General features: G+C 36.6%; 2 pseudogenes; both read left to right on the forward strand.

Moving 5' to 3' along the window:
* The first annotated feature begins 274,745 nt into the window (after positions 1–274,745).
* Positions 274,746–276,047, forward strand: LOC101434141 (E3 ubiquitin-protein ligase BRE1A pseudogene; annotated as a pseudogene).
* Positions 276,048–280,645: 4,598 nt separating this feature from the next.
* On the forward strand, positions 280,646–281,519 carry LOC101433712 (pseudouridylate synthase TRUB2, mitochondrial pseudogene; annotated as a pseudogene).
* Positions 281,520–288,358: the final 6,839 nt, after the last annotated feature.

Consider the following 288,358-nt stretch of genomic DNA (forward strand, 5'->3'; position numbering starts at 1 on the left):
CCATTATCAACCCTCCTATTTAACATTGTGTTAGAAATACTTGCTCAAACTCTGAGGCAGGAAACAGATATAAAAAGCATCCAAATTGGAAAGGAAGAAGTCAAAATATCACTCTTTGCAGGTGACATGATCCTTTAAGCCCTGAGAAATCTACAACAAAGCTTCTAGAACTTATAAATGAGTTCAGTAAAGTCACACGTTATAAGATCAATATGCAGAAATCAGTAGCATTTCTGTACACAAAAAATGAGCAATCTGAGGGGGAAATCAAGAAAAAAAATACCATTTACAGTAGTACATTTAAAAAATCAAATACCTAGAAATAAATTTAACTACAAATGTTAAAACCTTATACACAGAAAGCTACACAACTCTGTTAAAGGAAATCAAAGAAGAATTAAATAAATGGAAGATTATTCCCTGTTTGTGGATAGGAAGACTAAATATCATTAAGATATCTATCCTACGCAAAATGCTCAACAGTTTTAATGCAATCCCGATAAAAACACAGCAAATTTTATTTAACTGGAAAAAATAGCTATGGAATTTATGTAGAAGGGAAAGAGGCCCTGAATAGCCAAAGACATATTGAAAAAGAGAAATGAAATTGGAGAAATCAAACTACCTAACTTTAAAACATACTACAAATCTATAGCGGTCAAAAGAGCATGGTTTGGCACAAGGATAAACACATTGACCAATGGAACCAAATTGGGAGATCTGATATAGATCCTCACATATACAAGCATCTGACATTCTCAAGGCCACCAAGCTCACTCAACTGGGAGAGAAAGGCCTCTTCTACAAATAGTGCTTGGAAAATTGGATATCCATATGCAAAAGAATGAGAGAGGATTACCACCTCACACCTTATACAAAAATCAACTCAAGATGGATCAAAGCTCTAAATATAAGAGCCAAGACCATAACGCCTTGGAAGACAACATAGGGAATCACCTACAGGACCTTGTAATAGGAAATGGCCTCATGAACTTCACACCCAAAGCATGAGCAGTGAAAGGACAAATAGATAAATTGCACCTCCTAAAATTTAAAGCCTATTGCACTTCAAAGGAGCTTATAAGAAAGTGAAAAATAGCTTACCCAATAGGAAAAAATATTTGGTAACCATATCTCTGATAGGAGCCTAATATCCAGTGTAATTAAAGAAATCCTGTATCTTGAAATTAAAAAGACAAATGACCCATTTAAAAAATGGGCAAGAGATTTGAATAGACAATTCTCCAAAGAAGAAATACAAATGGCTAAAAGATGCTCAACATCAATAGCTATTAGGGAAATGCAAATCAAAACTACAATGAGACACCATCTTATACCCATTAGACTGTTGTCTATTAAAAAAAGAGAGGACTACAAGTTATTGGAGAGGATGTGAATGAATGGGAACTCATCCACTCCTGGTGGGTATGTAGAAGTATCCAAACATTCTGGAGGACAGTTTGGTGGTTCCTCAAAAATTAGCTATAGATTTGCCATATGACCCAGCAGTTCCTTTGCCGAGCATATACTGGGGAAGAACTGAAAACAAGGACATGAACCAATATATGGACAACAATGTTCATAGTGGCATTATTCACTATTGCCCAAAGTTGGAATCAACCCAAATGCCCATCAACAATTGAATGGATAAACAAAATGTGGTATGTACATACAATGGAATACCACTCAGCTGTAAGAAGAAATACAGTACTAACACAAAGGATAACATGGATAAATCTTGAGGCCCTTATGTTGAGAAAGGAAGACAGGCATTGAAGGACAAATTTTACCTGACCTCTCTGATATGAATTAAGCAAATCAAGATGGCTCAGAAAGCTTAAGACTGGAAAATAGGCTTACAGGATATAGTTGGGTAAAGGAAGGTTGTGAGCTGACACCTACACAGGCGAAATCTATGATAAGATGGAGGTGCTTTTGAAGTGAAGGGATAAGATGGGGGCATAGGGATACTATTGTGTTGGGCTTTGCAGACTTGAGGGGTTCTTGGGTTGGGAGGATGGGTCAGATGGTCCAAGGAATTGGGGGGGAAGGTTGGGGGGAGAGCAAGTGAACACAGGAGATTGTTGGGTATGGAGTTGAAACTATGATGTTGCAAAAACTCTTTAGAAAATAAAATAAGGAAGGGTTACTGGTTTAAGGTGTTTGACGGGGGTCATCTGGCACAAGGTGCACCTGGGAAGACTTTTAGGGAGTGTGTGAGTGCTCATCATGTCATAGTGTGTAAATCAGTGGGTGAAGACCCATACAATGAGCAGGAAGCTATTATGCCCCCATCCTGGAGAGGTCTAGTGTTCTCAAACAGAGGGAAAGGTGTCTCTCAGGAGCATGGATAGCTCCCAGTAGGGATGACAGACTAGTGTGTCAAGGCCTCAGCATTGGGGCAAGTATCTATGAATCTCGTCCTTCAAGCAGTGAAGCTTGGCTGTCACTGTAGGCCCTGAGGAGAGGGGGAGAGAGGAATAGAATAGGTGGAAGAGGGAGTAATTGGGGGGCAATGGAAGTGTTCTGCATGATCCTGCAATGATGGATACAGGCCATGTTAAATATCAACAAAAATTTAAAAAGGTATATTATCTAAAATGTAAACCATAGTATAACCAAAAATTTTAAAAATGTATAATCTAAAATATCATGTAAACCATAGTGGAACCGTGGTTAGTAGCTATGTTTCATTATCTGTACATCAGTTGCAACAAATGTAACATCCACATGTAAAAAGATCACTGCTGGTGAAGGGGGAAAAAGGTTTGATGTTGGGTATATGGGAGTTCCCTATATTCTCTATGTGATTTTACTGTGAATTAAAACTTTTTTGAAAAAAAATATAGATATTGAGGAAGAAATGGAAGAGACTGCTTTGCCACTGTACATATAGGGCAACACATTTTACAGTGATGAAAGTCAAAATGTCAAAAAAAAATTTTATGATATTTTTCATTTTTAAATATGCCAATTTATTTTTTATATTATTTTAGCTTTTCTAAATTATTGTGTATTCTATTTCTAATATTTAAACCTTTCATTGTTATTTCATTTTCCTATTAATTGAATTTGACAATATATTAGACTTCATTTTTGAAGAAGTTTTGGGTCACAGCAGGGTTCAACTATGGCAGGAGAGGAGCACTGATGTAAGGTGTCATGGATGGGGGAGGCATGGGTGGGAAGAAGCATGCATATAGGGTATATGGATATGTTCAGATGTTCATTGGGTATTGACATTTGGGGTAGAGTTTCACACAACAACTAAGGGAGTGCTGAGTTCCCATCCTGGGAAATTCTGTCACACTCCCCAATGGAGCAATCTCCTAAGTACAAGGGCAAAGACCATTGAAGGATAGTCCAATGATGGACCCTTGGTACTGATGACTATGCTTATGAGACTGTGTGCTTGAAACTTCAACTAGGCCTGGAGCTGTAGAGTGCCTAAGAATTGCCTCCTAAGAACCACCATGTTGATCAAATGTGGTCACTCTCTAAGTCAAATTCAGCATGTAACACATGGCCTTCCCCCCAGTGTGAAACATGACTCCTGGAGATGAGCTTCCCTGGTGCAGAGGGATTACTACCATCACCAGTTGGTGATACAACTAGAAAAAGGCCTTGAATGAAAGTGGGAAATGATAAAGACAAATCTGTGTATATGGCTAAGAGACTTCAAAATGAGTCAGGAGGTCATCAGAGGGGGCATGCTTTTGCACATCTCGGCAGGATCTCAGACAGCCAAAGTAGATACAATCACAGGTAGTGGTGCTCCTGAGGGCTATGGAGTCACCCAGGTCCTATGGTCATGAGAGATGGCTCTGGAGTTCAGTGCCTTGCCAGTGGGTCCTACTTTGGAATTTGTGCTCAATTTGTGGGATTTGTGGGACTCAGATGTGACCTTTCTACACATGCCTCTTCTGTCACTTTTACTGAACTTGTGATTGGCACTGGGGTTGGTGTATGCTCAGGAGACTTGAATCTCTGACTGTCCATGTGCCAGCGGGGCCCTGAGCCTCAGCAGAGTTACAACACCTACTCTCCATTTCATTGGACTTACCCAGGTCAGCTAACAGGGAGGTGAGGATGGTCAACTACCACAGCTGAGAGAGTCTGCAGCTGCAAGCAGGATAATTCCATGCATCAGCCATGGGATATCTAAGCCCCGTCTCAATTTAGAGGGTGGAGTGGACATTGCCATCTCAGTGTCTTCGGGATGGAGGAATACAATATGAATTAGAGTGGACTTACTTGTATTCTACTATAAACATTTTGTGACTCTAGCAATGGAAGAAATTATATCATTGATGCAGAGACAGTGGCCACAGCAGTTGCTGAAAGCAGGGTGAAGGAAAAAGAGGTGAGATATTGTATCAATTTCCTGTGTGTTCTTCTGTGTCTGCTTAACTCTCTTTGTTGAGACATCTTGCTGCAACAGCTCTTTGCAGGCACGGGTCATCAGGTCTCCCCGGGTGCGGGCAGTCAGCTCTTCTCAGGCGTGGGCACCGGCTGTCAGCTCTCCACGGGCACAGGCCAGCTTGTGCTCTCCTTGGGCGCCAGGAGTGGGCTGTCAGTTCTCCATGGGTGTGGCCATCAGCTCTCTGCAGGCACCAGCCAGCTTGCCTTCACAAGGAGGTCCTGGGATACAAACCCAGGGTCTCCTGTATGGTAGATGGGAGCCCAATCAATTGAGACACAGCTGCTTCCCCCTCTTATATTTCTTAATGTAACATTTTGTGTGATTTAGGTATCTTAAAAAAAAGATAATAATAAGAAAAAATACCACAAGTAAGAAAATTAAAGATATATATATATTATGAATATAGATGCAAAAACCCTCAACAATGCTCTAGCAAACACTTAGGTTGGTTTAACATAAGAAAATCAATTAATGTAATGCACATTAAGAAAATGAAAGGAAAAACACATAATTTTCTCAATTAATGCAGAAACGGCATTTTATAAATCCCAGCACCCCTAACTTGATAAAATCACTTAGAAACTTAGGAATAGAAGGAAACATCCTCAGAAATGATCAAATGAATATATGAAAGGTCCATCACTAGCATCCTTCTAAACTGTGAAAAACAGAAAGCTTTTCCTCTAATATCAGGAACTAGACCTGGATACCCACTGTCATCACTGTTATTCATCATGGTATTGTAAGGTCTTGCCAGAGCAATTATTCAAGAATAAGAAAGAAAGGCAAGCAAAATGGAAAGGAAGAAGTAAAATGTTCCCTATTTTGAGATAATATGATACTATACAGAGACAATCCTGTAAAATCCACAACAAAGCTCTTAGCCAAATAAATGAATTCAACAAAGTGGCAGATACAAGATCAACACCTCAAAATCAGTAGTGCTTATATACAAAAGCAGTGAACAATTAGATGAAGAAATCAAGAAATAATTCTATTCATAATAGCAACTAAAAGAATCGCATATCTAGAAGTAAATATAATGAAGGATTAAAGAAACTCTATATAAAAAAACCACACAATATTGCTAAAAAAAATCAAAGAAAGCCTAAATAAATGGAATATCACTCTGTGCTTATGGTTTGGATGGCGAAATAACTTTAAAGTCTCAATCTTACCCACAGCAATTAATAGATTCAATGCAATTCCCAATCAAAATTCCAACAACCTTCTTTGCAGACACAGGAAAGCCAATCATCAAATATATGGAGGGCTAAGGGGCCCCAAATAGCTAAAGCCATCTTGAAAAAGAATAATGAAGTTGAAGGACTCACTGTTTCCAACCTTAAAATTTATTGCAAAGTCACAGCAATCAAAACAGCATGGTACTGGCACAAGATTATTCATATAGACCAATGCAATTGAATTGAGAGCTCAGAAATCATCTCTCACATTTATGACCAAATGATTTTTGACAAGTGGCAAAAACCACCTAACTGGGAAAGAATAGTATCTTCAATGAATGGTGCTGTGTAAACAGGATCTTCATTTGCGAAAAAAAAAAAAGAAAAAAAAAAGGGAGGACCCCTACCTCACATTTTATGTACAAACATCAACTCAACATTGATCAAAGACCTAAATATAAGATCCAGAAAAATCATACTCCTAGTAGAAAACATAGGAAAGTGTCTTCAAACTTTGTTTTAGGCAATCGTTACTTAGAATTTATAAAATCACAAGCAACAAAAGAAAACAATAGATAAGTGGGAGCTCACCAAAATTAAAAATGTTTGTGCCTCAGAGAACTTTATCTTGAAAGTAAAATGACAATTTGTACAATGGGAGAAATATATGGAAAACACATATCTGATACAGTTTTCATGTCCACAATATGTATTATAAAGGTTTTTAACCCAAAATTAGAAACAACCTAATCAAAAATGGGCTAAAGTCTTAAATAGACATGTCTCCAAAAAAGATACACTAATGGCCCCAGGAAGTACATGGAAAGATGCCCAACATCATTAAACTACAGGGAAATGAAATCAAAACCACAATGAGGTACTATTTTACACCCATTAGAATGGTTGCTATTACAAATTTGGAAAATTACAAGTGTTAGAGAGGATGCAGAGAAGTAGGAACACTCATTGTTTATGGCAAAGTAAAATTTTACAGCTTTATGGAAGACAGTTTGATGGTTCCTCAAAAACTTAAGTATAGAGCTACCATATGACCGAGCAATCCCACTACTAGGTATATACCCAAAAGAACTTAAAACAGTGACTTAAACAGATGTTTGCATACTTATGTTCATAGCAGGATTATTCACAATTGCCAAAAGAGGGAAGCAAACTAATTGCCCATCAACCAATGAATAAATAAACAAAATGTAGTAAATGCGTACAATGGAATACCATTCAGCCATAAAATGGAATGAAGTCCTGATATGTGCAACAACATGTATGAACCTTGAAGACATCAGATTGAGTGAAATAAGTCAGACTCATAAAGACAAATATTGTGTGATATCACTGATTTGAAACAATTAGAATAAACAAACTTGTAGTGTCAGAGTCTAGAATATAGTTTACCAGGAGTGAAGGTGGGTAGAGGGAATGTGAAGTTAAGGCTTAAAATGTACAGAGCTCCTATTTATAATGATGGAATCATTTTGGAAATAGTTGGTGTGATGGTAGCAAAACATTGTGTACATAGTAAAAAGCAATAAAATATACATCAGAATGAGAATAAAAGGGGAAATTTTAGATGGTATATATGGTAACAGAATAAAAATCATAAAATACTTCCATGGAACTACACTACAGAAACAGTGAACCCTAAGTAATAGTTAATAGTGCAATTATAAAAATGTGCTATTTCAAAGTACAGCAAATGTTCCACACCAGTGCAAGGTCTTAACAATAGGTTGGTATATGGGAATACTGTATTTTATGCAAGACTGTTCTGTAAGCCCATCATATCTCTAAAAAAAAAAATGTATACTGAGGATGAGTTCAAGTCAAAAGAATTGGGGTGGCTGTCATTTCTCTTAAAGTATGTAGTAAAAGCCAGGACAAGAATCAAATAAAAGTCCTCCTTTTATTGGTATGATCTTTAATACTAAAACAGATGAGAGAGGACTGCAGCTTTTAAACTGTAATCTTATTTAAATATCCGTACAGCTCTATAAGATAAGCCATTAATTATTATTTTTAACAGAAAAAGAAAGTTTTAAAAGAAATTAGAAAATCTTGACAACAGCATACAGCTATTGGTGACAAATCCAGAAGGATTCAAACTCATGTCTCTATTCCAGATCCTTAATCTGTCCTGCAAATTGGTTTCTCTTTTGATCTCTCCTTTGGCCTCCAGAACAATGCTGGTTGGTAGGTAAGGTAAAAATGACTACTGTGACTCCATTTTCCAGATGTAGAAACTGGATCCTAATAAAGGACAGGTGAATTTCCTAATCGTACTTCTAGGAAGAGATGCCAGGTAGGGACTTCAATAGACAGCTGAAGACCTTGAGAGTAAAGAAAGGCTTTAAGAGTCTAAATAAATAACAGTTCATGTGAAGACCTTTTGAAGATTTTCCAGAAAAAATGTTGTTTGTTTTACCCGACTGAAAATGGTCTATGTATTTAAACCTCTAGTTAAAAAAAGTGGGAAACTGTTAACTTGGGAATACTTTTTTTCTTACCAAGGGTAGAGAGAAAGGGATTAAATGAGAAGCTCCCATAGATTCGAGAGGGTTCATCTAAGTGTAAAAGTGCTTCAGGACTGAATATGTTTTATATATTGTAGCATTTTAAGATCTTGGGAGTATTACAAGTAAATGATTTAACTACTTTCAGCTGTCCTGTAAGTTGTTCATAATCACTGATTTTGCTTTTCAGTTGCGCATAATAAAGTTCTCAATATAGCTCTTTCAACGGCAAAGGCAGTGCTGACTCTTCATTACAGACAGCTCAGTCGCACAGGATATCTTCACATCCAAGCGAAACAGAAAAGAAAAAAAAAGGAATGAAAGGCAGTGCGGTGGCTGCTTCGTATATCTTCAGTTTCATTTTTGTTAGACAAAGACGCTGAGTCTTTGAAAAGTTAGATACTTTTAATCAAATTTCTTTTAGTATCCATGACTTCTGACTTCAGTAATTCTGGTAAAATGACTGTTTTTCAATTTGGCAATTCCTCTTTAGAGATCTGATTTACCAGCTGATCCTGTTATAGCCAGATTAAAATGCTGTGTGCCAACAGGAAAAAAAAAAAAAAAGAATCAATGCTATCAATAGCTCTCCACCAATGAACAATTATCCTTTGGGTATGTAAGAACAACTGTGTCCTTGTCATAGTCTGATCGCTATGTGTTCTTGTCTTAAGAAAATAAAGAAGATTATAAGGCAATTTGTAGTTAAAAAAAGGACCTAGGTCAAGAGTTAGATCATTTGAGAACTTGCTCTGACATGGTCAGTGAACATCCATGTGATTACAATGAAGTTGCCTCAATTTCCTGGTATTAGCTTTCAAAACCAGTCAAATCATGCCATTTTATAGATAGAAATGTGTTGAACATAGACATCATGAAAAGATTAAAAAGTAAGTTGTGTACAAATAAAATGTTTTGACTATAAATCTAAAATTAATTTTTTTAAGATCTCACATAAGCTGATTTTTGTTAATATGTTATCCCCCAACTCCTAAAGAATCCACCAAACAAATCTGAGAGAGTGTTATTCAGTGGCTCCTTAATTATTCTGGCCAGCCAACTAATGATGATTGATGGTAAAATGTTATTCCTTCGCTATCCATGATAATTGCAGCTCTGAGATTAGGTACTGCCCTAAAGAGATTCAGAGAAATAGAATATAGTACACGGTTCCAGTAAGAGTTGGATTCTGTTGACAGTAGAAATCATGGCATAATCTTCCCTTTCTGATTAAACATATTTTCCCCCATAGGAAGCAGAGTGAATTCTTTATTTGAAGATATGGTCTTTATTTATGTTTTTAAATAATAGTGAGCAGCCATAATAATAACCAGTGACTCCTTGTCTGTGTGTTAATGTATGTATTGTAGGTATATATTAAAAGTTTCAGAGGTTTTCTGTGCAAAAAAGGATATAACAATAAATCCAGATTTATTATTATAAACAAATATTTAATGATGAATATATATCTAATATTAAGTGAAATTGAAATTTACCTGACAAAGAAATTTGATAATAGAAAATATTAGAGGAATATAACATTAAAACAAATCTCAAATGAAAATCATTTAAAACCGAAAGATAATTCCACAAATGTTTAATATTTAAAAGTTTACATTTTTAAAATTATGTTTTACAACATACAAAACACTAATTGCTTTATCTGATAGTCTTGATCTTTATTTTGTAACAAATAGTTTACACATAGTAATATAGAATATAAACACAGTAATAATTTGGTTTTTTATATTGCTCAAGTTATTAAGAGTGTGCCCAAAATCATCTGCAAATTAGACATTAGGGTATATGTTGCTTCATATAAACTCATTTCCTCTTTTAATGATGCATATGGTTTATCTGCTTCCCCTGGTTTGTTTTTTGCCACTGAAATTGATACTGCTTTTGCTAATTCAGATTTTATATACATCTTGGATTTCACATAGGAGAATGCCATAAAGTGATCTGCGTCCTTTTCTCTTTCATTTCCTCTGTTAAATTATTTACGAAGAACTATACACTATAGTGAATATTCACATATCTGAAAACACCAACAAACATTATTGGGCAGTAAAAGAAGCCTACTGGATATTTAGATGAACAAGATAACCATGAGACCTCTCTCACTTATATCAATTGCAAGTTTGGGAGTCCTCAAGACCATTCTTAAGTTTGATATTTTCTGAAAGGACTCACAGAACTCACCCAAAGCTATTATGCTCACAGTTATGGCTTATTACAGAAGATGCACACAGATTAAAATCAGTCAAGGGATGAAGAGCCTGTGGCAGAATTCAGGAAAGACACCATATGTGGAACTTCTAGTCATTCTTTCCCTGTGGGATCAGGACAGCTCACCCAAACAGGGAAGCTCACCCAAGCCTTTGTGTCCAGACTCTTGCTTGAGGTTCCATTACATAAGTAGGGTTAACTGCCCACATGCTGATCTCAGATTCTGGCCCCTTAGGAGTTTGAACTGATATCCCATTATCCAAAATCCCCAAACTAAATGACACTCGGTTATGCTATGATTTCTACTGTCGATAGAATCCAACTCTTACTGGAACTGTGTACCTTCAATTACATGACTAGCATTTGACTGGTTGAAGGCCCAAAGGTGAAAAAAGACAAGCTTTTCAAGCAGGGCATTACAAGGCCTTAGTGATCACCTCTCAGAAAGGCCTGACCTCTTTAAGTTAAATTTTTTATTACACAGGTAATATTCTAGTGAAAGAACATTTGGATTTCCCAGCAAGGTGAGGACTATTACACAGAATCACTTGGAAAATTATCAATTTAAGGACATATCTTGCTTCCAAGTGTTATTTCTTGAATAAAACTCCAAAGTGTGTAGTAAGTACACAATTTATATAAATTCATTGATATTTAGTTTATTTGCAGGAATGATCACCATTCATAGCAGACTGGGTTACCCTCATATTTGAAAAATATGTAAGAGCAACTGAGTAGACTTGATACTTCCCTTTTTTCATGCTTTTGTCAAGGTTCCCAGAAAAACTGACTTTAACTTTGACCTCATGTTTTCTGCTATTTCCTATGTTGGTATTTCCTGCTCTTACATTATCTTTTTTTTTTTTTTCCCCCAATGGACTCCTTCAAAGTAGTATGATTTTTATGTTGATATTTTAAAGTTTCAATTGTCATTTTTGAATTATCAACTTTTTCTCACTTTCTCAATTTCTTCAGTCCTGTTTTCCCTGGAACTTGCAAAACATAAATTTCAGAGAAATGCCAAGAAGGAGCTCCTCAATATAAGCAGTCTACAGTTTAAAATAAGCAGTATATAAATTGTGTTATACTTGAGATATATTAATATTATGTGCAATATTCAACTAGAATCCCTACTAAGTTTCAACTTTTCAATATAGAATTCTCAAGGATGGGTACATTTCTGCTTATTTTGAATCAGAAGTATCATATAATTCCTGGTATAACTTACCTCTTCAAATAATTTTAATTCCATTAAAGCAACATATTTGGAGAACTATGTGCTAAGCATCCAAAATCTCTAGAACCCTCTCTGTTAGTATAAAAAATATTTAAGCTATCCTATAATTTATTGCTCATTTTCTCTATCCCCTCATGGAGAAGGCTCTCAAAGAGTTCTTATATCCTGTTTTCATGACTTCTCCACAAAGTCACTCTTATGAAAAAGAGAAAATTATTTTTTGTTTTTAAAAATGTCGCCTGTTTATTACATCTTAAACAAATAATTCATGTACAAAAAGGAAACTTAAAAATAAACCTACATTCCGTAACCAAGAAATAACCTTCAACTTCAGTGAACATAAGTAAAAATAACTCACAATATATCCTTGCAAATGGAAAGGTAGATAATTATATAAGTATCAAGGCAGATTGACAAAATGTGGTCATGCTGAATGTTCTCTTTTTAATTAAAGCATTATATTTGTAACCTTCTGATGAAAGTCTCCTTTTTTTAACACTTTAAAAAAAATCCTTTAAAGTTAAATTTAAGATGATGTATTAGCTTTGTCTCACTTTTCTTTGCATACATGCTTAAACTACTGTTCTCATATCAATAATCTAGTATGTCTGCTATTTTCAAGCTATGAAAATTATTGCTTCATACTTTCTTCCCTTTAAATTCTTTTTTTTAATTTTTAATTTTATTTTTTATTAAAGTTAATAGATCACAAGGGAAAACATTACATTAAAAAATATAAAAAACAAAAAACATAAGAGGTTCCCATATAACCCACTCTCCACCCCCCCACTTCATCATTTTGTAAATTATATATTTTTGAAGATATATACATCACACACGAAAAATGTTACATTAAAAAAATATAAGAGGTTCTGGTATACCCCCCACACCCCCATGCCAATCCACACCAACAACCTCCCCCATCATTGTGGCACACTCATCACACTCAGTGAACACATTCTGGGGCACTGCTGCACTACATAGATAATAGTTTACCTTGCAGTTCACACTCTCCCCCAGTACATTCAATGGGTTAGGGCAGGATATATAAAGTCCAGCATCTGACCCTGCTATATCATTTAGGACAACTCAAAATCCCAAAAATGCCCCCACATCACATCTCTTCTTCCCTCTCCCTGCCCTCAGCAACTACTGTGGCCACTTTCTCCACCTCAATGCTAAAATTTCTTCTATTACTAGTCATAATAGTTTTATAGTAGAATATTAGTATGTCCACTCTAGTCCATATTTTATTCCTCCTTTCTGTGGACCCTGGGATGGTGATGTCCTTTCCACCTGTAGATCAAGAGGGGGCTTAGATTCCACATGGATGAAGGATGCAATTCCTCTGCTTGCAGTTGTAGGCACTCTTGATTCCCTGGTGTGGTGGTTGACCATCTTCACCTCCCTGTTAGCTGACCTGAATAAGACCAGAGAGTATGTGTCACCACTCTGCTGAGGCTCAGGGTCCAGTAAGGACAGTCCAGAGATTCAAGTCCCCTGAGTATCCACCACCCCTAGTGCCAACCACAGGTTCAGTAAAAGTGCCAGAAGAGGTATGTGTAGAAAAGTCACATGTGAGTCCAGCTCCATCACACTCAGGGGCACAAATTCTGAAGTAGGGTCCTCTGACATGGCACAGAACTCCAAATCCATCTGCCATGGCCATATACCCTGTCGATCTTCATCGCCTTCAGGAGAACCAGTACCTAGGGTTTTATCTACTTTGGCTTTTTTATTTGAATTTTGTTTCTAATATGTCCTTCATCTCTATATTGTTTCTCTTCCACATTTTTTCATTAGCACTGGCTGTTTATATCGTATCTCCTTTTGTTGACTCAATCTGTTTTTTTAATTACTGTGCCTTTTTTTGGATCCATTTAAAATAATATCTTGTTTTATTATTTTGTCATTATGAAATTATCTCTTTTTCTATTTCTTTGACCCATTGCTACTGGAATGTTTTCTTTACCTGCATTTTTCTCTTTTTTCTGGGCATTACATGAGCATAGGATCCTTTATAATTTTTACCAACATTTGCCTGGGTAAAGCTTTTTGGTGAAAAATAGTGTGTATTGTATTGATTTAGGCTGTTTTTTCTTTTCTCCTGGAAACATGACTTTTCTTTGACTTTCATGTGGATAGGCATATCAAAATATGTGTTATGCTGAAATTCCAAGAAGGAATGTGTTAGCCTTCAGCTTCCTCCCTTATTTTGGTCCATATTTCAAAATATTTGTCTAGATTGCTTCATAATCTATAGTTTTGTAGTATATCAATTTCTTTGTTTTTAATTCAGGTTTGTGAGTATGTGCATATGTGTTTGCTTCTATGTGTGCTTAGTTTTATTAGTTTATTTACAGGGAAAGCAGAGTAGTAAGAAGAAATTACTCTAGCATCTTTTAAATAAAGTGTCCGTGTTTATTCTTCTATTACCTCAAATTTCAATTGCTTGACTCCCACAAAATCATTGAAATTGCGCTTGCTGTGGTAACCACTGATTTCCATTTTACCAAATGCACTGAAAATCTCACGAACCTCATCTTCCTTGGATTCTTAGCTGCTTTTGGCATGAATAATTCTCTATCCTTGGCACATTCTTCCGTAGACTTCACTGAATCTCCTGGCTTTCATTTTATATCTCTGGATGATTCCCCTCAGAATCTTTTACTATGTTTTCTGTCCTTTATGATACCAACCTTATGATCCTCCATCTATTTTTTTCTCTCATAATGCTTCATGAGTTTCTGTAGATTTAAATACAAACTATTTATTGTATACACCTTTATCTCCAGACTGCATTTTTTTAAAACCTAGTATATAGATCTTTGAAGATCTTACCAAGTTAATATAGATAAAGCATATTCACTCAAATTTGCATCCCAAATATTCAGAAATGATAGCAAAATCATAGCTATAAAATATTTTTTAATAAAACGTGTTGGATTTTGAAGATTCTAATATAATCAATAGTTTACCATCAGTATATCTGAAGTTACTAATTCAAGTAGGTTAATACTATCAAAAAGATTAATATAACTAATTGATGTGAATATATCAATTCTACTCTCTACTCATATTCAAATCATTACAATTTTGAAAAATTAAATAAAGCCCAGAAAAGTTGGTCCTCTAAAAGTTTGTCCATTCAATGTGTAGAATGATCCACCCCCAAGAAGTAATTTGCTCCTGAATGTATTTAAGGCAGAGGTTATTGGTTTGCAGTCAGAAGCTCAAAGGTGATGAGGACAGAGTTATATAACAAAATCTGGTTCAATGTTTAAGTAACTATTACAAGTGCACATAGGTAAGGTGACTGTTACAAAGAAAAAGTATTGAGATGAGGGCTATTATACAAAGAAAGAAAAGATAAAGGAATGGAATCAGGAATACCTGACTCTAAAGGCACTTTAAACCTCTATGACAAACTAAATTAATGTAAATGCCTATAAGATGTTTATCACTATAAATTGAAGTCTAGAATATTGTAATTAAGACAAATGCTGTATTTAAATAAAATATAGTATAAAATATTTGTATTTGTTTTTATTGGAAAATGCAAATTATATAAATCATACAAATTATATGTTTACAACAACATAAATTAAATCTTTCAACTCCAACTTGCCAAACCACTAAATTATGCAGTGTAGTGTTATCTCTCAAATTTAGATAGACCATGTACAATGCTACATATTGATCACAATTAATAATACACATAATATTTTATTAAAGCAGCTCCAAAAAAAAAAGTCAGGGAAAATTATTCTCACATTAATTAACATAAATTATAAAAAGAAAAATCAATCCCAAGACATAGGCTATTTTCCGATTAAATTACTTAACCTCACAATATAGAAGAAAAGTCAGGATTAGAATTCATTCTTCATTCATTATTGCTAACTAAATCAAGAAAAATGGTGATCAAATATTATGGATTTTAAAACTCGATTATCATTTTATGTAGAGTAATGTTTAATATTCTGTTGATATAGCAGTTTTGACAATATTGTCTTGACTGTTTCAGAGACAATGGGCACATTAGAAACACCATTACATGAGCAGGAGTTACAAAATATTTGCTTTAGTGATTATTTTTCTCACAAATTTTAATGCATAATGGTTTACACAAGAATAGATACATTACCATAATATCATATAATTTGAAAGAAAGAATAAGAAAATAATTGTACAAACTTCCTTAAAAAACAGATTCCATAAAATGGCCCTTGCAGTATATATGTTTTTTTTAATTAGGAAAAAAGATTTGTATAAATGTTAGCACCTCTTCTAAAACTATTTTAATATAATATTTAAATTAGTTGTGTCCTTTCACGTTATTGTCCTTTTTTTTCACTATAGTTTATACTATAAACCGATCGTACAGGACTATTTACATCTTTTCTCTGTCAGCATCATCATCTATTTAGTAAATCATCTAACAAGAAGTTCTTTTGGTGCATGTGTTTATGTGTATGTTTTGTTGTATAGATATGTGTTCTCTCTTTGTTACCTCTTCTTTCATTAACTTTAGATGTTTCTAACTACAGAAAGGTTTCTATCTAATTTTATCTTTCCCTTAGGTTTCTACTTTAGTACTAGGTGGCTAATCTGACAGAAACAGCATGTTATGATCACTTTTGACACCAATGAGAAATGTGGGAGTTCTCTTCATTTAGTTATTAGCAACAGTCATATTTATGCATCCAACAACAACATTTAACAATAACCCACTATTAGAATAAGTTTATATTTCAAGGTTCCCCCCTCCCAAAGTTTAAATTCAAATATTAGATAGATGGATTTTTATCTGAAATGTCAGAATATGAGGTGCACCATTTATCAAATGGAAAAAGTAAGGATGTAGCAGGCTTTCTTGGGCCCCATCACTTTTTATAGTTCTTCATTGACTCACCAGTGACCTTCAGCAAATGGAGCTCAGTTGAGCTGACTGTAAAACGTGGGCAGCTGAACTGACCTGTCTTCCAGTGATGTTATAAGACTTAATAAATCAGAGCCTACAAAGTTCTTTAACATTCTCATATGAATTGTGCTATATAAGGGTGAAATGTCAGAGCAGAAAAACTGCTTGTACCTTTTATATGTCAGTTATTACCAAATGGGCACTACAAAAGAGTATCACCTCACCTTCATAAAATTATTCTCATTTTCTGAAAGAATGCTTAGTTCAATAACTTTAAAAGAGGATGTCTAATTGGTTGTGCTAACCTCAGAAAACTCACTTTACCTCTAGTAGTCAACAAAATATTTTGTCCTATTATCTTTGATAGCTAATATAAATAAGCCCTCATAAAACAGATTATGAATTCATAGGTGCATTTCATGCATTTGAATGTTTCTGTGTCTTTGCTAGCTTTTCAGATACACTATTTGGAGTTGATTAACAACTCTATAGTCTTTGCCAACCCAATATATAAGAAGTTGGTGGCATATTTTTAATCATCTATATTCAGATTTGAAAATTAATTTTACTTTGATTTTTTTCAACATCCACTGATTAAACTTAAGCAGCTAAACATCTTAGGCATTTAACTTCAATGTTGTGTCCTCCCCCATCAGAGCAAAATTGGGCATTTTCCTATACACAATAGAGGGAAAAAAGCAATTACTATCAATCAGTGACTAAGCAACAGATTGGAGTATTTAGAAAGACTCATTCATACACAGATTTGCAGCAGTGTTCAGCTCCTCTGATTAGATTCCATAGATTTTAAATTGTAGCTAATTAGGCTGTCATAGGTTCATTAATGGCTCTACTGATTCAGCACTCCCTCACCTGCATGCATATTAAAGCTCATTAGCTCCCTTGTCTAAAATACCACCTGCATTAATTGCTGCTGATGCACCAGGACTCTTCAGAAGGCTCTTCTGACAATGATTCTACCTGCATGTAGTGCCCTGTGCCCCTGAAAGCTCTTCAGGAATGCTCACACATAAAGTTCATGGTGCCGCACATGTGGTGAGGCTGCAGCTGTTGCAAGGGCAGTCAAGCCTGGTTACGCTTCACAGCAGGATATAAAAGATTAGCAATGCCTGTGCCATAGGGCTTAACACACGGCCACTGTGTCCCATGCTAAGGCTCTATGAAACCATCCCTCTCTGCAAAATAAGCTCCCAAGTAACCTTTCTTTTGATTCTGTAAGCAGCTTCCACAAAATGCTAAGACTAAGCCAGAAGAGAAAGAACATCCTAATTTTATTTTAGTTATTATCGTCTGTTCCTTGAATGTATGAAATGAATCCCTGGACAACAGTTTTGACATGCTCTCAGTCCACAGGTGCTTGAATGAGGTACTAACATCAATTAACCGATTATGACTTCACGTGTTTTAAGATAGCTGTGATTTCCCAAAGTCAAAATAATCTTTTGGTTAGTTACTTGCATTCTTTTTCAGTCTCAGAAAAGCATCTTCTTGACAAAAAGGTTGTTGAATTCAGTCACCAATGGAAACATTCATGGAAAATCCAACTGTTCATGTTAACCAAGAAGTCTTACTGAGTATGAACTGTCAAAAGTGGTGATGATTTTGAAGTTGGCTGATGGTAAAACTCTTATTTTTCAGATGCTTTGCATTTTTAACTCCTTATCCTTAGCGCTAAATATTTTAACAGCAGGTTTTGTAGTTATGGTTCAGTAAGTATTTCTGTGGCTTCCAAATTAGTTTTGTGGTGACTTTTTATTTGGGGCTGCACAGTTGGCTTTGGAATGAGAGTGTCCAACTAGAAGAAAATTTTTATGTGCATATCTGTATTGTTCACATATTATTGATAAGAAGTCTTCTTCCATGTTTTATTTCATTGAAGGCTGCATCCAATAATGACTAGCCAAAGACTACACTTCCTACAAATGCATATGAGGAATATTTCTTCTTTATAATTATATATCAATGATCAAAACCTAAGGAGATTCAGCCCTGAAAAAAGGCAAAATAATTATGAAAGGAATAAGAAAATAATGTAAAAAATTTCCAGAAAATGTGCTTTTTTGACATAGTTATTTTTATAATCCATTTAATTGCAGATATTTCTTTTTACTCTGTATTTTGTATATCACTTCAACTTTCTCCCACAGCTTAAAAATAATGTAATTGTAATAAAAATGTTACATAAAGCAAGAAAATAATAAGGAAGTTTGATTGTATGACATGTATCAAGTTGGATATAAAATGCACTTATGCAATTATATACCTCTGGTTATATTATTTTGTATAATCAAATTAATTCAATAATAAATATCTATTGAGCAAATTATTAATAAATTTCTGTCAGAATTAATATCTATTAAATTTCTCAGATGCCTTGTAAAATCTTATGTTTTTTTGTTGTGATTTTGACATTTTATTTGGCATAACCTGTCTCTAGGAATTAATAGTTACCTTAAGATGCAAGGGGAGAGAGGCCCTGCTCAGTTCAGAGTTATAAGCAAATAAATTTCTATCTCTGGAACAACATCTCATTTCCGATGTTGTCAGTCCTGTAATTGGGGAAATGCCAGGGAGTAATTATCAAGAAATGTTTCAAAAGAGAATAGACCATATATATGGTTAGTAATGTTTAAAACAGATATAGTAGTAAAATACATAATCACGGGATCAAGATTGTTCAGCATTTTTAAACAAGTCTGGGGGTGCAGTAGATCTCAGAAATTAATCACCTTGGAAATATCACATCATTTCTTAGAACTAGGTGCATATTTGACAAGAATACTACCAGGAAGGGGCTCATCAGTGGCCAGGCTCCAAGTTCAAAATTGATTATAGGCTTTGCCCATGGCTGAAGGGCTCCAGGGCTTCTTTGTACTGGCCAATTTTTAAAAAGTTTTTTGAACTTTGGAATTTGGAAATCCAGTACTAAACGCAGCTGAACTAATTAAAATGTGGAAGGAGGTTCCTTAATTTCTGTACATAAAATCTTGGCTGATATGACATGAACATGAAAAAGAAAAAGTAAAAGCAGATTTTTTCACTTTCTGCAGTTAAATGAACCAGATGTTCTGGGGCAAGGTGGGGAATGGGGAGTTTCTGTGTATCCATGGTACAAAAGAAGTGGAGCCAGGGTTGACTAGATGCCTCCAAGAAAGACACAGCTCCAAGCCCAAGAGCTGGAGTGACACAACCAATCTCTCTTAAAACTTAAGGCCCTGCTTTACTAGTCCCATGGTTCTGACATGTTTTTTTAAAAAATTCTGGCACTTTGTAAATTGTGTCATTATAAAATTCTCTTCTACACCAATTTGAGTGTTCCCTCTCTTTTCTCTTGGGACTGTGGCTTGTGTAGATACATATTCCATATATATATGTTTAATGAATAAATGTATAAATGCTTCTATTCAAATCATTTAATTTTGTTTAATTGATCCTCTATATTGTATCATTATGTTTTTTGTTCTGTTCTTCTCTCTTTATTATTTCTTTCCTTCAATTAATTTCAGGTTTTTATTATATTATTTACCTTCTTAAAGTGATTTCTATAATAATTACTTCTCTTTTTAGTTTATTTTCTAAAAAAACATTTAAAACCATACATTAACTCAAAAACCTTAACTGCATATGAGACATCTTTATTATTTTATTTTGAAGTTTTTTTCTCAATTTATAGTGCAACCCTTTTTAGACCCATGAGTTATAAGGATATATGCATTTTAATACAAACTTATAGAAGTTGTAGTTTATCTTTTTCTGAAATTATTTTAATTTTATTGTAGTCAAAGAAAATGGAGCATGATACTGATTCTTTTACATCACTAATTCCAGTTTCATTTTATTTTGTTTTCTCTTTGTGTATATGTTTTATCATTTTTATAGTTGCATCGTCAAGTTCACAAGTCTTTTCTTCTGAAATATCTAATGTCCCAATATCTTATCCAGTCTATTTATCATCTAATTTATTCTAGCTTTCATCTCTAGAAGCTTGATTTAGGTCATTTTTATACCTTCATGTTTCTACTTAACTTTTTTAACATCTGGAATAAAGTTACAGTAACTGTTGACATCCTTTTTAACATCCTTGCAGTTTAGCCTCTCTTTCAATTATGGCTCTATTGCAATTAGTTCATTTTTCCTTCAATATGGACCTTATATTTCTGCATGTTTGTATACCTGGTAATTTTTGTTGACAAACATTGTGAATTTCCCATTTTTGGTTCTCAGATTCTTTTTTTTTTATTCCCCTAAATATTCTTGTGCTTTTTTCTGGAACACAATTCCATAAATTTGAAGCAGTTTATTCCTTTTCACTCCTGTTTTTAAGACTTATTAGATAAGTCTGAAACAATATTTAGTCAAGGTCTAATTATTTCCCACCATTTAGACAAGTACATTCTACATAATATAGCCAATGCTATGCAAAGTATGGGCTTTTCCAGTCTGACTGGTGGAGACAGGCTCCCTTTCCTACCTTGTGTGAGCTCCAGGTAATATTCCCTCTCATCTTTTCATGATGGTTCTTTCCCCAACTTCAGGTACTTGCTAAATACAAACATGATGATCAGTACTCTACAGATTTTCCAAGTTCTCTATGCAGTTCTCTCCTCTCTAGTATTCTGATATGCAAAATGCCAACTACCTTGATCTCCTTGGACTATTAGTTCTGTCTTCTCAACTCAGAAGTTCACCAGTCTCAGGCAAGGCTTTCCACTCCCTGACTTGCAGCAGTCTAAAATAATTCTACTACAGAAATACATGTTTATTTAGTGTCTCTGGTGTTTTGAAAATGTTACTGGGTATTTTGGGAAGACACCTACAAGGAAGGAGAAATAATTCCTGCCCTAAGGGATACCGATTTGTTAGGTTAATACAATTATTCCAAAATCAAGACACTTTTCTCCCATTAACCCAATTTGGCTAGCTCATGCAGTGCAAAAATATAACATGTTGTCAAGCCCTTTTTCTTTTTCCAAATTTTCTTTCAACTTGTTTGTCCAGTTCTGTCCAGTTCTGGGAAGAAAAAGTCTTAGTTTTGCCTACTAAACTACCATTCATGCTTCTTGTCATTCTTTCAACATTTAATGATGCCTATAATAGTTCTTCATGGGATAAACAACCATTCCTGAAATTTAAGTACCTAATGAACTGTATATTTGAAACATTAATCAGTGTGAAAATTAGATTTTTATGCCAGAGGAAAGGGATCAGATTTTTCAGTAGATTGTAAGTAAGGAATACAAATAAGATTTATATTAGGAAAGGCCACTTATTGCACATAAACTTTTGGGTTTTCTTTGTTCAAATATTAAACACATTAATTTTTCTGCACTAAATAACCAGAGTAAATTATAGTTATATAGGAAAGAAGTGTTCTACTACAAAAAAACTTGCATATATTTACACTTAAACAAAGCATGCTGTCAAGTACAGAAAAACTTCAGAAAAATAGAAATTAAATTTTACTTCAAAAAACAAAAAGACTTGGAGATAAAACTAGGAAAGTCAATTTGCATTTACTATTTCAAATACTTACAACATATTGTGGTTATATAATCTAGAAAAATTATAAAATTCCCTTTTATTCTTTAGACAAACAAAAGGTATTATCCAGGTTTGAGTACCTGGGGTTTTTAGGAAAAAAGGTTATATAAAGAATCTATTGTAAATATTCATTATCCCTTTGCTTAGTTCTGTAAGGTTGTTTTGTTTTGTAGAACAAAATATTCTTAATCAAAATATTCTCAGGATAGTTATGTATAATGAGAAACAATTCCACCTTCCTAAAGCCCAGACTAAAAAACTATATGGGTGTTTGAGAAATAATCAAAGAATAGCAGAGCTGGAGGGATAGGCGAGGTAATTTTGCACAATGCCTTCATTGGCAGAGGAGAACTTAGAGGTCTAGCAAGGGAAGCCACTAAGGCTATCACCTTTTACAAAGCTAGGAGAGGAATAATAATTATCAACCAAAAATAAATAGCAACAAATATTGTGTTTACAATATATAGAGAACTATGAAATGATGGGATATATAATCTGCCACTTGATTGAGAAAGGCTTGGGTTGAAGACCACACATGCACATGTGGGAATAAATCATAATTCAGTGTATTTTATGGTAAGTGTTAAAAGGAAATTATAACTTCTGCTTCCATCATTATTGTGGGCTAGAATTTTGATATTCACTTTCAATACAGAATTATTAGAATGCAGAATGACACACTTTGTGGATGGATCTACACCTCACCAGAAGACAGCTGCAGTCAGCAAGAAGGCATGAAGCAACCAGAAAGAAAGTATTGCTCTATGGGAAGATGCTAATAATAACATTATTAGTTGTATATGGTCATTGGTTTAACATAAATCAAGACAGCTGAAGCTGGAATTCCTAAGCTAAGAGAGGTCCTTTGTGATATGATGAAATAACTCATAGCACCAGAACATCTTAATTATCTGTAGAAGCAAAAGTGATTTTTCCTTATGGGAAAGATTCTCTTTCAATTCCATCCCACAGGACACATACAGATTAAAATAAAGTAATTATTTCACAATCAAACACCACAAAGGACATAAGAAGGCATAATATCATAATGAAAATTAGCAGGGAAAAAAACCAAAAATCAGATTTATGCCACCAAGGAAATTTGATATGTCAGAATAATGCATATGTTGTATTGCTTTTTTAAATATGTTCAGAAAAATAAAGGATGTAATCACAATGGAACTTGAGCAAGAATGAACAGGCAAATATGTAAAATAATAAAACAATGCAATTGTTGAAATTAAAAATGTGTTATAACATTAAACATCAGATAGACTCAACTAAGGAAATAATTTGAGAATTAGAAGAGAGAATTGAAAATGTATCTGGAACTCAATACAAAGACAGAAGGAGTTGGAAAACATAAGAAAAAAGTTAAGAGATATGGAGGACAGAAGGAAAATGGGTAATGCACAACTAATCATATGCTCAGAAGAAGATAAAAAGAATATAAATAAGACAATATTTGATGAGATAATGACTGAAATTTCCAAAATTAATTATAACATGAATGTATACACCTAGAAGTCCCAGTGTGTCCAAAGTAGGTAAATAACAAGAAATTCATGCATGCTTAGACATATCTGAGAAATGCCAGAGACAAAAAAAGATCACATAAATTGATAGAAAGAACAGGTCATCTACAAAGGAACTATGATTAAATCAAGAGTAGAATTCTCAAAAATAGCAATGGGATAAATAAAACTAGAACAATATCATCCACAGATGAGAGAAAAAAAGATTTTAAAACTGATTACCTGGAAAAACAGATTTTCAAAACTGAAGGTCCTAATTTCTGGTTTCAACTCTGACATACAAAGTGTTTGGAAGTAATTACCCCTTTCTTCATAACAAGAAAAAGATGAGTAAACTAAAAATGAATAAACTTTCTTGGAACAAGCAGAAAATTCAGTTGGCAGGGCAAACCTCCACCCCAAACATGAAGAAGCAAATCCAGAAAGTAATAGCCAGTATTTGCTTATTAACCAGAAGCTTCTGAAGTATTAAACTGGAAGGAACACTCAAATGGTAATTTTGGAAAACTGCTGGTGGCTGAGTGTAGACTGGTTTGAGAATAAGAAACTCCTTGGGATCACAGTCTAAAGTGCAGTAATATGCCTTCATGGATTTTATCTCAAAGAACCCCACTGGATTCTCATAAGGAAGAGTAAAGAAAGATTTCATTTAATGTCTGGCAGGGTGTGAGGGAAAGTAACCATTGTGAAATATGCCTGGACCATTCTGTGTTACAAAGACCTAATAATGGGGAAGGGGGAAGAGACTTTATCAGATAATATTTCCCAAGCTGTGGAAAATGAAATTATTCTCACTTCAGACTCCTATAGCCATCCTTCCTCCTCTAGGGGAAGAGTGGAGCTACACAGGAAGAAATACTTGTGAAGGTCACAGAATAGATATGCAGGCTTACAAAAAGGCTGAGATTTAATTGGAAGAATATAGAATATTTCCATCCCCGCACCTTATTTCTAAACCTGGAGGTCTCCTCTATAATGATGGTGCATAAAAGTCTAAAGAGTTACAAAAGGAAGACTTTCTATGTGGAGGAATTATTAAAGATATCAAAAAACAAACAAACAAACAAAAAAACAAAAACAAAGAGAAGAAGCAGAAATAAGGAAAACAAAGATACTAGAGGAATCTGAAGCCTGTGGATCCTATAGTCCCATCAAACATAAAACCAAATCCAGGGAAGCAGCTGTGGCTCAAACAGATGGGTTCCCATCTGCCATATGGGAGACCCTGGGTTCTCATCCCAGGGCCTCCTTGTGAAGGCAGGCTGGCCTGCATGCTGCAGAGCACCACCCAGCCTGCAATGCTGTGGAGTGCTGCCCAGCCCACAGACACTGTGGAATGCCACCCGGCCCACAAGCACCATGGAGAACTGACTCAGCAAGGTGATGTGACAAAGAAGGGAGACAAGCAAGAACACAGAAGAATGTGCAGTGAATGAACACAGAAAGCAGACAGCATGCAAAAAAAAAAAGCTGCAGGGTGGGATTAAAAAAACCCAGCTACTAGCCAAATTAATATTAATCATTATTTTGGAGACCAATTTACCTCAGTACCTATTACCCAGTACAACATATTTGGCATTCAACAAAAAATTACAAAGCAAGCTAAAAGGCAATAGAAACAGTTTGAAGAGAAACAACAAACATCAGAACCAGACTCAGATATGTCAAAGGTCTTGGAACTATCAAACAGAAAGTTAAAATTAACTATGGTTAATATATCAAGGGTTCTAGCCAACAAAACAGACACCATGCAAGAATATATGAACAATTTAAGCAGAGATAAGGAAAACACAAGAAAGAATCCAAAGGAAATGTGAGAATCTTCCCAAATAGAACTACAAGGAGAAAAAAGAATGAACACACATAAACACAAAACAAACAAAAACCCCAAAACCAACCCAATATGGTGGCTTGAAGCTGCCTCCCCAAGAAAAACATGTTCTTAAATTTAATTCATTCCAGTGGGTGCGCACCCATTGTAAATAGAACTTTATGATCAGGTTACTTCAGTAGATATGACCCAACTCAATCATGCTGAATCTTAGTACTATCATTGGAATCCTGTATAAGCAGAATGCTATTTAGAGAGATAGAGTTAATGTAATCATGGTAAAGGTGTAAAAGTAAAAATACAGTGATAAAATAATTGTTCATTTAATATGTTATAAACCGACACACAGATGGCCAACAAGCACATGAAAAGATGTTCAACATCATTAGCAATTAGAGAAATGCAAATCAAAACCATGAGATACAATTTCACTCCCACTAGAATGACTGTTTAAAAAAAAAGGAAAATAACAAGTTTGAAAAGGATGTGGAGAAATAGGATTCCCTCATACATTGTTGGTGGGAATGTAAAATGGTGCAGGCACTGTGGGAAACAGTTTGGAGTTTCCTCAGAGAGTTAAGTATAGAATTACGGTATGACCTGGGAATCCCACTTCTAAGTATATATCCAGAGAACTGAAAACAGGGACTCAAACAAATATCTGCACATGGATGTTCAAAGAGATATTCACAATTGCCAAAAGGAAGCAGCCCAAGTGTCCATCAATGGAAGAATGGTTAAACAAATGTAGTGTGTGTGTGTGTGTATACACACACAATGGAATATTATTCACTTGTGAAAAGAATGAAGTTCAACTTTGAAGATACTATGTGGAGTGAATAAGCCAAACACAGAAGGATAAATAGTGTATGATCTCACTGATATGATATAATTTGAATAGGTAAAATCATAGAGTCAGAAACTGGAATATAGGTTAACAGGGGCAGAGGTAGGGATGAGGAATAGGGAGTTAATGCTTAAATTGTGCAGCGTTTCTATTTGTGGTTATAGAAAATTTTGATAATGGATGGTGGTGACAGTAACACAACAATGTGCATGTAATTAATGCCACAGAATCGTATATGGTACTTGAAAGTTGTTAAAATGGAAAATTTTAAAATGTATATATGTTATAAAGAATTTAAAAAAACAAATCTGTACAACACAAAGAGTGAACACAAACTGTGAACTCTAGTTAAAAATGTAATTATAATAATATTGTTTCATCAATGTTAAAATAGGGAAAACTGTGCGCAGGGGTGGGGTGAGTGTGGTATATGGGAACTTTGTACTTTCTGCATGATATTTCTGTAAACCTACAACTACTATAATAAACAATAATTAAAAAGTTAAAAAAATATGTTATAAACTGATTGGAAGTTTTTAGAAAGTGTATAAAAATAAGATAGATGGCAGTAGTGTCAAATTGCCTTGTGCATTCAAACCAGGCCTCCAGTACCTAGCATGATGCCTCTGCATTTGAGGTACACCTATCACTAGGACACCTAAAATAATAAAAGGCTCTACCACATCTCTGGACATGTCCCCTGAAGTGGATGGAAAATACCTTGCAATTTTCTACTCCTGTAGCAGCCAATGATGACTCCAAATTAGCTCTGATTCATAGTGCTAGAGTGCTATGGATCAGGCCAGTAAAACACTGGATCTTCCCTCCAAGGGCCAATCGAGATGCAGCACGTTGGCTGTGTGAAGGATATACAAAGTGGAGCAATAATTACTTGAGTAATATCAGTAGAACCTAAACAGACACAATTGGCATTATGGTCTCTTCTCATGAAGAGTCAACACATATGGTACTGCAAGCCTGAAACTTAGGTCTATTAACTGCATCTGTAAGAGGAACTTGTGCATTGATTAGCACATTGATTAGTATTAAGTGCTGTACCTATATACCTGATGACAACGATAATATCACTTCTATTCTAGATCATAAACAGAGAGATATTGAACATGCTAAAAATCTTGGTAGACAATTCATTTTCTAAGTAATTAATGAATGTGCCTAAATGATAAAAGAAAAAAAAGAGAGAGAGAGAGAGAGAGAGAGAGAGAGAGAAAGCCAGTGGAAGCAAGAAGCTAAAAGTCAACAGAACCCAGAACAGGGAGACACCAGGAGAGGCTACCATATGCATCTCCATGTGAGAAAGGAGTTTAGGACTAAGAATCACCAGCAGTCACCCCAAAATTCCAGTTTATGAGACAAAAAACCCTTTTATTTTTTAATTTATTTTTTTATTTTTTAGAAAAGATACTTATATCACCAAAATGTCCCCATATATTCCACACCCACACCTCCCACCCTTCCCCACATTAACTTCCCTCAACAGTGCAATACATTCATTGCAATTAATGAACACATTTGGAGCATTGCCACTAAGCATGAATTATATTTAACATTGTAGTTTACACTCTCCCCCACTCAATTCTGTAGGTTATAGAGGGATATATAATTGTCTGTATCTGTCATTGAAATGTCATTCAGGATAACTCCAAGTCCTGAAAATGCCCCCATATTACAACTCTTTTTCCCTCTTCCTGCCTTTAGCACCTCCAGTGGCCACTGTCTCCACATCTGTGATATTATTTCTTCCATTGCTAGAATCAAAATAAGGCTATAATAGAATACCAACAAGTCTACTCTAGTCCATATTTTATTCCCCAATTCTGAAGATTCTGGGGTGGAAATGACCACTCCACAACTAATTGAGAGAGGACCTCGATCCCATATGGTTGATGGATGGGTCTCTCTTCCTTACAGTTGTAGACTTTCTTGGTTCCTTGGTGTGGTGTTTGTCCATCCTCACCTCCTTGTTAGATGTCTTGGGTGAGCTCAATGAACTGGAGAGTAGGTGTTGCAACTCTGCTGAGGCTCAGGGCCCAGCTGGCACAAAGACAGCTCAAAGATTCAAGTCTCTTGGACATATATTTACCAATTCCAGCACCAACTATAAATTCAAATAGAAGGGACAGAAGAGGCATGTGTAGAAAAGTCACTACTGAGTCCAACTCTGTCACATAAACTTAAAAGTAGGACCCACTGGTAAGGCACCAAACTCTGGAGCTATCTGCCATGACCACAGGACCTGGGTGTTTCCAGATCCCTCAGGAGCCCCACTATTTGGAGTAGCTACTACCACAAATATGATAGTCTATCTCATAGACTTTGGCAGTCTATGAGATACTGCTAAACATGCATAAGCATTACCTCTGGGAAGAACTCCCGACTCATTTTGAAGTCTCTAAGCCATATACACTCATTTGTCTTTACCTTTTCCCCCTTTATTCAAGGTCTTTTTCCAGGTGCTTTGATAGTTTGTGCTTGGTAGTAATCCCTTGGTGCCAGAGAGGTTCATTGCCGGTAGTCAAGTCCCACACTGAGAAGATAATGCATTTATATACTGAGTTTAGCTTAGAAAGAGGCCACATTTGAGCAACATGGAGACTCTCAGAAGGTAACTCTTAGGCACTTTACAGCACTAGACTATGTTGCAATTTTAAAAGCAAAGGCTTCCAAGCATAGTCATCAATATTAAGGGTCCATAAATGGACCAACCTTCTCCATTAGCCATTGCCCCTGCACTTGGGGGATTGTTGCTGTTCCATTAGAGAATGTACCAGAGAACCCCAGGATGGGAATTCATTATTTTTTTGGTTATTATGTAAATTGCTGCCCACTGTGACCATGCCCAATGAAAATTTGAAAACATTTGTATACCTTATATGTATGCCCAGGTGAACTTCTTCCCATGTATCCCCCATCACTGACAGCCCACACCAAAGATCCTCCACTGCCACAGTTGTAACTTTTGTGTGATCCAAAACTTCTTCAAAAATGAAGCTAATAATATCACCAAATATAATTACTAGGAAAATAAAATAATAATGATAGCTTTAAATATAAGAAATACAATACATAATAATTTAGAAAACCTAAAACTAAAATAAAATTTTAAGATTAGGATATTAAAAATTAAGAAAGATATTTAAATTTTTTTGACATTTTGCCTTTTTTCACTGTATTATTTGTTGTCTTTTATGTACAGTGACATTTCCTTCCATTTCTTCCACAGTTTCTTACTTTTTTCATTTTGTCTTCAAAGAAGTTTTAGGTCACAGTAAAGTCACACATAGAACACAGGAGACTCCCATTTACCTAAACATCACCCCCCTTTTCCTACTTCCCATATCAATAACGTTTTATATATGTGGATGGTATGTTTGTTGCAACTGATGTACATATATGGAAGCACAGTCATTGACCCTGCTCAATGTTGTACATTATGAATCACACTCTAGACCATAAAATTTATAACTTTACCAAATTCAACATGGCCTGTATCCTTCATTGCAAGGTCATGCAGAACACTTTCATTGCCTCTTAAAAGCCACCTCTTCCATCTACTCTATTCCTCCCTCTTTCTCCTCTCAGGCCCCACAGTGACCACCAGGCTTCTCTCCTTGAAGGACAAGATTCATAGTTACTTATAACAATACTGAGGACTTGACACACTGGTCTGGCCTCTCCTATTAGGATCCACCCATGTTCTCAAGAAACACATCTGGCCTCCCCAGGATTGGAGTCCAACTCCTTCCCACTTATTCTGTGGGTCTCCACCCACTGATAAAACACACTGTGACTAAATGATCATGCACACATTCTCTAGAATCCACACCAGGTATACCCTGTCCCAATGCCCCCCCCCCCATCCAATACCCTAAACCAGTAATCCTTCCTTGTCATATTGCCAAAAGAGGTTTCCCATCATTGTATATTATACCACATACCCACCAGTCCCCAATGTTCACCTGTCCCCTCCCAAACTCTCCCCCCAGTTCCATGGACTACCCAACCAACCCTCTCCAATGTTCCTTCTACTTCAATTTTTGGAAGAGTATAAGAGGATTTGTGTTAGTTCCTTCCAGAATGTTTGGTAGTATTCACCTGTGTAGCCCCTGTCAAACTTGTGCCACCCAACCCAATAGTATCGCTATACTCCTTTCATATCCCTTCATTGCACAACTACTTCCAACTTATCATATATTTTGCCCTTATGGGTATTGGCTCACAACTGTCTTCTCCTTTTCTATTTCCTGTAAACCTATCCTCCAGACTAAATCTGCCTCTTCTCAATTTCCTTAATTCACATCACTGAGGTCATATAATATCTGTACTTCAGTGCCTGGCTTACTTCACTCAACATAAGGTCTTCAAAATTCATCCATGTTATCCCATATTTTAGTACTGTATTCCTTCTTACAGCTGAGTAATATTCCATTGTGTATATATTCCCCATTTTATATAACCATTAATCTGTTGATGGTCATTTAGGTTGATTCCAACTTTTGACAATAGTGAATAATGCCCTTATGAACATTGGCGTTCATATATCTGTTCATGTCTTGCTTTCAATAGTTCTGGGTATTGTAGACACTCTCTGTTCCTGGTGTGGTGGTTGACCATTCTCACCTCTTCTGTCACTTTTACTGAAACTATGATTGATGTTGTCAGTCTCCTGAGCATACACAAACCCCAACATCAATCATAGTTTCAGTAAAAGTGACAGAAGAGGAATGTATAGAGAGGTCACATATGAGCCCAACTCCTTCACAGTCAGGAGCACAAATTCCAAAGTAGGGCCCACTAGAAATGCAATGAAGTCCAGAGTCATCTGCCATGGCTGTAGAACCTGTGTGTCTCTGTAGCCCTCAGGAACACCAGTACCTGGGGTTGTATCTACTTTGGCTGTCTCAGGCATTCTGCTGTGATGTGCATAAGTGTGACCCATCTGATGACTTCCTGACTCATTTTGAAGTCTCTTAGCCTTATAAACTCATTTGTCTTTACCATTTCCCCTTTTATTCAAGGTCTTTTTCTAGTTGCATCACCACCTGGTGACGGTAGTAATCCCTCAGCACCAGGAAGGTTCATCCCCAGGATACATATCCCATGCTGAGGGGAAGGTAATGCATTTACATGCTGAGTTTGACTTAGAGAGCACTCCCTCACTTGTCATTTGTAACTCTATCCACTATGACAATACCCAGTGAATATCTGCACATATCGATATACCCTATATGCATGCCCTGGAGAACTCCCTCTCATGCATGCACTCCCAATCAATGACACTCCAAACCAGTGCTCCTCTCCTGCCATGGTTGAACACCTATGTGATCCAAAACTTCTTCCAAATGAAGCCTACTATATTGCCGAATTCAATTAGTTGGAAAGTGAAATAGTATTGACAGGTTTAAAGATTAGAAATAGAATACATAATAATTTTTAAAAACTAAAATAAAGTAAAAAATAAATTCAGTAATAAAAAATGAAAAATATCATAAAACTTGTTTTGATGTTTTGCCTTCCTCCCAATAATAGGTGCTACCCTGCATGTACAGTAGCAAGGCAATCTCTTCCATTCCTTCCTCAGTGTCTACATCCCTTTTTTTTAATTTTTAATTTTGTCTTCTAAAAAGTTTTAGATCACACTAAAGTCACATATAAAATTTAGGGTATTCCTAAATAACCAAAATAAAACCCTTTTCCCCTTTCCTCAGCAATGATATTTTTACATGTTAATATTGTATTTGCTACAGCTGATGTGTAGATATTGAAACATAGCTACCAGCCATGGTTCCATTATGGCTTACATTATGGTTTATATTTTAGACTGTACATTTTTCTAAAATTTTGGTTGCATTGTTTACATTATGGTTTACATTTTAGACTACAAAATTTTATAAATTTTTGGTGAAATTCAGCATAGCTTATATTCATCATTGCATGATCTTGTGGCACACTTCCATTGCCCCCCAGTTACCCCAACTTCCATCTATTCTATTCCTCTCTCCCTCTCCTCTCAAGGCCCACAGTGACAACCAAGCTTCACTTCTTGAAGGACAAGATTCATAGATACTTACAACAATGCTGAGGGATTGACATTCTATTGTGCCTTCGCCCATTGGGAGCCACCCATGCTCTCAAGAGGAACCCTCTTCTCTTTAAGAACATCAAGCCTCCCCAGACTGGGGATACAATACTTTGCTACACATTGTGTGTGACTCCACCCACTTATATAACATACTATGACAAGATGAATACTCACATATTCCCTAGAAATCTGTCCCAGGAGTACCCTGTGCCAAATGCCCCCCATCATACACCTTGAACAAGTAACCCTTCCTTATTATATGTTCTAAAGTGGTTTCTCAAATTGTAGTTTCCACCACACACCTGCCAATCTCCTATGTTCATCCAGTCTCCCCAAATTCCCTCCTGCCAATTCCATGGACCATCTGACCCATCCTCCCAACCCATGCCCCCCTCAAGCCTGCAAAGCCCCACACAATAGTATTCCTATGGCCCTGTCTTATTCCTTCACTACACAACTACTTACCTCCATTTTTATCATAGATTTCACCCTTCTAGGCATCAGGTCACATCCTTCCCCCTGCCCCCAGTCCTGTAAGCCTATTGTCCAGTCTCTAGCTCTCTGAGACAGCTTGATTTGTTTAATTCATATCAGAGAGGTCATGCAGTACTTGTCCTTCAATGCCCAACATGCTTCACTCAACATAAGGTCCTCAAGATTCACCCATTTTATCCCGTTTGTTAATACTGTATTCCTTCTTACACCTGAGTAGTATTTCATTGTATGTATATACCATATTTTGTTTATCCATTCATCTGTTGATGGACATTTGGGCTGATTCCAACTTTTGGCAATAGTGAATAGCACTGCTATGAACATTGGTGTGTGTATATTGGTTCATGTCCTTGTTTTTAGTTCTTCTGGATATGTACCCAGAAGTGGAATTGCTGGATCATATCGCAAATCAATAGCTAGTTTTTTGAGAAACCACCAAACTGTCCTTCAGAATGGCTGGATCCTTCAGCATTCCCACCAGCAGTGGATGAGGGCACCCATTTCTCTACATCCTCTTCAACACTTGTAGTCCTCTGTTTTTTAATAGCTGCCAGTCTAATGGGCGTAAGATGGTATCTCCTTGTAGTTTTGGTTTACATTTCCCGAATAGCTAGTGATGTTGAACATCTTTTCATTTTCTTTTTAGCCATTTGTATTTCTTATTTGGAGAAGTGTTTGTTCAAATCTCTTGCTCAATTTTTGAATTGTTTTTTTTTTCTTTTTCTTTTTGAGATACAAGATTTCTTTACATGTACTGGATATTAGGCTCCTATCAGATTTATGATTACAAAATATTTTCTCCCATTGAGTAAGCTCACTTTTAACTTTCTCAGTGATCTCTTTTGAGGTACAAAAGGCTTCAATTTTGAGGAGGTCCTATTTATCTATTTTTTCTCTCACTGCTTGTGCTTTGGGTGTGAAATTCATGAAGCCATATCCTATTACAAGGTTCTGTAGATGCTTCCTTACATTGTCTTCCAAGGTATTTATGGTCTTGGCTCTTAAATTTATATCTTTGACCCATCTTGAGTTGATTTTTTGTATAAGGTATGAGATGGTAATCCTCTGTCATTCCTTTGCATGTGGATATTCATTTCTCCAAGCACCATTTGAGAAGAGGCCATCTTCTCCCAGTTGAGTGTGCTTTGTGGCCTTGTCAAATATTAGATGACTCTATGTGTGAGTATTTAAATCTTAACTCTCAATACAATTCCATTGGTCGTTGTATCTATCCTTGTGCCAATACTGTGCCATTTTGATAAGTATAGCTTTGTAGTATGTTTTAAAGTGAGGTAGTGTGATTCCTCCTATTTAATTTCTCTTTTTCACTATGTCTTTGGCTATCTGGCATCTCTTTCCCTTCTAAATAAATTCCATAGTTATTTTATCCAGTTAAATAAAAATTGCTATGTTTTTATCGGGATTGCATTAAAACTGTAGATCATTTTGCATAGGATAGATATCTTAATGATATTTAGTCTTCCTATCCATGAACAGGAATAATCTTCCATTTATTTAATTCTTCTTTGATTTCTTTAACAGAGTTGTGTAGCTTTCTGTGTATAAGGTTTTTATATCTGTAGTTAAATTTATTCCTGGGTATTTGATTTTTAAAATTTACTACTGTAAATGATATTTTTTTCTTGATTTCCCCCTCAGAGTGCTCATTTTTGGTGTGCAGAAATGCTACTGATTTCTGCATATTGATCTTATTACACGTGACTTTACTGAACTCATTTATATGTTCTTGAAGCTATTTTGTAAGTTTCTCAGGGCTTATAGGATCATGTCATCTGCAAAGAGTGATATTTTGACTTCTTCCTTTCCAATTTGGATGCTTTTTATATCTGTTTCCTGCCTCAGAGCTTGAGCAAGTACTTCTAACACAATGTTAAATAGGAGGGTTGATAATGGGCATCATTGTCTTGTTCCTGATCTTAGAGTGAAAGAGTTTAGGATTTCACCATTGAAAATTATGTTACCTGTGGGTTTTTCATATATACCCTTTATCATGTTCAGAAAGTTTCCTTCTATTCCTATCTTTTGCAGTGTTTTTATCAGGAAAGAGTGCTATTTTGGCAAATGCTTTATCTGCATCTATAGATATGATCATGTGATTTTTTACCTTTGATCTGTTTATATGGTGTATTACATTGATTGATTTTCTTATGTTGAACCATCCTTGCATACTAGGAATGAAAGCAATTTGATCATGGTGTATAATTCATTATATTTGTTGTTGAATATGATTAGCAAGATCAGGTTTATTAGAGTTTGGTCTGTAATTTTCCTTTCTTGTGTTGTTTTCATTTGGATTTGATATTAGGGTAATGCTGGCATCATAGAATGAGTTATGCAATATTCCTTCTGTTTTGATTTTTTTGGAAAAGCCTAAGCAGAGTTTAAGTTCTTTCTGGAATATTTGGTAGAATTCACCTGTGAATCCATCCAGCCTGGGGCTCTTCTTTGTTGGAAGATTTTTAATGATTGTTTCTATCTCTTTACTTGTGACTGGTTTACTGAGATCATCAATTTCTTCTTTCGTCAAGGTAGGATGTTAATGTGTTCCTAGGAATTGATTCATGTCCTCTAAATTGTCCTTTTTGTTGACATATAGTTTTTCAAAATACCCTCTTATGATAGTCTTTATTTCTGTGGGGTCAATGGTGATATCCTCTTTCTCACTTCTTATTTTGTGTATTTGGTTCTTCTCTCCTTTTTTCTTTGTTAGTCTAGCTAAGGCTGTGTGATTTTATTCATCTTCACAAAGAAACAGCTCTTTGTTTTGTTTATTTTTTCTAGTGCTTTCCTATTTTCTGTTTCATACAATTCTGATCCGATCTTTGTTCTTTCTTTTTTCTTCCTTTGGTGTTAGTTTGTTATTGTTGTTGTTTACTAATTTCTCAAAATGGGCAGTTAGATCTTTGATTTTAGCTCTTTTTTCTTCTTTGATGTATGAGTTTATGGCTCTGAATTTCCCTCTCAATACAACTTTTGCTACATCCCATAAGTTTTGATATGTTGTGTTTTCATTTTCATTAGTTTCAAGGTAGTTACTGATTTCTTTTGAGATTTCTTCTTTGATCCACTGTTTGTGTAAGTGTGTGTTTTTTTAACTTTTCATTTCTTGGTGCCTAATCTGGGTCTCTGGCACTTGCAGATTTCCGGCTTAATTCTACTGTGATCAGAGAAATTATTTTGTATGATTTCAATCTTTCTGAATTCATTGAGAATTTTCCTTTTGCCTATCATGTTATCTATCTTGGAAAATGATCAATGTGTAATTGAGAAGAATGTATATACTCCTGTATTTTGGTGTAGTGTTCTGTATAAGTCAATTAGGTCCAGATACTCTAATATGTTATTCAAAGTCTTTGCTTCTTTATTGACTCTCTGTTGAGATGTTCTTTTTAAAGGAGACAATGGTCATTAAAGTCCCCCACTATAATTGTAGAGGCATGTGGTCTTCAAATTAGTTTTTCCAGTGTTGGCCTCATGTATTTTGAGCACCTTGATTAGGAGCATAAATGTTTATGATTGTTCTTTCTTCTTGAAAGAATCCCCCTTTTACTAATATGTAGTATCCATCTTTGTCTCTCAAAATAGTTTTCCTATTAAAGTCTATTTTGTTTGGTATTAGTATAGCTGCTCCTGCATTTTTTTTTTTTTTTTTTGGTTATTGTTTACTTATAAGATTCTTTTCCAGCCATTCACTTTCAACCTCCTTGAATCCCTGGGCCTAAGGTGGGTTTCTTGTAAACAGCATATATATGGGTCATATTTCCTTATCCATTATGCTAATCTGTGTCTCCTGACAGGTGAGTTTAAGCCATTAACTTTCAGTGTTATTACTCTCAAGGAATTACATTAGCCATATTTTCTTTGAATTTGTGTATGTCATATTTTGTTTTTATATCTCTTTTTGTCTTTTTGGTTGTTCTTACACTCTCCTCCAACTCTGTCTCCCCTGGGTTTTTTTTTTTTTTCTTTCTTTCTTTCTTCCTTTAGAACTCCCTTTAGAATTTCTTGAATGGCAGGTTTCTTACTGGCATACTCTCGTAGTTTCTGTTTATATGTGTATATTTTGAACTTTCCATAATTTTTGAATGTCAATCTTGATGGATAGAGTATTCATGGCTTGAAATTTTTTTCTTTAATACCTTGACTATGCCATACCACTTTCTTCTTGCCTCCATTGTTTCAGATGAGAAATCAGCACTTAACCTTTTTGAACTTCCCTTGTATGTAATGCTTTCCTTTCTCTTGCTGCCTTCAGTATTTTCTCTTTGTCTTGAGCACTGGATGATTTGACAAGTATATGTTTTGGGGTAGACCTGTTAGGATTTATACTGTTTGGGGTGTGCTGCACTTCCTGGACATGTACTTCCATCTCCTTTGAAGGTTTGTGTAGTTTTCCACCATTATTTCCTCCAACATCCCTCTGTCCCCTCTTCCTTCTCTTCTCCTTCTGGGATGCCTATAATGCATAAATTTGTGCATTTTGTGTCATCATTCAAATCCCTAAGCCACGCCCAGATTTTTTCTATATTTTAAATATTAATTCTACAATCTGTTTGATTTCAGATGTACTGTCTTCCACATTACTAATGCTTTCCTCTGCTTCTTCAAATCTGCTGTTATTTGCTGAGAATGTATTTTTCAGTTTTTGGATGGTGCTATTCATCAGCATATCAGTTATCTTTTTGCATATGCTTACAGTTTCTTCAGTATGCTCTCCAAGTGTTTTCTTAATATCTTTAATCTCTTTCTTCATTTCATTAAGTTGGCCCATGATATTTGATTGGAGAGCTTGATTAGTTGTTTAATGTTCTACTCCACTTCCTGGTTTTAATTTGTTCATTGAACTAGGCCATATCTTCCTGATTATTGGTTTGGTTTATACTTTTTTTTTTGCTATCTGGTCATCATTTTATCCTAGTGGGTTCATTCAGTTGACTAGCTTCTCACTCTAGTCAGGTTTTTTTGGTGCTGTTTTTGTGTGTATCGATTTTTTCTTTGACACTTCGTTGTTCTTATTCTATTACCTTGTTGTCATCTATGTTACCTTGGAGGTAGAAGATTAGCACCAGAGAAAGCAAAAGTCATAATAAAAGACAAAGAATAATAGTAGTATTGGTAGTAAATGCTAGCAGAAGGATTGTATAAGACCTAGGAGAATAAATATTAAACTTGTGCAAGCAGTGTATAGTTATAGGAATAAGGAAGAGGAATACCTACACTGAAATAGTAAACTGCGTATGGAGAAGAATATAGTAAGAATTAAAAGGTTAGAATGATCAGGAGATAGGGAAAGAATAAAGAAAGGATAATAAGTAAAAGAATTAATAAAAGAGAGAAAATGGATAGAAGTCTTTGAAATAAAAAGCCAGAAAAATTGGTGGCCACACAAAGAGAGGGAATGTAAGAGCAATAACAGAAGGTGAAAGAAAAAGTGATGTAGGAAGGAAAAGAGATAGCATTGGTGGCCAAAATCAGTACAGATAGAAAAGAGGAGGTTGAAGATGAGGAAGCACAGCAAACAATACATAAGCCAGCAGCAACATTTGAAAAAAGAAAAAAATAAAGAAAAAAAAAAAAAGGTGGGTGGATAAATAGGAAGGTAAGACAAGATAAAGATAACAAGAGCAAAGAACATAACCCCTCAAGCCTGGAGTCAAACAAACGAGAAAAAAACCAGACTTCCTTCTTAAGCTCTTATTTAGGGAAAATAAGGGACTCAAGGGAGGCTAATACCAGAATATTATCTATGTTTTCCCTATCTCAAAGTATCAGCAAATATCCCAGTGGGTCACTACTCTAAGAGGAGCTGTGAACTGAACCAGAGATATGCACATTCAAGGCTGAAACTCCTACATAGAACCAAATCCTCCTTCAGGGTCAACTTGCTCCTCAAAAAAGTCCCCTTCCAGGGGCAGGATAGACTCTTTGCAATTGAATAAAGTGAATAGTAATCTATCCTTCCCCCTTTCTCCTTTCTCACTTCCTTCTCTACCAGGGCAGCAGGAAATCTGTGTGAGAGTTCCCCTCCAAAATTCAAATTGGATTCTGGTGAACCAAATCACCATGGAAAATAATGACTCTCAGTCTCTTTGAGAGATAGCACCCACACCTTGCTGGGAACCCTAAATATGCTCTTGGAAGCAGTATTAGTCAGCCAAAGAGGTGCTGATGCAAAATACCAGAAATTGATTGGTTTTTATAAAGGGTATTTATTTGGGTTAGGAGCTTACAGATACCAGGCCATAAAGTATAAGTTACTTCCCTCAACAAAGTCTATTTTCACATGTTGGAGCAGCATGGCTGCCAACATCTGTGAGGGTTCAGTTTTCTTGGGTTCCTCCCTTCCAGGGTCTTGCTTCTTTCTGGGTTCAGGGTCCCTCTCTTCCCAGGGCTTGCTTCTTCCTGGGCTCACAGTTCTTCTGTTCCTGGAGCTTGCTTCTCCTTCCTCTGTGCACTTAAACACTGGGGCTCCAGCTTAAGGCTCCAACATCAAAACTCCAACAGTAAAAACCCTCATATCTGTCCTTTGCCATGCCTTTTATCTGTGAATCCCCCCCCCCCAGCAAGTAGTGGGGACTCAATGTGCTAATGACATGGCCCAATCAAAGCCCTAATCATAACTTAATCATTCCCAAGTACAGAACAGTTTACAAACATAATTCAATATCTAGTTTTGGAATTCATAACCATATCAAACTGCTACATTCCACCTTCTGGATTTCAAAAAGACATTACAATATTTTAAAAAAACTTAAATTATTAACAATTCAAGTACTGAGTCCAATCACAATCAATTTTTTAAATAAATTTATTGAAATATATCACTCATACAAATACACACATAAACAATAAATGTATAATAGTTACGAACTTATAAAACAAACATATATAACATCAAACAAACATATATAACATCTCACCTTACCACCAATAATAACTTGCATTGTTTTAAAACCTTTTTAACTAATGATTAAAGAGCATTGTCAAAATATTACTACTAAACAAAGTATTTCCCCTAACCAATCTGATTATTATCTTTACATCATTTTTATATGAACATACATAAACAATTAATTGTATAGTAAAAGTTGTGAACTTACAAAGCAAACATGCATAATATCATACAGGGGTCCCCTGTGCAAACGCTCCACCAACACCTTGCATTGTCATGAGACGTTGTTACAAACTATGAAAGAACACTGTCAAAATCTTACTACTAATCATAGTTCTTATCTTACATTTCGTGTTTTTTCCCCCAACCCAACCTATTATTTTTAAATATATATATATATATTTTTTTTTTAAGATTTATTTATTTATTTCTCTCCCCTTCCTCCCACCCTGCCCCAGTTTTCTGTTCTCTGTGTCTATTCACTGCAACTTCTTCTTTGTCCGCTTCTGTTGTCAGCAGCATGGGAATCTGTGTTTCCTTTTGTTGCATCATTTTGTTGTGTCAGCTCTCCGTGTGTGCAGCACTATCCTTGGGCAAGCTGCACTTTCCTTCCCGCTGGGCGGCCCTCCCTACGGAACACACTCCCTGCGCATAGGGCTCCCCTATGCTCATGGCATGGCACTCCCCACATGCATCAGCACTGTGCATGGGCCAGCTCCACAGGGCTCCAGGAGGCCTGGGGTTTGAACTGTGGACCTCCCATGTGGTAGACACACACTCTAACCACTGGGCCAAGTCTGCTTCCCCTAAGTATATTTTTTTAATGACAGAAGTTGTGAACTGATAAAACAATCTTGCACATGGCAGAATTCCCAAAAACTCCCCTCCATCAACACACCACAATGTGGTGTGTCATTTGTTACAGATAAAATAATATCATCTGATTATTACCATGTCCATACTGTACATTTAGCTCACATTTTCCATACTGCCTCAGTATCAACACAGTACATGTTTTGCATAGATGCAAGAATATTATATTATTATTGTTAACCACAGTCCATAGGTCACTTCAACTGTATTTTTCCCATGCTTCTCAACATTCCCAGCACCATTTGTTGAACAGATTGTTCTGCCTGAGCTGTGTGAGTTTGACAGGCTAGTCAAAAATCACTTGTCCATGCCTGTGAGGTTCTGTTTCTGAACCATACATTTGGTTCCATTGGTCTATTGTGTTTATCTTTAGGCCAGTACCATGTTGTTTTTACCACTATAGGAAAGTATTATTATTTAAAGCCTGGAGATGAGGGTTCACTTTTCCCTTTTTATGATGTTTCTGGCTATTCAGGACTCCTTACCCTTCCAAATAATAAATTTAATGATCATGTTCTCAACTTTTCTTTAATGCTGTTGGAATTTTTATCGGGATTGCATTGAATCTGTTTATCAATTTGAGTAGAATTGACATCTTAATGATATTTAGTCTTCCAATCCATGAGCATGGAATGTTCTTCCAGTTATTTAGGGACTTTTTTATTTGTTTAACATTGAGTTGCAATTTTCTGAACACAAGTGCTTTACATAATTGGTTAAATTTATTACTGACTATTTGAGTTTTATCTGTCATTTTTTATTTTCACCACTCTTTTGACACTTTTAGTTACTTTTATTGATATACTCTTCATTTCTAGACTCTCTTCCAGGCCCCTCTCTCCTGTCTTTTCTTTTCAGGTTCTAGCACACCCTTTAGCATTTCCTGAAAACCTGGTATCTTGCTTGAAATTCTCTCAGTTTCTGTTTATCTGTGAATATTCTAATTTTGCCCTCATTTTTGAAAGACAACCTTGCCAGATATAAGATTATTGGCTGGAAGTTTTTCTCTTGTAGTATCTTAAATATACCAGACCACTGTCTTCTTGCCTCCATGGCTTCTAGTTAGAAATCAGCAATTAATCTTATTGGATATCCTTTATATGTTATACATTGCATTTCTCTTGTTGTTCTCAGAATTTTCTTTTTGTCTTTGGCATTTGACATTCTGATGAGTATGTGTCTCAGAGTTGGTCTATTTGGATTTTTTTTTTTATTGGAGTACATTATGCTTCTTGGAAAGGGATATAGATATCCTTCAACAGGGTTGGGAAATTTTCTACCATTATTTCTTCAAATATTCCTTCTGCCCCTTTTCCCTTTTCTTCTCCTTCTGGGACACCCATGATATGTATGTTTGCACACCTTTTGCTGTCATTTACTTCCCTAAGACTTTGTTCAATTTTTTCCATTCTTTCTTCATCTGTTCCTTTGTATGTTCACTTTCAGAGGCCATTTCTTCAAATTCACTAATCCTTTCTTCTGCCTACTCAAATCTGCTATTTTATGATTCCAATGTTTTTAAATTTCATTGATTGTACATTTCATTCCCATAATATATGCTATTTTTCTATGTTTGCTTTCAAATTATTCTTTGTGCTCATCAAATGTCTTCTTAATATCCTTAATTTCTTTAGCCATCTCATTGAATTTATTTAGGACATTTGTTTCAACATCTATGATTAGTTTTCTCAACTCCTATATGTAATCTGGAGGCTTATCTTATTCCTTTAACTGGGCCACATCTTCCTGTTTCTTGGTGTGGATTGTAATTTTTTGTTTGTGTCTTCACATCTGGCTTACTAGAGTATTTTTCTGGGTGCAGTTTTTCTCTCTAATTTAGGGCTCCCTATCATTTTTCTCTTGCTGGTTATACAGCAGGAGCCAAGCACGTAATTGGTGCTCTAAGCTGTGTAGGCTCAAGCTGCCCTCATTGCACAATGGAACAATGAAACTTCTTTCAACTTTCTCCTTTTCCAGGGGTAGTGACAGTCACAGCTGTGTAGAATAATCCAAGTCATGCAGTCCTATACTGTAGCTGCCCAGAGAGACTGATGAAGCTTCATGCCCCTTTCTCCTCTGCCTGGGGCAGGATGGAGCTGCAGGTGTGGACAGCAATAATGCAGTGTGGGTCCAAGATGACCACAGTTGCCCAGTAGACCTGATTTTCAGTCTGTGCCAGCCAAAGATACCTGCAGTTATCTGGATAAGCTGGTGCAGGGCCCACCGACCTCCTCCCAGCCAGAGGCAGGGATGAAGCCTAGGCTAGGGCTGTAGGCTGTTCTGGGTGAAAGAAACCCGTTTCTACCATTGCTGTGATTTTCAGTCTTGGCTTCCCCTCAGGCTGGAGGTGGAATCAAAATGGCAGCCACTGGCCTCCTTCCAACTTGGGCTTATTCATACCCCAGCTGGTCTCAAGGTTAGATCTTAGCCAGCCGAGTCTACCAATCAGTAGCCAAAATTGACAGCCCACCATCTCCTCCTCCCCTGACTTTGGGAAATGGAGCTTCCAATTCCAGCTACAGAATAGCTGCTGGGGCAGCTCATGCCACCAGAGTAGGATAATCACCAGCTTCTGCACTTGGCCAGTAATTTCCAGGAGTGGCTTGAGCAGGTCACTGTAGCTTCCTCCCTATTGTAGGTCGCACTGGGGCATAGGCTAGAGCTGCAATCTGACCTGGATGGAAAGAAGCCAGTCCCTGCCAGCACTGGTACTCTCTGTCCACCCTGCTTCCCCTTGTGCCAGGTACAGAGTTAAAATGATGGCTCCCAGCCTCAGTCTGACCTGGACAGGCTCAAACCTTAGCTGTTCTCAGGATCCTACTGTAGCCCACTGAGTTTCCTCATCATAGCTGAAATTGGTGCCCAACTATCTCTTCGTCCCCCATTTTGGGGAAGTGGAGCTTTTGATTCCAGCTGTGGAACAACTCCTGAGGTGGCTTGTGCCTTCCGTGGAGGATGGGCACTGGCCTCTGTGGTGTGGAGTGTTCTACTTATGAGTCTTCTCTTCAGATGAGCAGTCTCCTCTTTTCTGCTTCCCCATAGACACTGCAGGATGCTCTTCTGCCCTCCTGGAGCTTCCAAACAGGCTTCAGCTAGCTCCAGTGAGTTCTGGGTGTTTGCTAGCTGCCCTGTAGCAGGAGCTAACTCTAAGAGCTCCTTACTCCACTGCCATCTTGCTGATTCTGTCCTATCACAATCAATTCTAAGAAATACAGTTTGTCTTGGGGCAAAGGCATTTTTGCCCTAGCCCTCTGAAAGTTACAAAACAATTTATCTGTTTCCAATACACAAATGGACCAACAAAGGATATACATTTTCATTATAATAAGGAGAAATTGGGAGGGAAATATGAGTCACTGATCCTCTACAGTTTGGTAAACCTGCAGGGCACCCTCCATTTGATTTCAAATTTTGAGAGTCATTCTTACGATGATGGTTTCTTCTCCTTGGTGACTTATGGGAACCCACCCTTTCCATTTGCTTGCCCAAAGCCATTTTCTTGGTTCTACCCTTATCAAGCATCTGAGTGTTGACCAAGCTCCAGATCTCACCCTCAAAGGGTGTTGGGGTGATTGTGACAAATTACTCAAGCTTTGGGTTAGAATCTTAACTCCCATAGTACAGTGACATGAAGACAACAGTCCCCCCAAACTTAGGCTTATAGGCTCATGCCTCTCAGAGCAATGAGTTGAACACCTTGCCTTCCCTAACCCTTGGCATACAAGCTCAAGCCTCTCAGAGCAGTGAGTTGACCAGATGGCCTTCCCTTAATCCATGGGGCACAGTCCTACCATCTCAGACCTATGGGGCATTGACCTCAACCTCCCTAATCCTTGAGGAATGTGCTTCACCCTCTCTGTGCCCTGGGGTAGCAAAACTCTCCCTGAATACTGGTTAGGAATATCCACTCTCTTCAACTGCTGGTACAAACACCCTCACTCTACACATAGGTGAGGATTCTCTCTTGGCTGAAGGTAATGCCTTAATTCCGTATCTCAGCTTCCGTGGTTTTCCTTTTAAAGTTGTTTCTCCTTCAATCTCTTTTCTATTTCCCTTTTAGTTCAAACTGACAGTGGTTTTGTTCATACAGTTCTCAAAAACCTTATTGGTTTAGCATGCAAGAAGGAGAGGTCCAAGTCATCAGACAGTAAGACTTTCCACAAGTCTTTCCAAGATAACTGCATCTTCAACTCTGATTTACAAGTGCCAAGTTTAGTTAAGTCCTCCAGTGAGGCACCTACATCTGGGAGCTTGATTTCCAGAGGATTGGAATTTCCAGAAGTAGCTTCTCTTTTCTTTGTGCATGACAGTTAAGTCCTTGGTATATCTCCCTCATCTAGCATTTTGCTATAAGCTACAAGGAGAAGCCAAGCCACACTCTCTGGGTTTACTTTGGAAATTTCTTCAGCTAAATGCCCAGGCTTGTCATTTTCAAATTCTGCCTTCCATAAAACACCAGGAGTTAATGTTGCTAAGTTCTCTGCAACTTTAAAACATGGATCACCTTTCCTTCAGTTTATTGTAATAGTTTCATCATTTACTTCTAAGGTGTCATAAAAAGTCTCTTTAGCATCCATATTGCTAGCAACAGTCTCTTCAAAGCACTGTAGGTCTTTTCTTCCAAGCATCTCACAGTTCCTCCAAAAATACCCCTTACCCATTTATAAAATTGTCTCAGCATTTCAGTAATTGCAAAAGCACTTCCCAACTCTGCAGTACCAAATACTGTATTAGTCAGCCAAAGGGGTGCTGATGCAAAATACCAGAAATTGGTTGGTTTTTATAAAGGGTATTTATTTGGAGTAGGATCTTACAGATACCAGGCCATAAAGTATGTTACTTCCCTCACCAAAGTCTATTTTCATGTATTGGAGCAGTATGGCTGCCAATGTCTGTGAGGGTGCAGGCTTCCTATGTTCCTGCCTTCCAATGTCTTGCTTCTCTCTGGGTTCAGGGTTCCTCTCTTCCCAAGGTTTGCTTCTTCCTGGGCTCAGGTCTCCTCTCTTCCTGGGGCTTGCTTCTCTTTCCTCTGTGAGCTTACATCCCCGGGTTCCAGTTTAAGGCTTCAACATCAAACTCCAACATCAAAAAGCCTCAACTCTGTCCTTTGCCATGCCTTTTATCTTTGATTCCTCACCTAGCCCACTGGGGATTAAATGTGCTAATGACATGGCCCAATCAAAGCCGTAATCATAACTTAATCATGCCCAAATACAAAACAGTTTACAAACATAATTCAATATCTATTTTTGAAATTCATAATCATATCAAACTGCTACAGAAGTCTACCAAGCACTTCTTACTCTTCCCTCCCTTAGGTGTCTTGCACATGATTAGTTAATTGCCTGGATCCACCTTCTCCAGATGTAACCACAGAGGTTGGTAAATCATGCTGCCTCAGCAGATTCACCTCTGCCCCTCTTACTGGTTTCTCCTAAACCAGCTGATTTTTTTCCTCAAAGCTCAGAGAGGGGGATCCAGACAATTGAACCCACACTCATAGGACCCCCCTCTACCCTTCACCAGAACCCTCCCACTCTCAGAGTTTTTCTCCTCTGGCTATGTGACAAGCAAGTTTTCAGGGAAAGTTATGGCATCTTGCCCTGGTGGAGGGGCAGAAACCTGCAGTTTTTCCTTGAGCTATCACTTGTCATGCTCTCTCCAGATCAATGTCCAGCAGACTCCTGCTTTGTGGGTTCCCAAAACAACCACTTAGGCATTATTTAGTCCCCACTCAGTCCTTTTATTATAGGAGCAATGATATGGGTGCTTTTATTCTGACACCATCTTCCCCTGTCCTCCTCTTTCACTTTCTTGACAAACTCCTTTGACATAGAAAAGTTTTTATTTTGAGGAAGTTCCATTAATTTATTTTTTCTTTTGCTGCTCATGCTTTGGTTGTGAAGTTCATGAAACCATTTCCAATTACAAGATTCTTCCCTGCATTATCTTCCAAGGTCTTTATTGTCTTGGCTTTTATATTTAGATCTTTGTTACATCTTGAGTTGATTTCTGTATAAGGTGTGAGCTCATGTTCCTCTATCATTCTTTTGGATATGGATATCAGGTTCTCCAAGCACCATTTGTTGAAAAGGCCATTCTTTCCCACTTGAGTGGACTTGGTGGCCTTGTTGAATATCAGATGACTCCATTTGTGAATATCTATATCAAAACTCACAATTCAGTTCCAATGGTCAGTATGTCTATCCTTGTGCCAATACCATGAAAATTGACCACTGTAGCTTTGTAGTATGTTCTAAGGTCAGGTAGTGTGATTCCTCTGATTTCATTTTTCTTTTTCAATATGTCTTTCACTATTCAGGGCCTTTTACCCTTCTCAATAGCTTTCATAGTTAGTTTTTCCAATTCTGTAATGAATGTATTAATTTTTATTGGGATTGCTTTAAACCTGTAAATAAGTTTGGGTAGGATAGACATCTTAATGGTGTTTAATCTTCCTATGCATGAACAGGAATATTCTTCTGATTTCCTTTAACAGTGTTGTGTAGTTTTCTGTGTAAAAGTCATTTTCATCTTTAGTTAAATTTATTCCAAGGTATTTGATTCTTTTAGTTGATATTGTAAATGGTACTTTTTTCTTGATATGCTCCACAGATTGCTCATTACTGGTGGACAGAAATGCTATTGATTTTTGTGCATTTCTTTTATAACCTTATAACCTGTGAATTTACTGAACTCTCTTATAAGTTCTAGAAGCTTTGTTGTAGATTTCTCAGGGCTCTCAATGTGTAGGATCATGTTGTCTGCAAACAGTGATATTTTTACTTCTTCCTTTCCAACTAAGATGCTTTTTGTATCTTTTTCTTGCCTATGAGCTCAAGAAAGTACTGCTAACCCAATGTTAAATAGGAGCAATAGTAGTGGGTATCCTTTTTATTTTCTCAATCTTAGAAGGAAAGCTTTTAGGATTTCACCACTGTATATGATGTTAGCTGTGGGTTTTTCATAAACACATTTTATCATGTAGAGGAATTTTCCTTCTATTACTATCTTTGCAATATTTTTATCAGGAAAGAGTACTGTAATTTGTTGAGTGCTCATTCTGCAGATATAGAGATGATCATGTGATTCATATCTTTCAATCTGTTTATGAGGTGTTTAACATTGATTTCCTTATGTTGAACTATTTCTATATAGCTGTGATGAAACCTACCTGGTGATGGTATATAATTCATTTGATATATTGTTGAATGTGATTAGCAAGTATTTTGTTGAGGATTTTAGAATCTAGTGTCATTACAGAGATTGTCGTGTACTTTTCATTTCTTGTGGCACCTATTTTTGGCTTCGGTAGCATCATAGAATAAGTTCAGCAATGTTTCTTCTACTTCTATTTTTTGGAAGTGTATAAGAGGATAGGTGTGATTTCTTTCCAGAATGTTTGTTAAAATTTGCCTGTGAAGCCGTCTGGTCCTGGGCTCTTAGTTGGGAGGTTTTTGATGACTAATTCAATCTCTTACTTGTGATTGGCCTGTTGAGCTCATCAATTTCTTCTTTTGGCAATGTATGCTGCTTGTGTAATTCTAGGAATTTGGCCATTTCTTCTAAATTATCCTTCTTTGTGGCATATAATTTTTCAAAGTGCCCTCTTATGATACTCTCTTATTCTGTCAGATCAGTGGTTATATCCCATTCTCATTTCTTATTTTGTATATTTGAATCCTCTCTCTTTTTTTCTTTGTTTCTTTGTTAGTCTAGTTAAGGGTTTGTCAATTTTATTGATCTTCTCAAAGAATACATTTTTTTTCCTAGTGCATTTTTTTCTATTTCATTTAGTTCTCCTCTAATCATTGTTATTTCCTTCTTTCTACCTCAATTTGTGTTAGTTTATTGTTCTTTTTTTTAATTCCTCTAGATGTACAGTTAGATCTTCAATTTTATCTCTTTCTTCTTTTTTGATATATGCATTTATGGCTATGAATTTCCCTCTCAGTACAGCTTTTGTTACAGCATATAGGTTTTGATATGTTGTGCTGTCATTTTCACCATTTCAAGATAGTTATTGATTTCTTTGGAATTTCCTCCTTACCCACTGTTTGTCTAAGTGTGGGTTGTTTAACTTCCATATCTAACTTCCATGCCTAATCTGATTCTTGTCCCTTGCCAATTTCCAGCTTCATTCCATTGTGGTCAGAGATATATTTGGTATAATTTCAATCATCCTGAATTCATTGAGAGTTGTTCTATAACCTAGCATGTGGTCTATCTTTGAGAATGATCCCTGAGCACTTGAGAAGAAAATATATCTCACTGTATTTAGGTGTAGTGTTTTTCATATGCCTATTATGTTTAGATCATCTAATATATTATTTAAAGTCTTTGTTTCTTTATTGATTCTCTGTCAAGGTTTTCTGTTCAATGCTGATAATGGTGTATAAAGTCCTCCACTATATTTGTGGAGGCATCTATTTCTCCACTTTTTTTTTTTCATTGTTTTCCTCATGTATTTTGAGGCATCCTGGTTAAGTGCCTAAATGTTTATGACTATCTTTCTTCTTGAAGATGACTCCTTTTACTAATATATAGTGTCCATCTTTGTCTCTTCAAATAGCTTTGCACTTAAAGTCTATTTTGTCTGATATTAGTATCTACTCCCACCCATTTTTGGTTGTTTGCTCATATAATTGTTTTCCAGTCTTTCACTTTCACTCCCTTTGAATTCCTGGGTCTAAGGTGGGTTTCTTGTAGACAGCATATAGAGGGGTCATGTTTCCTTACCGATTCTGCCTATCTGGGTCTCTTGATTACTGAGTTTAATCCATTAACACTCAATGTAGTTTTTATCAAGGAATTAATTACACTAGCCATGTTTTCATTGGATTTACACATGTCATATGTTGTTTTACTTTCTCTCTTTGTTTTTGTTTTTTCTTACACCCTCCTCCTCCAACTCTCTTGCTCCTGTTTTTTCCTTTTAACTTGCAGCACTCAGTTTAGAATTTCTTGAAGGAGAGGTTTCTTATTGGCATTCTCTCTTGGCTGGAAGTTGTTTTTTGTTTTGTTTTGTTTTGTTTTTTCTTTTAGCAGCTAACTATGTCATAACAGTTTCCCTCCATGGTTTCAGATGAGAGATGAGCACTTAATTTTATTGAGCTTCCCTTGTATGTGATGGTTCTCTTTTCTCTTACTGCTTTTAGTATTCTCTCTTTGTCTTGAGCATTGGGCAATTTGACAAGTATATATCATGGAGTAGACCTGTTGTGATTTTTACTGTTTGGGGTGTGCTACAGTCTCTGGATATGTACATCCATCTACCTCAATAATTTGCAGCTATTATTTCCTCCAACACTTCTACTGTCTCCTTTTCCTTCTCTTCTGCCTCTGGGATGCCTATAATGCATATATTTATGCATTTTGTGTTGTTGTTCAGATCCCTAAGTCCCTGCTGAATTTTTTCTTTTTATCAATCTATTCTACTTTCTGTTTGATTTTAGATGTACTCTTTTCCACATACTAATTCTTTCCTCTGCCTGTTCAAATCTGCTATTATGTGCTTCCAGTGTATTTTTTATTTCTTGGATTGTGTCTTTCATTCACCATCATATCCAGTATCTTTTTACATATGTTTACAATTTCTTCAGTGTGTTCTCTCAGTGTCCTCTTAATATACTTAATCTCTTCCTTCCCTTCATTAAACTAGTTTATAATATTTCTTTGGACAGCTTTGATTACTTGTTCCATGTTCTGCATCTCCTCCTGGTTTTTAGTTTGTTCATTGGACTGGGCTATGTCTTCCTGTTTCTTAGTGTGGCTTACAATTTTTGTTGGTGCTTAGGCATCTCTTTATCTTGATGGGTTTATTCAGTTGATTTGTTTCTCTCTTTACTCAAGTGTGTTATTTAATTGCTGTTTTTGTGTGTGTGGTAAATTTTCTCTTTGACAAGTTGTTCCTCTTATTCTATTTCCTTGCTGTTGTCTATGTTTCCTTGAAAGAAAAAGATTAGGACCAGGGAAAGGGAAGAAGTAAGAAAAGAAAAAAGATAATAGTAATAATAATAGCAAATGTAGAAGTGGAACCCTATAACACCTAGGGAAATGAATAATTTACTCAAGTAAGAAGTGCAGAGGAATAAAAATTTAAAAGTGGAGTACAAACAATAAAAAGAAAATCCAAATAGAGAAAAATATGTAGAATGAATTAAAAGGCCAGAATGATAACAAGAGATGGAAAGGGAAAGGAAAAGACAATGAGAAAAAAAAGTTTAAAAAGAAAAGAAACAGAGAATAGAGAAGATAGACATAAAAATAAGAAAAATTGAAAACTAAACAATGAAAGGTGGAATATAAGAACAAAAACAGAAAGCAGAAAATAGGAAGATGAAGGATGGAAAAGAAATAGTATAGGTAGACAAAATTAATAGACAAAAAGAAGGGGAAACAAAGGAAAGGGGAACACAGCAAACAAACAAGGCAACAGCAACTAATTGGGGGAAAAAATGAGACAGGGGAAGAAAGAGGTAAAAAATAAGTAAAAAAGAACAAAAAACAAACACTCAGGCAAGCAATCAAACAAATTTTAGGATAAAAAGCCTTCCCTCTTACACCACTGAGGAGCTTCTCAGACTGCCAGTGTTCATCAATCACTTACCCTGCACCCTGTCCTCTGCAGGTTTTGTATCAGTTTTAAGTGTATAAACAAAGTTACATTTTAAAAAGGAGCATTTTCTAAGAAAAATAAGAGATCCAAGAGAAGCTAATACAAAAATAATGTCCTTGTGTTCCCTGTCCTAAAGTATCAGCTGGGTGTTTGATAACCTGGCACATCACAACACTAAGGAGATCTGGGAATTGAATCAGGAACCTCATATATTCAATGCAGAGACTCCTACACTGTGCTAAACATCCTCATTGGGTCTGTTAGCTTGAGAGATATCCGGTCACTTCTCCTAGGGTGGGTTTAACACTTTGTGGTTGGGTATATTCCTGCTGATTAGGAGCCAGTCTGTCCCTGCCTCCTTTCTATTCCTATTGCTTTCTCTCCCATGGCAGCAGGATGTGATAACCTGTGTGATTAAATATCCCCTCACTTCTCCTGGTCAGGCTGAGTTCTCTTCTGAAATTCAAATGGGACCCTGGTATCCAAACTTGCCACAGAGAAATGACTCTAAACCCTCTTTCAGATCTCTTCCTTCCAGGTGACTCTAAATAAACCCTTGGAAGTTTATTAAGGACTTCCTACTGCCTAGATCCCTTAGGCTAGTTGGAACTTTAAGTTTTCAGCACTGGACCAGTCAATTGCCTGACTCAATCCTCTCCCAGTCAAAGTTCCTCTCTCCCAGGTTGACTAGGTAAATCAGGCTGCCTGAGCAAATTAATCTCTCACCTCTTCCTAGGGCCACCTCTTGCCAGCTGGGATGCTTCCTAAAGTTCAAAGGGAGTCCAAGTAACCAAACCCACAGACAAGAAACCACTCTTCACCCTTTGCCAGAGTCCTCTTACTCCCAGGGAATGCTCCTTCCTGTTTGGTGGCTGGTGGGAGACAGGGGGTTCCCAGTGGCTTTTTGCCTTGAGGGTGGGCTTGGCCGCCACTGTTTCCAACCACCTGAGCAAGAAACTCATGGTTTTCCCTTAGGCTTTTTATCTCTGTCTGTTCCCTCCAGATCAATGCCCTGAAGCCTCCTCCTCTGGGGGTTTCCAAAAGAGTTCACTGAGGCAGGGTCTTGCGCCTTCTCAGTCATTTTTTCATGGCAGAGCTTGTGAGTGCACAGTTAAACTGATGCTGTCTTGCTGGATCTCCAAAAAGCATCTCCTTTATGAGGTCTTTATTTGGACTTCTGAAAATCATATGCCAATAAATTTCTGTTGTGTAAGCCAACCCATTGCTTGATATTTTTTTTAGCAATGAAGAAACTAAATCACCAGTTAAGAAAATGTAAAAGTCAGAGAAGAAATATTTTAATAATGCCTGATACATTCAAAAATTAATGAAAGACACCAATTCACTGATGCAGAATGCTAAGAATTAAAACAGAATAAATGCCAAAACAACAAGAAAAACACCCACACAGAAAAACTATTACTAAGCCTATTACCTTCAAACTTCAGACAACTAAAGACAAAGAGAAAATCTTGAAAGAAGACAAATGGGGAAAGCAAAACTACCTTATCCATGAATAAAGAATGTAGATAAATTTACATCTGTTTTCTCAGCCAAATCCATGCAAACAGGAAGACAGTGAAGTGAAATATTTAAAGTCATAAAAAGCAGTGAAAATCACCACATCAGAATGCTGTATCCAGTGAAATTATCCTTTGAAAATTGACAAAATAACAATGAATAAAATCAAACAATATATAAATAAATTGAGATCTATTCAGTGTCTCTGGACTGGAAGACTTAAATTGTTAAGATGTCAAATCTTTCCAACTTGATCTTTAAATTCAATGAGATTTAAGTCAGAAAAGTTTGGAGACAGATCCAAGATGGTAGAGTAAGGAACATCAGGCTTCACTCCTCCAGAAACTAAGAGAATGTAGGCAGGCTTTCCTGGCAGTAGGGAAGATTTGGAACCCTGGGGGCAATCACAGAAGGCAACTAGAAAAGAGCTCAGTTGGCTGATGGAGAGGGAAGCTGTGGGACATACAGCAGAGAAGGCATTGCCCAGATGGTTCAGAGGGAGAGGAAAGCCAGGGAAGTGATTTGGCTGGAAGACCAGCACTCATCATGTCCCGAGTGAAGAAAACCACTTGGTGACCAGGTGTGCATGCATGCCAGTGCCCAGTAGGTCCTGGGGGACAGTGCTGTGGGGTATTTAGGAATTAGCACCCAGTTGGCTCCAGGGGAGAAGAGAGGAGTGATGTTAATGGGTCGGCTGTTGGCACTCTGAAGGGAAAGGGAACTGTGGGGTAACCAGGAGTGCTGCCTGGCACCCACCTAGCTCAGGGGAAGAGTAGGGAGTTGGGGAGTGGGATAAGGTGGGCAGAATAGATATCAGCTGATTCCAGGAAAAGGAGAGATGTGGGCTGGCACTGAAGTGTCTCCAGGAATAGGGGAAGGGAGAGCTAATCAGGTAGGCTGACACAAACACACACCTTCCCCAAGAGAGAGAGCAACTGAGACTGTGAGGGGGTAGACTGACAAGTTCTCAACCAACCAGGTGAGAGGGGAGCTGGGAGAGGCAGGAAGCAAGCTGTCAGGTGCCCAACTGACCCAGAGAATAAGGGCACCAGAGAAAGATACAGAGGGTCGTCAGGAACATAGCTGACTCTCTGGGGAAGAGCTAGATTAAGGACAAGTGGCCACATGACTGGAAGCTTAGTCTGAGTTATTTTTCCCCTCTAAATCCTGAAACTTTAACTGTGGAGAGTGGACTGGAGGATGATTGATTGGTGAGCACATACAACCTGAGACAGTTGCTGGTGGCATGAGAGGGAAGTATATATATATATATATTTCTTTTCCCCTTATTTTCTTTATTTCTCTTCTTTCTTTCATTTTTTTCTCTCTTCATTTTCCTTCCTTTCATTCCATCTTTATTTTCTTCATTTCTTCTCTTCTCATCATTCTGATTTATTTTAATTTTTTATTTCATTTTTAAAATTTTTGCCTGTTTCTTTTTATTCCCACCTTTTTTCATTCCTTTTTTTATTTTTTATAATTTTTGGCCCTTATTACTTATTTTTTCCTAGTTCTTTTATTGTTCATTTTCAATTTTTTTAATTCTTCTTTTTCTTTTCTCTCCTTTTTGTGAACCTAATTTTTTGTTTGGAACAAAGTCAAATACAAAAATATAGAATAAATGGAACCAAGTGCCATAGAGGGTCATTAACACAACACCAAACAAAATAAAAACCTGGAGTAGAAAAAGATGCTAACCAACTGAATAAGCCCATCAAGAAAAACAGATGCCTAGACACCAGCAAAAAAAGTTACAAGCCATACATGAAACAGGAAGACATGACCCAGTCTAATGAACAAACTAAAAAGCAGGAGGAGACACAGAACATTGAACAACTTATCAAGGATGTGAAAACAAATATCATGAATGAACTTAAAGAAGTGAAGGAAGAGAAAAAGGATATGAAAAAGACACTGGAGGAATATACAGAAAAAATAGTAAATGTACATAAAAAGATACTAGGTCTAATGGTGATGAAAGTCACAATGTAAGAAATTTAAAATATACTGGAAACATATAACAGCAGATTTGAATAGGCAGAGGAAAGAATTAGTGACATGAAAGATATAACATCTGAAATCACACAGATAGTAGAAGAGATAGATATAAAGAAATATATATTATAGGCATCCCAGATGGAGAAAATAAGGAAAAGGGAGCAAAAAGGAGTGTTTGAGTAAATAATGGACAAAAATTTCCCAACTCTTATGAGGGACATGTGTATACATGTCCATGAAGAGCAGCACACTCCAAACAGAGTAAACAGACCTACCCCAAGACACATATTTATCAGATTGTCAAATGATCAAGACAAAGAAAGAATCCTGACTACAGCAAGAGGAAAGAAATACATCAGATCTAAGGGAAGCATGATAAGATTAAGTGCTGATTTTTCATCTAAAACCATGGAGGTGGGAAGGCAGTTAAGGTAGTTAAGGTGCTAAAACAACAACAACAACAACAAAAATACTCTAGCCAAGGAGTTTGAATCCAGCAAAACCCACATTCAGAAAAAGGGGAAAGTTCAAAATATTCACAGATAAACAGAAATTGAGACAGCTTGTCAACAAGAGATCTGTCCCTCAAGAAATATGGAAGGGGGAGTTTCAGGAAGATGGTGTCAGAGTAGGTAGGGCTCAACTCTCTCACAAAAACAACAAAGAAAGGCATAAATATTGTCCAAGCAACCTGATTTGGGTGTCAGAAGACCAGGACAGTGCTGCACAATGCACAGGAAAGCAAGGGATAGAGAGAGGAAGAATCCAAAACAGCAATCATGAGTTACTCTACCTCTGCACCTCCAGGAAGGGCACCGATCCCCCATCCTCAAGAAATTAAGCCTTGATAAACCCTTGGCTCCCTGCTGTTGATAGAGAGGAAGATATCTTCCTCCTTGTCAGGTGTTACGAGGAAAAAGAAGGGTCCATTGGAGGGTGAAGAGTGTTTTATTTTCCTTGAATTTGGTCAGCAGAGCCCATCTTGAATCTCAGCTCTGGCCAGTCCAGAAACACTGGAAAGCTGTGCTTGAAAGAAACACCTCCAGGGAAAGGTTTACTGATGAACATTATGTTTTGGCCTTCCAGGAAACTGAAAGGAGAAAAACTGCTTTTAGGTCTTTTTTTTTTTTTTTTTTTTAAACTGTAACTTTGTATTAATTTTTTTCCTTCTTTACTATTTTTTAACATTACATTAAAAATATGAGGTCCCCATATACTCCCCAGCCCCCTCACTCCACTCCTCCCACATCAACAACCTCTTTCGTCATCATGGCATATTCATTGCATTTGGTGAATACATTTTGGAGCACTGCTGCACCACATGGATAATGGTTTACATTGTAGTTTACACACTCCCCAAGTCCACCCAATGTGCCATGGCAGGACACAATGACCAGCATCTGTCCCTGCAGTACCACCCAGGGCAACTCCAAGTCCTGAAAATGCCCCCATATCATATCTCTTCTTCCCTCTCCTTACCCTCAGCAGCTACCATAGCCACTTTCTCCACATCAATGTTACAATTTCTTCCATTACTAATCACAATTGTTCTGTAGTAGAATATCAGTAAGTCCACTCTAATCCATACTCTATTCCTCCAACATGTGGGCCCTGGGATATGTCCAATCCATCTCTATATCAAGAGGGGATTTAGATTCCACACGGATGACGGATAAAATTCTCCTGCTTGCAGTTGTAGGCACTCTTGCTGCCCTACGTGGTGGTTGACCTTCTTCCTGTTAGCTGGCCTGAGTTAGTCCAATAAACCAGATGGTAGGAGTGGAAAGTCTTTTGAGGCTCAGGGCCTGGCTGCCACATGGACAGTCCAGAGATTCAGATCTTCTGAGTATACGTAAACCCCAGCACCAACCATAGGTCTGGTAAAAGTAACAGAAGAGGCACTATGTATAAAGGTCAAATCTAAGTCCAACTCCATCACACTCAGGAACACAAATTCCAAAGTAGGGCCAAAGACATGGCACTGAGCTCCAGAGCCAACTGCCATGACTATAGAACATGTGGGTCTCCATAGCCCTCAGTATCTCCATAGCCCAGTATCTGGTGTTCTATCTACTTTGGCTGTCTCTTGGACCCTGCTGAAGCATGGATAGACATTACCCCTCTGATGACCACCTGACTCCTTTTTGGAGACTCATAGCCATATAAACTCATTTGTCCTTTCCATTTCTCCTGTGTATCCAAAGTCATAAAGCAGTTTTTAACACATGATATTACATGTAGGCTGGGATAGTCTGCTGGTCTGAATTGACCCTTTTATTCAAGGTCTTTTTCTAGTTATGTCATCAGCTGGTGCTTGGTAGTAATCCCTCAGTATCAGGGAGGCTCATCCCTGGGAGTCATGTCCCATGCTGATGGGGAGGTAATGCATTTACATACTGAGTTTGGCTTAGAGAGTGGCCACTCATGAGCAACATGGAGGCTCTCGGGAGGTAGTTCTTAGGCACCCTGCAGGTCTAGACCTAGTTCATATTTCAGGTGCACAGGCTCATAATCATAGCCATCAGTATCAAGGGCTCATTGTTGTCAATCCATCTTTATTTGACATTGCTATTGCACTTGGGGGATTGTTGCTATTCCATTGGGGAATATGCTAGAGCTCCCCTGGCTAGGAACTCAGCAGTCCCTCAGCTGTCATTTTTAACTGAAACCACTATGAAAATATCCAAACATTTATATGTACCCTGTATACATGCCCTGGAGAACTCCCTCCCAACCATTTGCTCCCTATCAATAATATCCCACACCAGTGCTCCTCTCCTGCCATAGTTGAACTTCTCTGTGGTCTAAATCTTCTTTAAAAAACAGGTTCCATTAATAGTAAAATGGAATTTAGTGATGGGTTTAAAGGTTAGATATAGAATACATACTAATTTAGAAAGATTAAATAAAGTAAAAATAAATGGGGGTATCAAAAATGAAAAAAATGGGAAAGCTTTTTTTTTGATGTTTTGCCTTTCATCACTGCTATAGGTGTTGCCCTGTATGTACAGTAACAAAGCTATTTTTTCCATTTATTCCTGTGTCTACATCCTTTCTTTTTTTTCCTACTTACTAAATTTGTCTTCACAAAAGTTTTAGATCACAGTAATTCACATATACAGTATATATGATACTCCCACATATCCAACATCAAACCCTTATTCCCTTCCCCAGCAATGATCTTTTTACATGTTCATATTATATTTGTTACAACTGATGTAGAGATATTGAAACAATAGTTTTCAAACATGGTTCCATTTGGGTTTACATTATGGTTTATATTTTAGACCATACAATTTTCTAAATTTTTAGTTATCTTGTGTTTTTACATTATGGTTTATATTTTAGCCTATAGACTTTTATACATTTTTGGTGTAATTTAACATGACCTATATCCATCATTGCATGATCTTGTGGAACACTTCCATTGTCCCACATTTACACTGATTCCATCTATTCAATACCTCTTTCCCCTTCCCTTCAGGGGTCACAGTGACAATCAGTCTTCATTACTTGAAGGAACATATTCAGAGATACTTGCAACAATGTTGAGGGATTGGCATAGTTGATTACACTTTCCCATTGGGAGCTACCAATTCTCTCGAGAGATAAAATTCCCTCTGTTTGATAACATCAGTCCTCCCGATGATGTGTGTATACCTTCACTCTCATTGTATTGGTGTCCACCCAATGATATAGCCCATTAAGACAAAATGAACTCCAACTACTGTGAGAAAATCTATACCCCATTAGTGGGTTACTAACCCAATTTGGATATGTTAAGCTGGAAAATATTAAAAACATAAATTATTTGAACTGAATATCAAAAAATAGCCATAAAAAAAAACAATAGGCAAGTGAGGGAAATTGACAATCAGAGTAAATTCACCAACATATTCAGATGCCTAGACCTCAGCAAAAATTACAAGCCATTCTAGGAAATAGGTAGAGATGGTCAGTCAAAATAATAAATGACATATCCTGAGAAGATACAGGATTTAAAACAATCAGTGATAATCATAACAAATCTCATAAATAAATTCAAAGAATTGAAGGAAAGTATGACTACAGAGATAAAGGATATTAAGAAGACATTGGGTGAGGAGAAAGAAAAATTTAAAGCTCTGCAAATTAAATTCAACAGGGCTTATGGTAATGACAGATACAAGGGATGAGATTAAAAAGTACATTGGAGGCACATAAGAGCAGATCTGAATTGCCCAAAGACAGAATTAGTGATATTGAGAACAAAACTTCTGAAGTGCAAAGGATAGAACAGAAGGAGAAAAGAATGAAAAAAATGGAACAGGGTCTTGGGAAATAGAATGACAAATTAAAGTGCACAAAAATATACATTATCCATATTCCAAAAGGAGAAGAGAGTAGAAAAGGGGCAGAAAGAATATTTGAAGAAATAATGACCTAAAACTTCCCAATGCTTATGAAAGCTATAAATATCAATATCCAAGAAGGAAAATATGCACACAGAATAAATATGAACAGAACTACTCCAAGATAACTACTATTCAGAATGATAAATATCAGAGACAGTCAGAGGATTCTGAAAGCAGCAAGAGAAAAGCAAAGCATCACATAAAGGGAACATTATTAAGATTAAGTGCTGACCTCTCATTAGAAACCATGAAGGTGAGAAGAAAGTGGTATGATGTATGTAAGGTTTTGAAAGAGAAAAACTGCCAGCCATGAATTCTGTGTCTGGCAAAACTGTCCCTCAATTATGAGGTTGAGTTCAAAGTCTTCACACACTGACAAAAACAGACAGTGTGTTACCAAAAGACCAGAATTACAAAAGATACTAAAGGGAGTGCTTCGAAAGGAAAAACAAGTATAAGAGACTTGGAGAAAAGTGTAGAAATGAAGATTATTATATTAGGAAGGGAAAATTAAAGGTAAAAAGACAGACAATAGTAAGATATAATAATGGAAAGCCAAAGAACAAAATGGATGAAGTAATTAATGCCTTTACAGTAATAATATTGAATGTTAATGGATTGAACTCCCTGTTCAAAAGATATACACAGATAGAATGGATAAAAATATGAGTCATCTATATGCTTTCTATAAGAGATTCACCAGAGATGTAAACAAACAACCATGTTAGTGTAAATGACTGGAAAAGAATATACCATGCAAATTATAAACAAAAAGTCCTGGAGTAGTGATCCTAATATCAGAGAAAAAAAAGATTTTTAATGTAAATCTATTATAAGGGATGAAGAAGATCATTATATATTAATAAAAGGGGCAATTAATGAAGAAGGAATAACTATAATAAATATTTATGCAACTAACCTCAGTGCCCAAAATACCTAAGGCACTCACTTGCAAAACTGAAGGAGAAATATAAGTTTCTACAATAAGAGTTGGAAATTTCAATATGCTTCTCTCAATAATGGATAGTACATCTGGACAGAGGAAAAATAAAGAAACAGAGAGCTTGATTAATATGATAAATGAACTAGACTTGCCAGATATTTAAAGAGCATTACACTCCAAAGCAACAGGATATACATTCTTTAAAAACACTCCTGAATCTTTCTCCAGGATAGAACATATGTTAGTTCACAAAAGAGGTCTTAATAAATTTCAAAAATGAAATTTTATAAAACACACTTCCTCTGATCATAATGGACTGAAGTTGGAAATCAATAATGGATGGAAAAAGGGAACATTCAAAAATACAGGGAGATTAAAAAATACAGTCTTAAATAATAGTGGGTCAAAGAAGAAATTACACAAGAATTCAGTAAATATATTGAGATGAATGAAAATGAGAACAAATCTTATCAAAACCTATGGAACAGAGCAAAGACAGTACAGAATGGGAAAGTTATAGCCCACATATCTTACATTTAAAAAGAAGAAAAACCTTAAATCCAAGAACTAACTGCACAGCTGAGGAAATAGAAAAAAACAGAAAACTAATCCCTAACCAACCTGAAGAAAAGAAATAATTAAGGTCAGAGCAAAAATAAATGAAATTGAAAACAAAACAAAAAAATGGAGAATCAACAAAACCAAATGTTGATTCTTCAGGATTAGTAACAAAATTGAAAAACTCTTAGCTGGATAGAGAAAGAAAATAAGTAAGAGAAGATGCAAATAAATAAAATTAGAAATGGGAGGGTGACATTACCACTTAGGCTCCAGAAATAAGAGAGATCAGAAGAGAATACTGTGAACAATTCTATACCAACAAACTAGCCAATGTTGATGAAATTAACAAAATCCTAGAAACACATGAACAAACTTCACTGATCCTAGAAGAAATAGAAGACCCCAAAAATATACATAAATAAAGCAACTGAAACAGTAATCAAACCTACCAAACATGAAAAGCCCAGGACAAGATGGCTTTACAGGTGAATTCTATGAATCATTCAAAGACAACCTAATACCAAAGTTGTTCAAGCATTCCAAAAAATTGAACAGAAGAAAATATACCAAACTCATTCTGTGAAACCAAGAGTCACACATATATTTAGGAAGAAATCTAAGTAAAAACATAAAGGTCTTATATTTAGAAAATTTTACAAAAAAGAGTTGCTAAAAGAAACTGAAGTAGATGTAAATAAATGGAAGGACACTCTGTGTTCATGGACTAGAACACTAAATATTAGTAAGATGTCAGTTCTACCCAAAATTATTTAAAGATTCAACAAAATCCCAATAAAAATCCCAACAGCCTTTTTTGCAGAAACGGAAAAATCAAATATCAAATTTATTTAGAAAAGTAAAGTGCCTAGAACAGCCAAAGATGTCTTATAAAAGAAAAACCAATTGGAGGAGTTTCAGTTCCTGACTTTAAAGCTTATTACTTAGTGACGGTGGTAAAAAGCAGCATGGTAGGGGCATAAAGACAGACAGATTGAACAATGGGAACAAACTGAGACCTTAAAAATAGTCTGTAACATCTCCCAGCAAGTGATTTTTGATAAGGATGTCAAGCCCTCTCAGCTGGGCCAGAACAGTCTATTCAACAAATGCTGCTAGGAGAATGGCTTATTCATATTCAAAAGAGTGAAAGAGGACCCTTCTTTTCCACCTTCTATAAAAATTAACTCAAAATGGACCAAAGACTTAAATATAAATGCTACAGCTATAAAACTCCTAGAAGAAAATGTAGGAAAGCATCTTCAAGATTTTGTGGTAGGCAGTAGTTTTTTAAACCTTAAAGCCAAAACATGAGCAACAAAAGAAAAAATAGAATAATGGGAACTCCTCGAAATTAAACAATTTTACATCTCAATCCACTTTGTGAAAAAAGGTGAAAAGGCAGCTTACTCAACGAAAGAATATATTTGGGAACCACATATCTGTTAAGAGTCTAATAGTTATGATATATAAAAGAGATAATACAACTCAGCAATCAAAGACAAACTACCGAATTAAAAAATGGGCAAAAGCCTTGAAAAGACAATTGTCCAATAAAGAAATGTAAATGGGGAAGAAACACATGGAAGCATGTTCAACATCACTAGCAATTAGGGAAATGCAATTCAACACTACAGTGAGATATAATTTCCCACCTATTAGACTTTGCCATTAAAAAGTCAGAAAACTGTAAATGTTGGAGAGGATGTGGAGCGATAGGAAAACTTTTTCACTGTTGGTAGGATCAAAGAATGGCACAGCCACTGTGGAAAACAGTTTGACAATTCCTAAGGAATTTGAATATAGACTTGCCATGTGATACAGCAATACCACTATTAGGTATATATGCAGAAGGACTGATAATAGTGACAAAAATAGACATATGCACACCAAAGTTCATAGTTGCTTTATTTTCAGTCACCAAAAGATGGAAACAACCTAGGCATATAGATATATAGCAGCCAATGAATAGATAAACAAATTGTGGTGTATACACATGATGGAATATTATGCAGCTGTAAGAAGCAATGAAGTCATAAAGTATATGACTACTTTAATGAAACTGGAGAACATTACATTGAGGGAAGCAAGTCAGACACTAAAAGACAAATACTCTATGATTGTGCTATTATGAATTAAATATATTGTGTAAACTCATGATCTTAATAATTAGAATATATGTTACCAGAAAATAGAATGACAAGAGAATGGAAAATGGAGGGTTAATCTGTGCAGAACTGGTGAAAAGGTCATTTGTAAATATTTGGAAAAGAATAGAAATGTTGAAAATCAATCAGTATTTGTAGCTATCAATGATATTATACGAGTATGACAGTGGTTGAAAGGGAAAGTCCAAGAACATATATATTATTAGAAGGAAAGCTAAAAAATTAACTTGAGCCTATATAACATAGTGAATTCTCACAAAATGCAAATATGGTAATATTGCATATATAAGACTGCTTTTCAAAATATGAATAGAAATGAACTAGAGAGATAGAACAGAATAACAGCTATGTAGAGCAGGCAAACAGAGAGACTGAGAGGTGATTAATTTTTTGTTCTGTTACCTGTTTTTATTATTATTATTGGAATAATGAAAACGCTTTAATAATGATTGATGTGATAAATGCACAATTCTGTGTTTATACCAAATATCATTGATTGTACACTTTAGATGGATTAATGTTTTTAGTATTTTTTGCATTACAAAATATAATTTTGAAGTTCTTAAACTCCTAAATATGTTTCAAATTCTTAAATTAAATATGCAGTTAAACTTTTGATAATAAAAAATGAAGTAAAGAAATTGAGTATAGAAAGTCCAAACTAATAGAGACTAAAATGTAGTAGAGATAAATGCAAATGAAAAAGTCAATTAAGAAGTAAGAAGGAAAGAAGTGTTGACCAGATTAAAACAAAAATTCATGATGGTAAAAACAAATCCACATGGAGCATCAATCCTTAAATTAATGCACTAAATTAACAATTAGATGGCAGATACATGTAGGTAAAAAAAAAATAACTAATGATTTCAATGCACATATATGACTGAAACTCTTAGCAAATTGAGAATGAAATACCATTTCCTTCATCTTTTATAGCTTTTAGCAAATAGTCTTAACAGGCAAACAGAGAAGAAATTTATCTCTAAAACTGTCCCCATTATCACTTCTATCAATTGGGTACCTTAGCAAGACAGTTATTTACACATACATGCACATATTTTAAATAAGAAAATGAAAATTAAAGACTCAAGAAAATTAAATCACATTTGTAGAAGATATTATTGTTTATATAAAAATAATTATCCAAATGTGTATTAATAGAAATTTTAAAAGAATTTATTAAAGTGTCTGGATGTTATATTAATGATAAACAGCAATTAGAGTATTTTATACCAGCAACAAACAGGAAAAAATGAATAAAAAGACACAAATCATTGGTAACAAGATTTACTCCATCTCTCAGAACAAACCTTTAAAAACAATGTGCAAAATCTACTTGCAGAAAAATATTCAGGTGTATTGAAAACAATTGAAGAATGTCAACATAAAGAAAAAGATATTCCATATTCTTCTATAGGAAGTATAATTTCCAAGTATCATTTCACCAAAAAGCTATCTATGGATTCTATAAAATTACAAACAAAATTTCAACAAGATTTCTCAAAATTTTATATATGAAAGGACCAAGAACAGCCAACATATTCCAGATGAACCTGAAAAAGCATTTTAAATTGAAAAGAACTCATCCTTGAAGCTATGGTAAATAAAAAAGTTCTATATTAATGCAAGAATAGACAAATTGATCCATGAAACAGAAACAAAAGCCCAGAAATATTCATTTTTATGTCAGTCTTCATTATTTGACAGTTTTGAGCCTACAGTTCATTACAAAAGACTATTCAGTAAATAATGCAGGGAAAATTATTCATGTGGAGAAAATTATATACCACACAAAAATCAATTCTTGATGGATTAATATTCAAAGAAGACAGATAGGAGCATAGTTTTATGACTTTGTGATAAAGAAGGATAAGCATATAAGACACCAATATTATTAAACTAAGGGAAAGGTTGACAATTTCAATTCCACTAGACAAATATATTTATCTTAATCATTGACCAAAAGAAGTGAAAATATAAGCCACACAAACTGGAAGAAAATATTTCCAAAACATACCAATCAGAAAAAAATATTAGTAGCCAGAATATCTAAGATCTGTTAAAAATCAGTAAGGAAAATACAAAAAAAATATAGTTGAAAATGTGCAAAAAAATGTTGAACATATATATAAGAGGAAAAGAAGCATCAAAGACCAATAAGTGCTTGGGAAGGAGCTCAATTTCTTTGGTAATCAAGGGTATGAATATTAACCATAAAATTTGCTGCCATTTTATACCAAATTATTTGGTACAATTTAAGAAATGATAGAAAAACATATAAAGAGATGATAAAAGATGTAGTTCAATTGAGTCTCTTGCAGATATCTATAGATTGATACTTTGCACAATACACCTGGAGAAATATAAATTAATATTCATAAGAAAATTTTAAAATTACAAAAACTATAAATAACACAAATATCCATCAAAAGGCAAATGAATAAATACATTTTGGTGTAGTCAGCAAAAGATTATCATATATTGTAAAAAGAAATGAAGAACAGTTATATGAAATAACTGAGGTAAATATTAGGAAGATAGCATTGAGTTAAAAATGCCCTAAAAGAGTATATATAGTTTTATACCATTGTTACCAATTTCACAAAGAAATAGTTGTGTGTGTGTGTGTGTGCGCACATAGATGATAAAGAAAAAGGAAGGGCATAAAAACCACAAATGTCCAGATTGGATTACCTCTTACCTTAGGATAAGATTGAAAGAGATTCACATATATGCATAATTTCATATTTCTTGAATTGGAAGGAGATTCCTGCATGGTAATTAATCTGTGTTTTTTGAAACACACGCACACACACACATATATAAACATGAATTCTCAAAACACTCAAATATAATATTTTCCAAATGTTAGAAAATATAAAAATACAATAAAGTTTTCCATAGGGGATGATACCTAACCTTGAGAAATTGATGGAATATCCTTGTATCAAAGATCAAGTTAGCCTTCAAAATCTGTTGTAGAAAGTCCTTATCATTCTTAAAAACCCTATAAACCTCATATTGTTTTGTTATAGATAAAGAAAAAGCTCTGAGATGTTAAGTACCTTGATCAAGATTACAGAGCTAGTAAATTATACAGCTTGATTTGGAACTAGGGTGTAATTCCAAACTTTTATCACTTTAAGAAAGTTCCTGACATAGTAAGTGCTCAGTGAAGATTGATCAATATTTAAGTGCTGTGGTTTTAAGAGAGCTAGTCAATTACTTGTAGTCAAAAGACTTTTAAGCACACACTTCAATATATATTTATTCATTCAAATACACATTTACAGTTTCAAGATGCTTAAAAGAAAAAGTGCTCATAATATTTGGAGAGAATAATGTTTAAACATAATTTAGTGTCATCTAGAAATGATGAGGAAAATCCTGCACTTTTTGTACACAATACCTGCATTTCAATGTGTGAATATCTGACGGGAAAATCTGAAGAAATTTTAAAAGAGTTTTCTTATCAGTACATTTCCATTAATCATACCTGATCAATAGATATGTTCCAATAAAACAAGCAGTATTCAATTTCCACTGAAATTGAAGAAGCATCTTTTATTAACTATATTTTTGCTTGTCATCTTGAATTCCAAAGAGATATAATTATGTAGATTCCAAAGAGCAAAATAATTATTTCGAATTTATGTATTTAAAAATCAAGTAACAAAATATTTGTACTAAAATTCATTACTTACCTTGATTAATTAGCAAAAGTGATAAAATAGAGACTAAGTATCATTAAGATTATCCAACAGATATTAAGGTATTTATTTCTTTTTCAAACTTAATTTGCATTTTTCCTATTTAATTGAGAATTTGCTACAGAAGCAAACTTATCTCACTGACTCCAAATATTCCCATCCTTACAATGATGATACTAGATTTTATGTGCCTACTTCATAGAGCAAATTAAACTTTTGTAGGGAACAAAGCAAATAGTAGAATAGGTAAAATTCCTGTTCCCTATGTTAACTATAATAATCTAAACATGCCCAATCTATCACAATTAAATGTTTATCAGTTATGAAATATAATTTCATAATTATATATGATACTAAATATAAAGTATTTATAAAATTGAGTTGGGATTTCTTAATCATACCATCATAAGGTATTGGCAGAAGATTTCTTATCATTATTTATTTAATTAATTTGAAATCTAATATATGTAAAATCTTTATATTTACTCCACAATAGTCATAAATTCAACAAGTTCACATCTTGCAACTATGATTCTTGGTTTTTAATACCATTCTCCAATAATGGGAATCAGGGTTCTTGAAGTAAAGGCTGATTCTAGGGCTGTGGCTGGAACATATAAGAGATTCCAGAGCATCCTTTTTCCTTGTTTTTGAGGTTCCTGGCCAGGAATTGAACCTGGGACCTCTTATGTGAGAAGTCAGCACTCAACCACTGAGCCACATCGGCTCATCTGAGTTGTTTTTTTATTCTTTTGTTTGTTTGCTTATTGTTTTTATTTTTAGGAGGCATCAAGGACCAAATCCTAGACCTTCCATGTGGGAAGCAGGTGCTCAAAGACTTAAGCCACATCCGCTCCCCACCCTGAGCATCTTGTAGTGCCATAAAGTAGAGAAATGGTCAAGAAATACAGAAAGACTAGAGTATATCAAAGGAACACAGATGTCAATTGAAAGCGTTCCCAATGATGGCCAAAGTGGAAAAATTTGAACAGCAAAACAAACAATACTGGTTTCTAACCCAAACTATAATATAAATATCCATTTGTCTACACTGAAATAAGTAAATAATAAATAAATTTATGGAGACTAGACAAACTACAATCATAAAAATTCCAAATAATTTACTCTGCCTTCAAGGAGGTGGAACATAATTCTACCTTAAGTGTGGGTTGTGCATAGTAAGTTTCTTACAAAATGTACAATACAGGAAAGGGGAAAAAGAATAACTACAGTGAAGAATCCTGGCAAACACTACTCAATCAGGTGATCAAAAGTAATCATCAACAGTGGTAAATCATGTTGACAACAGGTATCTTTGACATGATGTGATGAGAATAGCACTTTACTTCTGTAGGCTTTCTTCCAAGAGTCAATAAGCCCTTTTTAATCATGAGAAAAACATTAGACAGATCTCAATTGAAAGATGTTCTAAAAAGTACTGGGCTAGTTCTTCTTAAGCCTGTCAATGTCATCAAATCAAGGAAAACCTGAGATACTGTCACAATCAGGAGGAGCCTAAAAAGGCAAGATGACTAAATGACATGTGTTATCTTAAAGGGATCTTGTACAGAAAGAGAGCTTATATTAAAAATGAAAGCAATCTGAATAAAGTATGATTATTTAGTAATGATGTATCAACTTGATTCACTAATTGTGACAAATATGCCATACTAATGTGAGATGTTAATAATAAGGGAAACTGAGTAATAACAAAGATAAATTTGTTCATTAAAAGCTACCACAAAATGATGCTTTCTGCACAACCAAAAAAGTTAGAAAGGAGGAATAAATTTAGGAGCCATTATGGAGAGATTTTATGAGGAATTTTCTACTATCCACAGGGCTTTGTAAAATAGTCTGTATTTCCTTGCTACTTAAAAAGTAGGCTTTGCAGGAGATAAAAGGAGGACTGAGATGGGCTACTGATGTTTAATGTATGTAAAAGTTTTAATTAACTTTACTATAAAAGTGTGGAAATATACAGAGTTGATGGTAACACATTATAGTGAGTAACAGCTAGCTTATAAATGGGCATGAGGCTGAAAATGGTAGACTAGGGATGTAAATGCCAATTGAAAGAATGCTAGAGAATAATCCAGGGAATATATAGCACAGTAAACCCAGAGGTGGATGAGAATTGTGGTTGATAGTACAGATGCAGAAGTGTCCTTTGTTAGCTAGAGCAGATGTACATCACTATTGAAGGGTGGTGGGAATGTGAAGAAGCATGGGAAAAATACAACTAAAGTGACCTATGGACTGTCATTAGCGATAATACCATAATATTCTTGCATTTATGCCAAAGATGTACTGTGTTGATAATGGGGGAATATGGAAAATGTGTGCCAAATGTACAGTTATGAATCTGGTAATAATGGGATAATATCTCATAATCTGTAACAAATGTCCCACTGTGGTGTGGTGTGTTGATAGAGGGGTGTTGTTTGGGAATTCCTCACATGCACATGATTGCTTTGTAAGTATACAACTTCTATCATAAAATATATTTTTAAAATGATAATAGGGTTGGGGGGAAAATACACTAAATGTAAGATAAGGACTAAAATTAGTAGTAAGATTTTGACAATATTCTTTCATAATTTGTAACAAATATCTCATGAAAATGCAAGGTGTTGGTGGAGGGTTGATGTATGAGGCCCCTGTATGATATTATGCATGTTTCTTTTGTAAGTTCACAATGTTTACTATATACTTGCTGTTTATGTTTGTTCATATATAATGATATAAAAATTATAATAATAGGGTGGGTTGGGGGAAAATATTTTGGTTAGTAGTAGTATTGTGAGGATACTCTTTAATCATTAGTTAAAAATGTTTAACAACAATGCAAGGTATTGGTGGTGGTAGGGTGAGGTATGAGAGTCCTGTATGATGTTATATATGTTTGTTTTATAAGTTCACAACTATTACTATACACTTATTGCTTATGTATGCTCATGATGAATCATATGCTTCAATAAATTTAAAAAAATAAATGTTAAAAAGAAAGTAGCCTTTGCCCTTGGTTTCAGAGGAAAGTTTTATCTCTTCAAGAAACTGTTTTTTCAATTCAGCACAACAATTAAAATAACATGATTTGGTCATCATTATGATCACTAATTTCTTTGACATAGTTCATTCAAGCATTCAATTAGGCATGGTAAGTAGAGACTTAGCCAAAGATACCTTGGTTCTAGCACCATAAAGAAAAAGAAAGAAACCAAAGAGGGGATTACTACAACAAAAATGTCTTAAGCAAATCTAAATGGAAGACATAATTAGGAATATTCAGCTGAGAATATTAGCACTTTCAAATGCATATCCATCTTATTCTTGTAAAAATTATAAGGAACAGTTGTAGAATGATAGTGACAGAATGAATGAAAATGATTCAGTAGCCTGGTTTGGGAGAGATTAATAGCTTCTGTTCCCCAAAAAGTCAAATTCTCTGTAAAAATACAATTCCTTTAGGTTACCTTAGAATAAAATAATTTAATACTTACATGATAAAGATTTGATGTGTCTGGGTGATTAACCAGCTGTACTAATTTCCTGCCAATGTTCTCTTTAAGAGAATAAAACTCAGTGTATAGCAAATATTGCCAATTGCTGCTTCTATAATTTAAGTTACTGTAGAAAATTAGATAAGATTATGGGAATTAAAATAAATAATTGTACATTGAGGGACACTCAATGACAAGGACCTTGCTAACTACCAAAAATATGGAAGGCACCCTATATATTCTTGTTTAATTTGCATTAATATACATTTTATAATAAAACTATCAGATCTAAGTTTTCTATTAAGACCTGTATATAAAGAATATGTCTGGCAACAGATTTAAACTCTCTTTTTGTTTATTTCCTGGGTAGTACTGCAACAGAAGTAGTAGACAAATTTTCTTTTAATATATCTGGGTGGTGACATACCACAATTTTACTGAAAATGATTAAATGAGCTTTAACTAAGTCTTTCAACCATAACAAACACAGCAAAAACAATCAGACCATATCTATTTTGAGGGGTCTGTTATAGATTAAATATGTCCCTCACAAAGACATGCTCAGGTCCTAACTCCTGGTATGGTGGGTGTGAATTCATTTGTAAACAGTATCTTTGAGAATGTTATTAGCTAAGGTGAGGCCAAGCTGAATCAATTTGGGCCTTAATCCAATAAGACTAGAGTCCTTAATGAGAAGAGAAATTTGGACACAGTTAGTAGAAGCCAGTAGGAGACAAAAGGAGAGATAAAGACAGCCATGTGATTGAGGCAGAGATTAGTTAGGGATTGCTAGCAAGTCACCACCAGAATACCACAAACATCAGAAAAAGTATGCAAAGACTTTAAGTTTGGACTTCCAGTCTCCAAAGCTGTAAGAGAATAAATTCTTGTTGTTTAAAACAACTAGCCTGAAAAAAAGAAAAAACAACTAAACTGAGGTACTTTGGACCAGCAGTTCTGGCAAACTAATAAACTAAGACAGGGTCCAATCGAAATAATAATAAAAATGATATAGCTCAGAAGTCAACAGGACAGCACCTCATGAAAAGAAATTTTAATGTAATAGCTAAAAATTATGTATATATGCAAAATTTTAAGGTTTATACCCCCTATATTTCCTATAACCAAAGTTTACATTATCATAACCATTAACATTCAAAGCTCAATTTCTATTTGGACCTGTGCATTTTAGAATTAAAGTAACTTGTATCTTTACTGTCCTTATGAAAGGGGAGAAGCAGAAATGATTTAACTTTTTTATAAAAATCCTACAACTCAATGACAAAGAGACAAAAACCTGATTAAAATGAGTCAAAAATGAAAATAAATCTGTCTCCAAAGAAGATGTACACATGTCCAAAAAGCATATGGAAAGATACTCAACATCATTAGCCATTAGGGAAATGCAAATCAAAACCTCAGTGAAGAACCATTTCACACCCACTAAAATGGCTACTATTTAAATAAAATGGAAAATAACAAGTATTGGAGAGGATGTACAGAAATAGAAATATCCATTAATTTTGGGTGGGAATGTAAAATGATGCAGCTATTGTGAAAAGCAGTGTGCTGGTTCCTCAGAAAGTTAACTATGGAATTATCTTATGGCCTGGCAATCCTACTTCTAGGTATATACCTGAAAGTATTGAAAGCAGGGACTCAAACAAGACATTTGTACACTGATGTTCATAGCATCATTATTTATAATTGTCAAAAGATGGAAGCAACTCAAGTGTCTATCAATAGGTGAATGGATCAACAAAATGAGATACATACATAGAATGGGAAATTATTTAGTCATAAAAAGGAATAATTTCTGAAATGTGCAGCAAGCATGGACGAAACTTGAGACATCAGGTTGCGTGAAATAAACTAGATTTCAAAATTCAAATATTTCAACAAGGACAATATTTTATAATCTCATTGGTATGAAATAATTAGAGCAAGCCAATTCATATACTCAGAAACTACAATACAGGCTACCAGTGCTTAGGGTGAGGATAGGAAATAGACTTAATGCTTAACTGGTTCAGAATTTCTTTCTGTTTTGATAAGAAAACTTTTAATAATGGGTGTATAACATTTGGAGTATAATTAAAACCCACTGCATTATATATCTGAAGGTGGTTAAAGAGGAAATTTTAAGTTGTATATATGTTTCTAGAATAAACATTTAGAAAACAAAATGATAGGACTATACACAAACAGTGAGCCCTAAAATAAACTATGGGCATGGTTAATAGTGTAATTATATAATGTGGTTTCATCAGTTGTAGCAAAGACCCCAAACTAATGCAAAAGTGATAATAATAGGGAAAGGTTTGTGTCTGTGGGGGATAGAATTATGTGAAGTGTGTATTTTAGGCATGATTTGTGTGTAAATGTGCAACTTTTCTGTCCTGATTTGTCTTTTGTGAGCCCAGAAAGTTATGTTCTTATGCTAACCCATTCCCATGCCTGTAAACACAATGTAGAGGAGACCTTTTGATTCAGTTAAGGGACCTTTAATTAGATCACTTTGATTAGATTGCTTTAGGACCTGTGATTGGACTCAGGTTAGGTCTCTGCCTTCTTACTAGGCTCCTTATATAAACTGCAACTTGCAAGTAATACACATAGAAAAAGATGCTTCCATTTTTACCCTGCCAATTGAGAGAGGACTCAAGGATCACTAGCAGCCAATACTGATGAAATGAGGCACCCAGGAGGTTAGACCCATGGAGTAGCTCAAAACTGAAGGCATGAGCCCTGCCATGTGCTTGATTGCCTACAGCTGAGATGGTTGAGAATGTGGCCTGGAGGAGAAGGCAGAGATCAGCCGCCATCTTGCCTTGCCACATGATAGAACTCCAGGATCTGCTAGCAGCCATCCTTTGGTGAGAAAGTATCTTTGATGATGTCTTCATTTGGTTGTTTTTACAACCTTCAAACTGTAAGCTATTACCCTAATAAATTCACACATTTCTGATGTACTGCATTGGTAGCCCTTAGCAAACTAAGACATCGCTAATAAAATATAACTAGCCATGACAATATCTTAGCAGTGACTGCAATATCTCTTGTAGCTGTAAAATTTCACAAGTGTCTATAAGGTGTGTTAAGACAGTCAGACTTCATAAGCTTGCTTCTCTTTGGTTTTGAGATCCTTTAGTTTGCAAGGGTGGCTAGGCCAGGAAAAGTTCATAATGGGAATATCATATATACTGCCTCCTTTGATGAGCTACATGCATTTGTTTAAGGATCCCTTTCTAGTCTCTGACATTCTATATTTTTCTTAGAGAGAAATGGAGCAGTTTGGATCGTTGACTTGGCCATTTTCATCAGGTGAGAAAATATTTATTCCTATACATATTTTTCTGGCTCCTGTAAGAAATATGCACACACCCATTTGTATATGCATTCCTACATAAACTGCTGTGAATTTACATATATGTGAATATAGACATGTATATATAGACATATATATATATATATATATATATATAGGATTATCATGCAGCTAATATTGTGTAGGACTTTCTTTTGTTCACTGATATTAAAGAAGAGTTCTAACAAGGATTTAAAAGATATTTAGGAAGCTATAAAAGACTACCTTACCTTGACTATTAGTTGCAAATTATTTTTCTTTTTTCTTTTTCACATTTTCTTAAAAAGAGCAAGCTGGAAAAGTTTGTTTTAACTTATCACTGACCTACCTCTTAACAGAAGTGCAAATGAACAGATAAATAGGAGATTGTAAAACACACTGTATAAGTAATGCATTCTGAAATTGTAATTCTTTTATTCTTCAAGTAACTATATCACCTCTAGAGACTTAACAATGTTTTCTGAGAACATTTGCCAAATAGGTATCAGGGATTCAATATGAATTCAATAAGCATTCTCAAATGCCTTGCTTTATATTAGGAACACAGTACACCAGGGAAGACCATTTTAATGTGTATCTTATGTAGATAAAGGTGATGATAAAGATTTGGATATAGAAAGGGTAAGGCTCCACAACCCTGATCCTTGTTCTTAAGAATAAAGATTCATAGCCCACTGATGTCATGAGCAATAGCTAACTCTTCTTATTAACAATAATCATAATATTGTTTCTGATTCAGAAGAGGTGGTTACTGTAAAAGACGTGATTTGTACAGAGAGAGGGGAGACTGCTGGCAGTTGCCATCACCTGCCGTCACCGAATATCTGCCTTTCATATTCTTGACTGAGTATATAGTAAAGCCCAAATATTTAAAGAGTTTAGGTAAATGGCACTTTTAATCCTCCTGCTTATTATTCTAATTTAAAAAATCTCAGATATTTAAGTAATACAACTTTTCTCAATATTGCGAGGATGACATGACATCACTTTTATAATAAATACTTTATAGCAATTAAAGATTATGTATTGGCATATTGAAAAAAGAGATTTCCCTTCAAAAATTGCTTAGCATAACATATACCAAAAAAATTGAGTGTTAAAGAAAATTTCAATGGACAGTGCTAAACTGGCAAGGTTGTCTTTATTCAAGGTTATTGCAATAGAGGAGAGTGATCATAGCTAAGTCTGAACTCAATGAAACAAAAGGTGGCAGGGTTTTTAAGAACTTAGGTGGGCTAGTGGAAAAAAACTGGAGAATATTAGGGGAATTGATCCACAGGATGGATGAGGAATTTGCTGAACTTCCTATTAGAGCCATTTGGCTTGGAATTTCTTCTTTTGCTGTGAATTAGGCTATCTGGATCCTGTTAGGGTGCTAAAGGAAAGGGAGAGGGAGGCAAGATCCTCCCTGGATAGGCTCCTATACAATGGAAGGGTTGCTGCACTAAGACGGAGGTCAGAAGCCTACAAACAGGGAGAAGCCTGTCTAAAACCTAGTCAGGCTAAGGGGAACGTTATGGCTGTCTTGGTCATAAATAATCGTCTTTTAAAATTTAGAACTGAATTGGGTGACATCACAGGAATAGTGCATACCTTAGTTTTGATAAATAATGCAGTCTTGCTGTGGTAGCTCCCATTTCTTCATTAAAATTGTTCAAAAATAGATAGAATACTGCCTGCCTTCAATGAATTAAATCTCTCGTACCTCCCTGGCAGTGTCCTCAGTGCATGCACTGGCCCCTGCTCCAATCTCCTAGGCTCCTGCCTCACATTTTTAGCCTCTCTAATCTCAACGCCAACCCCTCATGTTCTTAGACTTGATTGTCTCTTTAATCCTTAGGTTAAAAGCACTGAGGTTTTCTTCTCTAATTTGAATGTTACAATTATATTATCGGTTTTCCTTATTTCCTTGGTCTTCATGGGCTCCAGTCTTTAGATATCATCCCCATCAATGCACATACACACACACACACACACACACACACACACAGAGGCACACATTTATTGTCATCATTCCTAAACTAATGATCCAGATTTCTAATTTGGATCTCTCTTCTGTGTGTTTGGTAGGTTCTTTCCCTGAATGATTTCACTTATGTCCTGAGCTTCTACATATAGGCCAATATCCCACAACTTGATTTGTCATGTCTGTCTAATAACTATCTGAATGTCCCATATTTACATTACTAAGGTGTGCTACTTTTATGCATCCCTCACCCCATATCAGATTTTTTCTGACATTCCTTGTCTCAGATAGTGGTACCCACACCCAGTTAGTCTTTCAAATCAGGTATCAGCAATTGCCCTAGGGAGAGCCTGCAGAACTCCATTCCCCCCCTTACTTCCCCCATTCCTCTCCTGGTATAGTAAGAAGGTTTCCTGAGCTTGGGTCATTCCTCTTTTATAAAACCTTATTGTGTAGAGTGGGTTAGTGAATAATTGGTAATAGACAGAATTCTCAGTGACTTTTCCTGCTGGTAATTGTACACTTGCTTTGGGCGTGTGACTAAAGATAATAATGAACAACTACAGAGTATCAATTATGCATCAAATATTCTGCTGGATGCATTTCATTGACTATATTGTCATTTAATCTGAACAGTAGTCTTGTGAGTTGAATATTTTTCTCATATCTTGGGTGAGAAAACTGACCAAGTATGGCTGAGTGTCTGGCCTGCAGTCCTACAGATAGTATTCAAGGCCATGTCTGCCTCAAAAGACTATGTCCTCATCAATATACTATCCTATTCTCTATGATCTGTGGCTTCCAAAATTGATCATTTGGCTACCTGCAAATATTGAATGTCTGAGACTAGTTCTCACTCTTATTCAGTTTAGGAAAATTGAACTAAAGGGAGCACCAGTTGAAAATAGTCTTTTTATACATTGATAATTTGAAGTCCAAGACTTACCAGCTGAATCATGAATTTTGCTCTATGTAAAATCATATAAAGAGATTCATTCCTCAATCTTTACACTTAAGCACCATTTTAATGTCTGTTATCTACAAAGAATGTGTCTTCAACATAGAATCTGAAATGTAACCATTGCTATTCGACTTGGAACTCTAATAGGTAACAATTACTTCCAAGTCAATTTGGATTTGATTTTGTTTTGTATTGATGGAAGTCTGGTATGTTTAGTTAGTGAGGGCATCTCCTACGAAGGCCACAGTTTTGATTACTAAAGATAACAGCTTTGCACAAAGAAATTTCAGTCTTAGAGTAATTACAGGTGAGTAGTTTGTCCATACCAAAGCCATTTCATAAAAATGATGCACTAGTCCTTGTACTTGGTGCAGTGAAAAATATTTGTGAGCCTATTCTGCAAAGGTCATAAATAACAAAATATTCAATTATGGAAATGTGTTCTCTTTCTCTCATTTAAATCTCACAACAATGCAAAATTATTCTTTCCATTTTGAAGGTAAGGACATTCAAATTGAGATAGTTAAAGCAATACTCTAAAGTAAAAAAATTTTTTAAAGAAAAAGAAAAAGCTCTTAAATAGAAAAACCAGGATGTGAATATGACTAAAAAATACACATATATTGGTGACTTAGTAATATCGGCTTATCAACTTTGTATGCAGAGAACGGTATGATATTGCTGTCACTCTGTATTGTCATATCACAGTTATGGTAATAAAATCAGTTTATAGCAGTATTTTATTATTGCTCATATATCTGAGTGTAGAGACTTAAACTATATGAAGACACCAGTGGATGTTATAGATAAACAGCTTCAGAATATAAAGCAAAATATCTCTAGATAGGCCACAACTAAAATGGTCTCTGAGTTGTTCCACCTCAGTGGCCATTCAAAATGAAGAGCTCAGTTACATGAAACACCAAGAATAAGCAAATTAATAGAGACAGATAATCACAGCTTACTAGGGACTTGGATTTGAGAGACCTGAGTAGGTATTGCTTAAAGGGTACAGAGATTATGTTTGAGGTAATGAAAATATTTGGGCAATGGATGTTGGTGATAGTACACTTGAAAGTGGTTAAAATGGGAAATTTTGACTTGTATATATGTTATTACAATAGAAAGTTTAAAGTAAATGAGGATATCGCATATGGTTTTTCACTTCAGAAAAAAAATATTCAAACATATTTAATTTTAGCCGTGTTGGTATTCCAAAAACAATACGAATGTATTCTACCAGAGATGATAGCTACTGCAGGCTGAATTCACTGTTAACCTAGTTCTCATTCATTGGAGTTGAATTATGTATTATAGCCCCTTCATTTTTTACCTAACCATTTATGTCTGTAAAAATTGGATTATAAGAAATAGATTTTGATAATTTTGTGATTCAAATACAATCAGCCATTTTCAAATGTGCAGATTTAGCAAGAGAGGCTGACCATCCTTGCCTACTGAGGTGTGTTTATATCTTTTTGTCCTTCAAACAGGTTTTCAATTTATTGCTTAAATGTGACCAGCAGTTAGTCCACAATGTGCTCTAATCATGGACAATCATGTGGATCGCTACTTCCAACTGCACCTTACTAGTCTTCAATAATAAACATAAAAATACTTTTGTCATCACTCATGCAGGCCTCCAACTAAGAGTCACTAACTTAACAAGAAGCTAGTAAATTATTTAAAATAAAGTTTAGGTGTTTGGATTTCTCCTGCTGTGTTAAAAATGTCAACTTCAGTAATTAGCAGCAGATTTTCCTATCTTTGTAGGTTGGGCAGAAGAAAGGAGATTTTGGAAAAGAATGGAAAGAAAGCAAAAACTAGAGGGGAACTGTAACAGTTGAGCAGATGACAGGCTGCTTGACCAATGACCATGATTGTTATAAATATCTTTTATGGACAGTATCAGTACTTTATACAGTGAAACATTAGAAATTAAATCCTTAAGACATGCATGAATTATAAAATAATATCTCTGCTCTGGGACTTTTAAATTAAAAAAGAAAACAAGAACAATTAGTCACACATTGATATGGTGCTAAGTTTTAGAACATATGCATTTATTTCTTTGATAATTTTAAATATGGTTTGACTTTTGTGTACTCAATGGGTTTGGTCTATTGGCAATTTTTATATATACCTTCCAGAATATCTTCTTTTTTTTACAGATATACATAACAAATAAGTATTTTGAAATCTTGTCTTCACAGAATCACTCAAAAATCAACTTTCTATATTAAATTTTATGTATTTTCCTATTAAATGTGATTTATTGTAAATGAGCAAAAGGACTACTGTTTCTAAATTATTAAATACATATTTTGAAATATACCTTTAATGGATAGTTAAATTGAATAAGATATTTAAGAAATTTCTCCAAATTTTTAGGAAATTGCCTTATATCTAGCAAGATCTACTTTCAGAACTTCAAAATCCTTAGTCTGAGGGGAAATTGAAATGAGGAAGAAAAAAATTGCATATCTATCTTTACCTGTCCATCCACCCATCCATTCATCCATCTCTCACACAAGTGATCTTGCTCTCTATCCATCCATTTACCTCTCTCTCTAGATATATAAAACTTGTTTAAAACGGAGATTTAACATCTGAATGATTATCAGAATAATAGCTGTACTCAGTGCTCAGAATAGTTGTGCAGGAACATATGTGATAAAAGGAAATGGAATTCTGAATCATTTTAGTTAAAATACCTGATTCACACACTCAAGCTTGAGCCTCCAATCTTAGCAGCATCTATTTTTAATAAAGGAATGAGGAATCTTCATTACCTATATTAGTTCCAAATAGTGAGACTGATTCTCAACAAAAGAGAGGATTATAATTTCTTTAAGGAAATTAAATACCTTCTGCAAACCATGTCATCAGCACTAAAACTGTTAATGCATAGATCCTTTTCAAATTTTGAACAGGAGATTTCATTCTTCTCTAATTCTGCTTAGGACCCACTTTAGCAATACTTTCTGCCTTGGATTAATTACCCTGATCTAATTCATTTAGTGGAGGACAGCTGTGGTACGTGGGTTGCCCACTGATGTATTGTGTTAAATGATGCCCATCTGTCACTGCAGCATATCAGCATGGATTCAGTGTCATCCACTTCATTGGTTCTGCTGAGATGTGAAGTACAGCTACAATGTTTACTGCTGTTGTTAATTTAATATCTACACCTTTAATAACCTGACTGCTGTCACTCCCTGAACAATGATACATGATGGCCAGTGAAAAACCAGATAGAAAGCATTAACTTGACAGCACAGCGGACACTCTGGTATAGTTAATTAGGACAATTCTGGGCAAAGTTGATATAGTGGGGGGAGAGGGGCTCTGTAGGGCATTCTCCCAGGGAAATGCTTTGTTGAGAAAAAAGGTAAAAGGGTCTATGTTAATAGCAATTCTGACAGAGTTAATCATTAACCCATTTTCTTGAAACTGAAGAACTATTTTAATTAGCCCTTTTGTTTTTAGAGTTCATTGTGGACTCCTAATTTATTCACATTGTTTCATTATACTCTGCTGCATTTCTTTATATAATGGATGAGGCAAATTTAATATCTTAGATTTAAGGTCCTTCTTAGCTAGATTATCCTAATGCAAAATTTATTAGGAAGATTTCAGGGACTCCAAAATATTTGTTATATACAATAATTTTATTCTATTTTCAATCATTTGAATATACATATACCTATAAGGCATATATAAGATTGCTTATTTAATATATGATAAAATGGAAAATATGTATTATGCATGTTTATCATTTAAATCTACTAAAATACGAGGCTATAAATTATAGAGAATTACAGAAAAACTATTGATAGACTAACTACATAAACATAAGTAAAGTTTTTTGTTTGTTTTTAAGGCTTAATAATAAAAGAGCAAGCAATTCAATTTAAAAATGAGAAAAAGATTTAAATAGACATTTCTCTGAAGAGAAATACAATTGGCCAAAATCATATGAAAAAAATGCTCTATGTCACTAGCTATTAGGGAAATTCAACTCAAAAGGACAATGAGGTATCATCTCACACTGCATAGAAATGCCATTCTTAAAAAAAAAAAGAAAAGAAAATGATATGTGCTGGAGAGGATGTCCAAATTAGGAACACTACTTCACTGTTGGTGGGATTGTAAAATGGTACAGCCTCTGTGAAAGAGAGTTTGGCAGTTCTTCAGAATCCATGTAATACAGCAATTCCTCTACTAGGAATATATCTAGAAGAACTAAAAACAGTAACAAGAAGAGATATCTGCACACCAGTGTTTATAGTGGCATTATTCATAGTTGCCTAAAGATGGAAACAACCCATGTTCATCATCCAATGAATAGATAAAATGTGGTATATACATACAATGGAATACTATGCTGCAGTAAGAAGAAATGAAACTGGGACACATATGATAAAATGGATGAATATTGAAGACGTTATGCTAAATAAAGTAAGCCAGGCACAAAATGACAAATATTGCATGATCTCATTAATATGAACTAAATGTGAAGAATAAATGCATGGAGTTAAAACCTAGAGTATAGATTGTTGGCAGATTTTTTTTTTTTTTTTGGTATAATCACACAGCTGTGTATTCATTTTTTTTCCAAATTCTACTCAATTTATTCATTTTTTAAAAAATATTACATTCAAAAAATATGAGGTCCCCATTCACCCCCACCGCCCCCACCCCACCACTCCCCCCACAGTAACACTCTCCCCCATCATCATGACACATCCATTGCGCCTGGTGAGTACATCTCCGGGCATTGCTGCACCCCATGTCCCATGTTCCACACCATAGCCCACACTCTCCCACGTTCCATTCAGTGGGCCATGGGAGGACACACAACATCCGGTAATTGTCCCTGGAGCACCACCCAGGACAACCCCAAGTCTGTTGGCAGATTTTTGATGACTGATTCAATCTCTTTGTATGTGATTGGTTTGTTGAATTTCCCGAATTCATTGTAGAGTCAATGTAGATCGTTTGCATTTCTAGGAATTTATCCATTATACCTACATTGTCCAATTTGTTGGCAGACATTTCCTCACAATATCCTCATATGATCTTTTTGTAATTCTGTGGGGTCATTTGTAATGTCCCTGCTTTCATTTCTGATTGTTTTATTTGCATCTTCTCTCTCTGTGTTCTTTGTTAGTCTTGCTAAGAGTTTGTCAATTTTATTTATTTTCTCAAAGAACAAGTTTTTGTGTTTGTTGATTTCCTCTATTGTTTTTTTTCTTTTTCAGTAAATGTTTATTTTTTTAAAAGCTTTTTATTTATTTTTTTAAAATTATTTATTTATTCTTTTTAATTACATTATGAAAAATATGAGGTCCCATTCAACCCCACCGCCCCCGCCCCCCACTCCCCCCACAGCAACTCTCTCTCCCATCATCATGACACATCCATTGCACCTGGTAAGTTCATCTCTGAGCGTCACTGCACCCCATAGTCAATGGTCCACATCATAGCCCAGACTCTCTCACGTTCCATCCAGTGGGCCCTGGGGGGATCTATAATGTCCCGTAATTGTCCGTGAAGCACTATCCAGGACAACTCCACGTCCCGAAAACGCCTCCACATCTCATCTCTTCCTCCCGTTCCCCACACCCAGCAGCCACCATGGCTACCGTTCCCACACCCATTCCACATTTTCTCTGTGGACATTGGATTGGTTGTGTCCATTGCACATCTATGTCAAGTGAGGGCTTAGATTCCATATGGGTACTGGATGCACTCCTCCCGCTTCCAGTTGTAGACACTCTAGGCTCCATGTTGTGGCGGTTGACCTTCTTCAACTCCATGTTAGCTGAGTGGAGTAAGTCCAATAAATCAAAGTGTAGGAGCTGAAGTCTGTTGAGGCTCTGGGCCTGGGTGTCATATTATCAGTCCAGAGATTCAAATCCCCTACATATATCTTAAACCCAGCACCGACTACAATTCCAATAAAGTAGCATGCAAGTCTTGTGAAAAGAGATCCCCTCTGAGTCCAATTCCATCACGCAGAAACACCAGGTCCAAAGAAGGGCTATCTGTCATGGCAGTGAACCCCTTCTGCCATGACCATAGAACCCGTGGGTCTCTTTATCCCTCAAAAGAACCAATACCTGGGGTTGTATCTACCTTATCTGTCTCTTAGACTCTGTTCAGTTGTACATAGGGGTATTCCTTCTGACAACCTCCAGACTCTTTTTTAGAGACTCACAGCCTTATAATCTCATTTCTCCTTTCCATTTCCCCCTTACATTAGGTCAAACAGCTTCCCGAAGTCATGTTATTATATGTAGACAGGTATATTCTGCTGTTCCGCATTGAATCTTTAATTCAAGGTCATTTTCTAGTTGCTTCTTCAGCTGGTATGTGGTAGTGATCCCTCGGTGCCAGGGAGGCTCATCCCCGGGTGTCATGTCCCATGCTGGGGGGAATGCATCGCATCTACATGCTGAGTTTGGCTGTGAGAGTGGCCACATTTGAGTAACATGCAGGCTGTCAGGAGGAAACCCCCAGGCACAATGCTACTCTAGGCCTTGTTCTTATTGCAGGTGTATAGGCTCAAAAGTGTAACCATTAGTATCACGAGCCCACTGTTGGGCCCTCCTTCCTTCCTGGTTCTTGCCATTGCACCTGGAGGATTGCTGCTGCTCTCCCAGGGCCCACAACAGTGACCCCCCCGGCCAGGAGCCCAGTACCCCCCCAGCTGTTGTTTTTGTTTCCACTATGAGTATATATAGACATTACCATATACCCTGGGCATATGCCCTGTATAACTCCCTGTCAACCATATATATCCTGTCAATAACATCCCATATCAGTATTCCTCCACTGCCATTGTTGAACCACTCTGTGATCCAAAACTTCCCGTAAAGTGAATCCCAACATAATGTCGGCTTCAGAAGAGTCTTAGATCACTGAAATTCATATATACAATATACAGTATTTCCCCAGATCCACCATAAAACCTTTTCCCTTGCACAGCAATAATCTTTTAACTTATTCATATCATATTTCCTGAAACTGATGTACAGATTCCAACACTATAGTTTTCAAACAAGGTGACATTTGTGCTTACTATGTGGTCCATATTTTAGGCTGTACAGTTTTCTAAATTTTTTAGTTATCCTATGTTTTGTCTTATGGTTTTCATTATTAGTCTGTCGTCCCCTATATGTTTTTGGTGTAATATTAGCTGTTTTATATTCATCCCCGTGTACTCTCACATAACTCCTCTTTTGCCCCCTTATTTACCTTTGTTCCATCCATTCCACATCCATTTTCCCCTCCCCTTAGGGCCCACAACGCCTGCCAATCTAATACCCTGGGAGCCGTCCTTTCTCACGAGAGATACAGTTCTCTCTATTCGACGGCATTAGTCTTCCCCAGGATATGGGTCCACCCCACCCAATGGTAGAACCCACCTTGGCAAAATGAGCCTTCAGCTATTCCGTCCGGAGTCCGTCACGCATCAGACCATACCCCCTGAGCGTCCTAACCAGGTAACCCTCCTACTTATACTTTGATACGTTTTACTCAACATTTAGTTCTCAATGAACTTCTGACACTCTCCCATATTCGTATGTTGCCCCTCCCTCCCACCTATTTCTTGGACAATATTACCCCTCTTCCCATCCCCAGCCCCCCTCAAACCCAGAAAACCCCACCCGAAGGTAACCCCTTGCCCCCATTTTGTCCCTTCTTTGTGCTCATCCTCTATTGTTTTTTAGTTCTCAATTTCATTTATTTTTGTTCTTTCTTTCTAATCTTTTCTTCTAATCTTTGTTCTAATCTTTGTTCTTTCTTTCTGCTTGCTTTATTCAAATCTTTGTTCTAATCTTTCTTTCTGCTTGCTTTGGGATGGTTTGCTGTTCTTTTTCTAGTTTCTTTAGCTGGTCATTTAGGTCTTTCGTTTTGACTCTCCTTTTTAAAAATAGACATATATGGGTGTAATTTTCCTTCTTACCACTACCTTCACTGTATCCCATAGATTTTGATAAGTTGTGTTCTCATTTTCATTTGTCTCAAGATATTTACTGATTTATCTTGCAATTTCTTCTTTGACCCACTAAATGTATAAGTATATGTTGTTTGGCCTCCAGATATTTGTGAAATTTCCCCTTTCCTCTTGTTATTGATTTCCAGCTTCATTCCACTATAATCAGAAAAGGTAGTATGTATAATTTCAATCTTTTTAAATTTACTTTTAAATTTATTGAGAGCAGTATTGTGGCCCAACATCTGGCCTATCCAGAGAAAGATCCATGAGCACTTGAAAAGAATGAATCACCTGCTGATCTGGGGTGAAATGTGCTGTATATTTCTGTCAAGTACAGCTTGGGTAAGTCCAATGAATGAAAGGGTAGGAGTTACAAGACTGCTGAGGCTCAGGACCCAGCTGGCACATTAACAATCCAGAGATTCAAGTCTCCTGAGTATACACCAACCCTAGAGCCAAACACAGGTTCAGTAAAAGTTATAAAAGAGGCATGTGTAGGAAGGTCACTTCTGAGTCTGACTCCATCATACTCAGGAACACAAATTCCAAAGTAGGGCCAACTGACACTGCACTGAATTCCAGAGGCATTTGCCATGACCATAGTACCTGTGGGTCTCCATAGTCCTCAGGACGACCAGTACCTGGGGTTGTAACTACTTAGACTTGTCTCTGGGGTCCTGCTGAGGCATCTGTAAGTGTGACCCCATGATGACCTCCTGAATCTTTTCTGAAGATTCTTAGCCATATAAACAAGCAGCTTTTAACACATGATCCTACATGTAGGATCCTACATGTAGGCTGAGATATTCTGCTGGCTTAAGTTGACCCTTTTATTCAAGATCTTTTTCTAGTTACATTACCAGTTAGTGCTTGATAGCAGTCCCTCGGCACCAGGGAGGCTCATCCTCAGGAATCATGTCCCATGCTGGGGGAAAGGTAATGCATTTACATGCTTAGTTTGGATTAGAGAGTGGCCACACTTGAGCAACATGGAGGTGCTCAGGAGGTAACTCTTAGGCACTCCGCAGCACTAGGCCTAGTTCATATTTCAGGTACACAGACTCATAAGCATAGTCATCAGTATCAAGGGCTCATTGTTGGACCACCCTTCTTTGCTGGTCTTTACCATTGCATTTGGGGGATTGTTGCTGTTCCATTGGGGGATGTGATAGAGTTCCCCTGGACAGGAACTCAGCACTCCCTCAGTTGTCTTTTGTAACTGTAACTACTATGAAAATATCCAATGTATACCCAAACATTTTTATGTACCCTATATACATGCTCTGGAGAACACCCTCCCAACCATGTACCCCCCATCAATAACACCCCACACCAGAGTTCCCCCTCTGCCATAGTTGAACCTCTCTGTCACCCAAAACTTCTTCAAAACTGAAACCTAATATATTGCCAATTCAATTAATAGGAAAATGAAATATAGTGATGGGTTAAAAATTAGAAATAGAATACATACTAATTTATAAAAACTAAAATAGAGTAAAAAATAATTTGGGGTATTAAAAAATGAAAAATATTATAATGAGCACTCACACCCTCCCTAGAAGCATGTCCCTGTGCCAGATGCCCCCCTTATGCATCTTAAATGGGTAATCCTTCCTTATTATATTTTCTAAAGAGTTTTCTCAACATTGTAGTTTCAACCACATACCTGACAATCTCTCATGTTCAAATGTTCTCCCCTGCCGTCCCCCCAATTCACTGGGCCATCTGACCCATCCTCCCAACCCCAGGTCCCTCAAGTCCACAAAGTCCCAGCCAAAGGTATCCCTATGCCCCCATCTTTTCCCTTCCCTGTACTAATACTTACCTCCAGCTTATCACAGATTTCACCCCTATAGATGTAAGTTTACAACCTTCCTCTCCCCCCCAACTTCCTTTAAGCCTATCATCCAGTCTCTAGCTCTCTGAAACAGCTTGGTTTACTTATTTCATATCAGAGAGGTCATGTAGTATTTGTCCTTCAATGCCTGACTTGCTTCACTTAACATAAGGTCTTCAAGATTCATCTATGTTATCCCAGGTGTTTGTACTATATTCCTTCTTATAGCTGAGTAGTATTCCATAGTAGGTATATACCACATTTTATTTATCTGTTCATCTGTTGATGGGCATTTGGATTGATCACAACTTTTTGCAATAGTGAGTAATGCTGCCAAGAATATTGGTGTGCATGTATCTGTTTGTGTCCCTGTTTTCAGTTCTTCTGGATATATACCCAGCAGTGGAATTGCTGGGTCATATGGAAAATCTATAGGTAGTTTTTTGAGAAGCAACCAAACTGTCCTCCAGAATGGATGGATGCTTTACATTCCCACCAGCAGAAGATGAGTGTATCCATTCCTCCAAATCCTCTCCAACACTTGTAGTCTTCTGGGTTTTTTTTTTTTTGATAGCTGCCAATCTCATGGGAGTAAGAAGGTATCTCATTGTAGTTTTGATTTGCATTTCCCTAATAGGTAGTGATTTTGAGCACTTTTCATGGGTTTTTTAGCCATTCGTATTTCTTCTTTGGAGAAGCTTCTGTTCAAATCTCTTGTCCATTTTTTAAATGGGTTGTTTATTTTTCTTATTTTCAAGATACAGGAGTTCTTTGTATATACAGGATTTTAGTCTTCTATCAGATATATAGTTACCAAATATTTTTTCCTTTTGGGTAGGCTGTCTTTTCACTTTTTGACAAAATCCTTTGAGGTGCAAAAGGCTGTAATTTTGAGGAAGTCCCATTTATCTATTTGTTCTTTTCTGCTCGTGCTTTGGATGTGAAGTTCATGCAGCCATTTCTTATTACAATGTCCTGTAGATGCTTCCCAACATTGTTTTCCAAGGTCTTTATGGTCTTGGCTCTTATATTTAGGCCTTTTATCCATCTTGAGTTGATTTTTTTTATAAGGTGCACGATGGTAATACTCTTTCATTCTTTTGCATATGGATATCCAGTTCTCCAAAAACCATTTGTTGGAGAGGCCATTCTCTCCCAGTTGAGTGAGTTTGGTGGCCTTGTCGAATATTATATGACTGTATATATGAGGATCTATATCAGAGCTCTCAATTCAGTTCCATTGGTCAGATTTTCTATCCTTGTGCCAATACCATGCCATTTCCACTATTTTAGCTTTGTAGTATGTTTTGAAGTCAGGTAGTATGATTCCTCCAATTTAATTTTTCTTTTTCAACATGTCTTTGGCTACTTGGGGTCTCTTTCCTTTCCAAATAAATTTCATAGTTTTTCTAGTTCATTAAAAAATTCTGTGTTGATTTTTATTGGGATTGCATTAAATCTTTAGATCAGTTTTTGTAGGATAAATATCTTAATAAGATTCAGTCTATCCATGAACAGGGGATATATTTCCATTTATTTAAGTTTTCTTTGATTTCCTTAAACAGTGTTGTGTGGTTTTCTGTGTATAAGTCTTTTACTAACTATTTGATTTAAATTGATTAAATTTTTTCCTAGCTACTTGATTATTTATTTACTATTGTAAATGGTGCTTGTTTCTTGATTTCCTCCTCAGATTGTTCATTATTGGTATAGAGAAATGCTATTGATTTTTGCACATTGATCTTATTACCTGCGACTTTACTGAACTGATTTATAAGTTCTAGAAGCTTTATTGTAGTCTTCTCAGGGCTTTCTATGTACAGGATCACAGCATCTGTAAACAGTGAAATATTGACTACTTTCTTTCCAATTTGGATGCCTTTTATGTCTGGTTCTTGCCTCAGAGCTCAAGTAAGTACTTCTAACACAAAGTTAAATAGAATGGGTGATAGTGGGCATCCTTGTCTTGTTCCTGATCTTAGAGGGAAGGATTTTAGGATTTCACTATTATAAATGATGTTAGCTATGGGTTTTTCATATACACCATTTATCATGTACAGAAAGTTTCCTTCTATTCCAATCTTTTGCTGTGTTTTTATCAAGAAAGTGTGCTGTATTTTGTCAAATTCTTTTTCTGCTTCTATATATATAATCATGTGATTTTTTTCCCCTTCAATCTGTTTATGTGGTGTATTACACTAATTGATTTTCTTATGTTGAAACATCCTTGCATACCAAGAATGAATCCCACTTGGTCATGGTGCATAATTCATTTAATGTGTTATTGAATGTGATTAGCAAGTATTTTGTTGAGGATTTTCACATCTAGGGTCATTAGAGAGATTGGTCTGTAATTTTCCTTTCTTGTGGTATCTTTGTTTGGCTTTGGTATTAGGGTAATGTTGGCATCATAAAATTAGTTAGGCAATATTCCTTCTCTTTTGATTTTTTGGAAGAGTTTAAGTAAAATTGGTGTTAGTTCTTTCTGGAAAGTTTGGTAGAATTCACTATGAAACCATCTGGCCCAGGGTTCTTAGTTGGGAGGTTTCTAATGATTGATTCTCTCTCTTTACTTGTGATTTGTTTTTTGAGATCATCAATTTCTTCTTTCATCAATATAGGCTGCTTATATGCTTCTAGGAATTTGTCCATTTCCTCTAAATTGTCCTTCTTGTTGGAATATAGTTTTTCAAAGTATCCTCTTATGATGGTCTTTATTTCTGTGGGTTCAGTAGTGATATCCCCTTTCTCATTTCTTATTTTGTGTAACTGCCTCTTCTCTCTTTTTTCCTTTGTTAGTCTAGCTAAGGGTTTCTCAATTTTATTGATATTCTCAAAGAACCAGCTCTCAGTTTTGTTTATTTTTTCAAGTGCTTTCTTATTTCCTATTTCATTTAGTTCTGCTCTGATCTTTGTTATTTCTTTCTTCTTCCTTTGGGGTTAGTTTGTTGTTTTTTAACTAATTCCTCCAACTGTGCATTTAGTGTTTCAACTTTAGCTCTTTCTCCTTTTTGATGTATGAATTTATGGCTATAAATTTCCCTCTCAGTATTGCTTTTGCTGCATCCCATAAGTTTTCATATGTTCGTTAGTTTCAAGGTAGTTATTGATTTCTTTTAAGATTTCCTCCTTGACCCATTGTTTTTCTAAAAGTATGTCTTTAACTTCCAAATCTTGGTGCCCAATCTGGGTCTCTGGCCCTTGCAGATTTCTAGCTTCATTCTACTGTGGTCAGAGAAATTATTTTGTATGATTTCTATCTTTCTGAATTCATTGAGAATTTTTCTGTGGTCTAGCACGTGGTCTATCTTGGAGAATGATCTGCGAGCACTTGAGAAGAATGTATATCCTGCTGTATTTGGGTGTAATGTTCTGTATATGTTGATTAGGTCCAACTCCTCTAATATATTGTGTAAAGTCTTTGTTTCTTTATTGATTCTCTTTTGAGATGTTCTGTCCAAAGTTGATAGTGGTGTATCAAATTCCCCCACTATAATTGTAGAGGCATCTATTCCTTCACATAGTTTTTCCAGTGTTTGCCTCATGTATTTGGAGGCACCCTTGTTAGGAGTATAAATGTTTATGATTTTTCTTTCTTCTTGAAAAATTATCCCTTTCACTAATATGTAGTGTTTGTCTTTGTCTCTCACAATTGTTTTGCATTTAGTCTATTTTGTCTGATATTAATATAGCTACTCCTGCCCTTTTTTGGTTATTGTTTGCTTGTAAGATTGTTTTCCAGCCATTCACTTTCAACCTCCTTGAATCCCTGGGTCTAAGATATGTTTCTTGCAGACAGCATATAGATGGGTCATATTTCCTTATCCGTTCTTTCAACCTGCACCTCTTAACACATGAGTTTATTCCATTGACATTCAGCATTATTACTTTCAAGGAATTACTTATATTAGCCATATTTTCTTTGGATTTGTGTTTGTTATATTTTGTTTGATTATTTTTTTTCTCTTTTTGTCTCTTTAGTTGTTCTTACACTCTCCTCCAACTCTGTCTCTCCAGTTTTTTTTTCTTTCCTGCTGCAGAACTTCCTTTAGTATTTCTTGAAGACAAGTTTCTTGTTGGCATATTCTCTTAGTTTCTGTTTACCTGTGAATATTTTGAACTCTCCACCATTTTTTAATACTAACTTTGCTGGGTAGAGTATTCTTGGTTGGAATTTTTTTCTTTTAGTACCTTGACTATGTCATACTACTCCCTTCTTCCCCTCACGGTTTCAGATGAGAAATCAGCATTTAATCTTATGATGCCTTCTTTTTGTGGGATAGTTCTCTTTTCTCTTGCTGCTTTTAGTATTTTCTCTTTGTCTTGAGCATTGGATAATTTGACAAGTATATATCTTGAGGTTGATCTGTTGAGATTTATGCTATTTGGGGTGCCTTGTGCTTCCTGGATGTGTACATCTATCTCCCTCAATAAGTTTGGGAAGTGTTCAGTCATTATTTCCTCCAACACCCCTTCTTCCCCTTTTCCTTCTCTTTTCTTTCTGGGATGCTTGTAATATATATGTTTGTGCATTTTGCATTTGTCATTCATGTCCCTAAGTGCCTGCTGTTTTTTTTCCCTATCTTTTTATTAATCAATTCTACTACCTGTTTTATTTCAGATGCACTGTCTTCCACATCACTAATTCTTTACTCTGCCTCTTCACATCTGCTGTTATTTGCTGAGAGTGTAGTTTTGATTTCTTTTTTTTTCTTCTTTTTTTTTTAAAGATTTATTTATTTATTTAATTCCCCCCTCCCCCGGTTATCTGTTCTCTGTGTCTATTTGCTGCGTCTTGTTTCTTTGTCCGCTTCTGTTGTCGTCAGCGGCACAGGAAGTGTGGGCAGCGCCATTCCTGGGCAGGCTGCACTTTCTTTCGAGCTGGGCGGCTCTCCTTACAGGGCGTACTCCTTGCACGTGGGGCTCCCCTATGCTGGGGACACCCCTGCGTGGCACAGCACTCCTTGTGCGCATCAGCACTGCTCATGGGCCAGCTCCATACGGGTCAAGGAGGCCTGGGGTTTGAACCGCGGACCTCCCATGTGGTAGACGGATGCCCTAACCACTGGGCCAAGTCCGTTTCCCCAAGATTTTTATTTTTTTTATTATTTATTTAATTCCCTTTCCCCGGTTGTCAGTTTTCTGTGTCTTTTTGCTGCGTCTTGTTTCTTTGTCCGCTTCTGTTGTCGTCAGCGGCACAGGAAGTGTGGGCAGCGCCATTTCTGGGCAGGCTGCACTTTCTTTCGCGCTGGGCGGCTCTCCTTACGGGCACACTCCTTGCGCGTGGGGCTCCCCTACAAGGGGGACACTCCTGTGTGGCACGGCACTCCTTGCACGCATCAGCACTGCGCATGGGCCAGCTCCACACGGGTCAAGGAGGCCCGGGGTTTGAACAGTGGACCTCCCATGTGGTAGACAGATGCCCTAACCACTGGGCCAAGTCCGTTTCCCTTGATTTCTTGAATGATGCTATTCATCACCATCATATGAACTATCTTTTTGTGTATGATTACAATTTCTTCTGTATGTCTCCAAGTGTTTTCTTAATTTTCTTAATCTCTTCCTTCACTTCATTAAATTGGTCCCTGATATATGTTTTGAGAGCTTTGATTAGTTGTTCTATGTTCTGCTCCTCTTCCTGGTTTTTAGATTGTTCATTTGATTGGGCCATGTTTTCTTGGTTATTGGTTCGGTTCTAAGTTTTTTGTTGCTCTCTTGTCATCACTTTATCTTGATGGGTTTATTCAGTTGATCAGATTCTTCCTCTAGTCTCGGGGTTTAATTAGTTTTTTTGCATGCATTTTAAGTCTTCTCTTTGTCACTTTCTTCTTCTTATTCTATTTCCTTGTTGTTAGCTAATAACAAGGAAAATATTAGCGCCAGAGAAAGCAAATGGGGTAAGAAAATAAAACATATAACAGTTGTATTGATAGTAAATGTTAGCAGAAGAACCATGTGAGATCTAGGAGAATAGATATTAGACTCATGTGCTGTGTACAGTTATAACAGTGAAAATTGGAGTACTTATAATGAGATAATAAACTGAATATGAGGAGGAATATAGTATGAATTAAAAAGCCAATTTCATAAGGACAGTGGGAAAGAGAAAAGACAATAATATGAAGAGTGAATAAAAGATAGAAACAGAAGTATTGGAAATAAAAGTCAGAAAAATTGGGGGTCAGACACCATCTTGCCCCACCTGAGTGTATCGTTTAAACACTAGGGGAACATTTGAATTGGTAGTTGGAATTAGAAGAGTACCTGGTCAGAACTTTTTAGGAGTAATGCTACCATAGCTTGTTGAACTTCCTTTATCTGCTATTTTATTTTTTGAACTTGAAATAAAGTTATTTAAGAAATCAATTAGACATATATGTGAAGATTTATTTCTAAACTCACAATGCAGTTCCATTCACCTATATGTGTGTCTTTGTGCTGGTACCATGCTACTCTTTTTACTGTAGGTTTGTAATAAGTTTTTTTAAATATATATTTTATTTATTTTTAAAAGATACTTAGATTACATAAAATGTTACATAAAAAATTTTAAGGAATTCCCATATGCCCCACTCCCCATACCTCCTACCCTTCCTCACATTAACAACTTCTTTCATTAGAGTGGTACATTCATTGCAATTGATGAACACGTTTTGGAACATTGTCAATAAGCATGGATTATAGGTTACATTGTAGTTTATGCTCTCTCCCACTCAATTATGTTGGTTATGACTGTGTATACAATAACCCATGCCTGTCTTTGCAATGTCACCCAGGACAATTCCAAGCCTTGAAAATGCCCCCATATTACACCTCTTTGTTCTTCTCCCTGACTTCAGCACCTCCAGTGGCCACTATGTCTATTTTGATGATACAATCAAGGTCTTCCATTGCTAGTATCACAATAAGTTTATAGTATAAAACCAGTAACTCGACTCTAGTCCATATTTTATTCCCCATTCCTGAGGATTGTGGGATGGTGATACCCATTCCACCTCTAATTGAGAGGGGGCTTTGATCTCATGCGGTCACCCCTCGGGCTGAAGTGTGGTTTGCTGGCCTGGTGGGGGAGCAGCCGCGGCAGGCCAAGCTGCTGCCCCCATAATAGGGTGGCTGGTCAGACTCACCGCCACGCCTGAAGGAAGCTTGGCATGGGCGCAGAGTGCCCTCGGGTCTCCCCTTCTCGGCAGCCATGCTTCCGCGGCCGCCCCTCCTCCTGGATGGCGCCACACGATGCCTTGTGGGGTGGCACCCTTCTTCTTCTTTCTCCCTGCGCAGGCGCAGGGCAGAAAATTCCAGTCTGCCCTTTTCCCCTCCCCCGACAGCAGCAACAGCCAGGCGTGGGCGGAGAAGTCCAGTCTGCCCTTTTCCCCTCCCCCGACAGCAGCAAAAGCCAGGCGTGGGCGGAAAAATCCAGTCTGCCCTTTTCCCTCCCCCGACAGCAGCAACAGTCAGGCGTGGGCGGGAAACTCAAGTCTGCCCTCCACCCCAGCAACAGCAGCCACCAATCCCTAAACCCTGCCCCTTCCCCCAGCAACAGCGACAGCCAATCCCTAACCACCACCCCTCCCCCGTCCAGTACCTCCCACTGACCTTTCGCCGGCAACCAATCAGAACAGGGCGTGGCTTCGACCAATCAGCCTTCCCCAGCCCCTATAAAACTGTTGCCTCTCCCTCAATAAAGTGGACTTGCGTGTTTACCTTGTCTCCGCGGTAGTTCTTCTGCCGTGCGCCCTCCAGTCCTGAGAGCCCCCGACAAGGGCCTGGCCTCCCTTGTCCCCAGTTCGTCACCTGCTTCACTGGGCGACCCCTTCGTCGCCGGCTTCTCCGGGCGACCCCTTCGTCGCCGGCTTCGCCGGGCGACCCTGTCAGCCGAACCGCGCAACCCCTGTGAGACCGATCCCTCGTCTGCTGCCGGACCGACCCCTCGTCCCAAGTGGGACCGACCCTTCGTCCCAAGTGGGACCGACCCCTCGTCTGCAGCCAGACCCCACCTCTACCGACCGAGCAAGCTGCCGCAGCTGGCGCCCAACGTGGGGCAAGGCAACCCCACCACAGCACAACGTGGGGCAAGGCAACCCCACCACAGCCTCACTCCATAACCTGGCGGCCCCCCCCTCCTCTCTTCTCACCGTGGGACTTCTCTCATGCAACATTGCTGCTACCTGAGCCTTGGCTACCTCATATGATCCACGGCGGTCTGGGAGAATCGCTGGATGGCTTTCTCCTTCCATGTCGGGGGATTATACCGACCCACTATGATTAAGAGGAGCCTTGGATTTCTCGGGAGCACGCACTTGCACGTCTGAAGTAACCCTACCATAGCCCTACGCTCTCCTCTCTTCTCACCCCTATCTTTTCGCTCTGCATTGCTGCTCCTGAACCTTGGTGACCTCATATGATCCACGGCGGTCTGGGAGAATCGCTGGATGGCTTTCTCCTTCCATGTCGGGGGCTTATACCGACCCGCTATGATTAAGAGGTGCCAATAAAACTCTCAGGAGCGCGTGCCTGAGCACCTCCACCCCTGCCTTCACCTCTGCCTCCTCCCCTCTGCGCTTGCTCCCCTTTGCCTTGCTCCACTGCTCGTCGTTCCGCCCTCCCCTCGTCGCGGCCTTCTTTTGGCCCACGACCACCGTCGGAGTCCCATCGGCTCTGACCCCTCGTCTCACCGCGCACCTCGGCTCCCATCGCCGTGCTCTCAAGGTAAGGGCCCCTTTTCTTATCGGCTCCAAAAGGCCATTAGCAATGGGTACCATCCTATCTGCTAAGCAAGCCCCACAAGTTCGGGCCCTCGCCGGTCTCCTAGACACTCACCGGTGTAAGATCTCTTTGAAACAGCTCCAAGTATATTGGGACCTTCTTCTCCCCTTTAATCCGTGGCTTACCACGTGTCAGCTTTGGGACCCAGACACCTATACTCGCCTTATAGATAGGGTCACTTCTGCTGTGGAGCAGGAAGGTAAAAGATTCCCTCCTGGCTTATTACAGGCAACATGAAGTCCAGAAGAAATCTTGAAGGGTATAATCTATGATATGCTATATAAAAAAGGATTTAAAAGCAGCTGTACCAGAAAGTAAGAATTATGAGTCGACTGTAGATGGATTGTATGTTTCTGTTAATGTGTTGTAATTGTTCTGTGTTTGTCTGTCTGTTCGTTCAATGTCAACGTGTGTTGTGATACCTCCGGATGGTAAATATAAATTACTAGAAATCTTTAAAAGAGCTCTATTCAAATGGCCAAAAATTAAATAAGCACTTATATTAATACTTAAGTTTATTATATTAATACATAAGTTTAAATGTTAATAAGATATCTACAATTAAAAAAAATTGTAAGTCTTAATTAACAAAATTAACTGTACGTCTTCATAAAAAATTGTTCTTGCCTAGATTAAAATGAATAACTTATTTTTCTTCACAGGATAATATAAAGAATGTAAAACTGATATGAATATTAAAAAGGTTAAAAGTTTGTAAAAATGCTAACGGAAATGTAATAAGTTTTGCAAAAAGACGTATTTTGTCCTAAAGTAGGATGGCTAATTTTTCATAAACTCTTGAAATTTAATTTGCATGCGGCAAGTGTAAAAGGTATTGTGATAACTTTATCTTCAATATTTATCTTCAAAATTTATCTTCAATAGTCTATATGGTTATAAATAATAATAAAAGGTTTAATAAAGCATTGTTTACATTAAGGTATTAAATGGCTAATTCCAAAAGGTCATTCTTAAATATATATATATAAAACTGAATTGATGATAATAATAATAAAAGGTAATTTTATAACAGGAAAGATTAACAGCAACCTAGCTCCCCTGCCAACTTGCTTTTAGGAAACAGTTTCTAATATTGCATGTTACTAAGTATTTAAAGAAAAGTTATTCTTAAGGAAACAGAAGATGATTTTGTCTTTGCAGCCATTGTCTATTTAGCAACACCCCTCACTATCGGCCTAGCCACTGTTGCGCCCAACGATTGGAACCTTAAACAAAGACTCCTCCTCACTGTCATCTTCCTATCTATCATTACTATATTTACTGCCCTCATTCTCCTTCATTTATAAAGCAGTCTCCTACAAACCACAAAGCTTCTGTCTTAAACATACCATTCTCAACCCTATCCTCTAAATGATCTTCTCACTTCCCCCACAGCCTTTAATACTTTATTTCTTCCTCATAACCTTTGCTTTCTTGATAATATTTTCCGCCATCTGTCTAGCCGCTACCGCACCAGAAGATTGGAACCTCGGCCAACGAATTCTACTCTCCATCGCCTTTCTGTTTATTATCCTCTTTTATGCTTTACTCCTTATCTTCCTCCCATAATGACTTCACTAAGCCTCCTCTTGTCCAAAACCGTCACCCTTCTTTTCCTCACACTCCCCATTGCACTCACCAACCCCAGCCATCAGCTTTTTAATTGGACAGTAAGCCTCTGGCAGGAAAAAGTAATCCTCTCCTACAATGTCTTCGCTGCCAAGGAGAGATCAACTACCTGCAACGCGCTGTCATCCTGTTCTTAAAACAACAGATGGATCTTATAGCCGCCGAGATCAACAAGAATTGGACATTGGCCACCCTTGCTTGCAACGGCAAGATACCACCCCCTAAATTGTACATTTATATCCCCGTCATACTCAACTCCCTCTTCAGCCCCGCTTCCCTCATTGCTTATTGCCTCTTGGGCCTCAGCTACTTGTTGCTGCTGCCATCCTGGTCCTTATTTGAAAAGAAGGGGGAAATGCGGTCACCCCTCGGGCTGAAGTGTGGTTTGCTGGCCTGGCGGGGGAGCAGCCACGGCAGGCCAAGCCGCTGCCCCCATAATAGGGTGGCTGGTCAGACTCACCGCCACCCCTGAAGGAAGCTCGGCATGGGCGCAGAGTGCCCTCGGGTCTCCCCTTCTCAGCAGCCATGCTTCCACGGCCGCCCCTCCTCCTGGATGGCGCCACACGATGCCTGGTGGGGTGGCACCCTTCTTCTTCTTTCTCCCTGCGCAGGCGCAGGGCAGAAAATTCCAGTCTGCCCTTTTCCCCTCCCCCGACAGCAGCAACAGCCAGGCGTGGGCGGAGAAGTCCAGTCTGCCCTTTTCCCCTCCCCCGACAGCAGCAACAGCCAGGCGTGGGCAGAAAAATCCAGTCTGCCCTTTTCCCTCCCCCGACAGCAGCAACAGCCAGGCGTGGGTGGGAAACTCAAGTCTGCCCTCCACCCCAGCAACAGCAGCCACCAATCACTAAACCCTGCCCCTCCCCCCAGCAACAGCGATAGCCAATCCCTAACCACCACCCCTCCCCCGTCCAGTACCGCCCACTGACCTTTCGCTGGCAACCAATCAGAACAGGGCGTGGCTTCGACCAATCAGCCTTCCCCAGCCCCTATAAAACTGTTGCCTCTCCCTCAATAAAGTGGACTTGCGTGTTTACCTTGTCTCCGCGGTAGTTCTTCTGCCGTGCACCCTCCAGTCCTGAGAGCCCCCGACAAGGGCCTGGCCTCCCTTGTCCCCAGTTCGTCACCTGCTTCTCCGGGCGACCCCTTCGTCGCCTGCTTCTCCGGGCGACCCCTTCGTCGCCGCCTTCGCCGGGCGACCCCGTCAGCCGAACCGCGCAACCCCTGTGAGACCAATCCCTCGTCTGCTGCCGGACCAACCCCTCGTCCCAAGTGGGACCGACCCTTCATCCCAAGCGGGACCGACCCCTCGTCCAGAGCTGGACCGACCCCTCATCCGCAGCCAGACCCCACCTCTACCGACCGAGCAAGCCGCCGCAATCTCATATGGCTGATGGATGGGACTCTCTTGCTTGCTGTTTTAGACACTCTCAGGTCCTTGGTATGTTGGTTGTCCATCCTCACCTCCTTTTTAGTTGTCCTGGGTGAGTTCATAAACTGGAGAGTATGTATTATAACTCTGCTGATGCTCAGGGCCCAGCTGGCACATCGACAGCCCAAAGATTCAAGTCTCTTTTATGTACACCTACCAACTCTAGCACCAGCTATAGGATCAAATAAAAGGACAGAAGAGGCATGTGTAGAGAAGTCATATCTGAGTCCAACTCTGTTACAGTCAGAGCAAAAACTCCAAAGTAAGGCATACTGGTGAAGCAACAACCTCTGGATCTGTCATCCAAGACTGTAGTACCTGGGTGTCTCCAGAAGCCTCAGGAGCCCCAATATTTGGGGTAAACATCTACTTTGGCAGTCTATGAGATCCTGCTAAAACGTGCATAATTGTTACCTCTGGGAAGACATCCTGACTCATTTTGAAGTCTCTTAACCATATAAAATTGTTTGTCTTTACCTCTTCCCTCTTTTATTCAAGATCTTATTCCAGTTGCTTTGCCCATTGGTGTTTGGTTGTAAGCCCTTGGTGCCAGGGAGGCTCATCCTCAGGAGTCATGTCCCATTCTGGGGGGAACAGAATGCATTTATATGCTGAGTTTGACTCAGAGAGTGGCCACATTTGAGAAGCAGGGAGGCTCTCAGGAGGTAACTCTTAGGCTCTGCACAACACTAGGCTAAGTTGCATCTTCAAGAACAAAGGCTCAAAAAGGTAGTTCTAAATTTAAGGCCCATCAATGGACACTAGTCATTGCTCCTGTACTTGGGTTGCTGTCCCAAAAGAGAATGTGACAGAGATCCCCAGGATGGGAATTCAATATACTTTCAGTTTTTGTGTGCATCTCGACCTACTGTGGCCAGGGCCCATGAATGCTTGAACACATTTATACACCTTATATGTATTCCCAGTTGAACTTCATCCCATGTTTCCATCATCACTGAAACCCCACACCAATGATCCTCCCTTGCCATAGTTGTAACCCTTCTGTGATCCAAAACTTCTTCAAAAATGAAGCCAAGAATATCATCAATTACATTTATTAGAAAAATGAAATAATGATAGGTTTAAACATATGAAATATAATACATAATAATTTAGAAAAATGAAAATTAAAATAAAGTAAAAAAATGGGATATTAAAAAATAATGAAAAATATTTAAAAATTTTTTTCAATGTTTTGCCTTTCATCAATATAATGTCTCTGATCTGGTAAGTACAGTGGGATTTTCTTCCATTTTTTGCCCAGTGTCTTACTTTTCTTTCATTTTGTCTTCAAAGAAGTTTTAGGTCACAGTAAAGTCACACACAGAATATAGGGGACTCCCGTACATCCAACATACTCTCCCTTTTCCCCACTCTTGTGTCAATAACATTTTTTTTTTAGTGTTATTTATTTATTTATTTTTTATTGACTTTGTAATAATATTACATTAAAAATATATATGTGAGGTCCCATTCAACCCCACCCCCCCACCCCCCCTCTCCCCCCCCCAACAACACTCGTTCCCATCATCATGACACATCCATTGGATTTGGTAAGTACATCTTTGGGCACCTCTGCACCTCATATACAATGGTCCACATCATGGCCCATACTCTCCTCCATTCCATCCAGTGGGCCCTGTGAGGATCCACGATGTCCGGTGATTACCCCCGAGGCGCCATCCAGGGCAGCTCCACGTCCCAAATACGCCCCCACCTCTCATCTCTTCCTGCCCTTCCCCATACCCATCGTCCACCATGTCCACTTTTCCCAATCCAATGCCACCTCTTCTATGTGGACATTGGATTGGTTGTGTCCATTGCACCTCTATGTCAAGAGGAGGCTCAGATTCCACATGGATGCTGGCTGCCATCCTCCCATTTTCAGTTGTAATCACTCTAGGCTCCATGGTGTGGTGATTGTCCTTCTTCAACTCCATCTTAGCTGAGTGTGGTAAGTCCAATAAATCAGATTGTAGGTGCTGGAGTCTGTTGAGGCTCAGGACCTGGCTATCACATTATCAGTCCAGAGATTCAAATCCCCTAACTATATCTTAAACCCCAACGTTAACTGCACCTCCAGCAGATTAGTATGAAAGTCTTATGAAGGGAGATCCCATCTGAGTCCAGATTCATCACACATAAACACCATTTCCAGAGAGGGGCCATCTGCCCTGGTAGTAAACCCCATCGGCCATGACCATAACTCTCATGGGTCTCTTTAGCCTTCATAGGAACCAATATCTGGGGGTTGTATCTGCTTTATCTGTCTCTCTGACTCTGCTCAGTTGTGCATGAGGGCAATCCTTCTGCCAGCCTCCAGACTCTTTTTTAGAAACTCGTAGCCATATAAACTCATTTCTCCTTTCCATTTCCCCCTTACTTTAGGTCAAACAGCATTTTAAAGTCATGTTGTTTTATGTAGACATGGATATTCTGCTGATCCACATTGAACCTTCCATATAAGGTCCTTTTCCAGTTGCATCATCAGTTGGTATTTGATAGTGGTCCCTCGTTGCCAGGGAGGCTCATCCCCGGGTGTCATGTCCCACGCTGGAGGGAAGGCATTGCATTTACATGCTGAGTTTGGCTTCGAGCCTGGCCACATTTGAGTAACATGAAGGCTGACAGGAGGAAATTCCCAGGCACAATGTTGCTCTAGGCCTTGTTCTTATTTTAGGTTTATCAGCTCACAAGCATAGTCATTAGCATTAGGGGCTCACTGTTGAACCCTCACTCCCTCCCGGTCCCCGCTGCTGTACCTGGGAGACTATCGCTGCTCCCCTAGGGACCACGACAGAGCACCACTGGCCAGGAACCCAGTACCCCCCCTGCTGGGTTTTTAATTGTTGCCACTATGAGTATATCCAATCATTACCTTGCACCCTGGACATATGTTCTGTACAGCTCCCTGTCAGCCATATATCACCTGTCATTGGTATCCCATACCAGTATCCCTCCATTGCCATTGTTGAAACACTCTGTGATCCAGAACTCCCCGAAATTTGAAGCCCAATATAATGTCATGGTCCCTTACTAGGGAATGGCATATAGCGATGGGTTTAAAGGATAGATAAAGAACTTGGATAAAGTTAGATAAAGAACTTAGATAAAGAATGTTGACTTGAAAAAATTCCACATCCTATCCTTTCCCCCCCCCCCCAATTATTCAGCGTTTCTTCGTAGGAGTCCTAGACCACAGCAATGCATATATATAATATACAGCACTCCCATACATCCACCACAACACCTTTTTCCTTCCACAGCGATACTCTTACACCCTATTCACATCATATTTACTTAAGGTGATGTACAGAGTCTGAGATATTAGCTTTCTAACATGGTAATATCTGTGCTTACATTATGGTGCATACTTTAGGATACACAGTTCTTTACATTTTTAGTTCTCCTATGTTTTACATTATGGTTTACATTATCAGTCTGTCGTCTCCTATATGTTATGGTGTAATATTACATGTTTTATATCCATCCTTGTGTACTCTCAAGAAACTCCTCCCTTGCCCCCCATTTACTTTGGTTCCACACATTTAACGTCCATTTTCCCTTCCACCTTGGTGCCCACAGTGACAGTCAACCTCTGTTTCCTGAGTCAATAACATTTTGACATGTGGATAGTACATTTGCCACAACTGGTGCACAAATATTGACTATTAGCTATCAACCATGGTCAATGGTTCACATTATGGTTTACACTTTAGACAATTCACATTTATAAAATTTTTTATGAAATTCTGTATGGCCTGTATCCATCATTGCAAGACCATGCAGAACACTTCCGTTCCCCTCTAAATACATCCTTTTCCATCTATTCTGTTCCTCATTCCCCCTCCCCTTGGGGCCCAATGCAACCACCAGACTTCACTTCTTGAAGGACAAGATTCACAGATACTGGCAACAAAACTGAAGGATTGACACACTAGTCTGTCCTCCCCTATTAGGAAACAACCATGTTCTCAAGAGACACCCTGCCCTCTATTCAGGCCTCCCCAGGATGGGAGTCCAATTCCCTCCCACTCATTATGTGGGTCTCCACCCACTGATAGAACACATTTATGACAAAATAATCACTCGCACATTCTCTAGAAGACTGCCCAAGGTGCACTCTGTTCCATATACCCCACATGGAATAACCTAAACCAGTAATCCTTCCTTGTCATATCGCCAAGAGAGCTTTCTCAACATTGTAGTTTCAACCATGTACCCAAAAATTCACAATGTTCACCTGCTCCCTCCCCCAGGACTCCCCATATATACACGGACCATCCAACCCATTTTCCCCATCCTAACCCCTGTCAAACTTGCAACATCCAACCCAATGTACCACTCCTGTCATATCCCCTCACTGCACAACTACTCATTTCCACCTTATCATAAATTTCACCCATTTGGGCATTGGCTCACAACCTTCTGCTCCCTAATTTCCTATAAACCTAACTTCTAGAATCTAGCTCTCTGGGTCAACTTGATTTGCTTAATTCATATCAGAAAGCTCATGTAATATTTGTCCTTCAGTGTTTGGCTTGTGATTTTGAGCATTTTTCATGTGCTTTTTAGCCATTTGTATATCTTCTTTGGAGAAGCGTCTATTCAAATCACTTGTCCATTTTTTAAATGAGTTATTTGTTTTTTATTGAGATATAAGATTTCTTTTTTGTCTTTATTTTTTAAATATTACATTAAAATATATGAGGTCCCCATATACCCCTACCCCCCTCACCCCACTCCTCCCCCCATAGCAACAATCTCCTCCGTCATCATGAGACATTCATTGCATTTGGTGAATACAGCTCTGAGCACTGCTGCACATCATGGTCAATGGTCCACATTATAGCCCACACTCTCCCACGTTCCACTCAGTGGGCCATGGGAGGACATACAATGTCCGGTAATTGTCCCTGCAGCATCATCCAGTGCGGCGGCTTGCTCGGCCGGTAGAGGTGGGGTCTGGCTGCGGATGAGGGGTCGGTCCAGCTCTGGACAAGGGGTCGGTCCCGCTTGGGACGAGGGGTCGGTCCCACTTGGGATGAGGGGTCGGTCCGGCAGCAGACGAGGGATCGGTCTCACAAGGGGTTGCGCGGTTCGGCTGACGGGGTCGCCCGGCGAAGCCGGCGACGAAGGGGTCACCTGGAGAAGCAGGCGACGAACTGGGGACAAGGGAGGCCAGGCCCTTGTCGGGGGCTCTCAGGACTGGAGGGCGCACGGCAGAAGAACTACCGCGGAGACAAGGTAAACAAACAAGTACACTTTATTGAGGGAGAGGCAACAGTTTTATAGGGGCTGGGGAAGGCTGATTGGTCGAAGCCACGCCCTGTTCTGATTGGTTGCCGGCGAAAGGTCAGTGGGCGGTACTGGACGGGGGAGGGGTGGTGGTTAGGGATTGGCTGTCGCTGTTGCTGGGGGAAGGGGCAGGGTTTAGGGATTGGTGGCTGCTGTTGCTGGGGTGGAGGGCAGACTGGATTTTTCCGCCCACACCTGGCTGTTGCTGCTGTCGGGGGAAGGGAAAAGGGCAAACTGGATTTTTCCGCCCACGCCTGGCTGTTGCTGCTGTCGGGGGAGGGGAAAAGGATAGACTGGATTTCTCCGCCCACGCCTGGCTGTTGCTGCTGTCAGGGGAGGGGAAAAGGGCAGACTGGAATTTTCTGCCCTGCGCCTGTGCAGGGAGAAGGAAGAAGAAGGGTGCCACCACACAAGGCATTGGGTGGCGCCATCTGGGAGGAGGGGTGGCCGCGGAAGCATGGCTGCTGAGAAGGGGAGACCCGAGGGCACTCTGCGCCCATGCCGAGCTTCCTTCAGGAGTGGCGGTGGGCCCGACCAACCACCCTATTATGGGGGCAGCGGAATTAGGCCTACCGCAGCCGCTCCCCTGCCAGGCCAGCAAACCACACTTCAGCCCGAGGGGTGACTGCATTTCCCCCTTCTTTTCAAATAAGGGCCAGGATGGCAGCAGCAACAAGTAGCCGAGGCCCAAGAGGCAGTAAGCAATGAGGGAAGCGGGGCTGAAGAGGGAGGTGAGTATGACGGGGATACAAATGTACAATTTGGGGCCGGTATCTTGCCGTTGCAAGCAAGGGTGGCCAATGTCCAATTCTCGTTGATCTCGGTGGCTATAAGGTCCATCTGCTTGTTAAAAGTCCAGGATGACAGCGCGTTACAGGTAGTTGATCTCTTCTTGGCGGCGAAGAGCGGTAGAGGCAGACTGTGTGATGGTCTGGAGGATCGCAGCGGTGAGGACAAGTCGCGTCAGGGCACCAGCGACGGTGGTGGCGGCAGCGTCGGGAGTGGTGAAGACGTAGGCGAGGACAATAAGAAGGCCAAAGTCTTCACGGGCATGAGAGAGGCCAATGTTAATGGGGCGGGCCGACATGGGGCGGCCCAATCTGCAACGCAGTAGGGGTTCAAGTGAAAAAAGGAGGGGGGTGGGGGACGAGAAAGGACGCTTTGGATGGCTGAGAAGAGGAGTGAGGTCGAGACAGGAGGAAGCTCCGCAAGCTGCGGGCCGGGGAAAGTGGGTTGCGGGCCGTTTAGCGGGGCTGGTGAGAGGGGTTAGCTTGGCCAGAGGTGGCGAGGGAGAGCATAAGGAGGAGAGAGACTATGTTAATTGGCTCGGCAGCATGGCGAGGGTTGCGGCGTCTGCACTGACGGTAGAGTGCGAGCAGTGAACGGACTTCAGGGTTTGATGGTTACCTCTCGGGGTGGAGGGTGAGCTGGCTCAGTTGGTGCTGGATCACTCGCATCTGGCGCCGTGCCCTGTGGGACATCCACTGCTGAGGTGGCAGGTTTGACGTATCTCCCGGGGACCCAGATTGGCTGAGCGGCATCCTGCGGGAAGACACAAGCGAAACCTCAGCCCTGGGTAAGAAGGGGGCATGGGCCACGCCACTGACCTGTTTGAGGGTCCTTCCAAAGGACCAGGGGGGCCTGCGTGGGGCGATACGAGGGGCCCCAATGCCTATGGACTGCCGAGAGACCATCCTTATCAAAGGTTAAGAGATTTAGATGGATTAGGACAGCGGTGATGATGTCTCCGGGAGGAGCGTGAGGGAGGATTTCCCTCTGTTTTTCAATTTGTTGTTTCAGACGGCGATGGGAGCTCTCCACAATGTCCTGTCCTTGTGGGTTATATGGGATACCAAAATGGTGGGCGATTTGGTAGAGCTGAAGGAACCTCGCAAAGGATTCACTGCGATAAGCAGGGCCGTTATCCGTCTTTAGGTCCCAGGGGACCCCCATGAAGAGAATCCCTTGCCAAAGGGCCTTAATGCAGTGCTTAGCAGTCTCCCCAGGCAAGGGGACTGCATAGCACATGTGGGAGAAGGTGTCAATTATAATGTGCAAGAACTTAAGGCGTCCAAAGGACGGGACATGCGTGACATCCATCTGCCACCTGGAATTAGGCCTAAGGCCACGGGGATTCACCCCCTGCGGTTGCAGAGCCCCAGAGGCAGGAAGGGGGCACAGGTTTTGCATGTCCGCACTAGGTGCTTACAAGTCTCAATTGGCAACTCAGGCAAAAGGTGGTGGAGTGAGGCGGCAGAAAAGTGAAACCTTGAATGTAAGGACTTAGCCTGATTGATAGCATCTCCGACCGTATCAAGGGCAAGGGCAGAGACCGTCTGATCCGCGGTGTCGTTGCCTGCCGCTAGGGGGCCAGGCAACCCGGAGTGGCTCCAGATATGAGCAATATACCAGGGTGCCATGCGTTTTTCAAGAAGGGTCTTAAGGGCATCCAGTGCCTCATCAATAGGAGAGGAGGTCGGGAAGAATGTAGCTAATGCCAAGACCCTACAGACTTGCAGAGAATAGAGGCTATCTGTAAAGATGTTAACAGGTTCACAGGGGAAGGCGCGAAGCGCTTCTACAATAGCCAAAAGCTCTCCCGTCTGGACGGAGTGTAGGTTAAGATGTGTAAAGACTTTCGGCTCTGCGACTCCGTCCAGGTACACAACCATGGAGTACTTAGTTCTAGACGCATCCGTGAAAATAGTGATGGACCTCGGAAAGGGGGAGGAAGACGGGAAGGGGAAAAAAGGACTTCGGAAGGGAAATTTGGACACGCCTTGGAGTAGGCGGTGACTAGGGAAATGGCAATTGAAATCGCCTGCAAATCCCTCACACAGCACCTGCATTTGCTCATTATCCCTAATGAGGGAGGTGGTTTCTTTCACATTAAGCGGCCAAACAATTACAGCAGGCTGAGTTTCAAACGTATGGACGGACAGCTGCACTAAATCGGCTGCGAGAGCGATCCATAGTCTTACTGCGGGGCAGATCTTTTGCATCTTGCTTTTAGAAGGATGGAGCCAGAGGAGGGGCCCGTCCTGCCAAAGAACTCCAGTGGGCGTTCCCTTGGTGGGGAGGACCAACGCCTGGAGAGGCCACTGGGGATCGAACCGCTGGAGGCAGCAGTTATTAAGGGCCTTATCTACAGCGGCAATGGCGGCTCGAGCTTCGGGTGTGATGGCTATCTTTGCGGACACGGCAGAGGGGGGTTTATGGCTGGTTTGTAAGAGAGCAAATAATGGCTGGAGCTGTGCCATGGTAACAGACAGAGCCGGACGGACCCAATTGATATTCCCACAGAGCTGCTGGAGCTCTGTGAGGGTGACTCGGTCTGGCACATTTAGTCGCACAGCCATTGGGGTTACATGCTGGGAGATATGGAACCCCAGGAAGGCTAAGGGGGTTCAAATTAGACCTTGTCATTCTGGATTGTTAAACCAATGGCGGACAGATTATGCCGAAGTTGAGAGAGGACATACTGCAGCTTCTCATGGGTCTCACATGTGACCAGGACATCATCCATATAGTGAATGAGGTAGCCCAGATCTCGCAAGGGGGCAACTGCTGCGTTCACATACAGCTGGCAGATGGCCGGGCTATTGCGCATGCCTTGTGGAAGGACTTTCCACTGATACCTATCGGCTGCCCTTCGGTGGTTGGGGACAGGAACAGTAAAGGCAAAGCGTGGGCGGTCCTTTTGGTGAAGCGGAATGGAAAAAAAGCAGTCCTTAATATCTAGAGTAGCCACAAAAAAGTGTTTAGGAATGGCCACTGGGTGAGGGAGTCCCGGTTGGGGTGTTCCCATGGGGAGGATATGCTTATTAATCTCCCTCAAATCATGTAGGAGGCGGTATTTGCCAGTGGCCTTCTTTTTAATGATAAAAACGGGCGAATTGTAGGGACTTGTGGACGGTTCTATATGTCCAGCTTCAAGCTGCTCTCGAACCAACTCACGAAGAGCTTGGAGTTTGTGGGATGGCAAGGGCCACTGCTCCACCCAAATAGGCTCCTCTGTATCCCACCGCAGAGGAGTGGGTGTGGGAGGTGTTAATTGAGCAGTGGTGCAAACTATTGGGGGGGCTGAGTGGTTAACTGAACACCGCACTCCTCCAGGACATCTCGCCCCCAAAGTATAGTATCAAGGGTGCTAAGGAAGAGGGGCTGGAATGTGCCCACATGTCCCTCACCATCCTCCCAGGCAATAGGGTGACTGGTGCGAAGGGAGGTAGAGGAGCCAGTGGCCCCTTGGACGGAAGGGCCTTCTTGAACAGACCACTGGCGGTGAAATGAGCAGGGAAACAAGAGACCTCTGCACCCGAGTCGAGGGTCCCAGAATACCAGTGGTGGTGAATCTTAAACCTCATGGTAGGCCTGGTGGACGTGACGGGGACTGTCCACATCAGGGCTTTGGAAGGTTGGGACGGGGAGCCTCTTTGGGGTGGGGCTGAGGCCTTCCCCTCCTGGAGTTTAAAGATGGCTGTTGCCGCTGCAGGGGAGGCTGCATACGGCAGTCACGAGCCCAATGGTACCCCCGGCTGCAGCGGGGGCAGGGGGTAGAAGGGCCCCATCGGGGCGGTGGGGGGGGAGGAACAGGAGGGCCCGGCGGTGCAGAGACTGCCGGGCACTCACGGGCGAAATGTCCTGGCTCGCCACATCTAAAACAAGAGGAGTTAAGTGCCATGGCTGTCGTGACAGCCTTAGCGAAAGAAGCAGCCTGTTGGTCAAGGCCGTTACAGGCAATTACCCAATCGTCTATCGACTTTTCTCTCACAGGAGCGATCGCCTGTCGACAAATGGGGCTGGCCCCTTCAAGGATAATTTCATGGGCGAGGGCGCGCTGAGCCTGTTCATCGTGGACCCTGCACTCACATGCCCGGAGGACTCTGGAAACATAGGTAGAAAAGTCCTCATCCTTGGTCTGTGTGAGCTTAGTGAACTTGTCAGCACTACTGGCAGTGCAGGCGCGAAAGGCCCGTAGGGCGACCTCGCGAATCTGAAGCCAGAAGCCAGCCGGAGCACGGTAGTAGGCCGCAGCCTGGCTAAACTGACCAGTGCCGGTGAAGGCTTCTGGTGGGTGATTAACACCCCTTGCGACGTTGGCCGCAACCTGCTTTTCAGCCTCGGCATGAAAATGGGCACGCCAATTTATAAACTGGCCAGGTGTGAGGATGGCACGGGCCAGTTGGAGCCAATCGAGGGGGATGCACAGAAGGGTGGACATCTGCTCTAACAAATGCTGAGCATAAGGGCTGCCTAACCCATCCTCCTTAATGGCCTTGCGGAGCTGTTTAACACTTTCCGCATCATGTGGGTACCATGGAAAGGGGCGCTGAGGGGTGGGAGTTACGTTAAGGGGAAAGCAGGTGGTAGGAGGCGGCAGGGAGGTAGGCGGAGGTGCCCTGACGGGGGAGGAATACGGGTCCAAAAATAGGCTAGAGGAGGCCACGCATGTGGCAGCTTGCCACGGATCGGATGGAGGGGGCTGCCAGGGGGAGCCGGAGCCGGGGGGGGGCCGCTGGCGCGGAGGGCGCGAGAGGAGCCGTTGCCCATGCGGTGTTACAAAATGGCTGCGGGCCGTCCCCAGCAGTGCTACAAAATGGCGGGGAGGGAGCTTCTGGCCCACCCAGGCAGGAAGTCATCGGGGGGAGGGAGGGGCAAAGGGACCTCCCCTTTACGAGTGAGGAAGAAGGCAGAAGTTCGCCATCTTCACCGGCGCTCGGCACTGCTAGATTACATTGCTTAGGGGGACAATTTTCGAGCGCGTTATTAAGGCGCTCAACAAGTGACTCAGAGTCGGAATCGGAGTCGGTATCAGAATTCCAATCAGGGTCCCTGTTAAAGTCGCCATCCTGACAATCACGGCGGCGGCGGTGGCTCGGCCGGGGGGAGTCGATGGTAGGGGTGCCTTGAAGGCAGGAGCGGATGGTAAAAAGTGCCGGTAATAAGCCAGGAGGGAATCTTTTACCTTCCTGCTCCACAGCAGAAGTGACCCTATCTATAAGGCGAGAATAGGTGTCCGGGTCCCAAAGCTGACACATGGTAAGCCACGGATTAAAGGGGAGAAGAAGGTCCCAATACACTTGAAGCTGTTTCAAAGAGATCTTACACCGGTGAGTGTCTAGGAGACCGGCGAGGGCCCGAACTTGTGGGGCTTGCTTAGCAGATAGGATGGTACCCATTGCTAATGGCCTTTTGGAGCCGATAAGAAAAGGGGCCCTTACCTTGAGAGCGCGGCGATGGGAGCCGAGGTGCGCGGTGAGACGAGGGGTCGGAGCCGGTGGGGCTCCGACGGTGGTCGCGGGCCAAGAGAAGGCCCCGACGAGGGGAGGGCGGGACAACGAGCAGTGGAGCAAGGCAAAGGGGAGCAAGCGCAGAGGGGAGGAGGCAGAGGTGAAGGCAGGGGTGGAGGTGCTCAGGCACGCGCTCCTGAGAGTTTTATTGGCGCCTCTTAATCATAGCGGGTCGGTATAAGCCCCTGACATGGAAGGAGAAAGCCATCCAGTGATTCTCCCAGACCACCATGGATCATATGAGGTCACCAAGGTTCAGGAGCAGCAATGCAGAGTGAAAAGATAGGGGTGAGAAGAGAGGAGAGCGTAGGGCTATGGTAGGGTTACTTCAGACGTGCAAGCGCGTGCTCCCGAGAAATCCAAGGCTCCTCTTAATCATAGCGGGTCGGTATAAGCCCCCGACATGGAAGGAGAAAGCCATCCAGCGATTCTCCCAGACCGCCGTGGATCGTATGAGGTAGCCAAGGCTCAGGTAGCAGCAATGTTGCACGAGAGAAGTCTCAAGGTGAGAAGAGAGGAGGGCATAGGGCTGTGGTAGGATTACTTCAGACATGCAAGCGCGCGCTCCCGAGAAATCCAAGGCTCCTCTTAATCATAGCGGGTCGGTATAAGCCCCCGACATGGAAGGAGAAAGCCATCCAGCGATTCTCCCAGACCGCCGTGGATCGTATGAGGTAGCCAAGGCTCAGGTAGCAGCAATGTTGCATGAGAGAAGTCCCAAGGTGAGAAGAGAGGAGGGGGGGGCCGCCAGGTTATGGAGGGAGGCTGTGGTGGAGTTGCCTTGCCCCACGTTGTGCTGTGGTGGGTTTGCTTTGCCCCACGTTGGGCGCCAACTGCGGCGGCTTGCTCGGTCGGTAGAGGTGGGGTCTGGCTGCGGACGAGGGGTTGGTCCAGCTCTGGACGAGGGGTCGGTCCCGCTTGGGACAAGGGGTCGGTCCCACTTGGGACGAGGGGTCGGTCCGGCAGCAGACGAGGCATCGGTCTCACAAGGGGTTGCGCGGTTCGGCTGACGGGGTCGCCCGGCGAAGCTGGTGACGAAGGGGTCGCCCGGAGAAGCAGGCGACGAACTGGGGACAAGGGAGGCCAGGCCCTTGTCGGGGGCTCTCAGGACTGGAGGGCGCATGGCAGAAGAACTACCGCGGAGACAAGGTAAACACGCAAGTCCACTTTACTGAGAGAGAGGCAACAGTTTTATAGGGGCTGGGGAAGGCTGATTGGTCGAAGCCACGCCCTGTTCTGATTGGTTGCCGGCGAAAGGTCAGTGGGCGGTACTGGATGGGGGAGGGGTGGTGGTTAGGGATTGGCTGTCGCTGTTGCTGGGGGAAGGGGCAGGGTTTAGGGATTGGTGGCTGCTGTTGCTGGGGTGGAGGGCAGACTGGATTTTTCCGCCCACGCCTGGCTGTTGCTGCTGTCGGGGGAAGGGAAAAGGGCAGACTGGATTTTTCCGCCCACACCTGGCTGTTGCTGCTGTCGGGGGAGGGGAAAAGGGTAGACTGGATTTCTCCGCCCACGCCTGGCTGTTGCTGCTGTCGGGGGAGGGGAAAAGGGCAGACTGGAATTTTCTGCCCTGCGCCTGCGCAGGGAGAAGGAAGAAGAAGGGTGCCGCCCCACAAGGCATCGGGTGGCGCCATCTGGGAGGAGGGGTGGCCGCGGAAGCATGGCTGCCGAGAAGGGGAGACCCGAGGGCACTCTGCGCCCATGCCGAGCTTCCTTCAGGAGTGGCGGTGGGCCCGACCAACCACCCTATTATGGGGGCAGCGGATTTAGGCCTACCGCGGCCGCTCCCCTGCCAGGCCAGCAAACCACACTTCAGCCCGAGGGGTGACCGCAATCCAGGACAACTCCAAGTCCCGAAAACGCCTCCACATCTCATCTCTTCCTCCCATTCCCCAACCCCAGCAGCCACCATGGCCACTTTCTCCACACCAATGCCACATATTCTTCGATTACTAATCACAATAGTTCATGAATAGAATATCAGTAAGTCCACTCTAATCCATATTCTATTCCTCCATCCTGTGGACCTTGGAATGGTTGTGTCCACTCCACATCTATATCAAGAGTGGGCTTAGATTCCACATGGATGCTGGATGCAATCCTCCTGCTTTCAATTGTAGGCACTCTTGGCTCCCTGGTGTGGCTGTTGACCTTCTTCAACTCCATCTTAGCTGAGTGGGGTAAGTCCAATAAACCAGAGTGTAGGAGCTGAAGTCTGTTGAGGCTCAGGGCCTGGCTATCATATGGTCAGTCCAACGAGTCAGGTCCCCTGGGTATATATTAAACCCCAGCACCAACTACAGTTCTGATAAAAGTAACAGGAGAGGATTGTGAACATAGATCCCACCTGAGTCCAGCTCCATCACACAGAAACCCAAACTCCAAAGTAGGACCAACTGACATGGCACTGAACTCCATCTGCCATGACCATGGAAACTGTGGGTCTCTGTAGCCTTCAGAAGAACCAATACCTGGGGTTGTATCTACTTTTTCTGTCTCTGGGACTCTGCTCAGGTGTGCATAAGGGCAACCCCTCTGATAACCTCCCGGCTCTTTTTGGAGACTCATAGCCATATAAACTCATTTGTCCTTTCCATTTCCCCCTTGATTCAGGTCAAAAAGCATTTTTAACTCCTGGTGTTATATGTAGACTGAGATATTCTGCTGGTCTGAGTTGACCCTTTTATTCAAGGTCATTTTCTAGTTACCTCATCAGCTGGTACTTGATAGTAATCCATCAGTGTCCAGGAGGCTCATCCCCGGGAGTCATGTCCCACACTGGGGGAAAGGCAACACATTTACCTGCTGAGTTTGTCTTCGATACTGGCCACATTTGAGCAACACGGAGGCTCTCAGGAGGCAACTCTTAGACATCCTGCAGCTCTAGGCCTTGTTCTTATTTCAGGTGCACAGGCTCACAAGCATAGTCATTAGTATCAAGGGCTCATTGTTGGACCTTCATTCTTTTTCGGTCTTTGCCATTGCACTTGGGGGATTGTTGCTGTTCCTTTAGGGACTGTGATAGAGCTCCCCTGGCTAGGAACTCAGGACTCCCACAGTTGTTGTTTTTAATTGTATCCACTATGAAAATATCCAAACAATTTTATGTACCCTGGATATATGCCCTGTAGAACTCCCTGCCAACCATGTGTCCCCTGTCAATAACTTCACACACCAGTATTCCTCTGCTGCCATTGTTGAACCTGTCTGTGATCCAAAACTTCCTGCAAAGAGAAGCCCAATATATTGCCAGGTTCCCTTAATAGTAAAATGGAATATAATGATGAGTTTAAAGGTTAGATATAGAATATGTATTAATTTGGAAAAATTATGGTAAAAATAAATTGGGGTATCAAAAAATTTAAAAATGCAAAAGTTTGTTTTTGATGTTTTGCCTTCCATCACTGCAATAAGTGTGGTCCTGTATGCAAATTGGCAAGGCAACTACTTTCGTCTTTTCCTCAGTGTCTACGTCCCATATTTTTCTTTTCTTTTTTCTAATTATTAAGCTTATCTTCACAAGAGTTTTAGATCACAGTAATTCATATATACAATATACAGTACTCCCACATATCCAACATAAAACCTTTTCCCTTCCACAGCAAAAATTTTTTCACATATTCATACTATATTTACTGAAACTGATGTACAGATATTGAGACAATAGATTTCAATCAAGGTAACATTTATGTTTACATTGTGGCTTATATTTTAGACTATACAATTTTCTAAAATTTTAGTTATCTTATGTTTTACATTATGATTTACATTTTATCCTATCAGTCCTTATATATTTTTGGTGTAATTTTACATGTCTTATATTCATCCTTGAGCACTCTTGTGGAACACTTCTATTGCCCACACAGTTACATTGGTTCCATCTGTTCAATACCTCTTTCCCCCTCCCCTTAGGGCCCACAGTGACAGTCAATCTTCATTGCTTGAAGGGCCATGTTCAGAGATATTTGCAACCGAGTTGAGGGCTTGACATGCTAAAATGCCCTAAAGTACTAGGAGCCATCATTTCTCTTGAGAGATACATTCCCTCTATTTGAGGGCATCAGTCCTCCCCAGGATGTGGATATACCTTCACTCTCATTATATAGATCTCTATCCAATGATAAAACCCACTATGGCAAAATGAGAATTCACATATTCCCTAGGAGCCTGTCCTGTGTCAGATTATCTCCCTTAAGCATCTTCAACAGGTAACTTTCCTTATCATATTTTTGAAAAGGTTTTCTCAGCATTATACTCTCAACCAAATACCTGACAATCTCCTATGTTTGTATGTTGCCCCACCCTCTCCCCAATTTCTTGGGCAATATTACCCATCCTCCTATCCCTAGCCCCTCTCAAACCCACAAAGCCCCACCCAGAGGTAACCCTATGCCCCCATTTTATCCCTTCCTTGTACAAATACTTACCTCCAGCTTATCATAGCTTATCATAGATTTCACCTATGTAGGTGTCAGCTTACATCCTTCCTCTACCCCCCAATTTCCTATAAGCCTATCATCCAGTCTCTAGCTCTCTGAGGCAGCTTGGTTTACTTATTTCATATCATTGAGGTCATGTAGTATTTGTCCTTCAATGCCTGGGTTGCTTCACTCAAGGTTCTCAAGATTCATCCATGTTATCACAAGTGTTTGTAGTGTATTTGTTCTTAAAGCCGAGTAGTATTCCATTGTATGCATATACCACATTTTACTTATCCTTTCATCTGTTGATGGGCATTTGTGTTGATTCCAACTTTTGGCAATAGTGAACAATCCTGCTATGAACATAGGTGTGCATATATCGGTTTGTGTCCTTGTTTTCAGTTCTATTCGGTATATACCCAGCAGTGGAATTGCTGGGTCATATGGCAAATCTATGGCTAGTTTTTTGAGAAACCACCAAACTGTCCATGTTATTTGTTTGGACAGCTTTGATTAGTTGTTTGATGGTCTACATCTCTTCCGGGCTTTCAGTTTGTTCATTGAACTGGGCCATGTCTTCCTGTTTCTTGGTATGGTTTGTAATTTTTTGTTGATGTCTGGTCATTTTTTTATCTTGATGGGTTTATTCTATTGATTAGCTTCTTTCTCTATGTTTCATTTAGCTGCTCTTTGTGTGTGTGTGTGTGTTGTTTTTTATTTGACTCTTTGTTCTTCTTGTTGTATTTCCTTCCTGATTTCTGTGTTCCCTTGAAGAAATAAGATTAGGGCCAGAGAAAGCAAAAGAGATAAGAAAAGAAAAAGAATAATAGCAATAATAATAGTAAAAGTTAGAAGAGTAACCATATCGGACCTAAGAAAATGAATATTTAACTCATGTAAGCAGTATATAGTAATAGGAATAATAAAGTGGAATACCTTGAGCAATTTATCTCTTTGTTCAGCTCCCTCCAGATTAATAACCTGAAGCTTTTGCTCTGTGCATTTCCAAAACAGCTCATTTGGGTAGGATGTTGCCCCCACTCAGCCATTTTTTTTGTAAGAGAGTTGGTGAATGTGCTCTTAAATTGACACCATTTGTCCTGATTCTGATATGTACTCTTCTGTAATATGTTTTAAGATTAAGAAATCCCACAAATTCCTTCCTCTTTTTCAAAATGTTTTTGGCTGTTCAGTGCCTCTTACCCTTCCATATGAATCTGATGACTGGCTTTTCCATTTCTGAAAGAGAAGGCTGTTATATTTTGATTAAGATTACAGTGTATCTGTAAATGACTTTGGATAGAAATGACAACTTAACAGTATTTATTTTTAACAATCTATGAACTTGAGCAATCTTTCCATTTTTTTAGTTCTTTTCTGATTTCTTTTAGCAATGTATTATAGTTTTCCCTGTACAACTTCTTTACATTCTTGGACAAATTTATTCCTATATATCTTACTCTTTTTGTTGCTGTTGTAAATGTAACTTTTTTTCCTTGATCTTCCTTCAGATTGTTCATTGTTAGTGAAATATTACTGAGTTATGCACGTGGATCTTGACTTGAAATCTTTTTCAAAATAAGCATTTAGAACTATAATTTTCCTCACAGCACTGCCTTTGCAGCATCCAGTAACTTTTGGTATTTGTGTTTTCATTTTCAATCACTTCAAGAGATTACTTATTTACCTTGTGATTTATTCTTTGAAAATTGTTTTTATGAGTGAGATGTTTAATTTACACATATTTGTGATTTTTACAGTTCTCCCTATGTTATTGATTTCTTGCTTCATTCCGTTGTTGTCAGAGAAGATACATTTCATGATTTCAATGTAGGTAAATTTATTATCATTGTTTTGTGACCTAACCTGTGTGCACTAGAGAAGACTGCATTTTGCTGCTACTGGGTGAAATATTCTAAATGTGTCGGTCAGGTCTTTTGGGTGTATAATATTATTCAAGTCTTCTATTTCCTTATTGATCTTCTGTATAGATGTTCTACACATTTTTGAAAGTGGCATATTAAAATATCCTATTAATATAGAACCATCTATTTTGCCCTTCAAACCTGTCGGTATTTGCTTCATATATTTTGGAACATGCTATTAGATGAATATGCATTTAAACTGTTGAGTCTTCTTATTGAACAGAATCCTTTATTAGGATACAATGACCTTATTTGTCCCCTGTAACAATTTTCATTTAAAGTCTGTTTTCTCTGACATTGTAGTATATAGTTTAGTCACAATGGTTCTCTTCTGATTATTTGCACGGTGTATTTTTTCCATCTTTTCTCTTTCAGACTGTTACTTTCAATTTAAGGTAGGTCTCCTGTAAACATCATATAATTAGTTCATGCTATTTTATTCATTCTGCCAGTCTCTGCCTTTTGACTGGAGATTTTAATCTATTTATATATAAATCACTAATGATAATGCAGGACTTTCTTCTGCCATTTGCTCTTACACTTTTGTAACTTTTATGCCTTTTTTGTCCCTCAATTTTTCCACTAATGTCTGCTTTCATATTTATTTGTTTTGGGGTTTTTTTTTTTTTTTGGTAGTGTCAAATTTGAGTGTTTTCTTGTTCCTTTCTTTATACATTTTTCTGATATTTCTTTTTTGGTCCCATGGGGCTTAAATTTAATATTCTATATCTATTTTTAATCCCAAATTAACTGCAATATCACATACAAACACTATTACTATGTTCCATTCCTTCACTTTTATATTGTACTTATTATATATATTTATACATTGTATACCACTATTTTTATGTAGTTGCATTTTATGCATTTGAATTACCTGTGAAAAGTAAAAAATGGAGTTACACAGCAAAATATACACTACAACAGTACTGGCATTTATAATTACCCAATTATAATTACCCAAATGGTTACATTTACCAGAGGTCTTTATTTCTTTTTACTGCTTCAATACTCTGTTTACTATTTTCTCTTCTCAGTCTAAAGATCTCCCTTTAATATTTCTTTGAGGAAGATCTAACAGTGATGATCTCCAACAGCTTTTGTTTGTCTGGGGATGTCTTAATTTCTCCCTCATTTTTTTTTAAGATTGATTTTTATTTATTTATCTGCCCCCTCCCATTCCCTCCATTGTCTGCTCTCTGTGTCCATTCACAGTGTGTTTTTCTGTGTCTGCTTGTATTCTCATTAGGCTGCTCCAGGAACTGATCCTAGGACCTTCCGGAATGAGAGAGAGGCCATTACTCTCTTGCACCACGTCAACTCCCTGTTCTGCTACATCTTCTTATTTTCTCTCCTCTGTGTCTTTTGTTGCATCATCTTGCTGCATCAGCTCTCCATGTTGGCAGGTACTTCTGTGAAGGGTGGCTTTCCTATTCTGGGTGGCATTCCCACACAGGGTGGCACTCCAGTGCAGGGTAGCATTCTCATGTGGACTGGCACTCCATCTGGGCCAACTCACCATGTGGGCCAGCTTGGCCCCACCAGGAGGCCCTGGACATTGAACCTTGGGCATCCTATATGGTAGATGGGAGCCCAATTGGTTGGGGCACATCCATTTCCCTCCCTCTCAAATTTGAAAGACAGTCTCACAGATATAAAATTCTTGGTTGGCATTTTTTTCTTTCAGCATTTTAAATATTTCATTCCCTATCTTCTTGTGTACATAATTTCTGATGAGAAATTGACACTTAATCTTATTGGGTTTATATACATGAGACATTTTCATTCTCTTGTAGCTTTCAAAACTCAAGTCCTTGGCCTTGGCATTGATCTATTTTATTACTATGTGTTTGAAAATTGTTCTTTTTGAATGAATTCTCTTAGGGTTTTGTTGAATTTCTTGAATGTGTATATTCATATCTTTATTTAAATTTGAGAAATTTTCTGCCATTGTTTCATTTGCCCTCCCCCCCTTTTTTGTTCTCTTCTCCTCTTGAAACTCCTATAATATGTATATTAGTAGTCTTGATGATATTCCACAGGTCTCTTAGGCTCTGTTCACTTTTTTCATTCTTTTTTATTTCACATCTCTGTCTGAATTATTTCAATTGTCTTGCCTTTGAGTTCATTGATTCTTTCATATAACAGCTTCAATCTGCTGTTGAAATCCTCTGAGGAATATTTCATTTCAATTATTGTGGTCTTCAATTCCAGTATTTATGTTTGCTTCCTTTTTATAGTTTCTCTCTTTATTGAGATTCTCATATCTTTCATGCATCATTTTCCTACACCCCTTAGTTCTTTCTCCATATTTTCCTTTATCACCTTGAGTATAACAAAAATAAATTTTAAATGTCTTTGTCCAGTATAAACAAAGTGTGGTCTTCTTTATTAATGGTTTTTGAATTGTTATTTTGCTCTTTGCATAGATCATCATTCTGTTTCTTTTTGTTTTTATTCTTTTGCTTTACACTATACATTCCAATAGTTTATTGTGTTAAATATGGGATTTAGTTTCTGATCTGTCTATTCCTTAAGTTTGTATCCAGCTAGTGATGTGACAAAGATTTCCATGAATACCAGGACCTAACAGAAATAAACTAATGCAATTTTTTCACAATACTTGCAAATTATTTCTGCTTTTGCTGTTTTTCTCTTTCCGAGTTTAGCCTTCTTATCAATAATATCAGCCAAAAGTGGATTTTAAGTGCAGGTTTCTCTCTATCTTTTCTGAGACTGCATCTTGTCTTAGACTTGCCCTGACTTATGGCCTTATGAATTCTCTCATTTACAGAAATTTGAATGTCCCCTTTACTCCCATGAAACAGACTCCCCACCTCCAAGGTTTATGTCTATTTTATGTCTTAGAGCTGATAATCTTTTACCCCAGCCTCTTTGACTAAATCATTTCTTACATGGTTTTAGATGTCTGTAAGATGCTCCTACATATAAAGCGAATCCTGAGAGGGCAAACCAGAAATGAATTTCTTATATCAGTCTTTCAGGCTGCAGGCAGATAGATTGGCATCAACATAATGGCACCCAGTGTGTGCAGAGAGGTTACTCTGTAACAGGGCCAGGGACCCACCATGGATTGCAAACCATCTGCACATTGCACCAGGCAGGGGTGGGGTGAGGGTTCATCAAGAGTGACAGGATCTTCTACCACACTACTTAAAAAGTTGCATTTTCTTGGTTTGTCACTCATCCAGTTTCTGCAACCCTTTATCTTCTGGAGTTTTGAGACAGATAGATATATTGGATTTTTCTATTTGTTCAAAGATTCTATAAAAGACAGCACCCTGGGGCATTTTATACTACCATCTTAGTTGACTGGAAATCTTACTAGTTTTAAATTTGTATTAGTCCTGGACAATGTCCCCATTTTCATTCTTTCTGTTGGTGATTAGCATTCTTTATTTTTCTGTTTTCTTGATTATTCTTCCTATCTTTTAAGCTTTCCAATAAGCCATATTTGGCTTTGTTAATTTTTTCTATTGAGTCTTTTTAATTTCATTAATTAGTACTCTTAATTTTAGTATATCATTTTCTTACTTATTGCCTTCATTGGCAGTGAGAATATTCTAGTCCACCTTTTCTCTGAGTTTATAGCCTACATGTGGTTCTCATTTCCAACTACTCACCTTGTATAGTCCCATGTGCAGTATCACATTTTCTTACCATATTATTAAGAACTTTAGACTTCAACTTCCTGGAATTAGGATCACCAGAATGAAATATACTGCTGTATCATGGTTGAAATATTGAAATATCTCTATGAATGTAAGTGACTGCTTCCTTGAATGACTCAGGTATCTTCCATGCATTCTGGACACACTGGACCTTCCTTTCTGACACCCACACATGTTCACAATCCATCCCAGACTTCAGGATCCAGTACAGCAAAGGTCTGCCTCTGTCAAATAAGTGATAAAATATCATAAATTCCAGGTTTTGAATAATATCAAATATCCTTAGACAGTTTTAGCTTCTGTGTTTGTTTACCCATTCCAGTTCCAATTATTTTCCTGTGAGGGAGGGCAGTGCTTCTTGGAATTCCATAGGTTCAACTATTTATTAGAATAGTTGATGGCTTATCTAGCATTTGGTATTTTTATACTGGAAGGATTTTCCAAACTCTCTAGTTCACCATATTGCTAGAAATAGAAGTCTCTATTTCAGTTGATTTTGTTTCTGTCAAATCTCACTCTTATGTTTACTGGGACTTACCCAAGGAAGTAATAATGCATATACTATTATTTCTATGGAAATATATCAGATTCCTCATATCTGATATAAAAACACAATCTGGAATTCAATCAGCACAACCCTTTGACCCACACAGATTCAATAGGTTCCTTTAAAAATTATTTTTTAAAGAAGCAGATAAACATAGGTTAACATGAATAAGATGTCCATGCTCTACAACTGTTTCCAAGTGTCTTGATAATTGATGCCTCAATGTCCAGTTTACTTGACCCAAGAGAACTAAAATAAGACATTCTGAATAATTTGGTTAAGAGATTTCTAAAATAAAAAACTTAGTCCAAAACTTGTAAAAATTCATGAGCAATAAACTTTTTTACTAGACTCTCCTGCTAATTTTTACCTATGTAAAAATATTATAAGTCCACATGTTTATATCCCATACCTCCTGATATTTTGTGATACAAATGAATGCAATTTAAAAAATTATTTTTCCCTTCACATTTCTGTGTCTAACAGAGTGTCGCATTCAAACAGCAAGGAATGCCGTGTACACTATAGCCAAATGGATGGATTTGCTTTATTGACCTCCGGACGATATATTTTATTCTGCTAAACCAAAAGAAATGATTATAAAACAAAATGAGACAGGTCATAAGAGTCTATGTGAAACCAAGACCAATCTATTTTGAACATGAGATATATTATGGACTGAGTTTTCACAGAGAAATTGCTGATTTGCTTTATATACTATGGAGTGATTGTTTGTATTTCAAAATACATTGTCCCACCTAAAACACATATACTCAAACATGCATGCACACACATGTACCTGTGTGTCTGTGTGTGTGAATATGTTTAATGTTTTTTAAAAATTTTAAGCCAATAAATAATGCTAACTTTACTCTGGAAATATGGTAAATAATATTGGTTTCATGAATAATTTGCATATTTTGTTACTGCAAAATATTGCCTTGTGTTGTTTGAATAAAATCATACTTCCTGGGTTTGGACACTGGGTCTACACTTATTATGTGTTATTTGGCAAGTGCCTAAATTCCTTTGTGCCCTGGTTTTGCTATCTGAAAAGAAATTCATTGTGAGCATTTCATTACCTGGTCCTTACAATGTTCATGGCTGAGTATGTAGCATTCAGTGATGCAGTCAATATATTTACTATAAACTATTATCATTTCTATCATTATTACTATATAATTTTATTATTTAAATTCTGCATTACCATAATAAATTCCATTGTTTCTATGAGAAAACTCAACTGTGAATTTTAACATGAGGCTCCAGAAAAGCAGAATAATCTTATTAGCCCCAGAAATATTAGGACTGGGATTTAGTCTAACTCTGACACTGATGAACTGTGATGTTGCCAACTTTACTTAACTGGCTGTGTTTGGAAGAGATCACTCACCAGCCCCCACCACCACCACCACTAAACTTGTTACAGTTCTGCACTCATCTGTGTATTTATGAAACACCTATTTATATATATTCACAACTTCCAAGGTGTGTACTTACCAATTTAATAAGACAAGATGCAGAAAGGGGAATTAACAGTAACTGCTGTGATACCAATTGTGCCAATATTAGGTATACACCATCTTCTCAAAATCCCCCTACTGGAAGGCAAATCTATGGCTGGGGAGGAGGCAGCACTCATCTTGGGCAGGGGATGCCCGACACAAGGCTGAATTTCAAGTTCTACAAATCTCAAGTATCATTCTGTGAAGGTAACTTTGTAAAGAGATACAATGGCACATTAATTATTCAAGCAATGGAAACATGCAATTAGAAATATAGTTGCCATTTTTTATCTTCTTATATCAGCAATCTCAAGCAACAATGACCACTGATTAAATACCTATGTATTTTTAATAATCTGAATCTAGCTGTCTTCACTTATTAATAATAATATCAATAGCTAACATTCATTGAGTATTTATTATATGTTGAAACTTTGCAAAGATGTTCATAGGCATCATTTCATTTAGTCTTCAGAATAATTTATGTACTAGGCACTATAAAAAGTAAGGCATGAAGCATAGAACCCTTGAGTGAGTTTCCTAAAGTTACAGGCAAAGAAGCCTCAGCAGTACTCCAGAACCTGAGAACTTAACTACTATCTTATATTGCCTCTGTATTGCCTCACTTTTAAAATTAATGACTTTTTTAGTGCCAATTACCACTAACACAATTAAGTTGTTAGCAATTAATATGGTAAAGTAGTGACTAAGGGAGAAAAAAAGTGAGAAAGGAAAAGAGAGAAAAGAAAGAGGCTCACATGATTTATTGTTTATGGTGGGTGCCATCAGTGATTGCTGCAGTAAGTACTTAATGTCCATACCATATGAGCTGGCCCCAATGAAGGACACTGAATAAAATTGGGCATTAAAGGGATGGTATATGGAAATAGTTCTTCTAATTAAACAATCTATTGTTGAAAATTTGTTCTTCATCTTTCAGGCTTATAAATTCATAAGAAGAGATGAAAAAGTTAAGAGTTTTTTAATTATAAAATATTTTGGTTGTTATTTTTGTTTTAATATAGTGGAAATGGACATTACATGTATATGGTTTTCTATGTATAGAAATGCATGTCCTTAAACGAATTCTTGAAAAAATGTTGCTAAAATTTATTTATTCTGCATTAAACCCACAATAGCACAAGTTAGACATTATCCAGATCATATCTAGTAAGTTTCACTTCAAATGGAGCAATAGAACTGTTTTAAAACAACCTGGCTAAAAGTAAAATGCCCAATAATCAAACTTAAGAGCACCTTTTGATTGATATCATTTATTTTAATTATGTGCTACGGAAACCCACAACCTTAGTGGCCTGGGTTCCTATTGGGTCCAGTCTTACAATTTAAAAGTTTATGGCAGTATACTTATGGTTTTTCCACAGCAAGACTTATCCATCTCACTGTGGATGTGCTGTGACTTGCCCAAATGTGGGAAACTCAGCTGCATAATTTGTGGTAGTGGGAACTGAGTTTGCACTCTCCCTAACTTAAAAAAAAAAAGTTTGTAGAAAGTGCATTAATGACTCATAATAAGCAAGGTCTGTTATTTGAGTGATTATCAGAAGAATCATGTGGACTTGCTGTGACTACATGTACAAACTAAGTAAGCCTCTAAGGCATGTCTAGAAACATTTTTATAACCATTTGCTACAGTAATTGTATACCTCCCATGGACATTGCCTCTTCAGGACACAATCCAACTCTAAAACAATTTGGTTTTTATTTACCTGAGAAAATGTCCAAATATGTTGTCTCTTAAGTTAGTGCCCACTACATAAAATTAAGAAAATTCCAAAGAAGCAAGTAGAAAACAATCATATTCTTTCCTAACCACTGTCCACTAAACCATTCTCTGGGCTGACCCTTCCTTTCCCCTTCTCAAAAAACTAGGGTAGATCATAAGACACTTCATGATTGCTCTCAGAAAATAAAAGTCTTCTAGCCATTTATAGTCAAAAGCAATCTCATTTCAGTAATTTAAATATCCTATTTTTGTATAGGAGTCAAACTTCCGAACTTGAAGCTCCTCAGGCCTACTTTGGACCATAAGATAGGAATGAAAAATAAAGGCTTCATTGTTTTGCCAATTATTTTACCTAGTACTTCTGTAATAATATTCCATGGCTTTAAAAAAATTACCATAAACTTAATGGCATAAAACAATGCCCAATTATTATATACTGTTGTGTATGTCAGAAATGCAGGTAGTAGGGTTGGCTGAGTTCTCAGTTTCAAGTCTCATGAAGTGTCAGCTAGATGGAATTCTCATCTAGAACTTGTGGGAAAGAATCCACTTCCAAGCTCTTTTGGATTGTTGTGTTGTAGTCCTTTCTGTTGTAGGTTTGAGGTCCCCATTTCCTTGCTGGTTATCAGGGAGGTAACATCCTCTGTTCTTAGAATCTGTGCATATTAGTTCTTAAGTGGCCCTTTGCATCTTCAAAGCAGCAATTGTATAGTGAGTCCTTCTCATGCTTCAAATATTTCTGACCTTATCTTTAGTTTCCAACCAGAGAAAACACTATGGTTTTAAAGTATTCATGAGATTAGATTTGTAAAATCACCCTTTTAATTAATTCAAAGCCAAGTGATTTGTAACCTTTGTTATATCTGAAAATTCCCTTTTGCCAAGTCAAGTAACATAATCAAAGTCATATCTCAAGATTTTACATACCCTGGGATTAGGATGAGCATTCCTGGGGAACTATTTTGTAATAGTATCTACCACAACTTCAATCTCTCCTTCACTCACCAGAGCAGATATTTCCACATGGTGTTCTGCAACACACTGACATACAAGAATTGAGTTATGAGGGTTCTTTTTGATAATTCATGCCTTAGAGTCACTCTGCAAGGCCAGGGTGAAGAGAGCTCCTCAGTCAGGTGCCTCTAGGTGTTACCACTCTTTGGAATTATGTAATACTATTATTTGATCATTTCTTGTGCTTGATATAACAGGAAACTATACCACAATTCTCCCATAACTTTTTAAAATAAATTCTTTCCCACTGACAGGGTGCCAAATTCCTGAGCTTGTCTGCCCTGCTTATAGTGTCTAGATCTCTCAAGATTCCTCAGGAGCCCCACTGTTTGAGGCTCTATTTACTGTGGCAGTCAATGTGATCCTGCTGAGAGGTGCATAAGTGTAACTTTGGGAATGACCTCCTGACTCACTTTGAAATCTCTTAGTTACAAAAACTCATTTGTATTTAATATTTCCGCCTTTTGGTTAAGGTCTTTTTCCAAATGCATCACTAGTTGGTGCTTGGTTATAATCCCTCAATGCCATGGAGGCTCATCTCTAGGAGTAATGTCCCATGCCGGGTTGGGGGTGGGTGGGAAGGTAGTGCATTTATATGCTGAGTTTGGCTTAGAGAAAGACCACATGTAAACACAAGGAGGCTTTCAGGATGTAATTCTTAGGCAATATATAATACTAGGCTAAGTTTCAGTGGGCCTTACTTTGGAATTTATACTCCCCAGTGTAACAGAGTTACACTCATTTATAGTATTTCTACACATGGCTTTCTGCTTCTTTTATTTAAACCTATGATTAGCACTACATTTGCTAAATATATGTCACAGAGACTTAAATCTTTGGTCCACTCATGTGACAGTTGAACCCTAAACCTCAGCATAGTTGCAAAACCTACTCTCCAGTTCATTGGGCTTACTCAGAGCAAGTAACAAGGAGATGATGATGGACAATGCCCATCCCAAGGAACAGAGAGTATCTACAACTTCAGGCAAGATAGTTCCATCCATCTGCCCCATGGGATCTAAGCCCCTTCTCAATTAGAAGCAGAGTAGGTATCACCATCTCAAAATCCTCAAGATTGGGGAATGAACAATGAACTAAAGTAGACATTATTATTCTACTATAGACTTGTTATTATTCTAGCAATAGAGGAACACTTTTCATTGATGTAAACATAGGGGCCACCAGAGCTTCTGAGTGATTGGAGAGGGAAGAATAGGTGTAATATAGTGGCATTTTCAGGACATTGCATTTGTCCTGTATGACATTGAAGTGACAGATACAGACCACTGTATATTTGTCATAACGTACAAAATTGTGCAGGACAGAGTGTAAACTATAATGTAAACTGCTGTCCATGGTTAGTAGCAATGCTTCATATGGGTTCATCAACTGTAACAAATGTACCACACTAATGATGGATGTTGTTAATGTGGGAAAGTATGGGAGAGGTAGGGGGTGGTATATAAGGGAATTCCCTATATTTTTTATGTAACATTTATGTAATCTAAAGTTTCTTTAAAACTAAAAATTTCTCTCCCAGATCTCTACTTTCTTAAACATTTTGATATGTCAAGTGGAAATGTACTATTGTGAGAAACATGTTTCTGTATATAAAGCAGGAGGAAGAGAGGAAAGAGAGGAGAGAGAAAAATTAAATTAGGTGGTGGCCATTTAGAGAATATGGAGTTGTCAAAAATAAAGAAGTGGTCCATGTCAGGAAAGACAAGAAGATGCCAAAGGCAAACTGTAATCACTTTCAGTCTTCAAGAACTATATTTTCTGTCACTTGTGGTTATTAAAATGAAATTAATGATAGCACATAATGTAAACACATTCTCCAATGAGTTGCATATATCTAATCTCAAGTCTAAGAAAATAAATTCTTAGGGGACTTGCTGTCTTGTAATAGAGACTGACTCTTTGGTTGTTCCACCTTCCACTTTGACTATATAGCATACAGTCATCCTGTTTTCCTTAAAGTCACTAACTATAATACCATTTGCGTTTTTCCCAATTAAAGAGTGACCCATGATCATGTGCCAATACTGCCAAATGTCTGTGCCTCACAATTAATATCTGTTTTAATCTCCTATTTTCTTGCTTTTTGGCAAAGTTATTTTAAGTTACTATCTTGTTTAAAGAGAAGAAATGGAAACATCCTTCATAGTTAAATGCCATGATTTCTGACCTGAAATCTGCCTTTTTAAAATCAGGCTTCCACGCAAAATCACACAGGGCAGAACTAATTTATCTTAAAGACTCCTCATATCTCACACATTTCTGATATCCCTTGTTATCTTGAATACTATTTTTCCATCATATGGACTTAGTTGCTACCTATCCTCCTATCACATATCAGAACTCTCATTTAAACCTTCCTATTTTGAGTCATTCATGTCTTCTGTTGCAGCCATGGTGAAAATGTCATGATTGGATGAGCCAACCCATCATAGTTTGGCTTAGCAGAAGACTGTTAAGGCACTCTAAAACTTTTTGTAGATGAGGGACTTTGGCACTGGGTGACAGCAAGATGAAATTCCTTTGGCATTAAATTTTGTAAATGCATAGAAATAAATTGTTGGAGAAAAAGTATAAAGTATAATGGGAGTGGCTCTCTTGTTTAATCCTTGTATGGCTCTAGATGAGTAATTTCAATCATCCATTAGTTTACTTATTCATTTATCTCTATTTAACATTTCTTAATTAGCTTTATTTTTAATTTTAAAAGTACATAAATTTCCCACTTTCAGCATATAATTCTTTTAGCTTTGTCAATTTTTCAAGATTTCCTATAAAGCCACAGCTTTAAGGCAACTTGATATAGGTAGAGGATAGACAAATAGATTGAAAAAAATAAAAAAAAGGAGTGCCAAGGAATAAAAACCATTTGTATGGCTAATTTGAGTTTTTACAAAGCTACCAAACCATTTTAAAGGGGAAAAATTGTTCTTTCAAGAAATGTATGGAACAACCAGATAAGCACATGGAAAATATGATCCCCAGTCTCTGCTTTAAATTACAAATTTCCTTTGAGATGAATTATATGTGAAGAACATGAAAGCTAAAACTTAAAAAATTTAGCAAACAATTACAGAATATATTTGATTAAATGGGGTAAGCACAGGTTTCATAGCTAGCTCCCAGAAAACATTAAACACACAAAAAAATGATAAAGTGGACTGCATTTAAATGGAAAACTGCTCATCAAAGAAAAAAATAAACCACAGAATGTGAAAAAATATTTGCAGTATATATAATATATATTGCATTATATACTATATAGAAATGTATATACAATATGTATACATATGATAACTTCTATCCAGATTATATAAAGGACACCAAAATTACAAAATAAAAGACAAAGAGTCCAAATAAAAATGGGCAAAATATTTAAAAAGACATTTCATGAATGGAGATGCACAAATAGTCAATTAGCACATAAATGTTCTACATCATGAGTCACTAAGGAAGTGGACATTAAAATCACAATGAGCTACTACTACAAAACCAACAGAATGCTTAAAATTTAAAAGACAATACCATATGTCGGCTAGAATATGGAACAATAAGAACGTTCATCCATTGCTTGTGGGATTTGATGTTACAATTACTTTGGAAAACCATTTGGCAGTGGCTTATAATGTTAAATATATATGGACTTTAAACAGATCTTAAGAATTTATCCAAGAGAAATGAAGACCTGTGCCTACAAGAAGACATAAATAGGACTATTTTTAGCAGCTTTTTCCATAGAAGGCAAAACCTGGAAAAAAACAAATCAGATCAAATTTTCTCAACAAAAGAATGGATAAGTAATGAGAGGTAGAGTCATACAATGTAATTTTATGCAGAAATAAAAAGGAAAGAATAATTAATACACTCAACAACCTGGATGAAGGCCACTGGCACTATGCTGAGTAAAATATGCTAAACACAAAAGAGTACATGCAACATTATTCTGTTAATATGAAGTTCAAAATAGGTAAAACTGATTTAAATTGAAAACTTTCAGAACAGTGACTGCCTTTGAGGACTATGGGGTGGGGAATGATTGGTTATGAGTAGACTTTCTGGGGTGACAGAATATTCTAATATTTATAGAGCTATGTTAGTTACACAGATGTATGCATTTGTTAAAAATTATCAATATGTGCACCTAAGATCTATGTATTACATTTTATGTAATGTACAGCTCAATAAAATAATAAAACCTTGTCTAATGATACCAAGTATTAGTGAGAATGTGGAACTACTGGAAATATCATACCTTGTTGGAAAGCATGTAAATTATTACAACCATATGCAAACTATGTTTTTCAGTTAAAAACCAGAAATTCCATCTCTAGATTTATGTACCTTAAAAATGCTTCTGCACATGTCCACAAGAAAGTGTATACATGGATGTTTATAGCAACATAACATGTTTTAGCTAAAAAGTACAATTGAACTAGATGCTTACTAGTTATAGTATAAATAAATTTATGAAAAAGAAATATTTTACTGCAATATACAATCAACAGCAAATATATATCTTTAATATCTTTTAAGAGTCAGTTAAAAAGCATGGTACAAAATCATTATACATATGCTATTATTCCAATTACATAAAAAGCAGGTAAAACTAATATAAATAATATATTTATATATAATATTATATATATAATAGTGTAACTGCTTAAGTAAAGATATATATATTACATATAAAGAATATATAATAAATGCAAAGAAACAATAATGATACTTTAAGATAATTGTTAATTCTGTGGAGAATAGTAGTTTGTGGTAAGAAAATAAGGTTCAGGAAGCTTCAAATGTACTGATATATTCTTGATGCATAAGTAAACAAAATATTACATATATAAAATGGAATATTTTAGATAGTAAAGAGAACTGAAGTTCTGATACATGAATTAATATGGATGGACTTTAAAAATATTATGCCAATCACAAAAGACTAGATTTGTATTAACTGTCTAGAATAAGCAAATTCATATAGCAAGGAAGTATTCGTGACTGCTTAGGGCTGAACTTAGTAATGAAATAGAGAGCACAGGTCATTTGGAGTTTAGGAACATTTCCCAAGACTACTTTATGGTGATACTTAATATTTACTCTGTAAATATATTAAAATCATTTAATTTTTATACTTTAAGCAGGTAAAATGTATGGTATTTAAATTATAACTGTGTGATACATATAGCATCTCCTACCTGACTGAGGATTGACCTCACCCCTGTCCTCCTCCTCAGACATCCATTCCCATAACTCCCTGGAAGCAGCTTAGCTTTTACTATAAACTTAAGGGCAGCCTACCCAAGCACATCTTGTTTTAAGAAATGAGCATGTATCAAAATGTTTCCCAATATTGCACCCAAGGCCTTGGCACTTGACTACCTTTGTTCGTCAGCCATATATAACCTGTAGAGCAGTCACCATAGGTGCCGACATGCTCTAATGAACTTCTTGACATCCCGCTGCCTGTTGCGATGTAGCTGCAGCTCTCTGTATGCAAGTTTCCCTAATAAATGCTTTCGGACTGATCACCCTGGTATTTCCTGCCTCTTTGTTTGGAGCAGTCCTGGTTGGGTCTTCCCCTGTTTCTTTATTTGTGGTGAGTAACACTGCTGGTTTAGTGGGACACAACAACTCGAAAGAGCTATTAAAATAAAGTAAGTTCCAATATTTGATTTCCTCATCTCCTTTTAAATTGTTACACGTAAACCCCTCGAAGCCTCTCAGATTCCTCGAGGTGAACACACAGGACTTTTGATTACCATTACATTACACAAGCCATAGGAACCCATAACTTCATAGATTATTTTTGTTGGATTATTACCACTTTTGGGTCCATTCAGGCAAGATATCCAATTCCAGGTTGTCCTCATACCTCTGACCACTTTGGCATATATTTCTATTTTGGGATCCTGTTTCAGCAAAGAAACCAATTCTTACTGGTTTTCAAAGACAAAGAACTATTAAAAAGCTATCTGAATTGCATTCATCATCCAAATGGAATCTAAGCCCCCTCTCGATATAGAGGTAGAGTGGACATCACCATCCCAGGATCCACAGGATGGAGGAATAGAGTATGGATTAGAGTGGACTTGCTGATATTCTACTATGGAACTATTGTAATTAGTAATGGAAGAAATTGTAGCATTGATGTGGAGAAAGTGACCACGGTAGCTGCTGAGGGTAGGGATAGGGATGAAGAGATATGATATGGGAGCATTTTTAGGACTTGGAGTTGTCCTGGTTGGTACTGCAGGGACAGATGCTGGACACTGTATGTCCTGCCATGGCCCACTAGGTAGACCGGGGATAATGTAAACTACAATGTAAACCATTATCCATGTGGTGCAGCAGTGCTCCAAAATGTATTCACCAAATGCAATGAATGTGCCACGATGATGAAAGAGGTTGTTGATGTGGGAGGAGTGAGGTGAGGGAGGTGGGGGTAATATGGGGAACTCCTAAAATAAAGAGAGAAAAAAACAAAGCAAAACACAATAAAAAGCTATCTGATAACTCACATTATCCAGATATGTTTTTGAACCAGTTTTAGAGCTATTTAGATAGAAAAATCATTCAAATTCTACCTCACAAAAGATCTGCTGAGATACTGTCATGCTCACCTGATGATGCACTATGGTACCAATGAAATCAGACCCTCAGCTGCCCAAGGAGCTCCTGATACTCCCACTTGCACCAGAGGGTTCTTCACAATCCCTGAGTCTCAGAGGCAGATGCATCTGATAGAAAAAGTGTCTGTCTGAGCCTAGCTGCATGAGAACCTAGGAAAGTCAGTATTTGGCACTTCCAAAACCTATAAACTGGAGGAACTCCCCAAATATAAGAAGAGGATACAGGTGTTGGGCAAGCCAAAAAGCATGCCAAATACTCAGGTCAATCAAGATAGTGATTTTTGATTTTTTCTCATATGATATAAGGTAATTAACATTATGAAAATCATCTCTTCTCTTCCTTTATTATAACAAAGTAAATATTTCAATAACTATAATGAATATCAAATTATTGAATTTAAAGCTTATTTTTAGTAGACATTAATACCATTTTACATGTGAGAAAATTCAACCTTATGATGATTCATTTAAACAGTTAGTTGATAAAACATCACATATTACATAATCAATCTTAGATCCCATAAGGGAAGGTATACATATATTTTGCTAACATACATTAATGTGACTTTTATGTCTAAGGATAAACTAAGAAATTATTTGTTTGATTTTTCTCCATGTTTTCAATGTAACAAAGTATTTCTCACCTTTTTAGTTGCAACACCTGACTGTAAAAAAATTAACACTGCAAAAAAAATTAACAATTCATATGAGTACCAATTACAGAAAATTACAATATGATTTACCTGCCTTGGCACTACTGTACCTCTAAAAATCAGTATTACCTTTGAAAAAGAAGAATTTACTCCTCATAATTCAACTTATTAGCATATATTTGATCATGAGTCCTTTATTAAGAAATAATTTGGATACTTAGCTTACAGGTCAATGCCAAAACCAATTCTAAAGTATTTTCCTGCAAAAGATGTAGCTTTAGGAATTTACGTTATTGATGAGCGTAACCATTATTTACTTTAGAAAACCTGTTTATTCACATTTTAATTATGTCTATATTATAAATGATTTGCAAAAGAAAAGAAATAAGAGGTTACTAAACAACCTCAACTATTTGGAAAATCTTTCAACTCAGCATTCATAACATCTTTATTCTTAAACTCTAATCACATCATGTCTCAAATTTGGAGCCACAGATTTTGGGTCATTGAATAGAACATTTTAGCCTTTACCAGTTATTAAAGCACTTACACAATTTAGGTAAAGAACTTAAAACTAGGACCATTTAGATAGTTCTGTTTTGAGGGCATGTTGAAAAAAAAATCCATGTACAGATGCTGAGTTTGGGGACCCAACTCTGCCCCAAGTCCTCAGCACATAGCCACCTGCATAACCTAGACTAATAGTTAAAGGTTAAAAACCTCCCCAAGGGTTTTTAGTTATCGTAAACTATAATCTTCCCAAGGCAGTAAATGTCCTTGGTAAATGTTCTTCCTACCAGCATAAAGAAAACATCACCAGACCCCATATGTATATTTCATGTGATCCTTGCAGAAACTGTATTTGCATACCCTATGTAATGTCCTTGTTCTGAAATCCTTTATATCACCCCTCATTTCCCTTTCTCTTTGTGGAACACTGTATTCATTCTCTGAACCATCACGGTCAGAGATTCTCTCCTGTGCATAAGGCCCAATAAAACGTTTGCTTGTCTAAATGCCAAGAGTGTTTTTGATTTCTCGACTTCACCAACTCATGCCTGTTAGGAGTTGGGTTGTAATACTGAGGCAATGAGAAAAGTGTTTTCATGAAGAGTAGATGTTTAAAAGGGCCACAGAAGTGTTATGCCCTTATCTTCATACGTGGGCTTTTACAAAGGCACTGGTCACACAAAAGCAGCACTATTTGGAGGGTTCACTTGTTGAATCTGTCAGATTCTATTCCTTAAATTGTCCACCTTTTAGACACTAAAGTCAAATCAAATTTCTGCATGATTAACTTTCCAGAAAACCTAACGTACTGCCATGCATCCAATGGATAAATGCTCAACTCTCATATGATGATGAAAATTGAGCAGAAATACAGGCATTTTTTTTCCCAGATGAAAGAGGCAATCGAGAAAGTTACTGTCAAAATCATCTAACATGTCAATTCACCACTCATTGTCCCTTCTTCCATTACTACTTAAGTGACTATAAGGATATTAGCTTTGTGAATAAATTCTCCTTTTACAAATATTATAAAATGTTAATATACACAAAGGTAGAGGGGATAATTAAACAAAAATAAATCCTCATATACCCACATATACTCCCACTCAGTTTTAACAATTATCAAGATCTTGACATGCTTGTTTCTTCCATACATTTTGTTCTTTTTTTTCTTGTTGCTGAATTATTTTGAAACATACCAGAAATTTTGTCATTCTATCCTCCATACTTCAGTATGTACCTGTAACATGTATAGAATTTTCTTACATAGCTGTAATAACATTATCCAACCTAACAATATTTATAAAACTAATTCCTTGAAATTATCTAATGTCAAATTTATATTAAAATCCCCTTGTCATTTTTTTTAAGATTTATTGATTTTATTTCTCCCTCTTCCCTCCATTGTCTGCTCTCTGTGTCCATTCACAGTTTGCTCTTCTGTGTCTGCTTGTATTGTCATTAGGCAGCTCTGGGAAATGATCCTGGGACCTTCCAGAGTGGGAGAAAGGTGATCATTCTCTTGTACCACCTCAGCTCCCAGTCTGTTGTGTCTCTTATTGTCTTATTGTCTCTCCTCTGTGTCTCTTTTTGTTGCGTCATCTTTACCACGTCAGCTCTCTGCATGGGCCAGCCCTCCTGTGCAGGGCAGCACTCCTACACAGGGCAGCACTCTTTGTACAGGGCAGCACTCTCTATGGGCCAGTTCGTCACATGGGCCCACTTGCCCTCACCAAGAGGGCCTGAGTATCAAACCCTGAACTTCGTATATGGTAGATGGAAACCCAATTGCTTGAGCCACATCTATTTCCCTTCCCTTGTCTTTTTAGAGTTAATTATTTCAAATACAAAGAACACAGGTCTATAAATTGTTTTGGATGATATATCTCTTAAATATATTTGAATCTAGAAAAATCCCCTTCTACCTTTCTATTTTTCACCAAGACCTTCACATTTATATATATTGTTTATTTTCTTACCTTGTCTCCCCACTCTTTTGTATTTTTTACTTTTAACATTTGTAGATATAGAATATAACACAGTTTTCATATAGTAGATGTTCACCAATTTTTGATGGATGTATTGATGTCTGGGAGAATAAATGAGTATGAAAGCTAAGTTTCATGCTAATATTTCATGTTATTATGGCTCTCTAAACCACAATGTCCTTATTGTTTTGAGAGAGAAAATGCAGAGCCAGTACAAAAACACAAAATGGTACTCGCATTTATTATGTGTTTTGTTCATTGAAGACAAGACATCGGGTCAGTTGTTCCTCCTAATTAAACAAACAGACAAATCCAAACATTTTACTTGCTTACTTACTCCTTGGACTAGCGAGTTTACTTGTTTTCCCTCTCTTTCTCTCTCTCTCCCTCTCTATCTGGTTCTTTCTCATTTTTTATGTAAATGAAAATTAGTTTTAAAGGTCACACAAGGGTACTTCATATTCATGCTGTATTTCATTGCATCAAATCAGAAGGCACATAATGCCTGGATTCCATACTTCAAAGATGCTAAGTTTAATCAAGGAAGACAGGTAATGTCCACCTGATCTCTCCATTGTAACTTCCCCATTAACTTTTCATCTCTTTTTCTTCTTCCATTTATTACTATTACCTGAATGGATTATTTTATGGTTCAATGGTGATTTATCTTATTCTGTCATTTTCCCCAAATTTATAAGCAAATTCTTCTATTTTTAATCTTTCTTTTCTTTTTTATTTATCAACTAGTAGAGCCAGTTCTTTCGGCATGCAATGTATGCAGTCCCCAAACTTAGTTTCATTCTCTGCAATTGACATCTTGAAATTCTTAAAATTTTTAGACAAGAGGTTCTTCAATTTCACTTTGCACTGAATCCCTCACATTATTTAGCTCTTCTGTCAACTAAGGCTATTTGGTTCGATTGAAATGGAATTAATAAAAAGTGGAACAATACATTATTAATTTTATCTTTTAATTGCCCATTTTCAGAAAAAGGACACGGTGCCCTGTTTACTTTCAATAGTAACCAAACATATTTTTTGGCTTTCCATTTCTCAAGAATTATTCCAATAAACAACTCATGAGTTTTTGTAAGTGAATTGCCTTGAAGTCAGTTGCATTCATTGTACTTTTTGATGATCAAATTGTCCCTTTACTGGTCCAAGACAACATCTTGGGCCCGTAATTTTTTTTTAAGCTGCTTGGTTTTGAATGCTTTTTCGAGGAAGAAAACTGTGAGTTGCTGCTGTAAATAAAGCAGGTTACCAGTAAACTGGAACAGCTCACTCTGTTCCGTAACTATGTTCTATTCCCTCTTGAGATTATCATAAAGAATGAGCCCATCCAACTTCAAAATATATAAATGGTTCTACAATTATCAACCATATTTTGGAGCTAATTTAAAAATCAACATTGTCCCAGGAGTGCACTGATGGAAAGAAAACTAGAGGTAGTGCAACCTAACAAATCATCAGGAAGTAATTGACAGTCCATTCTTGATTAAGGGCATAAGAATTCTATAGGTTTAATATAAACCACCTGTGCAGTCACTGAGACCTTGTATGTTCCATGGACACAAGCTGAAACAGTAAGGTTTCTTATAGGAATTAGATGATAAAAAGTGTACAGAAATGTTATGTCTGCATCCTCATACATCACCTTTTCAAGAGGTACTGGTTACACATAGAATCATCCCTACTTGGAAGATTCACTTGTTGATTCAATTATATTCCACTCCTCACCTTGTCCACCTTTGAGACACCAGAATCAAATCAAATTTCTGCCTGGTTAAATCTCCAAAGAACCCAACATATTGTAATGCAGACAATGAGCATGCAATCAGCTTTCAGCTGATGATGGACATTGAGAAGAAATAAAGACACTCTTTCACAGATGAAAAAGAATGTCAGATAACCTAGAAAAATACTAGCAATAGAATCTGAACCTATTTCAACCCAGTTTCTTTCTCACTTGTCTTAGTGGTTACATTTCTGTTTGCCAAAGAAATTCTGAAGGCATTTTACCCCCTAAAGGGAGAGATTCCAATTAATTTTTGCCAAATATTATATGGAATGAGATGAAAATTGAAATAGTTCATAATTAAGAGAGATTTACGTAAAAGTAAACTGACATTTCAAGTAGAGGTTGATAAATTGCAGTCTCTGAGATGATGCACAAGATATAAAGGGAATACTGAGAATGTGTACCTCACAGAGACTGAGTGGGTCAGGTAAGGCTTCTACCGACTGCCTTCCCTCCCTGCTACAACAACTGTATAACACAAACTACTATTAGCTCACACCTGAAGTATGATTCAGTTAATATATTAACTCATCATCCACTCTCCTGCTCTTCGAATATATTCCTTGTATCTCAGTTAAATATCTTTCAAAATAGGAATATGTTCACTTATCATTTCTAATAAATAAAATGCAGCTCAATTCATACTTAAGTTTGACTAAAAGGAGTACAAATGGCATTAAAAATAAAATTATATAGTCTTACTTTTAGGGAAATATAATTTATTAAACATGAATATATTATATATATATGCATACCTATATATTAAAACAATAAAATAGGGGGAATGCAAAACTCCCTTAAGTTTATTTTATATAGGATGCAAATATCAGATTTTTTCTTTATATGGTCTTTATAAATACATTCATGCATATATAAATACATACATAAATATATGCATATCCAAATAAGTGATAACTGCATTCAAAACCATATTCTACAGATCATCAATTCTTAGGCTTTTACACCTTTTTTAAATTCTTTTTTTACAAAATAATATTGGCTAAATTTGCTCAGCTCAAAAAATAAAACAATTCAGAAAGAAGCAAAAGATAAATTTTCATATTATAAGCAACATAAGTATACATAGTTATTTTTTATGTGATAGACTATAGTAACCTGTAAATATGTAGGTTATTGTAGTATTTTTATTCCCTGATATGGTAACAAAAAATTGAAGCCTATGTCAACCAATTCAGCTGTTGCTCCAAATGCCATGTGGGTGATATCAAGAGTTCTCCAACTCTGTCTTTGTCATCCTGTTATTATCATGGGACAATAAAGTCTTTTCTTTCAAATCATATTTCCAAATGTCATATGACTGATTCATTGTCATCCTTTTCCTAAAGAAGATATTCTCTGAAATATTAGTCCAATTTCTTCACTGCAAAGACAAAGGAGAATTTAGTAAGGGACATCAAAAAAATTATGATTAGCCAAATTCAGAAAGTTGGGAAATAAGTCAAATAACCAAGTTATTCTAACAAATAAATGGCCTGAAAATAAGGAGAGTGAAATGGAAATGATTAAAAGAGAATTAAAAGATAAGGAAAGCCAAAGCAGAGAATGGAACTTATTTTGATCCTAATTCAAACAAACCAAAAAGGCATGCTTGAGATAATCAGGGATAATTGCAAATGGACTGATTAGACAATAAGAAGATAATTTTGTAATTTTGTTGGGTGTTTTTGTTAATAATATACTTACCTGATGGAGGTTTAAATACAGTTACAGCATATATACTATATAAATTATTGTCAAACCTAGGTGATAGGTATATTGGAGTCCACCATATTCTTCCCTCTACTTTTCTGCAATTTTAAAATGCTCATAATCAAAAACAAAGAATCTCATTCATGCTGAATTGGTCTCAGACCCTCTGGCATAGTCCATACACATTTTTCTACTTAACTTCCATACATATTTAAACCTAAATTTAGACATCCAAAGAACATCCATAATGACTTCCTGCTTCTTTCTAAAATTACATAACTAAAAAAAAAAATTCAAAAGAAAGAAAGAAAAGAAAAGAAAATTACATAACAATCCCTTGTACAACCAGAAAAAACCCACCCCTCAAAAAGTATAGATGCAAACTCACCCAAATCACTATAACAGTCTCTGGATTATGTTCGTTAGTTATGCAGCTCAAAGGACCATATGCAATCCTATAACACAAAGAGTTGATTATAATGCTAATTCTATTACTATTTTACATTACATTTTAAGAGGGAGGACATTTAGTTAATATATAGGAATAAGTACAAGATAAAAAAGGAAGAACTACTTGTACATATTACAGTACTTTCTTCTACAACAGGGCATACAATTAGACTTGGTATTTACAACTTCCTTTTCAATATTAATTGCATGCTCCCTTCAGTCTAAATTAGCAGCCCAGGATCACTATCTGATGAAGTCACCCAATCTCAAAAGGTCTGAAACATTAATAGTCATGCCTTTTTTGGATAATTATTTTCTTCCAGTAACTTTTATCCCTGAAGACAGAAATACTAAGAACTACAGAAAATTCCAAGTTCAAGCTATAAGCCCTGCTCCCCAATTCACACTGTATAGCAGCAATCTTACTTCCTCTTAGTAAACAGAATCAAATTCTCAGGCCATATAATACCCCCTTTAACTGTTTGCTTGTAAGTACAAGTACAAGCTAAGGGCAAATTCAGTGAAATCATTATTGCGGCCTCTAGAAGTAGTATTCATTCCTTAGAATATAAGACCTGTGCACAAAGTCCGAAGTTGCAGAAAACTAATAATAGAAATAATAACAAACGGGACCACATCTACCCCTTAGTTTCCAAATTTTTATGTACTGGCTATGGAACAGAAAGAGCACCATGTGTTGTTCACTAATTCAGAAAATACACAGTCTATTGAATGATGGCACTCCAGTCTTTCTAAATTTTATGACATAGTGTTGTAAATGATTCTTCACTGGGCTATTTCTTTGTTCTACTAGGCAACCTGTTCCTAAATAATAATATATATTATATCTATGAACTCTAAGAGTAAGAACCCATTTTTTCTCCTCTTTTGTTGTAGAATGAATACTTTGGGCACAAAAAATTATTTCATGGAATATCATGACATTGATTAAAATAGTCTGTAAGCTCATGGATTTTAGTACTAGCAATTGCATACAGGTGCCACTAATTCACATCTAGGGTAAGTGATAATTCTAGTGAGAATCAAGTTCTTTCCCCTAAGTGATTGAAAGTGTCCAAGGTAATCAAGTGACTGGCTGGTTCCCTTGTGCAAGGGTTTCACATTGAAGGATGAATATTACTCTGTTGTTAAAATGCTGGGAATTTAGAGGTAGTAGTAAGTAGAACAGCTTTAATGAAGGGAAAGTTCCTGTTGCTAAGTCCATGAATAAATTCCTTTAATGCTGTCATCAGCAATTTGTTCACATAAGTCAATAGAGAAAGTACTAGAGTGACTGGGGAAAGAGTCTGGCTGGCTTTCACAAAAGGAGTTGATTTATCTATCCAGTTTCTAAGACTATCTTCTACAGTGAATTAGTCTTAGTGGGAATGCACATGCATCACAAATGTATTCACACTGTGTTCCCTTCTGAGAGCTTATCTGCACATTTTTTTCTTAGATCTTCTTGTCACCAATCCTCATATTGTTTCAAACCATTAACCACTATTTATGAATTAGTATGGCTCCCTATCCCTGGCCATTTCTTCCTTCAAGCAAAGTAAACATTCACATAAACTACAAAAAAGAATAGGATTACTTTCCTCTGCAAATTTTCACTTCTAAGCTTGAGTAGGACTCTAATTCTGAGTAGTCAAATTTTAAGTAGTAGTCCAATACCTTGTAAACACCAGGACTTCTACTGGTCATAGAAAATTTCCCATGAGGCTGGAGGTAAATTTGAGAAGTAATAGGTAGCAATGCAGCAGGAGTGTGTATCACGGGAGCCTGAGTCACTTGCTCACGCATCTTTCTTATCCTTTTAGGACTTTCTCCAAATCACCTATATAACATACACCACTCTCAATTTATGGTGAATGCTGCTATGTATGATAGACTTTATGGCCTGGGGGATTATGTGACATCTCAATAATCACATGGTTATATTTGTCCCAAGTTAAGAAATTAAATCTATACCAGGACCTGATATTAAGCATGAAGTTGTTTTCCAAAGGAGGAGAGTTATCGGAAAGAAAGAAGGTGACTTTGCTAAAAAAACTGAGTAATCTGCACTCTGAGTCACTAGTCAATTTACCAGAAAAACCATGCAGTCATTCAATCTGCCATAGACATTTTGAGAGAAATTGAATCTGCTGGGATACAGAGCTCAGGTATCTAAGTGTCTTGCTCAGTAGCCTAGACCTCTTGCTGAGCCTTCTCTTTTATCTCAGCCACCATTCAAAACTGGCAACCCTATAACTCAATCAGTACAAGTGTCAGAGTAGCAAACTCAAATGTAGAAATCGCTGCCTTTAGAAACCAGAGTCCTGACGTGTGCCAAGTGATAGGAATTCAAGGTGCAATTACTGTTTCTTCAATTTGTAATGGATTGTTCAGCATATTCTATTCTACTGACCTAGAAATTCATTGAAATTACAAGCTTCTGAAATTAGAATATCTCATATTCAATAAAAAAAAGAGCCAGTCATGCAAAGAAACAAGAAAACATAGCTCATATGAGAAAAAATAAATTGGTCAATAACAGCGAACCAGAAATATCACAGATGATAAAATTAGTTCACAAGAATGCTAATAGACCCACTATAAATTTACTTCATATGCTCAAGGAAAAATCATGGGCCAGAAAAGGAATGAAAGCAAATTTATAAAAAAGACCAGAATCAAACTGCTGGATATAAAAACAAAATGTCCTGGTTGAAAAATACCTTAATGGTATTAGCAAGGAAAAATGTATTACTCACAGAAGTATCAAAGTAAGAATTGTAGCAAATTTGTCATCAGAAACAAGAATAAGCTAGAAGCAAGTAGAACCTTTTAAAGCATTGAAAAAAAATTTTCAATATAGAATTCCATACCCAATGAAGAAGAGACACAGATTGTTTCCAGATAATTTATCACTAATAGATAAATATTATAAGAAATATTCAAGCAAGTGTTCAAGCAAGTCCCACAGATAGAAAGAAATGGATATTGACATTTGCACTGAGAAATGAGGACCATCAACAATAAGTACGTGTAAGTGTATGATTATTTTTTAAGTTAGGATCAATTTTAAAGAAATAGAAAAGTATTTGTAAGTTTTATAACATGTAAAAGTAAAATGAATGACAACAATGACTCAAAGTCTTGGAGGAAAGAGATAAACACATTAAGTCTTAAGGATTGTATAGTATACATGAAGTGGTACACTATTACTTAATGGAGACTATGAATTGATAAATAAGGATACCATAAACCCTAAAGCAATGACTCGAAAAAGAGATACAGAAATTAACAAGCAAATGAGATAAAGTAGGATCATTAAAATGCTCAATTCTTACTAGGAAATGGCATATAGCTATGGGTTTAAAGGTTATATAAAGAATACGTGTTGACTTGGAAAAAATTCTACATCCTATCTTCCCCCCCCCCCTAATTATTGAGCTTCTCTTCACAGGAGCCCTAGACCACAGCAATGCATATATATAGTATACAGCACTCCCATACAAATTTCAGGGAGTTCTGGACCACAGAGTGGTTCAACAAAGGCAATGGAGGAATACTGGTATGGGATACCATTGACAGGGGATATATGGCTGACAGGGAGCTGTACAGAACATATGTCCAGGGTGCATGGCAATCTTTGGATATACTCATAGTGGCAACAATTAAAAACCACAGCAGGGGGGGTACTGGGTTCCTGGCCAGTGGTGCTCTGTCGTGGTCCCTAGGGGAGCAGCGACAGTCTCCCAGGTGCAGCGGCGGGGACCGGGAGGGAGTGAGGGTTCAACAGTGAGCCCATTACGCTAATGACTATGCTTGGGAGCTGATAAGCCTAAAATAAGAACAAGGCCTAGAGCAGCATTGTGCCTGGGAATTTCCTCCTGTCAGCCTTCATGTTACTCAAATGTGGCCAGTCTCGAAGCCAAACTCAGCATGTAAATGCAATGCCTTCCCCCCAGCGTGGGACATGACACCCGGGGATGAGTCTCCCTGGCACCGAGGGACCACTATCAACTACCAACTGATGACGCAACTGGAAAATGACCTCATACGGAAGGTTCAACGCGGATCAGCGGAATATCCCTGTCTACATAAAATAACATGACTTTAAAATGCTGTTTGACCTAAAGTAAGGGAGAAATGGAAAGGAGAAATGAGTTTATGTGGCTACGAGTCTCTAAAAAAGAGTCTGGAGGCTGTCAGAAGGATTGCCCTTATGCACAACTGAGCAGAGTCAGAGAGACAGATAAAGCAGATACAACCCCCAGATATCGGTTCCTTTGAGGGCTAAAGAGACCCATGGGAGTTATGGTCATGGCCGTTGGGGTTAACTACCAGGTCAGATGGCCCCTCTGTGGAACTGGTGTTTATGTGTGACGAATCTGGACTCAGATGGGATCTCTCTTCATAAGACTTTCATGCTAATGTGCTGGAGGTGCAGTTAGTGTCGGGGTTTAAGATATATTTAGGGGATTTGAATCTCTGGACTGACAATGTGATAGCCAGGTCCTAAGCCTCAACAGACTCCAGCACCTACAATCTGATTTATTGGACTTACCACACTCAGCTAAGATGGAGTTGAAGAAGGACAACCACCACACCATGGAGCCTAGAGTGATTACAACTGAAAGTGGGAGGATTGCATCCAGCATCCAGGTGGAATCTGAGCCTCCTCTTGACATAGAGGTGCAATGGACACAACCAATCCAATGTCCACATAGAAAAGGTGGCATTGGATTGAGAAATGTGGACATGATGGCTGATGGGTATGGAGAAAGGCAGGAAGTGATGAGAGGTGGAGGCGTCTTTGGGACATGGAGCTGCCCTGGATGGTGCTTCAGGGGCAATCACCGGACATTGTAAATCCTCACAGGGCCCACTGGATGGAATGGGGGAGAGTGTGGGCCATGGTGTGAACCGTTGACCATGGGGTGCGGGGGTGCCCAAAGATATACTTGCCAAATGCAATGGATGTGTCATGATGATGGGAGGGAGTGTTGCTGAGGGGGGGGAGAGGTGGGGCGGGGGAGGTAGGGTTCAATGGGACCTCATATATATATTTTTTAATGTAATATTATTACAAAGTAAATAAAATAAAATAAAAAAATAAAATAAAATAAAATGCTCAATTCAAAGAAGGCAGAAGAAAAAGATATGACAATGAGAATACAAATAGCTTAATGATAGATTAAAATCCAGCCAATAAATATTCATTTAAATACCAATGTTCTAAACATATCAAACAAAAATCAGAAATTGTCTGATTGAATAAAAAAGGAAGATGCACTATATGTTGTCCAGAAGAGACCTACTATAAATATAAAGACTCAAATAATTTAGTAGTAGAATGATGGAAAAATACATCATTCTAATAATAATAGTTAAAAGACAGAATGGCTCTATTAATATCAGATAATACATTTCTGAAACAAAGAATATGATGATTGATAAGGAAGTTCAATTCTTAAGAAAATAGGGTTCAGTCCACCAAGAGGCCATAACAGTCTAAAATATTTTAGCACCTAATGTAAACAGAGCTTAAAATACATAAGCAAAAAAGTGTTAGAATTAAAAGGAGAAATAGAAAAATACACTTCAATATTGGTCTTTAATAATTAATAGGAAAAATAGAAAAATCAGTAGAAATGAAAGACTTGAACATCACAATCAACTATCTTGCTCTAATTGACATTTTTTGAGGACTCCATCAAAAAACAACAGAATATTCTTTTGAAATTCAAATCCTACAAAGTATATTCTCTGGAAACAATGAAAATATATCAGAATTCAGTGAAAGAAAGATGTCTGGAAATTCTCCAAATATTTATATACTAATACCTTTTATAAATAACCCATGAATCAAAGAAAAATCAAAAGGAAAATAAATATTTTATACTAAAAGAAAATTAAAATATATGTACCACAATTTTGTAATACAACAAAAGTACTGCCTAAAGGGAAATTTATACCATGAAATGCTATATTAGACAAGGCAAAAGATCTCAGATCAATTATGTAAGCTTCTACCTCAGGGAACTAGAAAAACATCCTATTAAACCCAAATTAAATAGATAAATATTGGAGGAAAAAATCAGTGAAATGAAAACAAGAAATCAAGGAAAAAATAAAATAAAATCAAAACCTTGCTGGAAATTGATGAACATCTATCCTAACCCTAGTCAGGAAAAAAATAGAGAAGGCAAATAGTAACAATATCAGAAATAAAGAGAGGAGACATCATTTAGATTCTGCATATATTAAAAGAAGAATAAGATGTTATGAACAGCCTTATGTCAGTAAATTTGACAAGTATATAAAATGGACAAAATTTTTGAGAGATAAAAGATATCAAACCTAACTTAAGTAGAAATAGATAAATTTAATCATCCTAAATCTATTTTTAAAATTGCACTTGCAGTTAGAAACCTTCCCACAAAGAAATCTCCAGACCTTGACACCTTCAAAGGTAAATTCTCACAAACTTTTGAGGAAGATATAGTATGAATTCTGTACAATTCTTCTAGAATATAGAAAATCAGGAAACACTTCCTCACTCATTGACTCCATACCAAAACTAGGAAAAAGCATTACAAGGAAACAAAAACAACAATAAAACTAGACATATGTATTTTTCATAAAAATAGATGGAAAATTCTTTATACGGTTTTACCAAATTGAATCCAACAAAGAATAGTATCTAAAAGGGACTACAAATTATGATCATTTGATATTTAGCCATAATTCAAGATATTTAATATTTCAAAATCAGTCAAGACAATTCAGTGTATTAAGAAACTTAAAACAGAATAACAACAACAAAAAAACATACTATCGTGCTGAAAGTATCTTTGAAAAACCTGTACTAACATCACAATTTATGGTGAAAGACTGAATGATCCCCCTAAGATTAGGAACAATGCAAGAAGTCCTTTACTACACTCTTATTCAACATTGAACAGGAACCCTTAGACAATGCAATAAGAAAGTTAAAAAAAAAAAGCATGCATATATTAAAAGAAGAAATAAAATGATTTTTATTCACAGATGATTTTAATGGCTTAGTAGAAAATCATGAAATCTACAAAATGCTATTAGAGCTAATAAGAAAGTTTAGCAACTTTGCAAAATAAAATAAATTTTACAAGAGCAATTGTATTTCTATATATCAGTAACATTTTCCAGATAATAGGAATAAAAAGTACCTTTGATAATGGGGTCCTAAATAAGTAGTAAATTTGATTAAAATGTTGCAAGCCCTAGAAACTGAAAATTACAAGGCATTGCTGAAAGAAATTAAAGAAAACCTCTATAAATGGAGATTTATACAATGTGAGTTTGAGATTATTTTCATGAATTCAAAGAGAAAGATTATGTTGTAAACTAATTTATTCCTCTGAGCATGATACCATTTGATTATATGAGATTCAGCTAAATTGTCTTTGATTAAATTACTTTTTAGGATTAGGGCTTTGATTCAACCACATCAATAAGGCATGACTCAGGTTGAGTCCTTGCCCCCTTGGTGGGCTGATATAAATGGACACTCACTCAAGAAGACACACCTGAAGAGAGCACCATTTTTGATCCTGGGTCCCTGGGAGAGATGGACCATTTGCCTGATAGTTTACAGCTGAGATCAGGAAGAATCTAGGCCCACGGAGCCTCAAGAGCAGGGGTTCTTAATCTTTTTTGTTCCATGAACCCCTTTGCCAGTTAGGTGAAAACCACAGACCCCTTACCAAATCTACACTATAATGTGTATTATTTAATAGATATATCACACCCATGAATACATCCCCACAAGAATAATGTTTTTTTGAATTTCAATTCAAGCTCATGGATGCCTTGTAATGACCCCCACTCAAGAGGAAGATGAAGTTCAGGAAGGAGAGACCAAGCAGAGATCAATGACCATCTCACTTCAACACATGGCAACTGACTTTGGTGAGAAAGCAACCTGGAGATGGACTCTTTAGGGCCTTGTCACTGTAAGCTTTTACCTCCAAATGAATACCCTTTATAGAAACCAAAAAACTTCTGGTATTTTGCATCACTACCCCTTTGGCAGCCTAATACATACACTCTTCATTTATCAGTAGCCTTTAAATTGCTAAGACATTAATTCTCCTTAAATAGCTCTAAATTGAATGTAATTCTGATCTAAATTATGGCAACTTATTATGGAAACTGATCCAGTGATGGAAAATTTTATATAGAAATGTAAAATATTTAGACTAGTCAAAGCAAATTGAAAAAGAAGAACAAAGTGGGAGGAAGTGCTCTACCTGAGTTTACAATTTAATATAAAGTTAACATAAACAGAGAGTGTATATCTATCTAAAGATAGACAAATAGACCAATGGAACAGAATAGAGTTTGGTGTTTTCATAAAACATGCAACATACATCTACCATAAAATCCAATCACTGCACTCTTAGGTAAATACTCAAAAGAAATGAAAGCTGACACCCATTGAGCAGTTTGTATGCAAACGGTCATAGAAAATATTTTAAAAATGGGAAAAATATCAATAGGTGAATTGATAAACAAATTTTGTTGTGTCTGTACAATGAAATACTACTCAGCAATGAATTACTTGAAATGAATATATTTTAAATGAATTTTGCTGAGTGGAAGAAGTCAAGAAAGAAAACATACATACTGTAAGATTCCCTATATATAGTTCTGGAAAATTCAAACTAATCTATGCTGACAGAAAGCATATTAGTTATTGCTTGGGATGGAGTAGGAATTAAGTGAGGAGGAGAGGTAGGGAGAGAAAGACATGATAAATCTTTTAGAGATGGTGGATTTGTTCATTATCTCTACTTGGGCGATAGTTTCAGAGGTGTTCACATATGTAAAACAGGTAAAATTTTACATTTAAAATGTGGACAGCTAATTATACACCAATTATACTTCAGTAAAGCTATGAATAAAGGGGTACTTGTATTCTTCCACCTTGAATGATCAGGGGTGGAAGTGGGGGTAATTTAAAGAAGGATATCAAGTAAGGGAGGAGGAGAAGAATATGTTAGAGAAATAATAGAGATCTTTGAAAGATACACCATCATAAATGTTAAAGGAGAATAAATTATTTTCGATATTATAAAATATTGCAAAGCATTCAATGATGATATTGTTTGGCAAATTGTGGCTGAACTATAATAAAATGATTTCAGTAAAATATTAGGGTTAGATGTCAAATTACTACAATTCAGAGTGAATAAATAGTGGGGCAGTTGAAGAAACAATACATCAAATACAATTTTAAGAAGTATATTTATTAATTGAAGTTTAGCAGAATGGTGGTTTAAGGAAAAGTAGAGTCAAGGTAGTACTTCGGTTGCCTATTTTCCATTCTTTCAATATCATTTGGAAAATTTCTGTTGTATATACTATACATATGGCATATATATTTAACCAAACAAAACTGAGATATATTTTCTGAAAATTATGGGTGAATACATATATCAGAGTTAATCTGGGAGAAGTGCTGGGATGAACAAATGTGATTTCTGCAATAATCTGAAGCTGTATGGGGGAAAGGGAATTATTCTGGGAATACAAATTGGTCTATAAAACCAATGTGCACAATTACTGTAACTGTGAGCGTGACACTTTTTAAGGTGGTTTTCTAGGTAATTCAGTCAGCAAAGAATTACATGCTCCCATTGCTTTTAGAATCATACAGCAAAATCCATCAAGATGACAGAGCAATCATTTATGCACCAAATTATGGCACCCCAAAATATATGAGGCAAACACATGTAAAACTGAAAGAAGAAATAGAATTAGGAAATTTGGGGTCCTTATTTCCTCAAATATTCATTTTGCCCCTTTTCCCTTCTCTTCTCCTTCTGGGACACCCATGGTATGTATGTTTGTGTGATTCATGCTTTCAATCAAATCCCTGAGAAACTGCTCAAATTTTTCTATTCTATTCTCTATCTGTTTTTCTGACTGTAAGAGTTTGATTGTCATGTCTTCTAGTTCACTGATTCTTCTGCCTGTTCAAATCTGTTATCACATACTCTACTGCATTTTGAATCTCTACTATTGTGCCTTTCATCCACATAATTTTTGTTTATGTTTCTTTTATACTTGCAAGTACTTTTTTATGCTCACACATTGTCTTCTTAATAACCTTTATCTCTTTATGCTTATTTTCCTTCATCTCCTTTAACTGATTTAGGTTTATTTGAAATTTTTTGATTGGTTCCAAATGCTGTGTCTCCTCTGAAGTTTTAATTTTTTCCCTTGACTGTGCCATATCTTCCTATTTCTTAGTGTGACTTTTACTTTTTTGCAGATATCTGGGCATCTGATCATCTTGATGAGCTAACTCTGAAGGTCAGTTTTTCCCTCTTGCCTAGGTTTTTTTTTTTTTTAAGATTTATTTATTCATTTATTTATTCTCCCCACTGCTTTTTTACTCACTAACTGCTTTCTGTGTCCATTCACTGTATGTTTTTCTGTGTCTGCCTGTCTTCTCTTTGGGCAGCACTGGAAACCAATCCTGGGACCTTCTAGAGTGTGAGAGAGGTGTTCAATCACTTATTCTACCTCAGCTCACTGGTCTGCTGTATCTCTCATTGTCTCTCCCCTGTGTCTCTTTTTGTTGTATCATCTTGCTGTGCCAGGTCTCTGCTCAGGCCAGCACTCCTGTGTGGGCCAGCTCTACTGTGCAGGCCGGAGCACTGCACAGGTCAACACTCCATGTGGACCAGCACTCTGCATGGGACAGTCTTAACTCAGGCCAACTCCCAGAGCAGACAAGCTTGCCTTCACCAGGAGGCCCTGGGAATCGAACTCTGGACCTCCTATATGGTAGATGGGAGCCCAATTGCTTGAGCCACATCCGTTTCCCTCCTGCCTAGGGTTTTATTTGTTAATTTGCTTTGTCCTAAAGCTCTCCTTTTATACTTAGTTCAATTTATTCAAATCTTTAGAGTAGCATGACTTTAACTGTTTAGATTTTCTCAGATTATCTTCATTTGATTCTTACCCAGGACATGTGGTACAATTTTTAAGATTGTTTATTTCATGCAATTGTTTCACTTTGGAGAGAGCTTCCTTTCCCCTGTTCCTTATCTGGGGATCTTGATCTGTTCTGTTTGTTTCTGTGCAGAATTTCTGCCCAGCTCCTACAATTTGTTTAAATTCTCCTCATTACTCAGAGCCCCCTTTTCCTTACACCTTTCAGTTCTGGGACCCTTATGTGTTACAGTAGTTCAGTTTAAAGCCCCCTACCTTTTTCTCCTGTGAGTATTTTCTGTTTCTTCCCCATTAGTATATCCTGCCCCAAGAACCAGATGGGTTCAATTCAGAAAAGGAGGGCCACTCCAAAAAGGTCTGCTTTTCATTTAGGTGGTCCAGCCAAAAGAAACTGTATTCAGTAAGCACACTTGCCAACAGTTCCGCCAGCATCTCTCTCTCTATCGCCCTCTCCAGGGGCCTTTTTATGCAATGCACAGCATGACTAAGTAGTTCTGTGTGGACTTGAGTCCCTGTGCCTGGATATGCATGGGGTTCTAACTTTCTGCTATGAGTGTTTCTATAGTCTGTGTCCACAGGCAGGAGAGAGCTGGGCTTCTCTGCCTCAATCTGACTCCCAAGCTGCATGAGACAGAGTGAGGGGAAAGGGAACAAACCAGTGGTTCTGGAATGGAAATTTCCTTCCTGCTCTTGTAGCTTTACTCTTCATTTTCTTTGATTCAGCATTTGTGGAGTCCTTCTCTAGTCTTTTTCACCTTCCCAAACTTCCAAGCAAGTAGGATCTGTCCTTTTATTAGATGATTCTGAGGGAAGACTTTCAGGGGATGTCTTAGGCTACTATATTGATGATATCACTCTATCTATCAGATCCTATTTTAATGCTCTGAGTCGTTAAGGTCAGAGCTTGGCCATGCTTGATATTAACTGATTACTATATCCTATAGTTAAATATTTTCAACAGTCCTAGTTCAACAAAGATAAATTAGATATTTTGGGGAAAAAAATTTACATTCTATGTAGGCTATTTTTCTTGAAGAGTATAAAGAGTAATTATGAAATACATAGTTAAATTTATACAGTTGGCATAGGCACAAGCTGATTAATTCAAGTCCAGTTTCAAACTTAGATCTTCTCTTTCTATATGCACTGCAATTTATACTAAAGTAAATCTTTGCACAATGGTTTGTATATGTAACATTATCTTGAACTTAAAATGCTGTAAAAGTTTAATTATAATGGGTATGGTAAGAAGTACTTTATTGAAAGTTTCTGTATTCTTTTCTGTTTCTCTGGTATATAATACTTTTGATTCATTATAATTAGATATATTGAAATAAGAGAAAATATTAAAGGTTAAGTACTGTATTTTTTATCATAAATTTTCATTTCATTGTAATTAAAATGAAAAAGAAGATTAAAAACTGATTTAAAAATTAATCCTTAAATCTCTCCTTCAAGTGATTTCAGTTTTCAATTAATAAGATGAGATTTTAAGATTTCACATTAGGTACAATGAGATTTCTGTTATTGTCATGGTTGTTGTTGTAAATAACTTGGATTTAGTTTACTTTGAAAATGGAAACAACCCTTAAATCCCATTTTCGTGAAAGATTTCATTAGTAGGAAAGAAGTATTTAATCTGCATATCACTTACATGTAGTCACACTGGCTTGCTCTTGGAAACAGTATTATTTAGGTCTAAATTAGAAAAAAAAATTAATAGTAAAGAATAAAAGATATTTGCAATGTCAGGGACGAAGGTCTAAGTAACACTGATACTTTAGCAAAATGATTACCCTGTATGCACAGTTCACAAATTCACTTAATTACTTCCAAAATAACCTTGTGTGTGGATGCCAAATTTGTCCTTATATTAAACCATTCAAGGAAAATATTTAGTTTCAAGTTAAAAATATTTAGCAAATGAAAATGTCCATACTGCATTTCTTTTATAAGATATACATAAAAAACTTCCCAGTTTTAAGGGTTTAAAGACAACATCAACCTTTAGAAAAACAATAGAATTATTTTGCAAGTTTACTTTGGGGGCTTTATTGAACATCTCCAATTGAATTCAGCTGTACTATGCAAATAGGGGTGGGGTGCATTAACTTTATTTTCTAGCTTCTGTAAATTGAGGCTTTAATATCTATAGGTGCCCACAGGTGGCTAAGCCCACCTATAAATCTTATTCCTAGATAATTCTGACCCCTCTTCTTACACATAAGCAACAATCAACGAGCAAAGGTACCATTCCCAAATACAGTCAGCAAATCTCATGCTAAGTACATTTGCAACACCCCTGCTAGTTTCCCTGCTGAGGCTGTAATGAAAGGTCTCTGGGTACTTCTACCATTTCTTTCTGTTTCTGCTGACCTTGATGCTTCTCTCTTGAGTCCAGTGTAGTTGTGCTATGCTAAACCTCTAAAATCTTCTGGCTTCCCTCTTTTTATCTGCTTTAGATTCTACCACACTTCCCAGCAAGTAATGATATAAAAGTCTGTTTATATCATCCTATTTGCAGTGAATTTACAATACTTTTATGCAAACAGGAGCCAAGTCTGGAGAGCCATTAGCTACTAATAACTTTCTAAGTAAATATAAAGGTGAAAGTGGGGAAAAATCAAAAGCTTAGTGATAGATATCTGTGAGTTTTAATACTGGGTCTTTCATTTATTAATTGAATGATTATGTACAGCTAACTTAGTCCATTGGTTTAGGTCTTCTTATCTATAAATTGGCTTTAATGATAAATATCTTTTCATATTATTGTATGAAGAAAAGATCATATATTTAATATTTGTTTCTTAATTGATATTCAATTAATATAAGAATGTAGGGAAAGCAGAATCATGTAAATGAGATGTGCACAAGAGAAATAAATTATTTGAGAAAGAGGTGAAAGTCATTTTGTATTATAAAGTTGTTGTAGATACATATGTAGCCAAAGTGCGTAGTTTTGGGTGCCTCTGAGATATTAGATACTATTATCCCCATTTTACAGATGAGATAACTGAGACACAGATTTGTCTTCAATGATTTGACTTCAGTTGCTTAACTAAGAAGTAGAAAAGTGAATTTGAACCCAGACATGAAGATAAAGAATCTGAACTTTTAATCACTATATTATACTGCTCTTGTTCCAGTATATGACAAATAGAGAAATAGATGTTTAAGTATGTTATTTAAAATTTTTTTATAAAACAATTAGTAAAACTAGAATTATACTATATTTTAAAAACTACCAGGCATTAAGGAAGAAAAAGTATTTTTCACATGATATAAAAAATGAAACAAAGGCATAACAAAGGTACTTTAAAAAGAAAAGAGAAAATAATATAACTATATTACAACAAAATATATTAAATAGTTCCTCAGACAGAAATCTGAAAGTGAATTTCTTATTTAGTCTAACCTCTCCTTCACCAACTATTTCAAATCACTCATTATTCATGGAATCAAATTTGTTAATTTGCCTACTTGCTAAAATGTATTTGTAACCCCAAAATTAACACTTGCTGTACTTTCACAGTCATTTGTGAACATGCACAGAGTAGGAAGCAATTTGAGTTACATGATGTGCAAGTTTCCAGCTGAAGTAACTCAACACTTTGTCTTTTTGTTTGAATTTTCATACTATAAAAATGTGTCTTTGTTGCAATATATTTAGTGGGTCATTTTTCACATCTTTGTGCTTTTTGTTCATGATATCACTGTCTAAAATGCCCTCCAAATGTAGTGTTGAAATGCTGTCTAGTTTTCCCAAGCAGAAGGTTGTGATATACCATACAGAGAAAACATATGTGCTACATAAGCTGCATTCAGGCATTAGCTATATAGTGTTATTAGCCATGAGTTCATTGCTAATGTATGAAATATATATATATTTATATATACATACATATGTTCAGTAAGGTGTCTTCAAACAGAAATGCACATAAAGTTATGTATGGTCCAGTTGATAAAAATGTTGTAACCACAGACTCAGAGATCTAACCTTGTGTATCTCCCAGCATCAGTGGTTCAATATGCACTAATTAAGTCAGAGGTGAAGGCAACTTTTTATAACTCAACCACTGTGAATAGCAAAAATTAACTCTGTCTCTGTAGCAGCTTGATATTGTTTATGAATTCCAAAATTAGATATTGGATTATGTTTGTAAACTGATCTGTCCCTCAGGGCATATTAGATTATATTGGGTTCAGCGGCTTCAATTTTACTTGATTAAATAATGACTGAGATTTTGATTGGGCCATGTCAGGAGGATGTTTCTCTGTGGACTCACAGAGAAACCACAACACAGAGAAGGAAGTTCAGAGTTTTGGATGCTGGAGCCCAGGAAGTAAGGACATAGAAAAGCAGAGAGAAGGCTCTATTAGACAAAGCAGAGGCCCCAGGAAGAAAGATGAGCTGTTCGCCTTATAGTCTATAGCTGGTCTTGTGGAGACAGCAGAGCAGTTGAGTCGAGAAAGAAATGAGCCCCAGGAAGCTGAATACTTGCAGACATTAGCAGTCATCTTGCTCCAACGTGTGGTAACAGACTTTTGTGAAGGAAGGAGCTTATCCTTTATCACCTGTAACTGTAAGATTCTATACCAAATAAATACACTTTATAAAAACCAACCAATTTCTGGTATTTTGCATCAGCACCCATTAGCTGATTAAGACAGTTTCTTAAATTCATAATTTTTACTATATATTCATTCCATGATAATCTCCATCTTTTCATAGGAATAATGCAATATTATTTGTAATTAGCTTTTTTGTGTCCTATCTTATTTTTGAGCCACTACCATCCCTCCCTATAAATTTATTTATTCATACAACAATGATAAAAATACCAAAAACTAAAATGAAAATAAAGGTATACTATATGCCAGGCATTGTGCTACATATTGGAGATACAACAATGAATACATCATACACAGCCCCTGAACCCAGAAAATTTTCAGCCTGAGAGGGAAACATGTACACATAAATACATATACAACTTACCACATTATTCAAGTGCATAAGAATTCAGAAAGCAATGACCTGGATTTCCTTTTGCTGAGTCTTCACATGGTTGGCTTTCTTTTATCATTCCAATATCAGTTCAGACGTCACTTCATCAGTGTGGCCAAATTCAATCCTTCCCCCTCTTTTTTTTTTCTTATTACTTCCGAGTACTTATCTTGAGTTGTACATACATTTTAATCTGTGTTTTCTGATTTAATCTCTCTGTCCTATACTACTAGACCATAGCCCAAAGTTCAGCAGAATGTCTGTCTTGCACCAATATTTCAACTGAGTTAGCACATGAAACGGGACCATCTGAGGAGGTTTTGAAATCATTTAATAGGAGTGATGAATAGGAGTAATCTAGGTAAAGAGGGTAGGGGTGAGGTGAGGTGAGAGTGCTATAAGAATAGGGAGCAATGTGGACAAAAGCTTTGAATCAATAAGGAGCTCAATGCAGATCAGGAGTTTTATATTGTACAGTATGAGTTGTGGTTAGTGAAATAAATTATAAAAAGGACAGCTGCATTGGCTGAAGCTACTGAGCTTCACAATGTAGGTTAGAAGCAGCTGGATTGACCTTTCTAAAATGTAAATCTAATTAAGACTTTTCTGTGCTTTAAAACATTCAACATTTCTCTGTCTTCAGAAACGCAGGACATGAGAATATAATGTATACGTTTTCATATCCTGGTTCTGACGTACATGTCAGTTCCTTCCTTTGCCTTGTCCTCATGGATCTAAAGCATCAGTTATATTAAGCTGTTTGCAGTTCTCCTACTGTGCCACACTTTTCGTAATTTAACCTCTACATGTATTGCCCTTCCTTTGACTTTACCCTTGGCTAATTTACATCATTAGTTCAGAACTTAACTCAAGTGATAAATTCTTATGAGACTTCTCAATCATTTTACACAGCAGTGAGGTTCAATGGACTTCTGTGCTCCTCAGAACCCATGTAACTATCTGTCATGCAACTTATTACACTCATATGTGTGTGTTTTTCTGCAAACCACTACCTCTCCCTTAACTAGACTATAAACCCTCGACAAGGGAAGAAGTGTATAGCAATTGTCTTTTTTTTTTTTCTTGCCAAGACTTCCCACCATACCCAATATGTAGAAGACACTCTAATTAATTAATTTCATTATTGGATGAATGAATGGTTAAAAGAAGAAGTGATATGAAAAATGAAAAGGAAAGTTTGCCACCACTTTTATCTGATCATCTGATCTACAAACAAAATCATTTAACTGATACTTATCTCTTAAGGGAACTCCTCTATTTCTAACTTCTCTGCTGCCCTCTGAGGGAAGATCAGAATTGACATTATCATTTCAGACATGATGTAGCATGCGGCAAAATGTCAAATGGGCAACAACAATTCTTGGACAGTGGGAGTTGGGTCGGTCACAAGTGGTGATAGGGCCAAGAAAGCATAATCTAGAAATCTCTATTAGATTAGATTAATTTGCTGTAACAAATTACCACAAACTTATTGACTTAAAATAACCCAAATTTATTATTTATAGTTCTTGAGGCCTTGAGTTCACTATGATTTTACTGTGCTAATACGGTGTCAGAAGAACTCTATTTTTTTCTGGAGACTCTAAGGGAAAAGCCATCCCTTGTATTTTCCATTTTCTCTAGACTGCTTGCATGCTTTGTCTTATGGACATATCAGTCCATCTGCTATTTATGTTATCTCATCAACTTCTCTGACTCTCCTGTTTCCCTCCTTCTCTTATAATGACTCTTAAAATTACATTGGGACTTCTGGACTATCCAGTGTAAACTCCCCATCTCAAGATCCTTACATTCATCACATCTGCAAAGTTTATTTTGCCATATAAGGGAACATGTTCATATGTACTGAGGATTAGGATGTATACATCCATGGGGGGCCATTTTGCCTTCTACAAAGGGCAATAGCAGATGAATGGCAAAAGGAGTATGCAGATTATAATGAGTAAGAATATACAAAGAATGAGTAAAAGCCAGAAACTTATAGAGTCATTATTTAGAAACCAGTCAAACAAGACTGAAGCAGAGTCATCAAGGGTTTTATAGGAACAGAAAATATCAGTTGTTATTGACAAGGAAAATATTCCATTCAGACAACTTGCCTGATACAGGAAGATTTCAGCTGTCAGAGATGTCTGGACTAGAATATTGTGCCCTGAAAAATCCAGTTATTCACGGTACAGATATAAGCCTTCTTCTCTAAAGACCACTTAGACCCTCCTTAGTTGGCCTGAGCTGGACCCAGCCTCCAGAGAAAGACTTAAAAATTTTTGTGTGAATCACAGCGATCTGAAACATGAATGATAGGGGAACTCTTTGTCATCATCTTACAACTCTTTTGTAAATTTAAAAATCTTAAAGGGTAAAAAAAAAAATTCCTTAAATGTTAAAAATGTAACAAATAAACCTAAGGAGATTGAAGAAAATAGAGTGTGGGTTTAAATCATGATCACAAACAGGTATCAGTTGCATGAGTTTGGAGGAAGGGACAGTAAAAGAGATAAAGCAAGAGGAAAAGGAAGTAGAGGAGGTAAAAGAGGAGGGAGAGAAGCCTTGATATGAACTTCATTATTAGGATGAACACATGGGAAGACTAAGAACTGCATTTGTTCCAGAAGTCCTCTCTATCCTTCCCCCTCAACATTCACAGCACCAGCACCACAATCTACTTGGGAAATAACTGGAACTAACTCCATCACGGCTTACATTCCTGCCTGGGTCAATACAGAAAGCTAAATTCTCCCATGTCATCCCTGACCTACCCAACGCCCATGCTCTCATCTTCCCCAGTTTTACAGATCTTGCACACACTGATCCCTCACTTTTGTTGTGCCTTTGTGAACTGATGGTCTCTCATTTTGAACGTCCCTTTCAACTTCTTGTTTTAACTAAAACTTGGAACTATACTGAAAGGAACAAAAAGTGCCCTCTGCTAAAAGTGCTGGCTGTTTTATCTCATATAACCCTGGAACTGAAGGCAGGGTAATTGACCACTTGCTTATCTAATCATTTTAATTTGAATCATTTGCTTCATGTTTCAACCATGGTTTTCTTTCATAGAGAAAGGGGGAAAGCGTGGTAGCAGTTTCTAATACTTTTACTTCCTTGCTTGATGTCTGTGAGTTTATAATATTCTAAAGTCTTTCCATACTCTCAGATTAGGTCATATTTGGAACTATTTTCTTGGAAAACTTTACCCTAAAATCCTATATTTTTTCCTATATTCCAATTGGCTTGTATCTAGTGATCCTGCTGGAATGTTATTCTAGGTTCTCTTTTTCAGTAATTTTTCAGATCGGGGCTACTTCTAACCTTTTAGCATGGATAAAACATTCTTTCTTGTTTTCCACATACTCTTTTTTTTCTTTAAGATAGCAATTAAGTTGGATAAAGAAATAAAAGTCTCCCAAATAGGAAAGGAAGAAGTAAAACTTCCACATATTCTTTATATGGTATATAAATTAAGCATAAAACATATTATTACATACAACTATATGCTATTGTATCTGTAGTACATATACTATAATATATAGCCTATGTACTCATACATTTTCTATGTATATGCATTAGTAAGTAGCTGAATGCATCAGCCATATATATTTGGGTTTCCTTGATTTCCCTAAGCAATTTCCTATGTAACATTTCTAATTCTGGTTCAGCATAGTACCATTTGTTGAGCTTTATTTTCTGAAGTTTATTTCCACACACAGTAAAAGTATTAAATATAGTATTATTCAAGTTATTTACCCAGACAGTTGGGTAATCAATCTTTACCTTGTCCCAAAGAAAGGTAATCCCATATTGCCTGGATGAGAATCACTAGTACAGAAAATATAAATGCACACGACCTGCAGTTCACTTTACCTAGAAATGAAAGAATGAGTAAGGATTCTTCTATTTAGAGCGAAAATAACTAGAAGTAAAAAGTAAAATCATGATTATATTCTTGTATCATGAGTTGTTGAGCTAATTGAGATGCATACTCATTGCTTCTGTGTTTGCCTTTAAGGCTTTTCAGGTAGGTCAAAGGATAGTAAACTATTTATTAGTTTTATCAAAATATTCAAACCATATAACAAATGGCTTATATTTTCTCCTCTGTTTCTGTGCATTTTATCTGTAGATGATGTATTACTTTGTTGTTCTAGAAATGCCAAAGACAAAGTTGAGAATTTCTAGGCATTTGTATTCTGAATGAGGAAATTAGAGATGATTGCTTGCAATAGAATCAGCAAGATGTATTTTTTTAATATGCTTAATTAGTAGAAAGCCTTTAAAATAATTTCTTGGCATTGAAATTTTAGGCAAATTGATTTTTTTTCTACAGAACTTTAGTTTTCTTGGGGCATTTTAACAAGTATTTATGGCCTACAAAGAATTTAATAAGTTGATCAGAAGAGAAGCTAGTTCCTGTGTGCTATTTAGGTATTGTATTGAGGATACAGTCAAAGGAAAGTGAGGGCTTGTGTGTCTAGAACTTCTATTACTGGATTTTATTTAGTTCTTGGCTATGCTGCAGAAATGAATTTCAAGAGCACACCAGGTGAGTTAGGTCAATAACTTATTCAGGTAGGGAGGGAAGAGAAGTGGGAGAAAATAACAGAGCAGGGGTCCCAGGTAGAGAGGAAGGGGGTGAAAAGGGATAAAAAGGGCTGATTTACAAGCTACAATTCCCCGTTATAGATTATAAATGCCCAGGTTTACTTGTGTGGTCATGTGGCAGAGGAAAAATGGCAAGAGCAGTTCACAGAGGGCAGTAATAGGTCCAGAGGCAAGAGAGCAGGACAAGAGAGCGCTCAGGCCTCGCAGTCTGCTTTATAAACTATTAATTATCCTACCCCTTTGCTAATGGCAGGGGAGGGGTTCTAGCTGTTTGCTGTTTTGATTTATTTCCCCACCCATCAATTCCCTGTAAGGTCCCAATGATAAAGTCCCTAGGGAACATCTGGGGCTTTTCCTTGCATCTAGAAGAAGTCTTTGTTCTGGATAGCAGAATCTTGGGGGTGGGGGTCTTCCAGCAGCCATCTTGGTGGTTACTGATGTCCACGTGAACTCTCTGCCAGATTACAGATCTGTCAATTAATTCCCTATCTTAATAGCCTGCTTCATCTTTATTTCCTTATTGCTAACTACTGATACAGTAAGACACTTTGACCTGTTTCCAAAACTGAAAACTATCCTGAGGACAGGTACTACATATATATATTTTTTTAAGATATGGAAGAACCTTAAATGCTTATTTTTTTTTGTAATTTATTTTATTTTTTATTTATTCCTCCCCCTCCCCCCCCCATTGTCTGCTCTCTGTGTCCGTTAGCTGTGTGTTCTGCATCCGTTTGCATTACCAGGCAGCACTGGGAAACTGCGTCTCTTTTTTGTTGCATCATCTTGTTGCATCAGCTCTCTGTATGTGCGGCACCACTCCTGGGCGGGTTACACTTTTTTCGTATGGGGCGGCTGTCCTTGCAGGGCACACTCCTTGCGTGTGGGGCACCTCTATGCAGGGACGCCCCTGTGTGGCATGGCACTCCTTGTGCACAGCAGCACTGCACATGAGCCAACTCCACACATGTCAGGAGGCCCTGGGGATTGAACCCTGGACCCTCCATATGGTAGGTGGATGCACTATCAGTTGAGCCACAACTGCTTCCCAGTACTATACATTTTGATATTTATATTATTTCTTCCCTGGTTTTAGTAATACTGAATATATATATACTATGAATTCTGATTATCAATTCATGATTACACTGGAGTAGGGATATATATATATATATATATGTAAACAATTAGAAATTGAAAAAGTTATTATCTGAGTAAGGAAAATAATATTTTTTTAATAAGTTCTAATTACCAACTATGGTTGGGAAAATGGTTTTGTTAACCTTGTCCAAGAAAATAGAAACACAGAGGAATGAAGTTCTCATTTTAAAGATGAGTACAAAAGTATAGATATGGAATTGTGTGTGTATGTGTGTCTGCATCAAAAATAGTCATGTGAATATATCACATTTATCCTATTTTATTTAAACTAAAAAATGTTAAAGAATAAAGCATTTTTCTAAATTCCTCATTCAATTTACAATTTAAAGCAATTCTCTTGCCAACAATTAAAAAATATTGGTTTGAAAATATAGAATTAAAATATAATTCCTTAATGTATTTCTAAAATCTACTTAAAAAGGCAAAAAAAAAAAAAGAAAGAAAGAAAGAAAAGAAACTAGTACTCACACCTAATATAAAAACAGGAGCAGAATCCAAGAAGTAAAGTAACTCCCTTCTCCCTAAATATTGGGTTCTTCTTCCAGAAAAGACAAGTAGAGAATGGAATGTAATTTCTAAAATGGATCCTTTACAAAGTCACATTGTGCTGCTTAATGACACATAGTTCCTGATGAGCATTGCAAATTACAAGGTAGTTGTTCAAATAGAATTTAAACCAAGGGCTTCATTGATATGCCTCCTAAAACAAGGGGCTCTTTTAATTAGAAAAATCTATGCTGCTTTCTTTCCAGGCAGTATTTGCGGGGGTTCCCACCAGAAAATTCCCACAGGCTGCCAAATGCAGGAAACACAGAGCAATTCTTTGCTTTGCAGAGTTGCCTCACCATCCGCATTCTCTATGCCTATACTAGGGATCAATGAATGCTTTCCCATCAGATTTCAAATAGTCAAGGAAATGTCTTGCTATTTTAAGTGTACAGATTCAATACATATTACTTTATTTTCCCATTTTACTAGCCTATAAGATATTAGTTCACCTGGTTACTGTTTGCCATACTGGAGAGATAGTAAAGATAATTAGCAAATCCACTGTTCAACACCAATTATACCTTGCACCCTTAATCAGATTTGATCATTTTTCTCTCTTCATCACAAAAATGCTGATAATTTGCATGCACATATGGTCATGTGGTGGATTCATCTACATAATCTGCTTTTGTCTACCCAGAGAACCTCTAACACATGCTCATTTGAATCTTTTCAATTTCTGTTGATTGACAGCTCAATCATTATCTGATCCATGCCTTTTTACATATTGGTGTTACTGACTTAAGAGTATTGTTTTTAAAATAGCCTGCTTCTTTCCAAAATTAATTCATACCTTTCTGTCATAGAAACATTCTAGAAAATCTCTTTCAAGCAATACTTGGACAAGGAATTCATTACATTAAATATTTCTCCTGACTACCTTTAATATTAAAGTTTCCCTGTGAGAGGCACTATCAGGGTAAGAAAAGTCAGGGGCTTAAGTAGGCAGATGTGGTTTTGAATTTTACTGAGTCTTGTACTCCAAGAAAACAGTGATGGTTCAAAAATCTTCCCATCCTTTTGTTTTCCCAAATCCCACATCCGTTTGTGTTCTAGGAAATGGCTAACCACCAAGATCCCCCCTTTCTGTCTGATATGGATAAGGCCCATTTTCCACTGACTCCCCTAATTCACAACTGACTTGCCTCATCAATCCCCTGGCACCCTTCCTTTCCTTTGAGATGTTTCTCATTAATGAATGTTCTCCCTATTGCAATAGACTAAATAAAATGCAGTCCTTAATTGCCCAGTACATTTTGTCTTCCACAGATTCAAATTTAAAGTCTGCCTTTTAAGGTGTATTTCTTTTAGCCTGTTTCTTCAGCAGTTGAGTGAAACATTTTGTAGTCAACCTATAGTTCACATTTAATAGGCACCAGACCTATACCTCTCAATTCTTCATGGATATTATCTCATTTAATCCTCACAACCGCCCTAATAGGCAGTTACAGTTGTTGCTTTAATTTTGCATATAAAGAATCTGCAAAACTAGGATGTCATTTGACCTGCCCAGGGTCATACAGCAAATCCATTTCAGAACCAGGATTTCAAGCTGAGCAGGGAGAAGTCAGAGGCCCTAATCCTAACTACCAAGCATCTGTCTGAAGGACACTATATCCCTGTAGCCTGTGGTGAGAAAATTACTTGTTAATCAGAGACCTCCTGAGCTATTTCTCAGCACTACTAGAAGAGGTTCCTTCTCCTTCAACCTGGGTGGTCCTAAGGTAAAAAACTTGAAGCAAAAGCCCAGATAAAGTAGAATGGATGTCTATTCTGGGCAAGAAATGAACTTTTATGTGTTATAGATTTGGGAATTTTTCATGACTGTTGGATAACCCACCTCATCCTGCCTGATATAATTAATGTGTAATGTCATATATACCATTGAGTTATATTTTGACAGAAACTCATTTTAAGAGGAGAAGAAAACCAGCAAATGTTTATTGGGCTAAGGAAAAAGGAGATGTTGGTAGTGTTTGAATAAAACCTTAAAAGAAAGACTATACAGTAGTTCAGAATGCCTCTAACCAAGAAAGTACAAGATGATTATATTTGGAATGCTAATAGGGTATGGCATTGTTATATTGACTCACATATTCTGAAAATAAAACAACCAGATTTTTCCCAAAATTCTGATTATGTAGCATAGAGTTTCAATTAAGCTTTCTTTTATATTTCAGTATAATTATAGATTCATAGGCTGTTGTAAGAAATAATACAGAGATCCAGTACACCTGGACCAAGTTTTCCCCAGAGGTAACATCTTACAAAATTGTAGTAGACTATCACAACCATATACTGACATTTATACAATCTTGCCATCTTATTCAGATTTTCCCAGTTTTACATGTACTTATTTATATGTGTGTGTATATTTAGTTCTATGTACTTTTATCACATGTGTAGATATGTCTATCTACTACCAGAATAAATATATGGAACAGTTTCATAAGAACGAATCCCTCATTTTTCTCTTATTTAGCTACAACCACCTCCCTTCTGCTACACTGCCTCCTCCAGCCATAACTCTTAGTCATCATGTTTACTTTACCATCATCTTCTACAGGCATACTTTGGAGATATTGAGGGTACAGTTCCATACCACTGCAATAAAGTGAATATTGAAATAAAGTGAGTCACACAATGTTTTTGGTTTCCCAATGCATATGAAAAATTTTACATGATACTTTATTAAGTGTGCAATAGCATTATGTCTAAAAAAATAATGTACACACCTTAATTAAAGTGTGACACAGAGACATAAAGTGAGCACATACTATTGGAAAAATAGCATCCATAGACTTGCTTGACACAAGATTTACACAAACTTTCAAGTTGTAAAAAATGAAGTATCCATGAAGTATAATAATGTGAAATACAATAAAATGAAATGTGCATGTATTTATGGTCAGGACTATTGAAATTCATACTGTTACTGATGTTTTACTTTAAAACTAAGTTTATTATAATTTAGCCTAAAATGTGCTTGGGCTTTTTAAAAATATGTACAGAAAATTACAATACAGATGTTATGGGGGATATTGAAAGTAGATGAAAAAGAAAATTTAGGGCACATTGCAATTAGTAATAATGTGAGTCTAGGGATAAAGTAAACAGAAAAAATTACTTAAGTCAGAGTATTTGATGCCTGGTCAGGGATTGGAGGAGCCTGTCTCAAAGTTTAGTGTGCTTGAGCACATATCAGAATGACCTGGAAAACATATAAAGCATTGATCATTGTGTTTCTGACTTAGTTGTCTTAAAGCATGGTGTAAAAATTTCTATTCCTAACAAGTTTCCATGTGTTGCTAAAGTTACTAGTCTGGAAACCACATTTTGAGTAGCACTGGAATAGAAGCTAGGGCTTATGTTGGAGACTTGGCAGAGACGGGGTAGGGATTTGAATAAAGGAAGGTGCTGGCTAAGGAATATTTATTTTACAGGCAATATGGAGTCATGATTGGTTTCAGAGAAGACCACATGACTAAAACAGGGCATTAGAAGAAATGCTGATGATAATTAAGTGCAACACACTGAGAGATAAAAATATGGAAAAACAATATAGGTGAGTTAGGAAATTAAGTATGGTGGCAAAGATAGAATTTGGATCAGAAACAGATAGAACTCCAGAATCCTAATTTAAAAAGTGGTACTCTAATGCCTGATGAAAATATATTTGTTTGGAGCACAGATCTTTTATTTCCTTTCTTAGCCTCCTGTATCTTTCTAGGATCTATTTCTCTACTTCCCAAAGAATATATTTAGAAGGAAACATATCCAGACACATCTTAACTTCATTAAATTATAATCTTAGCCTATACAAATGGCAATAAAGAAATTATATTTGGTGCCTCATCATTTTGCCTAGTGATAATGTCCCATTTGAATGAACACCCTAGCTAGCTGTGCCCTGTGTTTAACTGCAACCAGAAAATCATGAGCCTCCACATGGTTTGGATGATAAGACCTACCCTTAGCTTCTCCAAACAGCCCCTCCTTGTTCTTCTCCAAATGGCCTTTGCTTCTTCTCCAAACTTCCCCTTGACATTTCTGTCTTATATGCCCCATAAGTTATTCGCAGGACAGGTAATTCCATATGCTTGCTTGATTAGAAGCTGCCTTGAGCTTTTCCAACCAGCCCCTGTGGCTTGCCACGTGGTTTAAAAATGCCAGACCATACTATCCACCTGAAGTCTTACCACTCCCATCTAGGTCACATAAAAGGAAAGAGTCCCGGACATACCTGAGGTCGTCACTCTCCCCCTCCATAGGCCCTTGCAGGAGCTTAGTTTGTGTAAGAACTGGGCCCCTCCACTGACTTCATTCTCTACTCTCCTGCTCCAGGCCCTGTGATCTAACCAAGCTGCCATTTCATGAATTTTGTGGCTATCTGTGCTCAGACCTCATCACCGAAGAACTACCATGTAATATCCAAAAGAACCTATTGTTTATATCTTATTGAGAATGTCTGTTGAAGCTTCTAGAGAGTATGAGGCCCATGGTTTGCAGCTGTGGCTTGACCTATAAACATTAACCGGCGCAGTTGGTGGGTGAGGGTCTTGAGCTATACTTTCAAATCCCTAATTCTACATCAGTAGCATTTTTGTTCTGTCTTCCTTTTGTCATTCTTTTCTCTGTTTTCTGTTTTCTCTTTTTCTACCAAGGTTTTCAGGTAGACACATTGTTTCATCAAAGACAATTGTAATTTTAAGGGCAAACTAAACTAAATTCCAAAGAATAAAAAGGATGACATTGGATTATCCTGCAGAAAAGTTTTCAAGGAATTCTAAATAAATAAACAAAAGAAAAGAAAAAAACAAAACTATGCTTTAAAAGAATGATAACCCATTTTGCTTTCTCTTGTAAATTCAAAGAGCAACACCAGCATTTGATCTTTTACTGACCAAGCTCTTATGAATTTCAGCTTTGTCCAGATTTTCTGGGATATTTAGAACACTGTTTGGGATCCTTAGCTGTCTAATTCAGTCACTGAGGTTACATATTGACAGAAAAAAATCCAAAAAGAACTTAACTTCCTGTTGTGATATTTTTCTAAGGATAAGTTATTTTAAAAATTAAGTTTATAAAAGCTGCTTATGTTAGAGACAATAAAAATGAATCTAAATTAGATATCATTCAGCAAGAGATATACAAGTACAAAAATCACAGAGTACCTCATTATGATAGAAATAAACTGCACTGTGTGTATAATGTAGTAATGGTTCTTTTGATGCTTTCCCTAAAATTCAAATAGAAATAGCAAATGGGAATGTCTTTCAGGAAAACAGTGTATTATTTGGAATTAATATAAGTTTGAGAAACATCCCTTAGGGGAAGAGAGACTCAATTTTTCATTCCTGTCTAGATAAATAGAAGGCTATCTAAAAGGCTAGGACTATAGGGCATAGAAAAACTAATGGAAATTCAAGGAAAAGGTATTGGGTTTGGAAAAAGCCAAATTTCACAAAGTTGATGGCAATTGTGGATTGCCTTAATCTGATAATCTCAAATTTTATTTTAGGCTTTCAATAAACACAGGCTTTGAAATAATTTTAAGATTTTCTTTAGATACATTTTGGTTGAAACATGGGGGGAAAATGGGGCATCAATTACTTCAGAAGAGAGGGGGAGCAAACTAAGCATTTATGTTAACTTTGAGTCTGCTCAAGTTCTGTGAAAGAACCTGGTATTACTTGTAATGTGATTAACTGGGAAGGCAAAAGGCAGGGGTTTACAACTATTATTAAAACTGTCCACATGGAGTACCAAAATATATGTTGGTGACTATTTTATTGATAATCATCACAATTAATATTGGATAATAAATCAATACAAAAGAAAAAAGATTAAACTCTAGACTCCATTTGATTAGATGCCATTTATAAATGTATGATTCATTGTTATAGTATCTACTTCATTGCCAATGGGTCCTTTAGGGCTTTCCCACATAATTATTAAAGTAGGTGAGTTTCACTAAAAACATCCTGCAATCATTGTAAATCAAAAACTATCTTTTTCTAATCTGTTTAACACTGTGAAGTTTACTAAAATGGCAGTTTAGAATTGTATATCTGCTATTGTAATGTTGTAGCAGAGAAAAGTTGGTGTATGCAGTATTGAAGGCCAGGACGGGAGAAGCTGAGAAGGAAGATTTATTATGACTGGCTGGGCTCAGCGAATCTATCTTGACAAAAATTGAGCCCTGAATAGGATTTTTGGGTACCTTTTATATAAAGGATGTAGGAGTGGGGTTTCAAATGTTGCTTATATGCAAAACGACCTTTTTGTTAGTTTCTTCAAGTGTTTTATCTGAGTGTCAGATAGGTTATATCCTCCAGGTAAGCTTGAATTAACATATATCCCCCACATTCCAAGTAAGCTTTAACACGTACCCCTCACATTCCAGCTAAGTTTTAACATGTACCCCCCACATTCACTTTAACATGTACACCCAACATTCCAGGTAAACTTGAATTAACACGTTTGGTTTGCATCCTCCCTGAATATCCAAAGCCTATAGAGTTTATATCTCTCAATTGGCTTTCTAGGGAACATATTCTATATCCACACTTGGAAATAGAATAAGTTTGAATTTATGCACAGGCCATATTAGTGATGCCAATACCAGTATTTTGAGTGGAAAAAAATGATCTCTTTGCTTTGTGCTGTATACACAAGATTTCTAGAAAAGTAAAGAAAAACCTTTTCTATGGCTCACAAAGCTTAAAAGTAGCTGCCACTCAAATCTGCTCTTAGTTGAACGCTTTTTTTTTTTTTAAATAAATAGTTCCTCTTAGGGAAAAAACAGCTTTTACTTTTTTTTTTTTTTTTGGTATGGCTAAAATATTCATAGAGGCTGGCTTCATTATTTTTCTCTATCCTACCAAAATATACCCTTACACACTGGTTTACAAATTATGGTCCAAAGCTGCATTCCATACCGTCTTCATGAACGGAACCTAAAAAGTTTTCAAAGATAAAAGAAACAATAGTATTGCTTTCAGTTTGTTTCCTTCTGGGTAAAGCTAAAAACAGTTTGAATTAGTGAGCCAGTCTCTGAGGAACAGAGTAAATTGTGAAAACAGAGCATGTTACTCAGGGTATAAATATAGACCTTCAGTGGGAGGGGCCAAGTTCCACATTCCCATCCATTGTCCCCAATCCTTTTATCAAAGAATTGTCTGTCACAGTTGTCAAAATTTATAATTACCTTAGATTAGAAGGTGTTCAGTTCTCTTAATGTTAATCCTCCATTTCCATTTAATACATTTCAGTTATCTTGAATCTTACCCCCTAATAGTTAACTCTACCATTTTGTTGGTATACTTTAATTCATCTATGCCTTTAGACTCTTAACCTGTGCTGGGCTTCCAACTCTGAGGTTTGTCACAATATATGTTAGTGGGGAAAAAAAACAAAAACAAAAAAAACCTCCATTCCTAATTATGGTCTCTGTAATAATAGCAATCTAGAAATGGGAAACATGTACTGAACAAATATGTGTCAAGCACTGAACTAAAATATCTTTATATGGATTATCTTATTTAAAACTATTTATAGCCCTATCTGGTATGTGCTACTTTTCTCCCTATTTTTTGTGAGAAAACTGTATTGGAGAACATTAATTTGATGAAACTCAGACACCTAGACAGTGGGAAAGCAAGAATTTCAACTTTTCACAAAAGAAAGTTGTGCTCTTTTATCTTATGTAGATAAATCTTCAGTTATAACTAAACTAGTTCTTCTTTTCACAATATCTGTGTGGTTATCTGCTCTTATCAATTCTCCACTTGCCCTTCTAGCAGGAGGCTGTTTATAGATGCTGAGCATGTTCTGAGGAGGTATTGGCTAAGATATTGAAGTAGGTTCCAGTTGCTACACTTCAGAACAGTGGTGCAGACATCTCTGAAAATGTGCTCGCAAGGAGCAAGATTTAAATCCTTTGTACCATCCATTCCTCATGTGTACAATGGAAAAACTACATCTTCTTTTAAAGACTAGTTCCCACAATCTTCATGGGGAAAGCACTGATCCAGGAATCATAGTGTTTGAGATGGCCTGACCCTAAAGAAAGTTGGCTGCTTTCTGATGCAGTGGATTGCTAATTAGTACAGAAATGATTGGTCTCTCAAATAGAAGAAGATTTTCTTTTTTTTTTTTTTTTGGACTGTGGGAAAAAGATTTTCAGTAGGTTAAATTTAGCTTATTTGATTTTTACCAGTATTATAATCCAATTTAGTATGCCTCCCTAGAAAAAAGTGTTTAAAAGGTATCTAATTTTGATGCTGGTAGACTGGTTGTTTTCCTTGATCTCTGTATTCCTGTCTTGTAATTCCATATGAAATATGAATTCAAAGAAAGACCCATGCATGAAACTACTTAAAATATTAGAAGTAAACCTTCCTTATTATCAGGAAAACTATTATATTGTCCCCTGAGACCACACAAGGGAATGCTTGTGATGATGAAAATTCTCTTATCTTTGCTTGCCTACACTCCAACCTGGTCATTCCAGGGACAGGGGATATAGAAGCTGGAAAGAGTCACTGTTCTTCTGAGAAGATCTGTTATTCCTCCAGATGAGACGAATGGAGAGATGCTCTCTCTTGTGGAAACTATTCTCTATAAAACAATATAGAACAAGGCACAGAAAAATTGGCATTAACAAGTGCCTAACAAAATTTTTTCATATCTTATTGATTGTTGCAGAATATATACTATTTTTTATTTACTCTTTTAAGAAAAATGAGAATTTACCATAAATGGAAGTTGCCAGTCAGTAATAATAGCCTCATTCTCTAAAGCAACTACTGTATACCAAATTGTAGTAGATATCTTGCATACATTATCTCTCAAACTCAGCAATATTGCTGGGAGTAAAGTATTATCCCCATAACTATAGAAAGAAAATCTTACTTTCTTGACAGAATTCTTCTACCTCACAAAAGGGGAACATTTCTCCCTGAGTGAATACAATTAAAAATGTGATTGTGGAAATTCAAGGATTTATGAGAATAATTGCCAAGTTACTGAACCGAGCTGTTTTTCTAAGAAGTAAGTATAGTGGTGGGATATCTCATGGTCTTTCATTTTTTCAAAAATGGGCAAGTAGATTGTAGATCACAAATAAATATCTCTGAACAATCATGAGATGGAGAGGGAGTTTTGGGAAATTTGGTTGGAAAAATGAAGTCAGGGTGGGGGAGAGTACTCTAGATGAAAAAGAGAGATCTAATGGAACTTTTGCATAGGCATGCACTTTAATGCTCTATCCCATGACCAAATATTTTGAGTAAGCCATATTTTTTGGTACTATCTAAATAAAGCAGTTTGGAACCTGATTATGTGTGGAGAGGGCATGCAGTAAGAGCCAAATTTGCCTGATGGATGTAGATAATATTTGAGTGAATGGGAGGAATACATAGTTTCAGTGAAAAACCAACAGACCTATGGTTTGTGTATCATTCAATTGATGAAAGCAATAGTTTGAGGACAATTTGAGAGAATATCTTCTAGCTGTTGAGTGTTCAGCATTCCAAGGACATCTATCCATACGCTTTACAGAAGAATCAGAGAGTTCTGGTGAATTGCCCAGATCAATTAAGTAAAGCTAAAACAACTTCTACTGTCATTACTCATTCCTAGTGAAAAAGTTCCCTTATTTTAGTAAACCAGATTGACTGGTGTGATGATTAGTTCTATCTATCAATGTAGCTAAGCTATGTTACTTGGTGACGCAATCAAACACTAATCTAGGTGGTGTTATGATGGTATTTTGCAGATGTGGTTAACATCTATAATCAATAGACTTCAAGTAAAGGAGATTATCCTCTGTAATGTGAGTGGGCCACATTACATCCAATCATTCAAAAGTTTCTGAGGGCAAAACCTATGTTTCTCTGACAAAGAAATTCTGTCTCAAAACATCAGCATCAACTACTGACCAAGCATTTCTAGCCTGCCTACCTGCCCTGAGAATTTCGGGCTTGCCAGTCCCACAGTTGTGTAAACTAATTCCTTGAAATAAATGTCCTAATATATAGACTCCTGAATAATACAATTGGTAATAGAGCATATAATTTATAATAAACCTGTACACTTTTGAATGTGAAAGGGGCACTATTAATACTCATGCCAGGAATCAGGCATTAACCAGTCTTTTGTAGACAAATCGTGATATAGGGTCCTAGCAGGTAAAATTAACCTTATTCACTCAGGGCTACTAAAATAATAAAATGAAGAAAACAGAGGTTTTGTTTGTTTTTCAGGAGACATCGGGGACTGAACTAGGACCTCGTGCATGAGGAAAAGGCGCTCAACCACCGAGCTAAACCTGTTCTCCCGTTTTTGTTTTCTCTTTTAGGGAAACAGCTTAGTTATCAAAAGTATTCTTAAACAAAGCTAAAGAAACAGATCACTAAATAAATTGGAGAGAAACAACCTATTGGCTTTATAGAAAGCATTTCCCCTCTTTTCACATTTTCTAAAGGTCAAAATTTGGAATCCTACAATTATTTTGCATGTGAAGAGTGATGAATGAAAAGGTAAATCAGAATCCACCCAAATAATGTCAGGCATTAGACCTGATGGATGGTCTTTACGTGCTTGTGCAATTATCCAAGTTTAACCCTCCTCATTGTAACCCCATTCAAATCTATCTTTGACAAACTTAGGTCTTACATGACCACTAACTGACTGAGAATCAAGAAATAAATAATTTGTAAAACTGAATGCTGATACAGCTTCTCTTTTACTCAGTGTTTATCTCAAACTGTCAAATGTAAAAAACTTTGGCAATTGGGAAATACAGTCTATCACTGACAATCAAATTGCATATCTGTACACATTTTCTGGAAAATTAGCAATTGTGACTCCAGAATCCTCTTATGTCTCTCACAGAAATTGAGCAAAGAATTAGTACACATCTGACTTGGACCTCTCAATATCTGCCTACCTTTGTTATAATAATAAAAGCTGTTCTTGATATATTATTTCTAAAATCTCAAACAGTAATGCTGGAGATTACATGAATATTAGAAAAGTCTAAACTTCTTATGCAGCTTTAAATGAAATTTATTCCAATGTCTATGTAAGAAATATTGATTAAGGCAGCTGACCAGTTAATGAGGTCAAAGGGATACAATGGACCTTGTCTTCACACTTGCTGCTCCATTTATATATTCTTCACTATGGAGCCTTAATGATTGATTGGAAAATTTCTTCTCCTTTCCATGGAAATTTATGGACGGAAGTTGAGACAACAAAAAGGCAGAGAGAGAGAGAGAGGGTGAAAGAAATAGAGAGTTGGAAAGGTTCTCCAGGAAATTAAAGTTTATATTTTATAAGTAAATTTCAAATCACAAGACTTTAAATACCAAGTATTGGAAGATGTCATCCTTTATATAGAATTAAGTCTTGTTTAATAGATTAGTCCTAATCTTAATCTTAAATAGGCACACAGAAACTACTACTGTTGTTTTCTTTTGCTTTTAGCATATGTAATTTGTATAGATACATGATATGCATTTGTATTTTCTAACACGTTCCTTCATTTTCTCTAATACAGAACTCTTGTGCTTTGGGAAACTGAAGTTCACAAGTACATATTGAATCTAAATAACACTGAAAAAAGCTAAAGGCATGAACCTCAAAGATACAGAGCTATAATATTTTCAGTTTACCGATGAAACCTCAATCTGTTTTTTTAAATCAATTTTATTGATATATATTAATAAGGCATACAATTCCTCCAACATGTACAATCAATTGTGTTTACTATAATCACATAGTTGTGCATTCATCACTTCAATCATTATTAAAGCATTTCATTATTTTCCATATTAATAATAATAAACAAAAAACAAAGAAACAGGAAAATTCTTCTCCTCTCAATCTCTGTATGCTTCCCCCAATGTACATAGCTGCTGTTCCTGGCTATTCTAACCAATGTATATAATCAATGTCTTCTAGTATAATCACAATGTTGTACATTGATCTTAAAAATTCTAGAACAATTTCATTACTCCAAAATAAAGACTCTTATCCCTTTAGCATTCCTTCCTCAGACCTATATAATAACTAATCTTTCATCTTTATGAATTGTTTTATATTTACATTTTATACAAATGCAATTGTACAATATGTAGTCCTCTGCATCTGGTCTCCTTCACTTAGTATAATTTTTTTTTGTCTGATATTAACATCATATAGTATTAGCTTACATTTGTTCAGCTTCAAGGAAAAATGGTCTTATATATACAATTCTAAACATATTCATATTTCATATAATTATATTTCACATAATATATTTAGTTCATATTAAGGCAATCATACACTATTTTTCCTTTTGTTTCTGGCTTGCTTCACTCAACATAATGTCCTCCAGGTTCATCCATGTTGTCATGTTTCATGACTTCATTTCTTCTTACCACCACCTAATATTCCATTGTGTGTATACTCCATAATTTATCTGCTCTTCAGTTTAATGGACACCTGGTTTGTTTCCAACTTTTGGCTGTCATGAATAACACTGCTATGAAAATTTGTGTGCAGATATCTATTCATGTCACTGCTCTCAGCTCTTTTGGGTATATACATAGAAATGGTATTGCCAGGTCCCATGGTAAGACTATATTCAACTTCATTAAGAGCTGTCAAACAGTCTTCGACAGTGGCTGTATCATTCTACTTTCCCACCAACAGTGGATAAAGCATTCCTATCTCTCCACATCCTCTCCAACATTTATAGTTTTCTGACTTAATAGTGGCCAGTCTGAAAGGTGTGAAATGATATCTCATTGTAGTTTTGATTTTCATTTCCCTAATTGCTAGTGATGCTGAACATTTTTCACGTGTTTCTTCACTATTTGAATTTCTTCTTTGGATAGTTGGCTTTTCAAGTCCTCTGCCCATTTTTAATTGGATGCTTGGTCTTTTTATTGTTAAATTGAATTATCTCCTTATAGATTATGGATGTTAAATCCTTATCAGATATGTGATTACCAAATATTTTCCCCCATTGAGTTGGCTCCCTTTTCACCCTTTTGATAATGTTCTTTGAAGTGCAGAAGTATTTAATTTTGAGGAGGTGCCATTTATATATTTTTTCTTTTGTTGCAGTGCTTTGGGTGTAACTTTTAAGAAACTATTGCCTACCACAAGATCTCGAAGATGTTTTCCTACATTTTCCTCTAGTTTATGGTTGTTGTTTTTATATTTAAGTCCTTGATCCATTTTCAGTTAATTTTTGTGTAAGGTGTGGAGATGGCTAACCAGTTCTCCCAGCAGCATTTGCTGAATAGACTGTTCTGGCCCAGCTGGGTGGGCTTGACAGCCTTGTCAAAAACAGCTTGATTACAGATGTGAGGGTCATTTCTGAGTTCTCAATTTGGTTTCATGTGTCAATCTGTCTGTCCTTATGCCAGTACATTATGCTGTTTTTACTACTGAAGCTAGGTAATATGATTTAAAGTCAGGAAGTGAGAGTCCTCCAACTTTGTTCTTCTTTTAAGACATTTTTTGCTATTCAGGATCCCTTATCCATTCCAAATAAATTTGATTATTGGCTTTTCGATTTCTGCAAAAACAGCTGTTGGGGTTTTTATTGGGATTGCATTGAATCTGTAAATCAGTTTTGGTAGAACTGACATCTTAATATTTAGTCTTCTAATCCATGAACATGGAATGTCCTTCCTTTTATTTATATCTTCTTCAGTTTCTTTTAGCAACATTTTGTTGTTTTCTGAAGACAGGTCCTTTATGTCTTTGGTTAAGTTTATTACTAAATATTTAATTGCTTTTGTTGCTATTATAAATGGAATTTTTTTCTGATTTCCTCCTCAGAATGCACATTAGCAGTGTATAGAAATGTTATTGATTTTTGCATATTAACCTTGAATTTTGCCACTTTGTGGAACTTGTTTATTCTAGTAGTTTTGTGGAAGATTTTTTCAGGATTTTCTAGATATAGGATCAAATCTTCAGTAAATAGTGAAAGTTGTACTTCTCTCTTTCCTATTTGGATGCCTTTTATTTCTTTGTCTAGCCTAATTGCTCTAGCTAGAACTTCTAGAACAATATTGAATAATGATGGTGACAGTGGGCATCCCTGTCGTGTTCCACATATCAGCAGGAAAATTTCCAATCTCTCACCATTGTGTATAATGCTAGCCATAGGTTTTACAAATATGCACTTTATCATATTGAGACTGCTTCTTTCTATTCCTATCTTTTGGTGTGTTTTTATCAAGAAAGGGTGCTATATTTTTCAAGTGCCTTTTCTGCATCATTCAAGAGGATCCTGTGATATTTTTTTCTTTAATTTATCAATGTAGTTTTTCACACTAATTGGTTTTCTTATGTTGAGTCACTCTTATATACCAGCAAGAAAACCCAATTGACCGAGGGTATAATTCTTTTAATGCGCCTTTGTATTCTGTTTGCAAGTATTTTGTTGAGGATTTTTGTGTCTATATTCATTAGAGTTATTGGTCTGTAGTTTTCTTTTTTTGTAATATACTTATCTGGTTTTGGTATTAGGGTGATGTTGACTTCACAGAATGAGTATGGTAGCATTTTTTCTGGTTCAAATTTTTGGAAGAGCTTGAGAAATATTGTTAAAAGATTGGTAGAATTCAACTGTGAAGCCATCTGGTCTAGTACTTTTCATCTTTGGGAGGTTTTTGATGACTGTTTCAATCTCTTCACTTGTGATTGGTTTGCTGAGGTCTTCCATTTCTTCTAAAGTCAGTGTATGTGGTTCATGTGTTCCTAGGAATATGTCCATCTCATTTACATTTTTTAGTTTTTTGACATACAGTTGTTCATAGAACCCTCTTATGATCTCTCTTATTTCTACGGGGTCAGTGTTAATGTCCCCACTCTCATTTCTGATTTTGTTTATTTGTGTCTTCTCTCTTTTTTTTCCCTTTATCAGGGATTGTCAATTTTGTTGATCTTCTCAAAGAACCAACTTTTGGTTTTCTTGATTCTCTCTATTGTTTTTTTGTTCTCAAATACATTGATTTCTGCCCTGATCCATACTATTTCTTACTTCCACTTGGTTTGGGGTTAGTTTGCTGTTCTTTTTCTTGTTCTTCCAGGTATGCAATTAGATCTTCAATTTTATCTCTTTCTTCTTTTTTAATGTAAGCTTTGAGGGCCATAAACTTCCCTCTCAGCACTGCCTTTGTGGTGTCTTATAGGTTTAGGTATGCTGTGTTCTCATTTTCATTCATCTCAAGATATTTGCTGAATTCTCTTGTAATTTCTTCTTTGACCCACTGATTGTTTAAGGGTGTGTTGCTTAACCTCCATATATTTATGAATTTTCCCTTTTTCTGTCCATTATTGCTTTCTAGCTTCATTCTATTATGATCAGAGAAAGACTGTTATATAATTTCAATCTTTTAAAATTTATTGAGACATGTTTTGTGACCCAACATATGGTCCCTCTTGGAGAGATCCATGAAAAGAATGTATATCCTACTGTTTTGAGGTGCAATGCTTTATAGATGTCTGTTAGTCTAGTTCATTTATCATATCATTCAAGTTCTTTGTTTCTTTATTTATCCTCTGTCCACATATTCTACCCAATACTAGGAGTGGTGTATCGAAGCTTCCAACTATTATTGTAGAGACATCTATTTCTCCCTTCAGCTTGCCAGTGTTTGCCTCATGTATCTTGGGACATCCTGGTTAGGTGTGTAAATATTTAGAGTAGCTATTTCTTCTTGGTGAATTGCCCCTTTTATAAACATAAAATGACCTTCTTCATCCTTTGTAACAGTTTTGCATTTAAAATCTATTCCATCAGATATTAGTATTGCTACATCAGCTTCTTTTTTTATTTTTTATTTTTTGGTTACTATATGTATGGAATACCTTTTTCCAACCTTTCATTTTTAAACTGATTGTGTCCTTATGACTCAGGTGATTCTCTTGTAGACAATGCAACAATGTGTCATATAATATTTTTTAATCCATTCTATCAGTCTGTGTTTTGATTGCGGAGTTCAAGCTATTAACATTCAATTTTATAACTGTAAATTCATTACTTATTTCATCCATTTTGACCTTTGACTTTCCGTTGTCATATCATACTATAGGTGTTGTTGTTTTTTCACCCTTTCTAATAATCTTCATTTCTCCATTCTTCTCCTAGTTTCTTGCCTTTGTTTTTTTTTTTTTCCTTTCAGACTGCAGAACTCCTTTTAGTGTCTCTTGTAATTCTGGTCTTTTGGTAACATATTCTATCAGTTTTTGTTTGTCTATGAAGACTTCAAACTCACTCTTATTTTTGAAGGGCAGCTTTGCTGGATACAGAATTCTTGGCTGGCAGTTTTTCTCTTTCAATAACTTAAACACATTATTCCATTTTCTTCTCTCTGCCATGGTTTCTGATGAGAGGTCAACACTTTATCTTATTGAGTTCCTTTTGTATGTGATGCATTATTTTTCACCTGCTGCTTTCAATATCTTCTCTTTATCTCTGATATTTGTCATTATGAATAGTAAAAATATCTCAGGGTAGGTCTATTTGTGTTTATTCTGTTTGGGGTGCATTGTCCTTCTTGAACAATGATATTTATATCTTTCATAAGGAAGTTTTTAGTCATTATTTCCTCAGATATTCTTTCTGCCCCTTTTCCATTCTTTTCTCCTTCTAGGACGTTGATAATACATATGTTTTTGCGATCTGCTTTGTCATTCAATTCCCTGAGACCCTGTTCCATTTTTTCCATTCTCTTCTCTTTCTAGTCTCATGTCTCTTCCAGTTCAGATGTTCTGTCTTTGAAATCACTAATTCTGGCTTCAAGCATTTCAAATCTGCTCTTATGTGCCTCTAATGTATTTTTAATCTCATCTATTGTACCTTTCATTCCCATAAGATCTGTTACTTTTCTTTGCAGACTTTCAAATTGTTCTTTATGCTCACCCAGTGTCTACTTAATATCCTTTATCTCTTTAGTCATATTTTCTTTCAATTCTTTAAAATGATTATGACAGTTGTGAGATTATCACTGATTCATTGTCTCAAATCCTGAATCTTTTCAGGATATTTAGTTTGCTCCTTTAGCTGGGCCAGCTCTTCCTGTCTCTTAACATAACTCATAATATTTTTCCTAATATCTAGGCATTTTATATGTTGGTGAATTACTCTGATGGCCAATTTCTCTTTTGCCTATAGTTATTAATTTTTCACAGCTTTTTCATATTGGTTCAACATTTCCTAAGTCTTTAAAATTGCCTACCTTAAGTTACCAAAGACTGTGCTGGGGACTCACTGTTTCTGTCCATGTAGTTTCCAGGTCAGCCAACAGATGGTGCTTACTGGTATTTGTTTCCACAGAGGTCTACATCTCTCCATACTTCTTTGTTTTCATCTGACCAGAGCCAAGATGCAAAGTGGGCTCTGACCAAATTCACTAAAGAAAAGCCCCCTGATTCCCCTTTCTTTTCCCTTGTAACAGCTGGCAGAGAGGAAGACATCTGGTCTCCTTTCAGTTAGCTTCAAGGCATGGTGGGTTTTACCATCAAGAATATCTTGGGGGTGGGAGCAGGGAGCCCTTCCCTACAGCTGGGAGGTTTAGTAACTCATGGTTTATAGTTTCTGCCTCTTTGACTCTCTGCCCCTGAACCTCCTGGGAGTTGTGAAGTGCTGTCCTGGTCTGCTGAACCCCAAAGTAGTTCCCCCTGGCAGCTTTAGACTTTTTCTGTATTGTTTTTGTGAGAGTGCTGAGCCTTATCTACTAACCACTGCTATGTTCCCACAATTCCTCTCAATCTGTTTAAGAGAGTTTTGATGGACCAATTATCAACTGGTTAAGAAATTGCATCTCAAACTAAACACGGGAAAAAATGAAATTTCAAAAAAAAAAGCATGCAAAAGAGAATCTGAGGGCAATTTTATTTCAATGTAAGTTGGTTAAAAAATAATAATCAAATCACTTAAGTATAAAAAGTCACTGTTTTACTTGCCATTCCATTTCTAATTTGTTCTGCAGCATTAATACTCAAAATGTCCATGGAATTCTGGGGAATCTCCTGATTTTAAACGTTGTCAAACATGTACATAAAAAATTTATTTATTCCTGCATAACTCTGCATAGCAAGTGAAATGCCTGAAAGCCAGAGACAGTCCATTTTTCTCCTATAACCATCCTGCTGTGTGATATTTGTGGGAAAATCAAACTCTAAGTCTCAGCATTCTCAATTCTGAAGCATGTATTAAAACTATGTACATTTTATATGTTCCCAGAATTTATGAACTATGCACAGAGAGCAAATAACTGGTTTAACTATGCACTTTTGTGAGCATATATATGAGCACACACATTTTATTCAAGAAAATATTTGTCCATTCTGAGTCTAAGTGGAGTGACTTGGAATGAATGAATGTCTTTAAGAGGACTTCCTAGGAATGATAAATCACAGTGGTATTTGATGGAAGGAATGAGCATGGTATGGTACCAAATGAAAAAATGTATAGAATCAAATGGGGAAAGTATAAAGTGAAGCTACATAAAAAATTTACAAGGAATATAAATATGAATGGAAAGAATTTATAGTGCTTTTTAATTTTGTGATCTTGTTTGAATTCATAAAATATAACTGTATCTTCATATCAGTGTGTCAAATCATTAATTAACCATTGTTATTTATCTACAAGATAAATACATTTGAATACACATGTACACATGTGAATGTGGCAAAATATAGAAAAATACAAAACGCACTTGAGTGATTCTAAAAATCATTTAACATTAAAATATACCCATGTATGCACATACACAAAGCTAACCACCAATCAGAAAATATTACAACAAAGAGTTTATAAATTACTTAATAGTATCTAATAATCTGGTGATAAAATAAAAATATTATAAAGATAAAGGCTTTAAAATTAATTCATAGCATTTCATATTGCATATTTGCTTTTATTTTTATGTCTTAAAATGCAAACTTCAGAAGACAAGTATCTTAATCTGCCAGGCTGCTATGACAAATACCATACCAACGGATTGACTTAAATAATGGGAATTTATTGGCTCATAGTTTTATGTATTTATTTTATTTTTAAAGAATTTTTAGAGTGCATAAATGTTACATAAAAATATAGGGATTCCCATATGCTCTATCCCCTCTCCCTCCTACACTTTCCCACATCAGCAACAACTTTCATCAGTATGGTACATTTGTTAGAATTGATGAAAACATATTGAAGCATTGCTACTAACTATGGACTATAGTTTACATTAGTGTTTATCCTATGCCCTGCATAATTTTCTAGGTTATGAAAAAATGTATAATGAACTGTATGCATCATTGCAATGTCATGCAGGACAATTCCAATGTCCTGAAAATGCTCCCATGTTACACCTATTCTGCCCTCTGCATCCCCTCAAAACTGGTGACCACTGCCTTTATATCAATGTTAAAAGTTCTTCCATTGCTAGAATAAATATAAGTCTCTAGTGGAATATAATGTCTACCCTAGTCCATTGTTCATTCCCCATTCTTAAGAATTTGGGGATTGTGAAGCCCACTTTGCTCTTAATTAAGAGTAGTCTTAGATCCCATGGGGCAAATGGATGGAACTATCTTGCTTTCAGTTGCAGATACTCTCTGTTCCTTGGAATGAGCATTGTACATCATAATCTCCTTGTTAGTTGTCCTGGGTAAATCCACTGAACTAGAAAGTATGTGTTGCAACTCTGCTGAGATTAAGGGCTTAACCAGCATAGGAACAGACCAAAGATTTAAGTCTCTGGGACATATTCTTAACAAGTATAGTGCTAGCTATAGGTTTAAGTAAAAGGGGCAGAAGACCTTTGTGTAGGGGAACTATAAATGAGACTAACTCTATTACACTGGGGAGCATAAATTCCAAAATAAAGCCTACAGACAAGGTGTCAATTTCCTGAGCTTGTTTGCCCTGCGTATAGTGTCTAGATATTTCTAGAGCCCTCAGAAACTCTGATGTTTGAGGCACTGTGGCTAGAAGTCCAATATTAATGCATTAGCTAGATCAAGCTTTCTCGCCAAGGCCTATCATATTTTGGTGTGGCAACCAATAATCTCTGGGGTATTTTGATTTGTGTCCCTGCCACAAGTCACACAGAGATGACCTTTCTATGGTCTATTCTGTGTCACCTTTATTTAAGAAAATAAAATGCATAAGACCAATATTTTGAAAACATATATATGAAATGGATAAATTTATGATAAAATACATTTAATATAAATTGATTAAGGAAAAGGTAAAATTTGGAATACTATAATGTGGAATTTGAAAAAGTGATAGTACTATACCACAAAAGACAGTATAGATAATTTACTAGATCATTCTTTTAAACGTTCAAGAAAAAAATCTTACATTCTTTAAATTGTTTAAGGAAACAAATATTTTGAAGGCTTGTCAGTTCATTTTAGAAAGCTATCAAGTTATAAAATACTGTCATCAAAACCTAATTATAATTAGCACTCATTCACTTGACCTAACTCCTCCTCCAACAAATACAGAAGGCTACAAGCTGGTGGAATTTAGAAAACACCACAAGAAAAGTAAGTGAATCACTCTATAATTTTGGAGGAGGAAAGAGGTTTTTAAAGACGTGATTTAAAGACAGAAACTGAAAATGAATTATTAGTTCTTAAAATCATAAGAAAAAGTATGTGCACAATGTAATTCATTAAAAGACAAATGAAGTTCACCAAAACATTAGTTCCAATATTTGTTAGAGTGCATGAGATTTTGAAAAAATGGGCAAACCTCTTCCACTGCCACTGTAAATCCATCACTGTTATCCCATGTCACCATAGCACCTTTGCTAGGAATTCTTGACTTGGAAGTTAGCCAGGTACTCAGGAGTGTTTCCAGATGTCCAATTGGATCCCCTAGAGAGCTTTAAAACTGCTTTAAAATTGATGATTTTCATGAATACTTGCTTTTTATAAAATATTGTTATGAGAAGTGAAAAGGTCATCACTTGATTACCAAATGAATATGCCCAGAAAGCTGCAGTCTTTCACTAGTGTCTCATGACTAAATTGCGTTCCCTTTTTCAGCATCCAAATAACCCTCATCCTTTGTTGTTCTATCTTGTGACCAATTGTTCCAATCTTCCTCTGAAATGCATTGAAAAATAACATAAATATGTATTTGTTTACTGATGGTGTCTGAAGGAGTGCTGAGGTAAGGGTGGAAGGGGGAAGGAGCGGAGTCAATGACATGATAGTCTAAAAATGTCTTCAAAGTCCTTTTCACCCATCTACCTCCTCAACATCTGTGCAGTGGCTGCCTTCACCTATCTCCTTTTGCTGTTACTAATACTCTTGTTTCATAAACTCTCATGCTTAGGTTCCAACTGATCCCTACATTTTGCCCTGCCCTTTTCCTCCAGGTTCAGTTTCTTATTATGTGAATTATTGTTAGGTCTTCTTTCAGATCATAACCAATGGTTAAGATTATAAATAATTATGATTACTAAATTATTACATGGATGACTTAATATTATAAAATAGAAAAAGGTTAATACCTGAAATTACTGAAGCTGGCCAAAGCCAGTCCACCCCTCTAGCCAGCTCACTCTAGACCTAACCTCACCCTTGTGTATGCTTACTATTGTGATGGTAACCATTCCACCCTCCTCCATTTAATATCCACACGGAAAACCTTGTGACAGACCTCTACTCTATACTTTCCTATCTTAGAAACAGATGCCTGAAAATGATTGTAACTTTGTAACTCTCCCTGGTTTTACGCCTAGGTTGTTTAATCCCTTAATGTGTATCAGAGAAGGAATCTGTGTTCAGCTGTACCCAATTATTCATTAGTATCCTGACATTATAAAATATTAGAATTTCTGCAGATCAGGGAGACAGTTTTGGGGCCATCTAAGGCAACTGACCTCCTTTGCTTTTGCAACCAAATGAACTTTTCTCTTTTTGAAACCCTGGTGTCTCAGAACTGGCTTTACAGACAAAGATTACACTTTTGCTCAGTATCAAGATTTCCTCATTACTCTTAGGTACAAGAGGGAAATAGAAAAAAATGTCAAAACCTTACTTTCTGGGGAGTGGGAGGAGTGAAAACACTTAGAATTATTTTATCCCCATCACAACCATAAATCCATGCTGAAGACAATTGATGATACTTTTCTTTAGAACAAAAGAAATTTATTGTAGTGCAAGTCTTTATTTTAAGATGAATTAATGATGGAATTGATGTAGTAAAATTATTACATGGTCTTTAAAGATTCGGAATTTCACTGTGAAATTTTAAAGAAATCAGTAACAATTTTTCAAAATTAGGGCCATCAAGAATGATAATTTTATATTAAGCCTTTAAATAGAGATTTTTACATATATATATATATCTACTGAGATGAAATTTGTTAATATGTATTTCTACTTAGATGACAATGTATGTGTTAACTTTGTCCCCTAGAAGCACGTTAAAGTGCTTTCAAGGAGACATGGTCTTTGGTTTAGGACTGATGTCTTTTTTAAAGCAGAAACTATTCTTTTGTTCCTTCTGTGTTTATGTTTACTCTCCATAACACCTAGAACAGTGTGGACCACAAGGTAAGCACTCAATAAATGTTTAAGTGAATGACTAGTATTGATATACCATGTACTGAGAAAAGAGATAAAAAAGAAGCAAACAATGACAGAAAAAACTGTCAGGAGGAAATAGCAATTGATTAGTAGTTGCCAGAAACCATTCATTATTGTTCCCACATCTTCAAAGAAGACACACACAAAGATCAATTTGCCTTTTTACCATGTATTTCTAAAGCAAACTCCAGCATCACTTTCCCCCTCTAAGGTGATAAGCGCAGAAGGGCACTTTTTCACTGTTCCTGCTTGAGGTAAATTAGCATCATTACCTATGCAGGCCCCTTCTTTGCCTCCACTACCCAATAGGGACATTATCATGCAGAAAAGGAATGTGTGGGATAACATATCAAGCAACAGTGTTACCTTCAATCTACATTAGAACACATTTTACCATTTGGGCCACATGTAACCCAAACTTCTTCCATTCTTTCTTATTTACAAAGCACTGCCCCCATACCTATATTTTTCAGAAGGTAGGGACTTTATCTATTTGAGAAGCCTGGCTAGACTGCCAACTTTATAAACCCTACACTATATGAGAAATAGCATTTGAGCAATGCATGAGTTGTTAAGAACAGGGATAAGATTAATGGAGAAAAAGGAGAATAGGAAGGAGAAAAATAATTGGAGTTTATCTATGTTGGAAATTATATAGATATATAATATTTTTAAAAACTAGAAAAACAGAAACCTGTGAATAATCCCATCCTTCCAAAAACAATAGCTATTACTGAGCTTTGAGAGGAAAGTAGAATCTAGCACTGTGGTATGAGATATCCTGTCATAATTTTTCTGTTTTTCCAATTAAGTTATAAAGAATTACCCCAAATGGTAACTAACTTAAAACATGTATTTATCCACACACTAGTAAATGAAACAGAGTTTAGCATTACAAGATGGATTATGTCTTTACAAACCCTGCTTAGTAATGAGCAATAGAGCATTCACTCACTCATTTGACAGAAATTTTAACTCTCATAAAAAAACCCATCCATTGCAAAGAGAAAAACAAACGCTATGCTAAAAAATTAAATGGAAGAGCTGTCCTTGCAAAGCAAAACGGCAGAATTAAAACTATATAAATCAGCAGAGGCTGAGAGAAAGGGTACATGCTTGCCCTGATCTTTGAGGATAAAGAGGGTTTGACAAGTGCTAGTGTGAGGCTGAGAGGAGAAGAATGAAAGGCAACTGAAGAGAGAATTCCACACTGAGGAAACTGTAGAGTAAGTAGCCAACTAGAGTGTTGAGTGGACAAAACAATTTAGCAGTTGCAGGAGATATACTGATAGAAGTATGAAGAGGAACAGAATCTGGTTAGAAGCTTATTTTATTAATTTTAAATAATACAATGTTTCTCCCTGTACTAAACAAATCTGAAGTGAACAGCTTTAGTTATAATTATAACTAAAGAAATAATTTAGACCATACTGTAAATCTGTGCGGGATAGATTTCATTAATTCACTCGACATGTATTTTTTAAAGAGCTTCAGTGTGTCAAAGACTGTGCTCATTAAGATCAAGGGGTACAGAGCTGAGAAGGGAGACACATTGGAGTGAGCATAGGGAAGTATCAAAAAAGACATTTCATAGTTCTGACGGATGTGTCACTTTACCATACAACTGCAGCCTGATAGTAAGTGTCCTAACAGCCTAATAACTAAGACGAGGTCTTGTGGGAGGGAAAGGGCAGAGAGGAAATGCAGGGAAGAGATGACAGCATGTAATTGTTTCTTTTCCTGTTCAAGCCTAATGTTGGATAAAGAAGCTTTGTAACAAAGGCTCTGGGGGGTCTTTAATGATTCAATTAAAGTATACACTCACATATCTGACATCACATGCCTTTTATTTCCTGATATGCCTTCTTAAGTACGAATTAACACTTGTCATTATAGGCTTCCATAGTACACAGACAGCTCAGGAACTCTGCCTGTGTCTCACAGTCACTCTGGAAACCAACCCAACATGCTGAAGTAATACATAACTCCAAGAAAGAAAGGGATATTTTAAAAATTTCCTTAGTCCAAACTCTTTGTATTTAAAGTTAACAATGTGCATGAGACAATGGTTATCTTAAGAGAAATGTAGATTTTCAAGAATTTTAACACTGCCAGAAAAGGGCAATAGAAATAAATAAGTTCAGGAAGGTGCAAGAAGTCAGAAATTCCTGTCATTTCTCTACCTTTTCCTTTCCTTTCACTTTTCCTACCATTATTTATCTTTCTCCTAGAATATTTCCCCCTCAAATAGTTTTGCATCATTTCACCTCATCTAATTCTCATTTGGATATGCCTCTAGCCAAAGACACTTGGGAATTGTGAATGTATGTGCATGCAAGCCTGCGCGCGCGCGCTCGCGCTCACACACACACACACACACACATATCTCCTTTCTTCCAAACACCAGGATTTGCAGTCGTTTTTCTCATCCAGTTCTGCAGGACCTGTGTCCCTTTCAGGAAAGATTTGTTTTCTTCCTGTTTCAATTTTTGACCTGCCTACTTGTACTGTGATCACAAACTCCACAAATTCTGTTCCTCATAGTTATGGCAAGTTCATAGTAGGAAGATTCAGAGATTCTGGATTCAATTCAACCGCCTTTCTCCAGCTTGCCGTGGAGTAGCTGGGTTATAACTAAAGTTCTAAACCGCCAAACATTTACACATGGACTTTGGCAAACACTACAAATTAAGGCCATTTTTCCTTAAGAGCCAGTTGTTAAAAGTTTATCAGCACACCATTAGATACTGGGAGTGTCCACCAAAACATGGTTCAGGAAAGAAGTTTTCCTAACAGGCAAGATGGAAAAATTGTATCTACCTCGCAAATCTATCCTTTTTATGGAGATGAATGTAAATCTATACCTAGGCGTCTGAAAATTTTCTATATTTTATCCTAATTCTTGCTCTGATGTCTAATTCTGATGTTTTAGCTTCACATGCAAATTTCCTTTAAAGAGAAAATAGTTCAGTAACTCTACCACCTGATAGTAGCATTCTTCACTATAAATGAGAAAACTGATAGTCTAATTTTATACTGCAGTGATAGTTTGGTAATCATTATTTTCAATTTAAGTTCAAGCAGTCCTCAGTGTTGCCAAGACTAAGTCTCTACAGAGTGACTCTGGCCAAAGCTGTCTTAAGGTGATACCTCATTATGAGCCAGTTGGCGTCCTCTGAAGACACACTAACCTTAACACAACCTTCTTCAGAAACAATTCATCTAGGATGGTTAGAGAACAGCACTTATTCACACCAGACACTGTACTTAACCAAAGACCATAAAATTTTATTTTACTATATAATATTCATATCAGTTAAGTTCATATCTAAAAATCATCTCATAACTTTATGGCCATTCAGAGGCTATGGAAACACAAATGTATACCTGCAACAATTCTATACTCAGGCACTGAAAACAGTCAGCAGGAAAAAAAATCCATTCAGTCTCAACTTTTCAACATGCCAGGACATTACTGATCAGTTACTTATAAACTCACATACTTGAATTTGTAAGGTCAGCAGTAGGAATATCTTAGGTACAAAATATCTACTCTACGGAGCAGAACAATATCATTTGTCTACTTATTATTTCATCCTAGGGGTTCTACTGATTTGGCAAAAAAATTTTGAAACTAAAACTCCTGTGATGATTATCAGATTTATCATATTTGTTAGAAGAAATTACTACTAAAGATTTTTTTGGAAGAAAACATTATAAATTGGGACTTAATAATAATGTATGATTGTTTCCAAAGATGACCCCTGGCATGCATCTATAGATCCATACAGATGAGTTCTCAGGCCTAATGATTTACTGTTATTGAGACAAATAAAAACTAATTCTGTATAATCATAATTAGTTAGTACTTCTTAATCTAGACAGGTTTTTAATGATAATGCTTTATGAAACTATATTCTTCTGATACAAATACACTGTTTCAAGAAAACCTACTTCAATACCAAATGAAAAAAAATGATTAGTGAGAATAGGAAAGATACATAGAGGATCTAAGTAAATGGAGCATTTTCATGAGAACTATTAAATTGATGAATTAGATTAAAATGTCAGTGCCATTAAACTCTATTTAATAAATGTCAAATAAATACTTTAGCAGTGCTCTACAGCCTCATGACTGTTGCTGTATCTGACAAGAAAGGCAATACCAATTGTTTTTGTATTTTATGTATTTTACCTTGTTGCAAATTTACGTTCCCTGCATGATTGTAATTTTCACCTCTGCTGATGAAGTGAATTCTTAACACTATTGGGTTGTACAGGAAGATTTGAGGTCAAGTAAAAATATCTTCCCCTAGTTTCCTGCCACAGTCTATATGTTAATGGTCTTTTGCAGACCACTTACACACACATGCACACAAATACATATTGGGGAATGTTCTCAGTTTTCTTGGAAAAAGTTATGATTGTCCTATATCTCAAATTCCTAGGATATTCAGGCTATGTAGCAACTATTTGATTCTCAAACCTTTAAGCAAACAGATATGTTCTGCTCAATGGGCCAGAGCTTTAAAGGCTAATTCAATCTCTGTTTCTGTAGGAGAAGCTGACAAGTGCATGACTGAACTGTAGAAAGTAAAGAGAAGATGAGTGTCACTTAAAGAATGGGCTATGAACTGGATTACATCTGAGAGATGGGGATTAAAATCTCCCACTGTGTTTATGGATTTATCTCATCCCCATTTACTTCTGCCAGTTTTTCTTTCATATATTCTGAAACTCTATTATGAGTCATCTACACATTTATGATTTTTATTTCTTCTTCATGAACTTACTTATCATTATGAAAATGTCTACTGTATCTCTGGTAACATTCTTTAACCTAAGACCTGCTTTTTTCTTATATGTTCATAGCCAAACTATGTTTCTTAAGTGTATATTTTTATTAGTATACTTTTTTCAAACTTTGACATTCAATATGTTTGTGTATTCGAATCAAACGTGTATTTCCTACAGAGAGCATCTGCATGTTCCTCCCTGCACCAGTGTGAAAAACTTCACTTTAAATTGGGGTTTGTCTATCATCTTGCTATTTGTTTTCTTTATTTTTCTTGTTTTTCTTTCTTTTTTTATCTTTTCTTCTGTTCTACTTTTTATACCTCACTGTAAGTTAATGAAATATTTTTAACATTCCTATTTCTTCTCTTGTTTCTTTACTGTAATTCTTCATGCTCTTTGGGTAGTTGTTAATAAGGATTATAACATGCATACATAAAATGTTATAGTATCTTTATAATTTACATTATATTATTACAGGTAAATTGTAAGAAATTTAAAAAGGGCTAATTTCCTTTAATCTGTCATTCTTTTTGTTAATATTGTCATTTATTTTATTTTTATATATGCTATGAACTCCAGAGGAATTTTTTGTTTGTTTAAAATAAACTAAACTCAATTCTCTTATTAAGAAATTAAAAGAAGAAACACAAAATAGTCTTTTATAATTTCTTCCATATTTATCACTATCAATGGTCTTCATTCCTTTCTGTAGATTTGGGTTTCCATTGGCCATCGAGTCTCTTCAGGCTAAAGAATTGCATTTTTTTAAAAGATTTATTTATTTATTTATTTATTTATTTATCTGCCCTCCCCCCAACCCCGGTTGTCTGTTCTCTGTGTCTATTTGCTGTTTCTTCTTTGTCAGTTTCTGTTGTTGTCAATGGCACGGGAATCCGTGTTTCTTTTGGTTGCATCATCTTGTTGTGTCAGCTCTCCATGTGTGCGCCACCATTCCTGGGCAGGCTGCACTTTCTTTTGCGCTGGGCAGCTCTCCTTATGGGTCGTACTCCTTGCTCGTCAGGCTCCCCTATTCGGGGACACCCCTGTGTGGCAGGGCACTCCTTGCGTGCATCAGCACTGCAGGTTGGCCAGCTCCACAGGGGTCAAGGAAGCCCAGGGTTTGAACCAAGGACCTCCCATGTGGTAGACGGACGTCCTAACCACTGGGCCAAGTCCGCTGCCCAAGAATTGCGTTTCATACCTTTGTTTGTGTCCATCTGATAAAGAAAAATCTCTTTGCTCTTATTTATCTCTGAACTTTTTTAAGTTCACCTTCTTTCTTGAGGGCTTTTTAAACTGGGTATAGAACTTTGTTAAAGTGTGTTTGTTTGTCACTTCTTTCATTTTAAAGATGTTTCACCATGTTTGTCCTCCACTGTTTTTAATGAGACATCAACCATTCTTAATTTTGTTTAGTGTGTCCCTGTACATAATTAACATTTTTTCTCTGGCCACTTTTAAACTTTCCTTTTTTCTTTTTGATTTCATCATGATATGCTTTGTTACTAGTGTATGTGTATACATATATATATATATATATGTATATATATACAATATATATATATACATATATATATATATAGTGGGTTTGCACGTTGAATCTCTAGGCTGATATTTTTTCAGAAAAATTATGAAATATTTATCCAGGATTTCTTCAAATTATTTTTCTTCCTCATTCCCCCTTCTTTCCTTCTATGACTCCATTGATGTGTACCACCTGAAATTATCCCATGGCTAACTGAAACTCCTATCAATCTTTTTATAATCTTTTTTTCTTTCTTTTTTTCTGACTGGATATTATTAATGGTATGATCTGAGGTTTGCAAACCTTTATTCCTGTAGTGTCCAATCCACTGTTAAACACATATAGTGAATTTTTCATTTTGAATACTGTACTTTTTTATTTCATTTGTATCATATTTTTGTAGATTCTATTTTTTCTGCTGAGATTTCCATTACTCATTCATCATATCCATTTTTACTTTAAGCAATGAACCTATATAGCACTGTTTTAAGGTCCTTGTCTGTTAATTCCAACCTCTGGAACAATTTGCTGTCTTGTAACTGTTGAATATTTTTTTCATTATTATGAGTCACATATTCTTGCTTTTTCCATATTTATACATTTTTTATTGTATGCTGGAATCATACATTGTTGTGGGCCTGGATTTTTAAAATTTTATCTTATAAATTTTATTGATGACAGCTATATTTTAAGAGCATCTATATGAACTTGCCTTCTTGATGTTAGGGCTAGTTATTTTGGTTTAAACTCAGTCCTACAGTGTGGCCTAGGATGTTTCCTTTGCCTTTAGGCATGGCCTTTCTGGAGTCTTCATTAAATGCACAAGGCTCCTGGAAGGTCTATACACTGTGGCTGGGCCAAGCTCCAACATCTCCCATCAGGCAAACAATCAAGGTTCAGCTCTCAGCCTTGCATCGCCTGCTTCCCATTTGACCTCACAGAGTGTTGCCTTGTACATAGGCAGCCCAGCTTACATTTAAGGCCCTGCAAGGCCACCCACAACAACTTTTGAGCCCTCCTTACAGAACTATGTATTCTACCATCTCCCAAAACCAAAAATTCCGGCCATTTCAGCAGTCTTGAACTCAGAACACTGTCTTCTTCATTTCTCAAGATCTGCTTGTGTTCCATCTTTCTACACCATGAACTGAAAATTGCTCCAAGAAATAAAGGTGCAGTGAATGTGGAACTCGCCTCATGTTTTTCTTCACTCAAGGAACAGAGTTTATACTGATTTTTGTCCAGTTCCTAAACATAGTTGTCTGTTCTATTTTGTCCACTTATATAGTTGTTTACAATAATATACTAATATTAGAAATCAAGGACCATCACCTTTTTATCACTAAAAATGATAATGTTTTTTCTCAATGAACTGTGCTGCAGGATATGAAAAGAACCTCAGTGGTATGGTAACTAACACCCATTCCCAAGCCTTGGCTGGTCAGGGATCATGAAACCCAAAAAGAAGAATGAGAGAATAGAGGAGGAAGTTGGGTAGCATAGTATATTTAAATAAAAAAAGGTTTTAATTTATTAAGTATGATTTTATCTATCAGAGGTATATTTCAGATATACTGTCAAAACGTGAAGAGATTATATTTGATGGGATTAGTTCTCCACAGTATTCAACGAGCACCACTTACATGTTTTCTTTTTAGTTATTTTAAAAACATTCTAATAAAATTATTACATATTACACTGAGAGAAGCAAATAAATGATGGAAATGGTCAAGATGAATCAAGTTTCAGCTATTTTAACCAGAATTATTAATATAAGACATATAGAAAACCTCAGAGAGGCACAAATAAAAACTCAATAAAGTAAAGCACACATCCATAAGAATGAAAAACAAAAGGAAACATAAATGGGAATAGTCCTGAATTACATTGCAATGACAGATACAGGCCACTACAGATCTCGTCATAACTTACAAAATTGGGTGGGAGAGAGTGTAAACTACAATGTAAACTGTAGTCCAAGTTTAGTGGCAATGCTCCAAAATGTGTTCATCAATTGCAGTGAATGTACCACACTAATGGATGATGCTGTTAATATGGAAAAGTGTGGGAGATGTGGGGAGTGGGATGTGGGGGAATCCCCTACATGCTTTTACAGAAAAGCATGTGGGAATGTTTTTATGTGGGAATCCCCCATACTTTTACGTAAAAGTATCTTTAAAAAAAATAAAAATTAAAAAAAAAAGAAACACAAAAGAGTATATTAAGCTAGTAATAAATCTTGGCTTACTATTTAATGGAGGAAAAAGGTTCAAAAACATAAACTGAGTAGTCAAAAGAATAGAATCGAAAGGAAAGTTTAAGACTGACAAATAATTTCTTGTGTAGACTTCCTATACTTAATTCACACCTATAAGATTAATAGGACTGCTGAGACATTTTTCTCTACCCTAGGAACCACAGGAAATTTTTTATGACAATTAAAGTGTTTGACCCATGAAGATGAGGGCAAATGTGATCAATAGTGAATAACAGTGCTGTTGATTGATTGATTTTATGTGTTTTTTTTAAACTTAAAGCAAAAACAACCATTGTGGAAGGGGACTGGATGCATGTTGACAGATGTGTAAAAGCATTACTTTGTTGAAGATAGGCACATTTAATTTTGTTTGTTTATTTTGTTTTCCTGTGGAAATGGCCATCTACCATTGAAACTTATGGTAAATTGACTTGCCATAAAAAAATAAAAAGTAAATGTTAAATCCCAAAAGCTAAGAATGGACAACTGGCAAAATACTGCATATATGGGCACACACAAAATAAGAGCTCTAAACATATAAAATGATAATTGGTATATTTGAAGATGATAATATTAAATAGATGTGTAAAGATTCCAGGAAATAGAATATCAAAAAAGGATTATGCACCATTTGTTAAATGAACCGTTGTTGAAAACAATATAGCATTCTTTCAGGAGCCAGAGCAACTGCCTAAGAGAAACAGCAGACAGAAGGGAGGCAGAAACTTTTTATCTATGAACACACTATTATGAAAGATGAATGTTTCCATTTGTTAGGGAAACAGGTAGAGAGTTCGAAAACTTTCTACCAAAGGAAGAGAGGGAGAAATGATTGAAAATATCCATTCTGAATGTTTAGGATAGAGCAAAAAATGTAGAAACCTATATATTGGCAAACAAGAAAGCATATCCAGATGGGTAAGAGACAAGATACAAAAATTAAATTGGAGAAAAGCAAGCATAATACAAATTTCAAAGGACTACACATTTAAAAAGTTGTATAAAATGATTATTGCAACATTAGTAAAAGCATAATTTAATTACACAAAAGCATATACTTGTGTTTAGATAACCAACGAAAGAAAGATTTGTTTAAAATTGCTCTTTCCTAGTTTTTAAAGTCTGCACTATAGCAATTGCATCTTTACAGTCTAATGATTTGATGCTTACTTCCCTCAGTCAGGATATTTTTCTTTACTCTCTTCCTAAAATAATCATTACTGTCCTAGATCTCATCTTATAACACATAAAACATATTGCACTGTAAAGGACAAGGACTTCATTTAATTCAAGGTTACTCTGCTTATTGGTACATGTAGAGGGCAACTCCCACAGAACTGACCTTTAAGAATACATAACTATAACTTCAATCTTCAATAATATTAAATAATTTGCATATTTTAATGCTGACAATAATTCTAATAAAATGGAAAGGACCTCATTATCTTTTACTTTTTGAAATAATTAGTGAAAATAAAATATAGAACTTAGGGCTAACAAACAATTTAAATTATAATTAAAATATTACCTTTAAGATAAAGAACAGATGACTTTCTTAAGAGGCCTTATTTCTTTCATTGTGTGGTTCTTCAACTGTGACAAACTAAACATATGAGTTCCTCTAAATAACTCAGGTCCATGTAATGACCCAAAATAAAAATGTAATAGATAAAAATAAAACCTAAATTTAGATATCGAATCTTTATAATTCTGCATGATTCTTACAGAAAGAATTTGGATCCAAATTTATAACTATAGGCTTTATTCAAGTAAGTTTAACTATTAAAAATAATTTTAACATTTGGAGGTAGTGGTGGGATGGGGGAAAGGAATATTTTCTGTTGACTATATTTGTTAAGTGATATAAACAAAAATGCATTAGAGAAAGATTTTTAAATTCCAAGTAATTCTGTAAGAACTATTGGTAAATACTTTTCCTTATGCCAGCAGTCCTGCCGTAATTAATTTTCCATTATACATTCAGAAATTACTGTACCACTTCACTCCTGAATCTCCTCTAATTTTCCAAGAAACTGAACAAATGGATCTCTCATGCTAAACAGATTGAAAATATTAGCATTTTGACTTTAAAAAATAATTAGGAAATGCTGAGAATATACAATGACAATAAAGAAAAATGTGTTTGTCTCTTTTGCATTTATTTTTCATATGCATCAGCACATTTCTAATCAAGGCATTCCAAAGGAGCATTGCATAGCATTTTACAATCATTTTGCTATCATCATTGGACACTAGTGTTGATATTAGAATAATTTTTAACTTAGGTATAATAAAAAGCAAAAACAATGAATATGGCAGAAGTTGTTGTAGATTATTGGAATTGTAAACACAGAGTAGGTTGATTTGATGGAAGGTGAGAATTTTTTTCAAATACTTCTTAATATTAATTTAATTAGTTAATTAAATAACCACTTTACTATACAAAAAGTACTTATTTTCATAGAATTAAGAGTAAGGGAAGAGATAGAAATTTTTTAAAAATTAACATTTAACTTTAAATTATGATTTGTGCTATGTTATTTGAAAATGTGTCTATAATTCTTTGAAACTTTTCCTGACATGTGGAAGAACATAATTTCTCTCCTTTTGAATATGGGTCAGATTTATTGACTTGTTTTGACTAATAGGAGATTATTGAAGTGATGCTGATTTCATTCTAAGGTTAAGTGATAAAAAGTGATACACTGAAAGGCTCTCTCAGAACTCAGGAACAGTGCTGCAAAATAGCCAAGGAGCTGCAGGGAAGGGCCATGTATAAGTGTTCTGGCATCACTCCCGCTGGTGTTCCAGCCAACAGGTAGTATCAACTATCAGAGATATGAATGACTTAAATCTTCAGATGATTCCAATTCCCGAACCTTTGAGCTGCTCAGCTGACATTGTGTGGAGCAGAAACAAGATATGTCCACCAAGCTCTTTCCAAATTGCAGATATATGAGAAAATGAAAGTCACTGTTTTAAATCAATGTGCTTTGGAGTAGTTTGTTATGTGGCAATAGACAACTGGAACAAGCTTTGAAGGATGAATGAAGGAATACTGAGTGTATGGAAGTAGTAGGATATGAAGAGTAATGGGTTGAGTGTGGGCTGATATTTTAATTTGTTACAGATTAAGGATAATTGACATCCAATAAATTGCATGTATTTAAAATGTACAATTTAATAAATATATTCACCATCCCCTGGTTTCCTCATTCCCCTTAGTAATCTCACTCTTCTTCCTCTCCTACCTCAAGCTCAGGCATTTTCTGTCACTCTCGGTTAGTTTCCGTCTCCATAGTAGGTTCCAATTTCTAGAATTTTATATAAATGGAATCAAGCACTGTGTGCTTTTTTTTTTTTTTGGTATGACTTCTTTCACTCAGCATAATTATTTTGAGATTCATCAATGTTCTTGCTTGCATCAACAGTTCGTTTTCTTTTACTGTTGAGTAGTACTGCATTGTATGAATATACCACAGTTTATCCACTCATGTTTTGAACATGTATTTTTTTCTGGTTTTCAATTATTACAAATAAATTTCCCCTGAATATTTCTGTACAAAACTTTGTGAAAACGTGATTTCCTTTTCCTGGGATAAATACCAAGAATGGAATGTCTACATTTTATGGCAGGTATAAATTTAATCATTTAAGAAATTCACAATTGTTTTCCCAATTGGCTCTACCATTTTCATTTCCTCCAGTAGTGTATGAGAGTTCCAGTGCTCCATATCTTCTACAGTATTTGGCATATTCAATGTTTGTATTCATATCATTCTAATGGCTATATCATGGTATCCTAAATTATGTTTTAATTTGCATTTTTCTAATGACTAATTACACTAAATATATTTTTATGTGTTTGGTTTCCATTTGTAAACATTTTGCGGTAAATTGCCATTTTAAACTGTTTAAATAATTTGAGTTGTCGGTCTTCTTAAAATATATTGAGTTACAAGAGTTCTTTAAGTGTACAAGTCCTTTCTCTAATACGTATTTTAAAAATATTTTCTCCCAGTCCAGGCTTGCCTTTTCCTTGTTGTTATAGTGCCTTTTGAATTGAAAAAAGTGTTTAAATTTGTAAAAGGTCAATTTACTGATTTTTTTCTTTTATAATTCATACTTTTTCATTCCTTTCGATGAAAATTTGGCCAAACCTGCATGAATTTCTCCTGCTTTAATCCAGAAGTTTTATAGTTTTAATTCTTATGTTTACTTCTTTAACCCACTATTGCATATGGTGAGAAGTAAGAATTGAGGCTTACTTTTGCATATAGATATTTGTTGTTTCTGCACTATTTGATGTAAAAAAATTATCCTTTTCCCAGTGTTTTGGGAAATAATATTAAGCCACTTCAGTTATAGACTTAAAGCTAAAATATTATATTGCCACTTCCTCCTTCCTCCTTTTGAGTTGTTCTTACTATTTTATTTCTGTGTTTGTTGCAAACTTTTCAATTTATGATTACTTTTGTTTTACAGAGACAAATACATTTAAATTGTTTTTAAAAATAAGAAAATATTACATTTACCCACATATTTACATTTTCAGACTCTTCATTCTTTCTGTAGATCCAGATGTCCATCTAAAACAATTTCCTTCTTCCTGAAAGATTCCCGTTCACATTTCTTGCAGTGCAGCTCTGTTGGGAATAATGCTATCACCTTTTGCATATCTGAAAATGTCTCAATTTTACACTCATTTTAAAGATATTTTCTCTGAGTATAGAATTCTAAGTTGACAAATTTTCTTCTTTAAGTACCTCCAGGTGTTGCTCTAATGACTTCTGATTTGCTTATTTCCAATGATAAGTCTTCTGCTATTCTTCTATTTGATCCTCTGGATATATTGTGACTTATTTCTCTGTTTCTCATTGTGCTTTTATTTATCTTTTCTTTTTTTTTTTTTTTAGCTCAGAGTTCATTAGATTCTTGGATCTGTGAGTTTATAGTTTTCAATCTAACTGAAGTTTTTGCAGGCATTATATTTTCTTTAATTATGTTTTTGTCTCCTATCTTCTTTCTCACAAGGACTCCATTTACAATACATATTCGCCTGCTTGAAGTTGTCCCACAGATTACTGATATTCTGTTGATATCTTTCAGTGGTTTTTCTCCTACTATTTCAGTTTGGATAATTTTTTTTCTTCCCCAATGTCTAATTTCTTATTAGTCCATTCCAGATTGTTTTTCATGTTATTTTTTTCATCTCTAGAATTCTTATTTGAGAACTCCCACATACTTAATATTTTCCACTGCCTTCTTGAACATTATGAAAAGTAGTTTTATATGTTTTTAATTTAAAAAAATTTTATTTTGGTAACATATGCAACTTAAAATTTTGCATTTGATGTGTAAGTTTAATGACATTAATTACATTCACAATTTTGTACTACCATCAGCACCACCATTCATTACCAAAACTATTTCATCATCCCAAACAGAAATTTTGTAATCATTAAGCAATAATTCCATTATTCTATATGTCTATACTCTGCCCTGATCTCTGGTAAGTTATTATTTACTTTCTGTCTCTATGAATTTGCATAAAATAAAATATTTGTTCTTTTGTGTCTGGCTTATTTTACTCAACATGAGGTATTCAAGGTTCATTCATATTACTCATGTATAAAACTTCATTCATTTTTTATTTGATTATTATCTATCAAGAATTTTATCTATTAATCTGGTAATGACCATTTGGGTTGCCTCCACTTTTTCACTGTTGTGACTATGGCTGTTATGAACATTGTTTAACAAATATATGGCAAGTCCCTGCTTTCAAACATTTGGGGTATATACCTAGAAGTGGGATTGCAGAGTCATACGGTAATTCTGTGTTTAACTTTGTGAGGAACCCCAAACTGTTTTCCAAAGTGACTGTACCATTCTAGCTTCCCATGAACAATGTACAAGTTTTCCTATTACGCTACACCCTCACCAGAATTTATTAGTTTTCCCTTTTACAATAATGGTACTTCTAACAGGTATGAGGTGGTATCTCATTGTGATTTTAATTTGCATTTCCCTAATAGCTAATAGTGTTGAGTATCTTTTCATAAGCTTATTGGCCATTTGTATATCTTCTTTGGATAAAGGTCTATTCAAGTTCTTTGCCTATTTTTTAATTGGGTTTTTTGTCTTTATGTAGTTGAAGTACATGTTCTTTATATTTTCTGGATAGTAAACCCTTTTCAAATACATTATTTACAAATATTTTCTCTCATTCTATATTTTCTTTTTACTTTCTTGATAACGCCCTTTTATACACATTTTTTAAATATTGATAAAATATAGTATATGTATTTTTGTGTTACTGCTTGTGCTTTTGGTGTCATATGTAAGATGCCATTGCCTAATGCAAAGTCCTGAAGATTTTCTGGATGTTTTCTTTGAAGAGTTTTATGTATTTAGTTCTTATATTTATTTCATTTATCTATTTCAAGTTAATTTTTGCATATGGTAAGCTGCAGCAATTGAATTTCATGCTTCAGATTTGGAGATCAGTTTTCCCAAGACTATTTGTTGAAGATAGAATTCTTTATCTATTGATTGGATATGACATCCTTGTCAAAATCAACTGGCCATAGTTTCTGAACTCTCAATTCAATGCCTTGGTGCTATTTATCCTTTCGTCAGTTCCACACTGTTTTGATTACTGAATATTCATAGTAAGTTTTATTATCAGGATGATAAGTCCTCAAACTTTGTCCTTTTTCAAGATGGTTTTGGCTATTCAAGATCTACTGCCATTCTATATGAATTTGATGGTTGGTTTTTCCATTTTTGCAACAACATGGCTTCTGGAATTTTGATTGAGATTGTGTTGAATCTGTAAATTGCTTTTGATGATAGTGACATCTTAAAAATATTAAATTTTGTAATCCATGAACACAGGATATCTTTCCTTTTAGTTAGGTCTTCTATAACTCCGTTTAGCAATGTTTTGAGTTTTCAGTGCACAAGTCTTTTATATTCTTGATTAAATTTATTCTTAGATATATTTGCACTCTATTGTAAGTGGAATTATTTTCTTGATTTCCTTTTTGGATTATTCATTACATTGCAGAAAAACATGACTGATTTTGCCCATTGATTTTGTACCTTGCAAATTTACTGGGTTCATTTACTAACTATAGTAGCTTTATTGTGGTATCCTTAGGATTTTCTATATAAAGGATCATGCTATCGTCAATTTTGATGATTTGTATTTCTTTTTCTTTCCTAATTGTTGTGTTTAAAACTTGTAGTCCAAGCTTGAATAGCATTGGTGAAAGTGGGCATCCCTATCTTGTTCTTGATATGAGGGGTAAGCTTTCAGTCTTTCATCACTGATTAAGATTTTAGCTAGGGGAAGTATTGTTTTAATAACATTTTTAATTTCTTTTCTCCTATTTCTATTTTCTATTTTATTTTTAGATCATCATCAACTGATATTTCCCCTTATTACAGTTTATAATTGTCTGAATATTTGTATGTCGAGTAAATTTTTATTTGCTACTGAATATTTTGATCTTACTTTCTTGATGACTGGATATTCTTGTATTATTTTAAGTATTTTTATGTTTTTTTCTAGAACAAAGTTAAGCTACTATAAAATAGTTTAATCATTTCAAGAAGAGTTTTTAAACTGGTTAAATGGGTCAAAGCAGTTTTTTTTTTAAATTTATAATGCATTTAATTTTCATGGCTAAACCAAATCACTCAAAGATGGCACAATACATGATCCATTATTATGAACTGCAAATCATGATTATCAATATAAGTTGAACCGGGAAAAATCAATTATAGTGACAAAAATTATGTATTTGCTGTAGTTTGAGTATGACATTACTTAGAATGTTGCCTTCAGTCCCTGTATTATGGGTCACCATATTGGCCTTAAACTTTTCTCCCACCTTTAAACCAGAGATTGATTACTACAGCCTGCTGCCCCAACCTACGTACACTCATTTGTTTACATATTGTCTATGGGTACTTTTGTGCTAAAAGGACTGAATTGTGCTAAAAGGGCAGAATTCTATAGAGATCCTATCGTCAAAAATACCAAAAATGTTTGCTGTCTGGATCTTTACAAGAAAAAAAGCCTGCTGATGCTTTAATAACTTTCTGAGTACTTTAGAAGGGTACCACTTTTTTTTTCCTCCTCTTTGGCTAATGGGAGCATAAGCTTCCCAGACTCTTTGATTGATCCAGGGATTGTTTGCCTGTTCTTTCTATGTGGTTCTTTTTAAAGCCTCCATTCTCAGCTGAGACTTGAGGGAGACTTCTTACAAGTCAGCAGAGCTTTCTCCCTTTGCAGGAAGTTCTATTCCTCTTTGTTACTTTACTACATAAACTCTAATATCCTTGGCAGTCACAAATTCCCTGCTCAGTGTCTACAACCTGGGGACTCCACTGAGCTCTGTCTGAGTTTCATCTCCCTGTTCTGTAGCCTGGAAACGTTTTCTCAGGCACTTAGCTAGTACAAGTCAGGGCTCATCTTCTTTGACTTCCCTCACTCTGCTCGGGTAACAATGTCCTTCACTGCCTGCTACCTATTGTTGGGAATTGAATTACATCTCCCACAAATCAACCCCTGGTCCAATGAGTATGATCCCATTTGTAAACAGGTCTTTTTTTTAATTGAAATACATCACTCATACAAAAACATATATAAACAATAAAAGTATAATAGTTGTGAACTTACAAAAAACAAACATATAATATCAAACATATATAACATCTCACTCTACCACCAATAACTTGCATTGCTTTCAAACCTTTTTAACTAATGATTAAAGAGCATTGTCAAAATATTACTACTAAACAAAGTATTTTCCCCTAACCAATTTGATTAATATCTTTATATCTTTTATATATGAACATACATAAACAATTAAGTGTATAGTAAAAGTTGTGAACTTACAAAGCAAACACACATAATATCATAGAGGAGTCTCATACATCAACACTCCATCAATACCTTGCATTGTCATGAGACGTAAACAGGTCTTTTGAAGATGTTATTAGTTAGAGCGTTTCCAAACTGAATGAGAGTGGGCCTTAAGTCAATATGGCTGAAGTCCTTAAAAGCAAAAGAAATGGGACACAGAAAAAGAAACTACAGGGAGTAACCATGAAGAGAAAGAAGATGCCACCATGTCCACTGCCATGTGACAGAAAAACCAAGGAACTCCAAAGGTTGTCAATCATGCAGAAGATCCTGAGCTTCAGGAGAGAGCAAGCTTTCTAGCCTCTGAAACCATGTGCCAATAAATTCCTTATTTTAAGCCAGCTATTATATGATATTTGTTTTAGCAGTTGGAAAAGTAAAAGACTCTTTGTTGTTTACAGAAGGAGGGTAAATCCAATCCTTTGCTAATCTGTATTGGTTAGAATCTGAAGTCCTGGAGTGGTTTTTTAGATTGATTGGTTAAAATAGTCCTTTCTGAGGAACTGAAATTTGAAATATGTAACAAATGTACCACACTAATACGAAGTGTTAATAATAGGGCAGTAAATGGGAATAAAATAACCAAATATAAACTATGGGCTATAGTTTATAGTATAATTTTAATATTCTTTCATCAATATAACAAAGGTACCACACTAATGCAAAGTGTCAACAATATGAGGTATAAAGCAACACTGTAATTTTTGCATGATTTTTCTGTAAATCTACAATTTCTCTAGTTAAAAAATAAATAAATAAACAATAGATAGATAGATAGATAGATAGATAGATAGATAGATAGACAGATAGATAAAGAAGTCTTTTGAAAAATGAGACCTGAAGTGTAAGAGTTGGCAAAATGTTCCAAATGAGGGGAAAGCACATTTCAAGCAGAGGATGAAATACTTATAAAGCCCTGAGGCAGAAGGAGCCATACTAATTTTAGAAAGAGTTATTATTATTATTTTTAATCTGGAAATAATAAGTGGTATAAAATGAGTCTAAAGAAAGAAAGATGTGAATAGGAGGAAATCCCTGATCTAAATAAAAGGGGCTCATAGTATAGTAAGGAGACAGGAATATGAGCCTAGAAGTTTCCTAATAATGGTTTGGAAGAGTGAAAACAAAAGCATTTATAGATATTTATATCTGAGAGTGTTATAAGTAAGGACTGGGCCACTGAGGTTAGATATGTCTACTGTGAATTCTAATCTAGTCCTTTATTACTTAGGAGTCTTTGGATAACTTATTCATCTCTCTGAGCTTCAGGTTCCTCAAAAATAATTGGGGAAAAGCAAATCTAGCTTGAGGATTGGGGAGGTATTTTGGAAATTAAGTGGTTAAATTCAATGCTTATTTCTTGACCATACCAATTCCTTTCCAGACTAATTTACATAGTACTTTTCCTCCTCCTGTCATGTTCTCCTCCAAGCACATTTCTATTCTTGAGTACTAACAATCTTATGGTCTTAGAAAGAATGCTTCCCAGTAGATAGCCTTCCTTGGACTGCTTTCTCCCCAACCACTGTCAACCTTCTCAATTCCAGGTACCTTCAATCATATCACCCACATTTTTTTCTTTCCCAACATAATAATCACCTAGCACATGGGAAGCATTCAATTAAGTAGTTACAAATACCTGTTATTCATTATTTTTTAATTGCAAATGAATTGCTTAGATGTCTGTGTGGAGAGTATTCAAGAGAATTGGACAGAGACAGGGTGAAAAAAGATATAGGCTAGAGAGAAAGGGAAAAAAAGAGAGAGAGAGAGAGATCTTCTGTTAGGAAATATGCCCATAATAACCTTTACAGTTGAAATGATTTATTTTAATACCACTGCAGGTAGAGGACAACAGGAGAAAGTTAGACATTTTCTGTTTTCCTACTATGTGAATGATAATTTTGAGTCTATGGATTAAATAATTGGCTGCCCTTTACAAGCTCTATTGAAGAACAATTTATTGTCATTTAGTCTGAAAGCAAAAAGCTTATTTGCAAACTATATTTTATTTTCTGATTTTCCTGAACACAATAGCAGATCATACAGGTTAGCAGCAGTGTTCAGAGGGCAATAAAACATAAAAATAGATCCAAATAAGGCCAAAATCTGGTATTAATAACAAAAATTTAATATGTCCCCTGTGGCATTCTAAAACAATGAAATATTTCTACTGCCACTTGAAAATAATACATTATATTTAGACAAGCCCTCTAGGACCAAAGGTAGCCATAAACACAATATGGAGCCTTCTATGGCTTGCAATATGGCAATCTAATTAACCCCATATACTCCCATTCCAAAACATCTAGAAAATCTGGGTGCAGTAAAGCAACCATCACTTAAATGCTAGCAGAGCTGTCAGAAACCTGAGAGCAATTCCAAGGGCTAAATAGAGAAACAAACACATAAACAAACAAAAAAAGTCCTGAAAACAATAGTGGTAAACTGTAGATCTTTGCAGCCCTGGATCTGGAGATCAGTATCAACCCTGATGTTGACAGGTAGAAAAGTCACAGGATAGATGAAGGAGAAGGCCTGGGATAAAGAACACTACATAAGGAAAAATTCTTTAAAATGAAACGCCCTTAGAGATAGGCTAGACAAGAGAAAATGAAAAATAAAACTATGCCTAGAATGACAGCATTTTCTATCTCAACCTGAGCTCTGGCTTGGAAAGGGAGTGTAAGAGAAGGGAAAGTACTTCTCAAAAGTTTAAAACCAAAGGACTGTGGAGGAACCAGCAAGATGGAGGCTGAGTAAGGAGCTCCTAGAGTCAGCTCCTGCTAAAGGGCAGTTAGCATACACCCAGAGCTCTCTGGAGCTAGCTGAAGCACCTGTTTGGGGGCTCCAGGAGGCCAGAAGAGCATCCTGCAACATCCTTCTGCAGAGAAGACTCCTAAGTAGAGTGCTCCACACCCCAGAGGCCGGTGCCCATTCTACACTGGAGGCACAAGCTGCCTTGGGAGCTGTTCCACAGCTGGAAATGAAAGCTCCACATCCTCCAAAGGCGGAGGAAGAGACAGTTGGGCACCAATTTCAGCTACTGATGAGTAAATTCAGTGGGCTACAGTACAATCCTGAGAACAGCTAAAGTTTGAGTCTGTCCAAGTCAGAAAGAGGCCGGGAGCCACCATCTTAACTCCATGCCTGGCACAAGGAGAAGCAGGGCAGACTGAGGATCCCAGTGCTGGTGGTGACTGGTCAGATTGCAGCTCTAGCCTAGGCCCCAGGGCCATCTCCAGAAGGGAGGAAGCTTCCGGGACCTGCGAAAGCCTCTCAGGGAAATTACCAGCCAAGCCCTGGAGGCTGATGACTATCCTGCTCTTGCTCTTGTGGTGCAAGCAGCCCTAAGGGCTATTCTGTTGCTGGAGTAGGAGGCTCCACTTCCCAGAAACAGGGGAGGAGGAGATGGTTGGCTGCCGATTTCAATTGCTGATTGGTAGACTCAACTGGCTAAGATATAACCCTGGTAACAGCTGGGGTGTGAACCAGCTCAAGTCAGAAAGAGGCCAGTAGCCTCCATTCTGACTCTGCCCCCAGCCTGAGGGGAAGTCAAAGTCGGTCTGACAGAAAATCTCAGTGTCAGTGTCAGCTGGAACCAGTTTCTTTCATGCAGATCATCCTGCAGCCCTAGCCTAGGCTTCAGCCCCACCTCTATCAAGGAGGAGGCTGAGGAGCTCTGCACCAGCCTATATAGGAAACTACAGGTAACTTTGACTGGAATAGATTAAAAATCAGATGTCAACCAGGGCAGCTGTGGTCATCTTGGACCTGTACTGCATAGATTGCTGCATACACCTGCAGCTCCATCCCCGCCCCAGGCAGGGGAGGAAGGGGCATGAAGCTTCATCAGTCCCTCTGGGCAACTACAGTCTAGGTCTGCATATGGATTATTCCACATAGCTGTGACTCTGTCCTACCCCTGGCAAAGGAGAAAGTTGGATGAAGCTTCATTGGTCCCTGGCACACAGAAGGCAGCTTGAGCCTCCACAGCTTACAGCACCAAATACCTGCCTGGCTCCTATTGTGCAACCAGCAAGGGAGAAAGGATAGGGAGCCCTAAACTAAACCCAGAATAAATACTCTAGTAAGCCAGATGCAAAGACACCAACCGAAAATTACAATCCACACCAAGAAACAGGAAGCTGTGGCACAGTTACAGGAACAAGATAATCCTCCAGATGACATAAATGAGTTGAGACAACTAATTATAGATGATCAAACAAATATCCTTAATAAATTCAATAAGATAGCTAAAGAAATTAAGGATATTAAGAAGACATTGGATGAGCACAAAGAAGAATTTGAAAGCATTCATAGAAAAATAGCAGATCTTATGGGAATGAAAGGTGCCATTGATGAGATTTAAAAAAAAAAATTGGAGTCATATAATAGCAGATTTGAGGAGGCAGAAGAAAGTATTGGTGAGCTTGCAGAAATGGCCTCTGAAAGTGAACGTACAAAAGAACAGATGAAGAAAAGAATGGAAAAAATTGAACAAGGTCTCAGGGAAATAAATGACAGCAAAAGGTGTGCAAACATATGTGTCATGGGTTTCCAGGAAGGAGAAGAGAAGAGAAAAGGGGAAGAAGGAATATTTAAAGAAATAATGGTAGAAAATTTCCCAACCCTATTGAAGGACATAGATATCCCTGTCCAAAAAGCACAACACACTCCTATCCAAAAAAATCCAAACAGACCAACTCCAAGACACACACTCATCACAATGGCAAAGGACAAAGGCAAAAAAAGAATTCTGAGAGCAGCAAGAGAAAAGCAATCTATAACATATAAGGGATATCCAATAAGATTAACTACTGATTTCTCACCAGAAACCATGGAGGCAAGAAGACAGTGGTCTGAAATATTCAAGATACTGCAAGAGAAAAACTTCCAACCAAGAATCTTATATCCAGCAAGACTGTCTTTCAAAAATGAGGGCAAAATTAGAATATTCACAGATAAACAGAAACTGAGAGAATTTCAAGCAAGAGACCAGATTTTCAGGAAATATAAAGGGTGTGCTAGAGCCTGAAAAGAAAAGACAGGAAAGAGGGGCCTGGAAGAGAGTCTGGAAATGAAAATTAGATCAATAAAAGTAACTAAAAGTCTCAAAAGAGTGGTGAAAATAAAATATGACAAATAAAACTCAAATGGTCGGGAATAAACTTAACCAATGATGTAAAGCACTTGTATTGAGGGACTTGCAACTCAATGTTAAACAAATAAAAAAGGTCTTAAATAACTGGAAGAACACTCCATGCTCATGGATTGGAAGACTAAATATCATTAAGATGTCAATTCTACTCAAATTGATATACAGATTCAATGCATTCCTGATAAAAATTCTACCAACATTAAAGAAAAAATTGAGAACACAATCATTAAATTTATTTGGAAGGGTAAGGAGTCCTGAATAGCCAGAAACATCATAAAAAGGAAAAGTGAACCCTCATCTCCAGACTTTAAATAATAATACCTTCCTATAGTGGTAAAAACAACATGGTACTGGCCTAAAGACAGACACAATAGACCAATGGAACCAAATTTATGATTCAGAAACTCACAGGTATGGTCAAGTGATTTTTGACTAGCCTGTCAAACTCACACAGCTTGGGCAGAACAATCCATTCAACAAACGGTGCTGAAAGAATTGGACATCCATAGCTGAAAGAAGGAAAGAGGACCCCTATCTCACACCTTATCCAAAAACTAACTGAAAATGGATCAAAAAACTAAAAATAAAGGCACGAACCATAAAATTTCTAGGAGAAATTATTGGAAAATATCTTCAAGACCTGGTGGTAGGTGGTGGATTCTTAAAGGAGATAAGGACTGAATGGACTACTGATGTTTAATGTATGTAGAAGTTTTAATTAGCTTTACTGTAAAGGTATGGAAATGCATGGAGTGCATGGGAACACACAGAGAGTAACAGCTAGTTTATAAATGGGGATATGACTGAAAATGGTAATTTAATTATGTAAATGCCAATTGGCAGAATGCTAGAGAATAATCTAGGAAGTGGATAGCACAGTAAACCAAGAGGTGAATGAGAATTGTGGTTGATGGTACACATGCAAGATGCCTTTCGCTAGCTAGAACAAATGTATTTCACTACTGCAGGGTGTTGGGAATGTGGAAAAGCATGGGAAAAATACAGCGGGAGTGACCTATGGACTATGGTTAGTAGTAATAATAATAATGTGAGCCAAGGGCACTATGGACATGGTAACAATCAGATGATATTATTTTATCTGTTCAAATGACACACCTCATTGTGGTGTTTTGATGGAGGGATGTTGTTTGGGAATTCTGCCCATGTGCATGATTGTTTTATAAGTTTACAACTTCTGTCATAAAAAATATATTTAAAAAATAATAATAAGGTAGGTTGGGGGGAAAACACACCAAATGTAAGATAAGGACTGTGATTAGTAGTAAGATTTTGACAATATTCTTTCATAATTTGTAACAAACGTCTCATGACAGTTCAAGGTGTTGGTAGTGGGTTGATGTATGGGACCCCTGTATGATGTTATGCATGTTTGCTTTGTAAGTTCACAACTTTTACTATACATTTAATTGCTTATGTATGTTCATATATAAATGATATAAAGATAATAGGATTGGTTAGGGGAAAATATTTTGCTTAGTAGTAATATTTTGACAATGCTCTTTAATTATTAAAAAGGTTTGAAAACAATGCAAGTTATTGGTGGTAGGGCAAGATATTATATATGTTTGTTTGATGTTATAGATATTTGATGTTATATATGTATTTTGTAAGTTCACAACTATTATACACTTACCGTTTATGTATGTTTATGTATGAGTGATATATTTCAATAAATTTTTTAAAAAAAGAAAAAACAAAACAAAACAAAGGACTATCCCCAGGCACAATTGGAGTTTAAATTTATACTATCCATGTGATCATAAATTCCAAAAACCCAGAAGAAAATAAACTAAGAATTATCCTTCCCCACAAATAAAATTCCCTGGGGACTTGGGATAACCATTCCTAAAAGTTTTCTACAGAAAGACACTCTCAAAACTCATTTCACAGGCTTCTCACATTATCCTGATAGAGATTTTCACAGTCCAAAATTTTAAACCACAAAAGGAAATGATCCATGCACACCAGTGTTCATAGTGGCATTATTCACTACTGTCAAAAGTTGGATTCAGCCAATGAATGGATAAACAAAATGTGGTTTATATTTACAATGGAACACTACTCAGCTGTAAGAAGGAAAACAGTACTAACACATGGGATAACATGGATAACTCTTGAGGACCTTTAGTTGAATTAAGCAAACCAGGCATTGAAGGACAAACACAACACAACCTCTCTGATATGAAGTAAACCAAGCAAGGTGTCTCAGAGAGCTAGAGATTGGATGATAGACTTACAGGAAATTGTAGGGGGAGAGGAAGTTTGTGAGCTGACGCCTACATGGGCAAAATCTATAATAAAGCAGAGGTAAGTAGTTGTGCAGGTAAGGGATAAGAAGGGGGCATAAAGATACTATTGGGTGGGACTTTGCAGGTTTGAGCGGGGTTAGGGTTGGGAGGATGGGTTCAGATGGTCCATGGAATTGACGGAAGGTTTTGGTGGGAGCAGGTGAACATGGGAGATTGTCAGGTATATGGTTGAAACTATAATGTTGTGAAAACTCTTTAGAAAATATATTAAGGAAGGGTTACTTGTTTAAGTTGTTTGATGGGGAGAATCTGGCACAGGGTGCACTTGGGGTAGGCTTCTAGGGAATGTGTGAGTGCTCATCTTGTTATAGTGTGTTGTTACATCATTGGGTGGAGAGCCATACAATGAGAGGAAAGGTGTTGTAACCCCATCCTGGGGATGCGTGATGTTCTCAAACATAGGAAAGGGGGTCTCTCAAGAAAATTAGTGGCTCCCAAGTGGGGAGGACAGTCGAGTATGTAAAGCCCTCAACATTGGTGCAAATATCTGTGAATCTGGTCCTTCAAGCAGTGAAGGTTGGTTGTCACTGTGTGCCCTGATGGAAGGAGGAGAGAGGAGTAGAAAAATGGAAGAGGGGATAACTGGGGGGCACTGGAAGTGTTCCATGAGATCATGCAATGATGGATATAGGCCATGTTAAATTTCACCAAAAATTTATACAAGTATATAGTCTAAGATGTAAACCATAATATAAACCATAATGTAACTAAAAATTTAGAGAATTGTACAGCCTAAAATATAAAACATAATGTAAACCTAAATGGAACCATGGTTAGTAGATATGTTTCGATATCTGTACATCAGTTGTAGCAAACATAACATCCACATGCAAAAAGATCATTGCTGGGGAAGAGGGAAAAGGGTTTGATGTTGGGTATATGGGATTCCCCTATATTGTACATGTGACTTTACTGTGATCTAAAACTTTTTTGAAGATAAAATTAAAAATTAAAAAAAAAGAAGGATGTAGACACTGAGGAAGGAATTGAAGAGATTGCCTTACCACAGTACATACAGGGCAACGCCTATTACAGTGATGAAGGGCAAAATGTCAAAAACAAAGTTTTATGGTATTTTTCATTTTTTAATACCCCAATTTATTCTTTACTTTTAGTTTTTCTAAATTGTATGTATTCTATTTCTAACCTTTAAAACTATCATTACTATTTCATTTTACTACTAATTGAATTTGGCAATATAATAGGCTTCATTTTTTAAGAAGTTTTGGCTCACAGAGGTGCTCAACTATGGCAGGGAGGAGCCCTGGTGTGGGGTGTCATTGATGGGGGGCACATGGTTGGGAAGGAGTTTTCCAGGGCTTGTATATAGGGTACATAAAAATGTTTGGATATTCATTGGATATTGTCATAGTACGTAGAGTTACACATGACAGCTGAGGGAGCACTTAGTTCCTTTCCTGGGGAGCTCTTTCACATTCCCCAATGGAAGAGCAACAATCCCCCAAGTGCAAGGGCAAAGACCAGTGAAGAAAGTTGGTCCAATGATGGACCCTTGATACTGATGACTATGCTTATGAGCCTGTGTGCTTGAAATTCCAACTAGACCTAGAGCTGTAGGATGCCTAAGAGTAACCTCCTTAGAGCCTCCAGGTTGCTCAAGTGTAGCCACTCTCTAAGCCAAACTCAGCATGAAAATGCATTAACTTCCCCCCAGCATGGGGCATAACTCCTGGGGATAAGCATCCCTGACACCAAGGGATTACTACTAATCACCAGATGGTGATGCAACTAGAAAAAGAACTTGAATAAAAAAGGGAAATGGTAAAGACAAATGAGTTTATATGGCTAAGAGACTTAAAAATGAGTCAGGAGGTCATCAGAGGGGCCATGCTTATGCATGTCTCAGCAGAATCCAAGAAATAGTCAAAGTAGACATAACCCCAGGTACTGGTCCTCCTTAGGGCTATGGAAATACACAGGTTCTATGGTCATGGCAGATGGTTCTGGAGTTCAGTGCCTTGCCAATGGGCCCTACTTTGAAATTTGTGCTCCTGAGTGTGATGGAGTTGGTCTCAGATGTGGCCTTTCTATAAATGCTTCTTCACTTTTACTGAACCCCTGATTGGTGCTGGGGTTGGTGTATACTCAGTATACTTGAATCTCTGGACTGGTCATGTGCCAGCTGGGCCCTGAGACTCAGCAGTGTTGCGACACCTACTCTTTGGTTTGTTGGACTTACCCAGGTCAGCCAACAGGGAGGTGAAGATGGTCAACCACCACAGCAGGAAACCGAGAGTGTCTACAACTGCAAGCAGGAGAATTGCATACATCAGCCATGGGGATCTAAACTCCCTCTCAATTTAGAGGTGGAGTTGACATCATCCTCCCTGGGTCCACAGAATGGAGGAATAAAATATGTATTAGACTGGAATTACTGGTATTCTGCTATAGAACTATTATGACTCTAGCAATGGAAGAAATTGTATCACTGATGTGGAGACAGTTGCCATGGGAGTTGCTGAGGGCAGGGAGAGGGAAGAAGAAGTGTGATATGGGGGCATTTTCAGGACTTGGATTTGTCCTGAATGATATTGCAGGGACAGATACAGGACATTGTATATCCTGCCATAACCCACTGAGTGACCTGGGGGAGAGTGTAAACTACAATATAAACTATAATCCATGAGGTGTAGCAGTGCGCCAAAATGTATTCAACAAATGCAAGGAATGTGGCACAATGATGAAAGAGTTTGTTGATGTGGGAGGAGTGGAGTGGGGTGGGGTGTTGGTTATATGGTAACTTCTTATATTTTTAATGTATCATTTTTTGTGATCTATGTATCTTAAAAAAAGACAATTAAATAAAATTTTTAAATTACAAAAAAGGAAAAGACATTAATAAGAGACTCCTGGCACCATAAAGAGCAAGAATGATTTCTTCAAATATAATATAATAGGGTTCTTAATTACAGAGTTTAAACATGCATATTTGAAATGATTTTAAACAAAAAAAGATAACCAAAGTATAAAAGAAAAAGACACAATACAAAAGCAGCACCTGGAATGTTTAAAGAGATACAAATGATTACTCTTTTGTCCCTTCTATTTGAACATGAGTTGGTGCTAGAGTTGGTAGATGAATGTCCAAGAGATTTGAATCTTTGGACTGTCCATGTGCCAATTGGGTCCTGAGCCTCAGCAGAGTTGCAACACCTACTCTCCAGTTCAATGGACTCACCCAGGACAAGTAACAAGAAGGTGATGGTGTATAATCACCATACCAAGGACCTGAGTGAGCTTACAACTGCAAGCAAGAGAGTCTATCCATTGGCCATATGGGACTGAAGCCCCTTCTCAATTAGAGGTGGAATGGGCATCACCATCCCAGAAGCCTCAAGATTGGGGAATGAACTATGGAATAGAGTGGACTTACTGATATTCTACTATAGACTTACTGTGATTCCAGAAATGGAAGAGCTTATATCCTTGATGTGGGAGCAGTGGCCACTGGAGGTTCTGAGGTCAGGGAGAGGGAAAAAGAGGTGTAATATGGAGGCATTTTCAGGACTTGGGAATTGTCCTAAATGACATTGCAACAACAGACACAGACCATTATGTACCTTGCCATAACCTGCAGAATTGTGTAGGAGAGAGTGCACACTATAATCCATTCTCACTGACAATACTCTAGAATGTGTTCATCAATTGCAATGAATGTACTACCACACCAATGAAGGATCTTGTTAATGGAGGCAAATGTGGGCAGTGTGAAGAGCAGGGCATATGAAAATCCCCTGTATTTTTTATGCAATATGTATATAATCTAAATACCTTAAAATAAAAATGAAATATTTAAAAAACACAAAATAAAGAGATACAAATGGGACTTTGAGAAACGAAAAGTTTAGTCACAGATATATAGATTTATAGTTTTACATTATAGTAATATAGCTAAATATATATAGAGAGAATGTATCTTAATATAATATTGTAGTAGATTTTCCAGTAAAATAAAGCAATAATAAACATTAAAATTACCTAGGGATAAATCTGAAAAATTGAGCAAAACAGCTTTGGTGAAAATTCATAAAACCATTATTAAAATATATTGAAAAATAATTAAATGAATGGAAAAAAAATGACCAGTTTCTAGAAGGATTCAATTTGTAGTAGCCATTCTTATAAATTAATCAAAAATTCAATGAAATCCCCATTTAAATCTAAATCTAAAACATTTTCTTCAAGCAAATTGAAAAACTTAATTTACCCTCATATGAAAGATAAGAATAAGGAATAACCAGGACAATTTGGAAGAAGAAAAGAACAAGTTTGATGATAAAAACTCACCAAATATCAAAATTTATTAAAGTGAAATAAAAGCCTTTCAGGTAGACAAGCACTAAGAGTATTTCTCTCAGCAGAGCTGCAACACACACACACACACACACACACACACACAAAGCTAAAACAAGTCCTTTAGGCTAAAAGAAAACCAGGTGAAATCCTTTGTGGAGAAGAATAAAGAATACCAGAAAGGAAAAATACATAAGAAAATTTTATTATTTCTAATATCAAATATTTCACATAATATGCTTAAAATGTCTTGAAATACAATTGATTCTCAATAGCAAAAAATAACAATAATTATGTAGTAAAATATTATGGTTTTTAGCATATATTGAGACAAAATACATGACCACAAGAACACAAAGGACAGGAGAGAAATGAATCATACTGTGAAGTAGTGTAATATTTGAAGGCACATTATAGAATTGCATGTCCTTGTTCCCTTATGTTTGGGTAAGACCAAAGTGGCTAGTTGGAGCCAAGGCATTCTGAGAATCGGCAAATGCTCCTCCATGCCAGTGCGCTCAAGTGCTGATGCAAGACATGCCAGAGCATCCCTCCCACTGGCACAGCAACCGAAGCTTCAGGGTGATGGTTGCTTCATCAGCCTAGGTCCCTGGATGATGGTCATGAGCTCTTTAGGTATGTAGTATGAGGGAAAAATAGTCCTTTTTGTTTTAAGTTAATGAGGAAAACACTGCAAAACAGGTATAATTGGACAAGTTTGCCATCAATTCAAAGACAGATTAATATATCAAAGGGACACTACAGGATGTCTAGAAACACAACCAACCATTGATGGGAGATTGAAATTAAAAACAAACCACAGTAGTATGGCAAATCACTGGGGTAAATGTAGACTACATATGGTTTGAAAATAATAGTTTATACATGCAGAAAAAAATATTAGAGAACATGCCATATAAAATATTACATATGAAGTAAAAGCCTATCTTTGAAAAGCAAAATGTTAAAATATTTAGAAGAAAATATAATAGAATTTGTTTATAACTGTGGTGTAAGTTTCTTAAATAAGATGCAAAAAGCAGCTCTTATGTAGCAAAACATTAAATTTGACTCAACAAAACTTAGTATTTCTGATCTAAAATGTCACTATAAAACAAAAACATATGCCTCATTCCCAAAGACCATAGGTCATTATGTATGACTGAAAGTTAATATTCACATTATATAATGGGTTCTTATTAATCCAGAGAAAATCAAAGAGGAAAATGGACAAAATTAGAATTAGAAGTCACAGAACTTGAATAGACAATAGACATTAACAGGTTCAACTTCACTTATTATGATGGAAATGAAAAACAGTCATGTGCGACCATTTAATAATTATAAGGCAAAAATTTTAATCTGATACTACTAAATTTTGGCAGGGCTTTATTGCAATAGTAAATATCATGCAAAGCTGAAGGAAGCATTTTTGATGCAAGCATTTTGGAGAACAATTTGGAAACAATAAAAATGAATATTTGCATCCCTACCTCTTAAAATACCCTATATACTTGGGCCTAAAGAAATCCTGGTCAATGTATTCAGTGAGAAAACAGAAGGTTATTCAGTCTAACATCATCTGTAACAAAAATAGAAATCCTCATATTTTCATAAACAAGAAAATGGGTAAATTAATTTTGGTTTAGTTATATGACGGTATAATGTAAATAACCATAATAAAATATGAGTATCATTGTGAATAATTTTAATTAACATAGTATTGAAAAAAAACAAATTTCAGAAGGATAGTAGTGTAACACCATTCATATAAAATTTAAAATCATGCAAAAGTTATTGATTGTTTATAAAGCCTTTTGTTAATACTTTAAGCATAAATGAAAGGATGGAAAGGATAATCACCAAAACAGGGATAGTTGTTATCTCAAAAGGATAAACTGGGAATAGGAGAAAAATAATCTGTAGTAATTCTTCTGAAAAAAAAATAATTTTAAAGGAGGCAAGGTAAATCAGTGTTCATTATCTTATTTTTAGTTAATTTTCCTGTGTGCTTGAATTTTTCAAAAGTAAAATTTATATAAATAAAAGATAAAATTGACTTTCACTTCCAAAAATGATAATTTGGACAGACCTTCTTGCATATATTTAAAGGCATTGGAGAGCTAAGAATATTGCTTTGGGATTGCTTTGATCCTAGAGATATTTGCTGATTATGTGTATAGTGGCTGGGAGATTCAGCTACATTTTTTTTACTTATCTTTTTAAAAATTTTACATGGATGTAATTCCACATATACAGGGGAATTTCAGGGATAAAATACTCAATTAACACTCATATGCCTTTTTATAACAATTCTTGTTCATATTTTACAACATTTGCATATACAATAGTTTTATTTTGAACTATTTGCATGTAAATCAATATATCAATATATCATGGTTCTTTACATTATCTTTTACTTTAACTAAAGACTTCAGTATAGTCAACAATTTCAGTACATGTAACATTGATGCAATATTTTGACCTATTTTATCAATTGATCTATTAAAGTCCTGTATAACATTTCCCTCTTCTAATACAGTTTACTGTACAAGGTCAGGTGTTGCAATTATCCATTCTCTTTAGTCAACTTTAAGATGGAACATTTTCCCAGCTTTTTGTTATTTTTTGTGACATTAATATTTTAAAAGACTACATTCAGCCCTCTCCTCTTTTAAATATAACCATCCTCATTTGGGATTTTCTGTTGTTTTCTCTTGACTATAGTGATATTGATCTTGTGTCCTCCTCAGGTTATCACACTGGAGGTACATGGTGTTCTGTGTGTTCCTCTTTGGCAACATTGATTTTGCTCACTCAGTCAAGAAGTTGTGTGATATCTGCCTATAAAATTATTATATTCCCTTGCAACTAATAAGCAATCTGACAATTTTAAGACCATGCAAAATCCTATTCCCTATCAAATTTTCATACTAAATTTAAAATCTATTGATAAATCCTGCCTGACCCAATCTTTACTATGATACTTAACAACTGCTTATTTTCCAACCCTAGCATTTATATACATTTACCAAGAGTACTTGGCATTCTATTGTAAGCAAAAGCCCAAACTTATGCCTTATTAATTAATTACTTGCCATTATTATTTACTTACTTATTTACTACTAACATAGACTCATGTCTTTTAATATTTGCAGTGGTTTATGATCCATTATTGTATTTTACAATTTTGGTCCTCAAATTATCCCATATTTGGACTGTGGGAGTTTTTTTTGATGCAGCTCCTTTATCTTTATGATATCCTCCCATTGTTTTTTGGGCTCTTCCTTACTTTTTTGCATAACAAAATGCTCTTAGTTCTTATACCTTTCTTTTTTGAACTCTGGAATCAGCAAGTTTTCTGGGGATTGCTGGTTTAAGCAATACTTCTGATCATCTTGTAGGACTAGAAAAGCAGAGTTTGGAATTCAGAAACTAATAAGAGGATGCAGTCGTCTTTAAACTCTTGCCATTTAATTGAGGCTTTAAAAGGCTGTACCTTAAGAATAAGGATGATCCTAAAGCAACTGAGGATCAACTTCAAAGTATCTCATTCCCTCAAATTAAATTAAGGTGATACCAGAGTGCTAGTGCCTTAACTCCTTGCTAGAATCACACACAAAACCTCTCCAGAGAAAGATGATATCAATCTTGAAAATACAATATGCTGCATACAATAAGAAATATTGACATACAATGTGCAGACTTGTACATAGAAAACCATAAAGTATTATTGAGGACAATTTTAAAAGATATATAAATGGAAGAATATGATGTATTCATGATTTGGCAGTTATTTCACATGCATGCAAATTCCCTATAAATTAATCCATAACTCAATTATATCTCATTAAAAAGCCAACATTTTTCTTTTAAATTGAAAAAGAGATTATAAAATTAATATGTAAATGTGAGAATCAGTCAAGAATAGCCTAACACTTTGAAGAAGGAAATGTTGGAAGACTTTCTTTTGAGATATTAAGACTTTTAACTCAATAACTAAGAAAATGTGGTATTAGCAAAAGGATAGACAAACATGCCAATTAAATAGAATGGAGTGCCAGACACAGGAAATAGACATGTAATTTATAATGACAGTAATAGGAAAAAGAAAATTGAGGTTACTTTATTTAATAGTATTGGGCCAGTTTGATCTTCATAAGCAAAAAACAGAACTTTACTGTGGCGGACTTGGCCCAGTGGTTAAAGCATCCGTCTACCACATGGGAGGTCCACGGTTCAAACCCTGAGCTTCCTTGACCCATGTGGAGCTAGCCCATGTGCAGTGCTGATGCGCGCAAGGAGTGCCCTGCCACTCAGGGGTGTCCCCAGCGTAGGGGAGCCCCACGCGCAAGGACTGAGCCCCGTAAGGAGAGCCGCCCAGTGAGAAAGAAAGTACAGCCTGCCCAGGAATGGTGCCGTCCACACAGAGAGCTGACACAACAAGATGACGCAACAAAAAGAAACACAGATTCCCGTGCCACTGACAACAACAGAAACGGACAAAGAAGATGCAGCAAATAGACACAGAGAACACACAAGCGGGGGGGGGGGGGGGGGGGGGGGGGGGGAGGGGGCGAAATAAATAAATCTTTTTAAAAAACAGAACTTTACAATTATGCAAGAACAAATAAAATTAATTTCAGGTAGGCTGTATATCTGAACGGAAAAGGCAAAACAATATAGCTTTTATAATATAACAAAAGTTAATGTTTTCAGGAAACCAATGTAGCTCAAGCGATTGGGCTTCAGTCTACCATATGCGAGGCCCTGGGTTGACTTCCTGCAGCCTCCAGATGAAGGCAAGCTGGCCTGTGCCACAGAGATCTGGTGGCCCCCTCAGTGGAGAGCTGGTACAGCAAGGCGACGCAACAAAGGGAGACTCAGAGGAGAGACAGTGAGAGATTCAGTAGACCAGTGAGCTGAGCTCACTGCAACTGAGTGCCTCTCTTCCACGTCAGAAGGTCCCGGGATTGGTTCCCAGTGCCTACTAAAGAAAAAGACAAAGAGAAAAACGACAAGCAGACAGGGAAGAATACACAGTGAATGGACACAGAATGCAGACAGTGAGCACAAAACAACAAGGGGGTGGGGGATAGAATATTAAAAAATAATAATAAATAAAAGTTAATTGATAAAAAAGGTAATATTTCAATGATTTCCATGTTAGGAGAGATTCCTTAGACAGGACACAGGTAACAATAACCAAGGATTGATAAAATATCAATGATTGTTATAATTTACAATATTCTAATGAATAAGTTTTGTTCATCAAAAGTCACTATTAAGAAAACTCAAGGCAAGTCAGAAATATATTCACAATATGTTTAATGAATGGCTCATATTTTTAAAAATCCAAATTCATACCAAAAAAGTCAGTCCAAAAACTTGATAGACATGAGCCTTGACCACAAAATTCAAAAGAGAGGAATTTCAAGTGATCTGTGAACACCATGGAGAGTAATAATCAGGGAAACAAAAATTAAAGTTACAAGGAGACACACTGCATGCCTGTCAGGAGAGCTAATCCAATACATATTGATTGGCCATACAAAATGCTGGCAAGAATGTAGATGTACTAGAACTCTTATATACTGCAGGTGGGAGGGTATATTGCTTCATCAACTTCGGAAAACATTTTGTGGCTAATCAATTAAAGGTAATGAATTTCTTATAATCTCTAAATTACACTTTTAAGTAAATTCATAAGCATATGCATCAAGTGAAATATTCATGTGTTAAGAATGTCTAAAGTAGCACTACTCAAAATTTCCTAATCTGGAAACAACCCAATGTCCATTAATGTAAACTGTGGTGTTTTTATACAATGGGATATTATATGACAACAAAATGAATGAATTATATTACATCAACGTAAAATCATCTAGTCAATCTTAAAAACATAATTTTTAATGAGTGAAACTAAAAACAGTAAACCACATAGAGCATTATTTCATTTATAAGAAAACTGAAAATATTGGCAAAGATAGTTATTGTGATTACCATGCAATTACAATAGTATCTACTTTTGCAAGGGAAAAGCTATCATCTAGGAATGAAGAAAAGGTAATATTCTATCTCTTGACCAGGTGGTACATATCTCTTATGACAAATTAAGTAGTATAACACTTTTATTTTTACTTATTGTTGTTACATTTAATAATTAGAAGTTTAAAATCAAAAGATTGTGTGGAAAACTTTGTTATTGCTTAATAACTTTCAGCTACACTTTATGTTCTTAGTAGGAAACTCTTCACTAATTAGGACGGTATTGGAATTCTTTCCAGTCCTCTTCAAGCACAAGCATTCCATGCTTGTGGAAGGTCTACACTTCTGGCAAAAGCAAAAGCAGAATCAATTTCTACCCAAGGCAATCAGGGTTTGCCTGTTTCCACCATTTACCATATAATCATAAAAAACAGAGTAGTTAGAAATGTGGCTAAAGAAGTGATAGATGATAAAAGAGACCTTAGTTTGCAGGTCTATGAGGACAAGAGCTGTGTTCATTTTGCTCACCATCTTAATCCTGGGATAAACCAAATATTACTGAATAAAAGAATGAATGAATGCATTTGAATTTTAATCTAAGGATAATAAATTTCACCAAATTACCTCAAAAAGGGTCTAGTTGAGGATTACATGAGGTGATGTACACAAATGCACTCAGCATATACAAGGTATATAGTGTACCCAATGCATATTATTATTATATTTTAATTTTTCACTAATGTTAAGTCTGAACAAGTTATTTCCATTTAGGCCATGTGTTTAACTTTAGTAACATATAAAGGGAGTAATTTAAATTTAAGGTTGCTTCTACTTGAAATTTTTCAGGAATCTGAAAATAAGGAAAACCATAAATCAACTCCATCTTGCAGAGCTATTGTGAAGAGAAATCCTTCCCTTTATAAAATCCTCCCTAAGTCAAACTTCAGTTTACAAATTCACATGACTTTCCTTCAGTATCTAAAATTCTGACTTACATTATCAACGTTATTAGAGAATTTTAATAAATGTCCACAGATATTTGGTTGTAGGGTAGATTAAAGAAGGCCTTTTTAAGTGGACCATGTATATGAGCCTGAGACAATAAGGAAAGAGGAGAAGGAAAATGTGAAGAGTATGAGGAGCTAGATGAGAATGAACTGCCCTGCAGCCACATCCGGCAAGGGCCAGTCTTTAAAATCCATAAGCACAGCTTAACCATGTGCAGATACATGTAAATAAGTAATTTTTCCATCTGTCCTAATTCACTAGACAGGCCCATATGAGCTTTATGATGGAAGACAATTTTTAATTGTCTGATTTCCAGTTCCTTCTATAAAATGGGAATAATAATTAACATGAGGAGCAGCTGTGAAGACTGAATGAAGTGATGCAATAAAGTGACTGGCATATATTATAAGCATGCAAAAATATAAAGACTCATGCATAATTTCCATGAACTGAAGGGTTCTTATGGGAAACCAATGGTTTTATCATTCTGAGATGTTTGCAACATTACCTATTCTAGGAATAGCTTGTGTCATAGATTACTTCATATCACAACTATATTTCTTAGGTACCTGATACTCTTTCTCACCCATCAACCAGGGGAGAATGTCCTTTCAGCCAGTGAAAAAGGATTACATGGTATTTGGGGCACATAAAATGTCCACTGTCCTTGTATCCAGCATTACTTTTATTTAAATTATTATTATTTTAAGTTTGTTTAAGTTAGCCTTTTATTTCTGTCCTCCAAATGAAGAGAAAATATCAAGGTTTAGCTTTATCAATTTTGGATCCGTTTTACCATGTGACAGAGGTTGACTTCTTGCCCTCCCAAGTTAAGGAAGCCAACCAAACCATAAACTGATTATAATTTGCCAGTTATGCCATGACGTTTCTCAATAAAAAGAAAAGAAGAAGCAAAAAAGCAATACATGTTTGGAACTCAAAATAGGGAGAAAGGCCTGGAGAAGAGATCAAGATTTTTTTATAGAGAATCCATTACTACTATAAGTATATTTTCCTTTCAGAGGTTGATAGTTCAATTCAACCTCATTTGTGAGATATTAAGAAAGATACTACATAATTGGATGCAAGTCATTCCTGAGCAGAGTGATGTTTACCCTTTATGGCACATCAAGAATTATTTTACAATGAGTGTAGTTGATATGCCTCATTCTTGTTCACATGTAATCATATGTATGCTGTTATCCTGCTGTGCTGATTAGATTTAGAAAAGCAGTTAAATGGAAGGCTACTTAGCAAGAATTCTAGCTCATATCCCTTTTACTGAGGAAGGAATGACTGAGCTATCCTGTTGCTTTCAGCACAGATTTCTTTTTTAACTCTATTACGACTTTAGTTAAAACTTAAATATGCTCAGTTTCATGTTTTTAAAAAAAAAGCCAATACTGATCTTTGTATTAATGTATAAGTATAAGCTAGCAAAGCAATATATTTAGTGCAGTGCTTTAGAAGTGAACTCAGGAGTTTGAGTGTCTGGGTTCAAAGTCTTATTTGGCCACTTACAGACAGATGACTTGTGGAAAAGGTAGAACCAAATTCTATCTCAGTGTGTGTATCTATAAAACAAGGATAATAAAAGTGCCAACCTCAAAGGGTTCTTACGAGTTGAACAGTTCTTAGACATAGTAAACCTTAATAAGCTTTTTTCTACTATAATGATTACTTAATCAATATGGACATGCTCATAAATAAATCTAAACATATTTTTCTGATGTAAATGCAGTTAACATTTTTTAAGGAGCATGAACATTATTTAAAATACTTCACAAATTTGCATTATCAAACTGCTTTTGCATTCCTGCCCTGTTTGTAACCCTACCCTTCAGGAGATCTGTGATTTGTAATTTGCAAAAATAAGACTATGTGCCCCTGGGTATGAATGACTAAACAACAGACAATCTTATTTTCTTGGTCATTTTAACTACTAAAGCCAATTTTTGTCAGTTAATTCAGGAACAAAAAAGTGAAAGTTATTACAATAGTAGAAATGAGTAGTTTAACTGTCACAGTTTTCATTGTAAACATACATTACACATAAACCCCTGTCTTCCTGAATACTTCAGTTAAGTGTTTAGGGAGTCAATAAATATTTATAGCCAGAAATAAAAATGAAATTACAATCCCTGCACTCTGAGCTTTGCATTTTAGTTTTGTTTTGTTTTTATCTTTGTTCCTAAGAATAGTGAAAATTTCTCCATTATCAAGGCTCAAATTCATAAACTCAAATTCTTAAATTAAGCCATAGGTGTTTTTTCTTTCTTTTTCTTTTCTGTAGTGTTGTAAGTTGAACCAAATTTAGAAATGAATTGCATACAGTTGTATGATTGGGTTTCCACTTTACCAAAATGGATTTTTAGTACTTAAATTTCATGAGTGCTCTACAGAGACTATTTCAATCATATAAAGCTATTTTTTTTCAGCTTGTAAGCTGTTTTGTTTGGGAAAAAAGCTTCATAAAAGAGAAAAGAAAACCCTGCAGTTGCCAGAGAGTGAATTTAGAGTTTCTCATTTTAGTTTTGGGATTTTTCAAATTCAAGGTAAAACCAAAATGATAACAAAGATAAGTGGAATCAAGTATATGTTTAAAGGATGTAGAACAGACAACCACAACGACCTTACTGAAATTCAATGAGCTTTTCCATGCAGCTAATACCTCCCAAGGTCCCCATCCATTTTTTAACCCCAGCCTCTTCTACTATGTACATGCTTGTGTGCATATGCATGCATGTGTGCATGTTCATGGCTTCATTTGCTTTAAAGTCACCTATGATGAAGGGGAAAAAAAACTCTGATCATCTCAATTGATGCAGCAAAGGCTTTTGACAAAATTCAGCCCCTTTGTTGATAAAACATTTAGATCACTAGGAAAAGAAGGAATCTTCCTCAACATGATAAACAGCGTATATAAAAGGACCACAGCTAACATTCTACTTACTGTTAGAAGACTGAAAACTTTCCCTCTAAGATCAGGAACAAGATAAAGATGCCCACTGTCACCACTGCTATTCAGCATCGTACTGGAAGTTATTGCCAGAGCACTTAGGCAAGTAAAAGAAATTTTTTAAAAAATCCAAATTGGAAAAGAAGAAGTGAAACTTTCCCTATTTGCAGATGACATTATTTTATATACAGAAAATCCTAAAAAATCCATAACAAATCTCCTAGAGCTAATAAATGAATCCAGCAAAGTGTTCCAGTACAAAATCAACACTTCAAAATCAGTAGTGTTTATGTATACAAGGAATGAACCATTGAAAAAAGAAATCCAGAAAAAATACTCCATTCACAAGATCAATTAAAAGAATCAAATATCTTAGAATAAATCTAATAAAGGATATAAAGGACTTGTTCATAGGAAACTACAAAACATTGCTAAAGAAAATCAAAGAATACCTGAATAAATGGAACGGCATTCCCTGTTCATGAATTCAAGGACTAAATACCTTAATATGTCAGTACTACCCAAAGCAATTTATAGATACATTATACTCACAAGCAAAATTCCAACAACAATCTGTGCAGAAATTGAAAAACCTATCATCAAATTTATATGGAAGTATAAGGGACCCTGAATAGCTAAAGACATCTTGAAAAGGAAGAATGTAGTTGGAGGACTCATACCTCCCAATCTTAAAAGTTGTTACAAAGTCACAGTAATCAAACAGCATGTTACTGGCACAAGAACAGATATACTGACCCAGGGAATTGAATTGGGAGTTCAGAAATCAACTTTAACAACTGATTTTTGATGAGGGGCAAGGATCACTCAAATGGGAAAGAATAGTCTCTTCAACATATAATGCATGGAAAACTGGGCCTCCATTAGAAGAAGAAAAAAAAAAAAGAGGACTATCACCTAATACAAATTAACTCCAAATGGATCAAAGACCTAAATAAAAGAGTCAGAATTATCCAATCCCCAGAAGAAAACGTAGGGAAGTATGTACAGGACCTCATGTTAGGCAATGGTTTCCTTATGTCCACTTTATATCCAAAGAGCAAGCAGCAAAAGAAAATATAAATGAATGGGATCTTACCAAATTTAAAAACTTTTTAGTCTCAAAGGATTTTATCATTAAAACAATAACCTACATAAGAGAAAAAATATTTGGAAACCACATATTTAATAAAGGTTTATTTTCCAGAATATTAAGTAAATCCTTCAACTTAAAAACAAAAAAACAAATTACCCAAATGAAAAATGGGCACTCTTCAAAGAAAATAAACAAATGGCCTAAACCACATGAAAAGATGCTCAATATCATTAGCCATCAAGGGAATGCAAATCAAAACCACAATGAGATACTGTTTCATGCCCATCAGAATGTCTGCTACTAAAAGAAAAAAATAGCAAGTGTTGGATCGGATGTGGAGAAATAAGAACATTCATTCATTGCTGGTGCCAATATAAAATATGCCAGACACTATGGAATACAGTTTAGTACTTCCTCAGAAAGCTAATTACAGAACTACTATAAGACCTGGCAATCTCACTATTAGATATATACCCAAAAGAATTTAAAGCATGCACTTGGACAGATAGTAACATACGAATGCTCATAGTGGCATTATTCATAATTTCCAAAAAATGGAAGGAACCCTAGTGTCCATCCACTGATGAGCAGAAAAGTAAAATATGATGTATGCATGCAATGGAATATTATTCAGCCATAAAAAGGAATGAAGTAATGATACATGATACAACCTGGATTAACCTTAAAGATATCACGTTGCATGAGCTAAGCCAGGCACAAAATGGCAAATATTTATGATATTATTGGTTTGAAATAATTATAATAAGCAAATTCATAGAGTCAACATCTAGAATATAGGATACTAGGGGATGGGGTGGCTACAGAGAATGGGAAATGAAGACTTATAAAATACAGGGTACCTATATGGAATGATGGATATGTTTTGGTAATGGTTGGTGGTGATGGTAGCACAACATTGGGAATGTAATTTATAGCATTGAAATCTATACCTGAATGTGATTAAAAGGGGAAATTTAAGATTTTGTATGTAATAGAAAATTTAAAAGAACAAACCATGGAGCTACACTACACAAATTTTGGACCCTAAGATGAAAAATGGACTTCGGGGGAAGGACAAGATGGCAGCAGAGAAAGGAGCTCCAAAAGTCACCTCATCCAAACCCTCACCTAAATTGACAAAGAAAAATGAAGGAAGATGTAAATAAGCAAATCAAAAATGAAAATGGGGACATTACTACTGACCCCACAGAAATAAAAGAGATAATAAGAGTGTACTATGAACAACTGTATACCAACAGACTAGACAAGATAAATGAAATGGAAAAAATCATACGAAAGTATGAGCAACCTACACTGACCCTAGAAGAAATAGAACACCTTAACAATCCAATCACAAGTAAAGAGATTGAAACTCATCAGTCAGCTCTCTGAAATGAAAAGCCCAGGACCAGATGATTTCACAGGTGAGTTCTACCATACATTCAAAGAAGATTTAATGCCAGTCTTCCTCAAAATCTTCCAAAAAGTTGAACAAAGAATGCTACCAAATTCATTCTATGAAATCAAAATCACCTAATACTGAAGCAAGATCAATATATTTTGAAAGAAAGAAAATTACAGACCCTTTCCCTAATGAATGTAGATGCAAAAATCTTCAACAAAATACTTGCTAATCAAATTCAACAACACATTGAAAGACGTATTCATCGTGATCAAGTGGGTTTTGTACCAATTACGCGAGGGTGAATCACCACAAGAAAATCAATCAGCATAACACACTACATTAATAAATCAAAGAAGAAAACCACATGATCCTATCAATTGATGCAGAAAAGGCACTTGAGAAAATACAGCATCCTCTCTTGATAAAAATACTACAAAAACAGGAATTGAAGGAAACTTTCTCAACCTGGTAAAGGCCATATGTGAAAAGCCCACAGCTAACATTGTACTATGGTAAAAGACTGAAAACTTTGTCACTGAGATCCGGTGCAAGACAAGGATGCTTACTGTCACTCTGTTATTCAATATAGTGCTAGAGGTTCTAGCTAGAGAAACAAGGCAAGAAAATGAAACAAAAGGCACCCAAGTTGGAAAGGAAGTAAAATTTTCACTATCGCAGATGATGTAAGTCTATACATAGAAAATCCTGAAAATCTACCACAAACCTGCTAGAGCCTGTAAATGATTTCAGCAGATTTGCAGCATACAAGATTAATATGCAGATCAGTAGTGTTTTCCTACACACTAGCAATGCTCAAAATGAGGAGGAAGTCAGGGAAAAAATTCCATTTACAAAAATGACTAAAAGAGTCAATTATTTAGGAATAAACTTAACCAAGGATATAAAACACTTATATTCAGAAAACTACAAAGCATTGCTAAAAAGAAATAAAAAAGACCTAAATAAATAGAAGAACATTCTGTTTTCATACATTGGAAGACTAAATATCATTAAGATGTCAATTCCACACAAATTGGCATACAGATTCAATACAATCTTGATAAAAATCCACAAGCAATTTTAAAGAAATGGAAAACACAACTGACAATTTTATTTGGAAGTGTAAGGGGTCCCAAATAGCCAGAAATATCTTAAAAAATAAAGAGCAACTTTGAAAGATTCTTTCTTACCCTGGCCAGCTAACAAGGAGGTGAAGAAGGTCAACCACCACACCAGGGAGCCAAGAGTGTCTACAAGTGCAAGCAAGAGAATTGTTTCTGTCATCCATATGGAATCTAAGCACACCTCTCAATGCAGAGGTGGAGTGGACATAACCTTCCCAGGGTCCACAGGATGGAGGAATAGAGTAGGGACTAGAGTGGACTTACTGATATTCTACTATGGAACTATTGTGATCAGTAATGGAAGAAATTGTAGTATTGATGTGGAGAAAGTGCCCATGGTAGCTGCTGAGGTTAGGAAGAGTGAAGAAGAGATATGATGTGGGGGCATTTTCAGGACTTGGAGTTGTACTGGGTGGTACTGCAGGGACAGATGCTGGACATTGTATATTCTGCAATGGCCCACTGGGTGGACTGGGGGAGTATATACTACAATGTAAACCATTATCCATGTAGTGGAGCAGTGCTCCAAAATGTATTCACCAAATGCAATGAATGTCCCACAATGATGAAAGAGGTTGTTGAAGTGGGAGGAGTGTGGTGAAGGGGGTGGGGAGTATGTAGGGACCTCATATTTTTTGAACATTAAAAAAAAAGAGAAAAATATATAAATAAATCATTTTACTTAGTTACAGTGGTGAAAACAGCATAGTACTGGCATAAAGATAGATACATAGAACAATAGAACAAAATTGATGGTTCACATCTATGGCCAAATGATATTTGACAAAGTTGTCAAACCCACCCAGTTGTGGCAGACAGTCTATTCAACAAATAGTGCAGGAAGAACTGGATACCCATAGCTATAAGTAAGAAAGAGGACATCTGTCTTATACCTTACAAAAAAATCAACTCAAAATGGATAAAGACCTAACTATAAAATCTATAACCATAAAGCTCCTGGAAGATAATAGAGGGAAGCATGTTCAAGACCTAGTGGTAGTTGGTAGATTTTTAAGCCTTACACCCAAAGCATGAGCAACAACAACAAAAAAACATGGATAAATAGAATCTCCTCAAATTTAAACACTTTTGTGAATCAAATGAGTTTACCAAGAAGGTGAAAAGGCAGTCCACTAAATGGGAGAAAGTATTTGGAAACTACATATCCAAATAAAGGTTTGATTTCCATTCTATATAAAGAGATCATACAACTCAGCAATAAAAGAGCAAGCAATCCAATTGAAAAATGGGCAAAATCCTTAACAGACATCTTTCCAAGAAGGAAAGACAAGTGGCCAAAAAGCACATAATGAAAGTATCAGTATCACTAGTTATTAGGGAAATGCAAATCAAAACGACAAGGAATTCTTCCATTGAGCTAAATTGTCTCAGATAGGGAGAAGGAAGAAGAGATATGATGTGGGGGCATTTTCAGGACTTGGAGTTGTCCTGGGTGGTACTGCAGGGACAGATGCTGGACATTGTATGTCCTGTCACAGCCCACTGGGTGGACTGGGGGAGAGTGTATACTACAATATAAACCATTATCCATGTGGTGCAGCAGTGCTCCAAAATGTATTCACCAAACGCAATTCACCAAATGCCATGATGTTGAAAGTGGTTTTTGGAGGAGTGGGGTGAGGGGGTGGAGGGTATATGGGAACCTCATGTATCCTGAATATAACATTTAAAAAAATAAAGGAAAATAAAAACAAGAAAATTTAAAAAACAGAAGAACAGAAAAACAACAAAACAAAATACTACAAGGAGAGATATCTAACACCTCATAGAATCGACATTATTAAAAAAACAGACAGCAGTAAATGCTGGAGAGAATGTGGATAAAGAGGTACACTCCTTCACTGTTGGGAATGTAAAGTGCTGTAGCCTCTCTGGAAGACAGTTTGGTAGTTCCTCAGGAATCTAAATATAGAACAGCTATATGATCCAGCAATTTCTCTACTAGAAATATATCCAGAGTTTGTGATATGAACAGACATTTGCATACCAATATTCATAGCAGCATTATTCATAATTGCCAAAAGATGGAAACAGCACAAGTATCTGTCAACTGATGAATGGATAAACAAAATGTAGTATATACATATTGATGGAATACTATGCTGTGGTAAGAAGAAATGAAATTGGAACACATTGAGTAACGTGGATTAACCTTGAAGACATTATATTAAGTGAAATAAACTAGATGCTAAAGGACAAATATTGCATGAGCTCACTAATATGAACTAAATATGAACAATAAACACCATCAAAACCTTGATTATAGGTTATTAAAAGATAAGAGAAGGGCTGAGAAGGTGTACTGATGGCTAATGTATATAGAAGTTTTCATTAACTTGACTAAATGTGTGGAAATTGTTACAGTTAATAAATATTATACTGAGTAGAACTAACACAGCTGGTTTATAAATGGGATTGTGGCTGTACAGGGTAGTCTAAGGGTTTAAGTGTCATTTGAAAGAGACAGAGAATAATCTAAGGACTGAATAGTATAGTGAATCCAGAGGTGGATGATTATTGTGATTAATAGTACAAATACAAGAAAGTCCTTCCATGAACTAGAACAAATGTACATCGCCATTGCAAGGTGATAAGAATGTAGGGAAGCATGGGAAAAATACAATTAATATAACCGATGGACGATAGTTAACAGCAAAACTGTAATATTTCGGCATCAATGCCAAGGATGTACAGTGTTAATAATAGGGGGTATGGAAAAAATATACCAAATGTATGTTAGAATTCATAGTTAGTGGTAATAGTCTGATGATATTGTCCCATAATTCATAACAAACGTTTCACAACTATGTAGTGTGTTGGTGGAAGGGAATTGTATGAGAACTCCTCACATTTGCATGATTGTTTTGTATGTTCATAGCCTTTCTATTAAAGTTTTAAAAAACAGACTAAAATTAATAGTATAATTATAAAAATATACTATCATCAGTTGTAACACTTTTTCCACACCAACGAAAGGTGTTAATAACAGGAAGGTATGTGGGAATCCTGTATTTTATGCATGATTGTTCTGTAAATCCACAACTTCTGTAATGGAAAAAAAAAATTAAATCACCTATGTATCCCAACTGCCTCCAGGAAAAAGTTTACTTCACTAAAATCGTGCATTAAGGCTGGTTTCTGCCCATCACTATCTTGGTTACCATGATCCTAAAATAACAGATATTCAGCCTGAATATTTCACACTTTTCAAAGCTCTTCATAGGCTGTGCTTCACCTGGAATGACTTTTATCTGCTTATATATGTGAGAAGGAATGAATGATTCAGTAGATTTCTACTAAACAAAGCTAAGGTATAATTAAATTGAGGAGTTGGAACTCCTTGGTAATTTCTTTACTTACTGAGTAATATGAGTTGAACATACTGGGATAATGCAAAATTTACTTTAATATGGCATATCAGAAGACATTGCATTCCTCAGTATTTAACCCAGAGAAACAAAATTATATATCTATACAAGGGTTTGCACATGAATGTTCATAGCAGTTATTTATAATAGCCCAAACTGGAAACAGCTCAAATGTTCAAGAAGAGATGAATGTACTATACATGCAAACTATAGAATATCCATATGATAAAATGCATCTCATCAATAAAAACAGATAAGTTATTGATAAACCTAACAATATAGATTATTCTAAAAATATTTATACTGAATGAAAGATGCCAGGTAAATACAGTTCATTGTATAATTCCATTCATATAAAATTCTACAAAATGCAAATTAACCTCAGTGACATAGAGTAGATCAGTGGTTGTCTGTTAATGAAATTGGGTAGAGAAAGGTGCAGGATGGAGGGATTAGAGCAAGGCACAAGGAAACTTTTGAAGATGATGGATATGTTCATTAACTTAATTATAGTGATGTTTCATAGATGTATACATATACTGAAACTAATCATATTGTACATTTTAAATGTGTGTAGTCTATCAAATGTCAATTGTGCTTCAAAAAGGTGTATAAAGTATTTGGAGAAGTCCTAATTTGCTTTTTCTTCAATCAACTTTTTTTGTGAATTTGCCATCTAAAATGGACACCACATTGTCCACCTGCTCCCAGTAGATTCTGGTTGTCATCCTGGGATTGCTATCATATCATTTGATGTGTGGAAAGTAGGATTTTACATAGCATATCAGGGAATTCTGAGAAGGGATATCATGCATCTAAAGAACTGTCACAACACTTTAAAATGTTTTGGAGAGGAAGGGAAAAAGAGTAACGTGCGCATGTCAGTTTCTTAAGGATCCATCTGGGATGGGGGGTGTTATATAAAAAGTATATCCTTTGAAGCCTTTTCAAAGGAATGAGAAAAGCAAGGGAAATTTAGAATTCTTTAAGGATCTTATCATCTTTCCTAGCCTATATTTTACCACAGCTCTCTTTGGGGTGTATTTCCCTTTTGAGTTCTATCTTACCAAAACAGATATCTGACTAATTATAGGGTTCTTAAGGCATATTGTTCAGACTTCCAAGTAATATTTTCCCAACTTCTCTACTTATTTGGTTTCTCTTGACTTCTCATTACTTAAGTCCAGTCATTCAATAAATAAGTTTGTTAGTGCAAGCTATATGCTGCCATTGTTCACTTTCATTTTAACCAAATTTCTCAACAGTCTTTTGTAACAAGAATAGTTAACATATAAGGTAATCTAATTAGGAATTATTAAAATATCAAATTGCATTGAAATTGTATGTAGCAAGTATTGACAGACTTTCAAATCCAGTCAGTTTTCTGCTTTTATAAATAAAGTTTTATTGGAACACAGTCCTGCCCCTTTATTTGTATTTGTCTGTGGCCACTGAGTTAGTTGAGGCAGAGGTCATGTAGTCTCTAAAGCTAAAAATATTTACTGTCAAGCAATTTGCAGAAAAACGTGCCAACCTTGTCTGGAGTAAATAAGTTATTGCGCTTACATAATTAACTCAAATCATTGCTACATTGACAGTCTTAAAACAGCCAGTTCTTGATAAAGTTCTTCCTGTTTTCTAGAAAATTTAATTGTCCAATGGAATCTATAAATTCCTGACTCCACTAAGAATGTCTTTACTCTTTGTTTCTCAAGTCTTTTGGAATTAAAAGACATACACAAAAATGAAAATTTTATAATGCAAATTATTGACATTTAAGTTATTCATTGAAGTTCATAAAACATATGAACGAAATACATAATGTTAAAATTTCAGTCTTTTATAATTAGCTCAATTTAAAATAACAAGCCTATCATACCTCTATTTCTAAGCCTTCATCAGTTCATCTTTTTATTCAAATGCTGTTGTATGTGAAAACAAAAGATTTGACACGTCTAAGGTTTAGAATCACTTCAGATTTTCACTTTAAAACTGCATCAGACTAAGTCACACAGGTCTGTGTTTGGTAGGCTAATATACAAAAGAAGTGATTCTTATTAAAATGGTAAGAACAAAACTGACTTCTCAGTCATGCTTAGAGTAAGAAGCACACCAAGAAAGGAACTTTTATACTATTTGAAGCAGAAAGTTTGCAATTGAAAAAAAAAAAAACATAGGAAGCTGGAAAATGTGTGTTTGCAATGCTATTTTCATGTTAAAAGAAAGCACCTAGCTTTTAAATTTAACCCATGTTTCCAAGGGGTCAGAAGGAGTGTTGCAGGAAATAATGGCTGAAAACTTCCCAAATCTACTGAAAGAGACAGATGTATATATCCAAGAAGCACAGCGCACTCCACTAGTCATAAACCCCAACAGGCCCACCCCAAGACATATACTTGTCAAATTATCCAATGCTCAAGACAAAGAGAAAATCCTAAAAGCAGCAAGAGAAAAGAAAACCATCACATACAAGGGAAGCTCAATTAGATTAAGTGCTGATTTCTCATCTGAAACCATGGAGGCAAGAAGGCAGTGGTATGATATAGTCAAGGTACTAAAGGAAAAAAATTTCCAACCAAGAATACTCTATCCAGCTAAACTAGCATTCAAACATGATGGAGAGTTCAAAATATTCGCAGACAAACAGAAACTGAAAGAGTATACCAACAAGAAACCTCCCCTTTAAGAAATTCTAAAGGGAGTTCTGCAGGAAGAAAGGAAAAAACAGGAAAGGCAGAGTTGGAGGAGAGTATAAGACCAACAACAACAACAAAAAAGATAAAAAATATATATATACAAACAAAATATGACAAACACAAATCCAATCAAAATATGGCTAACTCAAATAATTCCTTGATAGTAATAACACTGAATGTCAACAGATTAAACTCACCTATCAAAAAATTCAGACTGGGACATTGGATAAGGAAATATGACCCATCCGTATGCTGTCTACAAGAGACACATCTTAGACCCAGAGACGCATGGAGATTGAAAGTGAATGGCTGGAAAACAATCTTACAAGCTAACAATAACCAAAAAAAGGCAGGAGTAGCTATATTAATATCAGACAAAATAGACTTTAAATGTGAAACAATTGTGAGAGACAAAGAAGGATACTACATTTTAGTGAAAGGGAAAATCTGTCAAGAAGATCGAACAATCATAAATATTTATGCCCCTAACAAGGGTGCCTGTAAATACGTGAGGCAAACGCTGGAAAAACTAAGTGAAACAATAGATACATCTACAATTATAGTGGGGGATTTTAATACACCACTATCAACTCTGGACAGAACATCTCAAAAGAGAATCACCAAAGAAACAAAACATCTGAACAGTATATTAGAGGAGCTGGATCTAATAGACATATATAGATTGCTACACCCAAACACAGCAGGATATACATTTTTCTCAAGCGCACATGGATCATTCTCCAAGATAGATCATATGCTAGGCCACAAAGAAAGGCTGAACGAATTCAGAAAGATTGAAATCATACAAAACATTATATCTGACCACAGTGGAGTCAAGCTGGAGATTTGCAAGGGACAGAAGCCCAGATTTCACACCACGATTTGGAAATTAAACAGCACACTCTTAGAAAAACAGTGGGTCAAAGAGGAAATCTCAAAAGAAATCAATGACTACTTTGAAACAAATGATAATGATAACACAACATACCAAAATTTATGGGATGCAGCAAAAGCAGTACTGAGAGGGAAGTTTATAGCCATAAATTCATATATCAAAAAAGAAGAAAGAGCAAAAATTGAAGAACTAACTGCACATTTGAAGGAATTAGAAAAACAACAACAAAGTAACCCAACAGGAAGAAGAAGGAAGGAAATAACAAAGATAAGAGCAGAACTAAATGAAATAGAAAATAAGAAAGCACTTGAACAGATAAACAAGACCAAGAGCTGGTTTTTTGAGAAGATCAACAAAATTGACAAACCTTTAGCAACACTAACAAAGAAAAAAAGAGAGAAGATGCAAATACACAAAATAAGAAATGAGAAAGGCGATATCACCACTGACCCCACAGAAATAAAGACTATCATAAGAGGATATTTTGAAAAACTATATTCCAACAAAAATGACAATCTAGAGGAAATGGACAAATTCCTAGAAACACATAAACAGCCCATATTGACAAAAGAAGAAATTGATGATCTTAACAAACCAATCACAAGCAGAGAGATAGAATCAGTTATTAAAAATCTCCCAACTAAGAAGAGCCCAGGGCCAGATGGCTTCACAGGTGAATTCTATAAAACATTCCGGAAAGAACTGACACCAATCCTGCTGAAACTATTCCAAACCATCGAAACAGAAAGAACATTACCCAACTCCTTCTATGATGCCAACATTACCCTAGTACCAAAGCCAAACAAAGACATCACAAGAAAGGAAAATTACAGACCAATTTCTCTAATGAACCTAGACGCAAAAATACTTAACAAAATACTTGCTAATCGTATTCAACAACACATTAAACGAATTATACACCACGACCAAGTGGGATTCATCCCAGGTATGCAAGGATGGTTCAACATAAGAAAATCAATCAACGTAATACACCATATAAACAGATTGAAGGAAAAAAATCACATGATTATATCTATTGATGCAGAAAAAGCATTTGACAAAATACAGCACACTTTCTTGATAAAAACACTCCAAATGATTGGAATACAAGGAAATTTTTTGAACATGATAAAGAGTATATATGAAAAACCTAAAGCCAATATTGTTTACAATGGAGAAATCCTAGACTCCTTCCCTCTAAACTCAGGAACAAGACAAGGATGCCCACTGTCGCCGCTCCTGTTTAACATTGTCTTAGAAGTACTTGCTCGAGCACTGAGGCAAGAACCAGAAATAAAAGGCATTCAAATTGGAAAGGAAGAAGTCAAAATTTCATTATTTGCAGATGACATGATCCTATACATAGAAAACCCTGAGAGATCTACAACGAAGATTCTAGAACTCATAAATGAGTTTAGTAAAGTCGCAGGTTATAAGATCAATGCGCAAAAATCAGTAGCATTTCTGTACACCAATAATGAGCAAGATCAGGAGGAAATCAAGAAACAAATACCATTCACAATAGTAAATAAAAAAATCAAATACTTAGGAATAAATTTAACTAAAGAGGTAAAGAACTTATACACCGAGAACTATACAAGATTGTTCAAAGAAATCAAAGAAGACCTAAATAAATGGAAGACTATTCCTTGTTCATGGATAGGAAGACTGAACATTATTAAGATGTCTATCCTACCAAAATTGATCTACACATTCAATGCAATCCCAATAAAAATCAATGCAGCCTTCTTTAAGGAACTAGAAAAACTAACTATGAAATTTATTTGGAAAGGAAAGAGACCCCGAATAGCCAAAGACATACTGAAAAAGAAAAACGAAATTGGAGGAATCACACTACCTGACTTCAAAACATACTATAAAGCTACGGTGGTGAAAACAGCATGGTATTGGCATAAGGAGAGACATATAGACCAATGGAATCGAATTGAAAGCTCTGATATAGAACCTCACATATACAACCACATAATATTCGATAAAGCCACCAAACCCTCTCAACTGGGAGAGAGTGGCCTATTCAACAAATGGTGTCTGGAGAACTGGATAGCCATATGTAGAAGAATGAAAGAGGATTACCATCTCACACCTTATACAAAGATCAACTCAAGATGGATCAAAGACCTAAATATAAAAGCCAAGACCATAAAAACCTTAGAAAGCAGTGTAGGGAAACATCTACAGGACCTTGTAATAGGTAATGGATTTATGAATATCTCACCAAAAGCACGAGCAGCAAAAGAACTAATAGATAAATGGGACTTCCTCAAAATTAAAGCCTTCTGCACCTCAAAGGAGTTTGTCAAGAAAGTAAAAAGGGAGCCCACACAGTGGGAGAAAATATTTGGCAATCACATATCTGATAAGAAACTTATAACTTGCATATATAAAGAACTCCTACATCTTGAAAATAAAAAGATAAACAATCCATTTAAAAAATGGGAAAAAGACTTAAACAGACACTTCTCCGAAGAAGAAATACAAATGGCAAGAAAGCACATGAAAAAATGTTCCAAATCTCTAGCTATCAGGGAAATGCAAATCAAAACCACAATGAGATACCATCTTACACCCATAAGATTGGCAGCTATGAAAAAAACAGAAGAATACAAGTGCTGGAGAGGATGTGAAGGAAGGGGAACACTCATCCACTGCTGGTGGGAATGCAGAAGGATCCAACCATTCTGGAGAACAGTATGGCGGTTTCTCAAAAAACTAGCCATAGATTTGCCATATGACCCAGCAATACCACTGCTGGGAATATACCCAGCAGAACTGAAAACAAGAACACAAACCAATATATGTACACCAATGTTCATAGCAGCATTGTTCACTATCGCCAAAAGTTGGAATCAACCCAAATGCCCATCAACAGACGAGTGGATCAATAAAATGTGGTATATACACACAATGGAGTACTACTCGGCTGTAAGAACAAACACACTACAAACACATGTGATAACATGGATGAATCTTGAGAACCTTATGTTGAGTGAAGCAACCCAGACATTGAAGGACAAATACTACATGACCTCAATGATATGAAATAAACAAGCTGCCCTAGATAGCAAGAGACTGAACGATAGGCTTGCAGGAAATCGGAGGGTGGAGGAAGGATATGAGCCGATGTCTGCAGGGGTGGAATTTAAGACGAGATGGTGGTAAGTATGAACACAAAGAAGAGATAAAAGGGGGACAAGGGGTTGCCTTTGCTTGGGGCTTTGCGGGTTTGAGGGTGGCTGGGGAGGGACGGGGGGGTAACGTTGCCCAAAAGTAGGGGGAGGGAGGGGTAGCATACGAACCAGGAGAGGGTCAGGTGTTGGTGGAGAGTAAAATGCTGAGAAAATCATATCAAAATATAATAAAGAGGGTTACCTGTTTAGAATGCTCGGAGGGGAGGGTCTGATGCAGGATGGGCTCCTGGGGAATGTCTAAATGCTCATTCTGCCAGAGTGGGTGACACCATGGGGTAGAAACCCAAGTAGTGAGAGTGGGGGTGGACCCACATCCTGGGGAGGACTAATGCCATCCAATAGAGGGAACTGTATCCCTCGAGAGAAAGGGTGGCTCCCAGGGCATTGGGGCAGTTGAGCAAGTTAGGCCCTATTCCATCTATCTCTGGAAGTGGCTCCTCAGGAAACGGAGGTTGGCTATCACTGAGGGCACCAAGGTGGAAGGGAAAATGGACGTTAAATATGTGGAACCAAAGTAAATGGGGGGTAAGAGAGGAGTTTCTTGAGAGTACACAAGGATGGATATAAAACATGTAATATTACACCATAACATATAGGAGATGACAGACTGATAATGTAAACCATAATGTAAAACATAGGATAACTAAAAATGTAAAGAACTGTGTATCCTAAAGTATGCACCATAATGTAAACACAGATGTCACCTTGTTAGAAAGCTAATGTCTCAGACTCTGTACATCACTTTAAGTAAATATGATATGAATAGGGCGTAAGAGTATCACTGTGGAAGGGAAAAGGTTTTCTGGTGGATGTGTGGGAGTGCTGTATATTATATATATACATTGCTGTGGTCTAGGGCTCCTGTGAAGAGAAGCTCAATAATTAGGGGTGGGGGAAGATAGGATGTAGAATTTTTTCCAAGTCAACACGTATTCTTTATTTAACCTTTAAACCCATCGCTATATGCCATTTCCTAGTAAGGGACCCTGACATTATATTGGGCTTCAAATTTCAGGGAGTTCTGGATCACAGAGTGGTTCAACAAAGGCAATGGAGGAATACTGGTATGGGATACCATTGACAGGTGATATATGGCTGACAGGGAGCTGTACAGAACATATGTTCAGAGTGCATGGCAATGTTTGGATATACTCATAGTGGCAACAATTAAAAACCACAGCAGGGGGGGTACTGGGTTCCTGGCCAGTGAGGCTCTGTCGTGGTCCCTAGGGGAGCAGCGACAGTCTCCCAGGTGCAGCGGCGGGGACCGGGAGGGAGTGAGGGTTCAACAGTGAGCCCATGACGCTAATGACTATGCTTGTGAGCTGATAAGCCTAAAATAAGAACAAGGCCTAGAGCAGCATTGTGCCTGGGAATTTCCTCCTGTCAGCCTTCATGTTACTCAAATGTGGCCAGTCTCGAAGCCAAACTCAGCATGTAAATGCAATGCCTTCCCCCCAGCGTGGGACATGACACCCGGGGATGAGCCTCCCTGGCACCGAGGGACCACTATCAACTACCAACTGATGATGCAACTGGAAAATGACCTCATACGGAAGGTTCAACGTGGATCAGCGGAATATCCCTGTCTACATAAAATAACATGACTTTAAAATGCTGTTTGACCTAATGTAAGGGGGAAATGGAAAGGAGAAATGAGTTTATATGGCTACGAGTCTCTAAAAAAGAGTCTGGAGGCTGTCAGAAGGATTGCCCTTATGCACAACTGAGCAGAGTCTGAGAGACAGATAAAGCAGATACAACCCCCAGATATCGGTTCCTTCGAGGGCTAAAGAGACCCATGGGAGTTATGGTCATGGCCGATGGGGTTAACTACCAGGTCAGATGGCCCCTCTTTGGAACTGGTGTTTATGTGTGATGAATCTGGACTCAGATGGGATCTCTCTTCATAAGACTTTCATGCTAATGTGCTGGAGGTGCAGTTAGTTTTGGGGTTTAAGATATATTTAGGGGATTTGAATCTCTGGACTGACAATGTGATAGCCAGGTCCTGAGCCTCAACAGACTCCAGCACCTACAATCTGACTTATTGGGCTCACCACACTCAGCTAAGATGGAGTTGAAGGACAACCACCACACCATGGAGCCTAGAGTGATTACAACTGAAAGTGGGAGGATTGCATCCAGCATCCATGTGGAATCTGAGCCTCCTCTTGACATAGAGGTGCAATGGACACAACCAATCCAATGTCCACATAGAAAAGGTGGCATTGGATTGAGAAAAGTGGACATGATGGCTGATGGGTATGGGGAAAGGCAGGAAGAGATGAGAGGTGGAGGCATCTTTGGGACATGGAGCTGCCCTGGATGGTGCTTCAGGGGCAATCACCGGACATTGTAAATCCTCACAGGGCCCACTGGATGGAATGGGGGAGAGTGTGGGCCATGGTGTGGACCGTTGACCATGGGGTGCGGGGGTGCCCAGAGATGTACTTGCCAAATGCAATGGATGTGTCGTGATGATGGGAGGGAGTGTTGCTGGGGGGGGAGAGGTGGGGTGGGGGTGGTAGGGTTCAATGGGACCTCATATATATATTTTTAATGTAATATTATTACAAAGTCAATAAAAAAAAAACAAAACTGAAGGAATGGAGATAGCCACAAAAAAAAAAAAAATTTAACCCATGTTTCCAGTTAATGACAGTCCATGGCACTGAGGTAACTTCCAAGTAGACCTGCAGAAACAATTTCAGTGATGATAATTTCTCAAATGTCATGGAAAACAGAGAGATAACTGAAGATGGAACAAGTTTAAAAGTTTTGATTTACAAAAAGAAAACAAGGAAATTCCAGAAACCAAAGATCAGGAAACCAGTTGTTTCTCTATGAAATAAGTAAAAAGTATTAGAAGACAAATTTCTGTATTTGTATGCATTTGGGAAAGGATAAAGGAAGTCATAGCCTCTAAATTTGTCAAGAACATGTCATGGTCAAATTACCTCATAATCAACTTCAGTTGAGTTACTAGAACAGGGGAGCACAGGACATCATGTTATTTATATCCAGAAAGATACAGAGAACTATCTTTGCAGCAAAAGAACACAATATAAAGGCCTATAAACATACAAAACATTCTAAACACCTGCAACCTCAGCCTACATGTTTAGCAATTTATTACTGAATAACAAACCTGAAAAAAAGAAAGACTGTAAAAGAATTGAAGAGCTGAACAGCCTATTATTAACCAGAAAATTTTCTAAGCCCTACTATTCAGTTATATTAGTGAATACATTTGCATTTCTTTGAGTAATACAGAAAACATTACACTGTTATTATGTACCTTAAAATTTCTTTAAAAATAAACTGCTGTAGATTCAATATTGATTTTACTGACTTGAAACAGGAAGTAATTGAAACATGGCAATCATTTAAGAACAAAATACAAGAATTTTGAAAGTATGAAAAGACTTATAAAACACTTCCTAAAGCCATGTGTTTTCGTTTCTTTGTTTTTTCAGAAGTACCAGGGATTGAACATGGGACTTTATACATATGAAGCAGGCACTCAACACTGAGGTACACTTGTTCCAATCCATGTTCTTTTAACAATGAAGAAAGTAAGACTTTATGGGGTAAATAAAATTCTCCAAGTTCACGTGGACAGGCAGGACACAGGCAGAACTTGAAACCCCAACTCTATTTCCATACCATATAATCCTTTATTTTGAATATTCCAGTTGGTTATCATGTGTAAACTACAGAACATGTGTACATAAAGTAGTTAAGCAAATTATGTCTTCAGCCACTATCTTTTCTATACCTTTACATATTGAAGAGACTGCATCATTTAAAACAAATACTGTTCTCTCATATCATACTCCTAGGATAGGGGAAAATGAGTTTTATTTTAATATTTTGCAATCAGACATAAGTGTCATCATTAATGGTAACTAAAGCTGTGTAGATGTACCAGTGTAAAATATGCCTGGAAAGTTATAGGATAGATATGTGACATAAAAATATTTATTTTCAAAGTTAAACTGTGGTTAATTACTAGGCATAAGACTGCTCACTACTGCTACATGAAGCTAAAAATCAACATTTTTGAGATTTTTACTCTTATTTTTTAAAGACAATTACTGAACACTGGAGTAAAATTAACGAAACCAAAGTTAGAAAGTAATCAACTCTCTGTTTTCTCTTTTAATTGAAAAGGAAAATGCAGTTCTGGTTCAGCAAATATGGCTTAGACTTTTTTTTTTATTAATTCCAAAACCCCCTTCTTTTCAAAAAGTTCTTCATTTAGCTGGTAGAGATAACTAGTAATGCAAGCATGAGTTAACAAACAAAAAAGGCATTAATAAAAAAAAGCACTGCAACCTAGTTTCTGATATCAGAATTATATTATTTTATTCAAATTGGAACAAAGGTCTTTACCCTTTCTGGAAAGAGAATCATCGTAATATGTCTTTTAATATTCTTTAGCATTACCTAGATATTTTCTTCCCATTTCATTAAATTCATAGTAAGTTTTCTTTTTGTTTATAGTTATTCATTTCACTAAAGATCAGTGTTTTATTTTGATGGATAGATTTTAAAATTTGGCATTTTAATTATCTCCAATTTTTACTCAGCCTTTTTAAGAGGTAGTTTTTCTTTCTACCAATCAAACCCCTATCTTTCCTTCCCAACAAAAGGGAAAAATATGGAGAAGAGATGCATGAAGGTCATCACTGAAGAGTCATAAACCATTGTGAATAATGTCAGAACTATAATTTAATTAGTACCCCATCTGTCACTTCCTGTTTGATGAGCACTAAATGTCCAATTATCATTTAATATCTGCTCTAATCAGTTCTGGCAAATTTTGCAGGCACACAAGAGATGACATTAATAGATGAAAGTGAGGCTACTCTTGCCACATTATCAGGAAAAAATCTTGAACAGCACTGATTTACAACCAGGAAGGTAAGAATTCATTCCAATTAGTGGTAATGACATTTTATATCAAAGGTGTTGTGAAGTGTCTAAAACAAAGAATTCTCTTTGTTCTCAAAAGAACTGAATAAAGTTGCCCCATTTGTTATTCTGCAGAAATTCTTACATGGATTCTAAAATAAAATATACAGCCATCTTTGACATAATGTCTTTGAAAGCCATCTACTCTGGGTTAGTCTTCTGCCTAGGATAAACTTATTTTTTTTACTTAGACAAAAGCATTCTTAGTAATAGGTGCACTGGACCCCTAAGAAATTTTGCAAGGCAAATCATACACTGAATCAATTTTGAATATTGTCTTTGTCAAATAGGAGCGTGATTCAGTCAGGGGCTTTCCACTTAACAAAAATGATAATATTGTAACTTTTAGTTAATTTATACAGCTGTTAAATGAATAGGAATTTCACAAATATGCTCTCCTGTTGCTGAAAAATTATTCCTGCATTCCATTTGGGGCTGCTAATGATCATTTGGTTCAATTAAAAAGCCTTTTATTATTAACCACAATCCTTATCCAACACCAAGTTCACTATATTATGCAGTCCCTAGATCATCATCTAGCTTTCTTTGAAATGACATGTACCCAAAGGCTTTCAACTGTTGTAGAATTATTAATGGTATGCAATAATCCATGTGCCATTCACTCTTCTCATCACTATTATTAACCTTTTTCCCCTGTAATTCTTCCATATTTTTCTCTTACTTTTAAGATGAAAAAAAATAGCCTTTTAAAAAAATTCTTTATTTTTAAAAAATTCATTATAAACTTTATTTTTAGAGAAGTTTTAGATTACAGAAAATTTACATCAAAAGTATAGCAGACTGAGTGGATGTGGTTCAGTGGCTGAGTGCCTGCTTTGCATGTACGAGATCCTGGGTTCAATCCCTGGTATCACCTAAATGTGTAGTGGATTCCCATATAACTCCTCACCCTCATTCACATTTTCTCCAGTTACTAACATCTCACATTAGTGTGGTACATTTGTTACAATTGATGAACAAAAGTGAAGGATTGCTTCTACTCAAGGTCAATAGTTTATGGGTTACACTTTCTGCTATACAGTTTTATTATAGACTTTAACAAACATATAATGTTATGTATTCATCATTGCAGTATCATACAAAACAATTCCAATCCCCAAAAAATGCCCTGTGTTCTACCTATTCATCCCTCCCCTTCCTTTCTGAACCTCTGGTAACAACTATCTTTATATCAATGTACAAGTTCTTTGGTTATTACATAATACCTACAATAACAATAAATTAGTCCATGATTACCCTCCTCCCCCACCCTGTTTGTTCATTACTCAGTCTTGAGTAATTTGGGACGTTATCCATTCTGACTGCTTCCAACTGAGAGGGAGCTTAGATATTTTGGAGCAGATGGAAAGAACTGTTTTGCTTACAGTGTAGATTCTCCCTGTTTTTTAGGATGGAGCTTGTTCAGCATCGTCATTTTGTTAGCTGTCCTGGGTAAGTCTGAAGAACTGGGAAGTAGGCTTTAGCAACAACTCTGCTAGGATTCAGGGCTCAACTAGTATACAAACTGTCCAAAGATTAAAGTCTCTGAGACATATATTTAATGGCTATAGTGATAATGATATGTTTAAATAAAAGGGGTGGAAGAATCATGATTAGGGAATTTATAAATAAATCTATCTCTCTTATATTGGGGAAATAGATCATCATGTATTCCCAAAGAGGGTCCACTGAAGGAGTGTTGTTTTCATATCGCTGTGTGCCTTGCCTATAGTGTCCAGATGTCCCAAGAGCCCTCATGAGCACTTTTGTTTGAGGTTTTGTTTACTGCACCAGTTAGTGATATCTGCCCGAGACCTGTATAAGTATAACATCTGGAATGACCTCCCATCTCACTTTGAAATCTCTTAGTCATATAAAAACTCCTTTTTATTTAATGCTTTATACTTTTGGTCAAGGTCCACATGCATCACTGGTTGGATCTTGGTAATAATTCCTCAGGACCAGAGAGGCTTATCCCTGGGAGTCATGTCCCACACCAGGGGGGAAGGTACTGAATTTATTTGCTGTATTTGACCTAGAGAAAGGCCATATTTGAGGAATAAGGAGGCTTTCAAGCTTCTTAGCAATTAATTTTAATTAGACTAAGTTTTATTTTTACAGGAATGAGATTCCTAAGGTCAGGCATTAAGATTGAGAAGTTGGCATATTGGCTTATCTTCTTTTATTAGGCACTGCCTATATGATGCAGAGATTTTTTCCATTTTATTTGAGAAAGTATCATGACTTCCCATGGTAGGAATTTAATATTTTTTTAACTATTGTATGGGTCTCTATCTATTGAGAAAACATACCTATGACAGCATGTATATATTCACATCTCATAGAAAAAAGCTTTAGGTTCATTTTTCCCCATATCACCCCACTATCAACACCCAGTACTAATGACATAACTTTGTTATAGATCCTGAAAGAACATTCTTATAATTGTATTCTTAACCACAATCCTCAGTCATCTGATAGATCACTGATTGCCCTGTCATTCTTTTAATCCTCTAGCTTTCCTTCTGGCATTGTGTAGAGCCCAGATCTTACCCTTTCAACCTCATTCACACTCATACTTCAGCACAACTGAGTATCCTCATATTGCTGCACCACCATCAATTCCGTCCACTGCTAAACTGTTACTATCAAACTTGTTATAAAATCATCATTATCGTATTATCAATAAGAGTTGATTGATAGCTTAATTTGCTCGAAACTGGAACAAATAAATCAGGATTATTTTGTTTACTACTTCTCCTATAATATTTTATATTAACCACAAATATCTATTTGTATAGAAATAGAATTTCATTTGAGATATATGTCCTCAAGATAAACAAAACTGGCATCTAGTCAATCAGTGAAGACAAGTAAAATTATTGAACATATATTTTGTGCCTGATGTGCTAAGAGTTGTGATTGAAGAAAAATAGTTTAATTTTGTTTGGGTACAAAATAGTAAAATTTCAAGTTTGAATTATTGCAGTTGTGGCCTAGTTGAGGGGTTTCTGTAAAAACAAAAATATTGCTACTCTTCAAATAACCATAATCACTGACTATGAGTCACAATTTTAGGTCAGATCAAGTATCTGTGTATACTCATGAAGTAAATATTTGCTAAATATTTGACATGTTTTCATGTATGGTCAATTCATTGTAGCCTTTGGAGCCTAGTCCTCCTCTAGCCATGTCTTTTGCCCAATGATGTCTGAACTTGAATGGAAAAGGACCAGTAATTTGTGTCTGTGTGCTAGAACCTGAGCAATAATAATAGCAAATTCTCAAACTAAATCTCATATACTTCCCAATATAAATAATTATTGTCTCATGAGATTAAAATTCTTTCCTCTTGCCTCAAAAGCCTATTATCAGTTTTTCTAAATATGTGTTTTCCTTAACTATCAGTAGAGGCTTTCCTTGGCTGATTTTTCCTTTAATAGAAAAAATTGGGGCCAATCTCAATTTTCTTCCTAAATCAATTGACTTATATCTCCATAGAAAGCAACCCTTCCCACAAAAAAAAAACTCTCAGGAAATGGAAATCTATATGTCACCTGGTACTTGCTCATAAGACCAAAAAAAAAAAGTTTTAGGCAGATACTCTCCAGTTATGATGACTAGAGATTTAAAATAAAGCTCCTTGCTTTGTGCTATATATTTAAATGATGCTTCTAATGGGAAAATGTTTTTACTAAATACATTTAAATTCCTGTAAATTTGAAGCTCAGATTGGTCTCAAGATTGTGGTTTGATTTCAGTAAAAAATTATCAGTCTGCTGTCGTCCTTTTGACTCCTAATTATTCTTCTCACCCCAGAACAACTTTTGGCTGAAAGTATTTGGAGTGGAATCTTGATTTCTGCAAATTTGGCAGTGGTAGAAGAAAAGGGTTGTACAACTACTGTATAGAAGAGAGTGTTATCATTATGTGCATCTCTGTGTGTATCCTTTAACCTATAACTTGTAAAAACCTGCTGAGCTCATAAGCAGAATTTTATCAGATTTTAATAGCACTAGCAGGGAGTTCTTGAATCACAACAAAAGGATATTCTATTGGGAGAAAAATAAGGAAAAAGCAAGCAGCAAATTTAAACTCAAAACAAATCTATTCCTGTGAGAACATATCACTCTATGAGCCTTTTGGTAGGAGATGGAATATAATTAATCTGACATATCACCTCTACATTGCATGCCTCAAAGAGACACCTCTCTCACAAAGAATAAGGTAGGACTCTATTTTAAAAAATTGTATCTAGATGCTTAATTCTTATATAAAGAAATATATTTTAAGTTTGGGAACCAAAGTGTTCATTAATCTAATTTATCAGCATTTGTGTGTGCTCACTAACTAAGTGGTCATACTTGAAATGTATTTCAAAAACTTGGGGAACTACTGGAATTATACTTTCCTAAATAGAAAAAAAAGAATTGGTTTCACCTTGGTGTGTGTATTAGTCAGCCAAAGGGGTGCTGATGCAAAGTAGCAGAAATCAAATGGCTGTTATAAAGGGTATTTATTTGGGGTAAAAGCTTATAGTTACAAGGCCCTAAAGAGTTCAACTCAAGGCTGCTTTCTCACCAAATTCAGTTGCCACACTTGTTAAAGTAAGATGGTGGGCGTCTCTGCCTGGTCTCTTTTCCTTCCCCCTTAAGGCTCTGTGGGCCCAACTTCTGATCTCAGCTGTAGGCTGGCACAGGGCTCATCCCTCAGGTCCTCCTGTATCAGTCTGGCATAGGATTGTTTCTTTTCAGGCCATATCAGCTGTTCAGCTGCTCTGTTCTCTTCAGCTGCAAACTATCAGGTGAATGACTCACTTCTCACCTGGGCAGGAGGATCGAAATGGACAGAGTCTTCTCTTCTTCCATGTGTCTTCTAGACTGAGTGTCCATTTATATCAGCCTACCAAAGAGGTAGGGACTCAACCCTGAGTCATGTTTTACTTACATTAACATGTACTACCTACTTAAATTAACAGATAATTTAATCAAAGACATATCAGCTGAATCTAATGCATTCAAGGAGTATTACACCCAGAGGAACAGAGCAGTTTACACACATAATCTCTCTTTTGGGGATTCATAAATAATCTGAAGTGGCCACACTATAGAAGCCAACCTGGGCACTTCTAGGTGTGATGCTAGTAGAAACATCAATTTTATAAGCTAAGAACAGCTGTCAGAGACTTAAAGGCTTACAGATAAAATTTTCTGCTTCATCTACTAGTTGACTCGCTAACTTTAAGCTCAGTTCCTCAGCATTCATCTTCTGTCCATCTTTGTTTTAGGAAAGTCACTTAGGGCTATATGCCTAAGGGAAACTACACTAAATCCTGTGGTATATAAAAGAGCTGCTACATTATGGGAAGGGGTCATATGGTTACTGTAGTCTCTGATCTCAGTGTTTCCATGGAATAGTGGTTCCCTGGGAGATATCACGGGGGGTGAGAAGCTTTAGATGAGGCTGGAGCCCTTTTCAATAACCCTTCATTTCCCTCCTTTTGAAAAGTGCTAAGTTGTCTCACATACGAAGGGCATTCACTACAATTCTCTCTAGGCTATTGCATACTAATAATTACTAATTAACCACATATATAAATCAGACAAATAACACAGTAGATGAAGTGTCAAGAAAGGGCATTTCTTAATTTTCTAAAGTTCTCTGAACTTTAATTAAGACTGCTGAGAATCTATATCATTCTGGAAATTTACTCTTTTCATTTCTTGACTTAAACTTCATGTGATTGTTCATTTGTAGAACAGAAGTCCCTCTGGGGCAATGGTTTGGCACCCATCTAAAATGCTAATCTGATAATCTATGATCAAGGCCTAACTTTTTTGTCTAGTACACAAAATTAAAAAAAAAAAATTAACCAAATGGTTATAGTGCCAATAGCATTATAGATTGAAAAATATTCTCCTTACTCCTACATTTCAGAAAAAGAATTAAAATTAAATATCCACACTATGACTTTCTCCTAATATAACGTGATAAAACCCAAAAGTCATCAGGACAGACCTGCAAAGAGTTGAGTTCAGCTAATATTTAGGAAGTACAGGTGTTTCACTATAATATTGTAATTGTTGAGTGTAATTATTTTTCTCTCACTGTGGGTTTTACTTAACTTGTTAAAGCCAGTTGTTTTAATTTTCCAAAGGGCTGCAGGTGCAAAGTACAAAAAATGGGTTGACTTTTATATAGGGGATTTTATTTAGGGTGAAAGCTTACAGTTCTGAGGCTGTGAAATTTAAAAATCAAGAACTGTCAGGCATGCTGTCTCACCAAAATCAGCTACTGGTGATTCTGAGGTCCTGCCATATGGTGAAGATGGCCACCAATCTCCGCTGAAGTCCCTGACTTCCCATTCAGAATCGACCATCTCCCAGAGTTCAGCAGTTGGCGATCAGGCATAGGGCTTGACACTTATTGGACCTCATTGCTCAGTTTCATCTGCTCCGCTTTCTTTCTGAGGTCAGCTGTGGACTATCAGGCATATGGCTCATCTCTTCAGCCCTGAGTTACTCTCTGGGCCCAGCATCTCAGGGTACTCTTTCCATGCCCCTGTGCTCTGCTTGTTCCAGACTCCAGGACCTCTCTTAGTCTCTCCAGAACTGTTTTCTGAAGTCCTCTGCCTTATATGGCAGGATCAATATGTAAGCTTTCTTTTCCTCTGTGTCTTTGTGTCTCCATTTGTATCAGACCCAACAAGAGAGATGACAGCCAAGCTTGTTCACTCAGCCCAATCAAAGCCCTAAAGAGATCTTGACAAGCAATCTAATCAAAGGATCCTCAATTGAATTTAATGCCATCAAAGGATACCATACTCTCAAGAATAGATTAGTTTAAGAACATAGTTTTTTGGAGATTAGTAAAAGAACTTCGAACTGCAACACCAGGAAATATGCTATTCAGTGTATTTCTGCTTTTTAAATGTAACAGTGCCCCAGCAACCCAAAATATCTTCTATGCAAGGTCATCTTACCATCTCCAGGAGGTATCATAGTGGATTGAATCAATCTGGCCCCTTATTTAAAATCTAGCACACATCACTTTGCATTTTAAAACATGAAACTCTCAAGACCCCTGAGCCACACTGTCTGATTTAGTGCCAACACTAATTGCTAAGTTCTTCAGAAAGGCAAAAGTAATTTGACCCTTTCACAGAATTACAAGACATGACAAACAGTGGAAAGAAAATTTGCAGGAACAAATAAAGCAAATAAATATTGCCTCATTAAAATTTGAGCTGTGGGTCCTAAACCAGATGGGTTAGTAGAAATTTTTACATATATCATGAAAGAAAGTAGTTTATTTTCATTAAGAAAGAAAAAAAAGAACACAATTTGGACAACTTTCTGAAAAGCAAAAGTATCTAGATGATAATTATAAAAATTTACCTTAAAGAAACACAAGACCCATTTCTTTTCATATAGGTTTAGACTTCTGAATTGAATATAACCTTATCAGACTGAAAAATTATTTATCTTACAAGAAATAGGACATAAAAATGTGAAAGGCTTTTTCATTATCAAATTTCAATGATTTCAATTAAATGACATTAAGAAATGCGAGTAAAAAGAAACCAAAGCGGTAATGAGTACTGTGCTTTATTAAAAGGTATAAATCTTAATGTAACCTAAGCAGCATGAAGGAGAGATGCTTTAGATACAGTAATACTCATTAATAACTACCTTACACTCAATGATGGCATGCATTTTGAAGGTAAAATTGAGAAGATATAGACAATTTTTGGAAAGGGAGATAAGAATAACTGAGAAATAGGATTTCCCCCTCATATTCTCTATAAGAAATCAATATTGGTTACTTTTATATGGCTAATATGGGAAAGAAATTATGGAAAATTGGTAGGCAATCGCGACAAATTCCTATTATTATTTTTAAGTTTTAAAAAAGTTTTCATGAAAGAAGATGTACTGTAAGCCTCTTTTTATTATTTTAATGAGGTGCTACTAAAAGTCTCACTTTAATTATAGACATAGAAGATAAAGTCAAAATTATAAGATGCACCTATAATAGCCCTTTAATGTATTTAAGTATTAAATTACAATTGAATCAACAGTGCAACAATTTGGATGTAATTTTTAATCACTAAAAGGAATAATTAATTTTCATTTCTTCAATTATATATTTTGTCTATATACAGGAATATCTCTTATTTCTCTCTCCCCTAAAATAATAAATTACAATATGTCATAGAATTAATACAAAATAATTTTATGGTAACAACGTATTGACTTATAATGATAATTTATTAACTACTCTGTGCTAAGCACTGATCTGGGCACTGAGAATGTAGCAATAAATGAGACATAGTCCCTGCCTTCATGAAGCTTATAGTCAAGTCTCCACTTCTAATTTCTACCTGCTCTTTACATTAAGAAAGTATTTTAGCCATTTTATTTCTAATCTGAGACCACCAAAAATAAATTGCAACTTAGGAAAATATAATTTTAATGGCAGCATGATGCTATTTGCAAACTGTTTTAATCTATGTAAATAAGTATAGTCATTTTCCCTGTTGACAATTAAGAAAATTATTTTTTATTTTAGAAACTAGAATTATTTGCATAACTTATTTATTTCATTTATTTATTTTATCATACAGACAAATGATTTTACATTCGAGAAGCATGAGTCACAAAGACAACTCAAATATAAACTGAATAGGATGGAGAAAATGTTCCCTAAAACTCGTGTAAGTTATAAAAGATATGGTCAATTTCATGTTTTGGGTTGTCATCTTCTAATAAAAGATCTATAGGAATATTGCACTCTTCAAAACTGCAGGAGGTCTTGAAATTGACTGAAGAAAACACCCACAATCAGCCTACCTATTAATAACAGCTGTCAGTCTCAACATTTTAGGGGAAAATGGCAAAGAAGGTATAGCACATACATATTAAGGGAACTATTTTTGGTTTGCAAACCTGTAATTTTTTTGTAACAGTCAAAGTATACATCTGTTCTCTTATTTCCAAAGACAGAAAAACATGATGAACCTCTGAAACCATTTCAGTGTATTTTTTTAAACAAACATAGTTTTTATCCACAATAATTCATTCAAAAAATGAAAATGAAAAAAGACAGATGGGAATTAAAAGTTTTCCTCTTTTCTACATTAACAAAAGAATTATTCACTCATGTGAATCTAGGCCTACTATTGGCCTGTGAATTCATTATCATGTTCAGATTTAGGTGTTACCTTTAAGAAAAAAGACCTCAAGCTGACCTTCACATGAAAAAAAGATATTCTTGTTTTCCTTTAGTTAATGTGTAGGTCCTCATTTTTCAACCTCTGCTTCCTACTGTTTATATTACTGTGACATTGCCTGATGCTTCCACTCCTTTTCACCCATTCCCACCTCTCATCTTAGTAAACTCTGTACATCAAAACTTACCTGTTCTGTGTTTCATTTGCTCTGACTCTTTAAAATGACTGATAGGGAAGCAGACTTGGCTCAACAGATAGAGCATTTGCCTACCACATGGGAGGTATGCGGTTCAAACCCCGGGCCTCTTTGACCGTGTGGAGCTGGCCCACACACAACGCTGATGCGTGCAAGGAGTGCTGTACCACGCAGGGGTGTCCCCCGCATAGGGGAGCCCCACACGCAAGGAGTGCACCCCGTAAGGAGAGCTGCCCAGCATGAAAGAGAGTTCAGCCTGCCCAGGAGTGGCACAGCACACACAGAGAGCTGACAGCAGCAAGATGATGCAACAAACAGAGACACAGATTCTCAGTGCCGCTGACGAGAATAGAAACAGACACAGAAGAACACACAGTGAATGGACACATAGAATAGACAACTGGGGCAGGGGGCAGGGGCAGGGCAGGGGACAGGGCAGGGGGCAGGGCGGGGGGTGGGGGGAAAGAAGAGAGAAATTTTTAAAAAATGACTGATGTTCTAATATCTTATATATTTAGACATTTCCCTGCAGAGCTTTAGAAAAAGTTAGGCATTCTGTTCATTGTCTGGAACTGGCAAAAATGTCCAATCATTTGTGAAATTATCACATCATTAGTAGAGTGCAAATAATATTTTATTTTCAAATGGCATAGAAATCCCAAGAAATGAAACTGAGCTATCTGAGTCTAAATTGTGAGGTCCATATGATTACTCCGTCCCACTTTCTTGGCTATGGACAATCAGAGGGAAACAGAGAGGGAGCCAGAGGAGAAAAAATAGTCAGAATGCATTCAAATATGTGCCTTGAACAAATGCATTAACAATTTTTTTCTTCCTAGTTTCCAGTTAATCTTGAGGGTTTTATTCTTGTTGTTGTTGTTGTTTGTCACTATATTTAGAGTGTTTACACATATAAAAGGCCCTACCTGCTGAAAATAGTTTCAGGAAAAAATAACCTAATTGTTCTGATATCTCCCTGTCCTTCCTCCCCTGCCCCATTCCCATGACACAAAACCTTTCAATTAAACATATATATTCAGGTATGTAAAAATTGAAAAGTATAAGTACATTTCAATAAGATATCTTAAACTGGTCTTACTAGAGAGTCAATGAAAATATTTAAATCATCCAATACATTATAATGGGAAACATCCCAAGGGAGGAGATGATAATAAATTTGAGAATAATTAGTAATAATTGAATTACTGAGCAATGAAAGCAGAAAAAGTACTATCTGAGAAAAATACAAAAGAGTTGCAGTATAAATAAGCCCTTTTAAGGGTGGCTTTGGTACCCAGAAGCACAATATTTAGCTAAAAGTATAAAACAACATAAGTTTTAAAAAGGAAAAGAATTTTCTAGATTCAAGTGAGTTGTGAAAAATATCACCAAAATAATCTACATTTTTAAAAAAATGACTTTGATCTCACTGGTACAGCAGTAAAAGAGAATATACAAACAACACCAAAACTATATTTTCTCAGATTGTTGATATTTGCTTCATTCATTCCACATCACTGAACAAGGTTTTATGGAGCAAAATGTTGCTGTGGGCCTGGAAATTTTTAAAAATCCACTTGATGTGGTTAATTTGTAGAGAGAAGAAGTAAAAAATGTATACACATATATTAAAAAAACTAAAGCTCGGGGTAATATAAAAGGAAAAACACCTATCCTTATATTTCACAAATCAGTTCCATTAATTCCAATTTAAACACTGCATCCAAGAAGATGTGGGCCAACACCCAAAGCAAGAAACATGTGGATTAGGGCAACCATAAGCTACAGATTCTCAGTAGTTTACTGAATAATTTCTTGTGTACCTTGTGTTGTACTGCAATGTAATCAGAACTACTTACCAAGAAAATCTGATTTGGAGAAACTTTCTCATACAAGAAAACATTGAAAATGTTTAAACAAAGATTGAGAATATGATGAATGCTAATGCATTTGCACTACTTGATTATTTGTCAAAGTTTTGCTAATTTTTATAGTGTGCACTAAGAAGAAATCAGTGCAAGTATATAAAGGAGTGATACTTTATGATATTTTATATTTGCTTTTTTAGATATGTTAAATATTATAGAATGTTCTTGTATTTTAGTCTGAAGGAAAAATACATTTTAATAAAGAAAAATAATAGCTAGACAGAATTAAAAACTGTTTCTTTTCCTAATAGAAATTTGGATAGCATATATAGTCAAAGACTGGTTTGTGAAAATATAGAAGAGAATATTAAGTAAATAAGTAAAGAAGGCAAGGTTAAAGGAAAATGCAATGACTGAATGATAAAAGAATGAAAAATTATTAACAGCATGCCTATGTAGAACTCACCAAATGAAAAGCAGTGTTATAAGCTTATTTGTGAACCTATTGTTATGTATGTGCATGTGTGTGAACATATAGTCCTAATAGCAATACTATTATCCTCATTTTGCAGCTAAGAAAATTGAAGTCTAGAAATCTTTACTAACTACCTGCTTATGGTTGTAGACCTCGGTTTAATCCCAGGAAGCTGGCTCCTGAGTGTGAGATCTTAAGTGCTATTATACACCATGCCTCTGAAAAGCCTATTAAAGAAGATTTATAAAAGAGAATTTTGCAAACCAAGGACACAGAAATATATGAAAAGATCAAATATTGCTTTGGGATTAGTTATTAAGACAAGAAAAATAGTTAATAACCATCCCCATAAAGCAATGCTAAAAGTTGCATCAATATCAAAGATAGGACAGGCAATTTTGTCCTTTCTCTTTGAAATCCAATTTATGATGTCCAATGCTGTAAATATCCAGCAATAGCTGTGATCTATAAATATTTAATACAAATAAAGTCATAAGTGTAACTTTGACTAAATGCTTATTAAAGTTATAAAGATTGGTGGCTGCCCCCCCCAACTTACAGATGGTGTTTAATTGATATACGTGACTATATTTAACAATGACATGATTTAAATAATAATTCAAAAGCAATTTGTCATTTATAACAAGCAACATCAATAAAGCCTCTGTGACTTCTTCATAGTCCTGTTATTATTATCCACTTTACAACCAAGCTTCTTGCATCTAGTTTAATAATTCTAAAGCATTTTGTCATTAAGACTTTGAAAAAATTTTAGAAATATATAAACCACAGAGAACTTTGAAGAAGCCAGACTTATTCTACTACAAGCAACCTTCATAAATAGAGCCCTAATCATCTTCTTAGTACTCTAAGAATAATATTCCCAGAGATAGTAAATCATCTCACAAGGAAATCTCAAATAGAAGATGCATGAACTCATTTCATAGGTTAAGTTAAATATTCAAGAGCAATTATTAACTGACATCAAAAACACAACCATCCATGTTCAGCAAATTTAGGCAGAGATTAACAAAGAGAAATTGATTAGGTTACCAGTCATACCTTGTTCAATTAGATGTTAAGTTTTATTTTATTTTATGTTATTTTATTTTAATTCTTATTTCAATTTATGCAGTACCTTTTATAGGTTCCTAAAGTTTTTTGGTTTTTTTTTAAAGATTTATTTATTTAATTCCCTCCCCTTCCCCGATTGTCTGTTCTCTGTGTCTATTTGCTGCATCTTGTTTCTTTTTCCGCTTTTGTCGTCAGCCGCACGGGAAGTGTGGGTGGCGCCATTCCTGGGCAGGCCGCACTTTCTTTCGCGCTGGGCGGCTCTCCTTACGGGTGTACTCCTTGCACGTGGGGCTCCCCTACACGGGGACACCCCTGCGTGGCTCGGCACTCCTTGCACGCATCAGCACTGCGCATGGGCCAGCTCCACACGGGTCAAGGAGGCCCGGGGTTTGAACTGCCGACCTCCCATGTGGTAGACGGACGCCCTAACCACTGGGCCAACTCCGTTTCCCAGTTCCTAAAGTTTTAATACTAATTTGGTTTCTACCTAAGCCTCTTTAACCGTAAAAATACAAAATTAATTCACCAAAATTCAACTTGTGTGTAAATTCGACCTAATCTCTACCAAGTTGACTGTGTACACCTTGAATTTCAATATATGAAGTTTTATATATAATGCAATGCTGCTTTTAAAAATATAAACTTAGGGAGTTTTTCTTTTTTAAAATTTCTTTAGTGGAAATAAATGTTTGGGCTTGGTTTTGTGAGACTTTTAGTTTGTGTAACTAAAATAGTACAAATTCTCCTTTTAAAAAATAAGAGGTTGTACATTTATGAATGCTCTCATACAATGCCTGTATTGTGTCCAAGAAAAATACTTTCTCAGAATCTTAGAATTTAAAAGAACCTTAGATATCCTCAGATATAATGACTTCACTGTACAAATGAAGAAACTTAAGGCTAGGGAGGTTAAGTGTTGCAACAAATATTTCAAAACCAGTTATTGTTAGTGCTGTAAATCAATGTAATGTCCCCTGAGTCACATTCCCTTGCTCTTTATACCCTTCAAGTTTACTACATTATAGTCCTTGGAACACTAGGATTATGATAGATAATAGCAATTCTGAAAAGAAACTGAAACTATGATGTATTAGTAGGAAGTTTCTTTAAACAAGAGCTTAACTATTATTATACTAAGGTATGGGCAGATTAAAAAATACCCAAAAGAGCTGGAGCAGGGCTATGAACTGTTATGGACTCACGCTAAAGGAATAAGAAGAGGTGAATTTAACCTTATCCTAGAAGGAGGGAGTCATGTATGGAAGACTGTTTTAAGAAGATCACTGACCTCCCATCAAGGAACACAAACAGGAAGAAGTGACCAATTAGAGTTGGAACTGGGGGCATGAATACTTCAACCTGTTATTATTCAACCATGAGCGAAATGCACATGGAAATCAGAAGGTAAGGAAATCTGTGGGTGCAACCCGAATAGGTCAACAGTCTGGGGCAGACAGTAGGGTGAAGGAGTGTGGATGGAAGATCTAGGTAAGATAAACAAAAGATACATAGCAATATAGCCAAACAATTTTGTAAAACACTCATTTATAAAATAAATAAACAGGTTTTCCATAGGACATAACAGAATGTATAGTGAAATTCTGTAAAATTGGAATAGAGCAACTAGTGTATTCAAAACAAATTTGGACCTGGAAATACCTTTTCAAGGGATTTATATTTACATCTTGCAAACATAATCATAGTTCAGAAAATGCACATCACACATCTGCCAGAAACTTTGAGATCTTAGTAAAATTCTTTATGAATCGCATTATAGAAGTATTTTCTACAAGATTTCTAACATCCTGGAGGCATTATAGAGGCAATCTATTTCCAAAATTCTTGACCAGAAGAACCAGGGTAATATGACTATGAACACCTATTCTTGGCTCTAAAAAAAGGAAAAAATTCTCTATAAAATCTAAAGGCAATTGCAAAGGTCAATTCATTCTCTTTCACTTCTCCTGAAAACACTCATGGAACCCTCCCAAAAAAGCCCTGCAATTATGTAGTCATTCTAATACTAAATCTTTAATTTACATAGCTGTATTTTAAAGATTTAAATTTTTGGTACATTTAGAATGTATTTTAATAACGTTATGGGAAATGAGAATCAAATTCAAATACACTTTAAAATAATGGAAGAATGGACAATGCCTTATATAACAGTAAGAATGCAGAGTAAGGATCACCAAAAATCCTCTCCTCCCTAAAAGCCATGTCAACACTGGCAAAAGTGATCAATATGAACTTTTTCAGAATTTTGGAAATTAATAAAACATTGGCAAAAATCAAGGAAGCATTTATTCAAGAACAGTGACTGAATCTCAGTAAGAATAGTGAGCTTTGTGGCATTTTATCTTCTCCAGTCCAAACTCTATCTCCCAAGCTCTGTTATAGCTTTAAACTTAAAAAAAAAAAAAAAGAAAAAAAAGAAAAGAAAAGAAAACTAATAACCTGCGATCACAGTGAAAACCAACAGCCCTGGCAGCCAATGGAGGGGGAAGAATGGAAATGAAGCTTTTCCAAATACCCATTTTTCAATAATTGTAATTGTTTGGCCTATCAGTTCCATGGGAAAACTCCCTCCCAGAATTTGTCTATTTGACCAGACTCAGAGCAATCCCAGTAGGAACAACCTTTTTCCCAAGGATATTTGTTGAAAACAATCAGCAGAAATTGTTTAACACCACTTTCTAAGGTGGCAATAATAGTTGGGACATATAGGAAACTAAGCAAAAAGTTTTAGAAAATGGAAGGAAAAAGCTATCCCTAAAAGCCTTTGAAACGATCCAAAAATATTGCTGGACATCTAAGGGCCATATATAAGGAAAAGGCTGTATGCATGTCCAGAGTTATGTGCAAGCTCAGGAGAGACCTGAATATCCCCTAATCTATCATCTCTGATTGATTTTAGCCTCTGCATAACTGAAGCCTAAGGCAGCATTGTAACCTGCCTGCTTAGCTTTGAAGATACCACCCCAGTACACATTCCAAGCCCCTGAGGAAAGAACGAGGGACTTACTAAGTACAGGAATTTAAAGATATCTCTGTACAATAATTAGCTGAATAGTAAGTTAACATGAGCAGATATATCAGTGACCACATGCAACCAAGAATAAAGACTTTAGATAATTCAGGAAAATCACTAGAAAATAAAAAACAAAAGAACACAACAAATTCTGGGGAAGAGGGGAATCTGATTCCCAGACTTGACACATTTTGTTATTTAAAATCTTAGGTTTCAACTAAAAATTATTAGACATTCAAAGAATAAAGAAGTGTGGACTACACACATGAAATAAAGCAGAAAATAGAAAATGTCTTTGATAATGTCCAGATATTGGAATTACTAGGCAAAGAATATAAATCAACTATTTTAAGTACATTCAGTGAGGTGAAGGAAACCATGTCTAAAGAACAAAAGGAAGGTGTGAGAATGAAGTCTCACCAGATAGATAATAGCAATAAGGAGATAATAGAATAGACTAGAATAAAGAGAAATTATATAAGAAATAAGCAAACATTCTAGAGCTGAAAAATATGATCCAACAAAATTAGCTTTGTATAGTGAGAGAGAAATTAAGACCTTCACATAAACTAAAACCAAGATAATTCCCTGCTAGCTGGCCTGCCCTTTAAGAAATACTAGAGGAAGTCTTTCAGACTGAAAGTTAAAGACACTAGACAGCAATTCATATCATCATGAAAAAACAATAAAGGTAATTACAAACATAAATATACAAGATAGCATTAATGTATTTTTGATTGTACATAATTTCATCTCCTATATAACTACATACATGAAACTAACAGCATAGTCTTAAAATACAAAGTAACACTGGCAGAATGGAAGGAAGTAATACACAATTCAAAAGTAGTTGCTAGCAGCCAATAATAGATGATCAATCAGAAAATAGAAGATTTGAACATTGTTATAAACCAACTAGACCCAAAGGACATCTGCAAAACACTTGATCCATCAACAGCAAAATACCCATTCTTCTCAAGTGCACAGGAGACCATAGGATAGACCATAAAACAAATCTAAATATATTTAGCAGTTAATTAATAAAAAGTAAGTCCTCCAATCATAATGGAATGAAATTAGAGAGCAGTAACAAATAGAAATTTGAGAAATTCACCACTAGTTGGAATTTGAGCAACAAACTCTGAAATAGCCAATGAGTCACAGAAGAAGTTACAAGAATCATAGGTGGAAAATACAATAAGATGAATGAAAATGAATACACAATATATCTAAATTTATGGGATTCACTATAGCAGTGCTCAGAGAGGAAATTATAACTGTAAAGGCCTATTTTAAAAGAAGATAGATCTCAAATCAATAACTTAATCTTCTACTTTAAGAAATTTGAAAAAGAAGAGAAAACTAAGGGAAAACAGCAGAAGTAAGGAAATAAAGATAAGAGCAAAAATTAGTGAGAAAAGGAAAGGAAGAAAGAGAGAAAATCAATGACACCAAAAGTTGATTCCTTGAAAAGATTTACAAAATTGACAATCTTTCTCTAGTTTTACTAACAAAAGATACAGCAGACTCTCATTACTGAAATCAAGAGGGAAAGTGGGGGCATTACTACCATTATCTTAATTTGCCGCAGGGCTGCCAATGGAAAGCACCAGATATGGGTTTGCTTTTATAATGGGAATTTTATTTAGGGTAAAAACTTACAGTTCCAATTCAATGAAATGTCCAAATCAAAGCATCATTAGATATCCTTTCTTAACAAAGTCAGCTACTGGTGATCCTGGGGTTCTGGCATGTTGCAAAGGAAGATGGCCACTGATCTGTCAAAGGTCCTACCTTCCCTCCAGAATCTGCAGTCTTCTGGAGCACAGCTATGGGCAGCCAGGCACAGGAATTGTCTCTTTCCCTTCCTCCTTTCTCAGTCTTGGCTATTCTGCTTTCTTTCCAAGTTTAGCTGTGGCCTATCAGGCATATGGCTGGTCTCTTCAGTCTTGAGCTGCTCCATGGGCCTGTTCTCTTGGGCAATTCATGTTTAGGCTTTGGCTGCTAGTAACCCTTAAATCCATGTCAGGATCAAAAATGGCAGAGCTCCCTTTTTCTGTGTGTCTTTCTCTGTGTCTCCATTTATGTAAGACCCAATAAGAGGGTGGAAACTCAATTTGGGACATGCCTCACTAATGTAGTCCAAGCAAAAGGTTCTCACACCCACAGGAATGGATTAGTTGAAAAACATAATCTTTCTATTTTTAGGGTTCACCAAATTCAGTCACAACCACCCTTGCAGAAATAAAAATACTTACAAAGGAACACTATGAACAATTGTGTGCCAACAAATTAAACAACTTAAATGAAATGGACAAATTCCTAGAAAGACAATACTACCAACACTGACTCAAGAAAAATAATCCTAATAGACATATAGGAAATAAATTGATTTAGTAATCAAAAAAACTTTCTATAAAATAGGCTCCCTTTGCTTCACTGGTGAATTTTGTTAAATGTTTCAGGCAGAATTAACACCAAATCTTCACAAACTCTTGCAAAAATTACAAGAAAAGGTAATTCTTCCCAAGTCACTCCATGAAATCAGAATTACCCTGATAGTAAAACCCAACAAGGACATCACACAAAAAGAATTTCTACAGATCAATGTCCCTTATAAATGTAGACTCAGTAATTCTCAACAAATATAGCAAAATTTTGAAGCCAGCAATATGTTAAAGGGATTATACACCATGACTAAGGGAGATTTATTCCAGGAATGCAAGGTTGCTTCAATATACAAAAATCAGTCAATGTAATACAACTTAGTAATAGAATAAAGAACAAAATGCCAATGATCATCTTAATAGATGCATGTATTAGTTTTCTAGGCTGTTCAAACTAATACCATGCAATGAGTTGGCTTAAACAATGGGAATTTATTTGCTTACAGTTTCGAGGCTAGGAAAAAGTCCAAATCATGTCATCATCAAGGTTATGCTTTATCCCCAAAGATCGTGGTGTTCTAAAGTTGGCTGCCGAGGTGGGGCAAGATGGCGTCTGAGTGAGTGCACCTTACGGTCTTTCCTGCGAAGACGCTGCCGAGTGGGATTGGAGTCTTGCTAGAGTGGGCTGTCTTGGGCGCTTGCAGGGTGGAGGGTGTGTGGACATCGATTTGGTGGTGGTACTTGCTAAAGGTAAAATTGCGGCTTCCAAGTACAGAGGTCGGAAGCTGTGGACTGGCGGGACCCTCCCCCCTGGGGCTGGTGGCCACGGTGTTCATGAGATCTGTCGGTTGTACGGTGGCATTCCTGGACCTTGTGGTCCCCAGATGCATGGTCCCCAGGTCCATGTCCCCTGAGTCCCTGTAGCCTGCGTTCCATGGATCTACATGCCCTGGGTCTGCAGAGTCCCAGACTTCCCTTGCCCAAGTCCGATGCTCCCGGAGGTCTGGGATTGCCCTAGCCCTCTGGTTTTGGACTGACTCCATGGGAGGGAGGGATTCTGTGGGGGGTGCAGTAGGGGGACTGGCTAGTGTGGGTTTGATTTTCTGGTGTTTCCCCCGCCCCCCCTTTTTTTTTCTTTTCTTTTTTTTCTTTTTTTGCGCTTGGAGGAGCATATCAGCTGGCTTGGGGAGAGTCTGGGAAGAAAGGAGTGGCAAATCTGCTGAGAAAGTCCCATTTACCTAAATACCCTGGGATAGGAAATTAGCCTGGGAGAAGGTGGAGTCAGAAAATCAACTAGACCTCTCATAGCATACCTAAACAGAGGGACTGTAGGAGGTGCTTCCCAAGCCTCCAGTAGCATACTTGGGGTTCCTGGTGAGGTGTGGGTGCTCTCTCTCTGGAAATTAAGAGTCATTGTTTTCTGTGTGGAGCTGATTCAACAAGAACCCACTTGAATCTCCTACTGGACCTCTCAGGCAGCTTTCCTGCTGCCTAGGAGAGAGGGAAGTGAGGAAGGGAGAAAAGGGGGAACCTCAGATCCCTAAGTGTTTTATTTAACTACGAATAGGATTCCTTGTTTGAAACTTTCCCTAGTATTTGGTTGGTTTTCCCTTGTTTTTCCTTCCTCTTTATCCTCCCAAGGCCCTTTTTCTTTCTTTCTCTTTTTCTTTTTCCTGCTTACTTCCCCACTCCCTTTTATCCCTTTTTTTTTTCTCTTTCTTTCTCTGCTTTCTTATTCTTCTTACATTAGATGCTGCAGGGAGAGCTTCACATTTGCTGTATTTCCTCGTCCTCCATTTATTCTTTTCTGTGTGTATTGATTATGGCCACCAACACTATTCCTTTTCCTTTACATCTTTCTATCCTCCATCATTGATTTTTTCCCTTACATTACACATCTCTTTGTTTGCCCCTCTATTTCTTTGACATTTTATAACTAATAACTTTGTTCTGTTTTCGGCCTTATATTCACTCTTTATATTATTGTCCTCTCTTTTCTCTTTCCCTCTCTCCTGAACACACAGGCCTTTTATTTCACACTGTATTCCTCCCCATATTCAGATTTTTACAAACTATAATTTTTTTACTATTATAACTCTACATATCATACATGAGTCTAATATACATTCTCCTACATCATACATGGTTCCTCTGTTAATATTTACTCTCAGTACTACTATTATTCATTTTTTTTCTTGTTCCTTTTGATTTCTCTGGCCCTAATATTTTCCTTCAAGTGAACTTAGCCAACAACAAGGAAATAGAATAAGAAGAACAAAGTGACAAAGAGAAGACATAACATGCACACAAAAACAAAAGCTAATTAAACTCCAAACTAGACAAAGAAGCTAAGCAACTGACTAAACCCATCAAGATAAAATGATAACCAGACAGCAACAAAAAACTACAATAGAAACCAATAATCAGGAAAACATGCCCTAATCCAATGAACAAACTAAAAACCAGGAAGAGGAGCAGAACATCAAACAAGTAATTAAAGATCTCAAAACATATATTAGGGACGAATTTGATAAGGTGAAGGAACAGATTAAGAATATAAAGAAAACAATTAGAGAGAATACAGAAGAAATTGAAATCATACATAAAAATATAATGGATATGATGGTGATAACAGCACAATTCAAGAAATCAAAAATATACTCTCAGCAAATAACAGCAGACTAGAAGAGGCAGAGGAGAGATTAAGTGATGTGGAAGACAGTATCTCTGAAATCAAACAGATCATAGAACTGGTCGATAAAAAGATAGAAAAAATCTAGCAGGGCCCTAGGGACCTGAATGACAATGCAAAACATGCAAACATACATATTACAGGCATCCCAGAAGGAGAAGAGAAGGGAAAGGGGATAGAAGGGGTGTTGGAGGAAATAATGGCTGAAAACTTCCCAAACCTATTGAGGGACATGGATGTACATGTCCAGGAAGCACAATGCACCCCAGACAGCATAAATCCCAACAGGCCTACCCCAAGACATATACTTGTCATGTTATCCAATGCTCAAGACAAAGAGAAAATACTAAAAGCAGCAAGAGAAAAGAGAACCATAACATACAAAGGAGGCTCCATAAGATTAATTGCTGATTCCTCATCAGAAACCATGGAGGCAAGAAGACAGTGGTATAACATAGTCAAGGTACTAAAAAAAAATTTCCAACTGAGAATACTCTATCCAGCAAAGTTAGCATTCAAAAATGATGGAGAGTTCAAAATATTCACAGATAAACAGAAACTAAGAGAGTATGCCAACAAGAATCCTGCCCTTCAAGAAATACTAAAGGGAGTTCTTCAGTAAGAAAGAAAAAAACAAGAGAGACAGAGTTGGAGGAGAGTGTAAGAGTAACTAAAAAGACAGAAACAGAAAAAGAAAATCAAACAGAATATGACAAACACAAATCCACAGAAAATATAGCTAATATAAGTAATTCCTTGAAAGTAATAATACTGAATGCCAGTGGATTAAACTCACCTGTCAAGAGACTCAGACTGGAAGATTGGATAAGGAAATATGATCTATCTATATGCTGTCTGCAAGAAACACATCTTAGTCCCAGGGATTCAAGGAGGTTGAAAGTGAATGGCTGGAAAACAATCTTACAAGCAAACAATAACCAAAGAAAGGGCTGGAGTAGCTATATTAATATCAGACAAAATAGACTTTAAATGCAAAACAATTGTAAGAGACAAAGATGGACACTACATATTAGTGAAAGGGATACTCTTTCAAGAAGAAAGAACAATTGTATACATTTATGCTCCTAATAAGGGTGCCTCCAAATACATGAGGCAAATACTGGAAAAACTAATTGAAGAAATAGATGCCTCTACAATTATAGTGGGGGGGGGGCTTTAATACACCACTATGAACTTTGGACAGAACATCTCAAAAGAGAATCAATAAAGAAACAAAGACTTAAAACAATATCTTAGAGGAGTTGGACCTAATTGACATATACAGAACATTACACCCAAATACAACAGGATATACATTCTTCTCAAGTGCACACAGATCATTCTCCAAGATAGACCACATGCTAGGCCACAGAAAAATTCTCCATGAATTCAGAAAGATAGAAATCATATAAAATAATTTATCTGACCACAGTGGAATGAAGCTGGAAATGTGCAAGGGCTAGAGACCCAGATTGGGCACCAAGATTTGGAAGTTAAACAACACACTTTTAGAAAAACAGTGGGTCAAGGAATAAATCTCAAAAGAAATTAATAACTGCCTTGAAACTAATGAAAATGATAATGCAAAATATCCAAACTTATGGGATGCAGCAAAAACAGTACTGACAGGGAAATTTATATCCATAAATTCATACATCTAAAAGAAGAAAGAGCTAAAGTTGAAGAACTAAATGCACACTTGGAAGAATTAGTTACAAAACAACAAACTAGCCCCAAAGGAAGAAGAAAGAAAGAACAAAGATCAGAGTAGAATTAAATGAAATAGAAAATAAGAAAGCATCTGAAAAAAATAAACAAAACCAAAAGCTGGTTTTTTGAGAAAATAAATAAAATTGACAAACCCTTAGCTAGATTAATAAAGAAAAAAAGAGAGAACATACAAATACACAAAATAAGAAAGGAGAAAGGAGATATCACCACTGATTCCACAGAAATAAAGACTATCATAAGAAGATACTTTGAAAAACTATATTCCAAAAAAAAAAAAAAACAATTTAGAGGAAATGCACAAATTCCTAGAACCACATAAGCAGCCTATATTGACAAAAGAAGAAGTTGACAATCTCAACAAACCAATCACAAGTAAAGAGATATAATCAGTCATTAAAAAGCCTCCCAACTAAAAAGAGCCCAGGGCCAGATGGCTTCACAAGTGAATTCTACAAAATATTCTGGAAAGAACTAATGCCAATCTGCTGAAACTTTTCCAAAAATTGAAACAGAAGGAACATTGCCTAACTCATTCTATGTGCCAACATTATTCTAGTATCAAAGCCAAACAAAGACACCACAAGAAAGGAAAATTACTGACCAATCTCTCTAATGAACCTTGATGCAAAAATCCTCAACAAAATACTTGCTATTCATATTCAACAACACATTAAACAAATTATACAACATGACCATGTGGGGTTCACTCCTGCTATGCAAGGATGGTTCACTGTAAGAAAATCAATTAATGTAATACACCACATAAACAGATTGAAGGAAAAAAAATTACATGACCATATCTATAGATGCAGAAAAAGCATTTGACAAAATACAGCTCCCTCTCTTGATAAAAATACTGCAAAAGATCAGAATAGAAGGAAACTTTCTGGACATGATAAAGAGTATATATGGAAAACACAACTAACATCATTTACAATGGTGAAATCCTAAAATCTTTCCCTCTAAGATCAGGAACAATACAAGGTGTCCACTATAACCTCTCGTATTTACCATAGTCTTAGAAGTACTTGCTTGAACAATGAGGCAAGAACCAGACATAAAAGGCATCCAAATTGGAAAGGAAGAAGTCAGAATTTCACTATTTGCAGATGATATGATCCTATACATAGAAAACCCTGAGAAGTCTACAACAAAGCTTCTAGAACTTATAAATGAGTTCAGTAAAGTCACAGGTTACAAGATAAATGCACAAAAATCAGTAGCATTTCTGTACACCAATAATGAACAATCTGAAGAGGAAATCAGGAATCAAATACCATTCACAAAAGTAAATAAAAAAGATCAAAAACCTAGGAACAAATTTAACTAAAAGGTAAAGGCTTGTACACAGAAAACTACACAACACTGTTCAAGAAAATCAAAGAAGACCTCAATAAATGGGAGAATATTCCCTGTTCATGGATAGGAAGATTAAATATTATTAAGATGTCTATCCTACCAAAACTGATCTACAGATTCAATGCAATCCCAATAAAAATCAACACATCATTCCTTAATGAACTAGAGAAACTAACTATGAAATTTATTTGGAAAGGAAAGAGGCCATGAAGAGCCAAAGACATATTGAAAAGAAAAATGAAATTGGAGGAAACACACTACCTGATTTCAAAACATACTACAAAGATACAGTAGTGAAAATGGCATGCTATCGGCACAAGGATAGACACACTGACCAGTGCAACCGAATTGAGAGTTCTGATATAGATCCTCACATATACAGCCATATAGTATTTGACAAGGCCAGCAAACCCTCTCAACTGGGAGAGAATGGCCCCTTCAACAAATGGTGCCTGGAGAACTGGATATCCATATGTAAAAGAATGAAAGAGGATTACCAACTCACACCTTATACAAAAATCAACTTAAGATGGATCAAAGACCTAAATATAAGACCCAAGAACTTGGAAAGCAAAGTAGGGAAGCATCTACAGGACCTTGTAACAGGAAATGGCTTCATGAACTTCACACCAAAAGCATGAGCAGCAAAATAACAAATAGATAAATGGTACTTCCTCAAAATTAAAGCCTTCTGCACCTCAAAGGAGTTTGTCAGGAAAGTGAAAAGAGAGTCTACACAATGGGAGAAAATATTTGATAACCATATATCTGATAGGAGACTTATATCTTGCATATATAAAGAACTCCTATATCTTGAAAATAAAAAGACAAACAGCCCATTTAAAAATGGGAACAAGATTTGAACAGACACTTCTCCAAAGATGATATACAAATGGCTAAAAAGCACATGAAAAAATGCTCAAAATCCCTAGCTATTAGGGAAATACAAATCAAAACAACAATGAGATACCATCTTACTCCCATAAGACTGGCAGCTACCAAAAACCAGAAGACTACAATTGTTGGAGAGGATGTGGAGGAATGGGAACACTCATCCACTGCTGGCAGGAATGCAGAAGGATCCAGCCATTCTGGAGGACAGTTTGGCAGTTTCTCAAAAAACTAGCTATAAATTTGCCATATGACCTAGTAATTCCACTGCTGGGTATATACCCAGAAGATCTGAAATCAAGGACACAAACTGATATGTGCACACCAATGTTCATAGCAACACAATTCACTATTGCCAAAAGTTGGAATCAACCCAAATGCCCATCAGCAGATGAATGGATAAATAAAATGTGGTATATACATACAATGGAATACTACTCAGCTATAAGAACAAATACAGGGAAACAGACTTTGGCCCAGTGGTTAGGGCGTCCGTCTACCACATGGGAGGCCCGCGGTTCAAGCCCCGGGCCTCCTTGACCCATGTGGAGCTGGCCCATGCGCAGTGCTGATGCGCGCAAGGAGTGCCGTGCTACACAGGGGTGTCCCTCGCGTAGGGGAGCCCCACGCGCAAGGAGTGCACCCATAAGGAGAGCCGCCCAGCGCGAAGGAGGGAGCAGCCTGCCGAGGAATGGCGCCGCCCACACTTCCTGTGCCGCTGACGACAACAAGACGCAGCAAAAAAGACACAGAAAACAGACAACCAGGGGAGGGGAGGGGAATTAAATAAATAAAAAATAAAATCTTAAAAAAAAAAAAAAGAACAAATACAGTACAAACACACGTGATAACATGGATGAATCTTGAGAACCTTATGTTGAGTGAAGCAACCCAGGCATTGAAGAACAAATACTACATGATCTCTCTGATGTGAAATAAGTAAACCAAACAGTCTCAGAGAGTTAGAAACTGGATGATAAACTTTAAGGTAGTTGGAGGGTAGAGGAAGGTTGTGAGCTGACAGCTACTTGGGTGAAATCTATGATAAGCTGGAGGTAAGTATTTGTATAGGGAAGGGATAAAATGGGGCATAGGGATAACTTTGTGTGGGGCTGCATGGGTTTTAGGGGTGCTAGGGATGGGAGGATGGGTCAGATTGCCCAAGAAATTGGGGAGAGGGTGCTGGGAACATTTGATCATGGGAGATTGTCAAGTATGTGGTTGAAATTGTGGTGCAGAGAAAACTCTTTAGAGAATGTAATATAGAAGGTTGCCTGTTTGGGATGCTTAAGGAGGGGGCATCTGACACAGGGCAAGCTTCTGGGGAGTGTGTGAGTGCTCATTTTGTCATAGTGGATTATATCATTGAGTGAAGACCCATACAATGCTAGTGAAGTTATACCCACATCCTGGGGAAGACTGAATCAGTGACTCCCAATGGGTTAGGGCAGTCAGGTGTGTGAAGCCCTCAACATTTTTGCAAGTATCTCTGAATATGGTCCCTCAAGTAATGAAGATTGATTGTCATGGTGGACCCTGTGGGGAGGGGGAAAGAGGTGTTAAATACATGGAATCAGGGTAACTGTGGGGCAATGGAATTGTTCCACAAGAGCATGCCATGATGGATATAGGTCATGTTAAATTACACCAAAAATGTGTAAAAGTCTATAGGCTAAAATGTAAACCATAATGTAAAACATAAGATAAATAAAAATTTAGATAATTGTATAGTCTAAAATATAAACCATAATGTAAATCCAAATGGAACTATGTTTGAAAGCTATCATTTCAATATCTGTACATTAGCTGCAGCAAATATAATATGAACATGTAAAAAGATCACTGTTGGGGAAGGGACAAAGAGTTTGATGTTGGATATGTGGGAGTACCATATATCATATATAAGAATTACTGTGACCTAAAACTTATGTCAAAAGAAACTTAATAATCAGGGAAAAAAAAGAAAGAAAGGAGGTAGATACTGAGGAAGAAATGGAAGAAATTGCCTTGCCACTGTACATACAGGGCAATACCTGTAGCAGTGATGAAAGGCAAAATGTCAAAAACAAAGCTTTTTCCTTTTTTCATTTCTTTGATACCCCAATTTAGTTTTCCTTTATTTAAATTTTCTAAATTTCTATGTATTCTATATCTAACCTTTAAACCCATCACTATATTCCATTTTTCTATTAAGGGAACTTGGGAATATATTGGGCTTCCTTTTTGAAGAAGTTTTGGACTACAGAGAGGTTCAACTATGGTGGAGGAGGAGCACTTGTGTGGAATATCATTGGTGGGCCACACATGGTTGGGAGGGAGTTCTCCAGGGCATGTATACCGGGTACATAGAAAGGTTTGGATATTTTCATAGTAGTTTCAGTTGGAAATGACAGAGGAGAGCGTGCTGAATTCCTGACCAGGGGAGCTCTATCATATTTCCCAATGGAACAACCACAATCCCCCAAGTGCAATGGCAAAGACCAACAGAGATGAATGGTCCAATGATGAGCTCTAGATACTGATGGCTCTGATTATGAGCCTGTGTGCCTGAAATAGGAACTAGGCCTATAGCTGTGGGATGCCTATGATTTACCTCCTGAGAGCCTCCATGTTGCTGAATTGTGGCCACTCTCTAAGCCAAACTCAGCATATAGATGCATTGCTTTCCCCCCAGCATGGGACATGACTCCTGGGGATGAGCCTCCCTGGCACTGAGGGATTACTACCAAGCACCAGCTGATGATATAACTATGAAAAGACCATGAACAAAGAGGTCAACTCAGACAAGCAGAATATCTCAGCCTACATGTAATATCAGGTGTTAAAAATTGCTTTTTGACTTTGGCTAAGAGTCTCCAAAAAGAGTCGGGAGGTCATCAGGGAGTAATGCTTAAGCACACCTCAGCAGGGTACCAGAGACAGCCAAGGTAGATGGAAACCCAGGTGCTGGTTATCCTGAGGGCTGCAGTGACCCACAGGTTCTATGGTCAAGGCAGATGGCTCTGGAGTTCAGGGCCATGTCAGTTGGCCCTACTTTGGAGTTTGTGTTCCTGAGTGTGATGGAGTGGGACTCAGATATAACCTTTCTACACATGCCTCTTCTGTCACTTTTACCAGACCTGTGGTTGGCATTTGGGTTGGTGTATACTCAGGAGACCTGAATCTGGGCCTCAGCAGACTTGCAGCTCCTACCCTCTGGTTTCTTGGACTTAGCCTGGACAGCTGACAGGGAGGTGAAGAGGGTCAACCACCACAGGGAGCCAAGAGTGCCTACTGCTGGAAGCAGGAGAATTGCATCCATCATCCATGTGGAATCTAAACCCTATCTTGATATAGAGGGGCCTGGACATAGCCATCCCAGGTCCACAAGATGGAGGAATAGAGTATGGATTAGAGTGGATGGATTAGAGTGGACTTACTGGTGTTCTGCTGGGGAACCACTGTGATTAGTAAGGGAAGAAACTGTAGTGGTGATGTGGAGAGGGTGGCCATGATGGCTGCTGACGGTCAGGAGAGTGAAGAAGAGAGATGGTTTGGGGGCACTTTCAGGATTTGGAGTTGACCTAGGTGGTGCCGCAGGGACAGATGCTGGACATTGTGTGTCCTGTCGTGGCCCACTGGGTGGACTGGGGGAGAGTGTGGACTACAATGTGGACCACTGTCCATGTGCTGCAGTGGTTCTCCAGAATGTATTTGCCAGGTGCAGTGGAAGTGCCACAATGATGGTAGAGTTTGTTGATGTGGGAGGGGTGACGTGGGTGGGGTGGGGGGTATATGGGTATCTCATATTTTTTATTGTAACATTTAAAAGAAAATAAAGAAGAAATAAAATAAAATAAAGTTGGCTGCTTGTACTTAGCTTTTCTGTTACATGGCAATGAACATGTCAAACTCTCCTGGCCTCTCCCTTCTCTTCTAAGCTCTGTTGGTTTCAGCTTCTGGCTGCCCCCACTGTGGCTTTCTTTCCCACTGATCTTAATCTACTTAATAAGGACTCCAGTAATAGGGTTAAGGGCCATCCTGACTGAATAGGGCCACATCTTAACTGAACTAACAGCATCAAAATGTCCTACTTAAAATGGGTTCACACTCACATGAATAGATTAAGTTTAAGGACATGTTTTTCTGGGATGCAGAGCTCAAAACCATCAAAATGCAAATAAATAAATAAATAAATAATTTAAAAATTAAAAAGACTCAAAATCCAAACCATTTTCATTAATGAATGTATTCAACAAATTAGAAATTGAAGCAAAACTTCCTGAACTTAATAATGAGTATCTTAAAAATACTTAAAGTTAACATCATAACTAAGAGTAAAAGATAGAACTTCCCCATCTTAGATTATAAACAAGCCAACAATGCTCATTCTCATCATTTCCGTTCAGCATTACACAGAGGTTATGGATAAAATAAAAGACATAAGACATTTAATAAGAGAGTACAGCAAGGTTGTAAGATACAAAATCAAATGCAAATATAAATTGTATTTCTCATATTAGGAATGAAGAACTGGAAAGTGAAATTAAGGAAACAATTCCTTTTACAGAATCTATGCAATTCATAGCAATATTTATTTTCAGAAAGAGACAAGTTACTATTCAAATTCATTAAAAAATACAAGGGGCCCAGAATACCCCAAAACAATCTATAAAAAGGAAAATTCATTAAAAAATACAAGGGGCCCAGAATACCCCAAAACAATCTATAAAAAGGAGAAAAATGTTAGAGGACTCATACTCCTGGTTGTAAAACTTACTCCAAAGCTAAAATAATCAAGACAATGTGGTACTTGTATAGGAATACACTATTATGTCAATGGAATAGAATTTGGAGTCCAGAGATATACCCATACATGTGTGGGCAATTTTCAACAGAGGTACTGTTGCAATTTAATGGGAGAAGAACAGTCTTCAACAAATGGTGCTGGGAAACTGGACATGGAAAAGAATAATGTTGGAGCCAACCTCAAACCATTAAAATAAATTTAACTAACAATGGAATAAATACCTAAATATAGGAAACAAAATTACAACACACTGAGAAGGAAATATTTCCATTAATCTTTCAGGTCATGGATTCGGCAAAGTTTTCTTAGATAAGCTACCAAAAGCACAAGTGACAAAAGAAAATAAAGATAAATTGGATTTCATAAAAATTATTTATTATCCTTGAAAGAACACTAACAAGAAAGTGAAAAGACTACCTGCATGACAGAAAATATTTGCCAATGATAAATCTGACTACAGACGAGTACCAAAAACAAGCTCATATTGTAAATAACCAATAAAAATATATTGTAAATGTACAATAAAAACATAAATAATTTTAAAAATGCTCAGTGAAGTTGAAAAGACATTTCTCCAAAAGAAGATATTCAAATGGCCAATAAACATTTGAAAAGGTGCTCAACTTAGTCTTTAGGAAAATGGAAATCAAAACCACAATGAGCTCCCAATACACACCTTCCAGGATGGCTAAAATAAGAAAGACAAACAATATGAAGTGTTGAACAAAGATGAGCAATAATAGGAACTTTAACACATTTCTGTTGTAAAGTAAAATTAATGCAGAAATTTTAGAAAACATGTTGGCAGTTCCTCAAAAATTCACATAGTGGCACTCTATGACCCATAAGACCATCATCCATTCCCAAGGAATGTACTGAAAAATAAAAACATCAGTCCATATAAAAACTTGTACATGAGTGTTTGTAGCAGATCTATTTGTGATATAATACCAAAAAGGAAGAACCAACCTAAATAACCATCAGCTGGTAGATGGATAAACAAAACATAGTATATCTGTACAATATAATAATATTAAACAACAAAAGGAAAGAAGTACTCATGTTTCAGTATCAATGAACCTTGAAAATATGACAAGTGAATGAAGCAAAACACAAAGTCCAAACATTTTATGATTCCATTATATGAAATAGTTAGAACGTATACATAAAGAAAGTAGGCTAGTGGTTTTCAGGATGTGAGGAGTTGGAGGAAAGTGGTCTGACCACTATTGAGGAGAGGGTTCCTTTTAGGAGAAGGAAATACTGTTGAATTTCATAGAGTTAGTGTCTACATAACTTTGTACATATGTTAAAAACTATTGAATTTTTACCCTTTGAAGGGTATATATTATGTTATCTGAATTACCTAAATAACATCTAAGATTATATAGAAATTATATTATTAAATGTTTTTATAACATGATAAAAATAAATAAGACAGTGGTTAATAGTGGGGCCTTCCATATATTGAAATAAATACCTTAGGTACCACCAAACTATTTTTCACAGAGAAATTTCACATTCCCACTAACAGTGAAGGAGTACCATTTTATGCCATTTTACATTCCCACTAACAGTGAAGGAGTATTCCTATTTTTCCACATCCTCTCCAGCACACTTTTCTGTTTTTAAAAGAATGGGCATTCTATAAGATGTGAAATGATATCTCATTGTAGTTTTGATTGCATTTCCCTAATAGCTAATGATGTTGACCATTTTTCATGTGTTTTTTAGCTATTTGTATTTCCTTTTTGGAAAAATATCTATTCAAGTCTTTTGCCCACTTTTTAAAATTGAGTTGCTTGTCTTTTAGTCATTGAGTTGATGATCTCTTTATATAACATGGATATGAAACCTTTATCAGATATGTGGTTTCCAAACAATTTCTCCCATTTAATAAGCTGAAGTTTTTACTTCCTTGTTAAAGTATTTTGAAGAACAAAAGTGTTTAATTTGAGTATGTCCCTTATCTACTTTTTCTTTCTTTGATCATACTTTGGGTATAAGGTTTAAGAAATCACTGCTTACCACAAATCTTGAAGCTGTTTCCCTGCCTTTTTTTTTTATTAAGTGTTTTATGGTTCTACTTTTTAAAATATAGGACCCTGATCCTTTAAAAAAAATTTTTAGTAGATACCAGGAATTAAACACTTGAAGAACTCCCTCAACAACTGAACTACACCGTCTCCATCCTTGATCCATTTTGAAAATTTTATAAAAGGTGTGAGAAGGGGTGCTCTCTCTTTCCTTTGGATATAGGTATCCAGTTCTCCCAGCACCATTTATTGAATAGACTCCTCTGGCCCAGCAATGTGGGCTTGACAATCTTGTTGAAAATTACTTTAGTATAAATGTGAGGATCTATTTCTGAACATTCAGTTAGATTCCATGGATCAGCATGTCTATCTTAATGCAAGTATCATGCTGTTTTTACCACTGTAGCTAAACAATATGCTCTAAAGCTGAATATTGTATAGCCATAGGATCCAGCAATCCCATTACTAAGAACATATTCAGAATAACTGAAATCAAGGATGCAAATTGATATTTGCACATTGATGTTCATAGCAGCATTATTCAAAATTGCTAAAATATGGAAATAATCCAAGTACCCATCAATCAATGAATGGATAAACAAAATATAGTGTAAACATACAGTGGAATACTATTAAGCTATAAGAAGAAATGAAATTAGAATGAATATGACAACATGGATGAACCTTGAGGACAATATGTTGAATGAAATAAGCCAGACAGAAAAGGACAAATATTATGTGGCCTCATTTAATTTGAATTAAATATGATGAGTAAACTCACAGAAGTAAACTCTAGAGTACTGGTTACTAGTGGCTAGAATGTGGGTTGAGAATGGGAGCTGATGTTTAATATATGTAGAATTTTTAATAAGGTTTATTGTGAAAGCATGGAAATTAATAGAGCTGATGGTAAAACAACATAGGTATGTATAACTAACACTGCTGATTTATAAATGAGATTGTAGCTCTAGGGTGTAGTCTAGGGATGAAAATGTTAATTGAAAGGAAGCCAAAGGATAACCTAGGGACTGTATGGAATCGTGATTTTGGTGGTGGATGAAGATTGTAACTAACAGTATAAATATAAGAATGCTCATTTGCACAGTGTTAAGAATTGGTGATACATGGGGAAAATTATAACTAACATAACTTATGGATGTTAGTTAACAGTAAAATTGTAATATTTTTGCAGCAATAGCAAAGAAGATATTACATAAAGTCTAAGGGTCAACAATAGAGGGGGATAAAGGATATGGGATTTTTGCTTTTGGAGTAATGAAACGTTCTAAAATTAAGGACTGAGGTGGTAAATAATATGGTGGGTTGAGGTACACCAAATGTAATTATGGGCTATAGTTAGTAATAATATTTTGATGATATTCTTTCATTACTTGTAAGAAATGATTCACAACAATGCAATATATTCATAGTGGGTGATACATGGGAGTCCTGCAAGACGTTACACATGTTTGTTTTGTAAGTTCATAATTTTTACTATACACTTATTTTTATATATGTTTATGTATGATTTATATGCTTCAAAATTTTTAAATAAAACTAAATAAATGCATAAACAAATACCTGAATTGTAGTAATTGTTCAATCTAAACATTGAAATCGAACAGGGGCATTAGTTACATTGTACGTGTATAAATGGGGATCTTTAGTGTCTCTCAATATATGGAGAATTTATGACATTAAGATATAAAAGATGAAGTCCAAATGGGATGAGGAAGAATGAGAACAAGAAAAGAGGGAGAAAGAGCAGGAGCAAGAAACAGAAAGAGCAGGAGAGGGAAAAGGAGAGAGAATGAGAGAAGTAGAAGATAAAAGAGTCAGAAAAATAAAGATTCTGCTGAGGATAAAGAGAAAGAGAAACATGATGATGGAAGGAAAAAGGAAGCATTGAACTCAAGAAAGCACAGGAGAGCCAAAAGGAGATGAACTATTGCTAGATATGTACCACTCTGCCCCAAAGGAACAGAGAGACATAGTTCAGCTAATGGGAGCTAAGAAGAAGTCTAAGATGGAGTTGAAAGATCTAAGGCAAAGACTCAAGGATCTAGAGGAAAAAGAGATAAAGGAAAACAAGAAAATGGCTGATGAGGATGTCTTGAGGAAGACTGGCAGTAGAGGAGCAGATAGAATACCTGCAGAAGAAGCTGTCCATGGCTAAGCAGGGGGAAGAAGCTCTCCTCTCTGAGATGTATGTCACAGGCCAGGCCTTCGAACACATGCAGGAGCAAAATATCTGTTTGATGCAGCAGTTACAGGAGAAGGATGATGCAAATTTCAAGCTCCTGTTAGACTGCATCAAATCCAATCAGATCTATAAACTTGTAAAAGAGGAGAAGGAGGAACAGGAAGACCAGATTTTGATGCCCAGTTATAGGTAGTAAGGAAACTGGAAGAGAAGGAGCACCTGCTACAGAGCAACATTGGCACAGAGGAGAAGGAGCTGGGCCTGAGGACCCAAGCCTTAGAGATGAATAAATGAAGGTAATGAAGGTGGCCTAGCTGATGGATGACCTCAAGGTATAACTGGAATTGGTTCAGAAGAAGCTGTATGATTTTCATGATGAGATCATGGAGAATAGTGTCATCAAAGAAAAGGACATGTTCAATTTCAAACAAGTACAGGAGGACATATTGAAACTTCAAAGGAAGCTGGAGACCACCAAGAAACCAGACAATGTACCCAAGTGTGATGAGATTCTGATGGAGGATATTAAAGATTACAAGGCATGCCCGACCAGCACAGGATGCCATGCTGACCAAATGTTTTCATGTTTTCTGCTTTGAGTGTGTGAAGACACGTTATGACACCCACCAGCACAAATATCCCAAGTGTAATGTTGCTTTTGGGGCCAATAATTTCCAAATCTACATTTGGTTGACCCAGGTCAGCAGAAGAAGAGAGGCTAATGAGACAGGCACTTACTTGTTAACCCCCAAACCTCTACCTCTTCTCCTTGGCTGTCACCTGCCAGTTTGTCAACCCTCTTTCCCATGAAGAATTTATGCCCACATTCTCCTCTCTGATAACTAGATGACTTTGGGGAGAATCTTGGCTTTTAGGATTAATTAGCAATGAACAAATTTGTCTTCCCTACCAGCTTTGTTAGTTCTTACTTTTAGACTTTTCATCATTTTCTTCTTCAGACCCACTGTAGAGATATGATCTTGGATTGTCCATTTCTCCCGAAGAAGACAGGTTGGATTTTTTGACCTGGAGAAGGGAAAAAAGAAGAGTAGAAGTATGGCTTTTTTGGGTGGGGGAGATATTTCAGAAATAAGCTGTCTATGGACGCAAATTTTTCTTGATTTGGGTACTAAACTTTTTGTAAACTTGGTATAATTGTGTGCCTTTTTCCTGGATGGTTTGAGGCCATAATGAAATTATGTCCAGGATAATTTCCCATTCACTAGAAAAGTAACTTTTAAGGTCAGCTGTTTTTTTGTTAAAGTTATGTAAGTTTTGAATGTTCAACTAATTAAAGTTTTTAAATTTTTCGAGGCCAGAATAGTTTCAAATTATATAGCCCCTTTTATATTCTACTGAAATAATAATTGGAAAGGATGGGGCACAGGACTAACATGATGAAGAAATCTTCTGGGTTCTCTTGAGCTCAATACAGAGAAGCCTTGGTGAGTTATGAAATACTCCCACCTTCCTCCCCAAAGGGGTTGCTGTTTCCCAGAAGATTCTCTGTAATATTTCCGTAGGACTTTATATTCCCCAAGCTTCAATTAAAGCAGGGTTCCATTTAAAAAAAAAAGATATAACAGATACTTCTACAGCCTTCAAGTATATTCAAATGGCATTCTGAAAATTGCAATATCATTCAGGAAATGCAATACCCTACCCTGAAGGAATGGGTAAATTTACTAAAAGAAAATTTTTTAAAAAGGACACTGGAATATCATGAAGGAAGAGGGAACTGGTAAGTGAAAATATTGTTAATATATAAGACTTTCCTTCTCAAGTCTTCTAAATTATGTTTGCCTGTTGAAGCAAAAATCATAACACTGTGGCATGTGGTTCTAAATGTATGCACTGGAACTATTTAAGACAACTATATTATAAATTGGAGAAGGTAAAGAGATATAAAGGAAGTAGTTTTCTACACTTTATTTTAACTCATACAATAATGGCACCAATAAACTATGACAAGTTCTTTATCTATAATATAATACTTAGAAAAAGTCTAAAAGGATATAAGTGATACAGTCAAAATGCTACAGGTAAGTCAATAGAAATCTACATGTTCAACTATACCACAGGAAAAGGAAAACAGAGGAACATAAACAGAGTAAGTAAACAAAATTAAAAATAAAATGACATAGTTATTGCCTAACATATCAATAATTACATTAAATCAGAGTGGTCTAAATGCAACAATTAAAAGACAGAGTTTGGCAGGTACAATTAAAAACCATAGTCCAGCTATATGCTGTCCATAAGAAGTTAACTTCAAACACCACCAATCCATTCACTCTATTGACCTTTATAGAATATTCCATCCAGCGATAGCTGAATACAGAATCTTTGCAAGTTCACATGGTACATTCACCAAGATAGATCACACCCTGGGCTATAAAGCACACCTTAACAAATTTAAAAGAATAGAAATTATGTAAAGTATGCTCTTATACCATAATGGAATAAAACTAGAAACAATAACAGAAAAACAGTCAGAAAATCTCAAAATATTTGGAGATTAAAGAGAAAACTTCTAAATAATAAATGAGTGCAAGAAAAATTCTCAGGATAAATTAAGTAATGTTCCGGACTAAATGAAAAGCAAAATAGAGCTAATCGAAGTTTGTGGGTTATGGTCATATCAGTTTAAAGAGAAATTTGTAACATTAGATGCATATATTAGAAAAGAAGAAAGATCTAAAATCAGTAATCTAAACTTCCAGTGTAGGAAACACAGAAAAGTATTAGTTTGAAAAAGGCAGAAGAAAAGAAATAATAAAAAATAGAACAGAAATCAATGTAATTAAAAACAGAAAATAGAAGCAATCAATTAAGCATGTTCTTAAAAAATCAGTAAAACTGACAAATATCTAGCCAGATTTACCAAAAGTAAAAAAGAGATTGAAAAGAGGGAGAAGGAGATGGAAAGGGAGAGAAAGAAGAAATAAATTACTAATCTCATAAATGAAAGAGATGTCATCACAACTGATCCCATGTAAACTAAAAGGATAAAAAATGAATACTATGAACAACTCTGTGCCCTGAAATTTGATAACTTAAATGAAATGGACCAATTCCTTGAAGGCCACAAACTAGCAAAACTTACTCAAAGAGAACTCTGAATAGGTCCATCTCTATTAAAGAAATTGAATCAACAATAAAAACCTTCCTAAACAGAAAAACAAGGCCCTGATGATTTTACTGGTGAATTCTACCAAACCTTTAAGGAAGAAATGATACCAATTTACTCAATCTTTTCCAGAAAATATAAGTAGAGGGAACACTTCCTAACTCATTCTTTAAGGCAAATTAAATTCAGCAATGTATAAAAAATTATACACCACAACCAAGTAGTATACTCCAGGTATTTAAAGTGGATTCAATATTTTAAAAATACAAGTAATTCATCACATCAAAAGGTTAAAGAAGTAAAATCGTATATTCATACCAATAGATGCAGACAAAGTATTTGATAAAATACAATACCAATTCATGGTAAAAAAAAAAAAAAAAGCTTTCAGCAAATTATCAATAGAGGGGATCTGCCTCAAATTGTCAAAGAACATCCCCAAAATCATACAGATAACTTTATATTTAAAAGTGAGATATAAGATGCTTTCCCCATAAAATTGGAACAAGATATGTAAGTCCTTTCTCACATTCTTATTCAAAATTGTGTTGGCATGTCTAACTAATTCAATCAGAGAATAAACAAAACAAAATTTTACACATTGGGAATGAATAAATAAAACTATCTTTCTTTGCAGATGACATAATTTTCTATGTAGAAAATCTCAAAGAAGCAACAACAAAAAATATACCTGTAACTAATAAAATAATTGTAGCTTAGCTATAGGATACAAGGTTAATATGTAAATTTCAGTTGTTTTCTATATACCAGTAATGAACAGTTGGAAACTGAAATAAAAATGGCACTACCATTTAAATTAATATACAAAAAAATGAAGTACTTAGGAATAAATCTAGCACAATAAGAAAGCTACAAAATTATGATGAAAGATATCAGCAAAGATTTAAATGATTGAAGAGCAATTCCATGCTCACAAATTGGAAAATTCAATATTGTTAAGGTGTCAGTTCTTCCCAATTTCAACTTTAGATTTAACACAATTTCAATCAATACCTCAGCAAGTTATTTTGTGGATATCAACAAATTGCATCAAAATTTATATGGAAAGGCAAGAACAAGCAAAATAGCCAAAACAATACTGAAGAAGAACAAAGTCAAAATACAAACTCTACCCATGTCAAGACTTTTTATAAAGCTACAATAATCAACAAAGTGAGATTTGATGAAAAAATAGGTACCAAGATAAATTATATTGAATAAAAGTATAAAAATAGATACATACAAATATAGTCAACTGATATTTGACAACAAGCAAAGGTATTTCAATGGAGAAAAGATAGTCATTTTAACAAATAGTGCTGGAACAATTTGACATCCACATGCTGTAAAACTATCTAGACATTGATCTTACATTTTTCATAAAAGTTAACTCAAAGTGGATCATAGAAGTAAGTATAAAACACATAAATGTAGCAGTTCTGGAAACAGAATACCTGGGGTGTGATGGTTAAGCTATTGTGTCAGCTCGGCCAGGTAATTGTGCCCAGTTGTTTGGTCAAGCAAGCACTGGGCTAACTGTAATACAAGGGCATTTATGGACTTTCGTCATCATTGACTTTACTGCAGTGGTAAATCATAGATAGCTGGTTATAATTACATCAATCAGGGAGACTGCCATCAGCAATGAGTGATTCTTAGCCCAATCAGTTGAATTCCTTAAAGGGGGAAGTGATTCCAGCATTGAGAGAGAATTTCCCAGCTCCTCTTTGGACAGCCAACATCTCCTGGAACTCATCAAGAATCTTGACCAGACTTTCATCAGAGCTCCTGGTTGCAGCCTACCTGTAGAGTCTGGACTTGTGCATCCCCACAGCTACGTGAGAGACTTTGATAAATCTTACTCTTGGAGGATATGCCTTGTTAATTCTGTCTCCCTAGAGATCCCTGACTAATACATGGGTCAACTTGAGTTTTGCAGTGACTCTTTTGATACAGCATTCAACACACGATATAGTAAAGAAAAAAATTATAAGTTGGGCTTCATTAATATTAAAAAAGCAGTGAAAGAAATAGTTAAGAGAATGAAAAGTCACAGATTGTGAGAAAATATTTACCAAACACATATCTGAAAAGAAGTACTTATATGCAAGTATGCAACAATTTCTTGAAACACAACAACACAAAATGAACAACCCAATTAAAAAGTGAGCAAAAGACCTGGATAGACACCTCCCACAAAAAGATATACTCAGGCATGGTGTCTGCAAGATTGGTGCAGCTGCACAGGCCCTTCACGACCTGCAAATCCCGGGTCTGCATGGAGATGCAGCTTTTGAAGAATCTCAATGATGGGAAGTCTCCTGCCCCTGAACAGCATGTTCACTTCCTTCTGGGCCCCTGAAAGGCAGTGAGGAGTTGACACTCACTGATATCAGTGTGCCCACCCTGACCAACCATCTCCTCAGGCATAGACTAATATGCACCAGCCTGAAAGTTGGTGAGGGTCACCAGAATATCCAGGCTTCTGGGGTGCTGGTGCTTGGCATGGGATTTGGATGCAGATTTCTCATTGACATATGATGCTCATCTCACCAAGGGTTACAGGGTATGTGGTCTCCTGGGCAAAGCCACAGACAACGTCTGTGAGGAGGCACAGCTGGTGGAGAAAACAGTCTATGACCATATCACCAGAGAGAAGCTGGATGGAATTCTGCCAGTGAACCAAGTCTCTGATCAGAAGGCCCTGGTGAAGTACTCCAAACTCCACCCTGAAGACCCAGGGGACTTGTGAGATGACTGTGAGAGGCTTGGTCCAGCCTGATGCTAATATCTGGCATCTGCTACCTCCACTTTGCACCTCCAGAATTCCTCTTTCAGTTTCAGTGCTTATATGAGATGCAGAAGCAGCTCCAAAAGCTAGTGCATGAAATCTGCCTGGAACTAAAGACAACCACTCTCTGTTCCCAAGTGTGGTGCACACGTGATGGCTTCTTCATGCTGGATGATGCCCTCCTAAGGACTAGTGGGACCTGCACAGTATCCAAGAACCATCTAGTCACTGGGGTGGCAGCACAGTGGGAGAGAACTTAAGGCCCTTTTTGAGTACCCAACAGCTCCCAGGCCAATGCCAACCCTGGAACTCTGCAGGGCCAAGCACTGCCTTGGGGCTGGAGAACTGCACAGGGCAATGAAAGTCCAGGCAGCTGGTGAGGAAAGGGGTGGCTGAAGGATAAGAATTATTCATGAACCAGAACTACTAACTATACAAAAAGTAAATGAGAGTAGGGGAGACTTTCCTATATGTAACAAAAAACTCTGAAGCTGTAAGAGAAAAAAAGATTGACAGACTTGACTCAATAGAAAAGGAAAAACTTCTGTGTGGAAAAAGACACTGTAAATAAAGGACAGATTGAGAAAAAAATTTGCAAAATATTTAACTAAAAACTAATATCCATAATATATGAAGATCACAAATATGGTAATAAGAAAAAGATGACAAGAAAATTGGGCAAATTCTATGAACTGTTATTGTACCAAAAGAAATCCAAATGGTCAATAAACCAATATTGATATGCAAGCTCTCTAATAATGAAAGACATACACATTTAAACAATGAGATGACTTTTCTTTGTTTCTCAAAGTGGAAAAATTAATAAAAATATAAAATCCAATAATGGTCTTCAGTATAGGAGGCTTTCCTGTACTGTTGGTAATGTAAAATTGTGCAACCTCTTATGGGTAATTTGGTAGTATGTTTCATAATGTAAAATGCTCCTGCCTTATGACCCAGGAGCTTTGCTCTTGGTTGTAGAAAGTTATCAGTAAGTAGATATTCATAACTTCCTTGTAACAGTAAAAAATTCATTTGTAAGGGACTGGTTAAGTAAATATAGCACATGCTGGGTCAAAGGCTCTAGTCTAATGTCTTGAAGAAAATTACAAAGAAAAAAACATTTTGAACCTTTTTTCGGACAGTTTTATTCTTGTAGGTTCTGGACACCTTGGCCCCATGTTTACTTTTTTTGTTGTTTTGTGTGTTTTGTTTTGTTTTGCAGGTTGTCTGCCAACTTCTATCTGTTTTAGGTATTTCCCACTCTCAGTCCACTTAGAATAGAGAAACTAGATGGCCTCTGGCTAGAACTCCAGTTTGGGCCCACCAAGGCTTCCTCACCTTCACACAGTTGTTGCCTGCCTTCAGGCCATTCCACAGCCCAGAGCATTGCTGAGTAGGTCTGGCTCTGCTGCTTCCTAGCTGTGAGGCCTCCAAGTCTCAGCTTCCTCATCCATAAAATAGGCATAATGATTTTGCCTGCCTCATGGGGTTGTTGTGGGAACAAATGAGGCCATTTTGACAGTGCGCATTGTGCCTGGCTTGTAAAGACTTGCTCTCAGCAGGTGAACTATCAGCTTGTTGTGGCTACTGTCATTTAAGCCACAACTTAAAAACCAGGGTTGTCCCGCAGGTATGCAGTCAGCTCCCACTCTTCAGTTATTCCCACCTGCCCCGAACAACTAACAAAATGATGATGATAGACCAGCCCCACCCCGAAAGTAAAGAGTCTCTTCAACTGCAAGCAAAACAATTCCATTCTTCTGTCCCGCAATATCTATGTCGCTTCTGTCTGAAGCAGTCAGAGTGGACATGGTCCCAAATTCATCAATACTGATGAATGAACTAAAATAAAGCAGGAATGTAACCACTGACTAAAGCAGATTTATTGTTATTGCAGTTATTATCTTGTGTTAACAGAGTGATTTGGAATGCTGATATTAAAATGCAATTAAATTTAAATAATAATAAAAAGCAACCAGGGCAGTCACAGAGCCCCAAGTCCTCTCCATTGTCTCTTGTTTTGTTGTGGAATTTAAGAGAAGTTCAATTATTCGAGTATAGAGAGGCCAGGACTCAGGAATGATTTTGAGAAGGAAAAAAATGGTTTATTGACGGCCGGCCGGACTCGGGAGCTTTCTGTTTGAATCCCGAGCCCGGAACAAGATTTTCAAACGTCTTTTATACAGAGAGGAAAGGCCAAATGGTCCCTTTGTTTCAGTTCTCAATAGGCTTCAATTAGCATATATCTCTTCCACATCTTAGGTAAGCTTTTAGCAAGGACTCCAGACATTTTAGATAAGCCTTGGTTTTTGCATTTCCCCTAAATACTTAAAGTTTATAGCCCTTGCTTTGTTAAACATTTCCTGGGACTGGAGCCTGCTGTCACCGTCCCTAAGGGCAGGACTGCAGCCTCTTACCGTTCCACACCCACAAGTTAAACAACTTAGTTATTTCTGAAGAGACACAAGTCAAACAGCTTAGTTATTTCTGAAGAGACAAAGAGCCTTCCACCCATAGCCCACATCATTCCCCCCTTTCTGCCAAAGATTAACTTGCTAAGCTTTGGCATAATTATTGTTGGAGCTATGAGGTGGATGACTGTTTGTTGTTTTGATTGATTATTTATCAGTCTTTAGTACAGCATCAGGACTGTTTTTAGAAGTTTAGAGCTTTTCATTCTGGACAGCAGAATCTTGGGCAGGGGCCTCCCGGAGTTATTCTGCTGCCACTGGCACTCACGTGGATTTCCAGTCAGGTTCCAGATCCATCTATTACTTTTATTTTACTCTTAAAGAGTTTACACCTTTAATTTAAAAGGGGTGCTGAAGGGAGACGATCTCTTTTCTGTAACTGCTTCCTGCTGGCCATGGGCTGTAGTCATTGCCTAATAAGGTGTAAACTCTTTAATTTATTCTAACTGGAGGAAGATGGATCTGGCATTCTGTACGAAGTTGGATGAAGTTTTCATATGGTTAATAAGATGTTCACTCTGAAAGAAACAAACTTAATTAAAAATTTGGAATACCCGTTTTTAAAAGAGGACACATTGGATTACAGAGATAGACAAGATTAGATGCCTATAAAGATGGCATTCCTTAAAAGCTGGTGGGAACAGCATATATATTCTTTTTTAAGTTATCCATCTTTAGAGAGAAATTGCAACAGACACTTAGCTTTGTCTGAAGACACATTCCAAGCTGTTCAATGATTGACACTCATTCGCTCTGTCAGATGCTCCTGGTGAACTGGCACTCCTTGGGCAACTGGCTTCACTCAGGATTAGAACACTAATTTGGAAATACTCTTAGTTTTCACCTGTGGGAGTGATCAGAACTACAGAATAAAGATTTTTACACCTTGGTTTTCATTGTACAATTTCTAGCAATTTTGACTTGTTCAATAGGTGACTCACCATCAGCAAGCAAGCCTCACTTTTGCTAACTGAGACTGGCTGAGACTGCCACCTTATTCTATAGACATGTTATTAACTGTTTAGAAAATGATTTTACCAGGAATTTAACATGTCTAATATACTTCTGCACTTGATCCAAAATAGAAAAGATAACATTACAATTATTAGGCATATATTTAGTACAGGATAAAAGTACAGCACTTAATATTAACTAATGTATTACTTAATGCATAAGGATTCAGAGTTGCCATTATTAGTTTTGAGTTTCAGGTTTGTAATACTTTACATGTTATCTCTCCATGAGAGCAGGCCATAATGCCAATTGTGCTCAAGTTTTACTTACAGTCTCCTGGTATCATGGCTCCACTCAGCATGTTCTTCAACGCAGTGAGCAAGTTGCAGCATCCTTCATCTTAGAGAGATTTTCCAGTATTCTACTAGCCCGGTGCATAGCGCTCTCTGGCACCATGGAACAGTGCCAGTCTGGAGGCGATATCCATTGTACACTTGGCTGTACCGAGTCATTATTGGCTGCAGGAGCTTGAAACTGCAATATAGTTTCCATCGACTTCAGGAGCAGAACCAGAGACTGATATAGCACATATTTTTAATTGAGGGGTCAGTGACCAGCCTAGCCAATAACTCACATGGAGAGGCCACCTGTAATGTATACAAGGCCTGGTTCGAATGCACAAGAGTTTGACAATGTTAAAGTTTATTCCTTGTTTTATATATATTTTAAACAACTTAACGCAATACATATATCAAATGACTATTTACTTACACAATTTTACTATGAAGATAACAGTAGGTATTTTACTTTAGTAATAGAGGAAAAATACTTTTCATTGTTAGAATGAAAACAGAATATTTCCAATAGAATCAAGACAACTTTTTATTACCATTTACTTAAATGTGTATTTTGCAGTGGCCTTCAGACAGGTTTATTATCATGAAGTTATTTCTGCTACCAATACCAATCTAAGTTTCTTTAGTTAACAATGACTTCTACAACTAGAACTATTTAAACATTTTCAGTTTGGAAGATGTTTTACAAACTCTTTATAATTGACTATAACCGCATTGACTAGACACCTCATGTTTAAATAAACTTACTAAATTACAATTACCAATGAAAGAAATTTACTCTTTATTTAAGAGAGCATATCTACAATCTTTTCCCTTTAGCCTAATTTCACCAATGTGAACTTACAATTTTCACTTACAATTTTCATTACTGTAAAGATTTTGTACATATGTTAATTTAGCTTATAAATTAACTATGGGAGATTACACTCAAGTTAAATAAAATTGAAACCATAATAGTTTATGCAAGGAATGTTCTCTTTTTCCCTTACAGGAAGCTAAAAACTTCTTTTCTTTAAGTTATCAAAATTATTAAATTAAAAGCATACTGACTACCAGGTTTTAAAACACATGCATACTGACTACCAGGTTTTAAAACACATTACACAATTACTTAATTTTTTTAAAATCATAACCCAGGAAAGATCTCTCCATAGTTTTTATGGACTTTCCTTTACTTACTGAAATTTGTTAATAGAGCCACTAATTACCTTTATTTCATTGGAAAGAAATCTTCTGGAAGAAAATAAGGCTCACCAGATTGTGGAGAAGAAAATAATTTATTCTCAGTCTTGCAAGAAGGGGCGCAGAGCCAGATATGGCTGGTGCCCCGAACAAAGAAAAATGACACAATTTATACCCCTAAGCCTAGCATGCAAGCTCTTCCTCTGTTTTCCATAGATTGGATACTTCAGAAGTTACAGCTTATCTGAGATTTAACTTTCCCACGCAAAAGTTTGATTTAACTGCTTCCTCTATCACATTCCAACCATTTTAGTTTTTACCTGCTCCCCCCTTTTTCAAATAAGGAATAGAATTTAGTGCTGAAATGGCACCGACTTAGTTAGCTCCTTCTTGGGCATCCTTCCACTGCCCATAGGACTGGCCTAAACTGGTCTCCTCCACTGCTGTCCAACCCGGGAGTGGGAGACTGAGGCAGCAGGCCGCCGGGTTACATCAACATTTTTCTTCTGTAAAAATTAACCTAATCTTTGTTTTGTTTTGTTTTTTTCCAATTTATGGCTGACAAAGGTTTAAACTGGGAAATTACCAGGCAAACTGATTCTTAATTCCCTAGCCTAGTAGATAGGTTTAATCTGCCACACCTAGTCTTGCCTTAAAAGCTCTTGCAAAGAGGAGGCCCTTTCCCAATTGTTTCCATAATCAGATTTCTATGACTTTTCCATCCTGCTTAGTTCAATTTGGGCTTTAAGAATATTTATAAATATAACTGCATATTTAATTTTTAACAATTTGAGCAAATAGGCAGACATGAATAGTTTGACACAACAACATGACTTTAGTTACTTTTAAACTTTTCAAAGACTTTTGAAACTCTTCTTAATTTGCACTATGACCATGCAGTTTACCACAAGAATTTTCTTTCTTACTTAATGGATTGTAATAACCAAAATGTTCTCAATGCCTTAGCACCATTGTTTTAGAACTTTATATTTTACCTTGAAATTAGCAGAATTTTGGATAAGCAACAAGATTAGTTTTGTATATATTTACTGAGGCTATTTGAAGCCTCAGGGAGACAGACTGCTTTCTCTCATGAATTGCCACTCTTAGGAACACTGACCGTCAAGGCAGGAGACTTCTCCCCCTCCACCCCCCTTTTTGATTTTGGAGATAATAAAACTCCAGTGGCCATTTAACCTTATTCTATCAGGCAGCAATTTATTTAGTTTACACTTGAATTCATGAGAGAAAGGGTTACTAATACCAGGAGAGGAGACAGTGATGTCCCAGCTCTTCTCAATTATGAAATAACCATAGGCAAAGGCAAAGGGTGAGGTTAGGCTTGAAGTAACCATAAACAAAGGAAAGGTTAGTGTAGAATTTACACTTAAATAATAGTTTCAGGCTAAATTCACCCAGCTATAATCTCAGTTATTGTCTTTCCACTGTTTTATAATATAAATGCATTTATAAATGATTTTAACTCTTAGTTACAGTTTTTATTAATTTTTTAAAACCTATTAATTTTATAACACCTTTAAATACCTTTCATTCAACTTATAACATATTAAATGAACTTAACCATTACTTTAATTTTTCCTTTAAAGTGAAAGAATAAATCTCTTGCAGTTAGTTTGAAATAAAAGGCTACTTTTCAGGATTTGATTTCTAGAACATAAAATGTTCTTTTAAAAGAGGTAAGACTCTTCTTCAAACATTGAGGATATGATGAGGTTAAAGCACAAGAAGCTATTGATAAAAGATTTTCTTTATATATTGATCTTACTCAATTTAATCATAAAAATTTCCCTTCCACAAACCTTCTACACTTTCAGTATTCATTCAGGTTCTGTCCCACACTCTACTCTTTCCAATAATCAATCATTTTATCTTAGGACAAAATCATCTTCTGTTTCCTTAACAATAAAAACACACTCCATATATCCCACATACTGAGTTACCAGGCAAACTTCTTACAACATATAATTGCCATTAATACTAAACAAGTTTGTTAAAATAATGAACTTTTCTTCTCTTTAAATACTTAGTAGCATGTAATACCAGAAACAGTTTTTTTGGAAGCAAGTTGGCAGGGGAGATTGGCTGCCGAATAAGTTTGTTATAAAATTGCCTTTTATTATTATTATTATCAATTCAGTTTTGTTAAATAATGACTTTCTGCAATTAGCCACTTAAATACCTTAAACAATGCTTTGTAAAACCTTTATATTTAT

The sequence above is a fragment of the Dasypus novemcinctus genome, chromosome 5 (assembly GCF_030445035.2).
Source record: "Dasypus novemcinctus isolate mDasNov1 chromosome 5, mDasNov1.1.hap2, whole genome shotgun sequence".
Taxonomy (NCBI): Eukaryota; Metazoa; Chordata; class Mammalia; order Cingulata; family Dasypodidae; genus Dasypus; species Dasypus novemcinctus.